At 40.0% G+C, this 288,358-nt stretch overlaps 3 protein-coding genes and 1 long non-coding RNA gene across 14 annotated transcripts; 3 read left to right on the top strand and 1 right to left on the bottom strand.

Annotated features, from left to right (window-relative positions):
• The first annotated feature begins 78,132 nt into the window (after positions 1-78,132).
• On the top strand, positions 78,133-240,230 carry PHLDB2 (pleckstrin homology like domain family B member 2). Of its 9 annotated transcripts, XM_081542512.1 has the most exons (20): positions 78,133-78,260; positions 113,985-114,099; positions 143,439-144,787; positions 166,011-166,394; positions 178,211-178,354; positions 179,438-179,575; positions 192,470-192,598; positions 199,100-199,255; positions 200,544-200,654; positions 203,240-203,329; positions 206,869-207,012; positions 207,609-207,794; positions 209,745-209,885; positions 211,109-211,208; positions 218,401-218,608; positions 229,084-229,174; positions 230,349-230,495; positions 232,719-232,938; positions 237,245-237,330; positions 237,867-240,230. In XM_081542512.1, the coding sequence occupies exons 2-20, from the start codon at positions 114,033-114,035 to the stop codon at positions 238,005-238,007; spliced, it is 4,032 nt and encodes a 1,343-aa protein (XP_081398638.1). In that variant the 5' UTR covers positions 78,133-78,260; positions 113,985-114,032; the 3' UTR covers positions 238,008-240,230. The 9 variants fall into 9 exon arrangements, with proteins under 9 accessions (XP_081398638.1, XP_081398649.1, XP_081398658.1 ...); XM_081542523.1 differs by lacking the exon at positions 192,470-192,598; XM_081542532.1 differs by lacking the exons at positions 78,133-78,260; positions 207,609-207,794 and adding an exon at positions 111,111-111,159.
• LOC145526587 (uncharacterized) lies at positions 184,885-196,618 on the bottom strand. The gene is made up of 2 exons (XR_014069005.1): positions 195,946-196,618; positions 184,885-187,492 (listed from the first exon to the last, which is right to left on the bottom strand). It is a non-coding gene; the product is annotated as an uncharacterized LOC145526587 (long non-coding RNA).
• Positions 240,231-246,600: 6,370 nt separating the features above from the next.
• On the top strand, positions 246,601-259,850 carry ABHD10 (abhydrolase domain containing 10, depalmitoylase). Of its 3 annotated transcripts, none has more exons than XM_081542496.1 (5): positions 246,601-246,760; positions 249,247-249,430; positions 253,139-253,250; positions 253,772-253,909; positions 259,029-259,850. In XM_081542496.1, exons 1-5 carry the CDS (start codon positions 246,619-246,621, stop codon positions 259,371-259,373), a joined length of 921 nt encoding a protein of 306 aa, XP_081398622.1. In that variant the 5' UTR covers positions 246,601-246,618; the 3' UTR covers positions 259,374-259,850. The 3 variants fall into 3 exon arrangements, with proteins under 3 accessions (XP_081398622.1, XP_081398611.1, XP_081398600.1); XM_081542485.1 differs by having other exon boundaries at positions 246,601-246,868; XM_081542474.1 differs by having other exon boundaries at positions 246,601-246,907.
• A 10,439-nt stretch (positions 259,851-270,289) lies between these two features.
• Positions 270,290-284,891, top strand: TAGLN3 (transgelin 3). The gene is made up of 5 exons (XM_081573539.1): positions 270,290-270,478; positions 270,799-270,980; positions 272,189-272,363; positions 282,937-283,039; positions 284,421-284,891. The coding sequence occupies exons 2-5, from the start codon at positions 270,801-270,803 to the stop codon at positions 284,560-284,562; spliced, it is 600 nt and encodes a 199-aa protein (XP_081429665.1). The 5' UTR covers positions 270,290-270,478; positions 270,799-270,800; the 3' UTR covers positions 284,563-284,891.
• The last annotated feature ends 3,467 nt before the right edge of the window (positions 284,892-288,358 follow it).

Genomic DNA, 288,358 nt, shown 5'->3' with positions numbered 1-288,358 from the left:
CATTTCTTAAGATAAGTCTGATATGGCACATTTAGTTGGAGCCCTTGTTGATTTCCGGATAATGATGGCTGTCATCCACAGGGCCTGTTTTGTGGTGATCTCATTAGATTTCAGAAGGAAAGCAGCTGAAAACCCATGGTTAGTACATGAGCAGGCAACAAGAGCAGAGAAAAGCCAGAAGCTGCCAAGAGATGTTACAGAAAGCAGGTTTCTTTCTGACCAAAGGAAAACCCATATCTCAATTCCAAGGAGATGTACCCTGAAGTTCAAACATATGTTTTTCACAAAATTTAGCTCTGCCTCGTTAATAAGAATTCCAAATACAGAGAAGAACCAATGGCTAGACTTTCCCAAACCTGACTGTTCTCTACCAAAATTCATCTCTTTTTGTTCCTCTTTGCATAATGGAAGTATCCTTGAGAGGAGATAATATTATAGAATGTAGTTGTATTGGTAACTTGAAAGCCCAATATAGGCTTTCCGGTCCTGACACCACCATGTCTTGCTCTGTGCCTTGGTGCCAATTTCTAAAGTGCTTACTGATGTGTGCGTGCTAAGTTGTTTCAGTCATGTCTGACTCTTTGCAATGCCATGCCAGGCTTCTCTGTCCATGGAATTCTTCAGGCAAGAATACTGGAATGGGGTGTCAGGCCCTCCTCTCTTGCTGGTGACTCAGTTTCAATTCTTTACCATCTACATCCTCCCTTTGAAGACCCACAAACATTTATTGACAGTTCTTCATCACTTCTGTAATTGTCACCCACTCTTTCCCAAAAACACATTAGAAACTATTTTTGAAACAAGATTAAGTCATCTTGAAGGTTTTAAACCTTCTACAGGTCTAAAATCAAACCACAGCCTCCTTAGAGTCTCCCGTTTGGGTCTGTTTGTGTGGATATTTATACTTTTAAGTATGTGTACAGTCCTCTAAAGATTACGCGTGCTCAATAAATAGTCACTGGTGATGGTAAATTAGTAATTGACTGTAAATTTAGTAGAAAAAGTGATTTATTAAAAAAAAAAAAAGAACACTTTGGCATTTCTAGAGATGACCAAAAAGTAAACTAGAAGTATTAACTGTCTTGCAGAGATGGGGCGGGGCTGGGGAATGGTGCCTTGAGGGTTACTTTCCCTCCTGCTATCTGGGAACAGAACGGCCAAGCAGATTAAAGATCCTGGTCGTATTCAATTTTGCTGCTATTATTTGCTAATCATACGACCCTGAGCAAGTCACTTCAGCTCTCTTGGCCTCGATTTCTCTTTTTCAAAAGTAGTTTTTATCATTCTGAATGTCTCCTCTAGTTTTAATATTCTCTCTTCTAAGAAACACTGGAGAAATTAAGCTGGGAAAGCTCTTTTAAAAATGGACACAGTGGGGAAAGGAAGGATGGGATGAATTGAGAGAGTAGCACTGACATATATACACCACCATGTGTTAAACAGATAACTAGTGAATAGGTGCCGTACAGCACAGGGAGCTCAGCCCGGTGCTCTGTGATGACCTAGAGGAACGGAATGGGATAGAGGGTGGGAAGGAAGCCCAAGAGGGAGGGGATATATGTGCTCTAGTGACTCAGACAGTTAAGAGTCCACCTGAAGTGCAGGAGATCCAATTTCTATACCTTAGATCAGGAAGATCCCCTGGAGAAGGGAATGGCTAACCACGCCAGTATCCTTGCTTGGAGAATCCCATGGATGAAGGAGCCTGATGGGGTACAGTCTATGGGGTTGCAAAGAATCAGACAAAACTGAGTGACTAAGCATGCATAGCTGAGTCACGGTGTTGTACAGCAGAAACTAACACAACATTGTAAAGCAAGTCTACTCCAATTTTTTAAAAAAGTAAACACAAAAATGATTTTTATCTCTCTGGAAACATCATCCCTACCTCTTAGGTAAGTGAACCTGAAATGGGGGTGGGGCAATGAAAAACCTCAGAGATGTAACCTTGAGGTTACAAACTGGAGAGGCAAGCACTGAGCTTTACCAGGGAAGGAGCCCACTCACCTGGGAAAAGGCAGGGACTCACATCAGAATTCTTCATGCAGCTGCAACCCTGGCACCGACACTAAGCTGTGCCTCACCTGGATGTCGTGAATGTGAGTTCCAGAGGGCAGCAGTCAGGACTGTTATCCTTCCTCTATAAATAAACAGAGGTCCTTAGAGGTGATGTGACTTGCCCAGGGTTACAGAAACATGGCAGTGAGTCAGATGGAACTGTGTGTGTTTGGGGGAGGGGGGTGAAGTTATAAGCGAAGTTATAAGCGAAAGGTAGAAGAATCAGGGACAGATCTGCCCCTCCTCCGAAGCTCACAGAACAAAGGTAAAGGGCTGGGAATGAGCTTTAAGTTTGCTGTGGATCCCGAAAGCATCTCTGACCTCCTGCTCCTCCCTAAGCCACCTCAGCAGCCTGCCCAGGGTTACTCACCCAGGGTCTTGCTAACTGGACGCCTGTGCTCATGTCTCTTCTTGTAAGTTTCATGTAAGGCTATTTGTAATGAAGAGGAGGCACAACGAGGAAAAAGAATGAATCAAAGATCTTCCCCGAGGCATCGAACTGAAAGGTCAGTTTTCTTTGGAGAGGTTCTGACTTTCCACTTATATTTTGCAGAAATGAATGGTCATCGGGATGACTGACAGAATTATGACGTTTATTCCAAGCACTGATTTTTTTTTTTAACCTCAGGTTGTTTTACTCTGCTCTACTTTTCCTATAAAAAAGAAAGAATAATGCTTGCTCACTGTGACATTGTATGAGAGAAAACCGCCCAGGGCAGTACCGTTCAAAGGAAATTGCTAATTGCACCAAGCACCAAAGCATGATGGGAAGTTCTCATAAAGGATGAGTGTAGCATACTAGCCCACACTGGTTCACTTCATTGCCACAGACCATGCCCAGGGAGCTCTAAGGCCCTGAAGAATCACTCTCATAAGTAAGTAATGGCAAAAATCCTTGATCCAACAAGAAAAGCACTCAAAGAAATTGGGAATCAATGGTCTGATGTTTCAGTAGCAGTCAGAGACTGCATCACTTTGCGGCCCATTTTGTTTCCTTTTTAAAGGTGAGAGAGGGAACGACAACAATTATAATCACTAAGGGATATCTGGTAGTTTTCCAGGTGATGAGGGAATGGCCTGAATTCAGTCAGAATAGACTAGTTTCCTGGCAGCATCCTCAAGTGACTATCTATTATTCTCAGCAAAGATCTTAACGGAGTTTTCACATTTCTCAGTTTTGACTCTATTCCTAATATCTAATTGACTTCTTCTTAGGTAGCCTTTTGGGGAGAAGGGTGGGTAACACAATAAATAATTCTTAGTTGAGAGTCTACATACTGGCTACACTTACTTTCTAGAAGTCACAAAACAAACCACCGAAGATCACCCTTGGGTTGCCCACCACATCTACTCAGCTAAGGCAGGGTAGAAAGAAGACAGATTTATGATTCAGCCGTGAACTATCCTTCAATGATGCCAGAGAACCAAAACGTCTCATGATTCCAACAATCAATATCAACGTCAAATTTAGCTGAAATGTAGACCTCAATGTACTCTCATCAAGTTTAAAAAAAAAGTGGGTAAGGTGCTGAAATATGGGTCAATTTTATATAGCTTCTAATATTTATGACCAAGTAACCAAACAACAGTTGTCTTTTTTTTTTTACAGTCACAGTTTTTTATTTTATTTTTTATAATCAGTGAGCACAGTATCACTTCTTGAATTGAATGAATTCCTAATACTAGACTGGAGTCTCTAGACCTGCTAGTTTTCTAGCAGGAGGAATAGCATTTCAGAGCATGAAGCAATATGAAACTCTATTTCCCTGCTTTCAAAAAGCCACCTGGCCATATATACAATTCCCTCTATTCCTCACTCTGCCCATCTGTGCCTGAGAGCCTGATAGACAGTGAAGGCAAGGAGGGGCATGGCCAGCGAAAGCTTTCGAGAACATGTGGGAACTTTTCTGATAATCCTGTTTTTCACTGCCCATTAACCAAAAGGGAGAAGACAGTATTTTGAACAGAGACTTTCCTCCCATAACTCTTCAGGCATATGGAGGCACCAAGTGTTTTATTATAATTGCAGCAGGACAAAAAGAATTTATAAGCTGTGTATGTGTGTGTATGTACAATGTATGGAAAGAATTTCAATATGAGAAAGGCGTTAGATCAATTTTGTGAACAGAAAAATCTTTTGTCTGGACTATTTCTGGGTGTGGGTTCCACAAAATCTAAATACTTGGCTAATTTCTGGAATTAATTAGCAAATGTCTGTCCAAGTCACGGGCTTTAAAGACTTCTATTAATAGCATACCCGTTTCTCTAAAATTGCTACAACATATTTTGATCATTTTTAGAAAAGGCAAAGTACAAGAACCTTTGGCATGTAAAAAATTCTTTTGAGATATCGAAATGAATTTCCGGGTCGGTTAATTATACTGGAGTTCAGATGTCTTCAAGTAACTCTTGGCATGCTAAATACCACTGCCATCTTATTTTACATAATCTTATAAGTCAGATTAACTAATGAAACTCAAGTAAATTGATGGATTGATATAGTGGTCTGAGCATTATTTGATTACATACATGCTTAGCCCCCTCTCCAGACATAATCCTTTCTTCTACAGACAGGCACTCTATGTCTTAATCATTGTCCATTCCCCAAAGAGGATTATCTGATGGTCACCATTTTTCCTCTTTAAACCACTATCTGATACATCTCCAACTGGGATATGACTATCTTCACATGCATTTTCTCAGAATTCCCACTTGTCCCAAGCCAAGGTCACAGCCACCTGTTGGAATCAGGTATTATCCATCATTCTAACATAGATCATTTATGGAGTGCCTAAGGTACACTTGACACTGTGCTAAGTGCTGCAGATACAGAGATGAGTAGCTCACAGTTTTGCCCAGGAGACCAGAATCTCATAGAGCAGATGAACTAGAAAAGGAGCCAAGGCGGCTTGGTGTGAGGCTATAAGGACACTGACAACTGAACACAATACAGAACAGTTCTAGATGGCGGCTCAGGAAGACTTCCAGAGGCCTTGAGGTCCAAGTGGTGTTTTAAAGAAAAGGAGGTTAGAATTTGCATTCTTCCTTTTCAAGAATTTAGACTTTGAAGAAAAAGCTACCTCTTTCCAAGAATTTGTCTGGTATCTTAAAGAGAAGAAAGTACAAGAATGGAGACGGTTGTGGTAGGCATGCTAAGGAAGTTTTGATTGCCCAGAGAAAGAAGGTAAGAGGGTCCAGAGGGAGTCTTCTAATTAAAAGATGAGAACTTTTAGAACCCTGAATCAGAGCCTATACCTAATTCATAGCCCTTGAACCTGGAGCCTTAATTTAAAATCATTCTGTGCAGTTCAGGTCCCACTTGCCCTTCCAAATCCTGGGGACTTTTACCTGGTGAACAGTAGTGTTGTAAATCTAAGCTCAACTCAGTTATGATTTGAATTGCATTTATCCTTTGAGCAACGAAGAGCCAAGCACTGTAGAAATGGCAGTGAAGATTCTGATGTCAGCAGTGGACACCATTTAAGGAAGCTCATAGTTAAAGAATAGAGATGACCCACCCAGGACCCACCTCAACAGCCTCCGTTAACACCCAAATCCAACTCCAACTTGAATACCACACATTTTAAGCAAAATATAAGCCGGAAGGGCAAGCTTAGTAGCTTTCATCCAAGCCTGGCTGGAAATCCTTAAGTTGGCTTAGGTAAATATTTAGTGTGTAAGTGAAAACTTTTGTCATCTTAAAATAATTCGCTGGTTTCTTGAAGTTGGGCCAAGAGATTGTTGAATTGTTGGATTCTTTTAGAAACTCAGATTTAAAAAAATCATACTTCTAACGGACCAACTTTCATGTTTGTTTCATTCTTTCATCCACTGAAATAAAGAATGTAAGTAAAAGCTAATTTAGAATAGATTTGACTACATAAATACTTAAAACTTCTTTTACAAATATTATATGCAAAAGTAGAAATAGAAACAGTGACCCAGGGAACTGTATTTGCAACATAAATTACAGGCAAAATATGACTGTCCTTAAAGAGTATTTGCAAATGCAGACCTGCTAAAGGCAATATCCCAGTTGAAAGTTGAGCAGAAAATGAACTGCTAATTCACAAAAGTAGAAAGGCAAATGACCTACAGTCATATGAAAAACTGTTTGGCCACATCAAAAATGAAATAAAAGCAAATTTAAAGAGCGAAGTAACATCTTCTTTGTATAAGATTGGCAAAAATTGAGTAACACCAGGTATTAGAGAGCATGGTGGGGCAGGCACATTCACACACTGCAATAGTGGAAGTGTGAATTGCTGCAACCTCCTATTTAAGGACAGCTGCTTGTTAAACCATGTAATGTGGGTAATTTGTGACTTAACAAATCCACTTCTAGAACTTATTTTTAGACAATAACGGAAGAGTGTATTAAAATTTTCCCATAGTCCACAGATATTTATTTATGTAAGATTTGTTTATAGCAGCAAATTTTAAAAGTCAACCTAAGTGTTTATCAGAGAGGAGTTGGATAAACACATTGCACTCACATATGAGGACACTGTGCAGCCGTTTAAAATGATGAGATCCAGGGCTTCCCTGGTGACTCAGTGGTAAAGAATCTGCCTGCCAATGCAGGAGACTCCAGTTTGATCCCTGGTCCAGGAAGAGCCCGCATGCCACGGAGCAACTAAGCCCACAGGCCACAACTGTTGAGCCTGGGCTCTAGAGACCGAGAACCACAACCACAGAACCCTTGTGGCTCAACTACTGAAGTCTGCGCTCTAGAGCCTGTGCTCTTCAACAAGAGTGTTCTTAGTCACTCAGTCATGTCTGACTCTGCTATTCTATGGACTGTAGCCCCCCAGGCTCCTCTGTCCATGGGGATTCTCCAGGCAAGAATATTGCCATACCCTCTTCCTTCGACAAGAGAAGCCATCGCAATGAGAAGCCCTCATACCAAAACTAGACAGTAGTCTCTGCTTGCTGCAACTAGAGAAAAGTCCTGCACAGCAACAAAGACCCAGCAAAGCCAAAAATAAATAACCAAAATTATTTTAAAAGATAAAATGATGAGATTCATCAAGAAGCAGTGGGAGATCTTGAACTCTGTCACCAGTAGATCTACGTTTACATTTTAGCTCTACCAGTTACTAGCTGTGGGACCTTCGGCAAGTCATTTGACCTCTGTAAGCTTTGGTTATCATCTTTAAAAATGGGGAAATATTAGTACCTGTGTCCCTATGTCTTCAGATTGAAGTGAATTAGATAAGAGTATGAAAGTAAAGTTCTTAGCATATCACCTAACACCAAAAAGACAGAATTGTTAGTCTAAAGTAAAGTTTTTGATTCAATACTGTCACTTCCGTATAAAATGACAAATTAGAACCAAGATTTTACCTCTTGATCTTCTGAATACTTTACTGAAATAAACGTATTTTTTTAAAAAAAGGAATAAACTAATAACAGAGAAGAAGACACTGTAAGAAAAGAAATGCCTGAATAAAAAATTTCCCTTAATGATTAAAATTACTGTTGCTATTAACAGTAACAGTAAACTTGTTATTGCTATTAACAATCAATGGATGTACTAGAAAATATTGTTTAAAAAGCTTTTCAAAATTTAGAGCAAAATGACATGAATGGAGATGCAATAAAAAGGATAATTAAATATCATAATAAAAATTACAATAACTAACATACACTAAGACCTCTTGAATATGCGCTACATGCTTATTTACATCCATTGTGTCCATTATTTCAATCAATCTTCCCAGCAAACCTCTGAAGTAGCTAGGGATATTATTCCCTCTTGATGAAAGTGGAAAGGAAAGTCATGTCCAACTCTTTGAGACCCCATGGACTGTAGCCTGCCAGGCTCCTCTGTCCATGGAATTCTCCAGGCAAGAATACTGGAGTGGGTTGTCATGCTCCTCCAGGGGATCTTCCCGACCGAGGGATCAAACCCAGGCTTCCTGCATTGCAGGTGGATTCTTTACCACCTGAGCCACCCAGGAAGCCCATTCCCTCTTGATAGCTGGAAAGATTAAAGCATCAAGAAATTAAGGAATTAGCCCCACGGCTGGTTATGGCAGATTTAGGGGATGCACTCTGACAGTGTGGTCCTGTGCTGGATTGTGTCTGTCCCCTCGGCATCTCTGCCACACCTGCTAAGGACTTATCTGCATCGCAAAGAAGCAGAAACTATGTTTCCCAGAGTTTCAGATTAGAGCCTAGAGTGGGTAACTGTGACTTGGAAGGTAGAAGAGAAGAGGCCATTATTCCTTGGGAACAATGGAGACAGCTATGGGAAGATGCAGGGGCAGAAGGTGCCCAGGCAATTTGAAGCAACTTCAAGGTGAGCATCTAGAGAATCACACATGTTGGGATGGCAGATTGAGCTAGTCAGTGACAATTCAATAAACTTTCACTCTCTGGCCCTTCCAATTCTTGTTCCTTGTGTTAAAACACTTTCTACTGGGAACACACAGAAAGGCTTTGGTTTTGCTGACCAAACACTGACTGATAAAGCTCCCAAATACTGAGATCCAATCCAGGAAGTCCTGTATCTAGTGAACAGGTGTCTCAGAAACAACATATAAAATTAAAAGAAAGGAATTATCGAAACAGAATCTTAGTACTGAGAAACCATGATGCTGAGATTAAAAGGGCTCATTTCCAGCTAAATGAAAGAAAAGCAATCTAGGTAGTCTTATGGTATTTTAGAATGCCAAAAATTAAAAGAACATAACTTGTAGAGAGGAAAAATAATAACCTACAAGGAATATAAATTAAATTGACTTCTGACTTCTCATCAGCATCACAGTATAATAGAAGATGTAGGGAAAATGCCTTCGAAAATCTGAAGACACATGGTTTAAACCTGGAATTCTATGCTCGGCCAAACTATAAATCAAGAGTTAGAGCAAAATCTGGACATCTTATAGTTGATAAGACTCTGAAATGTTAACTTCTGTGCGCACATTTTTAAACAGGGGCAAAATCCTAGCTTACTTGATAAAGTTTCTGCATCATGCAAAGCAAAGATATTTAACAATTTTACTGCTATGAATTTATTTCCATGAACATTAAAAAGATGGAGCAGAGCAAGCTTTTACACTTATGTATGCTATTTAAAATAAAGGTATTGTAGTACTTAGGTATTAAAAGGGGCTTCTCAGGTGGTGCTAGTGGTAAAGAACCTGCCTGACAATGCAGGAAACATAAGAGACATGGGTTCAACCCCTGGGTCAGGAAGATCCCCTGGAGAAGGAAATGGCAACCCACTCCAATATTTTTGCCTGGGAAATCTCATGGTCAGAGGAGCCTCGCAGGCTACAGTCCATGGGGCAGCAAAGAGTCAGACACTACTGAGTGACTTAGCATAGATATAAAAAAGAAATTTTTTAAAAAGGTAGTTATATGAATACAGCAGAATTGTGAAGATAGCACATGAATGATTGAAGTTTGGGAAACAGTTTGGTAAAGTAAATGACTTTCAAATATATTTAGATTTTAAAAGAAAAGACTTAAAGAACATTGCAGAGCCAAAAGCAAGAACTCATTAGCTGCAGCAATGCCTGAGCAGAGAAGCCTGAGGACCATTATTTGCTGACCACCCCTTGAAGGTAGCTGAGTTTCAATTGCTAAGATTTCCATATCCATCACCTTATCCACGGAAGCCTCTGACTGTTTGGGGTCCTTAGGAAGCCTCTCCTATGGGGAAGAGAATGTGAGAACCAGTTGAACTGAGTGTTCTCATGTGCCCACAAGTTCCATTTCAACCTGTAAAGTAATGCATTTAGCAATCTGATCCAAATGCCAGCATCTTTATTTCTGCTTCCTCCTATTTCCCTCTATTTTTTTTTTAATCTTTTTAGATTGCATCCTTCTGTATAATCTCAAATTTCACTTGGAGTGAGGAAAAGTTTATCTAAATAATGCTAGTCACACATCTTGATTTCTTGGGCTATTCACAGCCCCCAGAGCCTGATCATCTATGGGCACAAGGACACAGTAGAGCTTCCCGTCTTAACTTGCTGGTCCTAACTTGCTGGTCTCATAGTCAGGGTTCTTGGTGCCACAAACAGACAGTAACTTTGAAGATTTAAGCAGAAAAGGAGCTTAACGGAAGTATGTCAGTTCACAGAATGGTTAGGAAGGCTAGAGAGAAGCACTCAGAGGAAACAGAGGAGGCAAAACAGAGCCAAGATGGTACCTCAGGACAGTCTGTTCAAGATGCTGACGCTGGCATTGTCACCACAGATGCCCACTACAGTTCCACCAGCCACACCTGGACTCGACCCTCCATCAGAGACATCAACCAGAATCTCTAAAGCCCCTGGACGTTTGCATTCTTCGGTGAAGACTCAAGCAGATGTAGCTGGTAGCCTGAGCTACCTGTGATCTAGATAGAGAAGGAAACCTCGGGCCCTTTGGGCCTTGGTTTCCCTACTGAGATTCCCTGACGCAGGAAGTAGGGCAGGCAAACATCAGGAAAGTCCAGGTCACTTGGTTACCTTCCGAGGCTCCATCAGAGCAAACTTCTCATGCTCCTCTTTGTCATCACCTCATTACTCTCATTAAACTGAGCAGTTTACAAATGAAGATATTTATGTTGGATTAATTATATTTATATAATATATATTTTCTTTTTCTTTCAAAGTCAAACTTTAAACCTAAGTTTCTCATTTAAAATTGTAGTGTCTTTTTATTTGTACTTCTAAATGAACCCGGACAAGGCTGAGGAATCTTTATTGTTAAATTCTATTGGGACATAAGTTGCAAATTCCAAAAAAGGACAAATTCAGAGAGGCTAAATGTTCTAATGCAATTAACCACAAACAATGTAAGATGCTTACTTTATGAATTCTTGAAGATTTTAAACTGTGATAGTACAAATCCACTGAACTGCTTAATTCAAGAACCCAGTAGAGATTTCTGGTAAATTCTGGTTTAAAAAAAAAAAATCTGTGAGGAAACAAGCACATCTTTCATAGTAAAGTATGAAAGATGATGTCGGTATATATAAAAAATAATTAATGTCAACTGTTGATATTCTTTGTACTAAATTATATTCATAAGCAAGATTTTTATGTTTTATGGGGTCTGACTTCATACTGCCCTATTGCAATAACATTCCCAATGTTTACTTTAGTCTCCTTTACATTTACAACATCCTGGAGGGTGGTGGTGCTAAATTTAATTTGTCAACCTATGTTAATTTTACAAGGATCCAGATCAAACTGCTGTATAAACAAGAACTGCCTTGCAGAGGCTTTTTGGTGATTAAGCAGGAGAAGTTGCAGCTGAACTAAAAAATAAGCTGCCAGTGTATTTTTCATTTTTCCCCCTATAATTTTGGTGGCTCAAATGAAAGAGCTGTTTTGCTTTAACAATAGCGTCCTTGTTAAAAGTCCTTTAAAGAGCTGTTACACCACCCTGAAACCGTCTAATTAAACCATTAATATAACAAAGATACCACTAGTTGCTAAATCCAAAGAATACACTTCCATCTCACAGTAGAAATTAAAGGTGATTTTTTTTTTTTTCAGCTTGTAGCTTGATTTCCAGTTTAGAGAAAGCCTGCCTGTCCATTAGACTTTTTTTTTTATTGCAGAGAAACATCATAAATCTTCAAGACTTACCACAATGGAATATTATTTTCCTCAACAGAGGCTGTTATTGAAACTGCATATTATCAAGCCAGCTGTCCGATTAAGTTTTTATAAAGGATTAGAGGGTTATATGAGTACCTAACAGCTGCACTAGCTAGACTAAAACTAGGGTTCCCAAATCATATGCGTCTTGGTATAAGGAATGAAAAGATATATTCTTTACCAATGCCGTGAGATATTAATATTTAAAGGGAAAATTAAATTAGAAATAAAACCTCATTCCTCTGAGTGCAAAGCGTTATGTGAATACAAATGAAGAATTAACAAACATACAAAATGTTGCCTCTTCTCTGAAGGAGTCCACCATAGTCTTAGTAGGCATGAAAATATTTGAAGCATTAATATATAATTAAAGATTTACATGAAAGTTTGAGGGATTGAAGCAGTTAGTGCAAAAGAAACTGCTGAAAAATGCAAAGAGCTGCTATGGAAGTTCAAAGGCAAGAACAGGTTAACAAGGGTCAGAAGCTGAAGAAGAGAGTTGGAGGAATTTATCAACCAAGACCTCTGAGAAAAGTCATCACGATTGTCTGAAGAGTGATCTGTTCAAGTTAGAAAAGTCCTGGGAGATCAACTCCTACTCCAGTTCTTCCTAGACTAAGCTGTTGAAAAGAATCAACCCCCTAATAATGAAATTCCTGGTCTTTTCCTCAACACTATTAACCATGGAATATATGAGCCCTTTTATTTATATTTAAATAATTTTACACTGGCTCAGATGAACCAAGAACTGTTTGTTTGTATTTTTGTTTACTTATTTGCTTGTTTTTAATACCTCAGGTGATAATTATCAACTGGGAAGTTTGGGAAAAACTGTTCTAAGTCAATCTTGTGATCTCAGAATGTAAAACATTAAACAAATACCAAATGTAAAAAGAAAAAAAGCAGATAGAGATGAAGATGGTCTGTGTGTGTGTATGGTGTGTGTAAGACAAATAGTAATCCCTCTGGGGTAGAACAAGAAGAGAAAACTTGTGCAAGGTCCAGGGCCAAAGAGTCCTGGCCCAGTGTCTTTCACATAATAGATGCTCAAAAAATACTTTGTACTGGCTGAATTAAAAATGTAGCAAAGAACAAAATAAGCTGTAACCCTCAAGCATTTCATGACCTATTTATTACCACCTTATATTCAATTTATTTTGTAAAACCTCTGGTTGGAGACACACACCATGAATCTCAAAGAGTCTCTTGTGGATTGTATAGCAAGACTGGCTCAAAACACTTGGTGCCTGGGAAACATTTAAACATCAAGGAGGTAAAGCTATTTTACTGCAATGAGGTAGAAAGCTGAAATTTGAGGAAAGGAGACTCTGAGCTGCATCTCAAAGAACATATCCAGATGCTTATTAGATTGTGGTAGATTTTGCTAAAGCATGTGATAGAATGAATTGCTCACAAAATAATTTTAAACTGGCTTAGAGGACCTTGAAGAAAATTACTTAAAACTCACTCAAGTCCTCAGCAAACCGCAGAAACATAAACCACCATATGGGGGATAATTTCAATGTGGCAGCAAGAAGCAGATGACCTAATGCTTCCCCACCAGCCCCCATCCCCACCCCCTTCATGCCCTGGTTCTCTCTGCATTCCTCTAGTCAGTGGGAGTTTCTAAAGTTTAGTGTGTATACATGTATATGAAATTTTTAACCGAAGAAATGCCTGTATTCATATCCTAACATATTCTAAAATTCTACCATCCTCTTTTCCCACCGAATTCCCACTTTTTTAATACTGAATTTGTGAGACACATTAATAAGAAGTCCATTTACAAAACAAATAGAAACAACAATGTTATGACATCAATAGTTTATTTCTTGACTTTTTGAATATATATATTTTAAATACCAGAATCAGAGTTTACGAGAAACAACAAAGTGTCATTAAATTCTTTTCTAACACTAGATTCCAAATATATTTTTTACTGTGGGCATAGCTTGAATAATCTATGCCATGACATTTTTCATAAGATTGAATCCATAGGGTGGGTGAGTGAACAAACATGATAAAACCATGAAAATGATTTTGTGATCTGCTAGATACCAGCAACACAGATGGAACAACCTGTACCTTGCCAACGGGTCTTACCAATGTGGGGTCTAGGCCATCTTTAGCTTGTAAGCATCACTCAGGATGTAAGATGTAATGCTAAGAGTATGTCTCCTGAGTTCACAGTGAAGTTCAACGAAGAAAGAAAAGAGAAAACTCACTGCTTTTCAGAGTTGTCTGGAGTAAAAATGTGATTTTACATATCTATTTCTTATTATATATTTGTCTCATGTATGAGTATGTAGAGTTTCCTTGGTAGCTCAGATGGCAAAGAATTTGACTGGCAATGCTAGAGACCCAGGATTGAACCCTGCGTTGGGAAAATCCCTGGAGAAGGAAATCACAATGAGTATATGATGCGTGCATGCTCAGTTGTTCATCGTCCCCAACTTTGTGACCCCATGGACTGTAGCCTGCTAGGCTCCTCTGTCCATGGGATTTTTCAGGTGGAAAATCATAATTCATAATCATAACTCATACATAGGCATATATATATATATATATATATATATATACACACACACACATATGAAGCAGGGCAAAGGGTAATAGAGTTCTGCCAAGAGAACGCACTGGTCATATCAAACACCCTTTTCCAACAACACAAAAGAAGACTCTACACGTGGACATCACCAGATGGGCAACACCGAAATTAGATTGATCATATTCTTCGCAGCCAAAGAGGGAGAAGCTCTATACAGTCAGCAAACACAAGACTGGCAGCAGACTGTGGCTCAGATCATGAACTCAGTTCAGTTCAGTCACTCAGTCATGTCCGACTCTTTGCAACCGTGTGAACCACAGCACACCAGGCCTCCCTGTCCATCACCAACTCTCAGAGTCCACCCAAACCCATGTCCATCGAGTCGGTGATGCCATCCAGCCATCTCATCCTCTGTGGTCACCTTCTCCTCCTGCCCCCAATCCTTCCCAGCATTAGGGGCTTTTCAAATGAGTCAGCTCTTTGCATCAGGTGGCCAAAGTATTGGAGTTTCAGCTTCAACATCAGTCCTTCCAATGAACACCCAGGACTGATCTCCTTTAGGATGGACCGGTTGGATCTTCTTGCAGTCCAAGGGACTCTCAAGAGTCTTCTGCAACACCACAGTTCAAAAGCATCAGTTCTTTGGTGCTCAGCTTTCTTTGTAGTCCAACTCTCACATCCATACATGACTACTGGAAAAACCATAGCCTTGATCATGAACTCCTTATTGCCAAATTCAGACTTAAATTGAAGAAAGTAGGGAAAACCACTAGACCATTCAGGTATGACCTAAATCAAATCCCTTATGCCTATCCAGTGGAAGCGAGAAATAGATTCAAGGGATTAGATCTGATAGAGTGCCTGAAGAACTATGGACAGAGGTTTGTGACATTGTACAGGAGACAGGAATCAAGACCATCCCCAAGAAAAAGAAATGCAAAAAAGCAAAATGGCTATCTGAGGAGGCCTTAAAAATAGCTGTGAAAAGAAAAGAAGCCAAAAGCAAAGGAGAAAAGGAAAGATATACCATTTGAATGCAGAGTTCCAAAGAATAGCAAGAGATAAGAAAGCCTTCCTCAAGGATCAATGCAAAGAAACAGAGGAAAACAATAGAATGGGAAAGACTAGAGATCTCCTAAAGAAAATTAGAGATATCAAGGGAATATTTCATGCAAAGATGGGCTCAATAAAGGACAGAAACGGTATGGACCTAACAGAAGCAGAAGATATTAAGAAGAGGTGGCAAGAATACACAGAAGAACTGTACAAAAAAGATCTTCACGACCCAGATAATCACAAAGGTGTGATCACTCACTGAGAGCCAGACATCCTGGAATGTGAAGTCAAGTGGGCCTTAGAAAGCATCACTACGAACAAAGCTAGTGGAGTTGATGGAATTCCAGTTGAGCTATTTCAAATCCTCAAAGATGATGCTGTGAAAGTGCTGCACTCAATATGTCAGCAGATCTGGAAAACTGAGCAGTGGCCACAGGACTGGAAAAGGTCAGTTTTCATCCCAATCACAAAGAAAGGCAATGCCAAAGAATGCTCAAACTACTGCACAATTGCACTCATCTCACACGCTAGTAAAGTAATGCTCAAAATTCTCCAAGCCAGGCTTCAGCAATACCTGAACCATGAACTTTCAGATGATCAAGCTGGTTTTAGAAAAGGCAGAGGAACCAGAGGTCAAATTGCCAACATCCACTGGATGATCGAAAAAGCAAGAGAGTCCCAGAAAAACATCTATTTCTGCTTTATTGACTATGCCAAAGCCTTTGACTGTGTGGATCATGACAAACTGGGGAAAATTCTTCAAAAGATGGGAATACCAGACCACCTGACCTGCCTCTTGAGAAATCTGTATGCAGGTCAGGAAGCAACAGTTAGAACTGGACATGGAACAACAGACTGGTTCCAAATAGGAAAAGGAGTCCATCAAGGCTGTATATTGTCACCCTGCTTATTTAACTTATATGCAGAGTACATCATGAGAAATGCTGGGCTGGAGGAAGCACAAGCTGGAATTAAGATTGCTGGGAGAAATATCAATAACCTCAGATATGCAGATGATACCACCCTTATGGCAGAAAGTGAAGAGGAACTAAAGAGCCTCTTGATGAAAGTGAAAGAGGAGAGTGAAAAAGTTGGCTTAAAGCTCAACATTCAGAAAACTAAGATCGTGGCATCTGGTCCCATCACTTCATGGCAAATAGATGGAGAAACAGTGGAAACAGTGAAAGATATTATATTTTGGAGCTCTAAAATCACTGCAGATGGTGATTGCAGCCATGAAATAAAAAGACGCTTACTCCTTGGAAGAAAAGTTATGACCAACCTAGATAGTATATTAAAAAACAGAGACGTTACTTTGTCAACAAATGTCCGTCTAGTCAAGGCTATGGTTTTTCCATTAGTCCTGCATGGATGTGAGAGTTGGACTATAAAGGAAGCTGAGCGCCGAAGAATTGATGCTTTTGAACTGTGATGTTGGAGAAGATTCTTGAGTCCCTTGGACTGCAAGGAGCTCCAACCAGTCCATCCTAAAGGAGATCAGTCCTGGGTGTTCATTAGAAGGACTGATGTTGAAGCTGAAACTCCAATACTTTGGCCACCTGATGCAAAGAACTGACTCATTTGAAAAGCCCCTGATGCTGAGAAAGATTGAAAGTGGGAGAAGAAGGGGATGATAGAGGATAAGTTGGTTGCATTCCAACACTGACTCAATGGACATGAGTTTGAGTAAATTCTGGGAGTTGGTGGTGGACAGGAAGGCCTGGCGTGCTGCAGTCCATGAGGTCGCAAAGAGTTGGACACAACTGAGCGACTGAACTGAACTGACATATATATATATATATATATATATATATATATATATAGGCATCAGGGAACATTTGTTTAAACATTAAATTTATTGTTTGAACCTACTGAGTTTGAGATGGCAAAAATAATACTTACAGCTACTAAATGCCAACATTAGACATTATCCAAATCAGTCTTCATAGCAACTCTTTGCAGTGATTATTTTTATCCCTAATTTATAAGTGATTATTTTTACCCCTAGTTTAATTTAAAGTAGTTTCAAAGAGGTTAAGTTACTTGTCCAAGGACAAATAGCTATTAAGGGAGAATGTAAGACACTTGACTTGGATTTCTCTCTCTCCAAACCTGTTTTTCAAAATTTTATGTTGAGGTAAAATATTTATTGTTGGTTCATAAGAGAAACACCATGCAATTTGTAACATAAGGATCTTGAGGGGTAGAGAACTTGGTTTGTCTGTCAAACAGGGAAGGGCAGAGAAAGTCCCAGTTTTGGCATTCTCCCTTACTGAATTTAGTCTGTAGCCATGCCACTTCTGTAAGAGCATCTCAGGAAAGGCATTGCTAAGCAGAGTCACCACTTCCACTATGTCAGGGTTTAAACCCGTAACACATCTTGCCTTCATTTGCATGTTGCTAACTCATGCTCATGACTTAAATTCTTCAGTACGTCTGCAGTGAATTAAAATAAGACCAGATATTGTTTCTGGTTTTACGTTTAGATCTTTAATCCATTTTGAGTTTATTTTTGTGTACGGTGTTAGGAAGTGTTCTAGTTTCATTCTTTTACAAGTGGTTGACCAGTTTTCCCAGCACCACTTGTTAAAGAGATTGTCTTTTCTCCATTGTATATTCTTGCCTCCTTTGTCGAAGATAAGGTGTCCATATGTGCGTGGGTTTATCTCTGGGCTTTCTATTTTGTTCCATTGATCTATATTTCTATCTTTGTGCCAATACCATACTGTCTTGATGACTGTGGCTTTGTAGTAGAGCCTGAAGTCAGGCAGGTTGATTCCTCCAGTTCCATTCTTCTTCCTCAAGATTGCTTTGGCTATTCGAGGTTTCTTATATTTCCATACAAATTGTGAGATGATTTGTTCTAGTTCTGTGAAAAATACCATTGGTAGCTTGATAGGCCTAGAGGAAAACATAGGCAAAACACTCTCCGACATAAATCACAGCAGGATCCTCCATGACCCACCTCCCAGAATATTGGAAATAAAAGCAAAAATAAACAAATGGGACCTAATTAAAATTAAAAGCTTTTGCACAACAAAGGAAACTATAAACAAGGTGAAAAGACAGCCTTCAGAATGGGAGAAAATAATAGCAAATGAAGCAACAGACAAACAATTAATCTCAAAAATATACAAGCAACTTCTGCAGCTGTATTCCCGAAAAATAAACGACCCGATCAAAAAATGGGCCAAAGAACTAAACAGACATTTCTCCAAAGAAGACATACAGATGGCTAACAAACACATGAAAAGATGCTCAACATCACTCATTATTAGAGAAATGCAAATCAAAACCACAATGAGGTATCATTTCACACCAGTCAGAATGGCTGCTATCCAAAAGTCTACAAGCAATAAATGCTGGAGAGAAGGGAACCCTCTTACACTGTTGGTGGGAATGCAAACTAGTACAGCCACTATGGAGAACGGTGTGGAGATTCCTTAAAAAACTGGGAATAGAACTGCCATATGACCCAGCAATCCCACTGCTGGGCATATACACCGAGGAAACCAGAATTGAAAGAGACGCGTGTACCCCAATGTTCATCGCAGCACTGTTTACAATAGCCAGGACATGGAAGCAACCTAGATGTCCATCAGCAGACGAATGGATAAGGAAGCTGTGGTACATATACACAATGGAATATTACTCAGCCATTAAAAAAAATACATTTGAATCGGTTCTACTGAGATGGATGAAACTGGAGCCCATTATACAGAGTGAAGTAAGCCAGAAAGAAAAACAACAATACAGTATACTAATGCATATATATGGAATTTGAAAGATGGTAACGATAACCCTATATGCGAGACAGAATAAGAGACACAGATGCATGGAACAATTTTATGGACTCTGAGGGAGAAGGTGAGGGTGGGACGTTCTGGGAGAATGGCATTGAGACATGTGTATTGTCATATGTGAAACAGAGCACCATTCCATGTTCGATGCATGTGACAAGGGCTCAGGGCCGGGGCAATGGGATGATCCAGAAGGATGGGATGGGGAGGGAGGTGGGTGGGGGGTCCGGGAAGGGGAACACATGTAAACCCATGGCTGATTCATGTCAATGTATGGCAAAAACTATTACAATATTGTAAAGTAATTAGCCCCCAACTAAAATAAATAAATTTATAAAAAAAAAAAAAAAATAAGACCAGATAGCAACACAAAGTGCTGAGCGAAACTCTTTTGAAACTCAAAAACAGTTTCTGGCAACAGAAACCATGCTCACATTTTTTAAATTCTTATTTTACCTTATTTGGAGATGTAAGAGGGACTCTGGAGATCCCTTCAACCAGAACTTAATGTTAGTAAATCTTTGTTGATATAAAAGAAAATGTCCTTCTATACCGAAGATGTTAAATACAGGTCACATCAATAACTATGGTTTCCATTTTCTGGCAAGGTCAAACAGAATTTCCCACTATTTTTTCAATTAGGAAAAGTAGCATCTCAGATAACAAGAAGGGCTTTTGTAACAATCTAGTAAAGAAAGACAGAGCTAAGTTGTGTCCCATTCTTGCGACCCTATGGATCGTAGCCTGCCAGGTTCCTCTGTCCATGGGATTCTCCAGGCACGAATACTGGAGTGGGTTGCCGTTTCCTTCTCCAAACAATCTAGCAAACTCAGAGTTAATTTTATTGGCAGATTTGTGTTGGACTGGAGACCCATCTCACACCAGTCTCAGGAGAAGGAAATATAGGGAAGAAAACCTATCCCATTTTCTTGTTTCCGGGATGTGTATTCAATTTTAGGTTTCCCACTGAGCGCAGTGGGACCAGTGATCCTGGGAAGCAGACAAGTCTGAGACAGAGCTTGTACTAAACAACTGAAGCAATGATTCCCCATCTTCAGCTTTAGTTGCTTCACTCTGTCACCAGTTTTAGGCATGGTGGGGAGGAGAGGAAGGACCAGACCCCCTTGGCTTGTACACAGCTGCACTGTTCAGAACCTTCAGGAATAAGCAGACATGGAGGCTCAACCCCAATTTTCAATCGTTCAGTTCAACCTAGAACCACAGTTTTATTACAGCTTATTTTTTGCTTCTGGTATGATGGTAACTTGGAGTTAATCATCCAGACTGGAAAATGAGCAAGTGGTTCTGAAAACAGAGGGGGCTGTGTTGCACATGGGAGGGGCTAAAGCTCAAAGTCTCCTCATGGACATTGATTCAGAAAGGAATGGACACTGTTGATGTAATTTTTCACACATGATGGGATGCGAGCAAATCCTTCATCCTAAAAAGGACAGAAACCCAGAAGGGAATGACTGGGGAGAGTGAGTCACTAGCAGCTGTTAAGAATCAGAGACCTCTAGTCCTGATTTAACTCTCTCCTTTATCTGCCCCAGAGGCCAGTGGCTCTCAAACTTTAGCTGCATCAGAATCAGCTTGTGGGGTTGTTAAAACACGCATTGCTGAGCCCCACCCTCAGGATTTCCAATTCAGCACATCTGGGCAGGGGCAGACAATTTACATTTCCTGCTAGTTTCCTGGTGATGCCAATGCTGCTGGTCAGGGATACTGAACAACCATAAGAAGCACTGCTGGAGGCAATACTCATTTCAGAATTGAGCTCAATGGACCAAGACCAGTTTATATTCCTGGAAAACCAATCCAACATTTCTTTAAAATAGGGCTTCCATGTTAACCTGAAAGGGGCACTGCTAAAAAATAGGATGGAGGTTGGGGGTGGGGGGGCGCTGGTCAACGTAACACATTATCAATCAAGTGATGTCCCCTATGCTCCCACAAGATTTAGCTTGGGACCAGAGCAGTGTGGGCCGAGGTTGGCCTTTCCTTGGGGAAGCAGGATAGGTATCAGTTCAGAGGTGCCAGGCTAACATTTGAGACTCAAGTTCACCACTTAAAGTTACGAGCTTGTTCAAGTCAATCTTTAGCTTTTCTAAACTGTAGTTGCCTCAGGCACAAAGTTGCAAAAGATAATATCACTGATCTCATCAAGTTGAAAGAATTAAATGAGATAATGTTTAGAAACAGTGGTTCATGCATTATAAGGCTTCAATAATTGCTAGTGTAAGTATTGCTTAATAATACTATAACTGGCCTTATCATACCACTATTCATACCATTTTTACTACTCCCAACAAATTTGAGGTGTTTGTCTCATTTCCAGATATTGGGAACGAAGCCACTGAGAAATTAACTCTCTTGCATTTTAGGGAACTCTGTGAAGTTAGGCTCTGTGATACAGCTGGTATCATCATCACTCTAATCCGAGACTTCTGAGTGAGATCCGATCCAGACCCTCTGGACAGCCCTCCCCCAGAACCTGGACACACTCCTTGGGATTAAAGGAGGAGGCATTATTTTTTCTTCAGGCCCTCCTGGAGTCTCTCTCTGCCTTTTTTGGCCCACATACCACTGTATGTAGTTTGTGTCTGAAATGGAAAATTTCTGTAACACAATACCCAGCTCTAATCCCCACAGACTCTCAAGTCTCTCTCTTTTTTTTTTCTTTTGGTTTCGGTTAAAATATGACTTCATGTGCAAAAAAGAAGCCTCACTTCCCAGTGCTCTCAGCAGATTCATAAGCATCGCAGATTCAAAACCCTCTATTTCCTAAGAATTCTAGAGAATTGATTTCAGTTTTCTGAGAAAGGAGAGACATCCCTCTACATGACAAGAGAAGAGGGAAAATTAAAACTACCTACTCTTTGGATGCAGGATGTGTCGCTCTAGGAGCCCATCTTCTTCTCCTGTGACCCTCAGCCGGCACTCCCATGGGCTCCTCCCAAGAAAAGGCAGGAGAGCAGGGCTGCCCTTGGCTCTAAGACTCTGCTTGTAACTGAGTGTGTTGTCCAAGCAGGCAATGAAAACCAAGGACTTAGAGATTTCTCTCATTGACTCATTAGCGCTTTTCTCTCCTAGAGTGTCATCTCTTCTTCAGAAACTGCCTAATGCAAGCCTAGACCAGTCTAAACAGGACAATGGGTTTTCTGACAAGTCACTGAATGACTTACCTCTTTGACAAACCTACTCTAGTCTCCAATGGCCTGCACAGGCTCTGAAGCCTAACCTTCTGGCTTAGATTCCCAGATCCTCCCCTTACCAGTGAATTGGGTGACTTTGGGCCAGTTTCTCAACCTCTCCATGTCTTCCTCATTCATAAACAGGGCTCGACTCTACATTGTAAGCTTTAACGAGGGATTAGTTATTAGATAAATTATAAAGTGTTAAGACAGTTCCTAGCACATAGTAAGCTCCACATATGTTGCTATCATTACTGTCATTACTTCTACTGCCAGTAAACAAACAATTATGGCTATATTTACTCAAGAAAACATAATGCCTAAATAGGAAGCAGTTTGGTGTTCTGGTAACAGCACAACTTTGGAATCAGACCAATCTGATTTGACCACTAACATAGCTGTTTAAGTTGTGAGATCTTGAACAAGTTATAAACATCTTGGAAATCCAATTTTCTGTTTATAAAGTATAGATGGATAATAACACCTACCTGAAAGAGTTACTGGGAGGATTCAATGAAGTCATGTTTGGAAAGCTCTTGGCCATTGGTTGGTAGCCAGGAAATAGCAGTTTTTTAAATGGTAAACTGGTCACATGAAAACTGAGCAAAGCAATCCATTGACTCCTGAAACCACTTGGAACCACCCTACTCCATACCACTGACCAAAATAACTCCAACAGCTAAGAGTTTTACTATATAATATATAAAGTCAAAGAATGTAGAGTAAAATAGTCTTCTGTACATTTTTCTGTGTTTGGTGGTAAACTTGGTTAGCTGTCTGGACTTAGAAATTACTCATCACTCCCAACTCCAACCTAGCCTCTCTTCTTTATCAATCCCATTTTTGTCCTTGCTTCCTAGGTAGCTCAGTGGTAAAGAATCCACCTGCAATGCCAAAGATGCAGGAGATGTGGGTTCAATCCCTGGGTCAGGAAGATCCCCTAGAGAAGAGAATGGCAACCCACTCCAGTATTCTTTCCTGGAAAATCCCATGGACAGAGGAGCCTGATGGACAGCTATAGTCCATGGGGTAGCAAAGAATTGAACACAACTGAGCACACACACACACACACACACACACACACACACACACACACACACGTGTTGATATGGAATTTTGCCAGGTTTCCTAAGGGCACCATGATGAAAGTACTCCCCAACGCTCAGATTTCAACCTCCAGATGATGTTAACTTCTGTGAGTTGAAATGAAGGTACTGGAGGCATCACAAGCAGGGTGGTAGCATTGTTCGAGGAGAAGGAAATGGCACCCCACTCCAGTCCTCTTGCTGAAAAATCCCATGGATGGAGGAGCCTGGTAGGCTACAGTCCATGGGGTCGCTAAGAGTAAGACACGACTGAGTGACTTCACTTTCACTTTTCACTTTCATGCATTGGAGAAGGAAATGGCAACCCACTCCAGTGTTCTTGACTGGAGAATCCCAGGGACGGGGGAGCCTGGTGGGCTGCCACCTATGGGGTCACACGGAGTCGGACACGACTGAAGCAACTTAGCAGCAGCAGCGGCAGCAGCAGCATCATTCAATTCTAGGGGACACTACTCCTACTACAGTGTGTTAAAACTGTGCTCCAAGGACTCCTTTAATAGGGAATACAACAGAATGGGCACCTCCCAGAATTGTGCAACAAGATAACTGGGATCCCAAAGAGCAGGAAATAAGGCCCACTTGCTCAGACTTGAACTCTAACTCCCCGTACTTTTCATGAGTCAGATTCAGTCTTCCAAGCCTTAAGTTGTCCTTGCTGTGTGAGAACGTGTTAATCCCTGGGTGATATAATCCAGAGGAGGACTTGCATAATCACTGATTGAAAAGCCTACACAGGTCGTCAAACCAACACCCTCCAGTGTCCAGGGGAACAAGCCAGAGGATGGAGGAAATGTGCAGGCACAAAGCATCCTCGCCCCTGGCTCCCTCCACCAGCACCTGTGCGTGAAGTGCCCTAAATTGACCAATGGATTACCTGAAGTGGTGAGAGAAAACAGTGATGATGGCACTCAAGATGCAGTGAGCAAAAAACCCGAGTGAATCCAAACACCAGTGAAGGAAGATAATGGGAAGTCATGGCTCCAGGAACCCTAATAAAGTGGCTGCTTTCATGCTTTTATACTTTCCCTTCCCCTACCTTATTTACTTCTTCCACAATAGTATTACAGACAGAGCTCTTTAGAGCTAAAAGTCATCCACAAAATAATCTGGTCCTAAAGCCCTCACTCTTCAAATGAGAAAATGAGTCTCAGATGTCAGGTAGTACAAATCATCCAGGAAAGACGATGGATCTAGAAATCTCTTAACACCTTCAGCTGCCTTTAGAAGGAGAAAGAAATGCATTCAGGTTAGAGTAAGTGGTTTTGTAAACTCTGTTATGTAGATAAAGAAGCTAAGGCTCAAAAGTAAGTGATGATGTGTCTTCTCTCCTGCTTCTTAAATCTCTCTGCTGGGTTAACAGTCCGTGGAGGCACTAGGACTTGTGCTGACTAGAGCCAATTCCTCAAGCATTGAAGCCAGTAGGTGGGTGGGAAGACATGGACCTACCTGTTGAGTCTTGAGGGGGAGAGGATCCCATCTCTGATCAGTCATGTAGAACCCACTTAACATTTCATTGTTGTTTCTTTTTCTGCAAACACACACACACACACACACACACACACACACACACACACACACACTGCAAATGGAAAGAAGAGAAGTCTGGAGCCAGAACACCAGTCTTTAAATTTAATACCTGTGCCATCTTTCTCAATTTCAAATTTTCTTTTCTGTAAATTAAGGATCATTATATTATCTTTCTCATGACACTGACATGATCAAGCAAAATAATTAAGCATAACTATTGTAAACCATGAAGCAGTGATTCTTAAATAATTTGGTTCAAGAAACTTCTTAAAATTTTGATGAATGCTAAAGACCCTCACAAAAATTACCACGTGTAAATACAGAATTTTGCATGTAATTTCAGACGGTTCACAGAGCCTCTAAAGGGCCCCACTTAACATCTGCTCTAAAAATGCTATGAAATGTGGAATATTCCAGACTGGACAAATGCAGCATTTTCCCAACTTGGCATAAACTAGGACAAGGCATTTATTTATTTGGCAAACCCATACTGGGTTCTTACTAGGCACTAGGGGCTGCAGGGGCACAGATATCCTTGGAGTATTAAAGCAAAAACATTCCTTCAGTGCATTGTATCAACTAAGAAAGTCACCTCACTAAGGCATCTGATCTCATAGTCCCTGTTTGGTTATTCTAGTCAGATTGAGAATAGTGGTCACTTTGATTTGAGATGGAGAATCATAAACAAAAAAGTCAAGAGACTTTTTTACTTCTAAAGCATTTTTTAAATGAAGCATAGCTGATTTACAATCCCATGTTAGTTTCAGGTGTACAGCACAGTGATTTATATATATATATTATATATATTCTTATATATATATATAATATATTCTTTTTCAGATTCTTTTCCCTCATAGGTTATTATAAAATATTGCAGGTAATTCACTGTATTATACACAGGGAACTTTTCCCAGGTCTATGAAGGTGTGATTTTACTCAGGACGTGATGCACCAAAGGATTTGGGTGCAGACAAGTGGACGAAAGCTGTGTTCAGTTTGGGATAAAGTACAATTCTTCATACTTCTGGTCTCATGGTCTGAACCCCTTACGCCAGTGAAAGGGTATCTGTAAAAATTTGCTATTTTTCCACATTCACCTCTTGTAGATTGCTGCTACTAAACCAGCAAATCAAATATTACTGGTGATATAACTCAAGATCGAAAACAGGCATTTTCACTATGAGCAGAGGGTTTTTGTTTTTTGTTTGTTTTGCTCTAAATTCTTGCAGTCAAGGGTTTTAATCACTCTACCACTTTATAGTCGGTGAAACATAAAAAACTTACTTTCCTTATTTGAAAATGCAGATGATAATTGTGACTTCATTTGGTTGTTGTCAGATTAAATGAGATGCAAAGTGCTCAGAACTATGCCTGGCACAGTGAAAGCTCAGCAAATGATAACCGTTATGATTATCATTGATCCCATTCTCAATAGCTGTATCCTTAGCTATTGTCACAGGTCCATTGCATTTACCAGAAATGGGAAATATTTGTTTTTTTGTAGCTGCTATTCTCCAGAATATTGTTGTTCACAATGTGGCTACCAATTTGTCTGTAGAGATTTTAATTTTTGCAATGAATGCTAAGAGTTGACTCATTTGAAAAGACCCTGATTGAGGGCAGGAGGAGAAGGGGATGACAGAGGATGAGATGGTTGGATGGCATCACTGACTCAACGGACATGAGTTTGGGTAAACTCCGGGAGTTGGCGATGGACAAGGAGGCCTGGCGTGCTGCGGTTCATGGGGTCGCAAAGAGTCGGACATGACTGAGCGACTGAACTGAACTGGACTGAATGAATTAGGCTTGATTTTCTAAGTTCCAGATTGAGAGGTATGTGAACTGAGTTTCACAGAGGAAGCAGGCAGAATTTACAAAGAACTGGTGGGATGTGCTAAAGGGTGAGGTGTTGTGTGTTAATCTCTCAGTCATGTCCTACTCTGTGCAATCCCATAGACTGTACCCCACCAGGCTCCTCTGCCCATAGGATTCTCCAGGCAAGAATACTGGAGTGGGTAGCCATTCCCTTCTCCAGGGGATCTTCCTGACCCAGGGATTGAACCTGGGTCTCCTGCCCTGCAGGCAGATTCTTTACCATCTGAGCCACCAGGGAAGCCCCAAAGGGTGAGGATTGGAAGGTAAATTAGAAAAGGATAATCAGAAAGAGAGAGAATTGATCTGATAGGGAGTGCCCAAAAGAAAATTAGGGAAAAACAAGAGAAGAGAGCAGCAAGTGAGTACACTTTTCCCTTATAGGAAGGACTTAAGAAATAAATTTTTACTAACCTGAGTAACTTATAGGCAACTTATATCATTTAGTTTTAGGGGATTATGGCTGGAAACTGGGTTGCAGGAATACAACAGAGTTTCTGCGGGGCAGAATTACAAAGTGATGACATTTGTTGAGGAGAACTAAGAGATTTAAACATAAAATCTTGTTAAGGGGGAGAAATTGGGGGAAAAGATAGTTAGGGAGTTGGGGATGACCATGTACATACCGCTATATTTAAAATGGATAACCAACAAGGACCTACTGTATGGCACAGGGAAGTCTGCTCAATACTATGTAACAACCTAAATGGGGAAATAATTTGAAAAAGAATAGAAAAATGTATAACTGAATAATTTTGCTCTACACCTGAAACTATCACAATGTTGTTAATCAACTATGCTCCAATATAAAATAAACAGTTTTTTAAAAAGCCAATCTTGTTGAGTCAACCTGAGTTCAACAGCTAAGTTACCTATGTGTATATATAGTTTGTAACAAATGTTTTTCTGCATTGAAGTCAGGTTATTATTTTCTGTAAACAGCAGACTAAGTTTATGATGCATTTGTAGAGAAAGACAGTGTAAGAGGCAGTTGGTGAGAGTCTGGTGCTAAAAAGATGACCTGGAGAGGACCCCTCCCTCTCTTAGACTAACCACTACCCCATGAATGAAAACAATAGAACTCACCAGCCACAAGAATTCAGGGACAGTAGAGGAGATCTGGAGAGCGGCATGTCTACCCATCAGCTAGCCAGTCAGCCCCCATCTACATCCTCTGATCTGGCCACAAATACATGAATCACTGCCACAGCAATGTTAAGGGACCCTTGCTGAATAAAGGTCTTTACAACTGCCGGGGATTTAAATGTCTTCCTGCAAATCTTCATCACTCTAAACCACCTATATTCCTCGAGTTTGCTCTGCCTTGCCAGCTTATTTTGCATGGTTGAGCTGGACCTACGTGCAGAGATCCTCAGAGACAATGCTCAGATTCATGTCTGGAATGCTTCAGCATACCATCCGACTAACTCCCACTCTCATATTTGCCAGAGGAAGAGATTCACAAAACGCCTGAGGAGCCCTCTGGCTGCTGCTAAGCAATTTCTTGAGTCTTTAATTATGGACCAATGAAAACAATGCCTTCAGTGAACGGCTGCCTCCCTTTCACCTCTGACCCGTGGTCAGACATGGAGCCCTGAGTGTTGCCAGATGGAAATTGTTAGTGAAGAGCCAATGTAACAGGACTGTTATTTATGACCCAAGGGCAGTATTCATCAGTATCCCTGTGGGCTTGAATTTTGTTTAGTGAGTAAGTGACCTCAGTATTGTGTGTGAAACCCTATGTGTTTGGATGTGGCTTGCCCTGTAGGAGAGAGAGATGTATTTCCGTTAAGTTCCTTTAAGCACCTAAGTGCTGCTTAGGTGAGGAAGCCAGTCCAAATTATTAGAGCATGGTGGTATGGGAGGGAACCCAAAGTCCAAATAAACATTTTCACTTCAGTCCAAAACCTTCCTTGGTCAAGTTGTCAGACTCCATCCTCTCCCCGTATTACAACACTCCAGAGATTATCACGACAAACTCTTTGACCTCACAAGCCACTGCCCAATTTCATCATCTGCTTTTACTCCAATCTGAATACTTTGTAGCTTTAGATCAAGCTTTTGTTGGTGTCTCATCAATATATTCCCAAATAACAGAGCCAAAGTGCTGATGGCATGCCGAAGCATGTTCAAGCATGTTCAAGGGACAGGGATGTTAGAGAATTGGCTTCCTCATGTCCGAGATGTTCCAGGTTGAAAAGTGTACCTGTGAAAATTGTATACATACTCTTAGGACCCTGGTTGTGCATCACTGTCTATAACCTGTTGCTTTAGAAACCCTCTGTGTTTTGTTCCATCTCGAAGCTGTATGATCTTTAACTTCTCTGTTCAGTGTTTGGGCAGATGGGTGAGAATTGATGAAACACAGATGGTTTAGCGAGACAGAGATTAAGAATCCTGCTGGGTTGAGTATATTTGGTGATTGCCACGGTATCTCAGCAGTTCGAAGATAAATTCACCCATAAAAATCTATTGTTGAATTTTACTTACTTTATCTTTTAGCCTCTCATATAATTTCACAAAATTTACTTCATTTTCCAGTACTCCTATGTAGTATTTTAGAGAAAGGAGCAGAATCATCAATTCATAAATGGAAAACTGAGGTAATGAGAAGGACAGGCCAGAGATACATGCTGAAAATCACTGGTTGTGGCCAGAGGCCCACGTTTCCCTCAGCAGAAGGTGCTTCCTCTGGAAAAGCTTCCCATTACATCATCAATGTGTTTTTCCAGATATCAGGCTCCTTTGGGATGTAGAAAGTCTGTCTGGGGAAGCATTTATCACCTCTCAGCAAGTATTTACATCTTTGTTTGCTCATTATTTTTTCTCTCATTTTCCCAGTGGGTACATACATGTGTAGGTAACATTTTCCTCAGTGAGTTCCAATTAGTAAGACTTTGTGAATTTAGTTTGACACTTGTTTGTTATTATTTTTAATGCAAATATAAAATGGCTGTCCTCTGAGACTCTGTGACTCTCACCCTATATTTTCTTTCCAGAAATAACAAATCTTTTGGCTCAGGCACACCACACACACACACACACACACACACACCAGGTTATAAGACTAAGACTAAAAGAACACATTTAGAAAAATGCTTTAGAGCAGTGGTCACCAACTTTTTGGCACCAGGGACTGGTTTCACGGAAGACAATTTTTCCACAGACTGGGGCAGGGGTTAGAGAAGAGATGGTTTCTGGATGATTCAAGCACATTACATTTATCATATACTTTATTTCTATTATTATTACATAGGCTCCAACTCAGATCATCAGGCATTAAATCCCAGAGGTTGGGGACGCTGCTGTAGAATGTACAAAATACTTTAGCTTCTGCTATTCTGAAATTACAATGAAAGGGCTCATGTTACTATACCCATTTCAAGAGTGGAAAAACTTATTCAGAGATATGAAGTGACTTGCCAATATTACATGGTTCGTATATCATAAAGATGGGATTGGAAACCAAGAGTGAAAATCTGACATCTCAGTGCTGTAAGCCTCCACCTGGAATATGAGCAGAGGGAAGCAGTGATAAAAATCCTAGTCCTCATGGGCTAGTCAAGGATCTGATGGCCCAAAATTTATGATATTATTATTGTTATCATTCAAAAGGAGACTGATCAGAAGAAAGTCTTTTTCAATGTGATATTGGAAAGCTCTATAAGTTGCATTTTCGAAAGGATTTAATGTTATGTTTCTGATATATTTTTTTAAAAATAAATCATCTTTATACTTTTTGAGGTAAAATAACTTTTTTAAGGGGAAAAGAGAAGGAGTAGAAGTAAGAAAAGAGGGAGAAAAAAAAAACCCTTGAAAGGATGTAGCATCTAAATGACAAAGGCTACACGTTTCTGTGACTGTGGATTCACCCCCAAAGCTGGCGGGGGTTTTTACAGCTCTGTCCCTGGGCTGATAAATGACAAGATCAGCCTGGTCTCTCCAGACACTGAGAATGACATGCTTCTTACAAAGTTTGTGCCAGAGACCCAGCCAAGTCTAAACTCTCTTTTTCACTTGCCTTAGCATTTTTCTTGGTTCAAATTCACAGGTAAAAGTTACCCCAAGAGAATGTTCAAGGTGGCTTTCTTCATCAAAGGGCTTACCTCCTCCCTGAGAACTAATGTGCTTTGTATGTCCACATTGTTCAGGGAAAGGGAGGGTTTCATAAATGAAACACCTCCCAGACCACCTCCCTCATGCTCTCTTCAGAGGCCCCACAGCTCTGTCTCCTAAAGGAGGGCTGGGGTGTGTGAGGAATGCAGTTTGGGTTTTCTCCACAGAGAGATGAGGCCAAGAACCCCTCCTCTATCCACTTTCACTCCTGCAAATCAAACACTTCTGATTCCCAGAGTATTTTTCCTGGGTTTAAGCATAGAAGCAAACAATGCAGTAAACAGGTAAGAAGCTACATTTTTTGCTGCAAGAGTTGAATTTGTAAAGGTCTGAGAAGAATCCTTGGTGAAGGAAAGGAAATTAAATGTTCTCGACGTCATTCAAAGTACAGTCTGAGGACTACTTTTAGCAAGATCACCTACAAAACTTGTTAATGAAATTAACAAGATTTCCCAGGCTCTGCTCCAAAGCAACGTAATCAAAAATTCTTGGAGTGGGAGCTCAGGAATCTCATTTTTATCAAGTTTCCAGTTGCCTTCAATGAACATGAGCATGAGAACCCCTTCATGACCCAAATGCACATGAGAACAGCCAAGGCTGCTGGAGGGTCCCTTAGAGTCAGAGAAAGTCAGCCTTTTGAGAAAGTTGGATTTTAGGTAGGATTTTCCTTGACTCCTGAGGTCTTTACGAAGTGTGTTTCTGCACTTTTGTGTTTTCTGCCACAACTGGAACATTGTCTCGCCGTTGGATTGCTGTGATTAGTTTACTTGAATTTCTCTTTCAGGCAGAGACAGTAACTTATTATCTTTATGTCTTTATATACCCTTTGCTTGGCAGAATGCCTGCTTAATAAGCCTTTGTTGATTAAACAAATAAACTTAATTGCTTTACCCATCAGGACATTAGCAAACAAAGGGTTTATGCTTATTCTCAATAAGTTATTGAGACATATTACAGAACAGATTTTACATCAGGCCAAGTCTAGTTGGACTTTTAGCTTTATTCCTAATATCCCATAGCAGATGCTGCCACCAACATCTCTTGAGTTAGAAACTTGTTTGCGTGCCACCCTTTTCTTTCCTACTCCTCACTGGAAAAGCTATGCTAGTATTGGGTGGCTCAAAGGAGCCAAACTGGCTTGCCTAGAGAAAAAGTTGCCAGTGGTATTTAACTTATATATACAGTCATCCTTAAGTATCCTCAGAAGGACTGGTTCCAAGTTCCCCTGACACCAAAATCCATGGCTGCTCAAGTTCCTTTTTTAAAATGGTCTAGTATTTGCACATCACCCACGCATATCCTCCTATATATGTTAAATCATCTCTAGATTAGTTATCTTACCTAGTACAATGTAAAAACTATTTAAATAGTTGCTGGTGTGCAGCAAATTCAAGTTTGCTTTTTGAAACTTTCTAGAATTTTTTCAAGTATTTTTGACACAGGTTTGTTTGAGTCCACAGATATGGAGGGCTGACTGTATTCAGCACAAAAGTGACCCCTCCACTTAGCCAAGGTCTAGGAACACCTGTCCGGTGGCACCTGATACCATGCCAGTGCACCCCTTTGCATGTTGTTGCTCCAAATGCACAGGGACTACAGACCCAGCAGAAGAGAAAGCGAGTGGCTGGGAGGGTGATTCCATTGCTGACTGTCCTCCTTCCCTGCTGAGTGCTCTCAGAGCTCTCAGGTAGGATTTGGGAGAGGCTGAGTTTTCTGGGTGCTGGGCTGCAGGAATGCATTTCCCACCAGGTGTTTCTCTAAACATGCTATTAGGCTACAGAGTTACCCTCTGACTAGTGACCCTTCAGGGATGTGTAAGTGTTTCAAAAAATTAATAAAGTCAGAAAGAAACAAATAAATTTGATCATAAGTTCTGGGGCTAATCAACACTCCAGCTCCAGGAAACTGATGGCAACCAGATAGGAAAATGCTGGGGATGAAAGTGCTGAGTGACTTGGCACATCTGGTTTGAGATGTGCTGACTGAAGAAGAGCCAGGACTAGAAATGTGAGAAAAAAATACCAGATCCTGGGAAGGGGCACTGCTGTCGGGGTTTGGGGTGGTTTTCATGGCTTTTTTCCTGTTTTCATTCTTTAAAACAAGCTGAAATAAAGATGACTTGAAATAATTTTAGTCATGTGTATATCCTAACTCTGTCACATTTTTTATCATGTTAACTTTTTATTTCAAAGAATATTCAATTTACTAGGCCCAAACTTCATAGTGTTTTTAATTTAAACAGAAAATCTTGCCAAACCTAGCCCTAAGAGAAATATTTTCGTTATCTGGCTCTTTTATCAACTCCAAAGCTTGGGTGTGGTTTCATTCCCCAGTTTGCTTTCCCTCTGTGCTGCTGGGAAACCGAACATGATAGCCATGAACTGAGACAATACTCTTGATGGATTGGCTTCCACCTACATCTGATGTGAGAGACATGGCATCAGGAATGAGTTGCAGAAACAGGGGGACCAAATTAAAAGTTATGTTTAATAATGTTATGTGAGATGTAAGGAAAAATACAAAGGCTTTGTCATAAGAATTCCTAATAATGATGAGAATTACAGCTATCAGTTATTGAGCACTGACTATTGCAGAGCACTGCTCTGTTAAGTTTAGAAGTGAGATCTACCATTCTTCCAACAACCTTATCAGTAGGGATCATCATCATTTATAATGAAAACAAAGAGTAGACAGATCAAAGAGAAATGACTTCACCTATCCTTTGCCAGTGGAGAAGGAAATGGCAACCCACTCCAGTATTCTTGCCTAGAGAATCTTGTGGACAGAGGAGCCTGGTGGACTGCTGTCCATAGGGTCGCACAGAGTCAGACACGACTGAAGTGACTTAGCATGCATCCATGCATTGGAGTAGGAAATGGCAATACACTCCAGTATTCTGGCCTGGAAAATCCCATGGACAGAGGAGCCTAGGACAGAGGAGCCTAGTGGGCTGCCGTCTGTGGGGTCACACAGAGTTGGACACGACTGAAGTGACTTAGGAGCAGCAGCAGCATCCTTTGCCAGATGCATGGTTGGTTCACATCCTTAGAAAACAAACATTAAGAACTCTGGTCTAATCTATTTAGTCAAGACAGTTTTCCCCTATATACTCTCTATATTAAAAAGGTGAATAACCATGGAAGAAAATCATAGAAGGGCATTAGATGATCATTTGGAAAGACTAATGAGTCACAAAGTAAGAGTGGGATGCAGAAATGGATGCTGAAAGTGTAATCTGAATTTGCTACAACTCAAAGCACTCTGATAGCAGAGAAGGTGTTAGAAAAGGACTTTGGAAACCCTAACATGATAGCTAATCCAGATTTCTGGCAGCCTCGTCCAGATCATCTTCTAACTGTACATTTTTTTAACGTTATGCAATTCATGTGCGTGGAATCTGGTTTATTTGGGAGGTTACATAAGAAGGAGAATAGAATGGCCAAGAAATGTAATTATAGAGGATATAATGAAACTTTGGCTTGAAATTTAACTCAGAGAACAATTCTTTTAGATTTGTTTTTCTGTATACATAAATTAGCAGAATTAGTATATTTTTCTACAATTGCATTTACATTTACACCTTGTTTCTAAATTAATGAGAACTCAGAGTGTACACTGAGCTTATGGAAATGATACTAATGTCTCAATTCAAGTATTTAAGTTTTCCTCATTGTTTTGCTATACAATTAGCCCTGAAGAGCTGCTAATGCAAGCTTTGGGACAAATTTAGCTCTTTTTCAGAGAAATTGAGCTCCTCTGCAGCAATGCCAAAGGCAGGAGATCTCTAAGCATAGTGTACAGCACAGAGCAAGCCCCTGGGCTTATGCTTATAAATAACTGGAATGAGAAATACTGATGACTGCTATTTGAGAAGGTGCTCTTAAAGAACTGTGTGTGTGTGTGTGTGTGTGTGTGTGTGTGTGTGTGTGTGCGCGCGCGCGCGCACGCATGCTCAGTCACTCAGCTGTGTCTGACTCTTTGTGACCCCATGTACTGTATGTAGCTCCTCAGGCTAGGCCCTATTTAACTGTGGACTGGGAAATTACCTATATACTTGAAGTATACAGGACCTGGGCAAGAATCCACTTTATTATGTAAACTTTCCTGAATCCTCCTATTCTAAGTATCAGTTCAGTTCAGTTGCTCAGTTGTGTCTGACTCTTTGAGACCCCATGGACTGCAGCATGACAGGCTTTCCTGTTCTTCATCAACTCCTGAAACCTGCTCAAACTCATGTCCATCAGTGATACCATCCAACCATCTCATTCTCCGTAGTCCCCTTCTCCTCCTGCCTTCAATCTTTCCCGGCATCAGGGTCTTTTCCAAGGAGTCAGTTCTTCGCATTAGGTGGCCAAAGTATTGGAGTTTCAGATTCAGCATCAGTCCTTCCAATGACTATTCAGGACTGATTTCCTTTAGAATGGACTGGATGGATCTCCTTGCAGTCCAAGGGACTCTCAAGAGTCTTCTCCAACACCACAGTTCAAAAGCATCAATTCTTCTGTGCTCAGCTTCCCTTATAGTCCAACTCTCACATCCATACATGGCTATTGGAAAAACCATAGCTTTGACCAGACAGACCTTTGTTGGCAAAGTAATATCTCTGCTTTTTAATATGCTGTCTAGGTTTGTCGTAACTTTTCTTCCAGGGAGCAAGTCTAAGTGTCTCTTTGTCATTTTAGTGGAACTTGGTAGGGGGCGGTGGAGGAAGGAAGCAGGAAAAGGAAGATAGCAAAGCAATTAGTAACGTGCAAAGGGCAACATTTCAATTTATATGGAAAGTCCCTTTCTACTCTTGCAATGTATTTCCAAAGTATTTATGGTTTATGGGCTATGGTATCTACTTTATAAACCAAATATTAATTCACTATGTAGTCCATGAGGTCCAAAGAATTCCTACAATTATGCCTCACTCTCTAAGTTGATCCAATGGGAATTTCACAGTATCCAAAAAAAGTCCAGCTTCCTGGAGGTAAATCTTTCTTCACCAAAACACTGGATCAACTGCACCTTCCCTATCTTAGAAAAAATGTGAAGAAAGGGATCTCTAATGGATAAGCCTAAATGTAGAGCTGAAAGACTCTAGGCCAGCATAAGAATACAAAGTAAGCACAGTTCACCCTTGAAGTTCCCATAGTCTTCACCTTCCCATAGTCCTGGAGTGGTTCAATAATATGCATTTTCCTTTAGATTTGGCAATTGACCTGGAGGCAGTGGTAATTGTCCTGGTCTTAGTGCAGGTTGGAAAAGAATTTCCAGACCTGAGGCAGAATCAAAGGAGAATAAAGTTTATTAGAGTAGGAGATGCTGTTAGAACAGCAGGCCAGCTCAAGTGAGAGTGGAACTCTTTGCAGGCTGTAGACAATTTTTGTAGAGCTTCCCCGGTAGCCCAGCTGGTAAAGAATCTGCCTGCAATGCAGCAGATCCTGGTTTAATTCCTGGGTCGGGAAGATTCCCTGAAGGAACAGGCTACCCACTCCAATATTCTTGGGCTTCCCTGGTGGCTCAGCTGGTAAAGAATCTGCCTGCAATGGAGGAGACCTGGGTTCGATCCTGGGCTGGGAAGACCCCCTGGAGAAGGGAAAGGCTACCCACTCCAGTATTCTGGCCTGGAGAATTCCATGGACTGAATAGTCTGTGAGGTCACAAAGTGTCGGACTCGACTGAGCGACTTTCACTTTCACTCCCACACTAGAACGGTATGTAGGAATGATAGAATGGTGTATACATATTTTCTTAGAGATAAGGGATTTAAAAGTGATGGAGAAAGAAATTAAAATTTTCCTTAAGTATGAAGTGACATGGTTTTGGGTATTCCAGCCTGTAGAATTCCATGGACTATGTAGTCCATGAGGTCCAAAGAATTGGACACAACTGAACAACTTTCAGACAATTTTTATAACCTCAAGATAGCGAAAATTCCTATTGGAATGGTGGCATTAGGTGATTGGTTAGGATGCTATAGGGTGGGTAATAGGGTGGGTATTTTACCTAATATGGGGTCAGGAAACTGACGGGTTTGAATCTGGAGGGCTGGTGGAAATAGTTCCTATGGGGCTTAATCAGGTCCAGAGATTTTTGCCCTGTGACCTTGGTTCAGGGCTCCCCACCTGTGACCTTGGTATAGAGCCCCCCAGTAATTATTATGCTTGTTCCTTTCCAGTCTTTCTCAGGAAAAGAAGATAGAAATACATTCTGTCCAAAGATGCTTAGGCTGAACACATTTAAGTACAGGCACATCTGATTCAGACGCTAAAGCATCTACCTACAATGCTGGAGACCTGCGTTCAATCCCTGGGTTGGGAAGATCTCCTAGAGAAGGAAATGGTAACCCACTGCAGTATTCTTGCCTGGAAAATCCCATAGACAGAGGAGACTGGTAGGCTACAGTCCATGGGGTCGCAAAGAGTTGGACACGACTGAGCGACTTCACATTTTCCACACCTCAGAGATATTGTGTGTTCGGTTCCAGACCAACAAATAAACTGACACAACAAAGTGAATATCTCAATAAAATAAGTCACACAAATTTCTTGGTTTCCCAGTGCATACAAAACCTGTTTACACTATACTGCAGTTTATTAAGTGTGCAATATTGTTTCAAAAAATGTACATACTTTAATTGTAAAATGCTCTATCGCTAAAAAACATTAACATCATCTGAACCTTCTGAGAATCATAATCTTTTTGCTGGTGGAGGGTTTGAAATTCTATGAGAATTACCAAAACTTGACACAGAGACATGCAGTAGAAAATACTGATGGAAAAAATGCTGTCAATAGACTTGCTGCACGAAGGGTTGGCACAAACCTTCAATGCGTAAAAAATACAGTATCTGGGAAGCGTGATAAAATGAGGTATGCTTGTATATTGCTAAGGAAATAGGAGATAGATTCTTAGCTTTAAAAATCTTATGGTAAAGCTATTAATAAGAAAATTTGGAAGAATGTATAGTTTAGGAGCCAAAAGAAGAAAAACCACCAATCAGCATAAAAAAGAGAAGACGGAAAGGTAAGCCAAGAGGCAGTCACACGCAATGACACAGGAAGCTCAGACAGAGAGGCTTTATGAGAAGCAGCATTTGTCACAGGAAGTTCTGAGAAAATGAGTCCTCTGTGAAGATAGTGGTTCTTGCTAGTGAAAGAGATTGCCACTATACAACACTAATAAGGAATTAATGAGTAAAATTGAACCATTATGATTTCCTAAATAAGGATTTATGCTTATTTCTTCTCTTTCTTTCATTTTGCATTATAAAACAATCCAAACTATGCAGAATATAATTTGAAGTTAATGCCCAGCTCTAAAACTTAAGTTTAATGTATGGTATTTCTTTTCTCTTGTTTTCTAACAAAGGAACATTTAGTACAGTATCGTAAATCAGACCAGTCCTCTCTCAAATGTGAATATTTAGAGAACAAAGAGGCCAAAGGCATTTTGGTTCCAGATTACTAAAAACAGTTATTTCATTCTCTGTTCATCTTTATGTGATTTCCTTCAATTATGTGCCACATTTCTTTTTTTCATCAAAAGGATGCTGGCTTGTGGTAACTTCCCATATGCATCATATTCTCAACGTGTTGTTCGATGCCATCTGTTTAACACAATAGAAAAGAAATAGGAGTCCTATCACATCATCTGATTTCCCTCCAAAGAAATAGATGGCACGATTCAACTGGGCAAAGTCGTGGGTGCTAAATCCTTCAACTAGTTTCAGATGTGAAACATGTTTTTACCCTGATGTGGATGTTACATATTTCTCTACATCATTGCCCTCCCTTTCTCCTGGTAAATGGTCTGACTTTTAGCAAATCCAGACCACTTGACAAACCCTAGAAAATATATTTCATAAGCAAAGGACTCAGCACAATCTTGTGGAGAGCTCTGGGTTTCCTTCCATCACCCAGCCAACCCACTTCCTTGAAAGAGTCATATAACTTCTCATTTTGAAAATAGGTATACTGCTATGGATTGAATGATGCCCTCCCACCATCACCACCACAGAAAATTTGTATGATGAAATCCTAACTCACAATATCTCCTAATGTGACCTTATTTGGTAATAGGATCTTTAAAAGGCAATCAAGTTAAAATGAGATTATTAGGGTGGACCCAAGCTGATGCCACTGATACCCTTATAGAATGGGGACATTTTTTTAAAAAACTTTTTATTTTATACTCAGGTATAGATTATTAACAATGTTGTGATATTTTCAGGTGGACTGCAAAGGGACTCAGCCATATATACATATCTGGGAAATTTAGATACAGGCACACATACAGAGAAAACACCATGTGAACATAAATATGGCCGTCTGCAAGCCAAGGAGAGAAGAATGGGATAAATCCTTCCCTCACAGCCTGAGAAAGGAGCCAACTTTGTCAACTCCTTAATTTCAGACTTCTACCTCCAGAACAATGAGCCAATAAATTTTTGTTTTTTTAAGCCACCCAGTCTGTGGGAGCCGTAGCCAACTAATACAGGTAATTATAGATCCACCTCACCAGGCTTTAGTATTAAAGATTTCAGAAAATACATCAAGAGTCCAATTCAGCTTCAGGGCTGTCGTTTCCTTTCCTGGAACACTGTACTTGACCAGTTTCAGTGAAATTAGGAGATAATTCACGGTCCCATGTGAAATGTGCTTGAGCTCTCATTATGCTGTCCATGCCCTGAGAGTATCTTGTACAGAGCATCTCTACTTACTACCCAGGACTCAAGACAGGCCAGTTTGTCCTAAGAGACCCAAAGATCCATTCTGAATCCCTAAAAGAAAACATGACAAATTTGTAGATGTACCTGTGCAAAAACTGGAACTGAGGAATCTATGGAGATTATGCTTTTTCCTAGGTTTTATTCTGCCATCAGATCCATTCTCTTTTCCCTATAATTTTCTTTTGCTTACACAGAGTCCCATAGTGACTCACTTTATGTTATGTGATGTCCATTAGGCCACTCAAGCAGCCTCTCTTTGGCTACTGTTTCAAGAGTGGTTCTCAGACTTTAGTGGCATCAGAATCACTTAAAACTCAGATCAAAAGTGAAAAAGTGGAAGTGTTTGTCTCTCAGTTGTGTTCAACTCTTCAGGACCCAAATGGACTATAGCCCACTAGGCTCCTCTGTCCATGGGAATCTCCAGTCAAGAATACTGCAGTGGGTTGCCATGCCCTCCTCCAGGGGATCTTCCCAACCAAAGGATCAAACCCTGTGGCTCCTGCCACCAGGGAAGCCTAAACAGTATACTATTTGAACGTTAAACAAGGATTATCTGTGTGTCTTTACAAATTGATGATCTGTTTTTCTACACATACTGAATCTTGGTTCTCCCCTTGGGCCAAGCATAGAGCTGTAACACATAGTAGATGCTTGTAAGTATCGATCAATGAATGAATGAATGAATGATTATCATCCTTTACATTTGTGTAGTTATTTAGAATCCTCTCATTGCTATTATCTCTATCATCATAGTAATGTATGGAATTTGCTCTGAAGTCAAGCTTTCATGATTCAAGCTGACATTCTTGTGGCCCAGTGATAGTGATAATCACAAGTAAATAAAAGTCTAATTGCTAAAAAATTTCTAAAATATATTATTTCTGAAGGACTATAAAGGGAATCTACTGATCATGGTGATCACTTCTTTTAAATTTCCTTATCTCTCTCTACCTGCTCTACTCAGACCAAAACCTCTCATAGTCCCAAGAAAACTTTCTCAGAGCTCCAGCCCACATGACTCTCATTCTTTTCTATCAATCCCTTTTTCCTCCAAATTTTGTAACAGATTCCTTATCAAGGGCCCTCCTAAGGCAAGGTTGCCAGGAGAGTTTGAAATACTGATGTTTGGCCCCAGTACTGAACTTATTTTGGGGGGTTTATCAAGACTCCCCAATAACAATGGCATCCTCCCAAGAGCTCATTCTTCTAAGAGGCTTTGCTTCTAATTTTGAAGTATTCTTCTCAAGTCACAATTGATTCTGTCCTTTCTGGATAGTCACTAAAAGATCAAGCTTATGTGTTGGTTTTGTCGTTTTTTAGTCACTCAGTCGTGTCTGACTCTTTGCAACCCCATGGACTGTAGCCCACCAGGCTCCTCTGTACATGGGATTCTCAAGACAAAAATATTGAAGTGGGTTGTCATTCCTTTCTCCAGGGGATCTTCCCAACCCAAGGATTGAACCTGTGTCTCCTGCATTGGCCGGTGGATTCTTTACCTCTGAGCCACCAGGGAAGCCTATTATGTGATGGTAGAAATGGTCATTAATTTTCCAAACATGATTTGATTTAAAAGCAAGAATTTTCTTCAACTTCTGTTATGCAGATGCATTCCGTTCTCCTCACTTTCTCAACTCTCAAATTCTTAAGCACAGAAGTTTTTTTTTGTTTTTATGTTTTTATTTTTTTAAATTAATTTATTTATTTTAGTTGGGGGCTAATTACTTTACAATATTGTAATAGTTTTTGCCATACATTGACATGAATCAGCCATGGGTTTACATGTGCTCCCCTTCCTGGACCCCCCACCCACCTCCCTCCCCATCCCATCCCTCTGGGTCATCCCATTGCCCCGGCCCTGAGCCCTTGTCTCATGCATCGAACATGGAATGGTGTTCTGTTTCACATATGATAATATACATGTTTCAATGCTATTCTCCCAGAACGTCCCACCCTCACCTTCTCCCTCAGAGTCCATAAAATTGTTCTATGCATCTGTGTCTCTTATTCTGTCTCGCATATAGGGTTATCATTACCATCTTTCAAATTCCATATGTATGCATTAGTATACTGTATTGTTGTTTTTCTTTCTGACTTACTTCACTCTGTATAATGGGCTCCAGTTTCATCCATCTCAGTAGAACCGATTCAAATGTATTTTTTTAATGGCTGAGTAATATTCCATTGTGTATTTTTTTGTTTTTAATTTAGAAAAGAATCAAGAGAACATTGCAAGTTTTTCTTCAGTTCAGTTCAGTTCAGTCGTCCAGTCGTGTCTGACTCTTTGCAACCCAGTGAACCAGAGCATGCCAGGCCTCCCTGTCCATCACCAACTCCCAGAGCTCACCCAAACTCATGTCCATCGAGTCAGTGATGCCATCCAACCATCTCATCCTCTTTGGTCCCCTTCTCCTCCTGCCTTCAATCTTTCCCAGCATCAGTGTCTTTTCAAATGAGTCAGCTCTTCGCATCATGTGGTCAAAGTATTGGAGCTTCAGCTTCAGCATCAGTCCTTCCAATGAACACACAGGACCGATCTCCTTTAGGATGGACTGGTTGGATCTCCTTGCAGTCCAAGGGACTCTCAATAGTCTTCTCCAACACCACAGTTCAAAAGCATCAATTCTTCGGTGCTCAGCTTTCTTTATAGTCCAACTCTCACATCCATACATGACTACATGAAAAACCATAGCCTTGACTAGACGGACATTTGTTGACAAAGTAATGTCTCTGCTTTTTAATATGCTGTCTAGGTTGGTCATAACTTTTCTTCCAAGGAGTAAGCATCTTTTTATTTCATGGCTGCAGTCACCATCTGCAGTGATTTTGGAGCCCCCAAAAATAAAGCCAGCCACTGTTTCCACTGTTTTCCCATCTATTTGCCATGAAGTGATGGGACCAGATGCCATGATCTTAGTTTTCTGAATGTTGAGTTTTAAATCAACTTTTTCCCTCTCCTCTTTCATTTTCATCAAGAGGCTCTTCAGTTCTTCTTCACTTTCTGCCATAAGGGTGGTGTCATCTGCATATCTGCTGCTGCTGCTGCTGCTAAGTCGCTTCATTTGTGTCCAACTCTGTGCGACCCCATGGACTGTAGCCTACCAGGCTCCTCCGTCCATGGGATTTTCCAGGCAAGAGTACTGGAGTGGGGTGCCATTGCCTTCTCCGCTGCATATCTGAGGTTATTGATATTTCTCCCGGCAATCTTGATTCCAGCTTGTGCTTTATCCAGCCCAGCGTTTCTCATGATGTACTCTGCATATAAGTTAAATAAGGAGGGTGACAATATATAGCCTTGACGTATTTCTTTTTCTATTTGGAACCAGTCTGTTGTTCCATGTCCAGTTCTAACTGTTGCTTCCTGACCTGCATACAGGTTTCTCAAGAGGCAGGTCAGGTGGTCTGGTATTCCAATTTCTTTCAGAATTTTCCACAGTTTATTGTGATCCACACAGTCAAAGGCTTTGGCGTAGTTAATAAAGCAGAAATAGATGTTTTTCTCGAACTCTCTTGCTTTTTTGATGATACAGTGCATGTTGGCAATTTGGTCTCTGGCTCCTCTGCCTTTTCTAAAACCAGCTTGAACATCTGGAAGTTCACAGTTCACGTATTGCTGAAGCCTGGCTTTTCTTAAGTGCTTCAAATACTCCCTTTAGTGCAAAAGAAACACATCTTCTGTATTTTAAGTCTGAGGTGGCAGCTGTAGACAGAGATAGTATTGCCTCTAGCACCAAACTACTCCAGTCAAAGGATTATGGTGTAACCTGCTTATTTTGAATTTATTAAACAAGAAGAGAATGACTTAGTTCTATCTGCCTCAGGCAAAAGCTCTGTTTACTCACAAAGCCAGGGTGGAGATATGGTGAGAGGATTTGAAAGAGAGAGACAAATTATAAAGCTAAAAGTCACTATTAGCATCTAAATGACGATAATAGTAGAATGCAGAGATAGGCAATGGCTGTCTTTGCAGTTATAGCAAATGTCCAGATTTCTACTGAAAGTTTCCTTAGGTAAATATGGAGCCTCCTTTCCCAAGTTAAGCAGTCATCCTCAGAAAGGATGTTAAGTTCCTGGCAACCATGTCAAAACTTGAGCTAGTCTCATAGCTCTTGTCCTCAGTTGCAAAACATAAAGTGAAAGAAGGGACACAGAGAGATGCTCATGTCCACATGAGCCTCTAGAAGTGGTGATCACTCTCTGAGCTCAAGAATTCAATTTCAAGTTTTTATACTCAATTGATATTGTTAAGTTTTTGTTCTTATTATTCCTCAGGCTAAAATACTCTCCACCCTCCTTTTCATCATAGCAAATTCTTGCTTATCTTCAGTTTAAATATCGTTTATGTCAGACAGAGCTTCCCTAGTGATCGCTACTCTCCTTTAAATTAGGTGAACTCCTGCTAGAGCCTCTGGAGCATCAAGTATTGATCCCAACAAAGTATTTATAACACATATGTTCCTGCTTAGGGATTGTTTGTCTTTCTGATGGTAAAGTTCATGAAGGCACGACTACTTTCCACGCCATTTTAAACAAAGACTTGGTACATTTGAAGTGATATATAGAGCTTTGTTTTTGTTCTCAGCCTATTCAGAGAGAAGAGAAATTGTGAAATATTTACATCCATAATGTCCTTTAGGGCTATCTATTTATCTATACTGTGCTGTGCTTAGTTGTGTCCGACTCTTTGCGACCCCATGGACGCAGGCTCCTCTGTCCGTGGAGATTCTCCAGGCAAGAATACTGGAGTGGGTTGCCATGCCCTCCTCCAGGCGCATCTTCCCAACCCAGGGATTGAACCCAGGTTTCCTGCACTGCAGGAGGATTCCTTACCATCTGAGCCACAGGGAAACCCAAGAATACTGGAGTGGGTAGCCTATCCCTTCTCCAGGGGAACTTCCCAATCCAGGAATCGAAACAGAGTCTCTTGCATTAATGGTGGCTTCTTTACCAGCTGAGGTACCAGGGAAGTCCCTATTTATATACATTTACATATTACTGCATAGTTTGAATTAACCTTTACATACTAAATTTATGTCACATCTCCTTTTTTCTTCCAGTTTTGGTTGTTTTTCTTCTTAGTTCCTATCTGCTTTGCCCTCCTTTGTCCCCAGAGGCTATTCCAGGACAGCACTTTCTAAAATTCCAAAGCTCTCTGTATTTCAGAACTTGGGAGTTCTTGTTTTACATGTTTATTTCTAGAAAACTGTGCTTGCCTGAGTTCTGAGGTCTGTGGCTTCAGCATCAAGGTCATGGGAAAATCCTTGCTGTTCAGAAGGAGATTCCTGGAGCCCTCCAATGAAGATGTGCAAATCCTCTGCTGGGTAATAGTAGAAAAGCCAAATGGTGATCATCATTGTTTAGAATATGTCTCCCTGAAATAGATATCTCAACAGGAAATTTGTTTCAGAATTTACTTCTACTTTTCCTAGTAGTGACAAATTATTTAAAAGGAAACAATAGAATGAGCATTGTTAGGAAGGCACTGAAGCAGAAGAAGATTAGGAGATAAGACAAAACACTTCCTTCAAGTGCACTAAAGTCTCTGGTCCAAATTATTCAGAACGAACCTGTAGACCAGTGAACTCCCAGGAAAAAAAAATGTTTAAGAGAAACATGCAGAACTATGAATGTACTTGTACTCCAGAGATAGAAAAATGACCCCTGATTTAGAGACTAATAGAAGATTTGGGATTATTTGTTACTGCTACATAACCTACTTATCACAATCTATTTTACTGATAAAACTAGTATTTCTGAACACAAGAAGAGATGTGTTTGTGGTATGCTAATTCCCAGTACAATTTTAGTACATATGTTATCATACACACTGGCTCCCCAGGTAGCTCAGTGGTAAAGAATCCTCCTGCTAAGCAGGAGACTCAGGTTCAATCCCTGGATCAGGAAAATCCCCTGGAGAAGGAAATGGTAACTCACTCCAGTATTCTTGCCTGGAGAATCCCATGGACAGAGAAACCTGGCAGGCTACAGTCCGTGGTTTCACAAAGAGTTGAATGTGACTGAGCGACTAAACAGCAACAACGGCAATCATACACACATAAATTATAAAAGTGTCCTCACTCTATTTTGTCATATAGGTTAACTTCATTATATTGTGAAGTAAATATATTTCTACATCAGTTTTATAGCTTTGGACATTGAACTCATTACTCAACCAAATTCCTATTGTTAGAACTTTATTTTTCCTATTATATAATAATTAATCCTATAATAACACTCTTTATCATATCTTTAATATTTTTCTTTAGATAAATTTGAGAGGTATCATAGGAAGAATGGTTATTGCTTTATTGGGCTTTTATTATCATTTTAAAATTATCCAAAAATAATTAACACAAGCATACAGTCCCACCAGCTGCGTGTTAGAAAGCCAGTTTTGCCAGACATTTTTTGACACAGAATATTGGCTGTTTTCATTTTTACTAGTTTAACTTTGCCAGCACTTTTAGTAGCTATTTTGTTTGAACATTTCATGACATGTTTGTGGGCTGTTTTATTTGTTTGTTTGTTATTCAATTATTCATGGTCTTTTTCATTTATTTTAGTTGATTCACAAGCTGTGGTTTGATACTGTCTGTTAACCCCTTTCATACATTTTGCAAACATATTTCTCAGTTTTCTATTCTTTAATATTACCTATGATTTTTCCATATTGAAGTTATTAAGTTTAGTTAACAAAATGTAGCAATCTTTTTTCTATGAGACTTAGGTCTTTGGAAGTCAAACTTAAGATATCTTCTCAAATCTCCAAACAAAATATAATGTTTTCCTTTAGTGCTTTCATTACTTTTTTTTACATGTACATTTTTAATCCATCTGGAATTTACTAGGGAATATTAAATATAATAGGAATCTTTTCTTCCCCACTCAAAAAAAAAAGAAAAAACCCTGGAGTTTTTCACTGACCTCAACACAACAGGAAGCAAGTAGTGAGACAGACAAAAAAATTAATACAATTTTAAACTCCCTTAACAAAAATCTAGGACATACAATAAAGGAAGTAAATTCTTCAACTGCATTCCCTATCCATTAGACCACATCTAAAATATTTAGCTTGGGGTTTTACATCTAAATTGGGATATTGGCAAATCGGAAAATAGTCAGAGAAGGGCAACCAGAATGATAGTCGTTGTGGAAACTCTGTCTTTAGAAGAATAATTCAAGGAATGTTTTGTTGGAGAAGAGATTAATGTTGATAATGAAAATTATATTCAGATTTAGGAACAACTGCCAAGAAGAAGTTCTAGATTCATTCTGCATAGTTCTAGATGTCAGTAGTTATTGCGTTAAAATGTTTAGCAATTATTTCACTTAAATAAAAGGAAGAATTTTGTGTCCATTAAATCAGTTCAAAAATGAGGTACTGACATTCCCACTACTGAAGCATTTCAGACGATAACTAAATGTCATTCTACCAGGGAGTTTGTAGAGGAGATCCTTTCCTGGGTTGCGATGTGTGTGTGTGTGTGCGCGCGTGTGTGTGTTAGTCACTCAGTCGTATCTGACTCTTTGTGAGTTCAAAGTAGACTTCCAGGTTTCTCTGTCCATGGAATTCTCTGGGAAAAAATACTGAAGTTGGCTGCCATTCCCTTCTCTACGGGTTGGGATGTTGGACCAAAAATCTCTAAGGCCCCTTCCAAAATCTAAGATTTTATGGATAATATTCAGGATTATGTTTGACCTGAAGAAAATGGCCTAATAAATAACTCTTATTCCTCAGAAATTTAGGTCTGAGTTATGAAAATGGTATAAGCTGAGAAGATAAGACAAAGCATCAGTTGAGGAGCAGAAGCATTAACTTTGGGCATTTGTGTACTAGCCAGGCCTCACCACCCAGTAATAAGCCGTAGAGCCTTAGGCAAATCACTATCTTGCCTGGGCTGCTATTTGTAATTCTAAAATGAGAGCAGTGAATGAAGATATCATTGCTAGGTCATCTAAGGATCCCATCTAAGATGCTATAATTCTATGTTTAATAAATAGGTGGAATAAACTACATATCCAGGTTTCCAAATGGAAACCCAGATGTCTGTTCTAATAAAACCTGCCCATTTCAGTGGCTTATCTTACTGAGAGCCTCTACAAACAGATCCAGAGGTTAAATTCAAGGTTGATGCATTCATCATTAATCAAAAATTTTAAGAATCTGTTGTGTACCAGGCATTATTCTAGTTACCAGAGATTTAAAGATGGTTAAAATGAAGTCTGCGCTCTCAAAGACCTCACATTTAGCAGTGATGACAGCCTAGTAGACTAACAATTACAATACAATGTGATAATTATGCTGAGTGTCTTTAATTACTCAAAGGTTCAAAGACATGCATCTTCTATGTAAGTCTCTAAGCAGTAGGTCTAGATGGTGTCTAAATACTCTTCCAGCTCTACATCGTGCACATGCTTCTGAATGAGAAGAAAGACTAGCCTTCCATATCCACTCCACCAGAGCTAATCAGATGCTGAGCAATGTCTCCAAGGCTCAAGTCAGAGTCAAACACAACTGCTTGTTTAAGATTAAAGATGCCTCTGGAGTCTCAATCATGCAAACCACAAAGAGTCTCCACGTATCCCTCCTGACAATGACCTTCTGTGGATATTTTCCATAGCACTGGCTCATCTAAGATTTCATATTACTATATAAATAAAACCCAGAGGGACACCCTTCTGTGCTTTACTGCATGGGTGCTAAGTTTCTTCAGTCATGTCCGACTCTTTGTGATCCTATGGACTGCAGCCCGCCAGGCTCCTCTCCATGGGATTCTCTAAACAAGAATACTGGAGTGAGTTGCTGTACCCTCCTTCAGGTGATCTTCCCAACCCAAGGATTGAACCCACATCTGTTATGCTTCCTGCATTGGCAGGCAGGTTCTTATCACTAGCACCACCTGGGAAGCCCTTGTGCTTTAATAACCTACTCAGTGAAGGCACATTTGGTTTTAAGGAAGGGTCTAATCATACCCCTGTGATTGCATTGGCAAAGGGTACTGATTCAAGTGACGGTTGGGGAGTGGCTTGTCTAGTATCTGAAGTTGGCCTTTGAGGGGAAAGTTATATGATCTGCCTCTTACAGCCTGTATACTACTAGAAAAGGATTCTCATGCTGTATTTTGTATAGCACTAAGCCCTCAGATTCCCACATTATGAAACTGCATTTTGCTTCAATCAAGAACAGAGGAAAAGAAAATATATTATGTGACCAAAGAGAACATTTCAATAGGACCCCAACACATGTGATTGCTTCTCCCACTACTACCTTTCAAATAAAATACATCCCCAGGTATGCAGCAGCCCAGGGAGAAAAGCGTGTCTAGAATCAGTTGCAGGCCTTGTTATAGAATGGAGTGCTGATCCACAACACTGAGTCCTTGATTCACATGGGTCAGAAGTGGTTCCTAAGAGTGTGTATTTCTACAAATTCTCAAGTGATGCTGCTGCTGATGGTGGTATAGGAACCACTGCCTTAGAAGATAGTTGATACTTGAAAAATGCTTTTGCATCTCAAAAAACTTCCTAAGCCAAACCAAGATTCTCTGTCCATGAAGGGTGTCCCTAGAGAAATCTCTCAGAAATGGAATAAAGAAAAGAATGGAAATAAACACCATTAAGAGTTTTCCTGGGGCTAGAAGAAAAGAAATGAATAGGTCAATGATCTTTGATGTATGGTGTAAATGGATAGCCTCTACAATAGGTGAAACCAATACCTGCTGTGAACCAGCATGGAGAAGACAAAGAAACAACCCATCAAGATATTATACTTCAGACTAAAGCTGTTTCTCAACAATATCCTAGTTTTCCTGTTTTCTTGGTATTTATGATGTCTTCTAGAGTTGAGTTTCTGGGTCTTTAGGTACTCCATGTATAACCTGAGAAGCTAAGAAATTTTTTTATTCAAGTATATTTGATATATATAATATTACATAAGTTGCAGGTATACAATATAGTGATTTACAATTTTTAAAGGTTATACTCCATTTATGGGCTTCCCTTGTGGCTCAGCTGGTAAAGAATCTGCCTGCAAATTGGGAGACCTGGGTTCAATCCCTGGGTTAGGAAGATCCCCTGGAGAAGAGAAAGGCTACCCACTCCAGTATTCTGACCTGGAGAATTCCATGGACTGTATAGTCCTTGGGGTTGCAAAGAGTCAGACACAACTGAGAGACTTTCACTTTATAATTTGTAGTTATTATAAAATATTGGTTATATTTCTCCTGTTGTACAATATATCCTTGTGGTGGTGATTTAGTTGCTAATAAGTATCCAACTCTTCACAACCCCATTGACTGTAGCCTGTCAGGCTCCTCTGTCCATGGGATTCTCCAGGCAAGAATACTGGAGTGGGTTGCCATTTCCTTCTCCAGGGAATCTTCCCAACCTGTGGATCAAACCCAAGTCTCCTGCATTGCAGACAGATTCTTTACCATCTGAGCTATGAGGGAAGCCTATATATCCTTGTAGCTTATTTTATACCTAATTGTTTGTACCTCTTAATCTCCTACCCCTCACTTACCCTTTCTACTGCCCTCTCTCCTCACTGGTAACTACTAGTTTGTTCTCTATATCTGTGAGTCTGTTTCTTTTTTATTATATTCACTAATTTGTTGTCTTTTTTAGATTTCACATATATGTGATATAATATAGTATTTGTCTTTCTCTATCTGACTTATTTCACTTAGAATAAAGCCCTCCAAATTCATCCATGCAAATGGCAAATTTTCATTCTTTTTATGGCCAAGTAGTATTCTACTGTGTGTGTGTGTATCACATCTTCTTTATCCATTCATCTGTTGATGGACACTTAGATTGCTCTCATATCTTAAGTAATTCTTATCTTCATGACTTCAAGTTACTCTAGTTGGATGTGTTCTCTATTTAAACAACTCAATAACGCAGCACTATAGGTATTTTTTGTATTCTCTATAGCATGCTATGCTTTCACAATGTCTTTAGAGAACAGTCAAAATTATATGGTGCCTATAAATGAAACATTCTTCTTTACCTTTGGACACTTTTCTGCACTTGGATATCAAGGCTGGAAGTAAGGTCCTTCTCCCTGGCGTCATCCATAGACTCTTTCCCTGGTGTCATGGTGTGCGACTGTGGCCAGCACATGCCACAGATTAAAGCATTTTGTGGCTGAAACTATAGTGCTCAATTTGCTTTTCTCCATTTCCAAAGACATGGCTGGTGGCCTGTGCTGATTCTGGACTTTCACTCCCCTGTTCTCTAGGGCCCTGCCTCTGGTCTTGCCAGTTCTCTTCTGGTCCACTTCATCTCAAAGAAGACATAGGCGCCCATGGGAGAGAGGGGAGACATTCCACAGATACAGCCAAGAAGAAAGCGCCACCCCAGGGTAGAGCTGCTGGCAGCCCACTCAGGCAATTTTGGGGTGGATCCAACCCTGCTGCATATTTCTCCAAAATAAGACATCCAGTTAAAGATACACCAAATTCTTCTTTTTCTAGAATCTTTAAATAAACAGACTTTGTAGGCCCCCAAAATAAACCTTTGTGAATAAAACAGTAAATTTTTCAGTAACTATATTATAAATAGTTGGTTAGGAATTCTCTAATCTGGAAAATACAGGAAATGGAAATGAAAGGAAAATGGGCCAAGACTCCTGGTCACAAATAGGCTTCTCACTTAAACCAAAATGATCACCTCATGCATTCTTTTTTAAAAATAATAATAATTAGTATTATTCTTTGGCTGTACCAGGTCTTATTTGTGACACACAGGATCTTTGATCTTCAATGCTGCGTGTGGGATCTAGTTCCCTGACCAGAGATCAAACCAGGGCCCGTTGCATTCAGAGTCTAAAGTCTTAACCACTGGACCACCAGGGAAGTCCCACCTCATGCATTCTGACCCGAGCAGGTCACTGGTTTCCAGGAAGACAGTTGTTCAGATATTTTAGCCTCAAATGTGGTTAAAGAACAAGAGAAAGGACCTTGGGCAATGAAACCAGCAGGCAGAGGGAATCACAATGCAGTTTTTCTTTTTATTATCACTTCAAAACAGTGATTTGGATAGATGTTATTTTGTGTCTTGTAAAAGCCATGGGCGTAAATATGCATGACTCCCCATCTCTGACAGAAAAACAAGACCAACAAGATAGACTCAGCCAAGTCAGAAGGAGACCTGGAATTTGTGGGTGTCAGTCCTGCTATTTAATGTCAAAGCCTTCATCCTTTAAAGGTTAAAAAAAAAAGGTCAGGAAGAGAAAATATATGTCACTATTATTTTCAATGACATTAATTTGATGTTCCCTAAGTGAAAAGGTGCCTCTAAAACATTTACTTGACTCTTCTCTTGTTTACTTCCCCACTCTAGCTACCTATTATTTTGTTCTCTCCAAAAAAAAGACCGAGGTAAGGTAATTAATAGTAAAATTGGCATGGATAAACCTACCACATAGGGATGCTCTAAAGTAAAAATTAAAAGGATAACCTATGAGAAAGCACCCAGCAGAGTGTAGATGTTCAATCAAGAAATAACTCCTCCTTTGCTTGTTGGCAGAAGGAAAGCATTATAAGATCATGGACAGACAAGTGTTATTCTGAGAGCTATGTTAAGCTCTTCCCCTTAATGGAGTTAAATTGGTGAGAAAGGAACACCAAGGTTTATACATCAAATCTGTCTGTGACTCTTTTGTAGACTAAATTTATTCTTCCCAATCATCATTGCAGGTTTTAGAACAAAGCCTCGGATAAAGCCATGATCCTCGCAAGCACAGAGGGCTCTCTAAACAACAAATTATACCCACAGTTCAAGGTTCTATCAGATTCCTGGCATCAGATTAGGTGTTCCTTTGAAGTAAAGATTGCTGTCATCAATAGAACTCCTTATTAACCCTCTTTCTTAGAAGGTGTAATAATATACTTTCTATGGAAACTAAGTAGTCATTTGGTCAACCAACTATTAAGGAAACACCATTTATATCTGGTTACACAGTTAGCATGTATTTTCCTGTCTGGATGCATTTAAAGGCTATTAAGAACAAAATAGTTTTGCTCTGAGTATATATAAGTACATTTTCCATAAAATGAGAAAGAATGAAATGCTCTGCCATATAGACATTGGAAGCCACGTCCTGCAGTAAATGAGAATACAATTTTGGGTTCAGATGGTCCTGAGTTCAGATTTCTTGACTAGGCTATGGACTTGGGAAAGTTATTGAACCTTTTTGAGATATAGTTTTCTCATCTGAAGATGATAATAGCATACCTTTTAGGGTTCTTAACAATTGCATATCAAGTCAAAGTGTAAGTTGCTCGATCGTGTCTGACTCTTTGCAACGCTATGGACTATAGCCTGCCAGGCTTCTCAGTCCATGGAATTCTCCAGGCAATAATACTGGAGTGGGTTGCCATTCTCTTCTCCAGGGCATATTCCTGACCCATGGATTGAACCCTGGTCTCCTGCAGTGCAGGCAGATTCTTTACTGCCTGAGCCACAAGAGAAGCCCTAAAATTGCATGAGATAATGTGTATCACATACTTATTATTCATACAGCGTCTGACCCTGTAGGAAATGCACCAGTAAACAGTGATTAATATATTGGTTATGATTAATAATTGTGCCAAGATTGGCCTAGCTACTGTCACAGGGGCTATGTGCCTTGAGCATTTTTGTTTGTCCTTTATCTTTAGCCATCTGAACAACTCCAACTGCAACAGAAAGATGGAGCCCCGGAAAGACCCAGGGAATAATGACCTCTTTGATGATTACCACTGCCTTATTGTGAAGTCCATAATCTGGTCAGTCTATCCAGTCTATCCAGGGTCTATCCAGCCAAACCACCTCAGAGCTTTGGACTGGAGTTCCATCACTAGAAGAGTTGCTGTGGAGTCTCCATTAGCTTAAGGAGCTTAACAGGGTCAGGAAGGTGTTGTAGGCAGTAGGAGTTAAACTTTCCTGGGTCATATCATTGCCTCAGAGGCGTTTCAGCTTAGTGAGCCAGTCAGTCTAGGTGGAAACCTAGACTCCTAGTATTCATTCCTACCCAGGAATAGACCATACCTGAGTTTTAATAATTCTGAAGGCTTTGTACATAGCTCTGAGTATTCAGTCTCCCTCACTAGAAATAGAGACAACTCTCCATTTGGCGACTGGCCAAGGGAGAAACTCCTGCTATTGTAGAAAATGGGATTCACTCTATTGCCCTTTGACTCCAGATAGGCTCCGAAAGCCTCCTTTCCAAACAGAGTTATTCAATCTCTTCAGGTAAATGCCTCTCCTCTGACAAAGACCCACACTTTCAAAGTCCTTGAAAAGTTAAGTATTTACCTCCCCAAAGTTTCTAATCCACATAGTAAGTAGTCTTTTTTACATCTTCTTCACAGCACTTAAGGTGTTAAGATTCTCTCAGTAAGTTGCTGAGTGACTGTAATCAAGGAGTCAGACTAAGACAGTAAACTAATTCATGTTTGTGGCCACCTAAGCAGTAGTATTTTGTCCAAGAGAGATTAGTGTTCATGGATGCAGAAGAAACTTTGGTGAGGTGAGCATGGTGGATTCTTTACCAATGGAGCTACCACAGAAGCCCATAGAGAAGCAAATTTAAAGATTAAATGTTTCCTAGGAATCCATGAATATTGATGCTATAAAATGCATCTATTGATCTCTTTATATACACAGTTCATCTTAAATTACTGCTTAATAATACATTTTATGAATGTACCACAGTACCAAGCCTGAATTGTCAATATTTGAATAGTCTCCAGATTTTCAGTATTACAAAAATCCTTTGATGAATGACAAAGTAGATAAATATTTGTTCTTAGTAAACTCTCCTTACAATAAGTTCCTCTGTTCAGTTCAGTTCAATCGCTCAGTCGTGTCTGAGTCTTTGCGACCCCATGGACTACAGCATGACAGGCCTCCCTGTCCATCACCAACTCCTGTAGCTTGCTCAAACTCATATCCATCAAGTCTGTGATGCCATCCAACCATCTGATCCTCTGTTGTCCCCTTCTCCTCCTGCCTTCAATCTTTCCCAGCGTCAGGGTTTTTTCCAAGGAGTCAGTTCTTCGCATCAGGTAGCCAAAGTATTGGAGTTTCAGCTTCAACATCAGTCCTTCCAATGACTATTCAGGACTGATTTCCTTTAGGATGGACTGGTTTGATCTTCTTGCAGTCCAAGGGACTCTCAAGAGTCTTCTCCAACACCACAGTTCAAAAGCATCAATTCTTTGGCGCTCAGCTTTCTTTATAGTCCAACGCTCCCATCCATACATAGCTATTGGAAAAATCATAGTTTGACTAGATGGACCTTTATTGACAAAGTAATGTCTCTGCTTTTTAATATGCTGTCTAGGTTGGAGAAGGAAATGGCAACCCACTCCAGTACTCTTGCCTGGAAAATTCTGTGGGCTACAATCCATGGGGTCACAAAGAGTCGGATACGACTTCACTTTCAATTTCACTTTCAGGTTGGTCATAGCATTTCTTCCAAGGAACAATAAGTCCCTAGATATTGCATTTGCTGAGGGAAAGGCTCTTCACAGGATTTTGTTCACATGAAGAAGCCTACTCTGAACATTCTATACAGGACTCCTATGCAGCAGATATAACATGTGTCTCCTGGGAGTAGACTTTTCAAGTCTTGGATAAAGGACCGTATGGCTCAGTTTTCCCAGGCAGTCCCCGTTAATTCCAGCTTACCTAGGGACTTATCCTTTTAGCACTCCTTTTTATTCTCAAAAGTGTCTTGGTTTGGGCAATGTAGAGTCAGTCATCCTAGTCATAGGATAGATGAAGACTTTCCTTTATGAGATAATGTAAAGCTGTTCCCAAAATTGTTGCAACAACCAAATTCCCCTAGTAATCTATAAGTGATGCTCTGGATCCATATCCTTTCTGACACCTGGTACTGTCAATCAGACTTTTTCATGCTTATCAAGCAAATGGTTGTAAAATACTATTTTATTAAAATCATGATTTACATTTCCTGGGGCTCCCCTGGTGGCTCAGATGGTAAAGAGTCCACCTGCAATCCAGGACACCTGGGTTCAATCCCAGGGGATATTCCCTGGAGAAAGGAATGGATACTCCAGTATTCCTGCCTGGAGAATTCTATGAACAGAGGAACCTGGTGGGCTACAATTCATGAGGTTGCAAAGAGTCAGACATGATTGAGTGACTAGCACTTCATCACCTTCACTTTATTTCCTGATCTCTGTTGATGTTAAATACTACTTCTTATTTCTGTTAGCTATATATATATTTTATCTTCTTTGAAATGCCTGTTTGTACCTTTTGACCATATTTTGTTGGAATGTTTGGGTTGAGCCAACAAAAATTGAACATAACCCAAACACTTATCAAAAGGAGAGGACATGGGCTTCCCTAGTGACTCAGTGGTAAAGAATCCGTCTGCCAGCGCAGGATGCACAGGTTTGATCCCTGATCCAGGAAGACCGCACATGCCGTGGAGCAACTAAGCCCGTGTGCCACAGCTACTGAGTCCGTGCTCCTGCGAGTCATAACTATTGCACACCGTAGAAACTGTGCTCCTCAACAAGGGAAGCCACCTCAATGAGAAGTCCTGCATACAGCAGCTAGAGAGTAGCTCCTGCTTGCTGCAACTAGAGAAAAGCCTGCACAGCAGCGAAGACCCAGCACAGACAAAAATAAATAAGTAAAATTATCTTTTTAAAAAAGGAGAGGTATGAATCATCTGCGCTGAATACAATGTGATACAATTCATCAGCCAACAGGAGTTCATCAAACTATCATGTGACATGATCCATATCTTAGCAATATATTATTAAATTAAAAATAATTTTGTAAACATTAAATATACACATTTACATATGTACATATACACATATACACCAAAATTAAAATTTCAGAAATACAAATGTTACCAAAAATATCTATATAAAAGAGAAAGCATTTATATGATGATGAATATGAGATCCAGGTTACCTCAGAGAGGAAGGAAGCAGAGGATAAAATCCAGAGACTTTATGGTTATGGGTCAGTTACCATCAAGATCTGAGCATTTGTTTGGGGTGGTACATTCTAAGGATTTATCACAAATAAATAAGCAAATAAATAAACAAACAAAAGAAGACTATGTATAGATACTGAGCCAATATTATGATTAATTTATTTACAGTGAGGAGAGGGGAAAAAATGCACATTTTAAGATTACGCAGAGATATCACCAGATCTGCCCTCAAGAAAGATTAGATAATTTATATTCCCACAAATACATGATTACCTATTTCACTGTATCCTGGAATATTCTGTAAAGCTAAAGTGATTGGACTAGATTCACCCAGGCCATGCTATATGGAATGAAGCAGAAACCTCTGTCCCTGATTCACTAATAGTGAGGCATCTTGTCCACCAGTGTCATCTTTGCTGAAAGGCTGCCTATTGGCTGAAATCCTACCTAAGTGGTGGTCTGAGCTGGGATGGGGAGCAGGGCCTAATCCCACTGGGCTAAGGGGTAGAACCACATGGAATTTCTGTATTACCACTGGGTTTAGTGGCTCCCAAATGTGAAGAGAACCACCTGCTCCCCAGCTGTTTTCTTGTTTACGACAGCCACAGCCCCTTTCCAGTAATATTTTCTCAAGATGTATTTGCCAATACTACTCTAAAACCTGCTGTCCACCACTATCATCATTAACAGTAACAACTAATGCCTGGTTTTTGTTTAAGATGCCCGGAGTATCAGGTACATGAATAAGAATAGACATACTTGTGTTTATTTATTTTACAATTAGATAAATATGCTTAGGCCTCTCTGCTTCAGTCATGAAAAATTGCATCTCAGAAGTGTTTAAGTGCCCGTTTCCCTTCCAAAGATGGTAGAAGAATAGAAATGGCTTAAGAGGAGATGGAAATCTAACTAGAAAATTTCGTTCATTGCCAAAGAGCACATGGTCCAAGCTTGGGTCCATTTGCATGCAGCTGCCTCTATTTACTCTGCGGAAAGTTGGAGCTGGGGCCCTATTGTTGAGACTTTTCACGGCCTCCACAGTGGCCTCCATCAAAGATCTGTCCATCTCCAATGAGCCCCATGAGAGAAGAACTTGGCCCCCATCATATCTATTTGAAATAAACTATGCATTTAATAAAACCACTCACCTCCTTACATCTTCAAGTCTTGGGAGATCCCAGTCTCTTTTCCACCCACACTCCTCCAAACCTTGGAGCTTCTCTCCCTTTGGGATAATCTTTCAGGGTGCCTCAGTTTACCTAGCTGTCATAAGCAAAATCCTGTTTTCCTAAGGAGAAATGGAAAAAATAGCTTTCCATCTTTCCAGAGTCTTCTAGAGTAGCAAAGTCAAAGTAAACTGATACGTTAAAAAAAAATTCCAGAGGTGTTATGACATTGTCCTGGCAATTCTACCCTCGAAATATGTCAAAAATTAACTCTCCAGCTCTCTTTACTATCACCTAATTCAAGCCACCATTCTTATGTGCTCTATTATAACAAATACAAACAAATTTCCCTTGTTTTCTTCAGACTTGATTCTCCACAGACTAGCCAGAGGGAGATTTTATAAATACAAATCAGATTATGTTACAGCCTTAATTAGTAAGATATAAAACAGTAATAATAATGATGTATTCAAATTAAAAGTCCTAATCAAGGACAGGGAAGACTAGGTGACTCAGTGGTAAATTAAAAAAAAAAAAAAACAACAACCCTGAGTTCGTTCGGAAGATCCCATGGAGAAGGGAATGGCAACCCACTCCAGTTTTCTTGTCTGGGAAATCCCACAGACAGAGGAGCCTGGTGAGCTACAGTCTAGGGACAAAGAGTAGGACATGACTTAGTGACAGCACAACAACAGTGATCAAGGACTAGGCCTGTAAGCCTTCCAGCCTTATTCCCTGTTGCATTTCTCCACGTGCAGGACACAGTTTTGTTTGTTTCTTTGTTTTTAAACTCTCCCTAGCTCTTTACTACCTCAGGCTTAGTCTATCCCTCTGCCTGAAATCTTTTCCTGTGTACTTTCTGCTTCTGCCTCAGGTCTTAGCTAAATGCTACTTCCTCAGAGATGTCTTTTATTGATTTCAAAATCAGTATCAGTGTGACCCTGTTTTCATTTCTCCTCATACTCTTTATTGTCCTTCTTGGCACATTCATAATTCCTCATTATCTGCACATTGGTACTGACCATGTATCACTAGCGCCTAACATAGTAGACACACGAGAATTAATGAATGAAAGAGAAGGTATAGAACCCTGAGTGTCTCAAGTTCTACTTAGGGAGACACACGCGCGTGCACACACACACACAGTATTTGTGGCTTATTGAAGAGACCATCCCTCTCCTAATTCTTGGCTCAGAAAATGGCTAACAGCAGGCTCAAGCCTTTCTGTTTCATATTTCTGTTAACTACCATACTTGAAAGCAGTTCAATCCATGTGCAGAATTACATGAGACAGTCAGTCATGAGACAAAGGCAAAAATGCCTTAGTTTTGACTCTTTGCGACCCATGGACTGAAGCTCACCAGGCTCGTCCATGGAATACTCCAGGCAAGAATACTAGAGTGGGTTGCCATTTCCTCCTCCAGGGGAATCTTCCTGAACCAAGGATCAAACCCTGGTCTCCTGCAATGCAGACAGATTCTTTACTGTCTGAGCTACCAGGGAAGCCCATATTTACTACAGTCTGTGCCTTTTGCCATCCTTCCTATATGTGACTTTTTTTTCTTTCTTTTTTTTTTTTTTTGATGTTTTGGAAGCCACTATAAATTTGGCAAATATATTTATAAGCTGAAATAACAGGAAGATATGTAGAAATAAATATGTATTTAATTTCAAGTAGAAACTGAGAAATATTATGCTTGCATTTAATCAACTTTAAGAAGAATCAGTCTCTTGGAGAACATCCTACAATCTTTCCCCTTTCACCGAGGCTTCACTTCCAGCCCCCATTCTTCACATTAATGAAGCAGACAGTTTCAGCTGCTCTTCAATAGTATACAGACTGATTGTTTCAAAAAAAAATTTTTTTGAAAGTTAGGAATTACTCTAAAAAAAGAAAGTCATACCAACTGAGAAGTGTTCTTTTTTTTGGGGGAGGGGGAATGTTCTTAAAAATAGTTTCAGGACAAGAATAATCAAGTAAGTTTGTAATTGTCTCTTTTTTTATCAATGAGCCACCTAGGACGCCCTTGAAAGAGAGGGAAGTCGCTCAGTCGTGTCCGACTCTTTGTGACGCTGTGGACTGTAGCCTACCAGGCTCCTCCGTCCATGGGATTTTCCAGGCAAGAATACTGGAGTGGGTTGCCATTTCCTTCTCCAGGGGATCTTTCTGACTCAGGGATCGAACAGAGGTCTCCCGCATTGTAGGCAGACGCTTTTATAAATATTATATTACAAAGTTAGTAACTGAATTGGATTTTCCTTCATATCAAATCAGAGAGACTTCAAGCTATCTCACTGCTGGGGATTTAATCTGTGGATGTATTCCTATGTGAAGATATTTTTTTGCTTCTATGCTGTTGTTGTTTAGTTGCTAAGTCATGTCTGACTCTTTTGTGACCCTATGGACTATAGCCCACCAGGCCCTTCTGTCCGTGGGATTTTCCAGGCAAGAATACTGGAGTGGGTTGCCATTTCCTTCTCCAAAGGATCTTCCTGCCCCAGGGTTCCAACCCTCATCTCCTGCATTGGCAGGCAGATTCCTTGCCACTGAGCCACCTGGGAAGTCCATGCTATTATGTAATTCTCCCAAATTGAAAACAACAAAAGTTTTCATCAGAAGGCATTGTTTTAATCAACTATGTTCTAACTGTGAAGTGGAACACTATACACTCCTAAAAAACAATAAAGGGAATCCACCAGTATTGATATTGGGCCAATTCCAGGAGATAGTGAGGGCCAGGGAGACCTGGAATGCTACAGCCCATGGGGTCACAAAGAGTTGGACATGACTTACCAACTGAACAATAATAACAGCAAGTACCAATATGAGAGAAGGGCCAAGAAATATTATTAATAAAAATGCAAAAGACGAACTGTGTATGCATAGAGTCCTGTTTGTACAGAAACAAGATTGTATAATATACTATTCAAAAAGCATTTCTGGAAGGATACTCAAAAAACTCTCATTGGGGAATATTTTGGGGAAATAAGAATGTGGCTTGGTGTAAAAAGAACTTTTTAGTTTTTTACCCTTTAAATCTTTTGATTACCTTTTAATCATGAATTAGTATTATTTTGTTATTAGATTCTTATTATACATATATCAGTTTAAAGATATAGTGTTTTAGATTGAAGTTACTTGGGTAAATGTCTTGACTTAGTTTTTCATTGTATATATCTTCAATTTCTGTATGCCAGTGACTGTTGTGGGCTATGCATTTGCCTTAGTGTACCTCATCTCTAATAACATTACGTACTAGCAAGTCTGAATTCTCACTTCTGCTACTGAACTCTTTAATCTTGCTTATTTTAAGAAGTATTTCCCAGTTTCTTTACAGAAATCTGTAAAAGTAGTGGTTATAAGGTTGCTTCTAAATTTAAATTCAAAATCAAAAATTGTATAGGATTCTTAGTCTTTCAGCTAATCATTCATTTAACCTACATTTATGGGCATAGCTTTGCATATGTAGCATTTTCTAAGTTACAGGTTGATTAAGACAAAGTACCTGATTTTAAAGAGCATGAAATGCAGTGGGAGAGACAGAAACTGGCTTTAATCTATAAAATCTGTTCCAAAAACTCTTAATGCAAAGGGGGCATGGGGCACAGAAGAAAAGTTACTAAATTGCACTGGACTAAGGGAGATTTCCAGGAAAACATAACAATTAAGATGAATCTCTAAAAAAACAAGAAACAAAAATAGTTGGCAAAACACCACTACCTTCACTAGAACATTTTACATAACTTGGAATTAGAGAATTTTAGACATAGAGAAGACCTTAAAAGAATATGAAGTCTAGTCCTCCTATTTTAAAAATAAACATTTTTTAAAACAACAGCTGGAGGTTCACATTAAGTGGGCAGTACAGAGTAGACCCTTAACAAATGTTCCTTCCTTCCAGGACTGGGTACATAATTTATAAGTCATCTTGTCCAAAATGATTAAGAATTTCAAGACAGCTACAACAAAGCATTAAATCAACATGGGCCCCTCTGAGTATGAGACTTTGTACAACTACCACATGGTTCTCAGGCCAGTGATGTACGCCTCCCTCCCTCTTCTTACCTAAATTCCTAGAAGGCCCTAGAGGCAAAATCTAAATAAGAACCCAGGTCTCTTCAGACCCTGTTTCATGACCCGTGCTCTTCAGATTTAGAACAAAAACCAACTCAACTGGAAATGTCAATATCATGTAGAGAGGATAATGCTTTTTTAATTTTTCCTGTACACAATTGTACAATTGTGTTAGGAAATGTATAAAATCACATTGTGCTGGTTGCTCAAATAGCTAAATAACCCAGGCCTTTAGGCAATGGAGTGGGCCATGAATTCTGCCTTTCACTTGTTCATTTTTGCATATTATTAAAAAATATGAATTTATAATGCTGTTTTTCAAAACAAAATAATTACAGTAAGAAAAAGTCCTACAAAATACAGAAGAGCATGCTTCTAACAAGGCTGAAGCTTCTAGAAGCAATGCTTCTAACAAGGCTAACTCAACTCTTCTTTTACCTATAAAGACAAACACTTCTCAAAATTAAAACACTCATAAATAATCCATTAACCTCAATGATTTTGTCAATATAAATGAATAAATGTGTGCCTTCATTTATTCATGTAATAAACATAAATAAACATGAATCAGTGTGCCGAGAGCCTGGGACAAAGCTGGTTCACAGTAGGTGTTCACTCAAAGTGAGTGATGATGGATGAATGAGTGACTAAATAAAGGACCACAACCAGATGCTATCAGGCCATAAAAAGGAATGAAGTACTTGTTACAACTTGGATGAAACTACAAATCATTATGCAGTTTACAAGAACCCAGACACAAAAGACCACATATTGTATGATTCCATTTATATAAAATGTCCAAAATAGTCAATCTATAGAACCAGAAAGTAGATTTGTGGTTGCTGGGGGCTGGGAGAAAGGAGGAATGGGGAATGATTGCTTATGAGTATGAGTGTTTGGGTTTTTTTTTTCCTGTGATTAAAAGTTCGGAAATTAGAAAATGTTGATGGTTACACAACTCTGTGTGTATACTAAAAACTATTTAACTGTATAGCTTAAAAAGGCTGAATACTGTAGTGTGTAAATTATACCTCAATTTTTTTAATTTTTAAAATAACTAAACCAAGATGGAGAGATTGACTAACTTGCTAAAGATCGAATATTTAGTAAGTGGAATTCTGAGTCTTAACACCAAGACTCATGGCTCCTACCTAGGGTTTTTCCCAGTCTATCAAGCTAAAGCCCAGGAAATTGCAGAGCACCACCAACTCTCTCTAAGGTGCCATAAACACGGGATTTACATACAACCACGTGGATCAAGGTGTTACCTCAGCAGAGACTGCATTCTGACTCCCGAGGCTCTGACCTGTGAGTAGTGTAGCACAAAGCAGAGAAGAGAAAGAGTGAAGGGAGAGCACCTTCCAAGAGGGTCCTCATTTTCTCTCCATTGTCCTTGACACCCTCTAAGTGGCCCTTGTATCTCAGGTCTTGCTCAAGGATCCAGAATATCTAGCAATATCCCTACGGTGCTTCTGTATGTATTCTGTTATACCTTAGAACATTCATTTCCTGTTTTCTCAAGTCTAGTTTATTTCAAGGCTAGCACAGAGCAAGATGACCCATAACCTTGTGAAATGCTTGGTATGTATCCTTCAGGACAGATGTTAAGTCTATTAATCTGGTTAATAATTAAATAACAACAATCACAGCTTGTCCTTGCTGATGGGTTATATGTGACAGCTTCCCAAGGTTTCTTTTACATGCCTTTATTTGTTACAATAGAGTGAGACAAGCATCATCCATTGTCTCTCTTACAGCAAAGGAAATAGACATAGCAGTAAAACCTCCATCTTCTAACTAGTAGTTTACTTTCCCCTCTTCTTCCCTACCAAGGGGATCAAGCAGCCTTCCTTACACTTAATTTGCCCAAGGGTTGGAGTGAAGTATGAGGGAGGTGGGTGATGGGACATGTGGTTTCTGTCTTCCCAAGAAAAGTTAAAGTTATGGTCTTGCTCCTCAAAATAGAGAATCAATCATAGTTAAAATGGCAACATGTCACTGGAAAAGGAAAGAAAAATCAAAAGCATAAAATAAAGCAGATATGTAGTATCAAGTAGCCCTAAGGAGATGAAAGATTTAACTCTATACTGCGTAGGAGACTTTACACAAAAAGTTGTATACTCGCCTCTAGGCACAAAAGAAAAAGCAGAAATGTCTGTATGTTCTTTGTTGCTATATAGACATTGTTCTAATTTTGAAATGCGCAGCCATTCCTTGGTGCATGTGTTAGCTGCAAGTGGAATCGGGGAGAATACAGAGAACAAAAAGGTCCACCTTTAAGCTGCAAAGCAGAAATAACAGCCAACTAGACAAAATTTATGCGGTCCTCCAACTTTTGGTCAGGATCGGAATGCCTCTCCCTCACTGACCAATATGGAATGGAATGTAAAGTGGTGACTAATGGGTTCTCTGCAATCATGAAACCGGTTCTGTTCTAACCAAACCCCTTGGATTCCTCTTAGCTCCAGTCGGGTGAGCCATCCTGGGGACCATCCCCCACCCACGCACAGAACTCCTGAGATAGGGCAGTGATGGCACCACCCTTCACCTGCCAGTCAGCCCTGACTCGGGCACTCAAATCAATTTTCGGTGAACTCAGGATAACTGAATGAGACATCATCCCACCCACCACAACCGGTAGCTGTCATGTGGGTGTAGGAAATGATGGGCTTTGAAATCCCACAAATTAGGAACTTTATCTCAACTCTGCCTTGTATCCCATGTAGAACTTGAAAGTGTTCATCTCACTGAACACTCATGTCCTCATCTTCAATAACGAACATGTAAATATCCTTTTTTAGAAGTGTTGTTTTAAAAGAAAATGAGATAAAGAACAAAAAGTTTCAATTTACAAGTGTGTGTGTGTGTGTGTGTGTGTGTGCGCACCTGCGCGCGCACGCTTAGCCGCTCAGTCGTGTCCGACTCTTTGTGATCCTATGGACTGCAGCCCGCATGTACTCTTCTGTCCAGGGGGATTCTCCAGGCAAGAATACAGGAGTGGAATTTCCAAGCCCTCCTCCAAGGGATATTCCCAACCTAGGGATCGAACGAACTCAGGTCTCCTGCATTGCAGGTGGATTCTTTACCGTCTGAGCCATCAGAGAAGGCCCAATTTACAAGTATTTCTTAACAAATCTTAGATTTCTTCCTTCCCTTTCCAAAGATATGACTTCAGGCTAAGCAGTATCTTGATAGGGAGAGGTTCTGAGGGATAAATCCCAGAATACATAAATGCATGTATTCATTAGAAGACGTGTGACTTAATTCATCCTCCAAAATTTTGTTTATTGCTTTACTTTTTGTTTCATTGACTCTTTTTAATACTCTTGTAAAATTTTTTTGAACTTAAAAAATACAGGTCTTTACATTTATTTCTATATGTTACATTATTCCATTCCATTGAAATCTTCTTGACTCAAAGATGAGCCAATAGTGTGAAGGGTCTGCTGAACAAGTCAATGACTGCTTGGCTGCATTAATAGGAGTGTAGTGTGTAGTTCAGGGGATGCGATGGTGCCACTCTACCTCCTCCTAATCAGAAAATACACCTGGAGCTTTTCAGCTACCTGGTTCCGGGTGTTTTATTTAAGAATCCCCTGAAAACTCTCCACATGAACTTTCTTATCCTCTGTCTATTCCAGTGTTTCTAAACCTCTATTCATTACCATACTCATAAAGAGCTTTCTAGACATTTTTTTTTCTAATCTTCTCTCTCCCATGAAATTTAATACTACAAGTATGCTGTTATACTTGATTATGTACTGCATGTATATCTGTGTTTTTTACATAGAAAGAGTGGATTTTTTCACCCACCCCCACCAGGAACAAGTTTTCATCCCCTTGAGGGGTGATACTGCCTTCATTGAGAATGAATGGCCTTTTCCACAATGCCATGTTATTGCCAGAATACAGGGTATGCCAGGGTAGAGAAAACCATGGTGCGTGTGCTCAGATCTGCTGTTCTCCTGTGTACTCTGGCGTCTAACAGCTTCTCTGAGACTAAAGTCTCTCTATATAAAATGAGAGTAATGAAATTGAATGCATAACTCTGTCGTGAGGAATAAATTTAGCATACAAAGTGCAGAAGACAGGGCCAGGCAAGTATTAACAAGTTAATAAATGATCATTATTGTTGACTGGGAAATCATTTAAAGCACATTCCATCTTGAGAAAAAGAACCTAGGGAGGGGAAGTAATGCAAGTTGGTGAATGAGAATTAGGGTTTAAACTTTAACACTTAAACCCTACAACCCTTCTACATACAGAAGAAAAATAAATCCCACAGATTGAGGGCAGTGCCAGTACAATTGAGAATAATGGTCTAAGTGTAGTTAACTGAAACACTGCTTTACTTCCTTGGTAGGAGGAACATTTTATGAATAATCCTTTTTTCTTTGGCCTGATTTTATGCCTAACTCAATAGTTCTCAGTCCTGGCTGTACATTAGAATCATCTGGGGAGTTTAAAAATTGCCAATGTCTGGGTCCCAGCCCAGAAATTCAGATTTCATTGGTCTGAGGAGCTGTCTGGGCATTGGGGATTTTAAAGGTTCCCCTGGCAATGTTAATGTATAGCCATTGTGAAAAAAACCAAGGCCAAACTAAGAATGTGATTTATTTCCTGTGATTTAGGGAACCAGTTCAAAATCGTGGATTAAACTGTTTCTAGCGAATACCAAGCTAACACCTTAGGAAGAGGCAAGCTTCAGAATGTGCCTGCCCCCACTCAGATTGTCCATCCCGAAATGATCTTTATCAATTTTCTCAGCAGAGTTGGATGTTTAGGCAATCAAGTGTGAGGGCTTTGTATGAATGACATTAGCTACTTCTTCTCGGAAGAAAGAAGAGACTGTCTTCTACCTCCACTTCCACTGACACTTTTCATTTCACCCCGTCAGAACTGAGTTTTAACACATTCCTGAGTAATACATGTGCATCTTGCATGTGTATCTATTATAAGGAGACAGAATCTGCCTGGACTATTGCTCTAATTTAAAAGCTCTAAATACCCAGAAAGGCCTGGACAAGTCTCTACCCTCTCTAGGCTCCAACTATTCAATTTACGAACTCTAAGGTATTTTCCAGTTACTGGATTCAATGATTAAAATTCTCATAATTAATACAGTAATGAGCAAATTCTTCACTGAGGGTCCTGTTTACAGCTCTGTTGCTAGTACCAAACAACTCCTAAAATTAGTTTAGATTTCTGTTAAAATCACTAGCACATACATATAAATGATATATTTGAGCAGTATATTTAAATATTTCTCAAGAAAGACAGTAGCGCAGCACATAATTTCTAGGAGCAACTGGCAGATGTAATCAAGAAAATTCTGCATTAATAAATTATTATCCCTGACAGATAAGGTAATGACAGAACCCTCATTGATTTACTAATTGGTTGGCTACAATATTACAAAGTTGTGACATGACATTAATCATTACCTGGGGAAAAGATTAAGAGCGTTTGTGTGATGTTGTGCCTTCCTGGGAAAATCACTAATAAATCCACATAAACCAGAGGTACCAGAAGAAAGCTCTTGCTATGGAATTGAGGGACAGTTTGCTTAAAGAAAGGAAAACATCCCTAAATAGTAAAGCAAATATTTTCCTCTGCCTTTGGGTGACCTTATGCTCAACCTCTTGCCTTGTGAGAACGCTGTCTCCAAGCCTGTGGTTTTGTGGCATGTCAGTAATTCTGGAGAGTCTCTCTGTAGTTTGGCAATAGGCCACTTCCCAGCCACACTAACCTGAGTTCCTCCTCTTTTCTCCACAAAACTCTACATACTCACTAGCTTCCTCCTTTCTTGAGATGGATTTTCTTTCTTTAATGCCAATATCAGCTCACTGTCCCTGAAATAACTTTAATAAGATTCCCCTTCCTCATTTTGAAGGCACAGCCTGGCAGGTCTCCCAGTTACGTAGAATCTTTGCTTTCTGGTGGTACGAGGTTAAAAGAAATGACAGTCAAGGACATAACTGCAAAAAGAGCCACTTTAAGTTCATTGGTCTGGTTACTTGTAGAGGTTTGAGGACAATAGTCAATGATGCAATTAAATAAAGTATGAAAATTCAAAAGGTTAAATACTACCTTAAGAACATAAGGTAAAATTTCACTTATGTAAGTTAAGTAAGTTCTAGAGATCTGCTGTACAACTCTATGCCTGTAGTTAATAAACCCCGTTGGACACTTCAAAATTTTTAAGACGCTTTTAAAAAAGAATGCATGCCGGAGTCCAGCTCCAGCAGCCAGGGAAACGCCCTGAAGGGATGAACGGGGTCGGCGAATGAAAATGATGCAGTCTCTCGTTCAAAGCACTGGGCTGCATGTTTGTTTTAAGCATCAGGTTTTCTTTTATACTTTTACAAAAGCATTAGGTCAGAGGTATGACATCTTCAGTTTCCCCTCACCCATATGTACTGTCTCCATAAATCATTGCTGTCCTTCAGAGTTTCTTCTTAAGTGTCCTTGTGATAACATTGTAACTCAAGTTTGTCTCTGGTCTGTATATTGCATTCCTCAGTTTATTTCTTATCTCTTTAAATCCTGCTATCCCCTAATAACTTAAGCTCATCATCTCCTAAAAAGGCTTTTGGCTATTAGTATCTCTAAAATACCTAGTTTCCATAAGTTATAGCAAAATATGCCAACACTACAACATACCTTAAACCTTTAGCTTCTAACTATTCTTAATTATTCCTAACTCCTAAACTCAGCAAACTTCTTTTGCCATAAACATTCCCCTTACAGGCAGGTTTCAGATGACAGTGTTTCCCATGATCTCAGGCTGCAGCCTATGTGCTCATCCTGGAGCATTCTTTGTAAAGATCCTTGAACAAATGTCAATAGTTAACGTTATGAATTATAACATTCTTTCCAGACAACTCAACCGGAGGAAGGAAAGGACAAGTCAGAATTACAAGACCTAACTCCTTCATCCTGGGACCGTGCCTGCGGGATGAGGAGAGGGGGTTGGGGCCGTGCCTCCATTTTGTCAGTAATGCCTATCGCGGCTCCGGACAAATGCACTGTGGCACAACTCAGTGCATAATGTCATGGCTGGCAAGCCCAAAGAGCCCAGTGGGATGTCATTGTCCCACTGCCAGGATTCCTCAAACAGGGTCTACACACAACAAACACAGAGATGGGAAACACATATTCGAGGAAGGGGTCTGTCTGGGCCACACTTGTGTGTGTTTTCCTGAGCATTTCTGGAACAAGACTGCCTCTCCATGACTGCTTTAGTCTGTTTCAGCTGCCATAACAAAATACCGTGGACCATGGTTCACACAACAGATACTTACTTCTCACAGTTCTGGGGGCAGGCACAGAGAGTTTCTGGTGAGAAACCCTTCCCGCCTTGCAGACAACTGCCCCCACTGAATGCTCAGGTTGTGGGGAGGGGGAAGCAAGGAAGAGGATCTCTCTTCTATCCTTGTTAGGGCCACTGATCTCTTAGGACTTAACCCATGTGACCTCATTTAATCCTCATTACCTATAAAACCCCCTCTCTCCTAATACAGTCATACTGAGGTTAAGACTTCAACATTATGTGTTCTGGGGGACACAATTCAGTCCATAGCATGACCCAGCAACCCATACAGAATATCCTCAAAAGCAGAAATCACTTTCACTCTTTAAAGTAACATTTTACAAATGCCTTATTTTTGACAACCAAATGCTTTGTCTAAAATAAATTTCACAAAGATATCTAGTACATAATAACTAGATAAGTGGAATAGACCCCACCTTATCTTAGGGGGTAGATTCCAAGACCCTAAGTGGATGCTTGAAACCATGGGTAGTGCTGAACCCTATAAATACTGTTTTTTTCTACACATGCTTACTTATGATAAAGTTTAATTTATACATTAGACACCATAAGAGATTAACAATAACCAATAATCAGTCAGTTCAGTTCAGTTGCTCAGTTGTGTCGGACTCTTTGCGACTCCATTGACTGCAGCACATCAGACTTTCCTGTCCATCACCAACTCCCAGAGCTTGCTCAGATTCATGTCCATAGAGTCGGTGATGCCATCCATCTCATTCTCTGTTGTCCCCTCTCCTCCTACCTTCAGTCTTGCCCAGCATCAGGGTCTTTTCCAATGAGTCGGCTCTTCACATCAGGTGGCCAAAGGATTGGACCTTCAGCTTCAGCATCAGTACTTCCAATGAATATTCAGGACTGACTTATTTTAGGATTGACTGGTTTGATCTCCCTTTAGTCCAAGGGACTCTCAAGAGTCTTCTCCAATATCACAGCTCAAAACCATCAATTCTTCAGCACTCAGCTTTCTTTATGGTCACTTAGGAAGGCTTTATTATCTCTTCTTGCTATTCTTTGGAACTCAGAATAGCAAAGATGGATATATCTTTTCTTTTCTCCTTTACCTTTCACTTCTCTTCTTTTCTCAGTTATTTGTAAGTCCTCCTCAGACAACCATTTGGCCTTTTTGCATTTCTTTTTCTTGGGGATAGTTTTGATCACAGCCTCCTGTACAATGTTACAAACCTCCATCCACAGTTTTTCAGGCACTATGTCTATCAGATCTAATCCCTTGAATCTATTTGTCACTTCCATTGTATAATCATAAGGAATTTGGTTTAGGTCACACATGAATGGTCTAGTGGTTTTCCCTACTTTCTTCCCTACTAAGTCTGAATTTTGCAATAAGGAGTTCATGATCTGAGCCACAGTCAGCTCCCAGTCTTTTTTTTGCTGACCATATAGAGCTTCTCCATCTTTGGCTGTAAAGAATATAATCAATCTGATTTCGGTATTGACCATCTGGTGATGTCCAAGTGTTGAGTTGTCTCTTGTGTTGTTGGAAAAGTGTTTGCTATGAATGGTGCGTTCTCTTAGCAAAACTCTTGTTAGCCTTTGCCCTGCTTCATTTTGTACTCCAAGGCCAAACTTGATACCTGTTACTCTAGGTATCTCTTGACTTCTTACTTTTGCATTCCAGTCCCCTATGATGAAAAGAACATCTTTTTTTGGTGTTAGTTCTAGAAGGTCTTCATAGAACCATTCGGCTTCTTTGGCATTAATTGTTGGGGCATAGACTCAGATTACTTTGATGCTGAATGTTTGCCTTGGAAATGGACAGAGATCATTCTGTCGTTTTTGAAATCGCACCCAAGTACTGCATTTCAGACTCTTGTTGACACTGAGGGCTACTCCATTTCTTCTAAGGGATTTCTTCTAAACTATCACAAAATATATTATAATAAATGTTATGTGAATGAGATCTCTCTCCATCAAAATGTCTTATTGTATACATTTGATGCCTTTTTTATCATAACTAAGCACTTATCACACACTCTGACTATAAATTTTACAGTTTGAGGTGTGATGACCCCAAAGTGACTGCAAAACTAGATTTCTTTTTCCTTCTTCACGATTTTGCAAATAGAGGATCCATTCTTACTATAGATCTTAGCAACCTCAATATGACTTTTTTCTTATTAAGTCAAAAACTTCTGCACTTTTCACTTGAAGAACTCTACAGCTTCTCTTTGGCATATTCAAATTGCTACATCACTGTGACTTTGAGCTGTGGGGCTATTAGTAAGTAAAATAAGGGTGACTTGAACACAAGCATTGCAGTACTGAGATAATCAGTCTGATAACAGAGTGGCAATGAGGTGACTACTAGGTGAGGTATACTGGACAAATGGATGATTCATGTTTCAGGCAGGACAGAGTGGGAAGGCGTGAGATTTTACCACAGTACTCAGAATGGCATGCAATTCACAACTTACGCATTGTTTACTTCTGGAATATCTGGTGACTGCAAGTAACTAAAACGGCAAGGAAAGGAAATCACAGAAAAAGTGGGACTACTGAAAATAAATAATGTACTGAGAGGTGAGGTTGGAAAATGTGATCAATCTGTGTAGGTGTGGACAGTCGTTCTGTGCCAAATCACTCTATGAGAAAACACATAGGAGATTTCTAGGAGATGTTATCCTGGGCAAATGGCTCAAGGGCACGTACCCTGAAACCCCCCAGGGGAAACTCCTTTGCTATCACACAGGAACATCTGTAAAAGCAGCTGTACCTCTGCGGTTACCATGCAACAGAGTGCAGCCAACATGAGCCTGACTGCGTGAAGAGACTTAGAGAGAGGACGCCTCATCCTGAGTCATCAGGGTATTTCACAGGAGGATTTAAGCAACTGGTCTAGCAAGTTAAAGCCTCTTGCAAGAATGTACACCCGTTAGCATCTTACTGATAAAATCAAAGTACCTGCAAAACTGGAAGCTTTGCAAACAGGATGTAATTTTTGCCATAGGAGAGTTCGAGTCTTTTCATCAGATCATTAAGCAAGTATCTTGGACTGGGATCAGGAGAACTCTGGTCTCATCCAAATTTTGCCACTATTTAGCCTTACTGGAGAAGTGGTCCAGTTTCCTTATTAGTAAATAAAGCAGCAGAGCAGACCAATGAGGCTTAAACTTTAATGTATGTAAGAATTAGCTAGATAGCTTATCTAAAGTGTAGGTTTTCTGACCTGCATCTCCCCACAAAAAATCTGATTCTGTTATTCTGTGGCAAGACCCAAGAATTTGCTTTATATTGTGGTAGTCTATTGATTGTGATACAGACGTCAAGATTCTTCCCTACACCTAGACACTTTGAGAAACACTGATGATTAAAATCCTCTGCCTTTCGGATCTCGTAAGGCTGTGTTTCTCAGGTTCAGACTAGCAAAGTTTGGTATTAGACTTATATTCCTAATTTATCTGCATCGGAATTATTAAAAACTAGCATCTGTTGCTCACTCTAAGCACATTGGACCACACTATTGTGATAAAGCCCAGGAGGAAGAGGAACTGATAATACTTAAGCAGTGTTCATTTTTGTAGCCTCCATCCTATGAAGATTGGTGATTTTCCACTTTCACTTTTATGTCCAAAATGATGTCCCAAGGCAAAAGACTTGAATATTCCTTTAGCACCCTCTGCTCTCTTCCTTTTCACACTGACACCTACCATGTCTCTGTGAGGTCTCAGAACCTGATTCTAGTCCTCAGATAAAAAACTAGAATCTCCCTGCTGTCTATTATGTCCAATTCCATTTCCAAGATCACTAATGTTTCAAGTAAAATATATATATATATTAAAAAAAAAAACAGTCTATCCTCTTCTAGGATGCTCTCAGTCATTTAGAAAATCATTTGTATGTCTAAGGCATCTTTCTGTAATCAGTATTTGTTTTCAGTTAATATGAATAGAACTTAAGATGGTTTTCTTGAAGGGAAAAATATTGCACATGGATTGTGTCTTTATGAAAAGATACAGTGAGCACAAAACTAGTATTTTGTACGAAATATATTTTGGAAAAAGAATGAGGAAGAAAAGCACAAACACGTGGTGTCTGAGTTGTCTAATGAAACAAAAATTCATTCAATTATCCAGTGGATGGACTAAGGAAATCATTTTTTTGCCATCCAAAATTTATGGATTATGGAGTTCTCAACTTTGGTAAGAATCAGTGAAGGAAGGACAGGGACTTCCTGGTGGTCCAGTGGTTAAGAATCTGAGCTTCCACTGTAGGGGGCATGGGTTCAATCCCTTGTCAGGGAACTAAGATCCCATTTGCTGCACAGCGTAACCAAAAGAAAAAGAAAAATGGAGGAAGGAATAAGAACCTCATTAGGGCATCCTCAGTTGGCCTCTTCCAATCTATGAACCCATCTCTAGGCTTAAAATAAGAGTTCACTTCCTATGAGTGAAAGTCCTAGGACGGTCACTTGCTGCCTGGTTTTACCCTCACTGTTCTAAGCAACTTCATGGAGACAGGTCCTTGAGGAAAGGATTCAGACTGGGGATCCATCAAATACCACTCACCTTTGATCTTCAGAGAGAAAGTTAATGAATACAGCTTAGAGTAGGACTAATTAATTTTTTATATTTTCTGTTAATTTTTGTGTTCCAAAAGCTTAGAGAGATTAGTGAAACAGAAACTAGTCGGGCAGTCTTCAGAGCCCCAATCCAGAAGTGGGGTTGTTGTTGTTCAGTCACTCAGTCGTGTCTGACTCTTTGCAATCCCATGGACTGCAGCATGCCAGGCTTCCTTGTCCATCACCAACTCCCAGAGCTTGCTCAAACTCATGTCCATTGAGTCAGTGATGCCACCCAACCATCTCATCCTCTGTCATCCCCTTCTCCTGCCTTCATTCTTTCCCAGCATCAGGGTCTTTTCCAATGAATCGGCTCTTCTCGTCAGGTGGCCAAAATATTGAAGCTTCAGATTCAGCATCTTCCAATGAATATTCAGTATTAATTTCCTTTAGGAATGACTAGTTTGATCTCCTTGCTGTCCAAGGGACTCTCAAGAGTCTTCTCCAACTCCACAGTTCAAAAGCATCAGTTCCTTGGTGCTCAGCCTTCTTTATGGTCCAACTCTCACATCCATACATGACTGCTGGAAAAACCATAGCTTTGACTAGACGGGGTTAAAGTGAGGTTAAATGGCCCTAAAATTCTGAGAAAGGCAGTACAAAGGCTGGCAGGAAGCTTCTGTAATAACCTTATCACACTGCCTTGTGATGCTTATTTACATAGCTATCACCCATTAGACTGGGAGCATCTCTACAGAAAAGACTAGTCTTCAAGGATCTAAACCTAGCAGAGTAATTTGCAGCAGATTTGAACTGAAGGACTCCTGGTGGGTGGAAACTTCCCCTTAAGTTTTTAAAATTTGTGCAAGACATTTTTGGTGTTTTGGCAACTCAGAAATTTTTGGAAAGGGGGAAGGGAAGTGGCATTTTCATCATGTTTGGGCTTCCTCTCCTCTTAGTCTTTGGTTAATCTCTAACAAATATAAAATAATTAATAAATGAGAGGGGAAAATTCATGGTTTAAGGCTCACCAGTCAGGCTTTATGTTTTTATGACATGCTTTTTTCTTCTACCAGAATGTAAATGTTTTGACTGAAAGTCCAAAACATCATGGTACACAAAATGGGAAATTACACAAAGATGTGGAAAGAACAGCTAAAGAAAAGGAAAGTTGAAGAGTGCCAGAAACTGCTAATAACTATTAACCTATTGGAAAAACTATAAAGCACATGTGAGTCCCCAGCTTGGTTTGGACTTTCTCTTCTTTGCCATTAGCTTTTACACTGAATAAAGAGGTAATGTATTCTGGAGCCTATAATTCATTATGTGAGTGTGATATTTAAGCCACTTAATTAGGGTGAATGTATTAATATAATTTATCATCCAATCTGCGACACTTTTCAAGATAAAAGGGAGCCCTAAACCAGGTCTGTCTCAGACGACCCAACACATATGTTTGCTCTACTCTCCATCCACTTAAAGACTTTCTTTTTATTCTGTGTATTTTGCTCAAAATGTTCCATATTTTGCTCTAAGGGAGATCTTAATTGGGCTCCCACTTTATGCCAGCCTGAAGTGAGCAGAAGTCTGCTTCAAACACATCATGTCATTCACAGCCCAGCTGTGAGGACATGGCCCAGACCAGTGTTTCCTGAAAGGTAGAATACACAACCGAGTGAGAACCTGATTTGGGGTCACAAAGAACAAAGGACACTGCACAGAATAACATCACAGCAAGGAGGAAGTTAGATTTAGGTGCTAAATTGTTTTTATCATCTTTCTAACAGTTATTAGTATTTCATCACATAACATAACAGACTCTAGCTCACAGTTTTCAAATGTAGCTTAAATTAAATGTCACTTTGTTTTCATCATATTCGTTTTTAGGTTATTTCTTGCAAGAAAAATTTATTTCTAAATTTTTCACTTATCATGATGCTTGTTGCTGTTTTAGTCAGTAAGTCATGTCCGACTCTTTGGCAACCCCATGGACTGTAGCCTGCCAGGCTCCTCTGTCCATGAGATTTCCCGGGCAAGAATACTAGAGTGAGTTGCCATTTCCTTCTCCAGAGGATCATCCCAACCCAGGGATCGAACCCACGTCTCCTGTATTGGCAGGCAGATGCTTTACCACTAAGCCACTTGGCAAGCTTTAATAATGCTCTTTTCTTTAAAAATGAATTTAAGTGTAACAAAGAAGAAATTAAATAATATAATAGGTGATATGTCAATATGAATAAAAAAATCTTTTTAAACAGTAAGACAGAACCACTAGCCAAAAAGATCAAAGAACTAGAAGTTCTGACTGAACAAACACAGGTTCATCCTGATGCAAGGAGTCATAGGAAGTAAAGATGATACAAAGACTTTCCATGGATTTAGGTCCTTCCCTAAAAGCCAAAAACATGAATTAGGAAGAAACAGTCTCATAATCCTACATGAAAAGGGAAAAACTTGAGAATTTTCTAGGGTAAGGAAGCCCATCTGAACACAACAGGATAAGGCGGCCAGATGAAAACTCAGCCAGGGACAGGTAAAGGTTGAAAACCAAGGGTTACCAACGCCCTTGGCTTAGCGATATATGGCTGAAAGAGGGAAAGAAAAGAATATAAACAGCAGAAATATTCTAAAATCTGTGGTCAGAAATAAACATGACAGAAGAAGATGGCTAAGATATGACAATGGATGGCTCAAGAAATGCAATCTGTCACAGTGTATCTGCTACAAAATCCATTCATCAAGGATGACTGGGACAAATGGGATGAAAACCTTACCACCTACCTTTCCGCTCACGTGTTCTCTTCCCAACTCATAGCTCAAAATCACCTAGTATTTTATACCTACTCTTATCTTAGAGAAAGATTAATATGTATACCAAAGCTTCCTATGGAATCTTTCAACATAAAATTGATGGGAGACGTATGAGCTTGAAATGGATTTGGAGAACTTGTTTGCATATTGATGGTGATTGAAATCATGACAGTTGGTAAAATTGCACTCTATGCATCCCTCACAGACATCTTTCATAGCTCCCATAATGCCATTGTTATTACTTATTTAATATTTCTCATTAGACTGCAAACTCTCTAAAGGCAGGAATGAGGTTCACAGTGATATCCTCACCATCTGACCTAGTCTGGTGCTAACCAGCAGCCAATCAGTGAATGGATAAGTGAAAGAGTGAATGACATGCAGGACGTTGTTGTAATTCATGAACATTCACCTAAGAAGCCCAGGGACCTGGCCTTCCTGGGCAAGTCACCAGGAGAGGCAAGAACCAGTGAGAAGAGGGAAAATATCAAACCAGCTGTGGCCCAGACCAGGAGAATAACATAATGGAAATGAGCCCCATAGAGAGCATAAGGGAGAAGGAGGTGAAGTTTATCTATCCAAAGGGGCCCTCACATGGGTTGGGCTTGGTCATCACTGGCATAGGAAGTGGGTGAGGCTGGTCTAAAGTTGACAACACCATTGCTAAGCAGGACATTACAGCACTCAAATGCCTTATTGTATTTATAAGAATGATCTCAACAACAAGCGTGCTTTTTTTTTTCAATCTCCTCTTGTTTGAATGAACTTCTTCTCCATGGTGGGAATTACTGAGCCACATCCCCTTGGTTTGAAAGGGGTGACTCATCTAACTGAGATGAGAAGCCAAGCTAAGTCTGCTTTCACCTGCCCAATTATGCTGCTTGTACTCAAGATGGAGCTAATTATTCAAACAGCTACCTAAATCCAAATTAATCACTAGGAAAGCATTTTCTAAGATAATCATGAAGAGAGGCAGTTTTACAATTTTGGAAAAGTTATTTATCACTCATAATCTCAGGTTCTTTATCCCTGACTCTGGAATTGCAGCACTTACCTTTGGGCTGATAGTAGGCTCCAATAGATAAAGCACCAAGCACAAAGGTTGTATTATTTGTAAGTCTACACTAAAGTTGAAGGAAATACAAAAACTTCAGGATAATGTGATAGCCCTCTCACTAAACACTGACTCTTCTCTTCCAAATATTAACCTAAACCATGTTTATCTTCGGATCTCTGTAGAATATAACCTATTTCTTTATCCTGAGCATTTTTTAGTTCAAGGAGGCTTACAGAATGGTGTACAATGGCACCTGGATACCTTGAGTCCCTTAAGACACTTCTCTTTACTCTGATTTCTTCTGACAGTAGTAAAAGATTTTGAAGCTCACTTAAAAGGCAAGACCATATTTGTCCTGAATTCCACCTCTCAAATCCTCTTTCTATCTTCCCCTGAGGCATCACTTTGACCTATACTCAGAGCACCAGTTCCCTCCCTTCCATCTGACTCCCTTCTGCTACTAACTCCCAATCAGAACATACTTCTCCCTTCTCCTGGGTTTTTCAGGGTATCATTCTTCTACATCCTCTTACATCACAATCACCAGATGCCTCACTCTAGATCTTCCAAATTGGAGTCTGTAGGAGCGACATTGCAGCTCCTTAGATGACACTGAGGCATGTAAAGCTTGAGATTCTGGCCTTAAACCTGGGGCACCATTTATGTGGACAGAGAAAAGTGCCTGGGGCTCTTAGAGCAGGACTCTGCTTTCAACCAATTTTAAAGCCACATTACAGTGTATGTACTTCTTTTCCCATTACATGAAAAGTTCCCTAATTGGATCAACTTTAAACTTGCTATGCATTTTGAAAAATCTCATGCAGAAATTGATACCTAACCAAGGGTAACCAAAGTAACTGAGGATGAGTTTATAGCTTAAGTAACAAATACTTCAAGTTAATAGGTAACAGGCTCACATCTATGATTCCCAAAAGGTAAGGCACTTGCTGGTTACAGTAGGAGAGAGGATTTTATTTTACTTTCTATATTTATTTATTTATTTGGCTGCACTGGGTCTTAGTTGCGGCACGTGGGATTTTTGATCTTCATTGCAGGATGCAAACACTTAGTGGCAACATGTGTGATCTAGTTCCTTGACCAAGGATGGAACCCAGGTCCCCTGTATTGGGAGGGCAGAGTCTTAGCCACTGGACCACCAGGGATGTCTTGGAGAGAGTATTTTAAATGGCACATTCATATGGCATGAAACAACAATTGGTCACAAAGTGAGATTCTTTTCAGTTGTCTTTCAAGCTTTCTGATTACATCAAAGAATAAGTCTCAGAATGGTGCTAGATGTCTTCTAGAACTAGAACTTCCCAATCTGTTTTCTTTTTTTTTTTAAATAAAAAGAGTGTAGGTTTCAGGCTACAACTTTCTCAAGCAACAATATTTAACTAGAATGGAATGAGTTTCATGACTTTCTGTCATGAAAATTTCTGTGTATTTATCTTTATTGTTTCCTTTGATTTGTTTTACACACTGGTATAAAATTTCCTTTTATTAATTTATGTATTAACCAATAGACAGATTTAAAGAAAAATAATAGTTTAGGTTGTTGAGTTGGTGATGGACAGGGAAGCCTGGTATGCTTCTGTCTGTGGGGTCACAAAGAGTTGGACACGACTGAGTGACTGAACTCAACTGAATAGTTTTGGTAATGTGTGACTGGCAAAAATAATGAAGGGTGCCAATGAATGACTAAACTTTAGAAAAACTGTCTAGAATCTAGTAGATAAAGAACCATGAGCAGGTTAGAACAATCTTGAGTAAAATTAGAAAACAGATTTTTTGTTTTATGTGATTTTATGCAAAAGAACAGCAATTCCTTTAGCATTTCTTAGACACAAGATGTGAATGAGGTTCCATATCAGCTCTCTTATAGGTATAAAGGAAGGGAAAAAAAACCTCTTCCTTTTTCTATAGACCATATGTAAAAAGGCAAAACCAGGAGTCTTTTCTTGATTAAGGGCATGGGCTGTTTTTACTGCTGATTAGTTTGAGACAATTACATATATATAATACATACACACATATATATTTAAATATATACATATATTTGTAAACTAAGCACAGTGCACAACACATTGAAAGTCCTTAAAATGAACATGTATTCTATTGTTATTTAGAATTAGCATACCTGCTGCTGTTTATCATTTTTTAGTGCTAAAAGTGAATCATTGGAATGATCACTTCCTCAGGATGTTTAAACCCCTTACAACTTCCACTTTTAATTCCTTACACTTCAAATTAGGCTAAAGAACAATTTGGATCTCTTGACCAAAATTCTTTTCCCATATTTTCTAACATTTACATTGTATCTTTCCAAAATCTTACCTCATACCCAATTATGTTTAGGACCATGGTTCCCCTGGTAGAGGGAGCCCAGCATTGAGAATAGGCTCAGAACATCTGGACTGCTGGGGACCCTGGCTTCTCAAATTTTATAGGCACATTAATAATAACACTGCTCAGCTGACTGAATTATAAGAATTGATTCTGAATGAGTAGAAAGATAGTGAATTTTGTCCACTTTATTACGAATGAGAAGATAGACTGGTAGATTATTTAAATCAGTAATTAGAAGTTAGCAATTAGTCAATCCTAAAGGAAATCAGTCCTGAATATTCATTGGAAGGACTGATGCTGAAGCTGAAACTCCAATACTTTGGCTACTTGATGTGAAGAACTGACTCACTGGAAAAGACCCTGATGCTGGGAAAGATTGAAGGCAGGAGGAGAAGGGGACAACAGAAGATGAGGTGGTTGGATGGCATCACTGACTCAATGGACATGAGTTTGAGCAAGCTACAGGATTTGGTGATGGACAGGGAAACCTGGCGTGCTGCAGTCCATAGGGTTGCAAAGAGTCAGACACGACTGAGAGACAGAATTGAACTGAATTAGAAGACAAACTTGGAGAAGGCAATGGCACCCCACTCCAGTACTCTTGCCTGGAAAATCCCATGGACGGAGGAGCCTGGTAGGCTACAGTCCATGGGGTCGCTAAGAGTCGGACACAACTGAGCGACTTCACTTTCACTTTTCCCGTTCATGCACTGGAGAAGGAAATGGCAACCCACTCCAGTATTCTTACCTGGAGAATCCCAGGGATGGCGGAGCCTGGTGGGCTGCCGTCTATGGGGTCGCACAGGGTCGGACACGACTGAAGCGACTTAGCAGCAGCAGCAGAAGACAAACTAGATTGTATAGACCATTAGGCCTTTATTTCTCCTCTAATGAGCTATGGTGCCTTATTTTTATTTGGTGATGTTTTACTCATTTTATACAGTGATGCTCAATTCTGAGATTGAGCTCTTGTGTGAAAGCCTTGAATAGAACGTTGTGATTCCTGTTGGTATACTGACTAATAGAAATGGGCTTTGAAAAGCCAGTCTTGCTTGAAAAAATCAACTGTGGGTATGTTTGTGCTCCTCTTCAGTAAAGTATCAGAGAAAAATATAGTGGCCTTACAGATGGAGATATGGCAGCCCTTTTTGAGACCAGGAAAGTGAGACCCTCTTGGAGGCTATACATTAAATAAAAGATATAACCTACTTTCCATACTCAATACAAATACATCACAATATATGTTTACACTGTTTTCTCTTATTTTGCCCTCTCCTCCAACATGAGCTGTTAGTACTGTCCATTTTCTCCCATTTGCATCAATTCCCAAGTCTCCTACTTAATTCTGTTATCCAAGAACTCTAGGGGTTGGCTTTATCCCAAGTAGATTCTACTCTCTGAGAGTCTAACTGCACCACTTCAGCCAGGTTTTTTTCAATATCACACACTTTCACTGTTGAAGATGGGTCCTACAAAGTCTAACATTTCTTTGTAGCAAGGCCATTGCTAGATGAAGCTTTGCTAGTGCTACAGTGGTACCCAACAGTAAGGCTCCAAAGTTGCAGCTCTCCTGTCATATTCCACAAGGCTGACATCAGTCCAGTCTGGCTGAATTCTGAGGAAATTCTGGCATAAGTGACATGCTGTGCCACAATCCTTCCTACATCTTGAACTATGGTCACTAGGCTAGATGCTTTCTTTCCTCAAAGTTAGTTTTATTTTATAGAGCTTATTGCTTTTCGCTTCCAACATTCCTTCCAATGTTCATGTCCATCCCAGTTCACAATAAAAGGTCTTCTTAATTTCTAGGACGTAGACTTTCAACTAATTCTTCTGCAAGAGAATCTATAAAAAACCAAGTTTGATAACCCATCTGAATTCAAGGCCACTTAATCTTCTTCATGTATGATTATCTGAAGTGAAGTCGTATCTGTGTCTTTAAGGTAGAGCATAGCCAGAGATGTTCCACTACAATGACTGCTTCATTTCAAATTCTAGTTTGTTTATTCTTTTTTGTAGAATTTATATAGTAGGGAATCTTGAGAAGCTGCCTAAAATGCCCCAAAAGCCAAAGTGAGTGTCCTAGAAATATAATTAGTACATTCTTTATGGATATACTACACTTCCTTTCAGGAAACAAACCCACTATTTTCTAAACTGTTATGCTTTTTATCCTTTAAAAGATACCCCACTATCATGTCATAGCTCATTCTGATTTTCTTTTATCTGTGTACCCCAAAGATAAACAAACCTCAATGAGTCTATAAATTTAATTCTCCAGATGCATCCATATTTCTCAAATGAATTATTGAGCTGGAAACCAAGCAAGATCAGTGAGGTTCATACCTCATTAAGCAACCACATCTGTCATGGTGCGAAATGTGTTTCAGTCCTTAGTGGTTTTGAAGCTTTCCAGAAGAGCAGTGTCCAAGTAGAAGGTCTAACCAAAGGAAACTTGGACTAAGGTCAAATCATCCTTACCCTAATGGCTTGAGTTTGTTCCTCTTTGTTTTTCTTTAGCTCTCTAGAGTCTGACCATAGTCTCTGCCTCTAACAATTACTTGTAGAATCAGAGTTGACAGGGGACTGAGTAATCAATTAATCTAAACCTTTGTTTGAGTCACAAATTCTTTTACTGTTTTAATAACTGACACAGATGGCCAAGAATACAAATAAATACCCTATGTCTAAATATTTAAAACTTAAAGACAAAGCTAAAAATGGTTAAGAACAAATTCCAGAGTCAGGTAAGATTCTGTCTTCAGATCTTAGCAGGCAAAATGTGATAGTTCAGAGTACAATTCTGGAACCAGAGTTAGTTCCAAGACAGTCTCTGGGTTCTCCTTCCCTAGAGAGTTCAAGGAATGTCTGCTTTGGGGTCTTACATGGGTCCTATTTAGGATTTCCCAATGATTCATGAACTCTTTATTGCCAAACTCAGACTTAAATTGAAGAAAGTGGGGCAAACCACTAGATCATTCATGTGTGACCTAAATCAAATCCCTTATGATTATACAGTGGAAGTGAGAAATAGATTTAAAGGACTAGATCTGATAGACAGAGTGCCTGATGAATTATGGACAGAAGTTCATGATTGTACAGGAGACAGGGATCAAGACTATCCTCAAGAAAAGGAAATGCAAAAAAGCAAAATGGCTGTCTGAGGAGGGCTTACAAACACCTGTGAAAAGAAGAGAGGCCAAAAGCAAAGGAGAAAAGGAAAGATATACCTATTTGAATGCAGAGTTCCAAAGAATAGCAGGGAGAGATAAGAAAGCCTTCCTCAATGATCAGTGCAAAGAAATAGAGGAAAATAATAGAATGGGAAAGACTAGAGATCTCTTCAAGAAAAATAGAGATAGCAAGGGAACAGTCACGCAAAGATGGACTCAATAAAGGACAGAAATGGTATGGACCTAACAGAAGCAGAAGATATTAAGAAGAGGTGGCAAGAATACTGTACAGAAAAAAGATCTTCATGATCCAGATAACCACGAAGGTGTGATCACTCACCTAGAGCCAGACATCCTGGAATGTGAAGTCAAGTGGGTCTTAGGAAGCATCACTACGAACAAAGCTAGTGGAGGTGATGGAATTCCAGTTGAGCTATTTCAAATCCTCAAAGATGATGCTGTGAAAGTGCTGCACTCAATATGCCAGCAAATTTGGAAAATGCAGTGGCCACAGGATTGGAAAAGGTCAATTTTCATTCCAATCCCAAAGAAAGGCAATGCCAAACTACCACACAACTGCACTCATCTCACATGCTAGCAAAGTAATGCTCAAAATTCTCCAAGACAGGCTTCAGCAATACGTGAACTGTGAACTTCTAGATGTTCAAGCTGGTTTTAGAAAAGGCAGAGGAACCAGAGATCAAATTGCCAACATCTGCTGGATCATCAAAAAAGCAAGAGAGTTCCAGAAAAACATCTATTTCTGCTTTATTGACTATGCCAAAGCCTTTGACTGTGTGAATCACAATAAACTGGAAAATTCTGAAAGAAATGGGAATACCAGACCACCTGACCTGCCTCTTGAGAAATCTGTATGCAGGTCAGGAAGCAACAGTTAGAACTGGACATGGAACAACAGACTGGTTCCAAATAGGGAAAGGAGTACGTCAAGGCTGTATATTGTCACCCTGCTTATTTAACTTATATGCAGAGTACATCATGAGAAATGCTGGGCTGGATGAAGCACAAGCTGGAATCAAGATTGCCAGGAGAAATATCAATAACCTCAGATATGCAGATGACACCACCCTTATGGCAAAAAGTGAAGAAGAACTGAAGAGCCTCTTGATGAAAGTGAAAGAGGAGAGTGAAAAAGTTGGCTTAAAGCTCAACATTCAGAAAACTAAGATCATGGCATCCAGTTCCATCACTTCATGGCAAATAGATGGGGAAACAACGGAAACAGTGGCTGACTTTATTTTTTGGGCTCCAGAATCACAGCAGATGGTGACTGCAGCCATGAAATAAAAAGATGCTTACTCCTTGAAAGGAAAGCTATGACCAACCTAGATGGCATATTAAAAAGCAGAGACATTACTTTGCCAACAAAGGTCCATCTAGGCAAGGCTGTGGTTTTACCAGTAGTCATGTATGTATGTGAAAGTTGGATTGTGAAGAAAGCTGAGCACCGCAGAATTGCTGCTTTTGAACTGTGGTGTTGGAGAAGACTCTTGAGAGTCCCTTGGACTGCAAGGAGATCCAACCAGTCCATCCTAAAGGAGATCAGTCCTGGGTGTTAATTGGAAGGACTGATGTTGAAGCTGAAACTCCAATCCTTTGGCCACCTGATGCAAAGAGCTGAGTTATTTGAAAAGACCCTGATACTGGGAAAGACTGAGGGCAGGAGGAGAAGGGGATGACAGAGGATGAGATGGTTGGATGGCATCACCGACTCAATGGACATGAGTTTGGGTAAACTCCAGGAGTTGGTGATCAACAGGGAGGCCTGGCATGCTACAGTCCATGGGGTCACAAAGAGTTGAAAACGACTCAGCAACTGAAGTGAACTGAACTGAATGATTCTAAGCTTTTCGCGGAACTCTAAGCTGCATCAGGTCTGTCTTCAGGAACTCTCCTAAGATAGGAACCAGAGAAACATATGTCCTACCACCTTGGTGAATTTCACATGCCTTTTCTTGTATAGGCCAGATTCAGCACTTCTAAGACCAACACTGGGCCAAGGAACCTGAGAAATGGACTCTTCTAAGCTTTCAAAGGGAGATGTGTAAAGACTCTGTATTAGAATTCTCCAGAGAAATAGAACATTTGGATATATATATATATATATATATACACATACATATATATGTATATATGTATATATATATATATATATATACACACGCACACACACACACATACATGGTGGAGAAGGCAATGACAACCCACTCCAGTACTCTTGCCTGGAAAGTCCCACCGTGGACGGAGGAGCCTGGTAGGCTACAGTCCATGGAGTCGCTAAGAGTCGAATATGACTGAGCGACTTCACTTTCACACATTGGAGAAGGACATGGCAACCCACTCCAGTGTTCTTGCCTGGAGAATCCCAGGGACGGGGGAGCCTTGTGGGTTGCTGTCTATGGGGTCGCACAGAGTCAGATACGACTGAGGCGACTTAGCAGCATCAGCAGCAGCATATATACATGGGCCACAACCCTGACCCTGTTTTGCCTCCCAGAACAACAGTTTGGGGCTCCCACACTGTTGTGTTGGGAGCACCCACCACAGAGCTCACTCAAGATACATGCACTGTAAAGAGTCCTAGAACAAAAGATGTTGCAGGTTCAGGGAGGGGGGCCCGTGGACAGGAGGTGGAATTGAGTACCAGTGTGACTGATGGCTATATGGCCAGCCAGCTGGGCAAAGTACCTTGAAGGAATAATCACTGGCTTCAATGACTTCAACTCATGGCTGGCTGGTGGGTCCTTGAGGAGGGATTTGGCATAAATACATATGATCTATTTTATCATAAAGTAATAAATATATGATTTATGTTAAGGAATTGGCTCATGAGATTGTAGAGACCAGAAAATTCAAAATCTGCAGGGTAAGCATGCAGGCTGGAGACCCAGGGAATAATTGATGTTACTCCTCAAGTCCAAAGGCAGTCTGCTGGCAGAAATCCTGCTTCTTCGGGGTAAGTCTGTCTTTTTTTTTTCTTAAGGCTTCCAATTGATTTTTAGATGAGGCCCACTGACGCTATGGAGGGTAAACTGCTTTATTCAAAATCTACTCATTTAAATGTTAATCTCTTTCCAAAAAACATCTTCACATTAGCACCCATACTAGTATTAAACAAATATCTGGATATTGTGGCCTAGCCAAGTTGACACAAAATAAGTTGTATTTGAACATATTCATCTTACTTCTTTATCTAAGAAAATATCAGTAACTTAATGGAGGTCCAGGAGGCTGCCTAATGGTCAAAACCTCTAGGTTTTATTTCCATCCTATTGCTGGCAGGCAAAAATGTCAGTACTGAAAAGATGTATAACTTCCACGGGCTGACAGCTTTACTAGGCATGACCACATTTCCACAGGAAGAGTTTGAATTTCAGTTGTCAGGAAATCCTATATTTGGCAAATTGGGGTGATATGTCAAGCCTCATAAATAAAAGCAGGCCAGGTTACTTATAACTATACTGATTATCTTTCCAGTCTACTTTTTGAAGTCAGAAACTTAGGTAATAAGTTAGGTATTAGTTTCTCACACGGTGCTCGTCTCTATTTCTTCTGTACTTTACACCAGAGGGGAAAAATATGTATCAGTTTAGTTCAGTCACTCAGTTGTGTCCAACTCTTTGTGACCCCATGGACTGCAGCACGCCATGCTATCCTGTCCATCACCAGCTCCCAGAGCTTGGTCAAACTCATGTCCATCGAGTCAGTGATGCCATCCAATCATCTCATCCTCTGCTGTCCCCTTCTCCTCCTGTCTTCAGTCTTTCCCAGCATCAGGGTCTTTTCCAATGAGCCAGTTCTTCACATCAAGTGGCCAAAGTATTGGAGTTTCAGCTTCAGCATCCATCCTTCCAATGAACACGCAGGACTGATTTCCTTTAGGATTGACTGATCTCCTTGCAGTTCAAGAGACTCTCAAGCGTCTTCTCCAACACCAAGAGTTGTGTTGGAGAAGACCACCACAGTTCAAAAGGATCAGTTCTTCAGTGCTCAGCTTTATTTATACAAACAGATGAGAAAATAAAATATATATATACATATATATATATATTTATAAAATGGGAAAGATATTTTTCTGTATATGTAAATAACCTGGGTTCACTAAGGATTCTAAGAATCTAAATAAAATTTACCATACTTTGTAGACACTCAAATCAGAAGTCACAGGGGCTATGCCATGTATTCAACTTAAACTAACCAAAGAAGGAAAGAGAAAGAGATTTATAAGATGCTAAGTAGAATATTAAACATAATAACACCAACTATATATGCCAAACACTGCCAGACACACTGTATATACATTATTTCTAGTTCTAAATACTAGACAGTGAGTGTCATTTCTCACAATTTAAAGGTAAGATTAAGATTCAGAAAGTTAGAACAACCTGCCTGAGGTACACTGAAAACAAATTGTTCTGCCAGGATTCAAGTAGCTGTTCTCTTTGTGGAAAAGTGAAGGGCAGGTGCAGACTTCTCGCAATTCCAGAAGCATCAGGAAACCCAGGAACTTTCAGTGGACGTACAAAGTAGCCTCGACTCTGAGGGCTGAAAATCCCTGTGAGCAGTTTCCAAGCCACCTCAAGTTTCTGGAATTTTCTCACTTCATCTTAAAGAATGAGAATTTGTACCATTTCAGTGAAAATCCTATGACAAAGATCAATGTCAAGATACAGAACATTTTCCTATGAGCTCAAGGAAAGACTGGCAAGTTGCAGAAGAGGAAACCTGAGACATAAAATTGATGCCCTGAGCTCTTTTCTTGCACCTAACTCTCTTCCTTGATCCAAATCAGTGACAGGAACCAATACTAAAAATCGCCAAAACTTTTCTTCATTTATTCTTTCCTTCATTAATTTATCTCATGCTACATACCAGAAAAAACACTACAAAAAGGAGATGAAAGACACAGTCCCTGTGTCTTGAGGAACTTGCTATCCAGCCCCGGAGAAAAACAAATATGACATAATTATAATGTAGCTGGTTAAGTAAAATAACAGATTTGTGTAATGGATAGTATGAGAGCATAAGAAGGGCTTCAGAGCAGCAAGCAAATTACTTTCCAAGGAGGAACTTCGGAGATGATGGTTGCGTCAGAAGGTTGAAGAAGCAGCAGTAGTTGCATTAATGGCGCATGGGCTCACCAAGTGTTGCTGGGGTGCTCAACCAGGGTCATTTCCAGAGTAGCTAGTAAGCCAGGTGGCCTCAGGGACCAGGAGGAACAGAAGTTGTGAAAGCTCATCCCTTCTGGGAAGAATTCTTGATTTAAAGACCTACAATTCCAACAGTTTCAATGGATAAGAGCCAAGATATGGAATAGATTTTCTGTATTTTGCACCTCGTTTGCACCCAGGCTGGTATGCTTGGTAGGTTCTTATGCTTTTAGAGACTTCCAGATATTATTTCATTTGAATCAGCTCAGCTCAGAAATTTCAAACACAGCAGCACCATATCACAATGTTTATAGAAATGATATCTATCATGGAATAAATTGTGGAATTGTGTGTCTGTAGATAAAGAGCAGTCACTGCTCTCAAGAGTCCTCTGTAAACTAGCAAATTACTATAATGTCTAGAACTGTGCAGTAGAGTCGGCATGAAAGCTCTCTCACTAGCCCTTAATTCCACACTGACCAAAGCCTACCGGGCTTTCAGAAACCTAGCAAAGGCCTGTCTATTTATAGCTGCACAGACAGATACATTCACAGTAAACTTGTTCAGTTGCTCAGTCGTGTCCAACTCTGCAAATCCATGGACTGCAGCACGCCAGGCTTCTCAGTCCTCCACTATCTCCCAGAGTTTGCTCAAGTTCATGTCCATGTGTACAATCACATCAGAATATATAAACATTTAGGATCTGTAGAATGATATGGTCATTACATAATGGAAAATATGTGCAGGTTCTCTTACTATTACTAGGTATAAAGAAAATGTCTTCTAGATTTCTCTGTGACTGGTCTGATGCTCCTCACCAGCCCCCTTTCCTCAGAGAGTAGTGTGTGTGAGGTAAGATGGCAGAGTACAATAGGAAAAGGGGTGGAGATTTGGAGATTTAGGTCAACCCAGTGGTCTCATCTGGGAACAAAGCTAAATGCAGGCCTGTCTTTGTCTAATATGTACCACTTTGACTTTCTTGTGTTCAGTTGTTAAGGCTTGAATTGCATCCCCCCTAAAAAAGATATTTGAAGTCTTAACCCTCAGGACCTCAGAATATGACCTTGCTGGAAATATGGTTGTTTGCAGATGTGATTACTTAAGCTAAGATGCAGTCACACAGGAGTAGTGTGCTTAGTTGCTCAATTGTGTCCGACTCTCTGCAACTCTATGGGCTGTAGTCTGCCAGGCTCCTCTGTCCATGGGATTTTCCTGGCAAGAATACTGGAATGGGTTGCCATTTCCTCCTCCAAGGGATCTTCCAGACCCAGGGATCAAACTGGTGTCTCTTGCATCTCCTGCATTGCAGATGGATTCTTTACCTCTGAGTCACACGGGAAGAAGAAAAAGGGTGGGCCCTTAATCCAACATGACTGGTGTTCTTCAAAGAAGAGACACAGAGACATAGACACATGAGGGGAGAAAGCCATATGATGATAGAGGTGGAGACTGAAATGCTTCAGCTGGAAACCAGAAAATGCCAAGAGATGTTGACAACAGCTAGAAAGTAGCAAAAAGCAAGGAATTTTCTCATGTGCAGGTTTCAGAGGGAGCATGGCTCTGCCAATGCCTTAATTCTGGATGTCTAGCTTCCAGAACTGTGAGACAATAAATACCTATTGTCTGAAGCCTCCCAGTTTGTAGTGCTTTGTTTTAGCAGCCCCGGGAAACTAATATACCAGTCCAGGATAGAGCTGAGATTCCCTAGGTCCTATGAGGGAGCCTCCTGCCAGCATCCCAAACAGAAAGCAGAACAGTCTCTGTGGTTTCTCCTCACTCTGAAATTACCCCTTCCCTCCCCAATCTCCATCACTTTGCAGCCCTTGGAGGTCAAGGTTGACTACCTGCTTTCTAGGCGTTTGTCTCTCTCCTTCCGACAATCAGCAGGATCCAAGGGGTCAAGCTTTCCTAACTTCCTTTTCCTACTTGATCAGATATCCCTTTCCTCAAACTCCATGATCAAATCCACCAAGCCTTATGTCTTGCAATATTGAAGAAAAGAAAGAAAGAAAGAAATAAATTTGAAACATATTTTTCTCTCAAAAAAAAAAAAAGTCTAGCTTTTGAGTCTCTCGCCTTGCTCAGACTCAAATATCCCATTTGAGATGCCAGAAGCCAGTTATTAACCATCTCATTGTCTTTCTAAGTCTCACATCCATTAAGAGTCATCATATGCAGCTGTGATGCAAAAAGTTTGGACTCAAATTGTATTTGAGAGCTGAGCAGTCAGTCACACAATCATTGCTGAGTTACTTACGTTTTCTGCAAATGAATTGTAACTATGATCTCTCCTCTCCTTGAGAAGTGAAGGAAAAAGAACTCTTTAGCTGTACTCTCCAATGCTCCAACCCCTTTACTGGTCTGTGCATTTCCTTCTGGCAATCTGGACCAGAAACAGGCTGACATACACACTGTAAGCCTTGGGGTCTTGGAGAATCAAGGTCAGTACTTCTGGTGCTAAAATTTCAGCTTCTCTATACACCAGTGCCAAATCAAATCCTGGAGACAGAACTGTGGGTGAAGTAGAAAAAGATAGCTTTATTACTTTGCCAGGAAAAGGGGGATACAGTGGGATTGTGACTTCAAAAACTGTCCCAACTTGGAGAAGATAGAAGTTTTACAGTAATGGTTCAAGAAGATGTGATCAGCTTGTGGACATTCTTCTGATGGGTTGGTGCTGAGGTGTGTAGGAGTCAGCATCATCAATCTTCAGGTCCAACTGGTCTGGGGTCTGTATCCTTGTTGGCAGCATACCATTGTTAATTGTTAACTTCTCCCACCTGGAGGGGTTTTCAGTATTTCCAAAATAGCTCAAAGATTCTGTTGCATGTATTCCTTGCTGAGGAGCCAGGACATTGCCCCAAGGCTACTCTTGACTGTTTCTCCCTGGTCTCACATCCTCTCCCTTCTCTAATTAGCAACAGCTTGAATCTGCCCTTGGAACTCAGGGAAGGTCACGGAGGCTGAATGAAGACTATGTCCTGTAATCAAAGGAATGGGGGACACAAAAAGGCCTTGTGCCCAGGAGCCCCACAGGGCCCTGAGTGGTATCACTTCTTATAAATAGATCTCTTAACATCTATGGCTTCAACATGTAATCTTACTGTGCGTTAATGGTCATAATGGTTTTAGTAAATATTTACCGTCTAGCCGTGTTCTTCCCGGGAACTCTGGAGTAGAAGTTACTTGTGGCCTACAACACTCATTGTCTTTTCTGCCTTTCCAACAGATTGTGATGTTTTTTAGATATCCACCCTTTTCTGACATAGCCCCTGTCCCTCAATGGGCTGATGAGTCAAATGTTATTACATACCTTTTCTGAGATTGGTTCTAAAATGAGCATGTGACCCACATTAGACTGATGAGACTCACAGAGTTTCTGACAGAGATTTCCAGGGAAAAATCTTCTTTGTCCTTAGAGGATGCTTCATGAAGCAAATCTGTTTTAATATGGAAAGTGGAAGAAAAGAGCATGTAGCCCTGACTGCAGCAGCAGCTGTCCTGCAGTTAATGAGGACAACAGTCCTCACAATGAAGCCTATGTTCAACAGAGCTCAGATATGAAACCCATCTGAATCCAAGAACTGAAGCCCAGTGAATCCATGATGCCTAGTTATCTGAGTCAATGACTTTTTATACAGTTTGAATTAATTTGACAGCTGTGTTTCAAAGTATCCTATCAGATTCAAACTTTAGTGGACATATATTTTAGAGTATGTACAATATGAGGGGAAAGCCACAGATCACTGTGGCTTTTTCACTCATTGATGCATGAATTTATTCCACCTGGATGTTCTTGGAACCATGGAAGATTTGTTCCTTATATTTCTACTTATAGATGCTTCACCTTTCCATAGCATATATTGATCAACTCATCTACTCACATTAAGAACTTAATATTTAATGTATAAATTCAAAACATGGCTATTCTGTGGTGTACTCCCAGGAAGAAGGCTTTTTAGCTTTAACATTATCAACAATGTATAGGTGGGAGAAGAGAAATACTGAAAGGAAAAGACCTGCTTGAACGCATAAATTTCCATAATCTAGGTAATTGTCACAAACACAAATCAGTATAGAACCATTTCAAGAACACATAAAAGGCTCAGTTTTTCCCTAATACACTGGACCCAGAGTCGTAACTCTGTCAATGTATTTCTAGTTAAATAATATATGAAGATTCTTATATCATCAAAAGGAAAGATGTGTAGGGAGACATTAAGATGTTAGTTTCAAGAGATTCTCACCTCTTAGAACTTTTTTATTTGGGAGAGGAGGCACAACACATCATGGGATGCAGGATCTTAATTCCCTGACCAGGGATCGAACTCACACACCCTACACTGGAAGCATGTTGTTTTAACCACTGGACCAGCAGGTGAGTCCTAGACCTCTTAATGAAATCAAGTTTAGTGGGAAGTACTTGGAGTAGAGTTAGATAAATAAAGCATTTTTCCATGAGAAGGATACACAAACCACACTTCTTTGTAAATAACCCCTGAAATGAAGATTTTATTCACTCGAATATTCCCAATTTTTAACTCATTTAAATCACTAGTCTATAAGAGAGCTGGAAAAGGAAAGGAAGGTTGAAATACAATCAGTTAGCTTCTCTTAGGTAATTTTAAGAAGTTTAATTTGGAAGAGTTTTCTGGAATGAAATCCAGGCTATCTTTAAGTTTATCTTTTCTATCTCTCCTTAGTACATTTACTACTACTACTAAATTAAAACCACATAAAGCTTAATATTTGATTGTCTTTTAAATAAAGTCTCAAAATTAAGCCAGACAGGCAAAACACTTTCAGCATGATATTTGCTAGAATTGTCCAATTATTATCCAGTTATTCAAAGGGATATACCTGGCACTTCGGAAATAGGTTTACCCACATACTCTTTACTCATGGCCAGAAAATATAGTTTTCTGTGGCGTTTGGATAATTTTAAATACCTGTGCCATTTATCCTTCCTTTGCCTAAGCATTGAGGAATCTTGGCAGCTAAAACAAGAATTGAACGCTACATTTTCTCTCAGGCAGGTAGTCAGGACACAGAAAGCATGATAACAGTAGAACAAATGGGAACTCCTTAAAACTTAGTGGTAAAGCTGTTATTTTTGCTCTATTGCCAGGGAAGGAATGCAGGAACTCTGCCAGCCCTCTCTTCTGGCCAGTCTGCCCAGGGAGGTGTCATCATGGGATGGGGAGGTGAGAGTGGGGGCAGGGAGTGAGGCTCAGAGGAGCCAGAGCCCTTACCCTCTGAGAGACCCAGCCTATCTCTGGAGTAAGGCAGGCTACAGGTCTGCAATTTCCAACTGTAGGAATGATCCCAACAAGAACTTGCTGGGTGGTTTCGAATCACTTTTGTAACTATCACGAGTCCACTCACCCAGAATGACAAGTTGCTCATTATGGCCCTTTGGAGTTTCTGTTTAAAATGGGGCGGTTTGGGATAAGTAATGCTAATATAAATGTCGAAGCACTCACATCCTGGATAAATACTAATAGATAACTACTTATTTCTCTGAGCTAATAGTAAGTGCATGTAAAGCCACATGATCACCTTTAGGTTATCAAGAGGGGTGGGGGAAAAAATCTGATTTGAAGATTTCCAAAGAATAGAACTAGTAAGTTTACGGTAGAAAAATGATTTAATTTAACTAATTTGAAGCTTGAGCTTGTACAGTGTACTTCTTCTGCTTTCTTCCACCGGATTTATTTGTCCTGAAAGCAGATATTGAGGATCTCTGTATGATGGACTGAGATGGGCTCTGTGTGAGCAAGTCTGAATGAGTTATTGTTATCCTCCATACTCTTAAAAGGAGTAGTCTATAATACACACTAAGCACTTAGTACTTTTTGAATGCTAAATGAATAATCCTTAGCAAAAGATAAATCTACAATATCTTCATCTGAGACATTTGAATTATATTTTGTAGAGTATCTTCTACAATATATAAAATTATATTTTGTATAGTATCTATTCACAGAAGAAGAATACACAGAAGAACTGTACAAAAAAGATCTTCATGACCCAGATAACCATGAAGGTGTGATCACTCAACTAGAGTCAGACATTCTTGAATGCAAAGTCAAGTGGGTCTTAGGAAGCATCACTACGAACAAAGCTAGGGGAGGTCATGGGATTCCAGTTGAGCTATTTCAAATCCTAAAAGATGATGCTGTGAAAGTGCTGCACTCAATATGCCAGCAAATTTGGAAAACTCAGCAGTGGCCACAAGACTGGAAAAGGTCAGTTTTCAGTTCAATCCAAAGAAAGACAATGCCAAAGAATGCTCAAACTACTGCACAGTTGCACTCATCTCGCATACTAATAAAGTAATGCTCAAAATTCTTCAAGCCAGGCTTCAATAGTACGTGAACCGTGAATTTCCAGATGTTCAAGCTGGATTTAGAAAAGGCAAAGGAACCAGAGATCAAATTGTCAACAACCATTGTATCATCGAAAAAGCAAGAGAGGTCCAGAAAAACATCTGTTTCTGCTTTATTGACTATGCCAAAGCCTTTGACTGTGTGATCACAACAAACTGCGGAAAATTCTTAATGAGATGGTAATATCATACCACTGGATCTGCCTCTTGAGAAATCTGTATGCAGGTCAGGAAGCAACAGTTAGAACTGGACATGGAACAGCAGACTGGTTCCAAATTGGGAAAGGAGTACATCAAGGCTGTGTATTGTCCCCCCGCTTATTTAACTTATATGCAGAGTATATCATGAGAAATCTGGGCTGGATGAAGCACAAGCTGGAATCAAGATTGCCGGGAGAAATGTCAATAACCTCAGATATGCAGATGACACCACCCTTATGGCAGAAAGTGAAGAAGAATTAAAAAGCCTCTTGATGGAAACAATGGAAACAGTGAGAGACTTTATCTTCTTGGGTTCCAAAATCACTGCAGATGGTGACTGCAGCCATGAAATTAAAAGACGTCTGCTCCTTGGAGGAAAAGCCATGACCAACATAGATAGCATATCAAAAAGCAGAGACATTACTTTGCCAACAAAGATCCGTCTAGTCAAGGCTATAGTTTTTCCAATAGTCATGTATGGATGTGAGAGTTGGACTGTGAAGAAAGCTGAACACTGAAGAATTGATGCTTTTGAACTGTGGTGTTGGAGAAGACTCTTGAGAGTCCTTTGGACTTTGAGGAGATCCAACCAGTCCACCCTAAAGGAAATCAGTTCTGAATATTCATTGGAACGACTGATGTTGAAGCAGAAGCTCCAATCATTTGGCCACCTGATGGGAAGATCTGACTCATTTGAAAAGACCCTGATGCTGGGAAAGATTGAAGGTGGGAGGAGAAGGGGATGACAGAGGATGAGATGGTTGGATGGCATCACTGACTCAATGGACATGAGTTGGAGTAACTCCAGGAATTGGGGATGGAGAGGGAAGTCTGGCATACTGCAGTCCACGGGGTCTCAAAGAGTCAGACACAACTGAGCAACAAAACTGAACTGAGGGTTATCTTCTTATTAAAGTTAACATTAAAATTCATTCCATATGTACCTGTTTGATGGTAAGGTGAAGACATGTGACTGTTAAAATTTGATCAAGAAGGCACTAAATCTGTAATACAGGTACAAATAAAGAGTAATATATTTTATGACTTCAAAATATGTTGCAAACTATTTCCTTGAGCATGATTCTGTTAAATGAGAATAAGCTACTTTGTTTAGAATGAATTGAAAGTTAACCTAAGTATCTTGTTAAGAGTCCTAGTGAGATGCTGTGTAAGAAAGTGCTTGGTAAGGTGCCATGAAGCTTTTCATAAGCACAGGTCACCAGAATGGAAGTTGAAGTCAGACAGGCTGGAAACCATCAGATAGTCCCAATCCTCTGCTGGTTGGCTGTACACGCTGGGGCAAGTTATTTTACCACTGGAACCTTAGTTTTCTCATATATAAAATGTAAAAGAATACTATTTATGCATTTTTAGTGACAATGAAATGAGCTAATGCACAGAAGCATTTTAGCCCAGTGGCAGTTCATAACAAGAATTTAATCAACATTAGTAAGCATCATCTTCTTCTTCTTCATCATCCTCTTCAACACAAGAAAAGATAATTTCTCCTTTACTTCTCATCTTACAAAATGTCAAGATTACCAAGAGAAAAAAAGGAAAGGAAAAACAAAAGCAAGCAGAAGTGCTGCTAAATCACATTCTTAAAAACTCTCACCTAGAACAAGACCTATAAGACCTTCTAGAACTAACACCCAAAAAAGATGTCCTTTTCATTATAGGGGACTGGAATGCAAAAGTAGGAAGTTTAGAAATACCTGGAGTAACAGGCAACTTTGGCCTTGGAGTACAGAATGAAGCAGAGCAAAGGCTAATAGAGTTCTGCCAAGAGAACGTACTGGTCATAGCAAACACCCTTTTCCAACAACACAAGAGAAGACTCTACACATGGACATCACCAGATGGTCAATACCGAAATCTGATTGATAATATTCTTTGCAGCCAAAGATGGAGAAGCTCTATACAATCAGCAAAAACAAGACTGGGATCTGACTGTGGCTCAGATCATGAACTCTTTATTGCAAAATTCAGACTTAAATTGAAGGAAGTAGGGAAAACCACTAGAGCATTCAGGTATGACCTAAATCAAATCCCTTATGATTATACAGTGGAAGTGACAAATATATTCAAGGATTTACCATAGTTCTTGGTATATTTTAGGAGCTTAAAAACTACTTCTGAATGAATGGATGAATCAATAAATGAATGCATACACATCAGATAATCAAGTGCAAAGCATGATTTATAGAGTTACTGGAGCCAGTATAAGTGCCTTATGCTGCTGCTGTTGCTGCTGCTAAGTCACTTTAGTCGTGTCCGACTCTGTGCGACCCCATAGACGGCAGCTCACCAGGCTCCGCTGTTTCTGGGACTTTCCAGGCAAAAACACCGGAGTGGGTTGCCATTTCCTTCTCCAATGCATGAAAGTGAAAAGTGAAAGTGAAGCTGCTCAATCGTGTCCGACTCTTCACGACCCCATGGACTGCAGCCTACCAGGCTCCTCTGTCCATGGGTTTTTCCAGGCAAGAGCACTGGAGTGGGGTGCCATTGCTTTCTCCAAAGTGCCTTATGAGGGAACCAAAATACAACATACTTCCCAATCAAGTTTGAAAATAATGAAAAAGGAGACATGGCAGAAGGAGATTGAAATGTCATCCTCATTATTGATAAAGATAATAAAGAAGGGCGTGACTTAGGTGTATGATGACAGTGGACTTCCTAAAAATGCACTCCAGAATCTGACGTACTCACCCACCAGCTACTTACTGCAGAGCTCCCACCACAGGACTTGCCTCTGCACAGCTTAGAGGGAGAAGGAGTAGACCAGAGTGCGTAGTTCCTGTGATTGGCTGGCTCCCAACTACACACCAGTAGTTTATTTCCCAAAAGCACCACTGCAAGGGTTGTCTCTTCTTTGGGACAGGGTGAGTCAAGTAGGGGAGACAGGCCAAGGGGGTTACAGCAACTGATGTCAGTTTGAATCATAAACAGGAGCCAAGAGAAACAGCTGTGCTGTCATCCCCATTATCTTCATGTGCACTGATTGATTTAGATGCTGGTGATATTTCCCACAAGTGACAGGAAAAGGGGACCACAAAGATATCCCCAGACTGTATATCAGTCAGTGGATTATCTTTCGACTTCCCCTCTCTAGTTCCCTCTTTTCAGTTGATCTATGAACAGATTGAATGACGTACTTAGCTAAACCTACTAAGATTTCAAAATAATTTTGGTTTCTGAAAGAGTATACTTCATCTTTTACTCAATTAATGCAATAAAACTTTGCAAATATTTATCGAGACCCTGCCAAGTGCCAAAAACAGTAGAATATACAGATGAATATATCAGAGTGATCTGAAGTTTAAAATCCAGCCAGCATCTACTGGATTTTTTTCTGTTAGAGAAAAGGAAACTCAGTCACTTATGAGATCAAAATGAACAGAGAAAAATATTTCCTTTTTTTTTTTTCTAATTTCCAAATGTTCTTCTGAGTAGTTTGAGTAGTTAAGTGACTGTTTACCCAGAATTTAAAACATTTCTTTTATCATTAGCATTAGAGCCAAGATACTAACAATAAAGGTCATAGAAGCGTATGAAGGTCTGGAGAGTCGTCTATCTTCCGTCATCTCATCCACACTGTCCCTTCACACAGAGGCTTGCAACTGGTAAAGGGAGGAATTGGGCGAAAAGGTTTGGATGGATTGTTCATATCCATCTTCACCACTGAAAAACAACTCAGACTAAAGAATAAATGATTTTGCCTCTTGGCATGAAGGCATCGAACTTACCCCTCCTATCTTATCTTCCTGGATATTCCACTGTTTTTTTGTTTTAAAAAAATGTTGATATCCTATATTTCTAAGAATTGTGTTTGCTTTTTTATTTAACTAGATTCTAGAAGATTGTCTATAATATTCTACAAGCTCTTAAACTCAAAATAGTTTTTTTTTAAATTCTGTTTTGTTTTTATCTCATTTGTTTTACATCTTCTTATCACTAACTGGCAGACTAGTCAGAAGAAAAAGGGATTGGGTATGATTCTAATTCCTAAGAGATATAGATTCAGAGTTTACTCTCAACTTCAACTATTTAGCCAAACTGTATGAAGAAATTTGTAATTTGGAACAGGCATCCACGGCCTCACAATTGTTCCTTATTGCCAGAAAAGCAGCTTTTTCCTCTTTTCCCCACTTCTATATCTCTATTAGATTAATAGCAGGAACACAAAGTAATTCATACAAGAAATTGCCATGTTCACTTTGGAATAGCTTGGCAGCATACACTGCATGAAGACAAGCAGGGAAAATTTAAAACTTTGGGGCATGTATAAATATTTTGTTTCTAAACATGAATAAGGAAAATAGCAAATAGGAGCAATACATCCCAGAGTATACCATTGTCTGCATGAAGTGCTATGGGATCTTAGGTAACAATTATGCTTCTATGACTCTTTTTTTAGATTTGTAAAGAAAAAATGAATAGAAAGGCATCATGACATGGTTTTTTTTAATCTCTATATTCCGAATTTACAGAAGATAGAAGAAATAGAAGGAAACCATCGACAGTAGATTCACAAATAGGGACTTCAGATTACTTTGCATATGCATTTAAAAAAATTTTAAATGCATTATTTAACAATTACCCTACTGAGAAACACTGGGCTAAATGAAGCACAAGCTGGAATCAAAATTGCTAGGAGAAATATCAATAACCTCAGATATGCAGATGACACCACCCTTATGGCAGAAGTGAAGAAGAGCTAAAGAGCCTCTTGGTGAAAGTGAAAGAGGAGAGTGAAAAAGTTGGCTTAAAGCTCAACATTCAGAAAACAAAGATCATGGCATCTAGTCCCCTCACTTCATGGCAAATAGATGGGGAAACAGTGGAAACAGTGGCTGACTTTAGTTTTTGGCGCTCCAAAATCACTGCAGATGGTGATTGCAGCCATGAAATTAGAAGATGCTTACTCCTTGGAAGGAAAGCTGTGACCAACCTAGACAGCATATTAAAAAGCAGGGATATTACTTTGCCAACAAAGGTTCGTCTAGTCAAGGCTATGGTTTTTTCAGTAGTCATGTATGGATGTGAGAGTTGGACTATAAAGAAAGCTGAGCGCCAAAGAATTGATGCTTTTGAACTGTAGTGTTGGAGAAGACTCTTGAGAGTCCCTTGGGCTGCAAGGAGATCCAACCAGTCCATCCTAAAGGAGATCAGTCCTGGGTGTTCATTGGAAGGACTAATGTTGAAGCTGAAGTTTCAATCATTTGGCCACCTGATACAAAGAGCTGACTCATTTGAAAAGCCTCTGACGCTGGGAAAGATTGGGGACAGAAAGAGAAGGGGACGACAGAGGATGAGATGGCTGGATGGCATCACTGACTCGATGGACATAGGTTTGGGTAAACTCCAGGAGTTGGTGATGGACAGGGAGGCCTGGTGTGCTGCGATTCATGGGGTCGCAAAGAGTCGGAAACGACTGAGCAACTGAAATGAAATGAACTGAACAGAAGGTTTATTAAATATTAAACAGATTTTAAAAGAGGATTTCATATGCTAAAAAAAGTCATTATTGGGCTTTTATAATAATATTCACTTAATAAAATATAGTATTTTTTTTTGAGGGGGCCAAATAATTTTGAGTGCATGAAGAAAATTGGGATATTCCCAGGAGAAGTGGCAAGCACATTTCTTGGGTTGATAAACCAAAAGGGATCTTGGCCAAAATTTTCTTAGAATCATCAATTTAAGTCCATCTGGAGAAGCAATCAGTAATCCTGTAATAAAACCCTGGCTCTGTAACATACCACTGTAATACCCCATGTAATGCTCCATTTTTATAATATGGTTACCCTATATTTGGGCTGCCCTCGTGGCTCAGCGGTAACAATCTGCCTGCATGCAAGAGAGGTAGTTTTGATCCCTGGGTCGAGAAGATCCCCTGGAAAAGTAAATGGCAACCCACTCCAATATTCTTGCCTGTGAAATCCCATGGACAGAGGAGCCTAGGTAGCTATGGTCTATGGAGTCACAAGAGTCAGACACAACTTAATGACTAAACCACAACCACTACCCACCTATATTTAAGAGGATCCAATACCTTGTATCATTCAAAGATAAATTTGAATAAATGTTTATTATTTTATATGAGACATGAGAATATGAAGATAGAGATATCTACCTATATCTATTTATCCATCCATCTAGCCAGATATATAGGTAATACAGATGTTGTAAATATGATAGAAATATAGGCATGAAAGTAGATATAGATGTACCATGGGATAAAAACATGATTAAGTTTAAGGTGAGGATAGATAATTTCATAAAGACTAATTCACCAGTAAGATATATTACCTCCCAACATTCATATTAGGTTAGAAGGCCCAAGGTTAATTATTAGGGCATCTCACAGAGAGCATGAACAGGCTGTGTTGGGCAGAATTATTCCCTCCAATCCCGGGACAGGCAGAAACAGAGATCTGTGGTATTGTTTTTCCATGATGCTGACTTAGGAGTCTAGCCTTTGACTCTAAGTCTTAGCTGTGAGCCCTGCCCAGATGGACTACATTTTTTACCTGAGCCCTACCAGAGCCAGGACCTAGAAGTCTTGCCCATGCACTCTTTTGACCACTGATGCCAACAGCTACCACAACTGCCACCACCATTTAGCTCTTTATACCAAATACACATTAATCTATATGGAATCATCATCTTTTCCCCAAATCTTAAACTGTTTCTGCTAATGGTACTCTTTGCTTGTATTGGTAAGAAATTTGCAAACTTAAAATGTTTTTATGCTTTTATTAAAGAAAAAAAGAATACCAAAATGTAAAATTATGCAAGTTATTCAAACATTTTAAGATCACGCCACCCATCACCCCTCCATTCCCAGTCCCCAGAGGAAAACAGCATGGGTTTTAGTCTTTCTTTTCTTTTCATGTTTTTGTAATTTTCACATTTATTACTTATGACATACATCTTATTAATAAAATGTAATAAATGGTCAGCAACTCTGGAAAAATTTTCATAAATTCTTTCTAGATAGCCTTTAATTCAGTCTTTTTTTTTTCTGAAACTTAGGCTTTTCTTGTGCTTTTGACAAAAGATGACATTAGGCACATTGGTTTACAATTTTCTCTTTTCACTTAAAATGTTCATTTCAGTTCAGTTCAGTCACTCAGTTGTGTCCGACTCTTTGTGACCCCATGGACTGCAGCACGCCAGGCCTCCCTGTCCATCGCCAGTTCCCGGAGTTTACTCAAACTCATGTCCATTGAGTCGGTGATGCCATCCAACCATCTCATCCTCTGTTGTCCCCTTCTCCTTCTGCCTTCAATCTTTCCCAGCATCAGGGTCTTTTCAAATGAGTCAGCTCTTCACATCAGGTGGCCAAAGGATTGGAGTTTCAGCTTCAGCTGAATAGTCCAATGAATATTCAGGACTGATTTCCTTTAGGATGGACTGGTTGGACCTGCTTGCAGTTCAAGGGACTCTCAAGAGTCTTCTCCAACACCACAGTTCAAAAGCATCAATTCTTTGGTGCTCAGCTTTCTTTATGGTCCAACTCACACATCCATACATGACTAATGGAAAAACCATAGCTTTGACTAGACAGACTTTGTCAGCAAAGTAATGTCTCTGCTTTTTTGATATGCTGTCTAGGTTGGTCATAGCTTTTCTTCCAAGGAGCAAGCATCTTTTAACTTCATGGCTGCAATCAATTTCCTTAGATTTACTCATTTTCATATGATTCCATTGCATAGACATACCATAGTTCATTTAACCATTGTCAGACTGATGGTGATTTCAGTTTTTCAATAAAGAAAAAAAAACTGTGGTTTGTCCTACCACAAACAAGGCTGCAGTAAATATCTTGGCACATATAACTTTAAGTACTTTTGCTATCTCTTCTTTATAAGACAGATTTTTGGGGGGTGACATTGGTGGATCATAGAATGCCCTATGTGAACAATTTTTAATAGATGCTGTCACATTATTGTGGTCAGTTTCGGACTCCTCTAGTCCTTTATACATCTTTGTAGATGCCAACTCAAAGTTTATGGAAACTCCTTTTGTAATATCATCCCGCCATTCAATCTAGACCTGATATCACCCTGATCACACGTTGTAGATAATATTTAGACCCTAACATGCTTAGACATTGACTTTAACTTCCTAAGTGGTTTTTCTCTATCCGGTCTCTCATTCTACACTTTAGAACTTTATTAATCTTCAAAAATTACCTTATGCATATCACATCCCTGTAATTTTTCATGAATCCCCATTGTCTAAAAATGGGACCTTAACCATACATTCAGGATCCTTCATAATCAGGTTTCAGTTTTTCTCATTTTATCCTTATGTCTCCTATTTAAAAATTTGAGAGTGAGGTAGGGATTGAGGAAGAGATCTACCATGAACCACACACTCTTAGGTGCTTCACATGCCTTAAGTATTTTAAAACTCACATCAGTTTCAGAAGAAGGGGCAGTGACAGATTAGGGATGCAATTTACTCTCTACTCCAAAGCTGTGGCATCTAGAGTGGTGATTTGAAATAGTACATCTGACAGCAAAATACATGTTCTTACTACCACCATATATTTCAATTCAACTCAGTAAATATTTATTTGATGTACTCTCCATGTAAAACACTTTATTATGTGCTAGAAAGGATTAAACATTTAAAAAGAATGGAACCTAATTGACATTTAATCATGATGCCTGCCTCCCTGGCAACAACTCCTTCCAGGCACTGAGCTTTGTGCCAGGGAACTGGTGTCAGGCAATAGCTGATTGACACAAAGATAGGCATCTGTTCTGGTGATCTATTGCTACCTAACCAGCCACCTCAAAACTCAGTGGCTTACAACAATGACAGTATTTATGTTGTTTACAAATCTGCAATTCAGGTAAGGCTCAGAGGGCACAGCGTATCTCTGCTACACTCATCAAAAGCTAGAGTGGACTGAAGGCCAGAAATAGGAATCATTTGAAGGTTTGTTTACCCCCTAGTCTGGAGTTTGGTGCCAGCTGTCAGCTGGGTCCTCGGTCAGAACTGTCACCTGAAATACCTTCTGTGTAGTCTTTCTGGCTTGGGGCCTGGGTTCTTAGCATAGACATCCCCAAACAGCCAGGCTGAAGCTGTTTTGCCTGTTAGAACTCAGCCTTGAAAAGTATCACTTCCACTGGAGCTATAGACCCACCCAGATCCAAAGGGAGGAAATGTAGACCCCACCTCATGATAAGGACCACTGACATCATGTTGTAAGAAAAGCATGTGGGATGGTGCTATCCTCCTTACAATACAGCCTACCACAGCACCTATGGATGTGCCAACAACCTGTCATAGGAAAACAATCCAGGACTGTCAAATTCCCTTTCAACTGAATATAATTTATGAATAATTTAGAGAATAAAATGTTAGCCACTGGAGATTACAGGACATAACAAAGAAAGAGAAAGAACATGATGGAACATGCATTCACTAAAGTTATGGAGTGCTAGACACTAGGAGTAAGAACCAGAGTCCTGTTCACTTTTATGTGTATCCTCAATAGAGCACAGTACAAACACACAGTAGGTGTTCATATGAGTCACATGAAGACATGCATGAATGACTGGGAAGAGAAGACACACAGGAGGGATGAGTTTGGAGGGGAAAGATGAGATTCTGTTAGAAACAAGTTGAGTTTAAGATTCCAACAATAGCTCCTCACTGAAATGTCTAATAAGCAGTTGGAGAAGTGGGTCTGTGGCTCAGAAGAGAGAGCAATTTAGGGGGAGAGCTTAGACCAAGGTCAAGCTTTGGTTGAATGAGACTGTTAAGGAGGAGCATGTAGAGGAAGACCAATGACTAAAGCTCAAGCAAAATACTGAGTGGTTAATGCAATAGGCTTTAAATCTGAGTCAGATTTAATGTTTGTAATACCTGCATCACCACTTTTTAATTGTGTATTTTCTTAGGTTTGGCTACTTAATCTCTCTGTTTCTCAGCATCCTATCGTACCATTGTTATAATAATGCAAGCTACTGACAGGGCTGTGGATTGTGTGGTATAATGCCTACAAAGTGCTTGGAACAGAGCCTAAAACATAGTTCGGCAATCAAGGTATATTAGTTATCATAACTATTGTCAGGTTTTTTTTTTTTTTTTGGTCACTTTTAGGAATAAGCAGAGGAAGAGCCAGAGAGTAACACTGGGCATGAAGGCTTTATGAAACCTTGTGTAATAGTCCTAATGAATAGCTGTGGTTACATTTATTACTGAGTTGCCAAACATCAAAGAGTTGCTGACTGTTAATAAAGAGGGGGTGACAGGGTGAGTCATATTCTCTATACCAATATTTCACAAAGTCTGTGCTTTTGACTGTGCTATAGTAATATGAGTTGTGTTAAGAAAAAAAAGTATGTTCTATTCGCAAATAAACTGGTGAAATGCTGAGTTAAACAAAATTAAATAGACTTTCTTTAAATGCATATGGCAATACTAGCCATGGCTTGCTAAGAAGGAGATATAGACAGCATCATTTTCTCAATTTTTAGGCTTTCATAGGTACCATTCTGCTAAACTAATATGTAGAAAACACCTTCTCAATGCCAGTCAAGGAAAAATCTCTTGGTAAACTTAAAAATGCATATTAGTGGATCCACCTCCACAGCTTCTGATTAGACAGTCTAGAATGGGGTTAAGAAATTTGTATTTTTAAAAAACTCTCTGGTGTTGCCTTCCCTCCAGGCAGCCCAGAAGAGGAACTGACCCTTCCCATAATCACTATCTCTTTTTTTTCCCAACCTATTCTGAGAAAAATGGCTCCCATAAAGAAAGGGAGCAAGAAAAAGAAGAGTGGTATTCTGCCACCAGAGAGATGACTAGAAAATAGAACATCAGCATTCATAAACACTTGCATTAAGTAAGCTTTAAGAAGCATGGACCTCAGGTACTCAAGGAAATCTAGAATTTGCTTTAAAAAAAAAAAAGAAAAAAGAAAGCTATTTGGGCTGAAGGAATAAGGAATATCCAATAGTATATCTAAGTTACCCATAAAACATAATGAGGACAAGGATTCATCAAGCAAGCATAACATGACAGTTACCTGGACACATGTTCTGCTTTCAAAAACCTTCAGATAGTCAACAGTCAAAATGGATGGAAGCTAATGATTTGGTTATCATAAAAATATAACTAGACAAAAGTAGTTGCAAGCTCTACATACAAAGAAATTCAAACTAGCTCCTTATGGAATTGGTGGTAATATAATAGAATTCCAAGAATTCTTAACAGAACTTTGAGGTGGTTAGATTAGATATTTTCTTAACTCGGAATTCATATATAACACAATAGGGATAGTTGTGTTTTCTGTATGCCTGTTTAAAATTTAATCTAGGAACCAGCTTCCTAACTGTGATTTACTTGAAGATAAAAACAGACCTGAGAATATGCTGATCTCAGATATGTAGTGCTCAGTCTAATTTAAGAGAGATTGTCTGAGACCATTCGGAAAGGAGGTTTTTTCTTGTGAACATTCTAACTCGGAAGAATTCAGCAAAGAGTAAATGCTTTAATATATTTCTATTTTTACAGTCTGCTTTAAAAGTTTTATAGTAGTAAAAATAAAAGGCATCTCTTTACCCACTCAAGCAATTATTCATTTTATATGTCTGGCAGAATGGCATTTGTCTGTGATACTTCTCTGTCTTTTCCATCACCCCCAGTGCAGAGGGGTGGAAGTGAGAATTAATTAGCCTGTGAGAGGCCACCCATGCTGCACTCTTTCAGACCAAGAAAAGACTAAAGAGACATGACCATTAAATGCAACACATGATCCTTAATTAGAGCCTATAAAGAATATTATTGGGACAATTTATTGTACTTGAATGGAGTCTGTGAGTTCAGTGTCCATAAGGGTCAATGATAACGTCCTGATTTTGATCTTTATGTCGGTGGTTATCTGCAGAATGTCCAATTCAGGACAGAAGGTTACCACATTCAAAACTTATCCCCAAATGGTTCCAGAAAGAATGTTTTTGTGCTATTCTTGCAGTTTTTCTACAATTATTCTGAAATTATTTCTGAAACTATCTCTGAAATTTTTTAAAAATTGACATTATCTTTAGCATTTCAAAATAGAGTACGTTCATTTTATTGTTTGTGTTAGCTTATCATTGATGTTCTCAGGTTCTCTAGGTAAACTACCAAATTACCTGAAAATAGTTTTACTTTTCCAATTCCTGTACTTCTTACTGTTTTCTCTCTTTAAATTCTACTGGCTAATTTCTCCAGGACTGTGTTCAACAGTAATAGATACAGTGGACACTCCTGACTCATTTCTAATCTTATTAGAAATTCCCCTAATATTACCACATTAAGCACAATTCTGGCTTTAGAAAATATGTTTCATTTCCTATTTTCTTGAGTGTTTTTATCAGGAAATATCTTGAAAACTTTTCTTCTTCATCTTAAAAATAATCATGTGATTATTTTGCATTTTCATAATGTCATGTTCATAATAATAGATTTCCTAATACTGAGTCATTCTTGCATTCCAGAAATGAATCCCACTTGGTCATAGTACATAATCTTAGTATTTTTAAATGTTTAATCTAGTATTTTTACGTTGATAAAGCATCAGTATCAGTTCAGTCGCTCAGCCGTGTCTGACTCTTTGCAACCCCATGGACTGCTGCACGCCAGGCTTCCCTGCTCATCACCAGCTCCCGAAGCTTGCTCAAATTCATGTCCATTGAGTCGGTGATGCCATCCAACCATCTCATCCTCTGTCTGATAAAGCAGGATTACTTGTAAACATATTTTCAGGTTAGAATCATGTTCCTCTATACTGTTTTTAGAACAACCTCCATGAAATGAGGTGTGATGATAACAGAAAAGATGTGGAAGGTGGTGTCATAGAGAGATGGAGAGACCTGGCACTAGAGTCACATAGACCCTTGGAAGGTTTCTGGTCGCTTCCCTCACTGACTGAGTGACCTTGAAGAAATGATTCCTGCCCTTCTACCTTCTATTTCCTCATCTGTCCATTAGGAGGACCTCCCACAGTGGGTTGTGTGAGGCATAAACGATGTCTGTGAAGGCTCTAGTGCAAACACGTAGATACAGAGAACACAGTAATGGTTACCAGAGGGGAAGAGGGTCAACTCTATGATGACAGATGAAAACTAGACTTTTGGTGATGAGCATGCTGCGGTGCACACAGAAGTCAGAATATAATGTGGTACGCATGAAACTTACATAATGTTATAAACCAGCGTTATTTCAGTAAAAAAGAGAAAGACTAGTACAATGTCTGCCACAATGGAAGCCCACATAAACATTGGGATATTTTGTTTTATTGGAGAAGGAAATGGCAACCCACTCCATTATTCTTGCCTGGAGAACTCCATGGATAGAGCTACCTGGCGGGCTACAGTCCATAGGGTAGCAAAGAGTCAGGCGCAACTGAGTGACTTTAACACACACACACACACACACACACACACACACATTTTATAGTAAAGTGTCTTCTGCTGCTTCTCATATATATATATATGGAAGGAGTGTTAGGGTATATGTAAACAGGTATCACAGTTTCCCTAGGAGGCACTTAGTGTCTCAGTTTAAATGGTCCCCAGGATTCTGCTATGATTACTGAGCCCAGAGACTGGGTCAGTGAGCCCCCTTTATATTTTGTCTCTTCTGTTACAGTCATCCCATTCCAGACTAGAGGTTTGAATGTAAGTTCAGTTCAGTCACTCAGTCGTGTCCGACTCTCTGCGACCCCATGAATTGCAGCACGCCAGGCCTCTCTGTCCATCACCAACTCCCGGAGTCCACCCAAACCCATGTTCATCGAGTCGGTGATGCCATCCAACCATCTCATCCTCTGTCGTCCCCTTCTCCTCCCGCCCCCAATCCTACCCAGCATTAGGGTCTTTTCCAATGAGTCAACTCTTCGCATGAGGTGGCCAAAGAATTGGAGCTTCAGCTTCAACATCAGACCTTCCAATGAACACCCAGGATTGATCTCTTTTAGGATGGATTGATTGGATCTCCTTGCAGTCCAAGGGACTCTCAAGAGTCTTCTCAAATACCACAGTTCAAAAGCATCAATTCTGCGGTGCTCAGCTTTCTTCACTGTCCAACTCTCACATCCATACATGACCACTGGAAAAACCATAGCCTTGACTAGACGGACTTCTGTTGGCAAAGTAATGTCTCTGCTTTTAAACATGCTATCTAGGTTGGTCATAACCTTCCTTCCAAGGAGTAAGCGTCTTTTAATTTCATGGCTGCAGTCACCATCAGCAGTGATTCTGGAGCCCAAAAAAGTAAAGTCTGACACTGTTTCCACTGTTTCCCCGTCTATTTCCCATGGAGTGATGGGACCAGATGCCATGATCTTAGTTTTCTGAACATTGAGCTTTAAGCCAACTTTTTCACTCTCCTCCTTCACCTTCATCAAGAGGCTCTTTAGTTCTTCTTCACTTTCTGCCATAAGGGTGGTGTCATCCGCATATCTGAGGTTATTGATATTTCTCCCGGCAATCTTGATTCCGGCTTGTGTTTCTTCCAGCCCAGGGTTTCTCATGATGTACTCTGCATATAAGTTAAATAAGCAGGGTGACAATATACAGCCTTGACGGACTCCTTTTCCTATTTGGAACCAGTCTGTTGTTCCATGTCCAGTTCTAACTGTTGCTTCCTGACCTGCATACAGGTTTCTCAAGAGACAGGTCAGATGGTCTGGTATTCCCATCTCTTTCAGAATTTTCCACAGTTTATTGTGATCCACACAGTCAAAGGCTTTGGCATAGTCAATAAAGCAGAAATAGATGTTTTTCTGGAACTCTTGCTTTTTCAATGATCCAGCGGATATTGGCAATTTGATCTCTGGTTCCTCTGCCTTTTCTAAAACCAGCTTGAACATCTGGAAGTTCATGGTTCACGTATTGCTGAAGCCTGGCTTGGAGAATTTTGAGCATTACTTTACTAGCATGTGAGATGAGTGCAATTGTGCAGTAGTTTGAGCATTCTTTGGCATTGCCTTTCTTTGGGATTGGAACGAAAACTGACCTCTTCCAGTCCTGTGGCCACTGCTGAGTTTTCCAAATTTGCTGGCATATTGAGTGCAGCACTTTCACAGCATCACCTTTGAGGATTTGAAATAGCTCAACTGGAATTCCATCACCTCCACTAGCTTTGTTCGTAGTGATGCTTTCTAAGGCCCACTTTACTTCACATTCCAGGATGTCTGGCTCTAGGTGAGTGATCACACCATCGTGATTATCTGGGTTGTGAAGATCTTTTTTGTACAGGTCTTCTGTGTATTCTTGCCACCTCTTCTTAATATCTTCTGCTTCTGTTAGGTCCATACCACTTCTGCCCTTTATCGAGCCTATCTTTGCATGAAATGTTCCTTTGGTATCTCTAATTTTCTTGAAGAGGTCTCTAGTCTTTCCCAATCTGTTGTTTTCCTCTATTTCTTTGCACTGATCGCTGAGGAAAGCTTTCTTATCTCTCCTTGCTATTCTTTGGAACTCTGCATTCAGATGAGAATATCTTTCCTTTTCTCCTTTGCTTTTTGCTTCTCTTCTCTTCCCAGCTATCTCTGTAAGGCCTCCTCAGACAGCCATTTTGCTTTTTTGCATTTCTTTTCCATGGGGATTTTCTTGATCCCTGTCTCCTGTACAATGTCACGAACCTCTGTCCGTAGTTCATCAGGCACTCTGTCTATCAGGTCTAGTCCCTTAAATCTATTTGTCACTTCCACTGTATACACATAAGGGATTTGATCTAGGTCATACCTGAATGGTCTAGTGGTTTTCCCTACTTTCTTCAATTTAAGTCTGAATTTGGCAATAAGCAGTTCATGATCTGAGCCATAGTCTGCTCCTGGTCTTGTTTTTGCTGACTGTATAGAGCTTCTCCATCTTTGGCTGCAAAGAATATAATCAATCTGATTTCGGTGTTGACCATCTGGTGATGTCCACGTGTAGAGTCTTCTCTTGTGTTGTTGGAATAGGGTGTTTGCTATTACCAGTGCGTTCTCGTGGCAAAACTCTAGTAGCCTTTGCCCTGCTTCATTCTGTACTCCAAGGCGAAAAGGAAGATAAAATTTCTTGAACCCTTACTGGTCTGCAGTTCATTGGTGAGGAAAACTGGCGAAGAGCATTAAAATCTCAAAACCTGAGGGAACCAGTTTGAAAAGGGGTGGGTGTGGTCATTATCTCTATCTAAGAGTTGAGATTAGCATTTTTCTTCTCAACCATAACCTCTCCAAGCAGAAGAAAAAGGGGAAATGTGTTATCTCTACACTTTTAGTCAGTGTTCTGAACTTGGGGAAATCACTCCATGCAGAGAGGCCGGTGACTGTGCTTCTAGGACTCCTGAGTGTAGAGGAGGTAAGGAGAATGCGTCTCTTTATTAACATTGCAGAGATGACAGTGGACACAAAATTGTGGGAGTGCAGGGGGGGAAAAGTTTGGCCTAAAGACATTGACATTTAGCTGAACCTATGAAGTTGAAGCTAAATACAAAAGCAAAACTTGGGAAGACAGCATGGCACAGGAAAACAGACTCCAGACTGATGCAGACCTGGGCTGCATCTTGTCTCGTCTCTTGCTGTTGACCTCCATATGCTTTCTGAGCTTTAATTGTATTGCTTGTAGAATGAGGGAAAAGGATCTGATATTTATGTGTTTGTGGTGAAAATTAAAGGAGATGATGCAGGAAAATCACCGAGCACAGTGCCTGGCATGTGAATCCTCACAATAATGGCTATTATTATTATCTGGCCTTCAGCAGTGTTCTTCAGTCTTGCCTCTGTCGATAATCCTCTCCTCAGATCTCAAGTTTCTTTTTTATTTAAAAAGCTTACTGAGATATAATCCCCATAATCAGACAATTCATCCATTTAAGTTGTAGAATTCGGTATTTTTAAAAATACTTTCATAAAGTTGTCCACAATCTATTTTAGAACATTTTCATCAATCCCCAAAAGAACCTCCTGCCCATTAGCAATCACTCCTTACCCCTCCTCCACTCCTCACAACCAGGTCTAGGCAACCACCAATCTACTTTGCAACTCTACAGACTTGCATATTCTGGACATTTCCTGTAAATGGAATCATACAATATGTGATACTTAGTGACTGGCTTTTTTCAATTAGTATAGTATATTCAAGTTTCATCTATGTTGGAGCACGTGTCAGTACTTCATTCCTTTATACTGTACTGTGTGCTCAGTCGTGTCTGACTCTTTGTGACTCCATGGACTGAAGCCCCCCAGACTCCTCTGCCCTTGGAATTTTCCAGGCAAGCATACTGGAGTGGATTGCCATTTCCTTCTCCATCACTCCTTTATAGGGCCAAATAATATTGCTTTGTATGGATAAACCACAGTTGTATTTATCCATTCACTAGCTGAAGGACAACTGAGTTGTTTCTACTTTTTGGCTATTACGAATAGTGATGATACAAATATTTGAAGGACATCTGAGTTGTTTCTACCTTTTGACTATTATGAACAGTGATGATAGGAACATTTGTATTCAAGTTATGTGTGAACATGTTTTCATTTCTTTTGGGTATATGCCTATGAGTGGCATTGCTGGGTCTTATTGCAGCTCTGTTTTTAACCTTTCAAAGAGCTAAGGGACTGTTTTCCATACCCACAGGCACCTTATCCTTTCCAACATGTGTTAGTATCTGTCTTACTCATTATAGACATCCTAGTGGGTGCAAAGTAGTATCAAATTGTGGGATTGATGCACTTTTCCCTAATAATTAATAATGTTCAGCATCTTTTCATGTGTTTATTAGCCATGTGTTTACCTTCTTTGAAGAGATATCTATTCAGATCCTATGACTATTTGAATATTAAGGGTTTTTTTTAATATTATATTCTAGATGCAATTCCCTTGTTAGATATATGGTTTGTATACACTTTCTCCCATTCTGTGGGTTGTCTTCTTTCTTGGTATTATTTGCAGCCCAAAAGTTTTTCAAGCATCTTTTTAATGTAACTTATGGAAGTCTGTATTTCAGCATTTAACACCTACAAAAATATTCCTGTTGGTAGACTTTCAGTGGAAGACTTTGCATAGTACTTCATTGACAAGAGTGAGGCCCTCGGTATCTAAAAATCCTGTCCTCTTAACTCTTTCTGCCACACTGCTTTTGAACTACATGGGTATCTATCCTCTTCACCTTTCCTTTATCCATTCTCTTGAAATGAAGAATATATCTCCTTGTCAAGGCCAACCCTCCAACTGTAAGATGACCTCATCCCACTTCTCTTCTCCCAGGAACTTGCTGCATCATTTAATCTCCTGCCTCCTAGATCTTTACCATTTCCCTGTCTATTTTTCCTCAGCCTATGAATCAACTTAGCTTTCTTTCTCTCATTTTAAGGAAAAGCAAAACTTCTTAAGATCTGCATCCTCTAAATATACATCTCCAGCCATGGCCATTATCTCTACCCTACACTTCACTTGAATGATCTACAGATATACCCCAGTTCAACATGTCCAAAATTGAATTTCCCTTCTCACTCCATACCTTAAAGTTATTGTGAAAATCAAGCAAGAAATATTTGGCACCTTAGGTACAAAACAAATGGGAGCTCTAACATGATGGGGGGACCACACCATCTCCTGAGGCAGCCCTGAGTTCTGCAGAGAAAACTGGGCATAATGAGAGCTGTGGGAACCCTGTCGTAAACTCAGGGGCTCTGTGGGGAGCTCTTAAGAACAAGGGCATTGGTTTCCTTTTCTATAATATGAGATTTTGTGGAAATTAAAAGATACAATAAAGACAAAGTAACTAACAGGATGATGGTTGGTAAATAATAAGCATGGGATGAAAAATAGAAAATAAGCAATAGTAAATGGCAAGTAGAAACTATACTGAAAAACTGATGTCTCTTGGTCTAAATATTGCACATCGCTTGCTCGCCATCATCCTTTTTTTTTTTTTTTTAATCTGTCATTATTCTAGCCATACCTATGCTCCTGTTGGTGTTGTTTAGTGGTGATGGTGTTTAGGTTTATGTCATTTGGAAGGATAGTCAGCAGAGCGAATACAGGATGATCCAAGATATCTGCCTTTCAATTTCAACAGCTCTTAGTGTTCCCCAGATGTTAGCTCTGCTGACCTTCAGTTTTCAGAGGTCGTCTCAGCTTCCAGCTTCCTGCTCATGGTACCTTTCTTTTCTTGATGTGCACAGGTTGGCATTGATCCTAGTTTATCCTTGGAGACTCAGCAGAAGATCCTGATGGAGGAGGATCATACCCAGAGAGAGGACCCCAAGGAAGAGGGAGTTGGTGACAGACAGCCTGTAGGTGAGAACTCTTTTGGTGTGCATTTCATCCTCAGAGGTTTTCAGTAAATATTTATGGGTACCTACTCTCTGTCATGCATACTGGGAACGACCTGGCTTTTCCCAGCATAAACCCAGAAGTCCAGCAAATACCAGGAAGGTAGCCTGAGGCTATAAACCCTACCCTGGAACTTTGATCATGTGCTTACTTGCTCCACTGAAGATATGCTGAGATTTTGTTTGGAACAGATGCTGAGTGATAGGCAGGCCAAAGCAGCTGGTGTAGAGAGGTCATTTCCAGTGACTCATCAGTAATTCAAAAATTAAAACACAAACAAAAAGGGGTGGAATGGGCTGCAGAGAGAAAGGCATGAAGTCTTAAGTATTCCAGAAGAGAGGCTGATCCTGCTGTCCCCTTCTGAGGGGTAATGAGGCTCCAACTCAGCTACTCTGACTCACAGGGCACGTAGTGCTGGTTGGAATCTCTGTAATGCATTTCCTGGCATTCAACAAAATAAGTAGGTTCATAAAATGTGTATTTTCCTCATTATTTTTTTATTATATGTCAGATGACCAAGTTACCAGGGGACGGGGGGGTTGCTCAGGGATATGCTAGGGACCTGTTTAGTTGACTCAACAGGACTAGATGACCATCTCTGCACTGCAAAGTTCTCCTCTGTCAAGGGAGGGGGATTTCAAGCTAGATTTAAGTTTTCATTTACTTATTGTGCTGTGCTCTAAAAACAGGAGTTAAAATTAGAAAGCTTCCGGGATAGTGAAGGTTCTCCAGAGAAACAGAACCAACAGGAGATGTGTATGTGTATAGAAAAACAGAGATAGAGAGGGGGGAGAGAAAATGAGGGAGATTTTTAAGACTTGTATCACACAACGGGGGCTGGCAGGGATGAAATCCTCAGGGTAGGCCTGAAGGCTGGAAATTCAGACAAGAGTTGATGTTGTAGTCTTGAGTCCGGGTTCTGGTGAACAGGCTGGAAACTGACATAGAGTTTCTATGTTACGGTCTTGAGAATTCCTCCTTCTTGAGAATTCTCTTTGGGAACCCTCTGTCTAGATGCTCTTAAGGTCTCAAGGCATCACTGACATTACGGACATGAATTTGAGTAGGCTCCGGGAGTTGGTGATGGACAGGGAAGCCTGGCGTACTGAAGTCCATGGGGTCGCGAAGAGTCGGACACGACTGAGTGACTGAACTGAACTGAAGGTCTCAACTATTGGATGATGCCCAGTCCCATTGTGAAGGGTAATTTGCTTTACTCTAAGTCTGCTGATTTAAATGCCAATCATACCTAAAAACACCTTCACAGTGACATCTAATCTGATGTTTGACCAAACACTGGGCACCATAGCCTGGCAATATAAAATTATCCATCACAGTCCTCTTACTTGAGGAAGTTAGACATTGAAACAGAAAACCTGTAATCCAATAACATGAAGTACCTTAGCCCCCGGCCAAGACCAGGAATGGAGTTGGGAAAAGCTTTCTGGAACTCATGATTCCTGCACTAATTTTTGCTGGTTATGAGGAAAGAGGTGAACAAATATGACACGTGATTAACTGAAAGTCATTTATTATGATTAAAACATCCCCTCCTTGCAGAGAGAGGGCAGAGGAAACAGTGAGATACTATGTAGGAAAATAACTTGAAGTAACCAGGTGACTTACTTTTTTTAAACACAAAAGCAGCGATTCTGGATTTATTTTATCTGCACATCTTGGAGGAGTCCGTGAAGAATTCTTAAGCATTGAAGTGATGAAATTAGATTTTCAGTATTCAAGACTAATTTATGTAATTATTCAACAGATAATTTATGGTGTATGGGGGAGGCATTGAGTGTATAATAATGAACAATGTAGAAGGTCCCTGACTTCACAAAGCTTAGAATTATAGGGGTGGGGGAGGTGAGGGAATGGAGGGAAAAAGACACATAAAATAAGTACAAATTCTGATTAGTGCTATTGAGAGCAGAGGCTTGATGTAGAAGCTTATCATTCCAATGTCTGCCTACTCCTGTCATCCTCGCCATCACATCCCTATCATAAGGGCAAGCTTCAGATAATGAGCAATCCCTCAGCAGCTGCCCTATACATCATCCCCGCCTTCCTTGTACTGAAGGTGGGGACAGTTCAAATGGAAAATAAGGGACCAATATCTCCAGTAGGATCAAAGCATTCAACAAGTCACAGGGAATTTAAAATGGATGCTAATAACCAAAAAGAGAGAAAACTTTCTCTTGGAGACTCAGTTCAGTTCAGTCACTCAGTCGTGTCCGACTCTTTGCGACCCCATGAATTGCAGCACGCCAGGCCTCTCTGTCCATCACCAACTCCCGGAGTCTACCCAAACCCATGTCCATCGAGTCGGTTATGCCATCCAACCATCTCATCCTCTGTGGTCCCCTTCTCCTTCCGCCCCCAATCCTACCCAGCATTAGGGTCTTTTCCAATGAGTCAACCCTTCACATGAGGTGGCCAAAGTATTGGAGTTTCAGCTTCAACATCAGACCTTCCAAAGAACACCCAGGATTGATCTCTCCTAGGATGGACTGATTGGATCTCCTTGCAGTCTAAGGGATTCTCAAGAGTCTTCTCCAACACCACAGTTCAAAAGCATCAATTCTTCAGTGCTCAGCTTTCTTCACTGTCCAACTCTCACATTCATACATGACCACTGGAAAAACCATAGCCTTGACTAGACGGACTTTTGTTGGCAAAGTAATGTCTCTGCTTTTAAATATGCTATCTAGGTTGGCCATAACCTTCCTTCCAAGGAGTAAGCATCTTTTAATTTCATGGCTGCAATCACCATCAGCAGTGATTTTGGAGCCCAAAAAAATAAAGTCTGACACTGTTTCCACTGTTTCCCCATCTATTTCCCATGAAGTGATGGGACCAGATGCCATGATCTTAGTTTTCTGAACGTTGAGCTTTAAGCCAACTTTTTCACTCTCCTCTTTCACTTTCATCAAGAGGCTCTTTAGTTCTTCTTCACTTTCTGCCATAAGGGTGGTGTCATCCGCATATCTGAGGTTATTGATATTTCTCCTGGCAATCTTGATTCCAGCTTGTGTTTCTTCCAGCCCAGCATTTCTCATGATGTACTCTGCATATAAGTTAAATAAGCAGGCTGACAATATACAGCCTTGACGTACTCCTTTCCCTATTTGGAACCAGTCTGTTGTTCCATGTCCAGTTCTAACTGTTGCTTCCTGACCTGCATACAGGTTTCTCAAGAGACAGGTCAGATGGTCTGGTATTCCCATCTCTTTCAGAATTTTCCACAGTTTATTGTGATCCACACAGTCAAAGGCTTTGGCATAGTCAATAAAGCAGAAATAGATGTTTTTCTGGAACTCTCTTGCTTTTTCGATGATACAGTGGAGACTAATTACCAGTAAATTATTCATTAGAAGAAGTAATGTTGCCCTCCACCCACACAGAACCTTCAAAATTTGAAAAGAATTTCCCACCTGGATTGTCACTTCGATTAACTCAGGAGCCAGACAGGATGAGGGCCAAAACTAGTTTGTGAGACAGGAAACCATTAAACCACATCAGGGTTTGTCTTGACAACAATGTCTATCAATACTCAACAGACAAGAAGAATGAAGATCATGTAGGTGATTGCCCTCCACTAGCACTCAGTTGTTGGGTTCCTCAGACCTTACCAGGGCTTCTTGGAGAGGAAGCAGAGTGAGAGCCACAGAAAGTTCTGGAAGCAAGTGTGGGAGAAAGGGAAGGAAATGCACTCCTTAGTCATAACCATATTTGCCTCCTTGACTAGCCAATCCATTTCAGTACCTGTAACTTTTCTCTTGTGAGTTCTGGGGTTGATAAACCTTTTATAACTCTAACTTTTTTAATATTAACATTGAAGGTGTGGTGTCTCTATCTCCCTATGTTAAAGTTCTGGAGATTCTTATGTCAATCTTATAAATACAATACTTACACCATGGAGATCCACCCCTTGAGATGAATGATAAGAGAAGGACGTTCTGAATAGAATTTCATTTGGTTCCCATCTTGAGGAATCTGTAAATGCATTTTGATCATCTTGTCTAGGCATATTTGTAACTCAGAGAAGTGCCTAGCTCTTGTGAAGAGCAAGAAATTCATATGAATCTAAAAGAACTGTACCAGTCATATGCATCACTATCTATATCTCAGAGATAAATGCTTCAAACAACCATTTAGAATTTTTTGAGTACTCATTCTAAATCTCTAGTCAGAGATGAGTGGTATATAATAATGTTTTACGAGCTCTCTTAACAACTCCCCTAGGAGGAATTACCCCCATAATGTGAAACATCTTAAAAGGTCAAGCAAGTGGTCCTAAGCTCCTGGTGACACAACTGGTTCATTGGAATATTAAGCCACTGAATTTCCAGTTCAATCCTTGACCACAACAGCCAGAAGTTACCTATCTCACATTTACTTCTGTGAGAACTCAGGATCTGTAACTATGGAGTCATCCTAAGATTTAAAAAATGGATGGCAGTCAGGAGAGGGCAGGGAGATTCAGGATCTTAACTGGGCCCTTAGTAAATATTCAATTGAGCAACCTTTTCTTGGATTGATAACCTTGTTTGGCATGTTAGGACACAGAACCTGGACCACTTTCTTGGTCTGTAAATTCTGTGGCTGGAGCTCGTCTTTCTCTTTCACCCTACTGCTATATAATCACTTACTACAGAGCTGCTGGCTCTTCCTGTATTTATCAAGCAAGGAGGAGCCAGTATAAGCGTAGGAGAAGGGAAATGACATAATTAAAATGGTATTAGACATAAAATCTAAAATTCAAGGTCCTATCTCTTCCCTCTCCTCAAACCTCCCCCCAGATCCCCAGATCTTATCTCCCAAGCCTGCTGCCATGTACTGTGGGTTCAGGCAAGCTGCATTACTCACTGCTTCCCTAACCTGCCTTGGCTTTACTGCCCAGCAGCTGTGTGCCTGCTGTCTCCTCTGCTGGAAGGCTGTTCTTTCAATATGAAGGCCGCACACGTTGTCTTCCCTGATAGACTCCTTCTCTAAACTCATTTGTATCATTTTCTTTAGATTTTTGTATTTCATGATCACATTACAGTTATATGCCAGGCAGTAAATTCCTTACGCATAGACACACACCAAATGTCTTATCTCCATTTCCCACCCATCTAGGCATATTGTGTGGAACAGAGTAGTGTGTATGCTGTCTCTTCAGTCATCTTTGACTTTTTGCGACCCTATGGATTGTAGACCGCCAAGCTCCTCCGTCTACGGGATTCTCCAGACAAGAATACTGGAGTGGGTTGACATGCCCTTCTCTTGGGAATCTTCCTGACCAAGGGATTGAGCCTGTGTCCCTTGTCTCTTACATCTGCAGGCGGGTTCTTTGCTACTATCGCCACCTGGGAAGTCCGGAACAGAGTAGACACTTAGTAAATTTTCCCTTGTGTTTAACAAACCTCAGGTTCTGAATCTTGGTTCTTCTCTGAGCTATCAGAAGTCTCTAGTGCAATGAAGTCTTTATATATCTGGCACATCAAACACTTATCCCTGAGAAATATGACTCCAAAATAAATAAATATAGGAGATGGTGAGGGACAGGGTGGCCTGGCATGCTGCAGTCCATGGGATCACAAAGAGTTGGACACAACTGGGCGACTGAACAACAGCAACAATATTAAATGTATTATATTACATTATATTATATTATGGGGGAATTTGAATTCAAAGTATGAGATAGTTGGAGGGTTGATAAAGGTCAGATGAAAGAAAAATTAAAGAGAAACAGAGAAAAGAAAATGACTTCCCAGCATCCCAGCAATATCAAGGATTACCACTGATCCAGCACTGTTTTTTTTTCTGTGATGAGCGGATAACCTACAAAGAAAACTCTTTGTTTTAAGTCTGCCATGCAGGAAAAGTAGACCAATTCAAGTTCCTCAAATGATTAGAAAAGTAAACCAGATAAATACAGCTAGGATAGAGTAATCTAAAGGGGACACAGACCCACACAGTCCCAGTATACTTTTCCTGTCTGATTCCAATACAAACTGGCAGAAAAAAATTGGGGGCAGGACATAAAGAAACATTTTTATGCAGAAATTAATCAGATGCTTCAAATGTATTTAAATAATTATCATGAGAGTCAGTCTTATAATTGTTTGAACATAAAGCAGCACATAGGGGTACATTTCCACTTTAACTTTGGTTAATTTTCTGCTGTTAATGTGAAGAGTTGACATATTATTTATACTTAATATATTTGAATATCTATATATATTATAATGTAGAGTAAAATCCAAGTGTCCAATAAGGTCATTGGAATACGAATACATGAAAAAGAGTAGGAGGCAAAAATCTTTGATACAATAACTTAACAACTTAATTTATAGTAGTATAACTATATTACATTATGCATTATGGTATGTGTGTGTGCTTAGTCGTTAAGTCATGTCTGACTCTTTGCAACCCCATGGATTGTAGCCCACCAGGCTCTTCTGCCCATGGGATTTTCCAGGCAAGAATACTGGAGCAGGTTGCCATTTCCTACTCCAGAGGATCTTCCCAACCTAGGGATTGAACCCTTCTCTCTTGGGTCTCCTGCATTGGCAGGTGGATTCTTTACCACTGAGCCACCTGGAAAGTCCATTCATTATAACATAATACACCAAACTGTACTACTAAATATTAAAAATTGTAACTTATAATAGTACAATAATTTGATAGTAAAGGTGACACTGTGCTTCTTATAACTGGGATACAAAGCAAAACACTGGTTTGTACAGTTTTCCTTAACAATGATTGCAAATCTAATGCGAAAATAGATGAAGATAACTTTTCTAAGAAATGAAAGTACATAGCTTATTTGAGAGAAAATTTATCCTAGTACTAAATTCTAAAAGGAATTTATGAACTCAACTTCAATAAGACAGTACAGAATGATGGTTGATGTCACTGACAATGGAGAAGGACAAGTGTGGTTGGAAACTACTCTTTTGATGAGGACATTCTGCTAAGTGAAATAAACCAGGCACAGAAAGAAAAAAATCTTCATGACCTCATTTAATGTGGAACCTAAAAATGTGGATTACACAGAAGCTGAGTGTGGAAAGGTGGTTACCAGCGGAAAAGGGGTGAGGGAAATAGGGTGATATTCATCAAAAGATACAAAGTTGTTAAATGATAAATAAGTATAAAGATCTAATGTGACAGCATGATGATACCTTGTTAAATATAGGGCATTTGGTGAGAGCAGATTTACACTGTTCTCATTTACACACAGACTTCCCTGGTGGCTCAGAGGTTAAAGCGTCTGCCTCCAATGTGGGAGACCTGGGTTCGATCCCTGGGTCGGGAAGATCCCCTGGAGAAGGAAATGGCAAACCACTCCAGTATTCTTGCCTGGAGAATCCCATGGACGGAGGAGCCTGGTAGGCTACAGTCCACGGGGTCGCAAAGAGTCGGACACGACTGAGCGACTTCCCTTCATTTACACACAAAAGTTAAATTAACTATGTGAGAAGATGTGTTAATTAGCTTGACTATAGCAATCATTTCACTACATGTATGTCTATAAAATATGCCTGTTGTCCACCTTAAATATATACTATTTTCATTTAAAAAGAATAATAATAATAAAAAGAAACCACTTTTGAGTAATATCTGTGTGCTATCTTTCTCCTGTACAAGGAATGATAGCTACATTATCACATTAATTCATAAACATATGAGTTGGGTGTTATCCATTCCATTTTTTCAGAAAAGAAACTTGTTTCTCAATGAAGGTAAATAACACACTCAAATTATCTTATTGGTAAAGGGGCTGAGTCAGGGATTAAACCCAGATCTTCGTGATTCCAAAATCAATGATCATTCCACTGCACTCCGCAAATAAAACCTTGATTCTTCACATAGGCATAATATTAAAGATAATTTCACTTCAAACAGTTGCTCCACTGGCCAAATCATGGCCAAGTTGGTAGCTTCAAAGATTTGTTGGGTTATTACTGCAGAAAAAGGAAAAGAAGTACAGATTCAGGACATGAGCTAATGAAGTCCAACCAGCCAGTCTATGCTAATGAAAACTAACTGCAAATGAAATAATCCATAAACAATTAATTATATCTCTGTGTGCCACACTTCACCTTTGAAAAGTACCATCAGATACCGTAACCACTACAGATCCTAGAGAAGGGAAAGGGAAGGAAGTGCTCCTGTTTATAACACAATATCCCTGGTGGACAATAGGGAATGGCAGACAAGGGGAGGTGTGTCTGGGTCTGTGATTAAATAGGGGACTTTGTTTTAAAGAATCCAGGAAATGGAAAAAGTAGAAGGAAAGAGCTCATATCTTTTTTTTTCTATTTTTAAATATATCATCATAACTAAAAAATTCTGATAAGAACAATTATTACAATAATAATATGTTAAATTTTGAGTGCCTCCTATACATTTTAAGATGTTGGAGTTTGCATTTCATATTTAATTAACTCTTGTACCTTGCTGATATCTTCTGGCTCTATTGAGAGCTGTCTGCATGAGGGCAAAAGTAGAAAGAGGTCAAGGATAAAATCAAGATGTGATGGTAGATTAGAGTGCTAATAACAGTGGTGTGTGTGTGTGTGTGTGTGTGTATGTGTGTTAGTTGCTCAGTCATGGAGGTGGTAAGTAATTGAATTTTGGATTTACTTTGAAAGGAGAGATGATTTTTTTTCCCCTGATGGATTGGATTTGAAATGTGATAGAAATAGAAAAGTCAAGGATGATACCAAGGTTTTGGGCCTGATGTGAGGAAGACTTCAGCTGAGACAGAGTGGCTGAGGGACAGAGGGAGGAATTTCAGAATTTCGGAGTCAAGAATGTTAGGTGGAAGAAGCCTAGTAGACATCTAAGTGGGCAGTAGCCTGGAGTTCAGGGGGAATGTTCAGGTTGGAGGTAAAATTTGGGAGTCATCATCACTATAGGTGATCTATAGTGCCAGGAGACAAGATGAGATAACCCAGGGAGTGAGTGTAAATAGACAAGAGGTCCAAAGTCTGAATTCTGGGGACTCTGGACACTGGGGCAAGAGAGGGGACCAGCAAGGGAGACTGAGAAAGAACCAGCAGTGGAGTTAGGAGGATAAAAAAAATGAAGAAGTTATGGAAGTTCAAATAAAATTGTTTACAGGGGAAAAAAGTGTGCAACTGTTAATTTCTGCTGATAGTTCAAATGAGATGAGACCTGAGAAAGAATCCAATTTAGGAGTCTAATCTTGATAGGAAGAGTTCTACCAGACATAGTAGAAGCAAAAACCTGATTGGAATAAATGGGAAGAAAAAACTTGGAGGTGGCTTTTCTTTAGGTGTGGTTGAGAAGGGGGAAAAAAGGAGGGTAAGTGGCTGGAGGAGGAAGTGGATTCAAGAGTTTTTTGTTTTTAAGATGAGAGCAAGAACATGCTTTTACAGGGATGGGATGATCCAACAGGGGGAAACTAACTGCTGGGCCATTTAAGTGTCCTATTGATGTCTGTATGTTTCTGTGGGGGTAAGAGCCAGGGCAGGGAAAAATAATTCCTATAGAACACCAAGCAGCTCAGAAGTGAGCCTCTCCTGTAAATTAGAAGTCAGATTTTACTTGCAAAAATGAAAAGTGCATTATAAATAAGCTATTTATTGAGTGCCTGAGTGCCACTCATGGAGTCAGGAACTTTGTATACATTATCCAGAAGCTTCTTAACCATCCTACAATGTCAGTTATCATTGTTACTATATTGTATATCAGTGGTCCCCAACCTTTTTGGCACCAGGGACCAGTTTCATGGAAGACAATTTTTCCACGGATGGGGAGGGGAGAGGATGGTTTCCGGATGATTCAAGAGCATTACATTTATTGTGCACTTCATATTTCTATTATTATTACATCAACTCCACCTCAGATCATCAGGCATTATATCCTGGGTGTTAGGGGACCCCTGGTGTAGATGACATTGTTGCTAGGAGTTGAAACAACCTGCCCAAACAAAGCAATACTGACCAGAAATGAGTTTGTACTTTATTGTGCTCTTTCTTGCTATTGTGAGTTTCTCCAGGACTGATGACCTTTCTCCTTGTAAGCCAGAGAATCACCCAGAACTTGTCAGAGGTTCACAGTCCCCCCTTGGGGAGATGGACTAAGGACGCCCAAAGTCCAATTGGTCACCTTCCACGAACGCACCCTCCAGTCATATCAGCATTGTTTTCATTGGTTGCAGCAATTGAGGAAAACACGCTGGAAAATGTAGAAACTTTGGAGAGAAATAACTAAAAGAAAATCAGCACAAGTTAGTTTAAAATCCTCAGCTGAGACGGTGCCCCAACAGCTTTTCAGAACTGCTTTTCTGACGCATCAGGTACCTGCCCGCGGGCGAACTGTCGGGAGGAGGCGCGGTCACCTGGAGTTTCCCAGTAGAAACCTCCCCGCTGGGTGAGGAGATCTTAGCTGGAGGACGTGCACCCTCCCGCCCTTCTTCCACCTCCTTAGGAAAACCTGCCACACAGTTTCTACCGCGGCTGTAAACGCGGCTCCTCGAAGCTGGCGCCCTCCGATGGGGCGACCAGCCAGACCCCTCCCGCAGCAGTAAAAGCCCCGACTGCCAATTGCCCGGCACCTTCGTCCACTTCACTGCTCCGAGGCCCTAGGTGCCCGCCGCTGCGCTCTGAAGGGGTCCGGGGCGCGGGACCGAGCGGCGCGGAGCCCACCACCGCGGCCCGAGGGGGACCGCACCCAGCGGCTGGGTGCCCCCAGCGCGCTTCCTCTCTCTCGCCGCGGACACCCGGCCGCGCCGACCCGCCAGGTGAGGATGGGGCGGCGGCCGGCGGGCTGGAGGGGGCCTCGCCGGCTTCTTGCCTCCCGGCGGGTCCCCGGGGGTGCTGCCTCCCCCGCCGCCGAGTTGGTCGCCGCCCATTTGCGCGGCCGAGGTTTGGGGGCGGAGAGGAGGCAGCGGCCGCCCGGGCCAGGAGGGGCGCGCTGACTGCGCACGGCGAGTCCAGAGTGGCCGGACCGCTGCGGCTGGGGCGGCGGCGGCGGCTGGGCCCGGGGGTCGGGGCCGGAGAGAGGGTGGGTGGGAGGCGGGGGCCAGCGCAGGCGGCGGAGCCGGTGGAGAGCGGCGGCTCGGAGGGAAGATGAGACGGTGAGTGGGTGCTGGAGACGCAGAGTTTCTTGCTTCTCTTGCAAGCTGCAGGGACAAAAGCCCAGGCTGGGCTGCGCAGCTTTGAACCCCAAGAATGGGTGGACTTCGGTAGAGAGGATCCTCGGGAGGGAGTGGCGAGGTGGAAGAGCGGCTCACAGACCGATCGTAGGGAACGGGCGGGATTTGGGGGGACCCGAGGCAACTTTGGTAGAGACGTCTGGATACTCCGGGAGAGAGGGATCGCGATAGAGTTGCTTTGTCGCCGTGGGCGGAGGAAAGAGAAGGTCCACTGCTGGATGGTGTGGTCGAGCAATTCAGAAAAGACCCCCTCCCCCCAAATATCTAGCTAGCTGTCCTTCTGGTTCACTTTGTTTCCAAAGTGGGGCTCGAGAGTTTAAACCGTCCAGAGGCTCTTAATGCATGTTTGGCCGTGGTTTTCCCCCAAAGTATGGTATGGCGGCCTCCGCACCCCTAGAGATAGCGCCTGGAAGTGGGGAATGCTTTGAACCCCTGTTTCACCCGCGCCCGGCACTGCCGAGGCGCAGCTGAAATGTTTGCTGGTGTACTGAATAACTTACCTTCAACAGTCATCTCTTAACTAAAGCGCCGAGGACCTGGCTAACTCCCGCCACCGCCAGGAAATTAAAAGGCTGACAGGCTGTCCTTTCCAAAGTTGGGGTTTCCTGTTTGAAAGCGCTTCGGAAGTCGAACCTGCTACCCATCTACCTTTCTCATGTAAAAGCAGGAACTGCGCCCGCTGGCTTTTATGTTGGTCCGCTTGCCCGCGGCTGGAAGTCCTCTCGCCTGGCCCTGCAGTCTTCCCTAGAAGTCTTCCTTCTGCTGCTCTCAAGTTGCTCTCAAGAATTCTAGAATGCATGGCTAGTCACAGCCAGACGCAGCTGGGAGTGGAAGTAAGAGAAGAGGCATAAAAATGTGGCTTTAGGGTGAATATATGTCAGTCACATTTCCCTGCCTTATGTGAGTATATTAATTGCAGATATCAATTTTCAAGTATTGGACTTGTAACTTTAAGCTTCGTAGTTTGGCTTAACAAGCCCTTGAGATTTGTCTCCAAGATTCTAACATCTGAATTCAGCTGGGAGAGGTCTAAATGAAGTTCACAATTTCAGAGGGTTAGTTAAACTTTTGCCCCGGGAGCACTTGAATTCTTCGTTCCTGGTAGGATAGCAACAGAGTAGTCTGATTTGGGATAAATAAATCTTTAGAGTTGCCCACTGTTGTAACAGAATAGCTATATCCCTGGTACCATTGCCCTCAATTGTGTAAATATTTGTTTGAATAAAGAACTAAGGTTCTCTGAAAAGTAACAGTTGTGTCTATTCATGATTCCCTTTTCATTTCCTGGACTTAGGTTATTAAAAGATTTTTTAAAAATGGTTTTTGTCTTACATATATACTGTGGAAATTTAAACGTATGTCCTTGAGAAACTCTGTAAAGTCCCTGAAAGTTTATAACTGGGATTTCCTTTAAAAGTGAGGGGGAGTAGAGGTTTTGCTTAGTTGAGTAGTGTAGGCTTCACCTCCTGAGACCCAGAGGTTTGCAAATCCCAGCCTCTTATGTTTGGCTAGTAGTCATCATTTCAGTCAGTTTGCGGCCTTGAATCTGTTTTGTGCTGCTGCCAGCTGCTGTCCTTTTGGGCTGAGGACTGGGTTTAAGGGGTGGCCTCTTGGATCCCCATTTGAAGTGAGGGAGGAAAAGACACTTGGGAAATGCGTCTGAGAGCTGGCTACCTCCTACCTCCTTTCTTAAAGAACTGTGTACCAAAGCTGGAACTCTTTAACAACCTTTTCAGAAATATTTTATTTACTGGCTTTTGCACAAGAAAGAGAAGAAAAAGCTGAAGTGATTAAACCCGCACTCGATTTTGCTGTTTCCTCTAAACCCTATTTTGAGATCTGTGCTGTATGCAAGGGTTGATTCTGGAGTGCACTAGAAGAGTTACTGTGAAAAACATGAATGCTTTTAAACACTTTTAAAGAGCAGTTGTGATTATGGCTTTGCATGCTAATTCTCAACCCATAGCAGAAAGGTGATTGGTTCTATGAATAACTTGGAAAGACAGTGGTTTTGTACATCTTCCAAGTGGAATGTATGTGCTTTATAAATACGACTTTCTGTTAGGCCTTGATGCATGTATTAACTGTGTAAATGTCATCTATTTGAAACAAAAACAACTTTCAAATGATGTGCTTTATTATAAAGCCCTGGTATATACAACAGCAGCAGTTCTAAATGGAGGCGGTGGAGTGGGAGTGGTGTTTGCTCCCCAGGGGTTATTGACCAATGACTGGAGACATTTTTGGTTGTCTCAACTAGGGGCAGAGGACAACCCCAATGGCCAACTTTGACTGGCCTCTAGTGGGTAGAGGCCTCAGATGCTGGGTAATATCTTATAATGCCCAGGACACACAAACAATAAATTATTGAGCCCCAAACTCTTCATTAGGCTAGTACCTTGAGGACATATGTTAACAAGGTTAGGGATCTTAATCTAATTTGGGTCTTCAAGAAACTGTGTTCTTGCTCAACCCAGAGAGACCTTTTTGACTACAGTAGATTCTTTTGACCTTGGCATTAGGAGTCTTAATATACCATAGATGTGAAGGAACTTGTGTTCACTGAGTTTGAGCTGGCTTAAAATTACCGAATTTGGAAGTGTTACAGTGTCAGGGAGACTCAGAGGTCACTGGACTCAACCTTTTTGTTTTATAGACACAAAAACTGAGATGCCCCAAAATAGTGACTGATAAAGTCTCAAATGTATTAGTGACAGATGTTAGTTTTAGGTGCAACCCAGGATTAGAGAATTTAGAAACTGATATTCAGGCAAATGAAAGTTTTTAAAAAACTGACAACCCTTTGTGAGAATTTAGAAGTACCATTCTCTATGAGGAAATACACTGTTTGATGGGGGAAGGGTACTGTTAGCCATGGTGACTGTGGAGCATATGCTTGGGTGTGTCAGCCCCAAGATGGGCATAATTCTATTGTGCAACCTGTGACACTCCATGTCTGTGGCCTGCACCGTCCTTCTCATGGCCAAGTGGGCAACAGATGGTTCCACAACTCATAGCAGATGTTGCTTTTGAATCCAGGTACAAAACAGAACATTTGAGATTTTTTTTCTCTCTCTCTCTGCCTTCTGGGTTAAGAGTAGAGGGCCTGAATGGATAGGGTTGTTTTGGACAGAAGGGATAATGAGAGAGGCTTCCTGAATACAGTGTTAAAAAAGGATACCTGACGTTTTAGGAAATGAGCATGCAGTGGTGGGGGAAACTCATAAGCTGATGAGTGGATATCTAAGATAAATGTGATGTTTGTTTAGAACTTGGGTTAGGAATCTGAAGATAGTTCAAGCAGGGCACTTCTCTGGGGGAATAGGGCAAAATAATGAGGGTAAAAGGAAGCTCAGAAATCCTCTTATTTGAATTCACTCACTTGGTTTGCTAGAACCTACAAACCAGACCTCCTCTTTCATTGTTGCTTTCTCTTACACTCCTGGTCTCTACTATTCCTTCTGTTTACTTAATGGGGAAAAAATTGATAGTAACATCAAGTTTTTGTTCATTTCCTGGGAGAGTTTCAAAAGCATGGTCTTTGTGAATGGTTCTGCTTACAGACAGGAGTTATCTCTGAGCTTTTGGTGATCAGAAGAGCTGTGCACATATGGCAGCCCTCGCAGTTACATGGCTATGATTACCCATTAGGCCTGTAATTAAGGGTTTTAGTTCTGTGTGCTGAGTGGTCCTGCCAGGGTAGTTATACTCCTCAAATCTGGGAGGTTCTGGCAATATAGGAGAATTCTTTAGAGTGCCTTTCCTGGAAGAGGTCTGAAACTCATTGTGGTAAGTTCTTATCATTTCAACAAGTAGCCAATGGATGTACCTCAAGGCCAAGTACATAGTAGTATATTTAGAAATGATTCAGAAGTGATGACTTTTTTAAGAGGTCTGCTCTCTGCAGGTGTTGCAGTAAAGGGGCATAGCACCCTTTTCATTATCACTTTTCATCTAGTCATTCTTGTTACTTATTTTTCAGGTGATGGGACAGAAGATGAGTGTGTGTTTTTGTTTGTTTGTTTTTAATTTCGACTGGAAATATTTTTTGGCATTTGATTAATATGATTTCTTGTCTTTTGAAAGTGAGTAAAACCAAAAAGGGTAGCTCAGGTTTTCACATCCCTTCAAAATAAGTATTTAGTAAGGCAGAACTTGTCTCTGCCACCCAGTAATTCGAATTCTTCTGGAAGTTAATTTGCACAGTTGTTTTCATGATATTTAAGAATGTTTCTTAGATGTTGATGAGAAGCTTTGTGCCGTATCTGCTTTAAAGGCAAGGTTGTTATCTATAGCAGCTAATGGTCCACAAGAGAAGCCCAAGTATAAAAATCATTTTGTTGAGATTCAGTGGAAAGGCTAGGGACTAGAGAAGCTTTCCATACAAAGAAACAGATAAATAAGACACAGAGCAACAGGCTAAGTTATAGGGAGACTTGAGAGGTTGTTTTTTTTTTTAACAAAAGATATTTGTTTTGCTTAGTGTGAGTGGGTTAATTTATTAGAATGTCTGTTTTTCCTTACTTTGCAAATTAAGGGGAAGGAAAAGTTAATTCATTCCAATATTTAATATTGTTACCTCAAGTGGGGTCAGCTTTTTCTAAGATTTGCTGCTAAATCTAGAGTTTAGTGGAAATCAGTGTTGATCATCTTAGAGTATTTTGTTTGCAAGCAGCATATGATCAATCCAGATGGCAATATGCTTGTGGAATTAGCATATGGAATGGGAAAAAAGCTAAAAGTTAAAAGATTTCTCCTAGATTTGTTTCTTGATCACTAAATTGGTGAAACAAAGACAGGTAAAAGCAAAGGAAAGCCAACTTCTGCATTCTTTCGCCCAGCTCAGATGTAGCCTGAGTTGTGCTTTGTAGCCAAGCGATATTCAGAGGGGGCTTGGGAAGTGAGGTCTGGCTGCCACACTGCTTACGTCACTGCAGAAGTAGGTTTTCAAAAAACAGCTTAAGATTTAGTAAGGAAATTGCAAACCATGGAAATGTAGACAAAATATTTCTTATACATCATGCTGAATCAAATACCCATATCATATTACACCAACAGCTTTGACCAGGCTTTTTTTTTCTCACTATGTTATGCTGAAATAATTTACCATGCCCTTGGAAGGTCATGGGCAACAGCGCCAGTGCAGTCTTTTCCCAATTAGGTAGCTGCCACCTTATCACTGAAACATGTTTGTGTTCTGTGGTCATTTCCATTTCCTGCATTGTATAAATGGCACTCCTGTGTTATTTAACCTGTGCCTTTGGGAGCCTAGAAAGTTGGAACAGAAAAACATCTAGTTCACCCTCACCATTTTAAATATGGGGAAACCTCTGCTAAAACAAGGTGAAGACAAGCCAAGTGACCTGCTCTGTCTCTTTCTTCTGTTGGTTTTTTTGGCAGAACCAGGACTAGGGATGAGTCTCCTGACTCGTGTTTCTGGCAGCCCATCCAGTATTCTTTGCACTAGATTGGCCACTACAATAAAAAGACATCCTAATGTAATGATTTCCTTAATTAGGTCTTTTGGGCAGATGTAAAAAACAGCATTGATTAAATTTAGTGTAGTCTGTTGTTCACTGACCTTTGCTAGTTCAAGCCCTTTTTTCCTTTTCCTTCCATTGAAATAAATGGTTAAAAAGTAGGTAATAGGAAAGGGAAAAATTAAGTGTCTGTACCACCCACTTTGCATAATCCACAGTTAAGTAATGAAGAGATGATTTCATTATTGTTTTGCTTACTTTATAGTATTTTTAAAACCTAACCACTCAGTTTTTTTTTAGTTAAAGGGGAAAACATTATAACCATGGGTGATGTGGTCAACTTGTGTTTGTTCCATCTTTCCTGAGCCTACTTACTTGGTGATGGTTTACTCACTAAGTTGTGTCTGACTCTTGTGACCCCATAGACTGTAGTCCACCAGGCTTCTTTGTCCATAGGATTTCCTAACTATTTCCAGGTCATAAATATTGGGTAAGGGAATGAGGAATCTAGGGCGTTTGGGTTTGGTGAATGTTACTTTGGAAAAATAGACGCTGACTTTTAGAAGAATTTATTTTGACTGGTAGTGTGGACTGGGGATAGGATGGTGTAGAGATCAGAGTCTGGTCCCACAGACTCTCAGCTTCCAATTCCAGCTCAGACAGGTGGTTCAGGGTTAAGAGAGAACATCTTTACCTCCTTGTGACCCCAGGGTCAATATTTTTCTTGGATAGAATTGGCTTTAAAGAATGCTTTTTCCTCGAGTGCCCCTTTGCCTCAGCAAGTTAGACATGCAGAATGTCTGGACACTGACATTCAAGGAAGTACTTGATCAGTTGTGTCTGACTCTGTGGCCCCATGGACAGTTACCCGCCAGATTCCTCTGTCCGTGGGGTTCTCCAGGCAAGAATATTGGAGTGGGTTGCCATGCCCTCCTCCAGGGGATCTTCCCGACCCAGGGATCAAACCCCCATCTTCTGCAACTCCTGCATTGCAGGTGGATTCTTTACCACTTTGCCACCTGGGAAGCCCCGACATTCAAGACCTCCAACTTAGTTATTCTGTGACTCTGCTTCTTGGCTTTGTCTTCACTGTGGTGGTCACATAATATGGGAGGATTCTTCAGAGGCTACGATCAGAATCACCTAAACCCGGGGATGAATTATGATGATGATCAGGAGTAAAAAACATCTGGAAATATTTACTTTATTTGGGAAAATTTTGGAAACCTTTTTCTTCAACTGAAGCTATCTTAGGATTCTATAAAGAACCCTGAAAAATACGGGTTTTTAATTTCTGCCCCAAAGAACTCTCCCACTTTCAGAGAAGCCATCACCTAATTTAAGAATTTATAAAGTGTGTGTGTGTTTGTTTTAATGTTTTGAGGCTAAAAGTCTTCAAGATATCACAGGTATGACAGTTTTTGTGTTTATATTTTAACTTTCTGAAGAGATGGATTTTATTTGAATACCCATAGTAATGAAATTTAGATACCACTACTACCTACCATTCATTATCTTGCAAGTATCCTAGATATAGTGATCTAATACTTGTAATCTAGACAATGCATTTCCTTTTAAATTTCTTCAAGCTACTTAAAAAAAATCAGCTTTTAGGAGCTTAATTCAACATGATAGAGGGTTAGTATTTCGTGCTTTTAAAAAAATCAGCCAGGAGCCGCTGGTATAGACACATGCCTCTTTGTAAAGTGAGCCACTATAATTTTTAAGTCAGTATATATTCATATATATTTATTCATATTTGATTTTTAGAATGCATGCATCTTTCACTTTTTAAATATTTTGTTATGGAAAATTGTAAGTGTACATAAAAATTAGAGGAATAATACAGTGAAATCCCAAGTGACCATCATTCAGTTTCAACAGTCATGTACATACGATAATCTTGTTTCATCTGTAGACCTTACTTCCCCAAAACATAGTTTGTTATCAAGCGAATTCAAAATACTGTAGTATTTTATTCATAAAAATGTAAATCTAAGAGCTTAGGATTTTTAAAAAAAATTCAACAACATCATTATTACACCTAAAAAAAAAAAAGAGCTGGTAAGTAAAATATCTTTTTTCCAGTGTTCAGATTGTCTGACTGTCACATAAAATTTTCGTTTAATAGTTGGATTTTTCAAAATAAGATCCAAACTCGGCCTGCACATTGTATTTAATTGTTGATTGGTATGTCTCCTGGGCTTCCTTGGTGGCTCAGCAGTAAAAAATCCACCTGCAGTTCAGGGGGTGCAGGTTTGATCCCTGGGTTGGGAAGAGTCCCTTGGAGAAGGAAATGGCAACCCACTCCAGTATTCTTCCTTGGGAAAGCCCACAGAACAGAGGAGCCTGGCAGGCTACAGTCCATGGGGTCACAAAAGAATTGGATACAACTTAGCAACTTAATAACATGTCTCCTGGGTCTCTCAATCTAGAACAATTCCCTCTCTCATTTTTCTTTTCTTGCCATTTGCTGCTTGAAGACATTGGTTATTTTTCTGTAGACTTCCCATGTTTTAGATTAAAGTGATAACATGTCTATGGTGTGTTTCATATTCCTCTGTTCTTTCTATTTTCTATAATTGGAGACAGCATGTTTTTAATTTGAGAACTTTCCTACCATAGCACTGTGTTAAACTTAATTTTTAAGATATATACATTCATATATATACTTATTACATTAATATTGTGTCTTTTTCAGACATTGCTAAAACTGCTTTGAAAGTGAAAGTGTTAGTTTCTCAGTCATGCCTGACTCTGTGATCCATGGACTGTAGCCTGCCAGGCTCCTCTGTCCATGGGCTTCTCCAGGCAAGAATAGTAAAATAGGTTGCCTTGCCCTCCTCCAGGGGATCTTCCCAACCCAGGAATCAAACCTGGGTCTCCTGCATTGCAGGCAGGTTCTTTACCATCTGCGCCACCAGGGAAGCCCAAAACTGCTTTAATAATGATATAAACGCAAATGTGAGTCCAACTGGTAAAAGTCACATCTGGCATATTTAGGTAAAAGTCAGGAATTTTGCAGGTGGGAAGGGAATTTGAATGACCCAGTTGATTTTTGAGGTTGTTCTTGTTTTCTGTCCTTCTTCCCCTGCCTGCCTTACTGGCTGAAAAGTTATTGTAAGAAATATGGCGCCAAATTTCCTGGATAGTTAAAGAATATTTTCAAGTTCATACAGACAAGTTTTATTCAAGGGACTAGCACAAAATTATTTAAAATCTTTATAATCAATGTTTTACTTTCTTTACTGAGTCCTCGAAGATTCTTGATAATTCCTAATATAAAACAATCTAGACTTTGTGAAAAAGTCGCTTCTGATCACAGGGGATACAGATCTTCATCTGAATATGGCTACTGCTATTGATTGTGGTTACTGTTGGGAAGCATTGGATACCATCTAGAGTTCTTTTTTTGACAGAGCTTAGACTTCAGTAGGCTAGAAATCATAGAAAGGAATGGTAGCATGGGGTTCATGCTGCAGCTTGTGCTCAGTTGCTCAGATGTGTCCGACTCTTTGAAACCCCATGGACTGCAGCCCACCAGGCTCCTCTGTCCATGGGATTTCCCAGGCAAGAATACTGGAGTGGGTTGCCATTTTACACTGCAGGGGATCTTCCCGACTCAGGGATCAAACTCATTTCTCTTTCGTCTCCTGCATTGGCAGGCAGATTCTTTACCACTGAGCCATCATGGGGTTAGACTGCTTTATTGTGATAGAAAGAAGTTGAAACTTTTTTGTTTGTTTTACTTTTTGTCATCACTTCTTCCATCTCTCATTACCTCCCCCTATCCCCTCATCACTCTCCACTCCCTTCTGTGCTTCCTTCCTCCCTGTGGCATCATCTGATACTTTTGTTCTTTCCTTAATGGTCTCCCTTACCTCTTCTTTTAGATGTTTTTCAAAACATAATAAAATAAAAATTCAAAAGGGAAAACAGGGAAATCCAGAAAGAAACTGTGATCAGTGTCCTGAGATCCTACTGGCATTCCTGTGGTCCTCCCTTTAGGCATGTGGGCCATGCGTGTCTGTCTCTGTGTGTCTGGGAGTGTGTATGCATCTGCACACATGAGATTTACTGTTGTAACAGGCTCAGCCTGCAGGAACCAAACTTCCTCTTTATGCTGCCATTAAAATCCATTTATTCCTGTGATACTGCTTTTCTGGATTTTTTGAGAGATAAAAATCCCCTTCTTGGAGATAATCAGCCTATCTACATGTATGTAGTAGATAATAATTATTTGTTCAAAAAGGCAGATCTTTAAATGATAAAGAACATGGTGTAAGGAACAAGGAATGACAGGCCATATGCTGCTCTGTTTGTTTGCCAAGAACCAATAAGGGCACTATGTCTACTCACAGGCTTTTGGTTTGGTTTTTTTGTTTGTTTGTTTTTTTCTTTCTTGCACTGAGATGTAAAATCTTGGGTGTGGTGGGAGAGTTTAAAGGAACAGAGTTTAGAAAGCTGGGTTGTATGAATGGGAGATGAAGTTCTGTGCAGGTGGGTGTTAAGATAGTGCGGAGGCTCAAGGTTTGGGATGCTAGATGGGAGGGGTTCTTTGAAGGAAAGAGCATCTGGGAATATATGCTGGAGGGGGAGGTGTTTGCCAATGGGTGTGGGGTTGTGTGGAGAGGTGTGGTTTGTGTGCAGAGATGCCGGAGGTTGAGGATTTAGTGATGAGAGGAACTACTTGTGAAAAAGGAGGGTATGTTTGAAAAAGCAGAGTTGAGAGAACTGAGGGCTTAACTGAGGATGATGTTTGGATAACAGAGGGTGGGGAAACCAGGCTGCTTTGGGGTTTCTGAAATGAGAATATTGCTAGACAAAGAAGTGTGTGTTCCCGAAGCTTCTAATTACCCTCCCCCCATCACGTTTTCATGTTGAGATTAGTGGGAAAAAGAGGAAGGTTTTGTGTCCATTGTTCTCCATTCTTAAGCTTGGAGTTTGGGGCTGAAATAGATTTCTTAGTTTTTCCCATTCAGTCCTCTAAAGCTTCCCCCCTCAGGCCTTATCGTCACCACAGAATCTCCCCCCCCAATTCTCCCCACACACACACACACAGACAATGGCACTGCTTCTGACAGACTGCTCTAAGCCGGTGTCTGAATTCAATTACATGTCATCAGTGTGTGCTTTAAAATATTGCCATACCGTAAACATCAGTGCTGAAAGAGGCTGGCCTGTGGACCACCAGTGCACTGGGAGAGCTTAAACACCAGGCATCAACCACTGTCTGTGACAAATACATTCCCAGAGCCAGTTCCTCAGCTCTAAGGCCCCTATAGGACATGATAGAAACTCAAACTTTTTCATAAAGTGGAAATTTTAACCTAAACCCTCCTGAGTTTTAAGATTTTTGTTCTGAATTTGCCTCTGTACACAGTGGCTCAGTATAAAGAATCCGTCTGAAAAAAAAAAAAGAATCCACCTGCCAATGCAGAAGAGGCATGTTCTATCCCTGAGTCAGGAAGATTCCCTGGAGAAGGGAATGGCAACCCGCTCCAGTATTCTGGCCTGGAGAATTCCATGAACAGAGGACCCTGGCGGGGTCCAGTCCATGGGGTCGCAAAGAGTCAGACACAACTGAGTGAGCATGCCAACGTGCCACGCCAATCTACATCCTTTCCCCAGCAATATGAAAAGGTTTCCGCCTTTCTGTGACTTGTTCTAGCAGTCCCCTTTTGATTAACTCCTGCTCTATTGGATGATCCTGAGAAGTGTTTGTGCATGGCAATATAAAATGACAAGGAACATGTTGTATATTTTAAGGATTCTTCAAACTCTTGGTGTAAATTACCTGGAAAACTGAATTTATATATATAGGCCAGACTTTAAATCTCTGTTCTCTAAAAAAGTACACACAACACAACAGATGCTTCATTTTAATTTGTTTGTTTTTTAAAACTTTGCTCCCTGGGTGTGTTTTCATTATCTTGAAACCCAGATCCCTACAGCTCTGGCCATCACAGTGCTCTGAAGCTCACCATTGGTGACTTACAGTTTGGTTAGGATTAACCTCACTATGATGTTATTTGGTACAAATAGAGCTGAAAATTTATATTTTGAAACGCACACCAGCATTGTGCCAAAGAAAAAAGAATCCACCAAGAAACTTGCAAACATCATCCTTGAGATTAGTTTTTCCAGTAATTTACTTCTCAAGGGAAACATGTACTGTGAGTTGCTATGCTACCTTCCAAAGATCTCTAAATGACTCCTGGCATTCTCTAATTGACAATAAGATGATACACATTTCAGGTGATAAAAAAACAAGAGCTCTGGAGGGATTAAATTTATGGATTGAAAAGTAAGCTCAGATGTTTCAACACACACTAACTTCTTTCCTGTTTAGACGTCCCCATGTTGTCTTTTCTCTCAGATGGGCACCAGATGGCTTCTTCCCTTTTCCATGCCCAGTTCTCTTTCTGTTCATGTGCATGAAGTGTATGGAGCCATTAGTGCCCAGGGACTGTTTTGCTTCCACACTAACATAATGCAGTGATTTTATAATTTCCCTGAGACTTATTTTTTGTTAACATAAAATGTATAGGAAACCAAAAAGAAACAGCAGTGGAGATCAAGAATCCAGTCTGGAAACCTTGGAATCTTCCTCACCTCTTCTTTTACACGTGTTAACACAGACTTCTTTCCTGCTGCGCTTCCACTTGTGTGTCACTTTGATAACCCCCTTTCACCTCCCACTGTTCTAGTTCTTCCTCTGCTTTTTTCCCCTAACCTCAACTGCAGTCTCTGATGCGTTGTCTGCAGGGTCCATCACGTCCCTATCTCCCTCTCTCCTGGGGAATTAAACCCAGTGCTTCCCATTGTATATCCTCTGCTCTCCTGCCTCTGCTCTCTTTACCTTTGCTTCATCTCATTGAAAACATGTTACTACTTCCTGTTGTATGTTTCCCTATACTCTTCCCATCTCTAGGCCTCCACTCTTATGATCTCACCCACGATGAAAAGAATACCCTGGAAGTAGGGAAGGAGAGAGGTATCATGAGCCACTATTGTCACTCCTAGGATCAGAAAGCCACCTGTGTGATTCTCCACCTTTTGAATTGAATTGATTTGTGGAATTAAGTCTTGAAGATCTCAAACTGATACAAGGATCCATATATATGTGTTCAGCTATGGCTGGGATACTCAGATTCAGTAACTTGAGTGAATTGCATGTTTATGCTGCTGCTACTGCTGCTGCTAAGTCGCTTCAGTCGTGTCCAACTCTGTGCGACCCCACAGACGGCAGCCCACCAGCCTCCACCGTCCCTGGGATTCTCCAGGCAAGAATACTGGAGTGGGTTGCCATTTCCTTCTCCAGTGCATGAAAGGGAAAAATGAAAGTGAAGTCGCTCAGTCGTGTCCGACTCTTAGCGACCCCATGGGCTGCAGCCTACCAGGCTCCTCCGTCTATGGGATTTTCCAGGCAAGAGTACTGGAGTGGGGTGCCATTGCCTTCTCCGTTACATGTTTATACTTGATGACAAATCTTTAAATGCACAACTTCTTACACATCTTCAACAAACCCAATAAGGCTGAAATGAAAAACTAGAGTATCAAGCATGAATATTTTAAAATATCCTCTGGAATGCTCTTCCATCCAAATCATTTGTGACTTTCTTCTGCAATATGTATGGTGGAGAAATGTTGCATGACTGTTTCTCGGATGTGACTTATTATTTGCAAATGGCCTGCTTGTCTCTTCCCTAGAGACTGTAAACCTAATCTTTCAGCCAGCACTACTGTGGAATATTTTGTTTGGCCAGCTAAACTGCGTCAATAATTATATTACATTTCTTTTTTTTTTCCTTTTTGGCTGAATTGGCTGTGTTGTGCAGCATGCAGGATCTTAGTTCCCTGACCAGGAATCAAATCCATGCCCCCTGCAGTGGAAGCGTGAAGTCCTAGCCACTGGACAACCAGGGAATTCCCAATAATCATATTTTTTGATTAAAAAAAAGTACATGTGAGGAGGAGGGGGGACCCCTATAGGGTAGTAAGAATACCATATAGTAGTTTGATACTCTCTAGTTTTATTGGCTCAAAGGAAGAGGAAACAAGAGTTTGGTAATATTTCATTTGGGTGATTGAGCAGCATTTGCAACTGCAAAGAGGTTGAAATATATTAACACATTTTATCATCTAAGATGACATTAATGTCATATACTGCTCAGTCGAAAATTAAACTTTTATGTATCCATTTTGACATGAGGTGTTAAACCTTCAATTCCATACCATTAGAGTAAATATAGAAAATACAGAGTTCTGGGCTCAGGGCTTAGTTTCTAACTTCCATTGCACAGCATCTGCTCTGGTTTGCTTTCGGGATTCCTGTCTTGCAGTTAATTCTGTTTCCTATTTTGTATGCATTACCTTACAACCAGAGCCTTGCCCACTAACTGGCTTTAGTTCTTTTCTTGTTATTCTAACATCTGACTTAACGGATTTCCCTTTGTATCCTTGTCTAAAATGAGCTAAATGGTTGGAGGATTGCTGTCAGATTTAAACCACACTTAAGATAGGCATTGACTTGGACCCCACAGAACGTATCTTACATGATGGTGTAGATGGGAAAAGATGTAGGTAACTATGAGAGAGAAATACATAGTTTAAAAATAACTCACTTTTTTTCCTGTACAATTTTTGTTATTAATTCTGTCAGAGACAGAATATTTGCTGGATGTACCAGTAGTCTGACCTCAGATGGGCTTGAGATTTTGTTTATATTTTTAAAACCTCAAAATTTTAGGTGTGGAGGTAACTTTATGCTATCATTGGATAATACCCATCAGATTCCCTTTATTTCAGTGGGACTTAACTCCATCGTCATTTCTTCCTGTTACTTACCCAGACTACCCCTCTCACTGGGTTAGCCCCCCTCCATCTGTCAATCAGTTCTTTACCAACCTGTCAGTCAGTCCCCTATTAAGGCGTGCGTCACATTGTATAGCATTTATTCATACATGTATTTTCCACTTTGGATTGTAAGCTATGTATTAGCAGGAAATGGTATCTTTGACCACATACTTTCCAGGGCCTAGCTCAAAGCCTGGTTTATAGTAGGCACTTAATGAAGATTAGCACCTTCATAGTAACAACTGTCAAATCTCCGTAGCTTAAGACAATCTTGAATTGGCAAAGGCCCGGTTCCCCATTGTCCTCACTGAGGGAGGTAGGCTAAAGAAGCCTTTACAGACTTAGACACAAGAGGGGTATGGAAATGGTGAATCATGACAGCTCTTGATGTTTCAGCTTGGAACTGACACATCACTTTCTCTCATATTTCATTGATCAAAGCAAGGGACATAGCCACACCTAATGTCATAAGGATGAGGAAGACCAACACTGTTGTGTTTCTGAAAGGAAAGAACAGGAATAATAGTGAGCAACACCAGTGCCTGTTAAGCCAGTGTCTGAGATGTGGTAGGCACTTAATACATGATTAATGAATGAAGTACCTAAAGCTACCTGTTAGGATTTTAATTTTTTCTATACCATGAGCAGAATCAACTCAAGTAATGAAATAATCTAATAACTACATTAAAAAAATGAGCATACTAATATTATTATCTAAGCTATATTCAATAAACATCTGGAGACCTTTTTAGTAACACTCTGTTCATTTATTCATATTAGAGAAGTGATTAGGGATATATATTAGTTATGTTTGATTTTACACTTTCAGATGTATAAAGTATGAAATGGTCACAGTAAAGTTAAAATGTTAGTTGCTCAGTTGTGTCTGACTCTTTGTGGCCCCATGGACTATAGCCTGCCAGGCTCCTCTGACCATAGAAGTCTCCAGGCAAGAATAGTGGAATAGGTAGCCAATCCCTTCTACAGGGGATCTTCCTGACCCGGGAATCAAACCCAGGTCTACTGCATTGCAGATAGATTCTTTACTGTCTGAGCCACCAGATTTGTATAATTAGGATTTTCCCCTGAATCTTTTAGAAGATTTGGAAGAAAACATCAAAGGCTTCAACTGACACATTAAGTTAGTCTGATCAAGAAGTTCTTTAACCTTTTTTTTTTTTTTTGTAAGAATTAGCTCAAAAATTGAACAAGAGCTTAGGAAAAATGAACATCTACTCAACTTAAAAGTGGAGTATTGCTTCAGATTATATGTTAGTATTTTACACTAATTTTTCATTCATTGTCAAGGCAACCCATACACATTGTATAAAATCTGGAAAATACAAACTAGTTTAAGAAAGATAAATTAAAAATCACTAGTGTGATTTATTTCATTCCATTGTTATTGTTGTAGAATTAACATATGGAAGAGGAAAGAGAAGATACTGGCCTGTAATAAGGGGGTAGCAATGGAAATAGCAAGAAATGATCAGATTCAGACAATGTTTTAAGGACAGTGTTGATAGGATTTGTTGATGGATAAAATGAGAAAGGAGGGAATGAAGAAGTGACAGATGGTAGAGGATATAATGATAGAGGAGACCAATGATGACTCCTTAGATTCTGGCTTAAACATCTGTGTGTAATGCATGTGTATAGGTGGGTGTGTATATAAGACTGCACTCATTGTATGTATGGTTTTTAAAAATTTACTGAACATTATATTAATGTACTTTTTATGTTATAAACATACCTCAAAATAAGATTTTAAGTGGTTTAATATACACTCATGACATACTATGGTTTTTAATTTTCTCCCTATTGTTGGGAAATTAGGGTATTTTTTCCTTTTAATAAATAGCATGGTAATGTTCTCAGGTTCCACCTACTTCCTTGTTTCCTCAATTCAAAAAAATTTTATGTGAGGGAATTGGCCATGGTTTGCTGGAATTTCAACATGGCAAACCAACATATGATACAGTTAGTCAGAAATAGAAGGAACCAAGACTGGATAGAGGTCATCTTGATTTCAGTCCTCCAAGGGGGACATGGTGAGATAGATATAGGCTGAACCAGACTAGTGTTGCTTTCAACGTCAGAATTGGTGGTGGTAGACAGTTGTTGAGAGGGACATTTGTGACCTGTCAAGAGCCAGAGGGCAGGGCCGGACCCAGCTGGGAAGCAATTCTAAAGGAGAATCTTGAAAAAAAATTTTTGAGGTCCAGTTCAAAAGATAATCATGTCTTTTTATATAAGGGCAGGGCTTTGGGTTGGAGGATAAGGACCCCAAAGGCAGAGCTTGTCGGGGGGAAGCTGCAGCTTTGAGGGTGTGAGGACTCAGCCCATCACTAGGATTTAAGCAGCCAGACTGTTTCTTGGCCCGACTCTGTGGGTGAAAGGCAGTTCCTTATTAGGCTGCCTGCATTTGCCCAGGAAATCTGTGAGGCTGAGCAAGCAAGATGAAGATCCTCCGTCTGAGGCTGGGAGAGAGTGGGGAAGGCTGTGATGGATAATTGAAAACTTGTGTTCACTGAGTGTCTCATCTGTGGGACAGTGGGAGTCAGGAGGGGCTGGAGATATGATAGAAATACTGTACATAACCCTCCTCCTTAAACTTGTATGTTGGTCACAGAAACAAGCACATTACGATATTTATTACTAACCAAACGTGATTCTGTTTACATATCACATATTACAGAGATGTAGTAACTGGTGTCTGAGGTGCCTAAGAAGTTGGAGGACAGTCTTAGCAGTGCCTGAGTTCAATGGGAATGTTTAAAATGCATTTTCACGTTGATGATAACTTAAAGAAAGTATTTTGATCAGTTTAAAATATAACCTTTTGCATTGGCAGGGTTAGTTTATAATGAAAAGACATTTTCATAGACTATAACTTTAGTTTCTTAAGTTAATATTGTTCAAACTAGGGTCCAAAACATATTCTTACAGGTGCATCCATTAAAAAATTATTTTATTCACTGTGGAAAATAGAATATTAATCTGAACCTCAAAGGATGTGTGGGTTCAGATGGCTGTAAAAGAAGGAGAAAGGTGTTTCCATGAGAGGAGAGAGTTAGATCAAGGATGATCATGGTGCCTCTGGGATGCCTGGGAACTTGAAGGATGTATCAGTTTCAGGTTTCTAGATATTCTACCTGACACTGATATGTTAGAAATGTGGGGACCACTCTTCCCTCTACTATTGTTAATACCTACCTTTTTATAATGGATGCAGGAAGTTTTTTAAGTCTTTTTGTTGAGAAGGTAACCCTCATAGTCCTCTTTTAAAGAATCATCTTCTAACCCTCATGTTATTGATCATAAAATTTTCTTTCTCTGCTAGAATGTGAATTTAGTTTCCTTAGAACTTCTGAGTGGTTAATGTTTCTTACAGAGACATCTAAGGGAAAGCCCATTGCCTCATCCCTTCAGGTGTTTGCTAGGTACTCAGGAAGCAGGTGGTCCTCCAGAGAGTAGAACACTAAAGGGTCATTGTCTTTTTTAGGTACCATCCCCTCATCTTGCACTTGGTGTTAGGGATTTGTTCCTCTCAAATATCACTGATGTTCTCTTGAATTATTTTTCTTTTGTACAGAAAACATCCCAGATCAGTGGTCTTTAGTCATCTTCATTTTGCAGGACAGCTTTACTAGGTTTATTACGAAAACAGCAATGTATCGGATTGCCAGCCTATATGTGTACCCATGTAGGCTAACAAGTGGTTGGTCTTTTTAAATCTTTGTTAAGTAAAGCTATCTGTCTCTCTCTCTCTTTTTTTTTTTTCTTTGCAGATTCCAACAAGATTATGGCAGAGCAGAGCCACATGCAAAAGCAGCTGGATTTACAGAATGGTAGCTTAGAGGCAGGCTTTGTGGGGAATTCCCTCGAAAACGATTCCCAAAACATGATGGAGAGCCTGAGCCCAAAGAAATATTCTTCCAGTCTGAGATTTAAAGCCAATGGAGACTGTTCTGGCTCCTATTTAACCCTCTCACAACCTGTGCCTGCTAAAAGAAGCCCTTCTCCTTTGGGAACCAGTGTCAGAAGTAGCCCTTCTTTCGCCAAAATCCAGGGAACTAAGCAGTTCTCTTGCGATGGAAGTGACAAAGGTATTTCCATGAAACCGCCCACCCCTTTACGCAGCACTTCACCTTCCCTTAGTGGATATGCACTTGGGAGAGCAGACTTTGATCATTTTCTTGGCCGGGACGCCGAAAGGTCCTTGAGGCTTTCAGAGAAGCCTCCCTATTCCAAATATAGCTCAAGGAATAAATCCCATGACAATGTCTACTTTCTCGGAGGGCTGGAAGGCCGAAAAGCATCTGGCTCGCTCCTGACCATGTGGAATGGAAGTTCCCTGAGTGACACTGGCTCCTCGCCCATCAACAGGTCAGGGGCGGCCAGCATGCCTTCAAGCCCAAAGCAAGCCAGGAAAATAAGCATCCAGGACAACCTGATACTTCAGCCCAGGTTGAGCAGACACCGGGACCCAGCATCTGAAAACATCAGTTTAAGAACCAGGAAGTACTCGAGCGGCAGCCTGAGTCACATGGGCGCCTACAGCCGCTCTCTCCCCAGGCTGCATAGAGCCACCGAGAACCAGTTGGCACCTCTCAGTCTGCCTCCAAGAAGCTCTCTGGGCAATTCCAAACGAACGAAACTAGGGGAAAAGGATCTACCTCATAGCATCATAGACAATGACAATTACCTGAATTTTTCTTCTTTGAGCTCAGGAGCTTTGGCCTATAAAACCTCTGCCCCCGAGGGCAGTCCGTATGTGAGTTCCACTCTCAGCGTGCCTGCCAGTCCTCGAGTGGCTCGCAAGATGCTTCTGGCCTCCACCTCCTCCTGCACCTCTGATGACCTTGACAGGGCTTCCTACTCGGGTACCAGCCCAGGTCATTCGTTTCCTCCTGGGGAGCTGGACCGAGCGTTTGCAGCCAGAAGGAACTTCTCGTGTGGATCTGTCGAGTTTGATGATGCAGACTTGGACAGCCTCAGACAGGCCTCAGGAACCCCCCAGCCTGTCCTTCGGGAACGGAAAAGCAGCATTAGCTCCATTTCCGGACGAGATGACCTGATGGATTATCACCGGCGGCAGAGGGAGGAGAGACTCAGGGAGCAGGAGATGGAGCGATTGGTAATCTCTTCATCTGACTTGACCTCACTGTTTCATTGAGCAGCTTCTTGGAGACAAGCTCCAAGGATACATGTGGGTGTGTGGAATTTCCCTGTACACCAGCTCCTGGTATCCCTTCCTAGATTTCCTCCTGCTAACCTTCCTCTTCCCAAATCACTATTATTAGTTACATAGGGCTGTTTTGAAGGCCTACATGTGCCTAATGTTATATTACATTGCTCTGCAGAGGCCTCACAAGTATAAATTCTTGATAAATCTAACAAAGGTAGTTGTGAATTTTACTGAATTTCTTTAAAAAGTCTTATGGACTTTTAAGACGATGAAGAAAAACTGATATGTATTATTTACATCATCAAATTTGAATGTCTATGCTATGATGGTAATAGTCAGTGAAATGACAACTCACTGGGAATTAGGCAGTAAGTTTTTCTGTATAGCAAGTTGTCTGAGAAGTTGAAAGGTTGCCCCAACGGTGCTCAACCTTTTTTCTGCACTGTATACCCACACATACACACATACCACACATCATACTTCAGCCATGTCTTAATACATATAATGACTGCAAACTTCACATGTCCCCCAAAGTTACTGAGTTGTCTTTTTCTACGGATTTATGATTACTATAAAAAATATTGAAAATAGTAAGAGGGAACAGGAGAGTCCCACTAATGAATGAGAACAAGCTGGCACATTTTTCCATTCTCTTTTCTTTTAAGCATAAGTTTTTTAGGGTGAATACCTGTCAGATTATTTTGATTGATTAATGATTTCCTTAATGTGGGAAGCAGTAGGATGGTAGAGCTGATATTCTGAAGTATAGGAGTATCAGAGTATTTTAGTTACGAAAAAAAAGTATGCTGGAATAAGATTTCTGAATCCCATACAAAGCTAGTTAATGCCCGACCGGATGGTAAAATTGTAACTTTTGGATTATAATGAACAGAAACTATTTACCTCTATATAGGACAGAATTTTCTTGAAATTTTAGAGAAGTAATTATCTGCATCAGTTGCAGCTCTTGGTAAGTTGATGTCTATCCTTACAGAGTTTCCAAATGGCCTGATCCATATACTAGTGAATGAAGACAAATGTGTATGCCTCAGAGAACTTGGTGTCCTGTGGGTGGGGATAGCAGTTTCTTTGTTACCCACACATAATCTCCAAATATTTCTCATGATCACAAAAAGGCATTATATTTGGGCTTGATTCATTGACATAAATTAGAAAAGGTTGTAATTAGCATATAAAGGCCTTCTTGTATGTGAATAGCAAACCTAGCACTATACTGTACTGAACAACTCTCATTGATAAAACCAGAGAATCTATCTGATAATTTATTAAGGTATCTAAGCGAACATTTCAGTGGCTTCATCTCTCCAGGGGTCTTCCTTAAATACTTTTATTTACTCTTCTGTTTTAAGGAAAAGAAACCAAACTTGAAGTTCATTGCCAGCAGGTTTCATCTTTAGCATGTATAAGTGTTGGTAAAGTTCTCTTTCCTCTAGTTTTCCCATATCTGCTGAGGTTCCTGGCGATCCAGTGACCTTTCTTACTGCCTATAAGGTTGGTGTCCTGTAAGCCACAAACAGGTCCTAGATCAACTTCTTAGGAGAGGTTTTGGGTATTAACTTCAGATATGAGGTTATAACCCTTTTTCCTTTATAAAGAGCTTTTTAATAAGGAATGAGGCTTATTTTTAAGTAAGACACTCTACATTTGGCGCTATTGCATTGTCTATTTGTCTGATTACATCCCAGTGAAACAGAAAACAGATTCTTATTGAGTGTATGCAAATAATGTTATTGCCATTAAAAAGTAAAGTGACTCAGAAAAAAATATCACTTCCTGAATTCTGAGAGGCCAAGGAGAACAAACTGCCATTAAAGAATGTTTCATTTAGTTTGCAAAATCAAACTGAATTGAGGGTTAGAGATAGAGATAGATCACAATGAATGGTAAAAGGGTTTTCCCCATCAGAAAATAGAACATTAACATTAATGCCAATAATTTTCCAAAACACATATCTGCATTTAGAAATCAGATTTCCAGTTTCAGTTCCATGAGTTCTATATAATTAATTCTTATTCCTCTAGTCTTGAGTCATTAATTTGATTTCATATAGTCATCTATTTCTGGACTAAATGAAGTCCTGAAAGTCTGATTTAGTTGCTAGTACTATATGATACTTGTCTGTATAATGCCAGCTCTTCTGTCAGCCTCTGCCTGTAAGTCCAGTCTTTGTAATATTATGAGTAATGAGTATCTAGTAAAGTTCTATCCATGAGGCTCTGAGACTGTCTTTCTTTGTTAAAGAGACATCCTCATCTATAATTGAAGCAGTCTTTAGGTAAGCATGAGAGGAAACCACAGACTATTGGGTGAGGGTAAGGGCAAGTGGCTGTGGTTAATCTACAGTTAATTTAACAAACTTGATCAACAAGAAGGAAAGTTTGAATCTTCTATTATGCAATAGGATGTTGGTCTCATTTAATTAGTGTTTCACGTAAGGGTAAGAACATATTACAGAGGGTGAGAATATTGACATATATCCAGGGCCTTTCCATAAGGTATGCAATCACCAAGCTTTATAATATTTTACCTATAAAAAATTGGATGAGGGAAGGCTGAGCTTCTCATTTGATCTGACAAATCTTCCTGTGCATTTTTTTGATAATGTTGAGCTATTTGTACACGGGGTGTAGTGAATAAACCTAAATATTTCTAGCATTCTTTTTGTAAGGTTAAGAAAAAAAAATCTTTGTCATTGCCCAAGGGTCCTCTGGGAAAACTTAGAGATAGTTCGAGTGTGAAGGGTATCTTTGAAGAATCTGTTTTCCTGAATTTAGGGTCTGATCTTGGGAAGGCAAAATCAAATATTATTTAGAGATTAATAATATAGGATTATGGATGCCTGAGAAAATGAATATTGCAGTTTGATTACCTAATAAAGTGAGGATAAGTTATTTATTATAAATAATAAACCTTAAAGTAACCAGAAATGACCTATTTTGATCGTTTTAAATATGCAAGTATATATCCCAGTTAGGATAAGACACAAAAGATTATTCTTTTGAGATGCTGAAACTCTTCTCTCTGGACAGATTACAAAAATAAACTTTTACTAGCCTTTGTAAGCATAGGCTGATTTCTCCAAGATTAGTAAGTAGGTCCTTTCATTAGGAGCTAACTCCATTTTAGTTTTACATTAATAGAATACTTCTCATAAAAAAGTTACTTCATAAATAAACTCATCAAACTATTCAAATTTTGCTAAAATTTTAACATTTTATTACATCTTTACAGAACTAACTTTGTAAATGTTATAAACCCAGTCAAATATGCTCCTTTTCTGCAATTTTTCATGTAATTTTATTCATTTTATTAAAGTACTGTTGATTTACAATATTGTATTACTTTCAGATGTACAACATGGTGATTCAATATTTTTATAGATTATATTCCACTTAAAGTTATTATAAGATATTGACTATATTCCCTGTGCTATACCATATATCATTGTAGTTTTTTATTTTATATATAGTAATTTGTGCCTCTTAATTCCTTACTCCTATAAGTCCCTCCCCACTACCCTCTCCCCACAGGTAACTACTAGGTTGTTCTCTATGTCTGTGAGTCTGTTTCTGTTACATTTATTCATTTGTTTTATTTTTTAGATTCTACATGTAAGTACTAATGTACAATATTTGTCTTTCTCTAGCTGACTTATTCATTAAGCATAATATCCCACAGGTCCATCTGTGTTGCTGCAAATGGAAAAACTTCATACTTTCTATAGCTGAGTAATATTCCATTGTCTATGTATACCACATCTTCTTTTTTCATCGTCTGTCAATATATCTACTTGTTCTAAAGTGATAGTCATTTAAATTCTAAAAGATCTACATTTTTTACTCCTTCCCCCACATTTTGAGTTTTTGATATCATGTTTTACACCTTCATGTCTATCCCTCAGTTGTTTATTGTAGTTATAATTGATTTTACAATTTTTGTCTTTTAGTCTTCATGCTCGATTATTATGGTTGATCCACAGCCTTTACTATGAACTTGCCCCACCTGCGTGATTTTTCCTTTCCTATAAATTCTCACTTCTTATTGTAGCCTTTTGTTTTCCTCTTAGAGAAGACCCTTTAACACTTCTTACAGGGTCACTTTAGAATTGATGAACTCAATATTTCCTTGTCTGAGGAGTACTTCATCTCTTCTTCACTTCTGAAGGATAACCTTGTTGGGTAGAGGATCCTAGGTTGCAAGTTTTTCCCTTTCAGCATTTTAAATATATCGTGCTACTCCCTTCTGGCCTGCAAAGTTTCTGAAGCAAAAAGAACTGATAACTTTGTGAGGATTCCCTTGTATATGGCTCTGTTTTTCTCTTGTTACCTTTAAAATTCTCTCTTTATGATTAACATTTGCCATTTTAATTATGATATGTCTTGATGTGAGTCTTTTTCAGTTCATCCTGTTCGGGACTACCTATGGACACGACTGAGTGACTGAACTGAACTGAACTGATGCTTCCTGTACCTGGATATCTGTTTCCTTCATCAGATACATTTTCCACCCCATCCCTCTCTCTCTTCTTCTTGAGGGAACCCTATAATGTGAATATTATGATGCTTGATACTGTTTCAGAGGTTCCTTAAACCACCCTCATTTTTTAAAATTTGTTTTCCTTTTTGTTATTATGATTAGGTGTTTTCTTTGTATCTTCTAGATCACTTATCACTAGGTGTATCACCTCATCTTCTTTTAATTCCTTCTAGTGTATTTTTCATTTCTGATATTGTATTCTTCAGCTCTGACTTGTTCTTTTTTTTTTTCTAGTTCTTTGTTGAAATTCTCACTGTATCCATCTATTCTTTTCTTAAATACAGTTATAATCACTTTTATAATTAATGCTTTTAATTTTTTATCTGGTAAATTATTTATCTAATCTTTAAGGGTGTTCTCAGCACTGTTTTTTGTTCTGCTATTTGAAACAAACTCCTCTGTCTTCTCATTTTGCTTAAATTCCTCTGTTTCTATGGAAGTAGGTGAATAGCTACCTGTTGCAGTTGTGAAGGTGTGTCCTTGTGTGGGAGTGTCCCTGTACAGTCTGTGTGAACTCAGTGGCTTTAGTGGGAGAGTTGGATCTGAAGTGAGCATGGATGGCGCTTTCCCCTGGGGTGTGTTGTCAGCTGTCACCTTTGTAGGAGGTACGGATGGAGATGGAAAGGTGGAGCCAGGGCCCCTTGTAAACCTGGGCTTCTCCTGTGCTTAATGACTGACATCCCTCTACTGGAGGCAGGCCCAGCTCTCAGGGTGCTGGAGCAAAAGCCTTTTGGGTTGGATTCAGACTGGTTCCATCCCCTCTAACTGTGTGCTTTCTCTTCACAGTCGCACTTCCACCCTAGAGAAGAGCAAGCCAGGGCTGGAAGGCCTGGTTTCGGCACTGGATTCAGACTGTGTTGCATGCTGAGACAGTCCCAGCAAGCTGGTCAGAATGCCAGGCAGTTTCCAGTTTGTTGCCTTCAGGACCACTTGCAGCCAAATCTGTCTTTACCCTTTTCAGACACAGAACATGGTTGAGCTGGCTCTACTTCCTCTGTATGCACATCCCCCTGTCTTCCAAAAACAGCAGCGTTGCCCTAGTATGGTGCAGCAATAGGGCAAGAGGGACTGCAGTAGGCACCCAGTGCAGGCAGGGCTGCAGGGTAGGATGGTTGTGAGAAACCATCTAGAGCCCTGGGCAGTTTCAGTCTGCTTTCTGCCCCTTGCTCTGGGAGTAAGGAAACGTGTGTGCTCTTCACAAGTGGAGTCTCAGTTTCTTACGGCCTTCCAGTAAGTCCCACTGGTTTTCAAAGCAGCTGAAGGGTTACATTTTCTGGTGTTTTACCTAGGACTGGGATGCCCAGTATTTGACTTGAACCCATCACTCTCCAGGGAGGATCCCTGAGCCAGTGATAACCCTTCATCTTCTGCATCCCCTCATGGAGATGCGGGTACCAACCTCATAGTTTTCCCTCCCTTCCTACTTGACTGTGTGTGGGCCCTTCTTTACAGCCTTGGTTGTAGAAGAGCCTCCAATTTGTGCTCATTGGAAGTTGCTCCACACATGGTTGTACTTTTAATGTGTTTGTGGTGGGGGCAGTTGAGCTCAGCATCCTCTTTACACTATCTTGAACTCCCTAACATCCAAATCTACAATTTTTAAATTTCTGTCAACTTTTGTTCTTCACAGTCTTCTTTCACTTTCTGGAACAACCAGATACTAAGGTAAATGACTTAAGATATTGTAAATTATGTTTAAGAATATAATTACTATTGATAGAAAAAGACTTGTCACAATTATAATTCAGTGTGGTTGAACATGAATTTTGTGTTCTTTTTAATCTTATACTGTATATAGAAATAATCTTATCTTTTCAGTAAACTAGTACAAGACATTAAAGAAGTTCAGATCAACTAATCTGTGATAAAACTAATCTAAACTTATCTTAAAGATGAAATTATACTTGTATTATACTATGCACCGATAAGATAATGCAAAGACATATAGCTGTTTTTTAAACTAAATTATCAAATCAGTGTATGATAATTTGTATAAAGATTCACTTTAGTCATATAAACTTGTTTTCTAAGGAAAAGAAAACTGTTTCTAAAGTCAAGACTTTTGATGAAGAAGGTCTTTTTCTTAAAAGGAATACATTTAAATTTTTAGAATTTCATTTTGGGGGAAATTTTGGGAATATAAGATTTATTTAAATGCTTATTAGTCTCTATAAACCAATCATAATAGAGGTCCTTTGTTTTAATTTATTATTATTTTCAGAAAGTAAGAAAATATTTCACTCTCACATGGTGATATTTTTTTCTGTTACAGAAACTGGGCAAAAAATATTGTCCTGATTTGAGTTTATAGATAGAAAAATAACAGATGAAAAAGAACGACAAACATGCTAAACCATGCTCGCTGGAGAAAGGCTGGCTTCCAGTTCTCCCTGACAGATCACCAAGTGGTCAAATCATAAAACCAGATTCCCAGTTATCGAACCATTAATGCAGATAATCATCAGTTATTTGCAAACCAAAACCCCGCTCAGATGTAGACAAGAATCAGAAACATAGAATAGGTAAACACAAATGATAGAGGACAGTGAGTCAGTGAGGGTAAAGTTCTGCTGCCATTTGGGATTTACTCCAGGAGCCAAGAAAAGCTATGCCTGGGCTTCCAGCCCATGAGATATTGTTCATGAGTAGTACAGTTCAATTGGCTCTTCAGAATCCACTGGGACAATTAACTGGGATCTCCATGTTGTCAAAGCATAATTTTCAAAAAATAAACGCCACTCTTAAACAAATATAAAATTAATAGATGCCAAAGATTTATTGAATTCATTAATGAGGAAACCAAGCAGGATAAAGTAGATACACTAATATAATTTCTGTAGTATTTTTTAACTAAAGTTTTGACTATCTTAGTGTTTCATTTGGATTTTTTTTTACATGTGCAATCTTTATTTGAAAACTTAAGATAATTATTTAAAGTATTGAAGACTGAACCCTAATCATGAACCTCCAAAGACCTACTAATGGAGTATAACTGTTCACAGTGAGTCAACATTAAATAGCTTCCAACTGCTGCACTATTTGAGTTGTTTCATTTTTAATAATTTTTCTTCCTTCTTTCCTGCTCTAAGCTGCCAGGTTTTCTTTTGTCATTGTGCTAATCTTTTTTTAATTTATAACTTTTAGAAACCAGATATCAAGCCTTGTTTAAAAATATTGCCAATTATGAGTTACTGGCGGAGAAGGACACGGCACCCCACTCCAGTACTCTTGCCTGGAAAATCCTATGGACAGAGGAGCCTGGTAGGCTGCAGTCCATGGGTTCGCTAAGAGTCGGACACGACTGAGCGACTTCACTTTCACTTTGCACTTTCATGCATTGGAGAAGGAAATGGCAACCCACTCCAGTGTTCTTGCCTGGAGAATCTCAGGGACGGGGGAGCCTGGTGGGCTGCCGTCTGTGAGGTCGCACAGAGTTGGACACGACTGAAGTGGCTTAGCAGCATGAGTTACTGGTGCAAGTGAGATCTTGAGAGGGTCCTTTGTGCATGAAGTGTGTGTCAGCTCATAGACCTTGTGACATCATTTTGGGCTGGTGAGAGGTCATTTAAACTTCCCAGTGCTGAGCTGTTTTCCAAGTAGAGGTAATGGATAAGGTACCTCTAATGGGCTCGAATGCTGATCTTTTGACAAACTAGATGTTTCAAAGACTAGAGAAATCATTATAAAGTAGACAAGATAGTCTTTTGTTCATCTCATTTGAATCCTGCCTCCCTTCCAGTAATATAGAGGTAGTGATGGCCCTCTAGTTCATCTTATGGTCCAAGACAGTCAAAGTCATTTTAAGAAGAAAAGGGGAAAATTAAAAGCTTAAAGCAAATCCTACTGCTATTAAGACTCTATTTGGCTCCATCACCAAAAGCATCTGTGTGCTATTGTGGAGAACTGGTGGATTCCCACAGCTTGCTTTGTAGCAATCCAATGTTTTCTTTCTGGTTGATGATAGTCATCTGCAGTGCCTTGATAAACAGCATTGTCGCCATTTAGAACTATGTAGAACCACACTTGGCATTCATTTCTCCATGCGTGGAACAAGTTGTAATATGATGCCAGTTCTCATGAGGCACCATGGAATAAGATTTTCTAACTGTTTACATACTCTACCACCCTGGAGATGAGGTTGACTTCCATGGTATTTATTACTTGAATAGGTGAAATGTCTGGAACAGCAGTTGTCTGCAATTTAGAAGATGTTTTGTTCTAATACCCTCTCTGAAAGCACTTTACAACAAAAGAATTTTAAGTTGCAAAGGGCTGGTACCATGCCTGTCTTACTCACTGCTGTACATCTCTCTACCTCATAGCCAAGTATGCAGAATATAGGAAGCAATGTACACATGTTTTTAGAAAGAGTAAATGAATGGCATTCATTCTGGCTTTTGTTACTCTGTGGCTGAAGTCTGCACCCTTAGCTCCCAGATCTCAAACTTAGGTTTATGCACATAGTTCTAGGTAACAGTGAAGCTATCTACAAAAGCATGCAAATATCTCAGCATAAATGCATTCTTTTTAATTCTAGAAATGGAAAAATTCTCTTCCACCTTTTCAATTAAAAATAAAAATAAAAGAAAGGTATTTTTCTTTATGTTGAAAAATTTGTGTCACTCTTTGTAAGATCTGGTGCTGTTCAAAACCAAGGCTTGCGTACTTTTGAATAGACAGTAGGTGTAATGTTTTTGAAGTTAAATAAAAGTGTAATTGAGGATACTTTAGGAGTTAAAATATAAAATGGAATTTATAAAAGTGTATATTCTCTTATACATTCAGTTCAGTTCAGTTGCTCAGTCATGTCCGACTCTTTGCGACCCCATGAATCGCAGCACGCCAGGCCTCCCTGTCCATCACCAACTCCCGGAGTTTACCCAAACCCATGTCCATCGAGTCAGTGATGCCATCCAACCATCTCATCCTCTGTCGTCTGCTTCTCCTCCTGCCCCCAATCCTTCCCAGCATCAAGGTCTTTTCCAATGAGTCAACTCTTCGCATGAGGTGGCCAAAGTATTGGAGTTTCAGCTTCAACATCAGTCCTTCCAATGAACACCCAGGACTGATCTCCTTTAGGATGGATTGATTGGATCTCCTTGCAGTCCAGGGGACTCTCAAGAGTCTTCTCCAAATTACCATATGTAAAATTGATAGCTAGTGGGGAGTTGCTATTTAACATAGGAAGCTTAATCTGGTGCTCTGTGACAACCTAGAGGGATGGGATGGGGTAGGGGGTGGGAGGGAGGTTCAAGAAGAAGGGACATATCACATTGTTGTAGAGCAGAAACCAACGTAACAGTAAAGTAATTATGAATATCTTAGAAAAGCATAAGGAATCACTTTAATTCAAAAACAACGAAAGGGTAGTAATATTCTATTCATAAATAAAGCATAAATTATGAATAAGAATTACTCAAAAAAATGTGTGTGTGTGTGTGTGTGCGCGCTCTTATCTCCCTGTGGTGGTAGTATACAGATAGCATTTTAGAGGCCAGAGAGTAAACAACCTTGATACTTCAGTTCTATAATTAGAAAAACGTATTTGGGAAACCAAGAAGAGTGAGCATTGTCAGATGAAAGTTACTCTACCTGTAGACGTGCTTTGCTTCTATATCTGCTTCTTGCTGCCTCCACTTCCTAGTGACTCCTGACCCCAAAGACAGTTTGGTCATTCAGACTGTTTTGTATTGTAAATTGGACAGCATTTCTTAGTTGGAAACAGAATGGACAATGTTATAAGAATGCTTATGGCTGCCTAGCCATCTTTCTTTTTTCCTAAGAAGAATGTGTTTGAAATGTGAAGGCAAACTTAAGTATTGAAAGCTATTTTGTACTCCCATCTGACTTGAAAGGCATCTGCTTCCTGATGTGGCCCTTCCTCTTGCTACATCCTGACTAGAGTTTAAATTTGAGGAAAAGAAAAAAAGGTTGCACTAGTGGGAAGCGAGCCACTTAAACTGCAAATGGGGTGAGAGGTTGGTTTACTAACCAAATAAAGTGAGTGGCTCAGTCTTTTTAAAGGGATATTTAGAAATTATGACTCTCTTCCTGTATTCTGAGTCAAAATGTCCATTAGTTCATTAATTGATTTAATCTTCAGGTTTAACATAAGCTTTAGAATGATTTGTTTCTGTGGAGCCATGCTTTTCTTAGCTCTGATGTTTAAAACAGCTGGTCAGCTCTCTGCCTTCTTTCACTTTCAGGCCTTTTGGATGGTTTATAGTCTGCTGCAGAAACACAATGTGAGCTGTGAATGTGAACTATGTATTTTTAAACTTTCTTACATTGAGAAAAACTTAAAAAACGAAATAATTATGATATGTTGGATATTGGTCAGTACAGGATTAGATTGGTAATACTGTATACTGTCTAAATAAGCTATCAGTTCTCTAAGCCAACTTCTTCCATTTCTCACACAATAAGAGTAAATCTATAATTAGTAAATAATATAAAATATATAATATAGACTGTTATCTGTGGTCAGATCACCTTGGATCATGAGAGAATGAAGACTTTATCTTTTAAATAACAAATTGCTGGCCTAAATGTAGATGTTCAGTAAATATTGAAGGAATTTATTCTTTGCAAACTAGAGTTGCCAACTATCCCCAGGTATCTGAGAATAAAAACAGTTATCCATCTTTTTTTTTTTTCTTCAGTTGGAGGACTAGATGGGTAGAAGAGGAAAGGGGAGGGGAAAAAGTAGCGTTTAGCAATAATCTAGTGACTCCACATTGGGGCAACATAGAGCCAAAAGTCTTAGTATAATTCTGTGATACAGTAGTCTATGGCAGTTGCTGTTAAAAGCGAGTTCCTCTATACTTGAGAGCAAACCCTAAGTTCTTGTTACAGTGGCAGTACAAGCTCTTTCCTCTTGATGGTGCCAAACATTTAAAAACCCCTGCTTAGAACTGAGGGATGTGTACTGTGCACCTCAGTTGCATAATTCAGCATTCTCAGGCTAAATGCTGAAATACAAAATGTAACTTAGACTAAAAGGAGGCTCCATATGCCACTATGTCACTTATGGAAAAAGTTACATTCTTTTTTTAAAATGATAAATCATTATAGAAAAACATATAAATTGAATGAAAATGGAAAATACTGTATATCAATATCAACAGGTATGTGGGAGAGGGGAGATGAGAGAAGACTATTGATTCTTTGTAGGAAAAAGGATCTCCATATTTGTTGTCAAATTACTTCATATTTCTAAATTAAAAGCCATTTATTGACCTGCCGTTGAAGATCTCTCATCAAATAGTAGATTTAGTGACTGCTGGCTAATTCTTATAATGAGAAATTTTCCCTCCCTGTTCTACAAAAGTTTATGGGAATATTTGCTATGAAGACTATTTTTAAAGTTTGAGGTTGATGCTTTAAAAAAAAAAAAAAAGTCCAAAACATGTATTTGAAATCAAACACATTCATCACTTTTTCAATGAATGAATTTTAATTCAGTCATCTCAATGTGTAGGTTAAGACATTTTAGAAGGCACTTTAAAAAAAGTTAATCTTTATATTTTAGAGGTAACTGTAGATTCCCATGCAATTAATTATAAGAAATAGTTCAGAGATCCTTTACCCAGTTTCTTCCAGTGGTAACATCTTGTACACTCTGGTACAATATCGTAACCAGTGTTACCAAGTCCAGGCTCCTACTGTTTGCCTCATGACATGCCAATAAAGAAAGAGAGAAGTTGTTGGGGCAAGAAATAGCAACTTTATTCCAAAGGACAGGAGACTGAGAAGATGGTGTACTAGTGCCCCATCTTTCCCAAGTTAGAATTCAGACTTCTTTTATACTGAAAGTGGGGAGAGGGCTGGTTGTGGCAAACTTAACTGCTGTTGGAATCCTTTCTTCTTGCAGCTGTCCATGTAGGTTAGGTCATGGTGTTCCTGTAAACCTCCAATAAGAAAAATGTTATTCTCTGTTCTGCAACTTTTTATCTCATATGAATGGAAAAGTATTATACTTTTAAATATATAGCCCTTGAGAATGGGCTATAATGTATTTCAGCCTACAGGCAACATTCCTAACTTGTAGCAAAAGCAGTAAAATATAAAGGGTAAAGAAACAGATCTAATATGGAGTCAGATTTGTTCTTCCCTATTATAGCAGGATATATGATGATATATAGCAGGATGATGATGCAGTCAAGGCACAGAACAGTTCTAACACCACAAGGGTTTTTCCTGTTACCCTTTTTATATCTGTGCCTGCTTTCCTCCTACCCTTATCTCCTCCTCAACCCTTGGCAATCACTGGTCTGTTCTCCATTTCTATATTTTTGTCATTTCAAGAATGTTACACAAATATAATCAGATACTATGTAACCTTTTGCATTTGGCTTTTTCTGCTGCATAATACTCTATAGAGATTGAGTCAATTTGTTGTGTTGTTGCCTTTTCTTCAGTTCTAAGTCTGGGATTTATGAGACAAAAGAAAATCCTAGGGAATTTGTCTCTGCTTTTCCTTGAGACTCTAGTTTCCTAGCTGATCTTCTGCTTTCTCCCCATTTTTCAGAGTCTTATGCTTGTCCTATATATATAATGTTCAAGTTTCTTAGTTGTGCTTTAGTGAGAAGAATAGGGCAAAGGATCTCTACACCATCTTCCCAGAAGCAGAAATCAGTAAGATTGGTTTTTCAAAGTTCAGAACAGCTAAGAAATTTGGTGAAATCTAATTGACTGTAAGGGAGATATATTTCTGTGGGAGGGTGTTCTGCTGAATAATTTTGGTTTGGAAAAATTGATGTTTTTCTCATTCAAAATTGCCAAAACCCTATCCCAGATCTGGGATTGTAGTTTAGATTTTGAAAAAAGATAATTTTAAGAAAAAACTAAGTACAGTTAAAAAGAACAAGGTTCTTCAGACATGTATTTCTTTCATTTTAATTATAGAATAGCAGAGCCAGAACTTTGAAAAGTTTGACTTTTCCATCCACTTATGAAGACCAAGGCCTAAATCATGTCAGACAGATTATAATTTTTGAAAGCTGCCTTGGAAGAAAGGAGAATATCATTACTTTCCTAACAACTCAAATAAAGAAAGAAGACATGTCATTGTTTACTTTTAATTTCTATATGTAAAACTCTATAGCATGCTTTTTAAATTATAGCACATTGTATTTCCCATGAGGTATATTTCCCAAAGATGATTGTATTACAATACTTTCAGTTGATATGTGATAGCCCACCCTTCTTTTTTTAACATGTTACACCTTCCCACTTTTTCACTCCAGCAACTTCTTTACGCATTAAAAAAAAGCTTATTTCTTAGGATAGATTTTCAAATGTGAAGATTGAGTTTTGGTATCTCTCATACGCTGGTTTTGATTGAACAGAATAAAATATTACATAAAATTATAAAAGTATTTCAGTGGGTTGTACATTGTAAACTGTAGCCTGTCAGGAGAAACAAACAAATCAAAAAGATCCTCTGGAACTTAGTTAAACCAAGGTGAAAATGTAAGCAAATGACAGTACTATTGGACTTTTATCATGTTTTCTTTAATGGTATGGAACAATCGCATTATTTCTTTAACAGAAGGTACTCAAGCACCATGTAGATTTTCTTCTGAAACAGTGATGTAAGAGGAAAAATACCTGGCATATTTTTCTTAAACACTGTAGAAATTATGATTATATTGATCATATGAACTTCCTTTCTTTACAGCCAGTGTTTATCAGTCTATAGGGAGAAGTGAATTGTTTTTCTCCTTAAATTTTCTGAGTAGAAGCAATAATGCTATGGAGACATTCATGCTGGTCATTCTTTCAAATGACATCTTGTAATATTTTAAGAGTAGTTCACCACAACTTGGATATTTTATAAAAGTAAACTTTTCAAAACTTGCATGTCTGCCAGTTGATTTTAAATGGCAAAATGATGCAGAAAGGCATCAGGAAAGGACTAAACTACAAAAAATCCTAGATATATGGTCAGAGTTTGACTTAAGTCTGCCTAGCAAATGCAAGGAATAACTAGAGGCAGAAAAAGAAAGTTGAGAAAAGATTCTTGGATTAGAAAGAAACATGATTAATTTAATAAAGTGGTAGTATTTGAGGACATGTCTGATGTAGATGAAAATAAAATATTACCTCAGCATACATTTGTATTATATGTAATCCATATAACTGTAAGTTATTAAATTATGAAACATATTAATATTTGTTGTAGTTCAGTCACAAAGTTGTGTCCAACTCTTTTGTGACCCCATGGACTGTAGCCCACCAGGCTTCTCTGTCCAGGGGATTTCCCAGTCAAGAATACAGGAGTGGGTTGCCATGCCCTCCTCCAGGGGTTTGTTCTGACCCAGGGATAGAGCCCACGGCTCCTGCCACATCTCTTGCATTACAGGTAGCTTGTTTACCATTGAGCCACCAGGGAAGCCCATATTAATATTTAAATATATTTTATAATTCTGTTGAGTTAAATATATTATATACTTATATTTATACATATTTTCTAAAGTATAAGCTCCTCCAGAAGAGGGACATAGCTAAAAATAATAGTAGAAACAAGCAGATTTAAGGGAGCTGTTGACAGACCACTTAGTAAGGTAGTTCTTTTAAAAAATGATCCGGAGTGTGAGGATTGATTTATAAAGTGGCATTAGGATAACTGAATTTCTTTGGGTATGAGCAAAGGCAGGATATGATAAGCTCCTCAGGTATTTGCATGAGGCATGTACTCACAGGGCAGGGACATGATTACCTCTGGCATTTAAGGTGAGCCAGGGACAACGTGAAATAGAAACCTGGATTCTACATCAGGGGTGAAGTGTGTATTGGTTAGGAGATGGAGTTTTTGGAAGGTAGTTCTTTCTAGGAGCTACTCCATAGACTTATGCTGTGGGGAATGTATATTGCTCAGTAGTGGTGGGGTTAGAGGGACCAAATGGCAGTGAGTGACAGAAAAAGATTCCTTCCTCCCTGGGTTACTTTGGCGACTGGCCTCAGGCACTTGATCTACCACAGCGAAGAATTCTAGGCAATTAGGGAATTGTTTCTCCTTCCAGATTGGCAAAGGAACTCCATAGTCTGTGAATTTTCAGGAAGATATTTGGCTGCATAAGATATTTTTCCTGTAGGCCACCAGTGAAGCTTACCTGAGCTTTTGTGTCCAGAGCTTTTATTGGACTGCATAACATAGGCATGATTGATTGACTGCCTGCGTGGTTAACTTCTGTCTCCAGGTTGATTGATACCACATGACCCAAAGCACCCACATGAAGTCATGTGGTCTTTCTTGAGTAGCCAGCCCCCACCCTGAGATTATCTGGTGTGGCCAACCTTTCCCTGATCAACAGAAACACTCTTATCAGTTATGACATAGATTACCTTCCAGAAGCCAACAGCAGAAGCAGACCTCTCTTTGGGCAAAGTCAAATTCTTTGTTACACAGCAAATGTATCTCAAAAGCGTAACACAACATAGACCCGTTTCACTGTCACACCCCGTGGCCAGCATGGGTTGAATGAGGCCTCTGCTCCATGCTTGCTCACTCACAGCCCAGGCTGATGGAGCCAACACCATTGCAGCGTCACTCTGCTGTGATAAAGCCAGGCATGTAATGAATAGTGTGCTGGCTATTTAGGCAGAAGTGACTCTTGTTGCTTCTTACATTTCGTTGGCTGATGCAAGTCTGATAGTCATATCCAGTTTAGGGGTTGGGAAGAAAAGGACCATTTTATTCTGTGCCCAGAAAGAAGGCAACTGATGCTAACACTCCCAGGGATTTATTTCTGCCTTAAGGGATTTATCTCTAAAAACACGGAGACCCACAGAAAAGACTTCTAAGCCATTGCTTCTGGTTTTCCTCCTTACAGACCCACCTAATTGAGACATCAGAATTTGATCATGGAGTCTTGGAAATTCAGTTTACATGCTGTCAGCTCGTCTCATTCTACCATCCACTTTTAAACCGAGATCTCTGACCCTCGCTGGTGCACCCTGTGGATTTATTCCTAAAGTTTATTCAGGGTGTTGGAATCTATTGAGTCCTGATATAAAGAGGAAGAAATTCGACCCATCTCTGCGTGTACCTCATTCCTCTTCCTCCAAAGAACCCCATCTCTCTAGCCACATAGTAGCTGCTGATCTTTGAGTGTACTGTGATAATTCATGACTCTATGACTTTGCTTATATGGTTCCTTTATAGAAATGCCTGCCCACCTGTCCAGCAGACCAGACTCATATTTATCCTTGAGAACTCAATTCAGATTTCTTTTTCTATGATTTTTATGCACTGCTTTCCCATAAAAGAATCCATGTATTTTCTGTAAACCTGTTATCACTGTTTCTTTAGTCAATTGCATATTTGTGCCTCTTGTTAAAGATCTGAGGGTACAAATGCTGTCTTTTTTCTATCTTTGTAGTCCCAGCACAATACCAGGCAGAGAGTAGCTTAATAGATTGTTATTGAACTGAGGATATGGAGACATTGAATCCTTAGGATTAATAGAAGAGTGAGGTCATATTTATCAGTTACAACAGGTCCTCTTAAATAGAGAAAAATATCTTTTCAACTAAATTATTTCTAATAACTAAAAGTTGACCCTTTTTGTAATAAATAACTTAGCATATATAGTTATAAAAGAGAGATTTTCTTTTTTTTTCCTTTTCTTTTGAGGTTTTTTAATTGAAGTATAGTTTATTTGTAATGTCCTATTAATTTCTAGTGTACAACACAGTGATTCAGTTTTTGTATGTATATATACATATATGTATGTATACATTCTTTTTCAGATTCTTTTCTTTTATAGGTTATTACAAAATACTTAGTATTGTTCCCTGTGCTATATAGTAGGTCCTTGTCGGCTATTTTATATATAGTAGTGTATAAATATGTTAATTCCAAACTCATAATTTATCCCTCCTTCCTTCTGTCCTTTGTGGTAACCAAAGCTTGTTTTCTATGTCTGTGGGTCTATTTCTATTTTGTAAATAAGTTCATTTGTACCTTTTTTTTTTAATAATCCACATATAAATGATATCATGTGATACTTGTCTTTCTCTGACTTACTTCTCTTAGTATGATAATCTCTAGGACCATTCATGTTGCTGCAAATGGCATTATTTCATTCTCTTTTATGGCTGGGTAGTATTCCATGAACATGACTTACCTACTGAGCAACACCACCAATATTCCTTTGTATATATATATATATATATATATATATATATATCCATCTTTATCCACTCATCTTTCAGTGGACATTTAGGTTGCTTCCATATCTTGGCTATTATAAATAGTGCTGCAGTGAACGTTGGGGTGCATATATGTTTCTGAATTATAGTTTTCTCTGGATGTATGTTTAGGAGTGGGTTTACAGGATTATATGGTAACTCCATTTTTAGTTTTTTAAGGAATTTCTGTATCATCTCCATAGTGGTTACTAAAAGAAATTTTAACAAAGATTTCACTCATCATTAAGAATCGGTACTTGATTTTCTGCATAATTTATTTCTATATTATATTCACTTGTCCAAGGGCTTAGACCGGCTGCTGTTGATTACGAGACCCCTGGATGGGTTCAAGAGACTGATGAGGTTCCTGACGAGGGCTGTGAACTACAATGGGGCAATGCCAGACACATTCATCTGAAAAGAAAGAAAGCTCTGGGGTCAAAAGACACAGCCCACAACATTTTTTTTAACCACTAAGGGAAAGAAAGGTGCACTATTTTCTTCAGGTTTATTTGTTAAGCTCTGTGTCCCCTTCAAAGCTTCCTATGATATATGGAGATGGAGGGAAGGGAAAACGGAGCGGGAAAAAAATCTAAATGTTTTTTAAATAATTTGATTCAAAAGGAAATACATTCTAAATCCTTAACACCAATGTTTTGGGCCATTTAGATATTTAGACTCTCTGCTGGTGCCTTTTCAAGAGAATACACAGTAGGCTGCTGGTTTGCAAAGGTGGGTAGGGATTGGAGATCTCAAAGAGGGTAGCTTCCTAACTCACCAGGTTGTCAGGCGAAGCGTCAAAGGAAATTGAATTTTAGGAAGAGAGCCACACATCTCAGGTTGCCTATCCCAGTTTGGGCTTGCTGTCCCAGCATAATTATTAATAGTGCTCTATTTGATTCTCAAAAGTGTCCTGTGCGGAATGGCCGCCCTTGTTTCAGGTCATGCAGAGTGGAGAATATCAGCGTGATAAATGGGAAAGATGAAGAGAGCTCAGGGGAGAATTATGAGGGCAATTCTGCTCAGGGTTTTCCTTAAAAGGCTTCTCATGCTTTCTGAAATGCCTCACAGACCTTTCTTCTGACGCACTTCTCATCATCAGTTTATTTTTCTTTGGTGCAGCTTCTGACGGGGCCAGTGCATCTCAGCGCAGTCCGGATTTCTGTTAGACTCGTGGGCAGTAGTGCTGCATGCGTGTGAGATTCAAGTCTGAACAGATTGGCTGTGAATGGGGTGATAAGAATAGAGAGAAGCACACAGCAGTAGACCAAACTTCCTGTGCACCCGCCTTGGAATACTGTTTCACCATCTGAAATAGCATTCATCTTAAGGCTGGGATCATTTATTCCCTCTGGAATTAAGCAGTAGCACTGGCAGCAAAAGAGACTATTTTGGGAAGGAGAGGTAGGAGGAATTTTGCCATGAATGACAGACTGGGCAGAAGTACCTTTCATGCTTTTGAGGACTGCACTGTTCATTAGCAACCTGATTAATAGAAATTGACAACTTTCCTATAATCCCAAACGTAATGAATGTCAAGGCATACACACTGTCCTCTATGAAGATGAGCAAAGACTGAGTTTAGATGTTTTGACTTAATTCACCTGCACTGCAGAAAAGAGAACTTTTCCTTGGAGATTAGCCTCTAATGTAGATGCTCTTGAGAAGGGGTAAATTATAACATCTTATTCCTATCCCCTTCCTCACTTATGCCTTCCAGTTGTTTTTGCATATTCCCATGCTGACTCTTCTAGGTTGTTAGAGAAGTTTAAAATCAGGCAATGAATGCTGTGCCACCACCGCCCCTCCCACCCCACACACACACACTCCCTCCCCACAAAGCTGAGATGGGTAGGACTTGGCAGCTGGTGGCAGCTGCAGAGATAAATAAGCACCGGAACTCCTGGATGGACAGGGTGCAGAAGCTCCTGCGATGAGGTTGTGCAGCTGAGTGCCTTCCATGAGACGAGGCCATGAGGACGGAGCTGCAGCTGGAGTCCAGAAGTTCAGGCAGTGAAAGGGAGGTGGGGCTTATAAGAACCAGTTTAATAGTCCTTTTGATCAAGTTATTGCATTTTTGGATTGTGGAGAGTACTTAAGAAGACGGATAAAAGTCATTTCATGCTAATTTGTTGCTTAATGGATGTATTTAATGAAAACCAGGGAATTATGTTGGCCTTTTCCTATTTGATTTTCCTATTTGATATTCTTCCACTAATAAAGAGTAAACTGCCTTCAGAATTTGTCTCTATAGATTTGTTGTAAGATATTAAAAACAATAGCCCAGGGCTACTTAACATTTTTCTCTTCTGTTACTAGTAACCAGTTTGGAAAATGTTTCTTTGTGGAAGACTAGAATCCTCTTTTCAATGTGGTAGATGTAATCACAAGAGATTTTTTTGCTATTTTATTTTTTTCTTTTCACTTTGGCAATTGAGCTAATGTGAGAGAAGAAGATGTTGAGTTTCCTTATCCCAACAGTGCTGTCTAGGTTTATGATAAGCATTTCGTAAATTATATCCCCTTGTTCACAAACATATAGTGAATTTACTTAAAGTCAAAAATCATAAATATATACTTGTTTCTTCTGGGGAGCTTGGTGCAGTGTCAGTTAGTGGTACCGTTATAGACATCAATGGCTGGTATATTGATTTTTTAAAAACAAACTATCATTTTATAGTTCAGCTGAATGATTCAAATATTTAATGATCTCAGAATTTGAAATATATTGCTGCTGTCTTCCCATCTGAACCTGATGTTGAATATTCTTCATCTTCCTACAACATTCTCTTTTTTAAAAAAAATTTTTAACTTATTCATGTGAGAAATTGGTGGGAAAGATCTTTATATCATGACAAGACATTAAAAAGTTTTGAAAGTTTTGAAGCATTTCAAGAAAAAAAAATTGAAGATCTAGTTATGCCTTTCAAAATTAAACTTTTTTTAAAGTATCATTTTTCTTTTGTGCATCTAAACAGTAGACTGATATTTCTATAGAAAGTTAAGAGAATTAATTTTAAGTGCAAATATAATACTAAGGCTACAATGATGAAAGAGCTATTGTTGAAGATAGATAGTAGAGGGAGGCAAGGGGGTGAAGATTTCAAAAAGGAGATTAAAAAAAAAATCTTTGAAGTGTTGGGAGAATCGATAAATCAAAAAAGGTCACTAAGTGCTAGTATGTGCTAGGACCAGCACGGGGATATACAAATAAAGAATTGAGTTTGGCAGGAAAATCAGGCATTGTTAAACCAGGTTTCATCTGGATTTTATAAATGGTTCATCAATGATAAAAAATATCACCAGCCGAGTGTCTGTGGGGCTGTGTGTGGGTTGAGTTTACCAGTGGTCCCAGCCTCTTCTCTGTGTGGAGCTGCTCCCTTCTCACAGACTCACCGACCTTCCCTCTGTGTTCTAGGAGAGGCAGCGTCTGGAGACCATCCTCAGTCTCTGTGCTGAGTACGCAAAGCCCGACAGTCACGTGTCCCCTGGCACCACCGTGGCCGATGTGCAGAAAATCAATAAAGAGCTGGAGAAACTGCAGCTCTCCGACGAGGAGTCTGTGTTTGAAGAAGCCCTGGTGAGCCCGGACACCAGATACAGGTGCCACCAGAAAAGCGCTCTCCACGACGCGGACCTGGCAGGCTTTGGGAGCCTCAGTCAGAGCAGTGCCAGCTTCCTCCCCCCACGGAGCGCCAGGAATGATGAACTGCTCAGGGACCTCACCAGGACTCCCCCGCCGCCCTCCTCTGCCTTTCTGAAAGCTTCTGGCGAGTCTGCTTACCTAAGTATCCTACCAAAGGTAAAGCTGGCCACACACAAAGATTAGACACAGGGCCCAGACCTTGCGTCTGCCCTGGCCTAGACATTAGGGGTCTTACTGCTTGTTTTCCAGAATGTTTTCAGTGAAGCAGCTACTCTGGTGGCTCAGACAGTAAAGAATCTACCTGCAGTGCAGGAGAACCAGGTTCAGTTCCTAGATGGGGGAAGATCCTGTGGAGGAGGAAATGGCAATCCACTCCAGTATTCTTGGCTGGGAAATTCCATGGTCAGAGGAACCTGGTGAGCTACAGTCCGTAGGGGTCGCAAAGAGTCAGACACGACTGAGCGACTAACACTAACACTAGCTAAACAAGGTGCACCAAATTCTAGTGTTTACTATAAAGTAACAAATTTAGACTCTAGAAAATGTAGCAATACAGAAAGGGAAAGAAAAACAGTTTGACTTCTCCCTGTCCCCTCTGGTTGCACACCTGAGAGATAAACACAGAGGGTGTTACATGCCTTCCCAATATTTCTGTGCACATATGGCAATATAAGCAGAGACACACATATACACAAGTATAGTGTTCTGCATGATGTTTTTCTCCTACTGAATGTCTTGAGCATCTTTGCATATTACTATGCACAGTTCTACCTCATTCTTATTAATGGTCAACTAGTATTTTATTGCGGAGAAGGCAATGGCACCCCACTCCAGTACTCTTGCCTGGAAAATCCCATGGACGGAGGAGCCTGGTAGGCTATAGTCCACGGGGTCGCTAAGAGTCGGACACTACTGAGCGACTTTACTTTCACTTTTTCCTTTCATGCACTGGAGAAGGAAATAGCAACCCACTCCAGTATTCTTGCCTGGAGAATCCCAGGGACGGGGGAGCCTGGTGGGCTGCCGTCTATGGGGTCGCACAGAGTTGGACACGACTGAAGCGACTTAGCAGCAGCAGCAGCAGTATTTTATTGTTTGGAAATACTGTTTAAATTGTTACCAATATTTTACTAATAAAATCTATTTGCAGCAAATATTCTGGAATATATATATATTAGCACAAATTGTGCAAATGTGTCTGTGGAGTTGGTAGGTCAAAGAGTTTGTGTATTATTCATTTTAAATAATATGTCCAAATTATACTCTCAAAGATTGTGTGTATTTCCAGGTGACTCTTGAGAAGAGTTTATCGTTGCACCTTGTTATTCATACACTTGCCAAAGTATGTATCATCAAAATTTTCAACTTGCTAAGTTAATTATGTTTTAATTTGCTTGCCAATTTAACTGGGAAAAATACTAGAGTGGGTAGCCATTCCCTTCTCCAGAGGATCTTCCCAACCCAGGACTTGAACCAGGGTCTCCTGCATTGCAGGCGGATTCTTTACTGTCTGAGCCACCAGGGAAGTGCCCTCCTCACTGGTAACCACTAGCTTATTCTCTATATCAGTAAATCTGTTTTGTTATGTTTATTTTTTTAGGTTCCACATACAAGTGCTAATATGCAGTATTTGTCTTTCTCTGGCTGACTTTTTCACTAAGCATAATATCCTCCAGGTCCATCCATGTTGTTGCAAATGGGAAATTTTCATTCTTTTTTATGAATAATATTTCATCTTCCATATTTACCACATCCTCTTTATCCATTCATTTGTTACACTTAGGTTGCTTTCATTTCTTGGCTATTATAAATAGTGTTGCTATAAACATTGAGGTGCATATATCTTTTCTTTTTTTTTTTCTTTTTTTTTTTTTATTTTATAAATTTATTTATTTTAGTTGGGGGCTAATTACTTTACAATATTGTAATAGTTTTTGCCACACATTGACATGAATCAGCCATGGGTCTACATGTGTTCCCCCTCCCGGACCCCCCACCCACCTCCCTCCCCATCCCATCCCTCTGGGCCATCATATATCTTTTCAAATTACTGTTTTTTGTTTTCTTCAGATATATACGCAGGACTGGGACTTGCTGGATCATATGGTGGTTTTTAGTTTTTCTGAGAAACCTCCATACTGTTTTCCATAGTGGTTTACCAGTTTACATTCCCACCAATAGTGTACTAAGGTTCCCTTTGCTCCACATCCTCACTGACATATGTTATCTGTGAACTTTTTGATGATAAGCCGGTCTGACAGGTGTGAGGTGATCTCACTGTGGTTATGATTTGCATTATTCTGATGATTGGCAACGTTGAGCATCTTTTCATGTGCCTGTTTGCCATCTGTATGTCTTCTTTGGAAAACGGTCTATTCAGGTCTTCTGCCCTTTTTAGAACAGTTGTTTTTCTGATATTGAATTATATGAGCTGTGTATTTTGAATATTAACTCTTTATTAGTCATATCATTTGCAAATATTTTCTCCCATTCAGCAGGTTGTCTCTTCATTTTGATGATGGTTTCCTTTGCTGTGAAAAAAACTTTTAAGTTTAATTAAGTCCTATTTTTGAGGGGGATGGGGTTCCCTTGTATGTGACTCCGTTTTTCTCTTGCTGCCTTTAAAATTCTCTTTTTAATCTCTAGCTTTTGCTGTTTTAATTATGATATGTCTCAATGTGGGTCTCTTTGAGTTCATCTTCTCTGAAACTACCTGTGCTTCCTGTACTAGAAATCTGTTTCCTTCTTCAGGAGCTTTCAGCCATAATTTCATCAAATACATTTTCTACCCCTTTCTCTTTTCACCTTCTGGGACCCCTGTAATGTGAATGTTGTAACACTTGTCTCAGAAGTCCCTTGGTTTGTTTTTCTTTTTGCTGTTTATGATTGGGTGATTTCATTATTCTCTCTTCCAGATTCCTCATGTGTTCTTCTGTATCACCTAATCTGCTGTTAATTCCTTCGAGTGTATTCTTCATTTCAGTTATTGTATTCTGCAGCTCCATCTGTTTTTTTAAATATGTTTTAGTTCCTTGTTAAAATTCTTATTCTTTGTATGTATTTTTTTCTTTTTACTGAGTTCAGTTAACATTCTTATTACTAATATTTTGAATCCCTTTATCTGATAAATTTTTACCTCTGTTTCATTAGGGTTTTGTTCAGGTCTTTCTTCCCCCTTGTTCTTTCATTTGAAACATTTTCCTCTGTATTTCCATTATGTTTAACTTTACGAAATTGGTTGAAATAGGTACCTATCCTCATCTTGAATGGAGTATCCTTGTGTGTGAGTGCCCCTACGCGGTCTGCAAGTGCCCAGGGGCTTTGGTGGGAAAAACTGGATCTGAAGTGATCAAGGATCCCATCTTCTCCTGGGGTGTGCTGGCAGCTGTCACCTTGGTGAGAGGTAGGGCTGGAGATGGAGGGGCTAGAGCCACAGCCAGGGGCAAGCTGGCTTCTCCCGTGTTCAGGGGCTGTCACTTCCCTGTCTGGGTGTCAGCAGAGCTCAAGATGCTGGAGCAGAAGCCCTGAGGGTCAAGGCCAGGTGGGTTCCTTTTCTTCTAAATGTGCACTCCCCCCCACCAAATACAGCACCTCTGTCCTGGTGGGGAGCTGCTCAGGAGCAAGAGAAGCTGGATCAGGCACTTGTTGCAGACAGGAGCAGCTGTGGGAAACCAGCCAGACTCTCCACACTGTTTTCAGTCTGCTTCCTCCCCCTTATTCCCTAGAGCAGGCAGACGTGTGCACCTGCTCTTCGTGAGCAAAGTCTCGGCTTCTTAAGCCCTCCTGTAAGTCCCACAGTTTTCAAACCAGCTAAGGGGACTTGTCTTCCCTGGGTTGGACCCTACGGCTGGTGTGCCCTAACTTCACAGGGGGAATCTCTGAGCCCGTCATAATCCGCTCCTCCTCTGCGTCCTGTTAGGGGCATGGGTCCTGCCTGATTGCGTCTCCTCTCTTCCTGCCCGACTCCATGTGGATCTTTACAGCCTTGTTTGTAGCAGTCTTTCCTCCAGACTCTTGTTTGTGTCCAGCTAGAGTTGCTACACACCTAGATGTATTCTTGATGTGTTTGTCGGGGCGGGGAGCTCGGCGTCCTCCTACTCTACCATCTTGATCTCCCTTGTCTTCTGCATCACTGATTTATAAAAAACGTTTTGTCTCAGTACCAGGAGCTATTGTGGTGATAAGGACATTAGTCTTTTAACATGAGTTGCCTTCCCCTTGACATTATTAATGACTGTTTCAGATATATTGGACATTTATCAGTTCAGTTCAGTCGCTCAGTTGTGTCTGACTCTGTAACCCCGTGGACTGCAGCATGCCAGGCTCCCCTGTCCATCACTCCCGGACCTTGCTCAAAAACTCATGTCCGTCGAGTTGGTGATGCCATCCAACCATCTCATCCTCTGTCATCCCCTTCTCCTGAAAAGTTTGTGTAAAGGGTTTCTATTTGTCCCCCTTGCTTTCCTAGAGTATCTCCTATTATTTACATCTTGCCTAAGTGTGATAGTGGGCTTCCCTGGTGGCTCAGATGGTAAAGAATCTGCCTGCAATGCGGGAGACCCGGGTTCCATCCCTGGATCAGGAAGATCCCCTGGAGAAGGAAATGGCAACCCACTCCAGTATTCTTGCCTGGAGAATCCCATGGTCAGAGGAGCCTGGTGGGCTACAGTCCGTGGGGTCACAAAGAGCCAGACACGACTGAGTGAGTAACACACACAAGTATGGTGCATTCATAAAAATTGATGAACCAATTTTGATATACAGTGTTGACTAAAGACCGTAGTTTACATTAAGGATATCTTCTCATATTGTGTGCTTCCCTGATAACTCAGATGGTAAAGAATCCACCTGCAATTCAGGAGACTTGGGTTCAATCCCTAGGTCAGAAAGATCCCCTGGAGAAGGAAATGGCTACCCACTCCAGTATTTTTGCCTGGAGAATATGGACAGAAGAGCCTGGTGGACTACAGTTCATGGGGTTGCAAAGAGTCAGACATCACTGAGTGACTAAGCACACACACACTTCATATTGTGTGGTTCTATTGGTTTTGACAAGTGCAGTGTGTAATATGTCCAGTGTTGCTGTCTTATACATAATAATTTCATCATCCTAAGAATCTCCTGGATTCAACCTATTCATTTCTCTTCCCCGCTGCCATGAAACCTTGTCAGCCATCATTCTTTTTAATGTCTCTATAGTTTTGCCTTTTCCAGTGCAACAAAACTGTTTGACTGAATGTTTCTAGTCAGAAGTCTACCAGCCTATACAGTTTGCCCGTGTATTCATCAGGACTCTGGACTGTTCAACCCTTCTTTCTTCTAATGACTAGAAGAGTAATTCTCAAAGGAGAGTAATTCTGAATAGGACTTCAGTCTCTCCTGCTAGAAAGTTGCAATGGTTAGAAACTAGGATGTGGGGTAGAAATCAAAAATTGTTGGTGTTCAGTTCAGTTCAGTTCAGTCGCTCAGGCATGTCCGACTCTTTGCGACCCCGTGAACCACAGCACACCAGGCCTCCCTGTCTATCACCAACTCCCGGAGTCTACCCAAACCCATGTCCATCGAGTCAATGACGCCATCCAACCATCTCATCCTCTGTCGTCTGCTTCTCCTCCTGCCCCCAATCCTACCCAGCATTAGGGTCTTTTCCAATGAGTCAACTCTTCGCATGAGTTGGCCAAAGTATTGGAGTTTCAGCTTCAACATCAGTCCTTCCAATGAACACCCAGGATTGATCTCCTTTAGGATGGATTGATTGGATCTCCTTGCAGTCCAAGGGACTCTCAAGAGTCTTCTCCAACACCACAGTTCAAAAGCATCAATTCCGCGGCACTCAGCTTTCTTCACAGTCCAACTCTCACATCCATACATGACCACTGGAAAAACCATAGCCTTGACTAGACGGACTTTTGTTGGCAAAGTAATGTCTCTGCTTTTAAATATGCTATCTAGGTTGGCCATAACCTTCCTTCCAAGGAGTAAGCATCTTTTAATTTCATGGCTGCAATCACCATCAGCAGTGATTTTGGAGCCCCAAAAAATAAAGCCTGACACTGTTTCCACTGTTTCCCCATCTATTTCCCATGAAGTGATGGGACCAGATGCCATGATCTTAGTTTTCTGAACGTTAAGCTTTAAGCCAACTTTTTCACTCTCCTCTTTCACTTTCATCAAGAGGCTCTTTAGTTCTTCTTCACATTCTGCCATAAGGGTGGTGTCATCTGCATATATGAGGTTATTGATACTTCTCCTGGCAATCTTGATTCCAGCTTGTGTTTCTTCCAGCCCAGCGATTCTCATGATGTACTCTGCATATAAGTTAAATAAGCAGGGTGACAATATACAGCCTTGACGTACTCCTTTTCCTATGTGGAACCAGTCTGTTGTTCCATGTCCAGTTCTAACTGTTGCTTCCTGACCTGCGTACAGGTTTCTCAAGAGACAGGTCAGATGGTCTGGTATTCCCATCTCTTTCAGAATTTTCCACAGTTTATTGTGATCCACACAGTCAAAGGCTTTGGCATAGTCAATAAAACAGAAATAGATGTTTTTCTGGAACTCTCTTGCTTTTTCGATGATCCAGCGGATATTGGCAATTTGATCTCTGGTTCCTCTGCCTTTTCTAAAACCAGCTTGAACATCTGGAAGTTCACGGTTCACGTATTGCTGAAGCCTGGCTTGGAGAATTTTGAGCATTACTTTACTAGCATGTGAGATGAGTGCAATTGTGCAGTAGTTTGAGCATTCTTTGGCATTGCCTTTCTTTGGGATTGGAACGAAAACTGACCTCTTCCAGTCCTGTGGCCACTGCTGAGTTTTCCAAATTTGCTGGCATATCGAGTGCAGCACTTTCACAGCATCATCTTTCAGGATTTGAAATAGCTCAACTGGAATTCCATCACCTCCACTAGCTTTGTTCGTAGTAATGCTTTCTAAGGCCCACTTGACTTCACATTCCAGGATGTCTGGCTCTAGGTGAGTGATCACACCATCGTGATTATCTGGGTCGTGAAGATCTTTTTTTGTACAGTTCTTCTGTGTATTCTTGCCACCTCTTCTTAATATCTTCTGCTTCTGTTAGGTCCATACCATTTCTGTCCTTTATCGAGCCTATGTTTGCATGAAATGTTCCTTTGGTATCTCTAATTTTCTTGAAGAGATCTCTCGTCTTTCCCATTCTGTTGTTTTCCTCTATTTCTTTGCATTTATCATTGAGGAAGGCTTTCTTATCTCTCCTTGCTATTCTTTGGAACTCTGCATTCCGATGGGAATATGTTTCCTTTTCTCCTTTGCTTTTCGCTTCTCTTCTCTTCCCAGCTATCTGTAAGGCCTCCTCAGACAGCCATTTTGCTTTTTTGCATTTCTTTTCCATGGGGATGGTCTTGATCCCTGTCTCCTGTATAAAGTCACGAACCTCTGTCCATAGTTCATCGGGCACTCTGTCTATCAGATCTAGTCCCTTAAATCTATTTGTCACTTTTACTGTATACTCATAAGGGATTTGATCTAGATCATATCTGAATGGACTAGTGGTTTTCCCTACTTTCTTCAATTTACGTCTGAATTTGGCAAGAAGCAGTTCATGATCTGAGCCACAGTCTGCTCCCAGTCTTGTTTTTGCTGACTGTATAGAGCTTCTCCATCTTTGGCTGCAAAGAATATAATCAATCTGATTTCGGTGTTGACCATCTGGTGATGTCCACGTGTAGAGTCTTCTCTTGTGTTGTTGGAAGAGGGTGTTTGCTATGACCAGTGCGTTCTCTTGGCAAAACTCTATTAGCCTTTGCCCTGCTTCATTCTGTACTCCAAGGCCAAATTTGCCTGTTACGCCAGGTGTTTCCTGACTTCCTACTTTTGCATTCCAGTCCCCTATAATGAAAAGGACATCTTTTTTGGGTGTTAGTTCTAGAAGGTCTTGTAGATCTTCATAGAACCATTCAACTTCAGCTTCTTCGGCGTTACTGGTAGGGGCATAGACTTGGATTACTGTGATATTGAATGGTTTGCCTTGGAAACGAACAGAGATCATTCTATCGTTTTTGAGATTGCATCCAAGTACTGCCTTTGGGACTCTTTTGTTGACCATGATGGCTACTCCATTTCTTCTAAGGGATTCTTGCCCACAGTTGGTGTTCAGGCAAAGTAAATGACCCATCATTTGAATATCCAAGCTGTTGTCATCAGACATGGGGCTTCCTGCACTTTTTATCTTAAATCCTTTCACTCTCTTACTTCACAGAGATCTGCCAAACTTTTATTAAAACAGTGAGCTGTGTGCTCTGAGGACTAACTTTTGGGAGACAGATTTCCTCCTGAATGGCTTCCCAGGTAGCAGTAGTGGTAAAGAATCTGCCTGCCAATGCAGGAGACTCAAGAGACCTGGATTTGATCCCTGGGTTGGGAAGATTCTCTGGAAGAGGGGATGGCAACCCACTCCAATATTCTTGTCTGGAGAATCCCATGGACAGAGAAGCCTGGCGGGCTTCAGTCCATGGGGCAGCAAAGAGTCAGACACAACTGAGTGTCTAAGCGAACACACACACACACACACACACACACGGTTTCCTCCTGAAGAGAGCTGTGACAAGAAAACTGTTGGGTATAAATGAGCAGATTTTGACATATTTTTTCATTGCCCCAGTATGCTTCTGGGAAATAGGAGGACTTTGAAGGTTGGAACATCTTCCTTGCAGCATGCAGCGGAAGACTGTGTCTCCTTTAGAGACAGGAAACATTAAGGGCACCTCTGGGTACCACCCAGCAGCTTAGAGTGCAGCTGAGAAGCAATGGGTTCCAGGGAACGGGTTTTTCATTTTTGATTCTCTGAAGACGGACATATGTTACCTTGAGACAGGAGAAAGAAGAATCTTTAAAAAAAAAAGTCCTGTTCTTTGGTTTTACATGCTCTTCCTCTTTGAGTGTTTTTGGATTATTTACTTAACAAATACAGTGTTTGTTATTATCAATCTGAGGAATAATGGAGAAGAATGTGAAAAACACTCTAAATTGATTTAAAGACAAAGATTTTAATGATATTTAGTAAGCCTGAAATTCACCATTTTTGACTTTGCTTTTATCTAGCACTTAAAGATGTAGATGACCTTGGAAACATGCTCGTTTTAATTGGCTTTATGAATCTGTCTACCACCACTTGAGGTGAAAGCTGAAAACAGCTCACTCTTTTTTTTTTCCTTGCAGTTTTATTGATATATAATTGACATACAGCACTGTATAAATTTAAAGGGTACAGCCTAATGATTTGACTTACATGTTTTGCAAAATGATTTCTGCAATAAATTTAGTTAATTCCATCTCCTCATGTATATGCCAGAAAAAATATTTTTTCTCTCGTGGTGAAAACTTTTCCACTCTTTTTGAGTAATCGTGTAACCATTCTGTCTACAGTGGAAACCCTTCACACTTGCAACCCTCTCTGATCTCAAGAGGTTTCTAAGTTAATCTATCTGATTTTTTTATGGTAATGTATAGGGTTCCACTGAGAATGAAGTGTTTTAATAAAATCATATATTGTGCCTCTCCAGATATGCTGTTTTTGAGTTAATTTAATCCACATACACACAGAAAGGGGAGATAGGAGTAGGGACAAGACAATTTCCATTTACCATGCCCCCCCTTTTTTGCATATTTCTTCGTAGAAACCTCTTGAGATCAGAGATCTGCACACACACACACACACACACAAAAGGAAGGGTAGATGCAAATTGTCTTGTCCCTACTGTCTCTCCTTTCTGTGTGTGTGTAGATGGAGTTAACTCAAAAACAATATATCTGGGTATGCACAATATGTGCTTTTATTAAAACATCACTCTCAGTGGAACCCTATACATTACTATAAAAAAATCAGATTAAAATTCCACTTTTCTCTGAGACCACAAACTAAAGCTGTTTGGTGGCTACCACACACTTTGTACTCTTTTGTTTTTTATTTGGATATAAATGAGAGTCCAGTATCCTCATCCCTTTCTATTACAAACCAGAGTTTTAGAACACCTCTTGAAGATTTTGCTTTTTATAAATAACAATAACAAAAGTCAATACCTAGATAACTTTTACTGCTACAGACTATCAAGTTGTCTTTTATTAGACCTATTGTGATAAATTTTCTAGAAATGTTGAGTTATACAGATGCTTATAACTGCCACTGTTACCTATCAGTATAGTTTTGCAGATTGTTCAGTTTTTCTTTTCTTTTGATGCTTTGCTTCCACCAATGAAAGATATTTTTAAATCATGTTGGAAGTTGAAACCTAATATGAAATGTTGACCCAACAGGATACTGGCCTTCTTGAGGCTTTCCTGCTAGGATTACTCCTCCATGATTTAGGAATGCCATTCACTATTGCAGGCATTCCTCATGCCCTAAAACTGGCCACCCAGGCGTTAGGACAATGAGATTCATTGTCTGTGAAGAAAGGTCACAAGTTGTTTTATTAGTTGATAAGATACTGGGTTTAAGATGACAGTTTAAAATCTAAATATCAGCAAACAAATAAACAGAGGGCTTGAAAAGCCTTCTAACCTTTGCTCTAGTCAACCTGAGATGTGTAACTTCTCAATGGTTAAATTTTGAGAAGCAGCAAAGTAGGGCTAAGAATAAAGAATATTAATAAAGAATAAAGAAACGGACATGATGCCTATCTTCTTACAGTAATTTTTAGGATTGTTAAGTATGTTAAATGAATTTAGAGACACAAAACATTAATGGTTTCTTTGGTTAATTTGAATGTTATTTTCAGTGGTTATTGAGTAATCTTCAGCAATTTATGTATTATAACTTGGCTGCTGTTTCTAATTTCTAATTGTGAAATTATATAATCATTGACTTACTGGTGCAAAGTGCTTCTTTTTCAAAGAGAGATAAAATTAAATAAATAATGCCTATATTGGAGTCCCTTGCCTTATCGAAAGACTGGTCTCCACCAGGGGATATCCAAAATAACTAACCTGAAATTCTTGAAAAAAGAAGCTATTTTCAATTTATTGTATCTCTTCTTAAAATAATTGGCAGTCACATTTTGGCTGTGTGTATGATCTAAATATTCCTTTCTTTTCTGGGCATTTGTCATAACTCTGTTCAGAGGTGTAAGTATGCCCTATCTCACTTAATTTCTTTCCTAGCTTTCTCATTCCTTGTGAAGGATGTCAGTTTTTCCATGACATAATTTTATGAATAGTGGCCAATATCCTATTTCATGTCACAAAAGCTCATTGGCCCAGTTAGTGTCTTCATCAGTACATAGGACAGAGACCAGTAAGTAGTGTGCTAATGCAAAAACTAAAACATGAAGTAACTTGGTATTAAGTGTGTAATTTTAAATCATTTTGAGGGTTGCCAAAGTAGTAAAGTAATACTGTCCTTATTAACTTTATGGAACCTTTCAGTGAGGTGGGGCCAAATACCATGTCCCTATTTACCATCTTGTATTGGAAAGAATATAAAAAAGAAGGATTGCTCATTTGCAGATAGCCCTAGCAGTGGGACCCAGTAGAAATTCTGGAGACATGTAGGAAGTGTATTTATTCCCTTGGAGACGGGAGAGAACATGGGCTTGTAATGAAGGTAGCAGAGTGCCCAAGAGACATTCCTGAGGAAGATGTCAGAAGTCTCCTCTAGATTCTAGTTCTCTGCACTCCAAACTTTATCTGTAACCTGAGAGAAGTCACTACAATCTCTGTGGACTATAGCTTCCTCATCTACATTACCTCTTAGTTATTTTGGTTTTAAAAGGACATGAATTTGTTCACTGAACCTGATGTGTAGGAACTTACCTGAGACGCTATCTACTGGAGGTCTATGGGCAAATGCAGAGTTCCAAGTAAACAGTCACGGGGATGCTTTTAGAGTTCAAATAGACACAGACTATGAAATGCTAGACTCGTGACTGATTTATTAACTGGGAAATTCTGGCATTGAAGTGTGACTAGCCCTTTTGTGTGTTGATTAATCACAGACCCCAGAGGGTATAAGTGAAGAACAAAGGATTCAGGAGTTGACTGCGATGGAAGAGACCCGGATAGCAATTCTGAACAACCTTGAGGAACTTGAACAAAAAATCAAAGATATAAATGACCAGATGGAGGAATCTTCCAGAGAGGTATAAACCACGAGTTCACTTATTACCCTCTCCCAATTTTCTTTCTTTCCTTTAGCTTAAATATATCAATACCTCTTAGGGCACAGGCCGTGGGGGCCAAAATACATAGAGGTCAACATGAGCAGAGGTCAACATGAGAGGTCATGGAGTAGGTACATATGTGGGGTATAATTGCCTTTTTAAAATGTTTCTTCTTTCTGTGTTTTTATTTGTCCAATGAGATAAACATATGAAGCCATTTTTAATGTATGTTATGTAACTGACTCTGTCTTAACTAGTGTATGCTTTCTGACCTGTTTCAAGATCTGTCAGCTAAGGTACCATATATTTAGATGTTTAAACTCAAATCCAACAAACATTTTTAGAAGCATGTTAAGTATGAATTGAGTATCATCTTGGCACTATGGGGGGATTGACATGTGAATAAACATAGACCTCACTTTCCAGAGGTTTGCAAACCTCTAGAGGAGACAGACACATACAATATAACTACAGTTAAAGAAAGGGGTGATTTTTTTCATACCTCCATGGAGTGAGAAGGAGGCACTCATTCTGCCCAAGAAGAATATTCATGTCTGTTCTCACAGCTGATACAGACAGCCCGTGTGTGGAAGGGGACGCTCATCTGTCATGCACAGACCCTGGAAGCCCCTCCTGCTGGCATTGCTGGAAATGCAGTGCTTGCTTGATGGACTAAGTGTAGTTTTCACTTCCTGTGCTCTAGGGACAAACAGAGATGTCACTGCTCCCAAGATGGTTCACACTTGAGCCTGAATCTAAGCAAATAGGCAAAATTACCTTGAGAAGTAAGCGAAAAGGCGGGGGCGGGGCAGGGGGGCGAGTGTCATAGAAAAATTAAAAGATAGCTAGTGTTCTTAGCAAGTATATTCTGGCGTCCCTACCTTCTCATATAAGAATTCTGAGTCTAGCATGGACTCTCTCGAGTGTTTTCTGGGCTCCATAATCTGACTGATAATAGTAGTACTTTTTGCAATTTGTACCTGTTAAAAAAACACCTTTAAAGGAGGCAGCTGGAAATTTCCCTGAAGGTGAAACATTTCTGAGCTTTGTTTGTGTCTTCAGTTGGATATGGAATGTGCTCTCTTGGATGGAGAACAAAAATCGGAAACAACTGAACTTATGAAAGAGAAGGAGATTTTGGATCATCTAAACCGGAAAATCACAGAACTGGAAAAGAACATTGTTGGTGAAAAGACCAAGGTAAAAAGAAAATTATATTTGATACAAATTTTTCGGGCAAAATGATGGTCCCATTGATTGAATTTGAATGTATGAATTGTGGTTTTGGATTTGTGTGTCATGTTCCGGGAGACAGTGACACTAGAAAAGAGCCTTCAGATAAGGTAAGTCGTTGCAGACTAAGAACTGTCAGGTGCAGAGAAGCTGATGCTGAGATAGTAGAACCTGCTTAATTTTTGAGCTGATATTTGTGGCAGTTTATCCCTTGTGAGATGAGTGAATTGCTTTTCTCCATTACCCTTTCTGCTCTTCTGATTCCACTTTTTTTAAAAGGATCATTTTAGTACTTTGGAACTTCTTTACTACTGGTGCCCTGCAAGGATAGCTTAAGCATATTCAAATATGATTGCCTCATTTCTTTTCATTTTTCTGTGTATTAAAAAGGTGAATGGGAACCATTCATTTCATCTGTCCTGCCTTGCCATTGGCTTCAATGCAAGTGCACTGCTCTTAAAAAAATACATTGGGGTTTTCAGGGGATCCTCACACACTGCCAAGTGAAAACTGTGAAATACAGTTGACACTTATTTTGGGAAAAGTTTTACTCACACGTTTTAGGCCACAGCATAAATGTTAGCTGATCCATCCTAGGGAATATGAAGAATTACTTGAAGTTTTTAGAATTCAGGGTAGTAGTTGAGTTTTTGGTTTTTTTCTTGTTGTTGTTTTTTCTGTTTATTTTTTCTGGAAAATATTTCACTTACTGTCATCTCAAATTCTAAGTCAGTTATAGCTAAATTCAGCCTAAATTAAAAATTAAAATTACAATTTGGGGAAAAAAAGCAAATGAGCTTTAATACATTCTTTCTTGATCATCAAGTTCTCCTCTAAACCGAGAAAAATAAAAATAATTTCAGTTTGAGTAAATTCCACTGGTAATATATGGAGAGGATTTCTGCCGCATGTGGCTTCCTTTTTAGGCTTCTCTTTGTTTGAAACCTATAAATAAGGGCATTTGATCTTGGTGCCAGAGAATGAGCTCAAAAAGATATTGTGAGAAATTAAAGTCAGATTAAAAGCTACATATCAATTTCTTGGTTGCCTGCTTGTCAAGATTAAACTGCACATCTTTTTCATGTTAAAGTTTATGTATGTGCCCTTGAGCTCCAGACTTTGAAACAGTAAAGAATCCATTTGGGTAGTGGACATATTTTTCTTTAAAAGCTCAAAACCATGTGAAAGCTTGATTGTCTAGTTCTGCCGAACAGGAGGATTATGGTTTTCAAAGATTCTGCACTGATACAGCAAGGAACTTTTGTTGGAGGCATCAGGTGTCTTTGTTTTGGTGCTTACTTGTATTTTACTGTTTATGTCAAACTGGAAAGTTTGTGGCACATAGGAATGGGGTATCAGATTCTCTGTGAACCTGTCTGCCTTCCCCATCCATGTAGTTGTTTGTCTTTGTGTAACCCACATATGACACAGCCTATAAATTCTATACACAAAAGTGAAATAAGTTGAGTGAGTGCTAAATCTCACTTTTCAGGGCCAGTTGTGTTATATTCTCCAAACCTAAGGTGGAGATGGAACTCTAGTAACATGGTGGAAACAAACAAAGAGGAGGCTACTTACATTATTGTTCTTTATTGTATCCTTCCTATTATTATTTTGAAGAGAGGGGACAGTGGGGGGTTGAAGTAGAGAGCCAGCTCACGCAGCTGTTAGGGGATTAGTTGGTCTCGGAAGGTGGGATTATTGTCTGTCATCACATGGTATGAAAAATGACAGAAACTGGCTTTGGGTGAGAGATTCCAGAAGAGAAAGAGGGAAGTGAAAACAGACTGGTATAGATGATGTTACCGCATATTCTTGACAACCAAAGTCAAATAGAGACTGAATACCTCTTGGCAGGATCACTGTTTCTCAAATAAAGTTACTCTACTGTTTTATGGCATAGCTATTTCATATCTTCACTCTGTTCAAACTTCTAGTCCAATTTCCTCCCCTTGGCTCTGAGATGATCTCACCACCTACTTCACTTAGAAAGTAGAGCATCTCATCTTCACAAAGAAAGGCTTCTGTGTGCATGCTAAGTTGCTTCAGTAATGTCTGACTGTTTGTGACCCCACAGACTGTAGCCCGCCAGACCTCTCTGTCCATGAGATTCTCCAGCCAAGAAAACTGGAGTGGGTTGCCATGCCCTCTTCCAGGGGATCTTCCCGACCCAGGGATTGAACCCGAGTCTCTTATGTCTCCTGCATTGGCCGGCAAGTTCTTTACCACTAGCACCACCTGGGAAGCCCAAGGATAGCTCTTTTCCCCTCAAAGACCAGTCCCTTTGGATGTGCCCAGGGTACCGCCCCACCGTCTAGAGGTTTTTCAGTCCTTCTGTTCCCAACTCCCCCCAGCCACTCCCTCTTTACTGGACCTGTACTACCAGTATGCCAGCACTATTACTTTTAAAAATTGGCTGAGGATGGGAAACATATGTACACCCATGGCTGATTCATGTGACTGTATGGCAAAAACCACCACAAAATTGTAAAGTAATTCGCCTCCAATTAAAATAAATAAATTTTAAAAAGCAAACAAACAAATGAAAATTATTATTTAAAAATAAAGTTCCTTCCAGCAACTATCTTAGCTAGTTTCTCTTCAGCATAGCCGAGCTTTTCAAACAGTTTTCTCAGTACACTGTATGTTCTCTTGCTCAGTTAACCGTTCCTCCCATTCTTGTTCCACTGCTCCATCAGATTTGCTCCTGTTCATACTACTACCTGAGTGCAGCCTAACACACCTACTGGGTGTTTTTCAGCCCTCTTATGAGCAGACTTCTGTTCAGCACTCAAGATAAGGGACAGCTCTTTTCCTAGGCAGTACCCCCTACCCAACCCCTTTGCCTCCAGGTACCGTACCTTCTGGCTTTCCTTCTTGTCCTCTTACTTTTCTCTCTAACATTTCCATCTGAGTTCCCCTTGCTTCTTCCTCTGCCTCTATCCAGCCAGTTGTTAAGAGTGTCTCTGATCTGAACCACCTCCTTCTTTTTTTTTTAAGCAAGATCAAACTTTCCCAGAAGTTCACAGAAAAGTTGCACACCCTCTCATTGGTCTGAATTAAGATATATGCCTTGACTCATTCACTTTTTTGTTTAAAAATTGAGGTGTAATTGACATATGATATTATATTAGTTTCGGATATCAACATAACTATTCAATATTTGTGTACACTGTGGAATGATCTTCACAGTATGTCTGGTTAACACCCGCCATCTCTTGTTGAGAACTCTCTTCTCTTATATTTTCACATTCTTTGATAGCCATAGCTTCAAATAACCTGTATGCACTGGTGACTGTCAAATGTATCTCTTTAGTCCACAACCTTTTTCTGAACTTCTGACTCATATCCTGTAGCCCAGCTGATATCTCCACTGAGCTATTTCTCAGGTATTTCCAGCTGAACACTCCGTAACTGAACTCTTGATCTCATCCTTCCCCTTGCCTTCCATACACCTCCCCTACTTCCAATCCTGTTCTTCCTCTAGTTTCCCCACTAGGAAATGGCATCTTTATACACCTATATGCCCAAACAGAAACCTGGAAGCAGATCTTGATATTTCTTTCTCTATCAACCCCACTCCTAATTGATTACAATGCTATTTTTCAATTACTTTAACTTCTCTGCATGTCCCCTAATAGCATTCTCTTCAAAATCATCAACATGTCCCTTTGAGTTCCATTTCCATTTGCTTCCCTTCAGTCCATTTTCTTCACAGCAGCCAGTGTGACTTTTTTAAAATATAAATTAGGTCACATCATTCTAGTTTGTATTCCCCTGTATTTTATATGAACCTAAATTCCTTATCTATCCTGACTGTTTCTATTACTTTTCTCCCCTCTTCACATCACTCACGTGGTGGCCTTCTTTCTGTTTGTTCAAAGATCCACCCCACCCTCTGCCCCTGCCAGGGTCCCTTGCAGATCAGCTTGCCTTGCCTGGAATCTCCTTTCCCATATTCTGTGTCTGGTTGGTTCTGTCTTTCAAGGCTTGAGCACAGTGTTAGTTTTTCAAAAAAACCCTACCGGTCCTTTCCAGCTCAGATGATATGCTCTCTGTTGTTCTTGTCAGTCCTTTCACAAATCACATTCTATCATTTATATTTGTTTTGGTCTTGTTAGATATTTATTTCCCTCTCTAGCCTGTGAAATAGAGGTAGGCACTGTTATCCACTGTTTATCCAGCTCGTAAGAGGTGCCAGAATACCGCCCAGTATTCTTTGGGAATATTGTCCTTGGATCTTCTGCTAATGGCGAGTCCTGGCTGAGTCTGGTGACTCAGAAACATGGAGCCAAACACCTGCTTAAGAGCTACGTGCAGCCAAGTTTCAGGACAGCTGGGATGGTCTGTCCAGGTGCTCATGCCAGGGGCTCGTAATCACGCTGCCCACCGAGCCAGGGTGTAAGACAGAAGAAGGAAGTGGCCTTTACCCTTTTGGATCTCATTTCCTTTCCCATACACCTGTTGCTGTTGTCAGATATAAACGGTAGAACGAGAAAACCAAAACCTGAAAAGATATTCCTGTTGGGCAAACTCCAATTCAGATGTCGGCAACACATCCTGTAAGCCTGGCTCTCATTTTTTTGGAGACAAGGCCTGGAGCCATAGGAGAAAAGTTTAATATCACGTCAGAGTTCAAATCCTGGTGTGAAATTATCAACATTGTTTCCTTGGCTCTCAAGATCAGACTTTAATGTTATTTCTTTTAGCTTATTTGGGAACTATCATTCTGTTTTCCATGCTTAGTATAAACTGATGTATTTCATAAGTGACCACCGTTTATTATATGGTTCTATACTATGCTCACTCATATCCAACTCTGCAACCCCATGGACTCCATGGAATTCTCCAGGCCATACTGGAGTGGGTAGCCTTTCCCTTCTCCAGAGGATCTTGCTGGATTGAACCCAGGTCTCCTGCATTGCAGGCAGATTCTTTACCAGCTGAGCTACCAGGGAAGCTCAAAATATAAACTACAGGCATAATTATATATACAACATAAAATATAGACAGTATTTAATTATGTATTGGTTGAATGCACATACATACATATATGTATTGTATATGTGTACATATACATATATGTGTACATACACATGTACATATACACATATATGTACATATGCATATATGTGCAATACTTCTTTGCAGTAGCTCCCTGGACTGCCCTTTCATTGCCCGTATGGGTACCATTGTCAAGCCCATCAGTGTGCCTGTTTCCAGGTGTCTCTAAGCTGAAGGCCGTCTGCCTGTTGCGTTCTCAGGCAGCAGCCACATCACAAATCGAGGCTCTATGAGCTTGGATGAACCCCAAACAAAAAGAAGGATCAGGCTTGAACATAAATTCAAAGGGGATTTTATTTGAAGCAGTGAGCATAAAGCCATAGTATTTTCTTAGAGCAAGAGAAAGGAGAGAGACTTGTTAACCTCTGCACTGGAAAACTATTTTAGTTTGATGGGCTTGGTGACTGGTAAGCCACCAGAACCGTGAAGCTCAGTTTGGGCAGAGCTGGAACGGCTTCCCTCCCCCAGTGCTTCCGTTCTCTAAAGGCAAAGCCTCATTTGGGGCAACTGCTGGACATATTTCTGCATTTGTTTATGCCCATTTCCCCTCTATCTTTGTCTGTTTCTGACAACGTAAAAAATTCAGAACTGAAAATAGCTTTTCAGTGTCTCTATTTTTAGATTATCTTCTCATTCCTGCTCCTGAGCATATGACAATCAAAAATTAGTTGTACTGAAATTAAATAAAATGGTTAAGGAAAGGCTTTGCTCACATAGTCTTGTTGAAGTCTTTCCTATCACCCAGATGGGTCATCACAAAGCTCAAGCCGTCCTTCTGTTTAAAGATCTGTCGTCACACAGATAGATTGTGAGACTGTAGCAATCCTGGCCTGCATACTTTTATAGCTAAACACATTAAATGTGGGAGCTGAAGCTTAAATCACTCCATGCCATGCCGTGTGTTCCTGAGTGAAATTTCCTTCAATTAGTTGACTAATTTTTCTATAATAAGCCTCGTATCTTAAGTGGTTACTTGTATTCTCCATTATCGTCTTGCCAAAGTACCTGTTACTTCCTCCCCATCCTTCCTTCTGAGCCAGGAGAAGACTGAGTCTGCCTAGAATTCCATGCAAAGTGTTAATGCCTCTTGGGTGCAGAGTCACTGCCAAGTCACAGGCAGTGTTCAGAAGAGACCCAGCCCTTCCCGTGCCTCTTTCTTACATTTCAAAGTTAGCTCCTTGTTTAGAGGAAGTGGAAATATATTGTGGGATTTGGGGATTAAATGAACAGGATTCCAGATTAGGGTGATTTGTTTTCTGATGGTTGTCTGATTACATAAATTCATAGTGTTCTGATTTTCCAGTGTTTTTTACACTAAACATCCATCAATTGTGCAATTAATATGTCAAAATCAACAGGAAAAAAAAATCCTCTGAAAATAATATAAGAATGTGCCTCTCAAGAGGGTTTTCAACAATAACTGTCTATGGACATAGGTCCATAATCTTTCCTCTACAATTCTGAAAAGTTTTGTAGGGGAAAACATTTTTTTTTATAAGGTTGGCATCAAAACTTATGGTTGCAGAACTTGACTTGGACTGATATTCACACTTGATATGAATATTCATAAGTAGCAGCAGAAATAGAAGTATATTTGATTATAGGGTATTGCCCTAGACCTCACTGAAAATGTCATGCAATATATGCTTTATAAACTGTGTTACCTTTATTAAATGCAGGATATTCTGAAACCTAGAACACATTTGGCCTTACAAATTTCAGATAAGTAATTTTGGCTCTAGAACAATTGCCTGATATTGAACCTCTGAGAATGCATGCCTCTCAAACCTCTCCATGTGGTTTAGGAGCTGGAAGGAAAGAGACTGGAAGGTGTATAGAGAGGACTTTGAATGGGCCATCCTTAAAAATGATGGCCTAGAGGGGGCTTCCCTGGTGATTCAGTGGCAAAGAATCTGCCTGTAATGCAGGAGACGCAGGAGACTTGAGTTTGATCCCTGGGTTGAGAAGATCCCCTGGAGAAGGGCATGGCAATCCACTCCAGTATTCTTGCCTGGAGAATCCGCATGGACAGAAGAGCCTGGTGTACTACAGTTCACAGACTCGCAAAGAGTTGAACACGACTGAAGTGACTGAGCTCACACTCATGCACCCTTAAAAATGATGGCTTAGAGGGACTTCCCTGGTGACTCAGTGATAAAGAGTCCACCTGGCAATGCAGAAGACACGGGTTTGATTCCCGGTCTTGGAAGATCCCCACATGCTGCAGAGCAACTAAACCCTGCCCCACAACTATTGAGCCTGTGCTGTAGATCCTGGGAGCCTCATCTCCTGAGCCCACACACACTAGAGCCTCTGCTCCGCAACAGGAGGAGTCATCACAATGAGAAGCCCTCGCACTGCATTGAAGAGTGGCCCCTACTTGCCACAGTCAGAGAAAAGCCCACGCGCAGCCACTAAGAACCAACACAGACAAAAATAAATAAAGTTATACATTAAAAAATTGTTAGCCTAGGTATTATGAATTTTAACATATCTGTGCATCAGTTGCAAACTTGACACAGTGTTTCAAGAAGCATGGCTTCAGTACCTATTTGTGCTGGATTCTGTGCTGAATACTTTGGAAATTACAAATATGAATCTTAATTTTTCAGAAAAGCTTTATCAAGCTAATAGGGCTGCCAGATTTTAGGGCTGCCAGGGGATCTTCCCAACCCAAGGAACGAGGCAGTCTCCTGCATTGCAGGTGGATTCTTTACCTACTGAGCCACCAGGGAAGCCCCATCCGAGACATAGTTTTATTTAAAAGCAGTCTTCCCTTGTAGCTCAGATGGTAAAGAATCTGTCTGCAATGCAGGAGACCTGGGTTCGATCCCTGGGTCGGGAAGATCCCCTGGAGAAGGAAATGGCAACCCACTCCAGTATTCTTGCCTGGAGAATCCCACAGACAGAGGAGCCTGGCAGGCTACAGTCAATGGGGTCGCCAAGAGTCAGACATGACTTAGCGACTAAATCACCACCATACATTTAAAAAATCATTTGTTGTTCATCTTAAGTTCACATTTAACTGGGTTTCCTCTATTTTATCTGGCAACCCTATAAACTAATGAACTAGGCATCTTTATAGGGTAAACTCAAGCCAAATATTAGTTAGATGTGGTAAAATTATTTTTTTATTGGCATTCAAAAATTTTCTTTGTAGTAGTGAAATTCTAATAGAGCCAGCAAGTTAAATTTCAGTTCCTTCCTTTGAGACTACAACTTAGAGAAAATTTATTGTTGTCTTTTAACCAGAGATCTGACAAAATAAAGTCTTGTATTTTTAAGTTTATTCAAGATTATTGGCAACTCCTGTGTACATGTTCAAATTACTAAAGGTAAATTTATACCTTCTCCTGATCATTGGTATGATTGGAAGAGAGTCATTTTACTTCTGATCTTGAAATTTGTCTTTCCTCTTTGAAAGCATTTTGGATGTTGGAATATCACAGTTCTTTTGGGGGGAGGGGTTTACTTGAGGCATTTAATCTAAAAGTAAAAACTTTACGTTTGGAATGTTACTTGTAAGAGAGGACTTTTATACTATGAAGGCAAGGTTCTAAGGTCAAATATCTTCAGAACAAATTTTGATGGATTCTGTATTTTGTCCTAAGTCTTCATCACAGAAATCAAATTTTACTTCATTTTGTAGTTCTTTGGCTCTCACATTATTCTGGTTGGCTGACTCTGTGATTCTGGTTGCATATGAGAAAACCTGGAGAAGTTTTTTAAATGTTTCATCCCTAGCCTTACAACTCTGGGAAATGGTATATTTAAAAGCTCTCCCAGTGTATTCTAATGTGGTCAGGGCTGATAAGCACAGAACTAGCTAGACTGTACTTCATAGGGATAATGATCAACTTACCTCTTTTCCCTTTCTCTAGTCCGCTTATAAATATTTATTGGCTGAGTGAATGAACAACTCACTGTGAAAGCAGATGTAGGCCCGACTCCACACAGCGCTTTTTGCTTTCATTTGCTGGTGAAAAATTTACCTTTGGCCCTGTATACACTTTAGGAACATCAGTCTTCAATACGCAAAATAGGCAGAATCTGGCAATGAATTTATGACCCAACTGGATTTTTGCCAGTCCATGCAGGGAAGACAAGGCAATTGGAAAACAATGGAGGCAGCCGTGTCTCTAGGGAAGTCATGTTCTGGTCTTTTTTAAATAAATGCCCCCCTGTACATCTGCATCTTCCTGGACTGTTCTGATTCCTGAAAGATTAATCTTATTTTTTCAACAAAGTAATTTAAATTTGTTAAAAATATTAAAAATGCAGTTTAATTCATTTATTTCCTGAAAATGGATTTATGAACCTAAGAAAAAATGTGCTCTCTCCCAGTATTATGTGGCAGCCTGGATGGGAGAGGAAATTGGGGGAGAATGGATACGTGTATATCTATGGCTGAGTTCCTTCACTGTTCACTGGAAATTGTCACAGTATTGTTAATCAGCTATACTCAATAGAAAATAAAAAATTTAAATTAAAAAGAGAAAATAGCACTGTGCCTATAGTAATTACAGTAGGTGACATTACCAGCTTGAATCTGGGGAACAAGGATGATATGCGGTGTTAATATGTTACATGTAAAAAGCTAGACTCCCCAAACCCTGAAATGTCATGTAATGTGTCCCACTATTTTACCTTCACTGTAGAAGGTGATACTTTCAGCTCTAATCAACCGCTTGCCTGGAGCTAATTTTTCTTTGAAAACTTCCTGGACAATAATTAGAAGAGAGGTATATTCATTTCTTTCTGGCTCAGCTGTTGGTCTACTGTTGGCTCTTGTAGGAGTGATATCACCTCTGCGGCCCCCTGTGATTTATGGCCGGGCCCATCTGCCACTAGTCCCTCTTTCATCCTTCCCCTCACTTCCTCTGCCCTAGCTTTAGCCCCATTGAGTTTTCACTCTGAGACCGAGGTAGTGGCCACAGCACTACTGATAACCACAGAGAAGCCGCAGGCGGTTTTGATGGTGCCTGCTTGCGTAATTCTTGTAACCACCTCCTTGTATGGAATTGCCAAACGTTTTGAGCACCTCAGAAGGAAGGCACTATGTAGACACAAGGTATGTTTTCCTAGTTGTTTATTTGTGCTTATTATTAACAGTTTAAAAATTGAGAGCATTAGAGGAATAGTTGGGTTATTTCTTTGGAGTTGAGACCTGTGTTTTAGGCCTTTTCATTTAGATATCATTTCAGTGTTTTCTATCATATATGATTTTAAATTTTAGGGCTGTGCACATTTGCTGCTTGATTGGAATAAATAATTTTCTTACTTATTTACCTTTCTGTTTGGAACTGGAATGGGTGCAAATTCTGGTGATACAGTACCTAGAAACAGAACTCTTTGTGGATAAAATTCTTTTGCTATGTAATAGGGCAATCTTTGATTTTCGAGTAAGGGAAATAGCGCATTTTCTTAGCCAAAAGACAACAAGTGTTCTGTATTGTTGGTTTTATTAAGGGAGTAAAAGTAAAGTCGCTCAGTCGTGTCCGACTCTTTGCGACCCCATGGACTGTAGCCTACCAGGCTCCTCCGTCCATGGGATTTTCCAGGCAAGAGTACTGGAGTGGGTTGCCATTTCCTTCTCCAGGGGATCTTCCCGACCCAGGGATCGAACCCGGGTCTCCAGCATTGCAGACAAATGCTTTACCGTCTGAGCCACCAGGGAAAAAGTGATTAATTCTGGAGCTAAAGACTAAATGTAGCTGGTGCTAGTATATTCAATTTTCCGTGAGGTAACACTTGAGAATCCTTTATTCTGTGTAAGACACCATTGCTTTTTGTCACTCCTACACAGCAGCTGTGCATAGTGAGCATGCTTCACATTAAAGACTCAGGAAACTTCCTTTCTTTTTTTTTTGTGAGATCTTAATTCCCAGACCAAGGATTAAACCTGGGCCCTTGGCAGTGAAAGCACCAAGTCCTAACTACTGAACTGCCAGGAAGTTCCCTTTTAGGAAACTTTCTTTATTGTCTGCTAAAGTCTAAGTTGTAGAATCATTTTTAGGCTGATATATGAGGTAAGAGTCTCCATTTTATGACTTCTAGATTTAATCATTTTGAGAAAAAAAGGCGCTTTTAAATCAAAATTTACATTTCTAAAATGCCCTCAAAATTTTAAAATGTAAGCCAAAAGTGAAGACTCGAGTGCACTGATGTAGGTATTGATGTCCTATAGTTTTAGACTTAAAATATAACATCTTTTATAAAGAATTTACATGTATGTTTACATGGGAAATCATGACCATTTGGATGAAAAAAATGAAAGTAGTATAAATTTATAGGGCTACTTCAAATCTTCATACTTCAAAAAAAATTTTTTCTGTAATATGCTTGGAAGCCAGCTTTATTTCTACCAAATCAGTAGTGAACATAAGAAAGTCAAGTGGTGGTATTTTCCTTATCAAAGGGGCAGGGAACAGTGACAGAAGCAAGGAGACGTAAAACAGAATGCAGCTTTTCTGGTAGCACCACTGAAAGTGAGTAATCTAAAGGGGAACTCCCAGGTGGCTGAGTGGTAAAGAATCCGCCTGCGAATGCAGGAGATGCAGGTTCGATCCCCAGGTTGGGAAGATCCCCTGGAGAAGGAAACGGGAACTCACTCTAGTATTCTTGCCTGGAATATCCCATGGACAGAGGAGCCTAGTGGGCTACAGTCCTTGGGGCGGCAAAGAGTCTGATATGACTGAGCACACACGCCTCAACTGGTGGTGGTGCTACTATCCCACTGAAGTGCTTTAGTTTAGGCTGAGAGTGTTACACAAGGGGAGAATTAGGTCTGAAAGTTACTTCAAGGGTCCAGAGTATCATAAAAGGAACATAAGATGGGAAAACTGACACTAAACAGATTGGAGCTTTGTTTCTCAGTTTAAGAGGCAGCCTTATAAGACTGTATAATAGTGTACTACAGTATTTGCCTGTTACACCCTGGAAAACATCCAGGATCACTTTGGAGTGTGTGACTGGGAGGGATGTAGTGCTAGCTTCTCTTTTCTCTTCTGTTCTCTGACTCCTTTACTTTTTTCCACAGTCCTCGTTTCAGTTATTTTTTATGTCAGTCTTTGTAGGGAACTCCTTATCTCCACAATAAATGTCACGCCTTTGGTGTATCTAAACTGTCTAACAAGTCTTCCTTTTGCTGCTTTGTCAGCCTTGCATTTTTATTAGCTCTCTCAACATCTGAACTAGATGCTCTCCTTGGCAGCAGATTTTCTAGTTGCTTAAGCTCTGAGGTTTGCCAAAGAGCTAGAACTATTCCAGATGACTGGAGTATCAACTTATGCACCTAACATGCCTCTAACCTGAAAACAAAATTTAAATAATTTCCAAAGTTTGTTTAACACATGCTTTCAGCAAATTGGACTCTGACTGTGCTCAAGGTAAATACTAGCCATGCTTTGTTTGGTTCCCTGGCAAGTGACTCTTTGCAGGGCTATCTTAGGAATTTGGTTGGCATTTCTTTTGTTCTTTGTTGACCATTGACCAACATGACCGTTGCTTCCCCTGCTTTTGTAACATGGTGGCAGGAAGGAAGGGAGGAAGGAAAGACGGGGATCATTGCCAATACTCGATGGAGTGGGCTGGGTTTGGAGAATGCAGACATGGGGCCCCTTGTCTTTACTTCCACTTAGACTCCCTTATCTTAGTCACTAACAAGATATGTTTCTACATTCCTAGGATGTCTGGAGTTTGTGAGTGTTTGTTTATTTGTGTTATCCTTGGGAAATGTTCACTAACGCCTGCTTGGGGTGTGAAGGTAACTTCTATTTTCTGATTTCTGAACTTCAGGAGAAGGTAAAGCTTGATGCTGAAAGGGAAAAACTAGAGAGGCTTCAGGAGCTTTACTCCGAGCAGAAGACCCAGCTGGACAATTGTCCTGAGTCCATGAGGGAACAGTTACAACAACAACTGAAGAGGGTCAGTAGCAAACAGGAATGTGCTAGTTGTTTTTTTGTTTTTTTTTTCGATTAAGTTCCACTTACCTTTGACTTCCTCCTTCACATACCATAAATTTTCATAAACTCTGTTCATTAGATAACGTTTTAAATAGAAATATGCATGCTGACAGTACATATTATTCCTTGCTAATCAACTATAAAATTCCATCTTGGAATCTTTCACCTCATTAATAATGCAAAAACATTTCAAGTCCTTCTTTGAAACAAAAGAGAGCTCTCACTGATATGTAACCAACAAGACTGTAGCATTTAAATCAGCTGACAGTGTTTCCTGCATTCCATTCTCTACTGCATCTTGAGTACTAATTTCCCTTGAATTTTTTTCCCCCCAGCTTAATTTTATACTCCTGTCCACAGATTTTTCTATTCTCTGGTTTGCTCCCACCACCACTCATCATTTTGTTTTTCTTTTCCTTTCTTGTTCTTAGTGGCATTGAACTCAGTAACATCATCACAATAACCAAACAAGCCCCAAGATGCAGGGCATTCAATATTCAGGCTTCATAATTTTTAAAAATTTTATGCAACATAGATTTTCTAGTTGAACTTTATCAGGTTGTTTTTGCTCTGGCACCCCACTCCAGTACTCTTGCCTGGAAAGTCCCATGGGCAGAGGAGCCTGGTGGGCTACAGTCCATGGGGTCGCAAAGAGTCGGACACGACTGAGCGACTTCACTTCTTCACTTCTTCTTCGCTCTTTAACATTGGCAGTGTTGAAACAACCTTGCTACCTGTCTTCCTAGGTGGATAGTTTTGCAAACACTAGGAAGACCACTTAATATTTCATAGCATCTTTACAGCTGGGTTGTTTGCTCTAAACAGCAGCCCAAACAGACTGGACTATGGGCAGTCAGACATTAACAGTTCTGGATCTTTAAAGGAGTATAATAGTAATTTGTCCTAAATAAGTAACATTCTATGATTCCACAGGAGTAGGAAAAACTAGTTTTACTCATATTACTATGTTTGTGCCTTCATGGGAATGGGCAACTTGGTAAAAATTAGTTAAGATAGCATACCCTTGAAAATATTTAAGATGACCTTGAATACAAAAATGTTTGATATCCCTGAGTATCACTGCTAAGTCACTTCAGTTGTGTCCGACTCTGTGCGACCCCATAGACGGCAGCCCACCAGGCTCTGCCGTCCTTAGGATTCTCCAGGCAAGAATACTGGAGTGGGTTGCCATTTCCTTCTCCAGTGCATGAAAGGGAAAAGTGAAAGTGAAGTCGCTCAGTCGTGTCCGACTCTTCGCGACCCCGTGGACTGTAGCTTACCAGGCTCCTCCGTCCATGGGATTTTCCAGGCAAGAGTACTGGAGTGGGGTGCCATTGCCTTCTCCGAGTATCACTAGGTTATGAAAAATTATAGTTGAAGCTTTTCAATGTATTGCACAGATTGAAAGAATCTTTCAGTGTAGAAAGAAACCAGTACAGACAAGTTAACTGCAGCTTAACAATTCTAATATTTGTAATTTATACAATGTTAGATCAAAAAAAATTTCAAAACTGTTTCTTCCCCTTCACTCACTTTATTGTGTACAGCTTAATTTGCTATAAGAAGATAAAATTTCCTGTCCCTCAGTGTCTCAATTTGCTGAAAGTCTTACGATAAAAACGATTGGAAAAAGAAAAGTATTTGTAAAATTATTTTAGTTTGTAGTTTTTTTTTAATGTGTTTATGCCAATTCACAAAAGAGATTGGGATTTTTTTTATATTTGTTTACTGTTTTTCAATGTTCTTTATTGCTAAAGATTTTACACAGTCACCATAATGCTTTATTTAGAGTCAGAAGCATGGTTATATATTTTGTTCTTCCCTTCCTTTAGTTATCTAGTTACTGCTTGTATTCTTTATAAATATTCAAATAAAAATTGGCAAGTTCTATTAATAACTTGGAGTCAAGCATAATATAATTAGTTTGCTTAATCTAGATTCTATAAGATAACTCATAAATTTGTGTATGTTCCAAGGATTTTGACTACAAAAGAGGAAAGGAAATGATGCAGACAGCCTATTCCACTAATCGAAGGCAAAGACTCCTTCCTCTTCCTTTCCAAGCAGGCTGCAAAATTTTTATCATAAAACCCCTTTCCTTAGGAGAGAAACTGGCTTGTGCTAGCTTCTGTTCATCTGATATTAAGAGAAATACTAATTTTGTTTTCCAGAGATGGACAACGACCAAAATGACTCTTCATCAGTCCTTTGGCTTAATCAGTAAAAAGTTCACTTATTTCATGAGAAGTCCATTCATACTGGAGCTTCCTGTGTTGTCACAACTCATTTCCCTTCAGACTTCAAACACTCCAGAATAGCACTTCATTACAGAGCTTTCCTCAAGGCGTTTAAGCTAAATTCAATAATGTTGATTTTATTACAACTAACTTCATTAGGTGACAGATCAGACACAATAGAAAATAAATGAATAGGAAGAAAATAATTTTCTTAGCCTATATGCTATCTCAAATATGTGAACCAAAACTGTAAAATGATTTTGTGCATACAACACTGTGGATTTATGACTCTAAATCATTGCTTTAGAGGCAGAATACAGTTTTCATCCAACGTTGATTTTTCATGGCCTATGATTTAATGTAGTTGATAATTGGGCTTACCAATCAAATCATAGAAGTGATATGAGAAAAAAAGCTGAAGATAAATGAGCCATTCATTTGCCAGCAGAGGCCTGGCTAGGATAGTTTTCTTATGTTTTGATATTTATTCAGCTGAATGGTTGAGTTTGGTCTCTTGATTTTAAAAAAATTCTATTCAGTGATACCTACAATTAGGAGACCTTTTTTCTTTTCCTCACTAGGTCCACAATTAGTTTATTCTTTACTCTTGGATAAGTCATTCAACCTCTATGGGCCTCAGTATCCTCATGTATAAAATGAGAAGCGTGTACTAGACGATTTTCATTGTCTTTTTTCCAAATTCAAAACGTATGCAAAAAAGTTTTTGAATATAGCACATAAAGACAGAGAAATAGTAACACACTCTTTTTAAAAAGTTTATAAACTTGCTTTCAGAGTTGGCCTTGAACTGTCATAAAACCATTCTTGTAATATCTCCTGGCCATACCATATCTAGTCTCTTTTTTCAGTTCCTTTACTGAAAGAAAGCAAAGAAAACAAAGTTGTGCATGTAAACTTCTGCCATGCATTCTGCGTGCTAAGTCACTTCAGTTGTGTCTGACTCTTTGCGACCCAATGGACTGTAGCTTGCCAGGCTCCTCTGTTCATGGGATTCTCCAGGCAAGAATCCTGGAGGGGGTTGCCATAGCCTTCTCCAGGGGATCTTCCTGACCCAGGGATCAAAACCACGTCTCTTAAGTCTCCTCTATTAATAGGCGGGTTCTTTACCACTAGCTACACATTCTCAAAAATGTTATTGGGAAGAAAAATGACTTTCACTGAATTTTCTTTAACACATCTGTTTTATTTCCTTTCACACCTGGCCTTTGAACTTGCAGCCAGTAAAGACTTGTCATATTCTTTTAGTGGAGAAGTTAGTTAAAATTTTCATTCAACTAGTCACACACTTGACATTGAGCTTCCTGTATATATTATTCTGTGCTCAATTAAACTACTCCTGCCCCTAAATTCCATCTCTTGAATACTTATTCTTATCTAAAATCTTGTAACAGTTTTTTTCCCCTCCCAAGTTGTTTTTCTTTCACAGTGTAAGTTTATATACACGTTTCAGTGCTTTAGGTAACTTGATCAGATGATTACACCAGAGGAATCTGAGTGCTGAGCTTAGGTTTACTTTTAAACTTTCCTGCCTAATGTGCTATTATTTTCATACAGTGGTTTAAATATTTACTAAAAATAAATTAGTGACTTTGTGACCTTCATTTGGTTAAAATAACACATGTTGCATATTAACCAGATGTGGGGCCAGCAATTTACTAGCATAGTGTATATATTGTGAGCCATATGTCCACTTTGAATGAAGATTCTTTATAAACGAAAAAAAAGGAAACCTTATTAAAATTTTTGTCTCAATAACCTTTAGCCGCAGGCCAAGTTTAATTGAAAGTCTTTAAAAACTTGAATATGGAAGCTTCTGTGAATAAACATATCATTGATGTTTTAAGACTGCAGATATTTTGTTTTAAGACATAACATTAGAGTTACATCTTAATTCCTCTAGTAACAACTAGATTTGGTCCAAATTCATTAATTCCTGTAGAAGTTAAAAGCATGAAATCTCTGATAAATTTGAAATATCACCCAGTTACTTGAAACCAAAATGTAAAGAAGTTTTGAGAAATGCTGAATGTGTTTTTCACCTTGTTTTTTCTGTTCTTAGGCTTTGAGAATCCACTGTCTGTGTTGACATAATAATCTTGTTGCTATAGTGCTGGTTGTAATTTCATGGTAGCGAATAGTCCTTTTGTGAATCATCCCCAGAATAAAATTAATTCCAGAAGATAGAAGAATATTTCATTTAATTAAAAGATTTAATTTATCACTTACATGAAAATCAGAGGAGGGGGTAGTGTGTTTAAATACTGATAATAGACCTAGTTTATCACAGATTTATCCAACTCTTTTTTTTTTGAAATTTGAACAAAATCTGTACTTTAGTTAATAATACTGTGCCACATTTATTTTCCTGTTTTTTTTAAACCAGGATAGTATTTCTTTATATTCTCAGAATTGAATTAAAAGATTCAATCCTAATTCAATTTTTTTAAAAATCACTAAGATAATAGACTTTCTAGACATAGCAGTGATACTAGATGCCAAAATACATGAAAATATATCAAAGTTTTGAATAAATATAAATTAGAAATCTAGTATTCTATTCATACCAAGTCAAACAAGTGGAACCAAAATGTCATAAATTTTTTAGCTAGGCAAAAATTCATGTTTTCTAAAGTATATATATCATATTATACATACATACTATATATGTGTATGTGTGTGTGCACGCGTGCATATACAAAAGGTTTTCTACTATACTTGATAAAGGGTTGAGAAAGAACAACACAAAATCAAACTCTTTTTAATGTGTTGATTGAAAAAACTGCCCTGGCACTTAGAGCTATGAATCACATAGCCCAGCTGCCTGTTTTTTGGGGGGTCATTAATTATTTATAAATTATATACTTAAAAAGAATCTTCTATAAATACCACATTTTACAGTTCTGTCAAAGGCTCCCAAAATCAGGAGGCTTTTTGTTTTCTTTAAGTAGATGGGAGAACAGTTCATACAACATTCACCAGCCTCTGCTTAGGTCCGGTTTCACCCCTGTCTTCAGACATCTCATAGGTTGGAGAATGCCTCTTCTAGACTGACTTTTATGATTTCTGTTTGTTCTAAAATGTCCTGAAGATTATTCTTAGACTAGCACTGCTTAACCTTTTGAGTCAGTCTTTGTGCTTTATGAACACTGTGGTTCCTACTCTTTCTAGTAAATAAGTTTGTAAACAATGTTAAGGAATTGACAGAAGCCCATATAAGAACTCCAGTCTTCAAATGTTTTTGATGACTTTTCCCTTCACTAAAATTATTTGAGCATGCATTCCTATATGTATATACATATAGGTCATATGTCATAAATACATGTATTATATGTATTGTATGCATGCTCAAAATATATATATTCATTTAAAATAATCTTACATATGTTACTTTACCTGTATGTACATTAGAGAACCTTTATTGAGAAATTATAAAAGAAAAGGAAAAACTAAAAATAAATATAAAGAAGGTCTAATATTTCTTCCTCACATCCCAGTGCCTTGTGTTATATGCCATTTGGGGTACATATATTCCCCTTAGAGACCTCTGATCTGTTACGTATGCCAATTTTTGAATCTTTTTTTTAAGGTTTATTTTTTTTAGTATATTTATTTTTAGCTGAAGGATAATTGCTTTACAGTATTGTGTTGGTTTCTGTAATACATCGACATGAATCTGCCATAGGTATACGTAGGTCCCCTCCCTCTTGAACCTCCCTCCCACCCTATCCCACTGAATCTTTTTTTTTTTTTATAGTAAGCAACTTTGGAATATTGAATTTAGTCTTTATGCTAAAGTCTGGTTTCATTTGGAAATTTGTGAAAAATAGGAATTTTCTCAAGAGATTATGTCACACCTTTGGTCTGCAGATAATGTTTAGGTTACTTATGGTATTCTTTTTGTATTTCATGATCCATTTTAAAGCCACCTGGTAGAGTTAAAGCAAGAATTCCTGTAACCAAAGAACAGTCTAAAACCAATGGTGAAATAAATGCCCCTCTCCCACCCCTACCGCAGTCCCTTTCAGTTTCATGCTAGTCACCACTCTGGAGTTTAACTCCAAAGAGAGGATTGTCATGTTCTAATCCTGGTCAGTGTTGTAACTGGAAAGATATTTTGGACTTTCTGCTTTTATTAATGTTTTCTTCACGTTAAGAAGGCTGCAGCCATTCTCGTGTGTCTTGTTTTCATTCCCTTTTCTCCAAAGGATGCCGACCTACTGGATGTTGAGAGCAAACACTTTGAAGACCTGGAATTCCAGCAGCTTGAGCGTGAAAGCCGTCTAGATGAGGAAAAGGAGAACCTGACCCAGCAGCTCCTGCGTGAAGTGGCTGAGTATCAGCGGAACATTGTTACTAGAAAGGTACTTTTACCAGGTGTTGTTCAATGTAAAAACTCAAAATATATATACCTCTTGCTATGAGACAATAGTGATTGTTAATATAGCTATAGCATGTGTCCATCTGTCTGTGTATCTGTTATATCTGAATATCTTTGTGTGTTTTGTTACATTTGGCAGATCATGGAGCCTGCCATGTGCATGCCAATTGGTGCTCCGAACTAGATAAACTGAGACTTGATATAGTCAGTGTTACCTGATGCTGTAGATGTATTTATGAATGTCTGGTTCTTTTATGTGAACACCAAGGTAGAGAAAATCAGAAATCTAGATATTTGTTTTAAATTATTTGCTTTAGCAATCATAGTAACTCAATTTAAAATAATCTGTTGAAAAGTCTTTTGGAATTTCTGTTTCCAGACCCAATAGTTTTCAAAGCTGGCTGATAGTTTATTACTATTAGAAGCAGCCTTGTGGAATGCTATGCAAGTGACTGCCTCCACCCAACCCTGAGCACCCAGATGTCGAGTCCATAATTCATCTCTTGTTCCAAAATTTATAATCCTCACCCCAGTGCTCTGTACTAAACCGATAAAATTGAGGGAAAGAACAATGGAGAAGGTGACTTCCTAAACTTTCAGTTTAAACAAGAAATTCCGTTGTTTTTCTTCCTATGAGGCATCTCTCAAGGTGAAGTCAGAAATTCATTTATGTTCTAAAACAAGATTTCCCATTGACTTATGGATACTTGAAATATATTCCAAATTACTTGGTCTTAGGTAAAGAAAAGCCTTGAGCTTGTGAGTTCAAAGAAACTGCTTCACAGTCTGGATAATAATAACTGCGTACCTAACATTGGGTGGACTTCCCTGGTATTCAGCTGGTAAAGAATCTGCCTTCAGTACAGAAGACCCCATTTTGATTCCTGGGAGAGGAAGTTCCCCTGGAGACGGGATAGTCTGTCCACTCCAGTATTCTTGGGCTTCCCTGGTGGCCCAGATGGTAAAGAATCTGCCTGCACTGTGGGAGACCTGTGTTTGATCCCTGGGTTGGGAAGATCCCCTGGAGGAAGGCATGGCATCTCACTCCAGTATTCTTGCGTGGAGAATCCCCATGGACAGAGGAGCCTGGCAAACTACAGTCCATGGGGTTGCAAAGAGTCAGACATGACTGAGCGACTAAGCACACCTAACATCAATGAAATATGGTCACTGCACTTCTAGTTATAAACACTTCTCCCTTTCCCGGGACAGACAACAAACCCTTAAATGTCTAATGTACATCTTTCTATGGTCGGTTTTTTTCCCTCCAGGAAAAAATTTCTGCATTGAAAAAGCAAGCTAATCACATTGTCCAGCAGGCTCAAAGAGAACAAGATCATTTTGTGAAAGAAAAGAATAATTTAATAATGATGCTGCAGAGAGTGAGTATTTCTTTTTAGTACTGGTGACAGTAAAACACAGGTTCCAGTTGAGGGAAAGTAGCTTCCATCAAACCAACTGCCTTTTAATGAATGAATTATAATTGAAGAAAGGCTTTTCTATATACATTTTTATTTAATTCTCCACATTAATAAACTGATGCTCTGAATGATTAACTGTAATTCAGAAATAAGCAAAGACATTTTCTTCATGCTTTTTCCACAGTGTGAAAATCCAAACTATGGGAAATCTGTATGTTTTCTGATTTTCTTCTTTAAAAAAAATCTTACTTTTCATCAAATAGGTTAAACATGTTCTGCTCTTTTTGCTGCTGTCAGACATTTTGGCTCAGTTGCTCTGGTGTTTTGAACTCTAATTATTTGCATATGGGTCGTCTTGGCAAATGCCATATTGGATTTAGTTTGGCTTAATTGGTGAGGTGGATGCCCCATGTGGGTGTGGCAAGGTCATCCTCATCACTGGGACTGTGTCCCCATCCACCCAGCCTCTAATGTGCTCCATATAAAGGGTTCTTTTGTCCAAACTGCAGCCTAATTTTCTGACATAATCTCTTAATTTCAGGGATAAGACACCAAAAATTAAAGCTGATGGAGCTAGTCTCAGGACTGGGCCTTGCATGCAGGCCACTTAGAAATGGGACACTTGGGATCATGAAAATATGAGATGGACTCAGAGTGGAGTGCAGGAGAGAACAAATCTCAAATGATGGATTAAAGACAAGGCTGCATCATGGTCCCATCTAGAAGAAATGGAGTTGGAGCACTCATTCCCATCTTTACTGCTTAGCCATTTTTAGGTTGAGAAGAGAAAATTGGCCCTTTACCTGCAATCATGAATTCACTTACAGTACCTCTGTAGCCCACATGAATCCCTGGCAGTTCCCCTCCTCCTGCTTCTTCAGCACCTGGACATCTCCAGTTGAAGTTGGACTTTCCAACTCTATCTTCTGCTCTGAGGATGAACTCTGGTGCTATTAGGCTCCCCACCACCTTTTGCACATAAGATTCAAGGCACAGCTTAAATTAGATTGTGTAACATATAATATTTAAGTAGTTGCTAAAATTTTAGCAAAAAAAGAAAAACAAATCTCTTAGTGATAGATTTTTAATGGGTAAGCACAAAGTAGAAATAAGATCTCCTTGTTAAAATATATAATTCTGTTGTAAAAACTATGTCTTAAGATTTTTGTTTTCCCAAATTGACCTATAGCTATACCTCAACCCCAATAAAAATTCCAGTGATGCTAAAATTTGCAGTTGATCTTCATTATTCACAGGGTCCATATTTGTGACTCTACCTAATCACTAACCTTTGTAACCCTAAAATCGATACTTGTCATGCAGTCATTGACGGACAGGTGAGCACAGAACAGTGAAAATTTTGAGTCACTCAATGGACATTCATATTCTCAGCTGAGGTTGAACAAGACAGGGCTCTGCCTTCTTGTTTAACTCTCATGCTGGAAACAAATGTCCTTTTTGTAGACCATTTGGTGCCATATTTTCATGTTTTTGTGCTTTTCATTGGTGATTTTGCTGTTTAAAATGCCTCACAAGTGCTAAAGTATTGTCTGGTGTTCTAAGGGCAGGACGGTTGTGATGTGCCTCGTGGTGAAAATACATCTGTTAGATAAACAGCTTTCAGGCAGGAATTATAGTGCTGTTGGCTATGAGTTTAATGTTAATAATTGACGTTGTCTATTAAATAAGATGTCTTTAAATGGAAACACACGTTAAGACAAAGTTATGTAGTGATCAGTTGATGAAAATATTGTGACAAGATGCCCACAGCAACCCAACCTTATATTTCTCTTTGGAACAGTGGGTCAGTATTCACTACTTCAGTGTTCGTGGCAACATTATAAAAGGTAATCACTGCAGATAATGGGAATCAAGTGTATATGAAAATGTAAAGGGCATAGCATAGCCAAGACAACTTTGAACAAGAACAAAGTTGGAGGATTTATACTATTTGACTTCAAGTTTTACTGTAAAGCTATAGCATTTAAGAGGGTGTGGTGCTGGCATACAAATAGACATACAGATCAGAGGAACCGAACAGAGTCCAGAAATAGACTCACATATACCGTCTATTGATTTTTGACAAAGGTTCCAAGACAATCCAGAAGGGAAAGGAAAGTCCAGCATATAGTGCTGGATCAACTAGGCAAACATGGAAAACAATGAATCTCAATACCATTTATCCTCATATCATGCATATAAATTTAATTTGAGACAGATTATAGACCTAAACATAAAAATTAGCAAGATAAAGTTTCTAGAAAATACAGGTGGGCAAGTATACCTTCATGGCCTCAGAGTAAACAAAGATTTCTTAGAGAGTAAATGACAAAAGACTTGTATCCAGAATATATTAGAAACTTCAAAACTCAAAAATAGAAAACAACCAACAAATAAAATTTTAAAAAACAGACAAAAGACTGCAATTGAAACATTTCACAAAAGAAGTTATGTGAAGAGTCAATAAGTCCCATGAAAGAGTGACATTGTTACTCATCAGGAAAATACAAAGTTGACTCAGCTTAATAGATTTTGTGTTCCTTCAGGAAAAGGAAAATCTTTGTAATTTGGAAAAGAAATACTCCAGCCTCTCTGGGGGGAAAGGGTTTCCTGTCACCCCCAATACTCTGAAAGAGGTAAGCTGTGATTTTTACATGTCTACTCGTTATCACCTTAGAACTCAAGAGATGTACCTCCTGAGTTTCCTAGGATTAGCTGACTGGGAAACACGAACTGAAGTGACTTCTGAAAGCACTCAGTGCTTTGAGGTTTTCCTGCCTTTCCTGATTTATGCTTTGAGAATTTCAGGGATTATCTTTATGTCTGATGCATATGCTGTATGTGTGTGTGTGTGTGCCCACACTTTGCTTAATAGTGATGTTGTGGGTTACTTTGCTATTTCAAACATTTAGGATCCAAACCAAAACTAGTCTTAATAGCTCTTCTTTCCTCTTGCATTTTCCTTTTTCAGTTTCTCATCTTTCCTACTGTCTTCTCTTTTTCCTACATCTTCTGGAACGTGAAAAGCCCCCAAACATCTCTGCCCTTTTCCCCCAGTGTTGTCTGGGTTATTTTGTCCTAAATTGGAAAAATCCTGTTCACATTAAGCTGTACACCCTCTTTATCCCAAACGTTTATCTTTCCCAAGACCCCATCACTGCCCTTTCCCAAATATCTTTTTATAGAGCTACACTGCTATAATGGTAAAATATTTTAACTCTAATTTGGGAAATTAGAACCTGACCAGAAAGGAAATAGTTTTCTTGATCTTTTTTTTAAAAAAGCTAAAGAAAAAGCTTGCTTATGCATAAAATTTTTTATAATAACAAAAACCACTTTATAAACTGCTTTAAAAAGGCAGGAAATACTTTCCTTCATAGAAAGTATTTTTTCTCTCTCTGCGTGTGTGTGTGTATATATATATATATATATATATATATATATATATACACACACATATGTGAAGTAAATGCTCATCACATAATAGGTGTGACTGATACATACCTTTGAAGCATTTTGTGAAATGTTTCCACAAAAGCTTTATTGGACCATTCAGTTATGGAGTTTCTTTCCATTATTTAGAACACAGAACTGGCAGATTCACTGCATAAAGGATGCTTGTGAATGTAGTGTAGAGGAATAAGATTATGTCAGTGAGGTGGGCAGGGACCAGCTCTTGTGAGTCATGTTAAAGAAATATGGTATATTTTATGTGGTTGGGAAGCCACTGAGTGGTTTTAAGCAGGGAGGTAACATTATTTGAGGTCCATTTGTTAAAGATGATTCTGAGCTGCTCTATTGGATTATAAAGAAGAGTTGCTGGAAAACCAGTGTGGCAGTGATTTCAGTATAAGCTGGAGATGCTGGTGACTTGAATTTGAACAAATGAAGAAAGATGGACAGAACCAGCTAGATGCAGAAATGCTTTGGAGGTAGAGTTGACAGTTCTTGCTGATAGATTGGATGTGGGGGGTGAAGTACATTAAGGGCATTGTCAGGAATGCTGCTGTTAAAAATTCCAGTTTTAATAATGAGGCGGATGGTAAGTAGCTGTTACTGAGATGGAGAAGACTGAGGAAAGAATAGGTTTAGGTAGAAAGGTATGCAGTTTGACTCTGGACATGAATTTGAAGGTCTTGTGGTTTCCAAATGCATTAGATAGGGTCTAAGAGAGAAGGCAATGGCACCCCACTCCAGTACTCGTGTCTGGAAAATCCCATGGACGGAGGAGCCTGGTAGGCTGCAGTCCATGGGGTCGCTAAGAGTCGGACATGACTGAGCGACTTCACTTTTACTTTTCCCTTTCATGCCCTGGAGAAGGAAATGGCAACCCACTCCAGTGTTCTTGCCTGGAGAATCCCAGGGACGGCGGAGCCTGGTGGGCTGCCGTCTGTGGGGTCGCACAGAGTCGGACACAACTGAAGCAACTTAGCAGCAGCAGCAGCAAGGTCTCTTTACCTCTTAGAAGAATAAAATCTTTCCCTTTCTGTTTAAGAGTTCTCTTTCTCTCTGCAGCCCTCCTGTTGTTGAAAGCCCATTCGGTGTTTTGACTGTATCTGTGTGTCTGCAACTCTCATGTTAGTTGCATGGCTATGTGTTCTCTTTCAAGTCTAGCAGACTTGGCTCAGAAGCTGTTTTGATTTTCTTTCTTTCTCTTGTCTTTCTCTCTCTCTCTCCGCACTCTCTCATTCTCTCTCTTTTTAAAAGAATGATGAATTTATATCCAACTCCTTTAAACAAGTCCCACTATTGAAAAATGACATATATTTTTAAGCAATTAATTAGGTTATCACAGTTATGAATTGTATAGGAATCAAATTTTGGTTTTGAAAGATTCTATCAACTTAGCAAAAGAATAACTCAAGTTGCTACTCTTCGTTCTCATTCATTATCAAAAATAAAATAAGTTTGACAACCCAATTTTCAACTTCTTTTCTTCAATTTAATCTTATAAAACTTTACATACTATCTATTGCCCCTTTCTGAAGTGCAAAACTAAATTCAGCAGCATTTTGATATCTTCAATTTATGAACAGTGAACTCTGGTTTTCTCTACTTTGTTAGAATTATAAACTCTCAGTGAAAACTTTGTTTTCCAGTCTGGGATTTGTGCTTCACCAGCGTAACAATATCTTACCTTTCCTGGAGCCATTGTCTGAAAAGATTGATGGACAAGTAGAACGCAAATATTAAATTTAACACAATTTACTTTTAGAAAAGTGATGCTAATTTCTACCCTTCATTCTTTTTTCATACTATTTTATTCATGTAGTGAAAATATGAATGGTCTGTATGATTACTTTCTATGGTAATTTACAAGGGCCTTTTCCTCAAGTGTAAATTCAGAAATTTTTATTCTCAAAGATTTTGATTCATCGGTATTTTCTCTAAGCTGAAGCCACAACTGAATCATTGAATTTAAAAGTAACTGAAAATTCACTGTCCTAGAGGGAAGTTGCCTTAAACTGAAACATTCTTGAGCTGCAACTTTGCCTTAAGTGTGTGTGTGTGTGTGTGTGCACGCGCGTGTACATTTCTCTTGCTAGGGAAGACTCACAGGAGAATAGTGTCCTTTTTTTTTTTTTTTTTTTTTAATAGTGTCCTTTTTATTTTCATTTTGTTGAGATGCCTAAAAGCTAGATTCCATTACAAATAAATTACTGCTTTATAAATGTCTTAGTGCAAAAGTCAGTAGTCCTTAGTCTGTATTTATTCACTCTCTAGTTTGTCAAGCAACAGAAGAAAAAGAGAAAATCTTAAAGATTTATGGAAAAGTCTCTTGAATCAGAGAGTGGTTGCATTGTCGATTTTATGTCTCAGATTTATTTTTGTGTGTGATTATTTTCAATGCTGTGTAGTGACAACCTTATTCAGTCAACAAAATGAATGCTGATATGGATGGATATTTTTAAATCAAAGGTATTGGGTTATTTATAATAAAGTCATTTTGATTTTATATGAAAATTTACTTTTAATGTTGGAAATACAATTTTTCAAGATTAAGCACCATACATTCATTTTAATAACTGATGATTGCCTTAATGAAACATTTGATAATACCACAGATATCTGGCCGTGATGCTCTGAGCTAACTCCATTGTACTGGAGCATTAATACTCTCGCATGCTTCAGCTCTTGCTTTCCTCATGTTTAATTTATCAATTCCTCCTTTTAGGGCTATATCATTGTAAATGAAATTAATGAGCCATGTGGCAGTTCCACGAATCTCCCCCCTTCCACTCAGTTCCCTGCTGATGCTGATGCTGCTGCCACTGGGCCTACCACAGCTGTGCTGATGAGCCAGCCACAAAGTAAAGAGGTGTGTTGGCATGCCATTTCATTCATTCACTGCTTTCCTCATGTCAAAAATTAACCCATAGTTAACAGAAAATGATGGTGTGTGAGACAAAGATATGTCTGGTTGACCAGAGGGCTGAAGTGATGCTGAGTTTGAAAAACAGACCAATTTGGGAAGTAATGCTCTACTAATAATAATACTTGAAACCATAAAATATGGTACAGAGTATAGAGGAAATTCAGAAGAATAAACCGTATTTTAGCACTTTAGCTCAGCCTAGTTTTCTTAGAAACCAAAGAGACTTTCTAAAATTGTTGGTTTGAAGCACCTTTCAGTTTGATTTTGTATTCAATTTTGTTTTACAGTACAGATTTCTTTTTAGTTTTCTTCTGCTTTAAAACATCTAGGGAGAGACAAATAATAGTAAATTAAAATACCTCCTACTGATCCAAGTGTGGGATTTGAACACGAGGCTAAATTTAAAGATACTCCCCGTCATTTATGACTCCTTGAGTAACACATAAGAAAACCGAACAATGAGATTATCGATTCCATTTCTTTGTCTTATTCTTTCATTTCATATGGACACATAAATACTTTTTTTTTCTCCTTTGAAGCAAAGATCGTCTGTCTGTTCTGGATTTATGTTTCCTTCCACCCTTTCTTCTCATCCTATCACTCAACCTCCATCGGCCCCTTGGCCTGAAGTCGTGGCTACCTCTGTCGATTCTTTTCCTTTAAATGACACACCTCCTCCTCTACCAGCTAAGAAACACAGAAGGCAACAGCAGCAAGACCAGCAGGTAATTAGGAACTGGTGTTTAGAGTTTGGAAATTTTACCTTGACAACAAACTTACTGATGTGAAATCTTTTCTTCAATTTTTCCGAAGATATTTTTTAGAAAGATAAGGTGCATAATCCTTTTTTAAAAGAGCATTTATTTTGTCCCTAAGAGTGTGGAGATTGTTAGAGAGCTTGAGACCTTGATCGTCCTCTCCTGGGTTTTGATATGTTGGAGCTAGTTTCACATCCTCATGCTTCAGTTCCCATTCAATCAAAATGTTGCAACTTCAGATATTTTTCAAAATCATAATAATTATTTCCATAAAATCCATGGTATACAAAGTTGCTGTGTCAACACAAAATATTTTCCTTACACATTATTGAAACCATAATAGTAGACATCATTCCTCCGCTGTGAGTCAAAACTTCCTTAGCATTTTACAAATGTCTTTTTTCTTCCTTCTAACAATCCCATGAAATATGAACTATCTCTGTATTGATATGTAGGGAACTGAGGCTCAGTGTTGGTAAGCAGCTTGTCCAGAGTCATATCATAAGCAGTGCATTTGGTCCATAGAACAACAGTTTTTTATTACATATTTTAAAATAAATAATTTCTTATTCCAAACGTGTTGCCCTCTTTTTAGGACATTTTATGAATACTTATGGACTGCCCTAGTGGTTCAGTTGATAAAGAATATGCCTGCAATGCAGGAGATCCAGGTTTGATCCTTCAGTCAGGAAGATCCCCTGGAGAAGGAAATGGCAACTCACTCCAGTATTCTTGCCTGGAGAATTCCATGGACAGAGGAGCCTGGTGGGCTACAGTCCACAGGGTTGCAAGAGTCGAACGTGACTTAGTGACTAAACCACCAAAAATTTTTGTTTTGAAACTTTGAACTACAATCAAATCCTTACATGAATTTGGCCCCAGAAGATCCTGAGGAGTCAGTCAGTAGACCCCCCAAAGTAGATGAGCTCTGGTTCGTTGTGCCTTTCTCTTACCTTTCTTAAAGCTACCTTTCCTATCTATTATCTTTGGTTAAAGGACCATATCTCCTCACTACTTTTGGGTTAATAAATATCTAGTATAAATAGATAATTGTTAAGTTAAAGTGCAGATATTCTTCATGATTGGCATGTTGGAAGATTCATAGCAAATTTGATATCTCAGTGTTGCATTAATTTTTAGATATTTCAAAAGCCCTAGTTTAATATTAAAATGATCCAACCTAAAGAACCTCTAATTAGGAAATAACTTTCCTATCAAAGACATTTTGGGGAAGGCCAAGAAAAATGTGGGTAAGTTTCAAGTTGGCAAAATGTTGCGTTAGGAATCTTAAAAAAAAAAACACAACAAAATGGTCAACAGGAAGATTTTTAAATGTGAGGGACTGCTATGGAGGCTCCTTGGACAAGATCTTTTTTTCAGTCTAGAAGGATGCCTTATATGGAAACATTATGTGGATTTGGAGTGTGCTTGTGTGATTGAAACATGATTCCATCTTTAAACCAACTTCTATTTGTGCTTTCTCTTCATCTTTCTTCCTTCTCCCATTTCTTATTTTCCTCACACTGGGATCTGTGCCATCACATAGAATTATCCAGACAGAAAAGGGGGGAAACTGCTTACATGCTTTGTCCACTGACTGTTCTGCCATCCACATGGCAACCATCGTAATGACTTGTAAGTTGTCCTGAGGCCCCAAGGCAGCCAGCACTACTGTCAAAGTGACAGGTGGATTTTTCTGAATTTTTCTAGGTTCAGTAATAAATTCTTCTCATGTCTATGTATCTTACCAAATGTTAGCTGAGGTCTCTTAGCAAACATGAGTATAAGTTGAATAATTTTTTTCAAGTCTGTGTTAAAATTCCAAAGCTTCTTTGTAAATGCATACTTCTTAATTTCTTTAGTGACCTGTTTCAATTAGTCAAGTTTTGCTATTCTGCTTTACATTTGCATCTAAAGCATTTTAGAAGTCTGGAAGAAAGGAAAAAACAGCACCAGGAAGGCCTCTATCTGAGTGACACTTTGCCTCGAAAGAAAACCACACCTTCCATATCCCCACATTTCAGCAGTGCTACTATGGGGAGAAGCACCACCCCAAAGGTAGGACATGGGGAGAATCACGGGCTTCGCCCTCAGTGAGTCTTTCTGTCCTTATATTGACTGACATGCAAAGGCCTTATAGAAAATGCTCAATAATAGATTGTTAAGTTTGCTTGTTGGGCAGACATCATAACTGAATTGCATTTTCTATCCTGTTTAGAGGACATTTGGAATTGTACGCTCCGGGACCAAAGCACCTGGTCCAGGATATGTTCTGCCACCACCACACAAGTGGTGAGTGGCATTCACTTCCATGACACACTCCCAGGGCTGCATCCTAGATCTGGAAATTGGAGGATGTAAGCTCTGGATTCTAGGAGTATTAGAAACCAATATTTATTGGATCATTTCTTGGAACCTGACACTGGGCTATGCCTTTTAGGTGTATTGTTTCACTGTAAAACTCCACAACACCATGCAGTAGAGGTATTAATACTAATTAGTATCCCCATTGTACACATGGAAAAACTGAGGTGGAAAGAAGCTAGGTGAGTGGCCCACGTGTCCTCAGCTGGTTGGCAATGAAGCTAGAATGTCAACCCATGTTGTGTGATGCCTGAGTCGCCCTCGCTTCTGTTCTGCTGACTTGCCTGAAGGGTCATGGCAGGATGAAGGTAAGGGCAAGAGAGAAGGAGGTTCTGAGTGGGACAGACATCGGAGTCCTTCTCTTGCCCTTAATCAGAATAACTTTGTTTTTTATCTATTTTATAAACTGGTGTTCCCAGAATGTTTTACACTAAGGATTTTGTTATTTTAAAAGAGTGCTAAAACCATGGGAACAGTTAGTAGGATTCTCCAGTTTTTAGCCCACTTGATCACTAGGAGCAGATGGAAGCTGGTGCCCTTGTAATGTGTGTGGATCTCCTCTGTCCTTGTGCATGACGTGCATGCATTCTTGTCCCTGCATCTACCCTCTGCCCCTGGCGCATGAAGGACTTTTGAGTTTTTCTCGAAGGTGGTTCTAGACAGTGTTTTCCCCATCTGTCTTCCCTTCTGGAACTGCTCCCTGTGGAGGAATGGCTGTGATGCTGAGGCTGCTGCGAAGCTCTGGGGGAGTGACAGCAACTGGTCTGTACCATTTAGCATCAATACATTGGTTGCAAAGACCTGCCTTTGCTGCCTTCTGTGCTTAATTAGGAGTTAGGCAAACAGCGATGTGGCCGTGTCCGAAAGGACCATTGGGCTTGCAGCTTGCCTGAATTGTTTCCTCCTGGTTCTCACAGGGCCACCTGCCCCTGGGACAGAGCAACAGCTGTGGCAGTGTGCTCCCCCACTCGCTAGCAACCATGACCAAAGACTCAGAATCTCGGAGGATGCTCAGAGGTAGGTATCTTGTAAGTCCGGGGTCGTGCCCTTTGTCAAACATTAGAATTTCTCAGGGAGAAGGAATCAGAACAGAATTGGGGGTCATTAGACAGGGGATCAACCAAAGTCCTAAATGTCACTTTTTTATTTTTATTTTTTAAATTTTATTGAAGTATAGTTTACAGTGTTGTATTAATTTCTGCTCTACAGCAAAGTGATTCAGTCAGCTTTACTCTTAATGTGTCCCCATAGAGGGGGAATGTATATATAAATCTCTTATTGTTGTACTGAGATAAGTTTTCCTATATGCACACGTGGCTGGTATATACCCATTGTACTTTTTATAAATGCAGTGGAATTCTCTATTCAGAAAGGCCCCTAGAGAACTACTAACCTTCTTATCTGATTGAAAGAAAGAAAAAAAAGACCCCTGAGATCCTGACAGATTGCCAGGGCACTTAGCTAAGTCACTCCCCTGGTTTGTGGCTGAGCCACTCTCCCACTGGAGGAATGACTCATTGAGCTAAAGATTCACTGAGCTAACACAGAGAACTAGTGGCCCAGGACAGAATTTCCTTGGGCTTTCTAATGTGGGTTGAACTTTTATGCAGTTGTTAGGTTTCAGGTAGACTTGGATTCTCAGCATGTTCTATTTCTTTGAAATAATACATGGCATTTCTAATGGGATTCTCAAGCAGTCTATGTGCGGCTAGGAGAAAATACTCTAAGGCAATTCCAGAAGTGAGCTTCTTGTGGAGAAGATTAGATTTATTGTGTTAAAATGGGGCTTTAGGTCAACTTATATTGGCCTTGACTTTTGAGCAGGTATGGTGCTAGGTAGCAAAAATGCAAATAAATAACATGATCCTTGCCCTTGAAATACCTAGTCTCATGAGGAAGACAGAAACATAGCTGATAATTTCAATCAAATGTGGTAAATGCAGTGTTGGAGGTGTGCCCAGGATCTGAGTGGAATGCTGACAGGATGATGGGCATCTTTCCTCTCAATGAGTTCATTTTGAAGCTATTCCCTCTAAGGTGACTAGGATGCAATTCTGACTGCTCGGCATCTTTGCTAATGTCACCGGAGAATAATCACTATTAGCATCAGAAATATGTTTATATACTGGTGTATATATATGCATGTATACATAATGTGTATGTGTGTGTGGCTAAGTGAGATGTACATATATATGTAGCCTTGAAAGAGGATTTCATATCATTACCAGTGTGATTTAAGAGTTAATAGAGGCTATGGTATTCATAAAAGTGATTTGTAATATATGAGAGGTTCTATTTATTTTAATAAAATGAATTTGACTTGACTTCTCTTTTATCGTAATTTCTTAATAAACTAAAAATATACCATAGTTTATAAATAATTAAACATAAATGAGTATATTTGGCTCTCATTTATTACCATTCACTTGTGAGTCAAGTCTATTTTCTGTTGAAACATTTTTCTGTGATATTTATAGACTTCTTTTTGAATATTTTCCCCACTGGCTGAAGACATCAAAGTTCAGATTGGCCACAACACATACTTTATGTTGAAAGTTTTTTCCTTAAAATAGAATAAGAAAAACTAGACCTGTATACCAAATAGATTTGTAAAAATGAAGGGCTGTAAACAACATTGTTTAAGAGGATTCTTGGGAGAATATGGTGAAACTGAAGGGATGTTTGATCTCTATTTTTCTCATCTGTGTTCCCCTCAAATAATGGGATTCCCCATGTTAGGCTCATGGAGAAAAAGCTGAGCCAGTTCCCTTAGGTCACATTAGATACCCTCTGCCAAATCTGTTGTCTTTGACCTGTCTTTTGTGCTCCTGTTCTTCACTGGTGGGTCTTTTGTGCATCCCAGAAGCCTGCAGCCTCAGTCTTTCCCTCCTGCAGCTCTGAGTGGTGTTCCTCTTAAAGAGTTTCATGTGGTGATGATGAGACAGTTCCCAAAGAAATAGAGAAGCATCATGTGTGAGCTGATGTAAGAGGATGTGATATATCTTGTGAGGCTAGCCTGCCACATCTGGCTCCCCTACCCAGAGGAGGAGCAGGTAGGGACTGCAGTTTTTAGAGCTACAACGGACCATAAAAATTGGCAGGATTTTCTACTAAACCCATACAGGTGGCCCACGAGGACCAGGAAGGATGAATCATAATTTCATTTAGAATTGTTTCACTGTCAATTGTTGGTGCCATTAAAATAGCAAACGCCAAGTAAAAATTCCATGGTTTTGAAAAAATTGGACCTTGCACATTTTTCATTAACTCAAATAAAATAGACCTTATCATTTTCATGACTTATACTGTTAACTTAAATGAACTGTTTTTTTGCTGCTTATTCATAATGGATCCATCAAGGACAATGGTGTAAGTATAAGCCTTCCTTCAATAAGCACTCTTGTGATAGACCTGACAGTGTGAATCATGCAAACAAAGATCTCTGAGAGCAGAGTTTAAAGCAAAGAGCCCAGGAACTCAACTCTTAAAGTTGTATTGGTTATTGGCTTTTGTACAACTTGTGAACCATTCCTTTGTAAGCTTTAGAATGAATGAAATCTTTGTCCTTTTTCTTCTGTTCAATGCAGGAAAGTCCAAGAAAGGTATGACAACCTCCCTGTGTGGTGTTTTTGTTTCCAGCAAGTAGTGAAAGGTCATTGTCAAGTCATCTTTAAGAAATGATCAGATTTAAAACTGTACAATGGTGGATTTTTAGTCTAATGATTATTCCTTTTACACAATAGAGGGAAATTGTTGCACATTTGCTAAAAACACAATGCTGCTTGCAGCTGCTGTTCATTCACAGGCAGCTGCATGACCCTCTTTGTCTTGGTTTTTTATTGCAAGGTCAGATCGTGCAGGAAACATGAGTGATTCGGAAGCGTTGCTTCATAAGACTCAGGATCTAGAAAAAGCAAAGAGTAGGCTTGTACTGTGTATAGGCTAAGTATAAGATATGATGTTTCTCCTTTGTAAAGGCCAGGTATAAATAAAGCAGGCTATGTGAGAGGATGGAAGGATTTAGGAAGCTCCTAATATTCCATTTAAGCCTTAAAACCTAGTATAGAGTGAAAGTGAAAGTCGCTCAGTTGTGCCCGACTCTTTGCGACCTCATGGTCTATACAATCCATGGAGTTCTCCAGGCTAGAATACTGGAGTGGGTAGCCGTTTTCTTCTCCAGGGGATCTTTCCAACCCAGGGATTGAACCCAGTATAGAGTGAACTGTCTAAATGACTGGCTAGAACAAATGATTCTTATGTGGCTAGGTGATAGTAATGCAGGGCGTTACAGAACTGACTTGTTATAAAGTTAGATGAACTGTGCTTCAAATCGTTGAATGGCATATTATAAACCTTAACTTTAAAAAGCTATTTGTTAGCATCTTCTTGGAATAAAGAATTGTTTTATAGACATAATATTGTTATTATTCTCCCTGTTTTCTAGTTGAATGTGTGTGACGATTTCTTTTTTTTTTTCCTATAACAAATCGTTTTTTGACTGTGTGCATGTATCAGAAGCTTGGTTTTGTTTTGTTAACTTCTTGAATTCTTCTCTATAAATTCAAATTCTATCAAAAAATATGAATATCTTCCCTTGTCAAGCTGGTACTGTTACTAACACCGTCAATGACTGCATTTTGGAAGGGTGTGTTTTTCCTGTCCCCTTGTCATCCTTTTTGATCTTGTATCTTTTTCCCTTTCTCTATCATTCTTCTCCTCATTCCTGACTTGTCCTGCACCTTCATCTTCCGGCTGTGGACTATGGTTAGGAAGAATGAATTTCTCAGCAGGTGAGAAACTGTCAGAAATACTGATTAATTTTATCCTCTTAAACCCAGGTTACAAATTTAGGTCATTGCATTTTCTGTATTAAGGCCCAGATAACCATTTCAAGATACATAAGACACATCGAGAAAACATTAGCAAGATTATATATACCACAGTGGTTAACTCACAAAGGACTTTTCAGGTATGATTAGCCGGAATTCATAGAGATTGGTATTTTAAAAATAATAATGATAAATGGGCCTTGCACATCCAACCTATTGGCTCTTCTGGGACAGTGAAGAATGTTGAGTTGATTTGGGTTCCATATATGTGCTATGCTTAGTGACCAGCCTTAGATATTACCAGGTCTTACTTTATAAACTTTGTAAAATACCCAATTCAAACAGCCATTCCTGTCCAGTCAAAAAGGATTTAGAGTATTTACAAGGCCCTTTTTACTCTTTAGATGTTGTCCCATTGCTAAATATTACTCTTGCCACAGAATTTAAAAAGAAAAACAAAAAACAAGCAGTCTCAGGGATTTAGGAAAGTCACATTTTTCCCCAATCCACTTACTTTGCCCCACCTGAAACAGTAGATGCATTCCACTTCTTATTTAGTCACTAGTATATTTGAAATTTATGAATTCACTCAGTGACATTTTATACTGTGACATCTGAGTACTAAACAAATGGGATTCTGTGCTGAACAGGACATATATGGCCCCTCCGTGATAACCTACACTTGAGTGGAGGTTTAATCCAGCTCACACCTCTGCTGGTGCTACTTCACTGCACCAGCAGTCATCCTTGGGCCTCCTGCCAGGGAACCCTCCTCCGTCTCCTGAGCCCCTATGGTGTCCTTCTTTTGAAAGTATCTGTACCTTTAAATGGCCAGGCCAGAGCCTGGATCCCAAAACCAGCTCCTAGGAATCATGCTGGTGCAGTTCCAGGGTCACAAAGGGTCGGTCCATACCTTTATTTGTAATTGCAGGGATCACTTGTTTTTTTGGAATTGCTCAGGAGGGAGGAGGCTAAGCCAGGTGACAGATGAGTTTGTCGTGATCAGTAAAGTGTTGCTGGTAGGGGGAAAGGAGGGGCTGCATAAGATGGATGTTCCCACTCATATTGGATCCACAGGAAACTAAAATCCTGCCGTGGAAGCTACTTGTTAGCAGCAGTCTTTTTCATTTAAGTTGAAAATGCAGGGTGTTATCCTATCACGGGAATGATGGAAGGTTCTCTGAGACACAGAGCAAAGAAATAAGATAAAACACACAGTGGGGTGACCTAGGGAATTTACATCCGCAGTCCTAACAGTACACGCTGTAACACGGCAGGCCCTGATACCCACATTCGAGAACTTGGAGTCATTTTAGTTTACTGTCTACCTCCCCTGAAGGTGGTAAGTTCATTTTCTTATTCTGTGATACATTTGGGAAAAAAATCCTGGACTATCTAAGGAGCAGGGCATACTTACATAATTGCATTACAGGAACTAGCCTTTCCTCATTGTGAAAAAACTGAAGGGAAGGGAGGTTGTGACACATGTCATCGCCAAGTAGATGGTTCTTGTGTTTTAAATGACAGGGTTGTCCTTTAGGGATTTGGTTTTCATAGTAACACAAGGAAAAGTCTTCCATGTTATTGGTGGCAGCATTAAGTTCTTTTTGCCAACAAGCCTTTTTTGAAAGTGTAAAGAAAAATATATGTGTGACCTTTTCAAATAATCTCTGGTATTTTTTGTCCCTCCGTTTTCCATAATGAATAATTGGAAACAATTTAAAAGGAGCAGTTAGTAATTCCAAAAGTTCAAGTATCAAAGGTAAATATTTGAGTAATGAATTATTTTGCCGTGTTTAAGATTGAAAAAAAAAAGGCACAAGCTCCACGCTTATGAATGCACTGGCTTTTGTAATGCTTTATGTATTAATTATTACAACTGATGCTATTCTCTCTAAAGCCTCATGGTATGCTTTTATGTTTTGCATCTTTCCTTAGCAAAGTGATGTGTAGTTTTTACATATGTATGTGTATTTATAATTTATGATTACATCTTACATTCCGAAACTTATTTTCCCAGAAATGCCTTAACCTGAACTAACATATTTTAACTTCCGTATATAAAACTGCTCTAAATACTAGTGGCATGCAAACCCCTCATGGAACTCAAATCATTTTACAGATTTAGTTTTGGTCTATAATGTTTTGTTGAAGCATCACAGATGTGGCATCTGTTTTTAAATGAAAATGTTTAATCAACAGCTGAGGAAGCGGTTTGGAATCACTTTCCTTCTTTTGCCCTCTGGCCTGTTTTTTTGGTCATTTCACTGCTAATTAAAAACCTCATGGAAAGGTAGGTAGGGTACAAAAAAATAGGGAAAATCCAGATGGTCCGAATATATAGTCTTAACAGGCCTGGTAGTACATTTGATCTGGGAGAAAGTGATTGTGAACTATTGTACTCTATAGAACATATTTTAATGAATTGAGGGATTTGTTTATCACTATGACTCCTGATTCTTGAGTACATGGTAAACAGAGAATTAAAAGATAATTCGATTTGTGATGCCCAAAATCAGCTACCAGAAGAAAACCAGAGAATAACACAAAGTAGAGCCTGTGGCCTGGTGTGCCAGCTAACTAGGTACCAGGGTAAGAAAAGCCCCTCTTACTAGAGGCACTTTTGCTCCTGTGGATATGATCCCTACTTTTCCATACAGTTATCATCAACTAGCTGAAGGCTGGTGGTTAAGGCAGAAGAAGGGAAAAGCTAAAAATATACTAATTAGGCTGATCAAAACTATTGGAAGGATTGTTGATTCTGAGTGTTTTAAATACATAATTGGCAGATGGCAGATTTGAAAAAAAAAAAAATGAGAAAAATGTGCAGTTGGAACATTAACCAAAATAAAAGTGTTAGTGATATGAGTGAGATACAAGGTTCTCAGATCCTACACCTAGATGATCTACTTGCTGTTTTATGACCAGATCAAGTACCTTTGAAACTGGAATACCACTGAAGAAGTGACCGCCCTAAGAGCCTCGTGTCACTTATCATAAGAAGTCATCTTGCTTTGCTTAAACTCAGCTATTGTTAGAGGATTTGGGGCTTGAATTATGTTTCTGTTTTGGTTTTGCATGTGGGTTTCTATGTGTGCTGATGTATTATTCTCCGTTGTGCTGAGATGTAGAAATGGCATAAGAAAGTGTCGAGTGATCTGCTGACAAAAAAAAAAAAAAATCACTCACAAGACCACTTCTTTGAAACTCATGCTTGCCCTGAGCATGATGCTGTTTCTTTGATCTTCTTGGCTTCAAAACAAATTAGACCAAGGCCCCAGTTTCACAGGCAGATGTTTTGGGTTGCTGGTTTGAGAGTCTTAAAAGATCTAAGACTGAAAAAATGAGGCATATGAACATATTTATGGCTCTCTCCTTAGGATATAATCACCAACAGATGAGTGAAGGACAAAGGCAGAAGTCTTCTGAATTTTACAACCGCACAGCGTCTGAATCGAATGTCTACTTGAACAGTTTCCACTACCCAGATCACAGCTACAAGGACCAGGCCTTTGATACTCTGAGCCTAGACAGCTCTGACAGCATGGAGACCAGCATCTCTGCGTGCTCACCTGACAATATCTCTAGGTAAGATGCACTCCTGGGGAAGGTTTCTGGTTTGGAAAAGCACTTGCTTGTTTCAAAAAGTAAAGCCATCAATCTGAGGCAATGTATATGTACAAGCCCAAATTTCTGAAACAAAAAGAGCTACAATACAGAAGAGGGTTGAGTGTCCTGATGGTCTTTGAAGGTACTTTCTTTGTATCCAGAGTGACTTGAGCCAGTCACACACCATCTAATCCATTTTCTCCTTTATTTCTTTACACTTGACTTCACATGTATACTGTGCTTCAAAATGGATTTGCCTCTGTTGGTTGATTCCAAACTTCATTAGGACTGCTTGTAAAGATTTAACCATTCACATTTGTGTTCATACTTCGAGGCAAGCAAAAGTAGTCTTATGGGATTATGGCCAAAGGTGCATCTAAAATATAAATCTAGTTATAGTGCTCCTTCAAGAGCTTGTGATGATGCCTTGTTACCTTTTAAGTAAAGTCAGACCTCAGAGCCTGGCATTCTAGATCCAGCCCAACTCTGCATTCACACTGTCCTGCTGCACCTCCCAGAGCTTCTTATTCATTGAAAGGGCGATGAATTCTCAGATTTCTGTGCCTTTGACCATATCAGTTCTAGCCCTGGAATCATGTCATCTGTTGTTTATTTATATGCTCATTCACTCCACAAATCCTTACAGAGTACTCTACAGTGAGCTGGAGTTGACTCCAACCAGTTACAAGAGGCAAAGGTGCACACTTCCTCCTAACTCTGTGATCAGTGATGTCATGTTGATAGTATGAAATCGGCCACAGTGGGAGTATTTACCCCACATAAATTGATACATACCCCACATAATTGTTACATTATCAGGGGTTTTGTTTTCCTCCAGAGAGCTGATTTACCAGCACACCACTGTCTAGAGTCAGTTCTTCCTTTCATTCGTGTATTCCTTCAACCTGTGCATACTGAGCGTTGAGAGTGTCTAGCATTGCAAAATGTCTTTACCTTCCCCTACCCCCTTCCCACTTTAGCCTGGAGAAAGTCTTCTCACCGTTTAAGCTCAAACTTAAGTTGGAAACTCATGAAAATTTCTCCTTTGAGAGTGTTTTTCTTTCATGTTTCCATGGAAGTTAATCCTTTTTTCTATTGTGTCACTGATCACATTGCAGTATAAAATTTTTTCTTCAATAATTAATTGGCACACTCCAAAATGTCAAGGAGGATGTCTAATTATCTTTTGGTTTCCACATTCAGCAGAAATCTTGGCACATAGTAGGCATTCAGTTAGTGTTGGCTGAATAAATACCTCGGGATATAGTAGACATATTTTCAATTTTGATTTTTTTCTTTTTTTGTTCTGTTTCAATTGGCTGAGAACCATTATGATTTCAACCCAAGGAACATCCAGTGTTTAATAATGTCCACTGAGCAATTGTCTCAAGTGAAAATGACTAATTGAATGATGACCATGAAACAAATTTTCCTCTATTGCAATGAAGTCACAGGCTAAGGACAGGAGCTCTCTGGGCCTTACCTGACAGCTAACTGTGTTACTGAAGCAGATCACAGATCTCTCTAGGTCCTGATTTGCTAATCTGTTAAATAGTGTATTGTTCCTTGAGTGCAAGAGGATTATGGATTTTAAAATATTTTAGTGGTAAATTATCATCATTTATACAGAATTTCTTTGCAAAGTTTTGAATCATTTGCTTCTCCCCTTGCCCCCACAAAAAGGAGTGACAGAGAGAGAGAGAAAGTATTATCAGCAAGGTATGCTTAGCTTTGGGTTAGTGTCTCATAAATGGAAAGAATTTTGAGAGACCCAAATCTAACCAAATATTATAGCCAGGAAATTTGGGGAGTGAAGGAAAAGAAGAAAAGGATGGGGACTTCCCTGGTGGTCCAGTGGCTAAGACTCTGCGTGCCCTGGGCAGGAGGCCTGGGGTTCTATCCCTGGTCAGGGAACTAGACCCCACATGCCACAACTAAAGATTCCATGTGCCACAACTAAAGCCTGGTGTAGCCAAAGAAATAAACAAATATATATATATTTTTAAAAAAGGATAAATGCTACATTTTGTGGTATATAGAATACAGTGTATTTTAATTCTGGCATTATAATAGGTGAAATATTGATATTACTGAATACATCTTACCAGAGAAGGAAAGGAGTTCTTGGGGAAAAACACTAAAGCAACCATGAGAATTATAGGTATTTCTCCTTGTCACATGAGAAATTTAATTTAAATTTAAGGAGAGGAATATGTAAAGACTAAAGATAATTTTTTGCTGCCACTATTATTTAATATCAGAGGGGTTAGTATTTCACTTCTTTTAATATTGGAAAATGCAGTGTCTCATTTTTTAAAAAATGAAAGACTTGAGTGTGTGGAACAACTAGGCATCAAACCATCCATCTCTTGCCCTGGATATTCTCATAAGGCACTGGCTGTTCCCATGAGGGTGTCCGAGAGCCATGCAAAGGTGCCGGGAGCTGATGTTCCCAGGACAGAAAGCCTGGAATGTTGAGTAATTATTCATAAATGCCAGTAAATCGACCGATTAAATGTGTTACTTTTGAATAACAGGACACGAAAGTCAGCAACTTGGCAACTATTGTGTAACAATGGTGGGAGGAATAAAAGTTGACAGTGCAATCATTTCATTTCCCAGTATAGCGATCTCAGAGGGACTTTCTGGGTTTCTGAGGCACTATGCACTTTTGAAAGTTGTTATTTTGAAAACATCAGACTACCTACCCAAATAATTGTGAATATTTTATAACAGTGTTCCTCTGAGTGAACCCCTGATAGCATGGCCTTTTTTTATCCTTTTTTTTTTTGAGCCATCTTTAATAAATAAATACACTCTATATGTTTTCCTGTATTGGTGGCTTTTTCTGCTCCATTTTCTGCTCTCTCAAAATCCCCTCCAAAAACTAAAAATAAGTGTACATCCCTTCAAATGATTCCCTCCTCAAACCCCATCTCTCATATTAGAAGGTGCTGAATAGCAGCATAGCAGTGAGTACAGAAGGGAGCCATTTCAATCAGATTTACCAAGATGCTTGCTCCTTGAAAGAACAGCTACGAGAAAGCTAGACAGTCTATTAAAGAGCAGAGACATCACTTTGCTGACAAAGGTCCATATAGTCAAAGCTATGGTTTTTCCAGTAGTCATGTATGGATGTGAGAGTTGGACCATAAAGAAGGCTGATCATCAAAGAATTGATGCTTTCAAACTGTAGTGCTGAAGAAAACTCTTGAGAGTCCCTTGGACAGCAAGGAGATCAAACCAGTCAATCCTAAAGGAAATCCACCCTGAATATTCAAGGAAGGACTGATGCTGAAGCTGAAACTCCAATACTTTGGCCACCTCATGCGAAGAACTGACTCACTGGAAAAGACCCTGATGCTGGGAAAGATCGAGGGCCAAGAGGAGAAGGGTGGGACAGAGGATGAGATGGTTGGATGGCATCACTGACTCAATCGACATCAGTTTGAGCAAGCTCAGGGAGATAATGAAGGACAGAAAAGCCCGGTGTGCTGCAGTTCATGGGGGTCACAAAGAGTTGGACATGACTTAGCGACTGAACAGTGAACAGCAAGAAGTTTAGATCTAGAGACTTCAGGATAGTAGCCACCAAAATCTTAATTTACTTTTTTTTTGTTCACCCACCTACATTTTCTTTAAATGGGAATGACTCCACTGAATGTGCCATAGTAAGAGAACAACATTATTTCTGGCAGGTAGCTCCCTGTGACCACCATCATTTTCCATAGTTACTTTATAGAGAACTGACCCAGTGCTGCTAGCATCATAGATTACCAATCACCATGGTCAGAAATTACTAATTTGTTGTTGTTCAGTCACTCAGTCGTGACCAACTCTTTGCGACCCCATGGACTGCAGCACGCCAGGCTTCCTTGTCCTTTACCATCTCCCGGAGCTTACTGAAATTCATGTCCATTGAGTCGGTGATGCCATCCAACCATCTCGTTCTCTGTTGTCCCCTTCCCCTCCTGCCTTCAATCTTTCCCAGCATCAGGGTCTTTTCCAGTGAGTCGGCTCTTTGTGTCAGGTGGCCAAAGTATTGGAGTTTCAGCTTCAGCATCAGTCCTTCCAATGAATATTCAGGATTGATTTCCTTTAGGATTGACTGGTTTGCTCTCCTTGCACTACAAGGGACTCTTAAGAGTCTTCTTCAACACCACAGTTAGAAAGAATTAGTTTAAGTGTGCTGTCAGATTCTCTGAATGTCAAAAATTGAAGCCAAAGTAGAAGATGCCTGCAAAGGTCTAGTATAAATAAAAGGAAGAGGGAGAGAGGAAACAACCGTTTCACTTTTGTGCCATCTACCTAAAAACATTCGTGCTACCCTAAGACAAGCTTGTGCCCATTTTATGAAGGAAAATTAATGTGATAAACATCAGGAAAATGGATAATAAGGAACTGGTGTTTGGCATGTATAATATGAGAGCACATCCTAATGGGAACTTTTTGAAGATAGGTAGAAACAGGTCTTCCCTGGTGACTCAGATAGTAAAGCATCCACCTGCAGTGCAGGGGACCCAGGTTTGATCCCTGGGTCAGGAAGATCCCCTGGAAAAGGAAATGGCAACCCACTCCACTATTCTTGCCTGAGAAATCCATGGACAGAGGAGCCTGGCGGGCTGCAGTCCATAGGGTCGCAAAGAGTCGGACTTGACTGAGTGACTACCACACACACAGAAAGAGAAATAAAGAGCTAAAAAACTTTTCTCTTTTTTAGATTTTTTAAAAATGATGTATTAAAATATCCTGAAATTATACATGTTTTAAAGAGGGAGCTCCATGCTAGAGTTCTAGCAGCATAAACTTAGTCTTGTGGGTTTTTTTGTGTCACAAAAGCCATTGGTAGGAATTACTGCCAATATTACAAACCGATATGGTAGTAATTACTCAGAATTACTCTGAGTTGTGGGTACCTTTGCCTTACACTTTTTGTCAAGATATCATCTTTGTGTCCAGCAGAATATTCTTGGAGTCAGACAGTGTTTTTACTTTTTCAGTATCATTACACCATACACAAACATAAAGCTAAGAAAACAGGTCTTTTGTCTTAAAAAAACAGCAGCTGAAAGTCAGTTCTGCATAAAGTCTTTATTCTGCTAAAATTATTGAATGAGCTCATAGAGTGTAGTGTTCTGAATACTACCTACAATTCTACGTTATTGTTACTATTGCTAACAAACCCTGACCTCGTGATCATGCTTTGAGAAAATGTTGAGGAAATTGATGTCATGATAGCTGTTAACCACCACCAGTGTGTGTGTGGAGTGAGGACAAGACTGGGTATGGGGTTGAGGGCATCCAAGGCTGAGCTTGGTTTTAAGAGATACTTCAAATGGACTTTCAAATACTTCTTATCCCTTTGTTTTATTCTGCTTTCTACCCAAGGTAGTCAACACGGCATTTGCATTTTATTCTAGGGATTTCTCTCAGAAGAGATACAGAAAACCAGAGAATTTCAGAGGAGGGAAGACAGCTTGCAAAGGGACCAGGTAGTCTACTGGACAGAGAAAGATTAGACCTTTTATCAAGAGTAATAGTTTTCTTGCCCTGAAAAAATAATCGAGAAGATGAACTGAAAATAAATATTCTGGGACTCTGGCTCTTCATTTAGTGGCAGCATTGGTGCACTGAAGGTAGTCTTGGAAAAGTTTTCTGTCTGTATGGAAAATTTTGTTTGTTTCTGTTTTGTTTTATTTATTTGTTGTATGATCATGTTCTTGTTTCCTTTTTTTCTTCCTTTTTCTGTTTTTGCTTTTGCCTCTAAAGTGAATATTTTAGAAAGCAAATTCAGATTTTGCTGAAAGGTATTTATTCAGCACTGAAAACTAAATCTGCTATTTATATTCCTTTACCCTTAAAAAAGTTTCATTTTTCTTTATGACTGTGGGTTTTTACCAAAGTTGATCATGTTCTTGTTTCCTTTTTTTCTTCCTTTTTCTGTTTTTGCTTTTGCCTCTAAAGCGAATATTTTAGAAAGCAAATTCAGATTTTGCTGAAAGGTATTTTTTCAGCACTGAAAACGAAATCTGCTATTTATATTCCTTTACCCTTAAAAAAGTTTCATTTTTCTTTATGACTGTGGGTTTTTACCAAAGTTGGTCACATAAGACAAATAATCTTCAGTTGATAAAATAGAACATGGCCAAGTAGAGAAAGCAAGCAAAACTAGTCATCTTTTTTCCATAAATGGCCAGGTGATTTCATATTATTTGGTATCATACAGTAATCATATATGAGATCAGAAATGTGCCTGCCTTCTGAAGAAGGTCAGAAGTTGAAGCAGTGGGAGGAAGCATGACTCCTGTGATAATTTGGTTGGGCTGGAGAAACCAATGATGAGTGTCTTGTGCTCCAGGTAATACATTAAAAGTGTATCTTCAGCGACTTCAGGCTCTCCCTTGGCGTGCGAGGTGCTAGCCAAATTACATTTCATTTGTTCTGTGCCCTGATACTGACAAGTCTAGACTTCGCCCTAAATTCCTACTGTGATTGCATTTGCTTCTCACTGCAGGTACAGTTCTGCCCCCTACCCCGAAAGTATCAGATAGAGTAGGAGTATCATAGAGCAGCATAAGTTTTGCTAAATAAAAGTGCTTTACATGTCAATGGAATCTTAAAATCGACAATAGCAAAAATGTAGCTATAGAGAACAAGTAGGTGTCCATGGATAAAAATTTATTATTTTTAGCAAAATAACCAAAGTCGGGACTTCCCTAGTGGTCCAGAGGTTAAGAATCCACCTTCCAGTGCAGGGGACACAGGTTCAATCCCTGCTTGAGGAGCTAAGGCCCCACGTGCCATAGGCATGTTAGCCTGTGTGCAGCAGCAAAGACCCAGTGCAGCCAAAATTAACAAAAAAAACATTTTTTAAGTGACTTTTAAGATGTAATTTTTTAAAAGAGTGACTTTAGGTGCCTAACAGTTATGAAGATGTGAAGTAGTAAATGTTAATATGCATTTTCTATGAGATGTTTTCAGAAAATTCAGTTGGGCTGCACTGTTGCCATATGGTATTTTAGTTCCGTGACCAGGGATCACACCCACGTCCTCTGCATTGGAAGCACGGAATCTTAACCACTAGACCACCAGGGAAGTCCCTAAAGAGTTTTTTTCTTCATTTTTGCTGGATGAAGAGAACGGAACTTATCCCTTTGTACCTTCCTCCATCAGCCCACAGAAGTATGAGGGGAAATATGCCTTATTCCTGTCTTTCTCATGAGAAAACACCTGCCTAAAAATTGGCCCACGTTCACTCTGCCAAGTGCAGCTTAATTGTTAGGCTTCTGAGGATCCACCATTGCTAAAGCTGTCCCTCTCCTTGATGGATACATTTTGTAATGGGGCTGGCAGTACTGATTTTTTTTTTAGCTTTAGTTTTTTAAAGCAGTTTTAGAGTCACAGCAAAATTGAAAGGAAGGTACATAGATTTCCCATATACTGACTCCTACCACATATGCATACCCTACCCCTTTATCGACACCCCCCACCAGAGTGGTACATTTGTTACACTTAACGAACCTACATTGACACAGCACTATCACCCAAAGTCCGTAATTACAAATTATATAGATTCACTCTTGGATTTGGACAAATATATATCGTGTATCCATCATTATTGTATCAAACAGTATTTTCTTTGCCCTAAAAATCTTTTATGCCCTGTCTATTCATCCTTGTCTCCCTTTCTACCCTCCCCACTTCAAATTGCTGGTAACCACTACTCTTTTTACTGTCCCCATAGCTTTTTCTTGTCCAGAATGTCATATAGTTGGAGTAATAAAATATTTAGCCCTTCAGATTGGCTTCTTTTACTTAGTAATATGCATGTATAGTTCCTCCATGTCTTTTCATGACTTGATGGCTCATTTCTTTTTAGTACTGAATACTACTCCATACATAGTCTGGATGTACTACGGTTTATTTATTCATTTACTTACTAAAGGATATCTTGGTTGCTTCCAAGTGTTGGCATTTGTGAATAAAGCTGCAATAAACATGTGTGCACAATACTGATTTTAAGATAAACTACATGTCCTTGATTACTGTGGTCATTTCTCTTCAAAAGAACTCTTAGCACTGTGTTTGAAACATCCAAGGTTTGAGTTGATCAACAGTATGGTTTAAGAAGATTATGCTAACAATTATCTTATTCATTTTTATGTGAATTAATTTTATATGAATGTGTGTTTCGAACATGAACCCCTACTGTGTGCCAGGCTCTATGCTATGGAGGATATAGGCACAAAAACCTCTCTGTACCCAAGAGAGTCTAGAAAAGAAAACATATTTGAGATTTCCCTGGTAGTTCAGTGGCTAAGACTATGCTCCCAATGCAGGGGGCCAAGGTTCAATCCCTGGTCAGGGAGCTAGATCCCACATGCTACAACTAAGACCCAGTGCAGCCAAATAAATAAATAAAAATATTTTTTTAAAAAAAGAAAACATATTTAAGTGACTATGCAAGTATACTATGCAAGTTCCAGAAAAACATCTATTTCTGCTTTATTGACTATGCCGAAGCCTTTGACTGTGTGGATCACAATAAACTGTGGAAAATTCTGAAAGAGATGGGAATACCAGACCATCTGACCTGTCTCTTGAGAAACCTGTATGCAGGTCAGGAAGCAACAGTTAGAACTGGACATGGAACAACAGACTGGTTCCAAATAGGAAAAGGAGTACGTCAAGGCTGTATATTGTCAGCCTGCTTATTTAACTTATATGCAGAGTACATCATGAGAAACGCTGGGCTGGAAGAAACACAAGCTGGAATCAAGATTGCCGGGAGAAATATCAATAACCTCAGATATGCGGATGACACCACCCTTATGGCAGAATGTGAAGAAGAACTAAAGAGCCTCTTGATGAAGGTGAAAGAGGAGAGTGAAAAAGTTGGCTTAAAGCTCAATGTTCAGAAAACTAAGATCATGGCATCTGGTCCCATCACTTCATGGGAAATAGATGGGGAAACAGTGGAAACAGTGTCAGACTTTATTTTTTGGGGCTCCAAAATCACTGCTGATGGTGATTGCAGCCATGAAATTAAAAGACACTTACTCCTTGGAAGGAAGGTTATGGCCAACCTAGATAGCATATTTAAAAGCAGAGACATTACTTTGCCAACAAAAGTCCGTCTAGTCAAGGCTATGGTTTTTCCAGTGGTCATGTATGGATGTGAGAGTTGGACGGTGAAGAAAGCCGAGCGGCGAAGAATTGATGCTTTTGAACTGTGGTGTTGGAGAAGACTTTTGAGAGTCCCTTGGACTGCAAGGAGATCCAATCAATCCATCCTAAAAGAGATCAATCCTGGGTGTTCATCGGAAGGTCTGATGTTGAAGCTGAAACTCCAATACTTTGGGCACCTCATGCGAAGGGTTGACTCATTGGAAAAGACCCTAATGCTGGATAGGATTGGGGGCGGGAGGAGAAGCGGAAGACAGAGGATGAGATGGTTGGATGGCATCACCGACTCGATGAACATGGGTTTGGGTAGACTCTGGGAGTTGGTGATGGACAGAGAGGCCTGGCGTGCTGCAGTTCATGGGGTGGCAAAGAGTCGGACACGACTGAGCGACTGAACTGACTGATGCAAGTGTACATGCATAAGAAACGACACTGGTTCTTCATGACTAGAACATCAGAGTAAATAAGTTTTGACTTAGGCCACGGTCCTTTTTTTCCAGAATAGTCAAAATGTGAACAAGTAAAAAGTAAAATATTTTGCTTAATGTTAAACATTCCCAAGTTCTTCTCTTTCTCTTTTGGTTTTTTCCTTCACTTGTGTGACGTCTTTCTCAAGAGACATTACTTTTAAAGCTCTGAAACCTTGAATGCAGTTTCCTCGTTGGTATGGTGGTATGGGCTTTATTCACACAACTGGTCACCACCCTTCTATTGCACCTTAAGAGAAGTCATTTTTTAATTGACCATCTTAAATCACCATGTAAGAAATAAAATGTCCAGAAGCATGAAGGTATAGCAAGAAAGTAGCTGGTGACACATGATCCCAAACCAAATCAAGAGGGTTTGACTGCCCAATCAAGTTTGACTGCCAAACTTAGGGGTCATCTACGTAGACTCTGGTGATAGTTTTGTTGGTCTGGCATCTCTGAATGATTAAACTAATGAGAAGGCCTCCCACAGGCCAGAATTTCTAAACTTTGGAGGAAACATATTGAGAACACACTTTGTAGGATTTGGTTTTGCCTTACGTATGAGTAGAGCACTTTATGTGGTATTATTTCCCTTGCCTGTGTTTTGTCTTCTAAACTGAGGTAAGTTACTTTCACCTAGAGTTGTTAGAGTTGAAGTGACTTGCCTCATCAGACCAACGATCCTTGTAAGCAACATCGTTTCATATTGGATCTTGGGGGGGATGTGTGTGCGCGTGTGTATCTGGTGAGACATCAGTAAGAAGCAGTATTCTTAAAAAGCTCTTGTGTTTTCTTCAGTGCCAGCACTTCAAATATTGCCCGAATAGAAGAAATGGAGAGACTTTTGAAGCAGGCTCATGCAGAGAAGACAAGGCTTCTTGAATCCAGGGTAGGCCTAATATCTTTATGCCAGAGGTCAGTGATCTGGTGGTTCAAGATGCCCTGCACTTGACACTGGAAAACTGTCTTCAGGCCTCAATAAGCAGTGGGACCTTGAAATAGTCACTTTACCTTTCTTGGCCTTGTTTTCTTTTTATTCTTTTTTATTTTTTGGCCACACCAAATGGCTTTTGGGAGAAGGAAATGGCAACCCACTTCAGTGTTCTTGCCTGAAAAATTCCATGGACGGAAGAACCTGGTAGACTATAGTCTATGGGATCGCAAAGAGTCCTGCACGACTGACTGCACACACAAATGGCTTTTGGGGTCTTAGTTCCCTGACCAGAATTGAACCCGGGCCCTCAAAGTGAAAGCACAGAGTACTAACCACTGGACCAATAGGGAAATCCCACTGGCCTCATTTTCTTTTCTGAAAAGTGAGAGTGTTGGAGAGATGTTCTCTATCACTCTTTACTGCACTACCATTTTTTTTAATGTAAAATGTGTATAGTATGGGCATAATGAATTCTTTGTTTTACATTTTCCCTTCAATGGCCCATTTGTTTGCCTGCCTGGGGGAAAGGAGAAATGGCAGGTCTTGACACCTTCTCCCTGCCTTGCCAGTTCATGGTAAGGACACTATTATAATATTAAAACTCCCACCTTATTATGACTATATTTCAAGCCAAAATCTGAACTTCCTTAGGAATCCCCCAGATTACTTTGCTTCCTGCCTGAAAGGGCACCTCCTTTCCTCCTCTGACTTCCCTGCTGCTTCCTCTGCGACCTTCAGCCAGGAAGCCACAGAGCAACAACAGGAATTAGAAGGACCCACAACCATCAAACAAAGGCTAAAAGTTGTGACTAGTGTTGGGTCACAATTAACCTTTTTATATTAAAAATGGAGAGTTGGAGTCATTAGTATGAAAGGACTGAACAGAGTCACAAGCTGGGTTTCACTTAATATTCCATTGTTAACTATATGTAGTGGCTGCATTTCTGCACAGAATGATTTGAAAGCTCTGTGAGTAATGATTACGGATGTTTTACTCTTGGTTATACACTGTAAGAACCTCAGCTATAAAATTAGGAATTGCCTAGTGAGATTTATATATATATATGCATTGGAATTATTCAAGTAAAAGCAGTATGTCTGAAATTTTTTTCTGCATAATGATACTTAGGAACGAGAAATGGAAGCCAAGAAACGCGCTCTGGAGGAAGAAAAACGACGTCGAGAACTCCTGGAAAAACGATTGCAGGAAGAAACTAGCCAGAGGCAGAAGTTAATTGAAAAGGAAGTAAAAATAAGGGAGAAACAAAGGGCACAGGTGGGTCGGTCAATCTGGATGAACTGGAGTAGGTTGCCCCCTGGTGGTCATTTTTTAGAAGACTGTAGCCTACCAGGCTCCTCCGTCCATGGGATTTTCCAGGTACTCTTGCCTGGAAAATCCCATGGACGGAGGAGCCTGGTAGGCTACAGTCCATGGGGTCGCTAAGAGTCGGACACGACTGAGCGACTTCACTTTCACTTTTCACTCTCATGCATTGGAGAAGGAAATGGCAACCCACTCCAGTATTCTTGCCTGGAGAATCCTAGGGACGGCGGAGCCTGGTGAGCTGCCGTTTATGGGGTCGCACAGAGTCGGACACGACTGAAGCGACTTAGCATAGCATAGCATGCTGTGTCAGGATGCCTGTGGCTGTGCTGCCCATTAGCCCTTGGCTTGTAATGGCCAAGAGAAAAATATGTTAGTTGGCAAAAAAAAAAAAGTGTGTTTATTTCAAAACTCATTGGGGACAACTAACAAACTGACATTTTTCTTTAGTTAAGCGTGGAACATTTTCATGGGAAGGCACTTTTTCTTCTACCCATTTTTTGGAGTATATTTAAAAGCGAGAATTTTTTTTGAGCAACTTTGAAAGTTCAGCTAGATTCGTTTCTAGAAACAAATACAACACCCAAACTGAATTGAGAAAAATAGATTCTATTATGTTATCTTTTGGAAGCAGACACTCCAGCACAGAATACTTTAACCAGCCCAGTTCCTTGCTAGAGGAATTAATATTTATGGTGGAATTAATTTTAAATTCATTTTAATGGTGGAATTTAATTAATAATTAATATTTTGAATTGTTTTCCTAACCACACTGTGTTGTCACAGTGCTGCCAGTCCACACACATGGACACAGGATTACTAAACTCAGGAGAACCACCCACTTTGTTTAACTTCCTACCTCAGTCATCCTGGAGTGTGCTCTTGTCACTAGAACTGCTTGGATAATGTATGTTTCCTGAGAAACTAAAGTAAAATTTTAAGTACCATGTGATTTAAAGGTCAAGTCAGCTTTACCAAGGCTTACTAGATTTAAAGATAAAAGATACCAGTTCCCTTATTCCTTCCAGTCACTGGCAGTTTGAAGTTCAGCAGTGAGACACTTGCCTTAACCTGTGGCACCTGTCTAGAGTCAGAGTACCACAGAATCAAAGGCAAAATAAAGGAAAAATCCAAGTAAAACGTGTTCGTTTTATTTCATTATGCCAAACCTCTGTCACATTTCGATTTGCTGTAAAGGTCATCTGTGACTATTTGGTATCTGAAGCCAAACCAAAGGCACAATTCTATTTTAATCTCAATGATTAGTTTTGCTTCCAAGTATATGATTAGGTTATGTTCCCCCAGGACAAAGGGGTAGGGTAGTTTAACAGGATAAAATACAACACCGTTGTAGAACTATTACTCATGGTGACATGCACTTCCTAGTCTAGATGGACCTCTGCTCCGGCTGTGGTAAACTAAAGACATCAATGTACATCTCTTCAGTGTCTGGTCCCGGACAACTCATTGGGTACAGCTTTCATTCCACATTCTTACCTTATTTTAACCTTGTCTTTCGAAACACCTCTGCCTTCAGTTTCTGTCAGAGAGTATACGCAAATCAGCATGTACATACATATATGCTTGGGGTATCTGGTGGGGGTAAATGACGTTCAGTCAGTTACATCATGTCTGAGGTTATATAAGGAGAACTGTTGAGGTTGTGGCAGGGAGAACTCCTGGAAACGTTACAGTAGAGGAGCCCTCATCTGCAAGAAGCAGCCGAGAGAACTTCATGCCTTATTTCCTTATGTTTTTGTCTTGTTATCGGCCGTGCCAAGCGGCATATGGGATCTTAGTTCCCCGACCCAGCATCAAACCCATGCCCCCTGTGTTGGAAGTATGGAGTCTTATCCACTGGACCGCCAGGGAAATCCCTTCCCTGTTTTAAGTGCTGAGTACCTCTTTTAAAACTAAGGTAAATGACATGTTTCCATTTTCTCATCTGGCCTTTTCAAGGAATAGAGTCTGTTGGCCTGAGTTTATTCACATCCCCCCTTCCCCATGCCATAGCATTTTTCTTTAAATGCCATCCACTTTTTAGATTCCAAATGACGATGTTTAAGTTCTCATAATTGCGTGGATGTTTTAACACTTAGGCTTTTCAGTTCATAAACATCTGTGACCTAAAACCAAACAAAGAGCTATAGATTAGATGGGCTTGTGCATTTCCAGGCTCGACCTCTGACCCGCTATCTGCCTGTGCGGAAAGAAGACTTTGATTTGCGGAGCCACGTAGAGACTGCTGGCCACAATATCGATACGTGTTATCATGTGTCAATCACAGAGAAGACCTGCAGAGGATTCCTTATCAAAATGGGTGGAAAAATTAAAACCTGGAAAAAACGTTGGTTTGTTTTTGATCGGAACAAGCGCACCTTCTCTTACTATGCAGGTGGGTCATAAAAAATATCTGAGTGATATTCAATCAGGAATTTTCTGTTAAAGAACAAAAGTAATAAATTCAGAATAAATAAGTAAAGTGATGAGTAATAGATTAATGGTAATATTAGCTTGATAGATGTATATTGTATTCAGATCATATGGTCCAGTATTTACGAATTTCCTTTAGAAATAATAAAAATTACTTTTTTAAAAAGTGTGAGTCAGTTTGTTCTGGTTCTGAAATAAACTCAAACTCAAATAAATATTAAATGGAATTTATTTTATAGACCGAAATATTATCTTTTAAACCATGAGATCAGAAAAGGTTTCTGTTTATTTATTTATGGCCAAATGCCCTATTTAAGTCACACACAATTAGGCAGCTTAGCTGACAGCCATTCAGTTCTAGTTCATGGTAATTTCAGCAGTGAAAAGCTCCTCGGTGAACTAGTGAAGAATATTTTTGGAATATTTTTGGATTCTTTAAATGATAGATTATGAGACTCGTACCTTACTGAATCCTCTATGAATACAGGAATATTTGTGTAACCAGTGTACTTATTAAGAAGCCCCTTATTTACACATAGATTTCGTATGAAATATGCCCATTGGCCTCACAAGTATAGCTGTACTCTCGTTTCACCTGCTGAATAAGGGTAGTATCAGACTAGAGGTTATGACGACACCCTGTCTTGGGGTGACAGTACCAGTGTTTGAGCATTGTTGGGAATTATTGCAAAGTGTAACAAGGTAATAAATAAAAAAAATAGTCCAGTCATTTAATCTGTAGGGTGTGGTCAGGTATGTTTGTGAAGAAAGGTGTGAGAAACCAAGAAGCATGTGGAAGAAAGGAACCTCTGGCTGTGGAGCCCCAGAATCCCAGAGAGAAGGGTGGGCAGGGTACATGCCTTTAAGTTGGGGGCTCTTTGTGTGGGGCGCAAGTTGCTACACAGTGGCGAGCAAATGGCCTAACTCTCACTGGTTATGTCTTTTGGGCTTTCTGACTTTGGGTTTTATAAGCATCCAGAGACAATATCTTCAGTTAATACGATAGAAGAGATGCCTGTGTAATAAGAAATGCCAATTCAGTGTCTGCAAAAATGCATAAAGAAATTTTGCCGTGTGCTAGTCTCCACTGACAACCTTAGCCAGAATTTTAAAATAATTCAAATAAAACAGCTTTGCTCATCTCTGCTCCTTTTTTCTAGGAGCCTTGTTTCATTCTTTCTTCTGTCTGACAGGTGAGAGGTTCAGTGCTTCTTTCTGGCCCATGGAAATGTGTTTTTCAAATTTAAACTTAGTGACCAGTTTTCAATTTTTTTTTTAATACCAAAATCTTTTGGTATATGAATGATTACTCAGAACCCTAATACCTAAAACAGACAAAAATTATATTTAATTCAGCTTTTTAATATTTACAGATTGTATAACTGACTGGTGAGACCTAGTTTGACAAATGAAACGCTGCCCATTTGGCTCTGTTTGCAGCCATCATCAGCTTTCCTGCTCCCACCCTCCCTACCCCGACCCTTTCCCAGACACCACCAAGCACAGGAATAGATCAGCCAGCAGGCTTGTCCTGAAGTTCAGGCTGGACTTGATCCCATAGGCATCACAGGATCAAATCCAATGTCAGCAAGCTAGTCAGCTTGGTAAATGAACATGGCAAGTGTGCAGGGCCTAAGCCAGACTCATAGGTCTCCCTGTGGAGCAGGCCCCTGTGCTTGGCCTCCCACATATTAACTGAGTAACTTTAGATGAGTCTCTAAACAAACTTAAGGCACAGAAAATATGTCTGTAAATTGCTAGGATAATGCTTTTGAGAAGGAATACTAGAATTATCTCATCAATTTACAAGAGCCTTGTATTTTTCATTCTTTCTGACGTGCCCTACAAACAAAAGTTTTCTTCCCCCAGTTTTCTGCCTGCTTTGAAACACTGACAAGGTTTACTTTTATCTCCAGATTTTTTTTTACATACATTTCCAGAAAACAAGGTATTATTATTTTCTGGTGAATTAATTATTGCAGGATCTTTTCCACCAAATGTTTGAGAGACACACTGACCTTCTGTTTCACAGAAACTGATGGAAACCCACTGAACATGGTATTAATTAAAAGTGTTCCCCTAGGAAGAGCAAAAATAAACACAAAAATATGGTCCATACTCAAATAAGTTTAAAAAAATGCTGAGTTAAATGCAATTATACAGGTTTATTTTCTGCTGAACTTCTCAGGGCTGATATTTTTCAAACTTGCTTTTTACTGTTGTTATTGGGGGGGGAGCGGAGGAGGACTCTCATTTTAGTAAAAACTTCAAAATGCAACTAAGTCTAAATAATTGAAGTAAGCCTCTGTCCCATGATAAAAGTTCTGACCTTTTCTAACACTGTTAAGTATGAAATATCCTTTCAGATTTTCTCCATGCTTTTTCATATATGGTTCAATGTACATAGGTATTGTTTCTTCTTTAATCCAGTTAGGACCAAATTATTCACCCTGTTCATACTTTTCTTCTCAAAATGATATTTCAAGGTTTTTCTCTTGAGCACATGCATATTTACCTTGGTCTTTTCATTGGCTGTGCAGATTCCATTGTATGGCTGGTCTAGAATTGAATCAGTTCCCTATTAAGGCTCCAGCAAGTCTTTTGCAGCATTGTGGGTGGTGCTAGTGGTAAAGAACCCACCTGCCAATGCAGGAGACATAAGAGATACCAGTTTGATATCTGGGTTGGGAAGATCGCCTGGAGGAGGCCACAGCAACCCACTCCAGTATTCTTGCCTGGAGGATCCCATGGACAGAGGTGCCTGGTGGGCTACAGTCCATAGGGTCGCACAGAGTCGGACACAACTGAAGCAACTTAGTCAGCATGCAGGTCCTAATGAACACAAATACATATGCACATTCATAAGTAGCTCTTTTAGGATGCAGTTTTAGAAGCAAAATTGCTGAGTAAGAGAATTTTGGCACTTTCCATTGTGTTGCTCAGTCGTGTCCGACTCTTTGCGACCCCATGGACTGTAGCCTACCGGGCTCCTCCATCAGTGGGATTCTCCAGGCAAGAATACTGGAGTGGGTTGCCATTTCCTTCTCCAGGAGATCTTCCCAACCCAGAGATTGAACCCGGTCTCCCGCATTGCAGGCAGATGCTTTACCATCTGAGCCACCAGGGAAGTCATCCATTGTGTATGTTTTACCAAATTGACTTTCAAAAGAGGCTTTCTTATTTGTATTTCCTCCAACAGTGTATGATAAGAGCCTCTTTCTCTGCTTCCTCATCCATGATTTTGAGATTTTTTAAAAATGTACTTGCATGTGTTATCCCTGCAGAGATTAAATTACAAAATATCTCAAGAACTTATTGTTCTTATTAGTTATTACAGAGTGATGCTATTTGGTTGGTGGCTTCGTTGTTGGTTTTGTTTTCTTTAATGTTTGGTTTGGTTTTTATGGCAAATATGATGAAATCTTTGGAAGCAGTTTGAAAAGCGTTGCATTGGAAGGACATTAAATTATTGACATGAAGCTTTGTTGGGAACAGGATTAAAAAAACAAGCAGAGTAGACAAGAACTTTGATAGGGAAGAAACATAAGTAGGATATTATTTTAAATTATAAATTAAAAGCACACTTATTACAAATGTTTACAACAGTTCCAGTTCCAGTTCAGTTGCTCAGTCGTGTCCGACTCTTTCCGACCCTATGGACTGCAGCACTCCAGGCTTCCTTGTCCATCAACCAACTCCTGGAGCTTACTCAAACTCATGTCCATTGAGTTGGTGATGCCATCCAACCATCTCATCCTCTGTCGTCCCCTTCTCCTCCTGCCTTCAGTCTTTCCCAGCATCAGGGTCTTTTCTAGTGAGTCAGTTCTTTGCATTAGGTGGCCAAAGTATACAACTACTGTCTTGAGAATGTAGGAAAATGATTTTTATTGATGTTAATGGTATTTACACTTTGAGTGCTAAACTGAAAGTCAATATTCTGTATTATATTTTGACTGCTCATTTAGTGAAAAGCCTTGAGCAAAGTCACTTAGTCCCTTTCATGTAGGGTTGCTAATTCCAACCTTTTTTTTTTCTCTTTTTTCAGGATAGGATGGGGCTAACCTGCATTATCTGAATTAACCTTAGACAATTTAAATGCTAGATAAATTTTTTAAATTAATTTATTTTAATTGGAGACTAATTACAATATTGTCGTGGTTTAAATGTTAGATAAATATTTTAATGTTGATAGTTATAATGAAGTTATGATTTTTTCTGTTCATCAGTGGTGATAAAGTATTTATTTTAACATTCATCTGCCATTGCAGACAAGCATGAAACTAAATTAAAAGGAGTAATATACTTTCAAGCCATTGAAGAAGTATATTATGATCACCTCAAGAATGCTAATAAGGTAAGCATTGAATTTCAGATTCCCACGATTTGAATGCATAAGTTGGGGTGAGACTTTCCTAGAGGTTCAGTGGTTAAGACTCCGTGCTTCCACTGCACTGCAAGCCGGTTTGACTCCTCGTTGGGGAACTAAGAGCCCACGTGGCGCATGGCCAAAAAAAAAGTTGGGTGAAAGGAGTTAGTACCTGCTTATGAGGAAACTTCAAGGAAACATCTTAGTAAGGCAAAGAGTAGTATTTATTGAGCTATTTTTGGAGCACTCACTATCAGCTAGAACTTTACAAAGTATCTGCTAAAAGACTGGTGAGCTCACTGTGAGAGTTCTTGTGCAAAAAGGCCAGAAAGATGATCAATCTTGAGAAAGGTGTTGAGGGCAAGACTGTAGGTTATATTAGAGCAAAAGTTATGGCTACATAGATTTCTATAAATTGGAACTTTTAAAGAAGAAGAAGCCCTCACATATCTCTGTGTTATATTTAATGTTGTATTACAATGTATTTGCTTTACATTCTTTTCCTTTCTTGATTTTCTTTCTAGAGTCCTAATCCTTTACTTACGTTTAGTGTCAAGACACATGACAGAATCTACTACATGGTGGCCCCATCGCCAGAAGCCATGCGGATCTGGATGGATGTTATAGTGACTGGGGCAGAAGGTTACACTCACTTCTTGTTGTAGTGAACTGATACAACTTCAGGGCAGACTGCAATAATCTCTTACAAGAATGAAGCCATATCAACACCGGGTGGACAGACCCAACAGACCCATCCCTTTAACTGTGGATACTCAGAACTGCTTTCATATTAACAGGAAGTCATTTGTAAAAGAGAAAGAAGGGGTTTTAATTCAAAGCTTGATCATAAATAATTCAAAGCTTGATCATAAATAATTCAAAGCTTGATCATAAACAGCAAAAGAATTGCCTGTGAGAAAACACTATTTTGGTAAATAGCATCACTTATAGGAACATTTCTTATAAACTTTTTATCAATTGTTGATTTTGATGAAATAAACTAGTTTACAAAATGTCTGTATGTACTTGGAAAATATGAAATTATTTTAGCACCCAAATCATTAGTGGCATTGATGTTATTGGTAATCAACTGGCTTCTTTTTAAAGGAGTATTTTGTGGAAGGTTTTTTTTATAAATATTAATATAAACAAATAAGGGCTTGGAAAGGGAGTATCTTGGAGGAGTTTGGCCCTAATTTTTAAGTACTACACCAAAACCAAAGACTTGACATGACCTCTGCAGAACAGTAGTAGTTTCAAGTGATGAACTGCATTTAGTGTTACTCTACATTTTAAAATGATACTTTGATGCCAACAAGTGCCCAGGAAGTTGACTTTGAAGAGTCACCACCAGCATAAGCTACTGTACATACATAGCAAACACTTTGTAAAAGAAGAACAAAAAGCTGTGTGTTTTACGAAGAAGCAGTATTAGACATTCTATCACACTTGGCAATTTAAAATAAAGAGAATATTTGGCTTCAGCTGTTTTGCCGATGATTTCTCCATACTCAGTGCTGAAAACAAAGGCAATGGTAACTGATGTCCTTTAGATCGTCCAACTTCTCTTTGTTGTGGAGTACACGTGTTAACTGCAGCCTCACATGATAAACTAAGAAATAGAGCTCTGTTTTCACCAAAGAACAGACCAATTAGAATACTTATTTTCCGAAGTATTGTAGTTCTACTCAGAGGCACATGAAGTTCACCTTAATGTTCTCTGTAATGTACTATTTTATGATATTTTTTCTTTACAGTTAGCTTTTGTTTTTTAGAGTTCAATTAATTTGTATTGAATGAAATGACTTCAGGCAAGTCCTTTTGTAACAGTTTTTCAAATGCCATTTATCCTGGTTTATCATGTTGTGTGTGTTTGTAAGTATGAATGTACTCTTTCTACTCATTGACAAAGGAAGAGAAGTAGAAAATAATAATGTTACTTACTAGTAAAAATGAAATGATTAGATTAAAAGCGTCTATAAAATTTGTCAGGCCTGACTGGGTACAATTTTTTTTTTTTTAATTTGCAGTGATTTGTATACATGTTGCCAATAATAAGATTTTGAGACTGGATTACACATGACGTTACTTGAACGGTGAAGGACAAAATCACAATTGCAGACGACATTTTTATAATCTGTTTATACAGAGATCACCCCTAAACCCTGTAGTGATCTAAGACAGTGAAGTACAAGTGCTGAACTTTTGTTGGTTAATGTAAAGATAAAACTTTTCTGAACTGTACTTTACTTTCTTCATAGGACTATAAAGATACTCTAATCAACTTTCTATCTTGCACAATGTAGTAAATGGTTCAAATATGTGTGTCAAAATATGTTGAGTTTGGATTAAAATGTTGATCAGATTTCACATTCGAAAATAAAGTCATTTTAATTAGGAAGTTACCCATTGGTAACAGGACAAGGGATGGATTAATCAGCAGAAGTCAACTGTAGAATTGACATAAAGGTTGTGTGCTAGTTAACATTATGACTTGTAGTTTATAAACTGAAGTAATCAGATATGTCTCTGGTCACATTCCTGTTGCTAACAAAATGAGATAACCCCTGAGAAATCTGACATCTTAATGTCTAATTGCATTGATACAGTTATTACTGGGGATTGAAGGAGTGCATTTACCTATCTTTCTCTCTGATGGGGAAAAAAGTCACGCAGGTGTGAAGTTAAAGCTCTAAGGCTTTACTTGGTTGGGACCACATTTGTCTCCCTGAACTAAGGCAGCAGATTTCAGAGAAAAACTGCCCTCAACAACATGTCCTTTCACACATGTTAATGAAGGCAACATTGATAGTAGGTCAGTGGAAACAACATTGTCTGCTTCAAGCCCATCACTGTCAATAAAAGCATCTTCACTTGATGCCAGTCACGATTTTTTCTGATGTGTTAAATTGATGAAGGTAGATGGAGAAAATGATTCATGGGTTCGTGGGTTTCTCTGGGGTTTTGTGTGTGTGAGTGTGCAGTGCCTTTTCCAGTATGAGAACTAGTAAAAATTTTTATTTGTTGTGCTTCACATAAAATGCCAGAAGACATGCAAAAATAGAGGGCGAGAATAGGGACAGGAATGATTGAGAACATTTGGATTATCCAAAACCACAGTAAGAAGTGTTTACCGTTAAGATACAATGGATGCTGAAGTGATGTGTGTCACCTTAGTGATTTTAGCCCCTTTGGAGTCTACAACAGGCTTAATGGAGAACCAGAGAAATAACTCAGCAGCTTTTGGAGAAAGTTGCTAAATCAAGCAGCTATCCTTGCTCTGTTTCTGGCATTATACCTCTCAAGGAAGAAATCTATTTTTTCATTTGTCCAACTTTCCTCATGCCTTCTAATAGAATAGTTTCTCAAAACTCCAAAGATAAGCTGAATTCACTGTATGCAGCCTTTGCCTTTAACTCTAGCACCAGTCATTGCTCCAAAATTTATGACCAAGATAGTTAAGTGGCTTTACTCAAAGTTGTAAACCAGCCACTGTAACTTTTGCATAGAAAACAAACAACAACAACAAAAATGAGGTAAGTCTTTACTTGTTGATGCTTGAAGCCTCCAAGAATTGCTTTGAAGGACATCAGAGCTGGAATCCAGAGACCCTTGTACCACAATTTATTCAATCATATTTTTATTGGCCATTCCATTTTTCTTCTGTTTGCCTCTGAAAATGGTGCTCTAGCAGATAACATACATCCTTATAAGCCATTATTGTTTTCTATAGGATGGTCACAAATTGGGGCCATTGGGTCAAACAGCATTGACGATGCAAATTTTAAATTGTCATAGGTGATATTATTTGACAAAAGAGTTTAACAGTTTACTTTCTCACCATCCGTACACGAACGCCAGCTTGCCAATAATTGTTCTCTTTAACTACCCAACATGATGGGTAGGAAAAATGGCATGTTAATTTTTAACATTCAATGCGTGTTATTATTTCACGTTTTTCAGTTGTGAGGTTGATCATCATGTTTACATATGTGAACTGCCTATCACAAATGTTGGCCAATTTTATTGGAATTACATATTTTTTCTACCAATTTCTGGGAGCAGGCTAAACAGAAGTATTAATATTTTGTTATCCATGCAGTAAATCAATTTTGCTATATATTGTTATTCTTTTTTATTCTAGGGGTTTCAAATCTTGCTTTAAAAAGTTCCTTTTATCTATACTATATACTCCTAAAGTGTATTTAATCCTCTCGGTTTTATTCTTTCATTGAGATGGTTTAGCTACTGGAATTTATCTTCACACACAGTATGAAGAAGTGTGTGTTAGTCGCTCAGTCCTGTCCGACACTTTGTGACCTCGTGGACTGTAGCCCACCAGGCTCCTCTGTTCATAGAATTCTCCAGGCAAGAATACTGGAGTGGGTTGCCATTTCCTTCTCCAGGCGATCTTTTCCACCCAGGGATTGAACCTGCGTCTCCCGCATTGGAAGCAGATTCTTTACCATCTGAGTCACCTGGGAAGTATAAGAGAGAGGTCTTAATAATTCAACAGTCTGACATACAAAGAGCTAGAACAAAAACAAATTGAAAAGGGGCAAAGAAGCAGTGAAAGTTCAATTCCACTCCAGGCATTTATACAAGCACGATTAAGGTCAGAATGTGGAAACATTCCCTGTACAAGTCAATGTATTGAAAGGTTGTTGCTGTACCACGAAAGACGCCAGGATTCTTGGCCTCCAGCTGAGAAGAATTCAATTTGGGGCCAGTGATGAGGCTTGATCGCTCAGAGCTTTTGTATAATAAAGTTTTATTAAAGTTTAAAAGAGATAGAGAAAGCTTCTGATAGAAATCAGAAGGGGGCAGAAAGAGTGCCCCCCTGCTAGTCTTTAGTTGGATGTTACATAGCTACTGCAGTCTGCTAATTAGAGAAACAGGAGTCTGAAATGCAGTACTTGGATGCACTCTCAAAAATGACAGAATGATCCCTGTTTCCAAGGCAAACCATTCAATATCACAGTAATCCATGTCTATGCTTCAACCACTAATGCTGAAGAAGCTGAAGTTGAACAGTTCTATGAAGACCTATAAGACCTAGAACTAACACCCAAAAAAGATGTCTTTTTCATTATAGGGGACTGGAATACAAAAGTAAGAAGTCAAGAGTAACAGGCAAATTTGGCCTGGAGTAACAGGCAAATTTGGCCTTGGAGTACAGAATGAAGCAGGGCAAACGCTAAGAGCTTTCCCAAGAGAATGCACTGGTCATAGCAAACATCCTCTTCCAACAACACAAGAGAAGACTCTACACATGGACATCACCAGATGGTCAATACCAAAATCAGACTGATTATATCCTTGCAGCCAAAGATAGAGAAGCTCTATACAGTCAGCAAAAACAACACCAGGAGCTATCTGTGGCTTAGATCATGAACTCCTTATTGTAAAATTCAGACTTAAATTGAATAAAGTAGGGAAAACCACTAGAGCATTCAGGTATGACCTAAATCAAATCCCTTACGATTATACAGTGGAAGTGAGAAATAGATTCAAGGAAATAGATCTGATAGACAGAGTACCTGAAGAAATATGGATATTGTAGATGCCATTGTACATTGTACAATGTTTGTGACATTATACAGGAGGCAGGGATCATGACCATCCCCAAGAAAAAGAAATGCAAAAAGGCAAAATGGTTGTCTGAGCAGGCCTTACAAATAGCTGAGAAAAGAAGAGAAGGTAAAGGCAAAGGAGAAAAGGAAAGATATACCCATCTGAATGCAGATTTCCAAAGAATAGCAAGGAGATATAAGAAAGCTTTCCTCAGGGATCAGTGCAAAGAAATAAGAGGAAAACAATAGAATGGGAAAGACTAGAGATCTCTTTAAGAAAATTAGAGATACCAAGGGAAAATTTCATGCAAAGATGGGCACAATAGAGGACAGAAATGGTATGGACCTAATAGAAGCAGAAGATATTAAGAAGAGGTGGCAAGAATACACAGAAGATCTATACAAAAAAGATCTTCATGACCCAGATAATCACGATGGTGTGATCACTCACCTAGAGCCAGACATCTTGGAATGTGAAGTCAAGTGGGCCTTAAGAGGCATCACTACGAACAAAGCTAGTGGAGGTGATGGAATTCCAGTTGAGATATTTCAAATCATAAAAAATGATGATGTGAAAGTGCTGCACTCAATATGCAAGCGAATCTGGAAAACTCAGCAGCGGCCACAGGACTGGAAAAGGTCAGTTTTCATCCCAATCCCAAAGAAAGGCAATGCCAAAGAATGCACAAACTACTGCACAGTTGCACACATCTCACATGCTAGTAAGTTCAGTTCAGTTGCTCAGTCGTGTCCGACTCTTTGCGACGCCATGAATCGCAGCACGCCAGGCCTCCCTGTCCATCACCAACTCCCGGAGTTTACCCAAACCCATGTCCATCAAGTCGGTGATGCCATCCAACCATCTCATCCTCTGTCGTCCTCTTCTCCTCCTGCCCCCAATCCTTCCCAGCATTAGGGTCTTTTCCAATGAGTCAACTCTTCACATCAGGTGGGCAAAGTATTGGTGTTTCAGCTTCAACATCAGTCCTTCCAATGAACACCCTAGTAAAGTAATGCTCAAAATTCTCCAAGCCAGGCTTCAACAGTACATGAACCATGAACTTCCAGATGCTCAAGCTGGATATAGAAAAGGCAAAGGAACCAGAGATCAAATTGCCAACATTTGTTGGATCATGGAAAAAGCAAGAGAATTCCAGAAAAACATCTACTACTGCTTTATTGACTATGCCAAAGCCTTTGACTGTGTTGATAACAACAAACTGTGGAAAATCCTTTAAGAGATGGGAATACCGGACCACCTGACCTGCCTCTTGAGAAATCTGTATGCAGGTCAGGAAGCAACAGTTAGAACTGGACATGCAACAATAGACTGGTTCCAAATCGGGAAAGGAGTACTTAAAATCTGTCACCCTGCTTATTTAACTTGTATGCAGAGTATGCAGATTACACCATGCAAAATGCCAGGCTGCATGAAGCACAGGCTGGAATCAAGATTTCCGGGAGAAAATAACCTCATCAATAACCTCAGATATGCATATAACACCACCCTTACGGCAGAAAGTGAAGAAGAACTAAAGAGCCTCTTGATGAAAGTGAAAGAGGAGAGTAAAAAAAGTTGGCTTAAAGCTCAACATTCAGAAAACTAAGATTATGGCATCCGGTCCCATCACTTCATGGCAAATAGATGGGGAAACAGTGGAAACAGTGGCTGACTTTATTTTTCTGGGCTCCAAAATCACTGCAGATGATGATTGCAGCCATGAAATTAAAAGACACTTACTCCTTGAAAGGAAAGTTATGACCAACCTAGACAGCATATTAAAAAGCAGAGACATTACTTTGGCAACAAAGGTCCATCTAGTCAAGGCTATGGTTTTTCCAGTGGTCATGTATAGATGTGAGAGTTGGACTATAAAGAAAGCTGAGCACCAAAGAATTGATGCTTTTGAACTGTGGTGTTGGGGAAGACTCTTTAGAGTCCCTTGTACTGCAAGGAGATCCAATCAATCCATCCTAAAGGAGATCAGTTCTGGGTGTTCATTGAAAGGACTGATGTTGAAGCTGAAACTCCAATACTTTGGCCACCTGACGCGAAGAGCTGACTCACTGGAAAAGACCCTGATGCCGGGAAAGATTGAGGGCAGGAGGAGAAGGGGATGACAGAGGAATAGATGGCTGGATGGTATCACTCACTCGATGGATATGAGTTTGAGTAAACTCTGGGAGTTTGTGATGGACAGCAAGGCCTGGCGTGCTGCAGTCCATGGGGTCGCAAAGAGTAGGACACAACTGAGAGACTGAACTGAATTAGAGAAAGGAAATAGCTCCAAATTCAGAGACTGGCCCCAGGTCCTTCAACCACGACATGCATTACGAGATAACATCGGTACAAGGAGAGTTGTCCCAGGTCATAAAATGATTGACATGAATCTTGAAGGCAGGTTTCCAAGCAAATACAGTTTCATTAACATAGCTTAAGAAATGTTTGCATGAGGAAAAACATACTGGTTTGTCAAGTAGGTTCTGAGTTTTAGGTGGAATGGACTTGAAGACAGAGTCCAAATACATAGTTCATTAACATAGCTTAAGACAAACATTTCCATAAGAAAAACACATTGATTAGCTCAAGGTTTGAGAAATGTTAAGTTCAGGTGGAACCAGGTTCATGGCAACACAGAATTTTAAAAGAAACCTCTTTTTAAATTTTTATAGAGAAGGGGAAAAAATGTAACACTAGTAGTTTGTTTCTCCTGCCGCTTAAGAGCGAGATATAAAATGTCTGACACTTGCAGCCTCTTTCCTCCGTTTGGAGACCCCTGGCCTTCAGGCCTGTTAACCTTCTCAGTATCAGGAGTAAGAACGACTTGCAACGCAGCAAGCTTAACACTTATGTTTCAGTTCCCTTGTGTCTCGGGATGACCAGATGTTTTCCTGACTAGGAATGTTGCATGAGGTTCCTCTTCTTGCTTCCAGTCCTGGAGTATCCACTGATCTAGAAAGCAGGCTACCAAGTACGCTCAAAACATCCCAAACTGTCATAGGCCAAATGGGAACCGACTCTTTGGAAAAGAACCTGATGCTGGGAAACACTGAAGGCAGGAGAAGGGGACAGAGGAGGAGATGGTTGGATGGCATCACCGACTCGATAGACATGAGTTTGGGCTAGCTCTGGGAGTTGGTGATGGTCATTGGAGCCTGGGGAGAAGGCAATGGCACCCCACTCCAGTACTCTCGCCTGTAAAATCCCATGGACGGAGAAGCCTGGTAGTCCATGGGGTCGCGAAGAGTCGGACACGACTGAGCGACTTCACTTTCACTTTTCCCTTTCATGCATTGAAGGAAATGGCAACCCAGTCCAGCGTTCTTGCCTGGAGAATCCCAGGGACGGGGGAGCCTGGTGGGCTGCCGTCAATGGGGTCGCAGAGTCGGACACGACTGAAGCGACTTAGCAGCAGCAGCAGCAGCGGAGCCTGGCGTGCTCCATGGGGACCATGGGTCGCAAAGAGTCGGACACGACTGAGCGACTTAACTGAACTGAAACCTCCCCACAGCATAGCCCAGCAGAAAAACGCTGTTAAGAGCGACGACACTCTGCGCCTGTGCGCTCTCTGGAGGCGGAAACTCTGGCCCGGGCTGTTTACCATAATTTGCTACTTCCAGCCAGCGGCGCATGCGCACTTTGGTTTCTGGGTGCAGTGCGCATCTCAGTAGGCGGGCGCAGGGCGCAGGGGCTGCTGGGAAGATGGCGGGGGTGGGTCTGGGTGTTGTGGCCGCTTGGGTACCTTGTCGCAAGTGGGGCTGGGCGGCAGTCACCTTCGGCTTCCACCATGGTCTCAGCACGTTACTTGCACGGAAGACCGAGCGGGCGCCACAATGGCTCCGAGGTCAGTGTCCGAAAGACTGGAGTAAGACTCGTTCTTTCGAACATACCGGATTTCGTCAGTTCCTGTCCCGTGCGTTTTTGGCTCTCCGTTCAGAAATCCTCTTTCCAGGTTCTCAGTACCCCAATTCTTTCAACAATTCTGATGAAGGTAGTGAGAGAGCTCTGCCAGGCCCCGGGGTGTCCTGACAGCTCGGGCAGTGGTTGGCGTTATGCTCTGTAGTTCAAGGATTCTCTCTGCCCACCTACCCTGTATTAAGCGCTAAGACTAGGAAAAATTCAGGTGTCCATTTAATGTGTTTGATTATTAATTGCTTTATCTTTCCTATGCACGTTTTAAGGGGTTTACAGATCGTGACTGTTAGTTGCTTAGACCTGCTCTCTCTTGAGCGATTTTACAGGAAGGTTTTACATGTTCTTTGTAAAAGTGTAAACTTCTGCGTTTTTTGATTGTTTTGGGTCTTCCCGCCCCAACCCGGCCGCCAAGATTCCAGTCCAGTAAAAACCATAGCCATTACTCTACAAAGGAAGTTAGAATTTGGACAAAAATTACAGCCCCTGAATATTTCTTTCTGCTTGATTCTTCTCCGACTCATCCCACCTCCACTCCCCCATATACATAGCCTGTCTTTCTGAATTATGTCTTTTTATTTTGGGGTTCATACCCTTGCCCCGCAGCTGTCAGATGCATGGTGCTTGAAATGGGGACTGTGTTTGTAAATACCCTTTGTTTTGAATTAAAATTTTTAAATATATAGTCAATTTAATTGTACACAACCAAAAAGGCTGTCCCTCTAGCAAAGTATAGTATGTCATTTCATTAGCTAGAGTATGATTCTCTTTCACTGTTTAGTAGTTTCACTGAAGATATATGCCTCAGATTTTGAGCTAATTCTTATAGTACAAAGATCATTTATGGATATTATGTTAAGAAGATGACCATTTATAACTCATCAAGATTAAATAAATTGTGATGGTCTCATGGAAAATTTCCTGTTGGAAAGTAATATGGAAAAGAGGATAGGAAGGAGTTTTTGAGTGCTAAAGAAATGGGAAAAGAACATTTTTGCTGCTACAATCTGTCAGTCTACATAACTGGCTCCTACTTATCTTGTTTTTCACTAAAAGTTTTAAATTTGGCATATTTCACTATGCGTTGAAACTCTGAAGCAAGCCTACGTGTAAAAGGGATAGCTTTAAGGCCTTCAGTTCAGTGTTTAAAAAATCAACTTCTCAAATCCAAAATGAGGAAAACTTTATTAGCTCACATGGAAGAAACTGTGAAGTTTTAGTTAGCCACAATAGAGAAAGGTTTCAAGGAATAAAAAAGATTTCATTAGTCCAGAAAAAGACTGTTAAGGGAATACACAAATCTGATTTCTCTGGAGGGAGAAAATGGGATTGTAAATGACTTTTTGTTTTTAAACATCGTTCTACATTTTTTAAGAGGAAGTATTGACTTTATGGCTTCCCAGGTGGTGGTCACAGTGTAAAGAATCTGCCTGCCAATGCAGGAGACGCAAGAGATGGGTTCAGTCCCTGGGTAAGGAAGATCCCCTGGAGAAGGAAATGGCAACCCACTCCAGTATTCTTGCCTGGAAAATTCCATGGCCAGAGGAACCTGGTGGGCTATACAATCCATGGGGTCCCAGGGAGTCGGAGGTCACTGAACACAGGCACACACTGACCTTACTGTAGGATGGGGAAAGAACTTTAAAGATAGTGGAGTGGAATATCATTATAAGGTTGCCCAGTGTGCCTTTTTACTTGCATTCAGATTTGCGTGTACCTTTCAAGAAAGCCAGACCAACAAATAAAACGCAGTGATTGGGAGCCCTATGAGAAATCTTTTTCCAAAAATGGTGTTACACATTTATTCAAGGTTACTTGTAAAGAAACTGTTCACAAACCCTCCTCAGCAGATAGAGAATCATGATTGGCTATTACCATGGCCCAGGTCTTTATGGGTGGAGAAAGAATAAGTCATAAAAGGGGCCGACACCTCTATCTTTGATTCAGTTTCCCAACATCAGACCAAACTTGTTTCTTTCCCTTCCCACCAAAAAGGAGAGGATGTGAAACCCCTCAGACATTAAAAAAAATGTCAAAGAAGACTGAAATCTCCCAAGAAAAGGCTTAAAACTAGTGTAGGTAAATCTGAATATTGATTGATACTGTTTGGGACAGATGATATAACAGCAACAGGAAAACATTTTTAACAAGTCACTCTGTCTTTAGTGGCCTTGAAATTTCCTTGTTGTGTATTTTGGAAGAATCATGTTTGAACCTTGCTCAGAGAAGATCAATTGTGACATGATTTTTAAAGATAGGCACAGACTTGTGACTTTAATACTTCATGTCTATTTTTTTCTATGAAATGGAAATAGTATTTGATATCAATTTGATGAGTTAAGAAAATTAAAATTGAAAATATGTATGGTTTTCCAAAAACTGTATTTGCAAACTTTATGTTTTGTGTGCTTTGTTTAGCTTGCAGACACAAGACATCAGTCTCTTTCCTTAGTCGACCAGACCTCCCAAACCTGGCTTATAAAAGGCTAAAAGGCAAAAGTCCAGGAATTATCTTCCTCCCTGGCTATATTTCTAATATGAATGGTACAAAAGCATTGGCGATTGAGGAGTTTTGCAAATCTCTAGGTCACGCCTATATAAGGTAGGAATAACACATTTCAAAGAAAATATTGCTACCATTTACCTTGGCAGTCAAGAATTACTTCTGCTCTAACCAACTGAAACAAATGCCAGCATTTTTATAGATTGATTTATTTTAATGGTCTGTAAACTTTCATCTTGTGATTTAGGGTTCATGTAAAATGCAATTGTTAATAGTTTTTTTTTTTTTTAACTGGAAGATAATTGCTTTACAATATTGTGTTGGTTTCTGCCATATATCAGCATGAATCAACCATAGGTATAAGTATGTCCCCTCCCTTGTGAACCTCCCTCCCATATGGTCTTTGTGCCACACTGATGATGCTGGCAGACAAGGAAACTAGTGGTAACTTAAGCTCTTTAGAAACAATTTTCTAACATGACAGCAAACCAGTATACTAGGTGGCTTTTTTGTAATCTCTTATAGTGTGGTTTTCCTTTGCGGACTTAAGGACCACTGTTATTTAACCACTGTTTATTTCATTACTTTCAAAATATGTAGTTTAAAATAGCATCTGTGTTTAATACTGTAAAATTAATATTGTGTAATTCACATTTTCACTGAATTTCCTCTTTCCTCTCATTTCTGTAGTCTGAATATGTATAATAAGCATAAATAAAGATATGTGTTGTTTACTACTTGATTTTACAATTCTTAATATTTCATACTGATAACTATTTTACTAAAATAATGTTTCACTGTTATTAGGGTTGTTCACTTAGAACAGTCATTTATTTAGTGCCTAATTTGCCAGAAGAGATAGTATGGGTTAGTAAAAAGAGCACTGGCCTGAAATTCAAGAAACATGAACTCTAGAATTAATACTAACATTAGCTATGACAAGATGAGTCTGTTAATAAATGCTGGACCTGTTTTCTTCATCATAAAAAGGAGGAGATTGGATGAAATATAATTTCTGAATTCATTTCTAGCACTAGCAACCTAAATATCTATTTATGTAGTTTTTAGAAGAGTTTCAGTATCATTCACTCAATAGGTCTAGAAAATACAGCTTTCAGAAATAAGTAGTTAGAAATAAAAATAAAAAACTGTTAGACTTAAAAATGACTTTTATCTACTCAGTATATTAGCAGAAATTATCAGTTATATGAATTTAGTCTTACTCCTTTTATCAAATTAACTGAATTATTTCATTTTCATGCTCAGAACTCTTAAAAATGTTCCCAATTAACTGTTATCCTTAAAACTGGAGTATTTTTTACAAGTAGACCTTCTAACCCTACAATGGTGCTGTAAAATATACAAAGAATTTTAAAACATGGTCATTGCCTGTAAGGATCTTTTAATCAGGGTGGAGGAATGCAAGATAAAATACATATGGGAAATTAGGCAGAAATATTCATCAAAATGTGATTATGTCAAAGAGCATGATCCTTAACTGTATATATTGAGAGAAAAATAGGGATTGAAGTGGATAGAAAAACTATAAAGGAACACCAAAAAATAGTTAGGATTTAGGTAAGAAGGAAGAGCAATCCAAGAAGGAGGACAATCTTGAGCAAGACATGATGACATCAGAAAAATTGCCATCATTCTCCTTTGTCCCCAAAAGAATTTAACTCAAGAAATCCTCATTTTTATCAGTTCTGGATTTAAATTGAGACTGTAAGAGCTATAGCCAGTTCCTGTCTGCCTTTAAGATGTATGAGGGAGTTTTCTGCATTTTAGATGCGTATGAAATAAATTTTCTTTTTAAGGTATATTTAGTAATCATGAAATTATAGTGTATACAGACAATTTATGAATTTAGTCTTATTCCTTTTATCCAAAGGAATATGTGGTACTGTATTAAAATGTAACCTAAGTGTGTATTTAAAACCTTATACAGTATAGCCATTCATTACAATTTTTAATTTGATCAGGCTCCTTTTTATATGCTTTTATCAAACTTCATTGCAATCTAATCACTATTAGCAATTGATTGCACTTTAACTTGTTTTAAGGGATTCCCAGGTGGCGCTAGTGATAAAGAACCTGCCTGCCAATGTAGGAGACATAAAGATTGAAGAGATTTTGTCTTCTATTTATACTCCCAGTTTCTCAGTTTACTTTGTGATTTTGTCTGTAACACTTAGATCTTGAATGAAGAAATGGTTAGTTTTGTATATTATACAAGAACAGTACCTATGGTTCGGTGGAAATGGTTTCTTAATATCCTGCCACCATCCAGGATATTAAGATTGAGTCAGAGCTCAGGAATATGACACATGGCTTTGGGACTGGTCTTCTCTCATGATGATTTCTAATAAAATTTGAAATTTTAGATTTGGTAAATATAAAATATATTTAGACTTGAGAATATTGAGGCTGCTAGGACAGAATTGCCTTACTGTGATTAAAAGTTTTAAATTGCCAAATCTTTGTCACTTGGTTAGGGTACAAGAATAAACTGTATTTTTTACTTGTTACCCATCAGTGTCACTGAATGCTGTATTTACCTTTTTGAAGGCCCTGTACGTGTGTTTTGGAGAAGGGCATGGCAACCCACTCCAATATTCTTGCCTGGAGAATCCCCATGGACAGAAAAGCCTGGAGGGCTGCAGTCCACAGGGTCACAAAGAGTCGGACACAACAGCGTCAGCGTACGTGTGTTTTGCATCTTCACCATATACTTGGAAGGCAACTGTAAACAATATAGCAAGTAGAGACGTCTTTACCCACAGAGGAAGGTAAAGGAGAATTGGGTTTTTCTCCCCTGTTCTCCCTGGTCTGTCTTCTACATCCCTTGGATTGAGGAGAAATAATAACTGTGACTTAGACTTCAGCTTCTGCCTTGTTATCCTATTTCCCAAGAATCCAAAACGACGTCACTTCATACTTAAAATTTTAATTTCTTTCTCCACTTTTAAATCCCTTATCTCTAAGAAAATAGTCACACCATTCTACTGTTCCTACATACCATTCTAGTGTGGGAGACAGGCCACAAACCAGTAATCCAATACACACATATTGTCAGGTAGCAGTATTTGCTGTAAAGAGAATAAAACAGAGTAAAGGACTGGAGAATGATGAAAGAGGCACAGCTTTAGGTTCAATGGTCAGAGAAGGCTTCTGGAGATGTAACACTGGAGCCCGGCTGAAGTCAGGGAGCAGTCTGAGTGAATGTCTCAGGTAGAGTCGTCCACAGGGAAGGAGAAGCTGATGTAAAACCCCTGAGTCAGGAATGTGGATGGTGTATTCCATTAACCTGAAAAAGAAAAATGAGGATACAGTTGGGAGGGAGAGAGAAATGGAAGAAATGAGATCAGAGAGGTAGTTAGAGGCTAGAAGAAGGTAAGGACTTTGGATTTTACTTAAAGATTATACAGAACCTTTGAAGGGTATGTGCAGGACATGATCTTTTTTTTGTTGTGTGTGTTTTGTTTTTTTTTTAAGGATCACTGACTACTGTGTGGGGATTAGACTGTGAGGGTGAAAAATGAAAATGGAGATTTACTAGGAGACTCTTGCATTAGTTCAGTCGAGAGAGAATAGTGACTTGGATCAGGCTGGCACAGTGGAGGAGGTGAGAAAGTGAGTGACTGGGAGGTATTTGAAGGTTAAGCCAATAAGATTTGCTAAAATACATACTGACTTCACTTTTATTTTAATAGAGTTGAGGCATTGTAATTAATGTACTATCTTCCTTAGAAATTAGGGAAGCAAATACTAGATATCTAGAAACAAATATGTTTTCTCTTTCTCCAGGTTTGATTACTCAGGAGTTGGAAATTCAGATGGTAACTTAGAAGAATGCACAGTGGGGAAGTGGAGAAAAGATGTTCTTTCTATAATTGATGACTTGGCTGAAGGACCACAGGTGACTGTTTTTGTTAAATATGGTGATAATCGTTGTGGACTATAACCTCATGATATTTGAGCTGTTTCACTAGATGCAAATATTTAATATTTTAAATGTCTAACAGTCAATTTTTATATTTTAATGTCAAATCAATCAGTTCTATCATTTTCACTTTCTCCTAAAATGTAAGTAGCATTTTACTTTTCATTTTACAAATTTTATTTGTCTAATTTACTCTCTATTGTAGATCTGATACTTTAACAAAAAGTAATCATAATCTTAATTTTACTTTGTGCTAAATATTAAAAGTCTTGGAGCCAGTGGATATAAAGGAAGAAAATATATACATTCTATGAAATTAGTCCCTCCCTTACCAAAAAGAAAAAGAAATTCCTCTTCAAACTCCACTGCTAACACTAGCAAGGGGGTACTCTTTCTGCCCCCTTCTGATGCCTATGTCAGAAGCTTTCTCTATCTCTTTTATACTTTAATAAACTCTATTGCACAAGAAAAAAAAAACAATGTGCTTTTGTTTTTAGATACTGGTTGGATCTAGCCTCGGTGGGTGGCTTATGTTTCATGCTGCAATCGCACGGCCACAGAAGGTTGTTGCTCTCATTGGCGTAGCGACAGCTGTAGATGGCCTGGTGACACAGTTTAACCAGCTTCCTGTTGAGGTAAGTCCGAGGCAACCTCAGTGTATCCCTCCTGTTCTCCTGCTCCGTCTTTCTCTGAATTTTGTGCCTGTGTCATCTATCCTTTGACTTGTTACGCTGGCCCATCTTTTGTCTTGACTGACTTTTTGTATACCATTTCTTTGCTTTTTTTAACTATTTGAGTGAGTGAGAGTCACTCAGTCGTGTCCAACTCTTTGCGACCCATGGACTATACAGTCGATGGAATTCTCCAGGCCCAAATACTGGAGTGGGTAGCTGGTTCCTTCTCCAGGAGATCTTCCAACCCAGGGATCGAACCCAGATCTCCCACATTGCAGGCAGATTCTTTACCAATTGAACCACCAGGGAAGCCCCTTTTAACTATTTGGTCTCCTGTTTAAGATTTTCTGTTTTTTCACAGTCCCTTCACATCGTTGTGTCACATGAATGAAATCACACTTTAAACTTCTTGTTTTATCAACATGTTATTAACCACATTGATTTATTTGGATCATACATTGTGATCTCTCTGTGTACCTCTTAGTCTTATTTTGTGGCCTATGGGTAATATTATTACTACCTATTCTACAACCCTGTTAAATCAGCTAATCAGTTATGAAAGTTCTTTTTTTTAAGCCTTAAAGCCTCAGATTCTCTCTTAGCAGAGCTCTCCGAGCACACACTGTCAGTCACACACACAGGAGATAAGATTTGCCATTCCTGGCCTAGACACTAATTTGGCATTCTTTTTCTACTTCTAATTTTCACCTTTAAAAAAAAAAGGTGCTTTTCATCAGTAGCATGTTCTTCTGCAAATCATGGTAGAAATAAGGTTTCTGAAATAATTGGAAAGATAATTGGTTTATTATACTTTGTGCTTGAATGTATGTTTAAGCACTTCAGTTGTCTGCGAGAATAAAAAAAGTGGTGGGTAATAGCTGTTTATTTTTATGTGTGTAATTTTTTTGTTTGGAAATCAGTTGAGTTCTCCTTGGGCATATTTTTCCTTGGCATCTAAATTTCACCTATGGGAATAATCCTAGCAGAAAGAAACAGTCTGGAGCCATGGTTCAAAAAGTGTAGTCCCCAGGCCAGCAGTAACAGCATCACCTGAGAACTTGTATTAATAGAAATGTGTATTCTTGAGCTTCACCAGACCCACTGAATCAGAAACTGGGAGTGTGGCCCAGTCGTCCGTTTTAACAAGGCCCCAGGTGAAGTTTGAGAACCACTGCTGTAGAGAGCAGGGGATAAGGAGGAGAAAGAGAAGAAACAGAAGGAAAAAGCATATGCAGTGTTGAAGAGTAGCATATCATTGACTTTTGCCTCTAGTTCTGCATTGAATACTATCTGTTCTAAGTTTATTCTTAGTTCACATTGTTAGAAATGACATTGTCTGCAAAGTCAGTTTCTTCATATGATTTCCAGTCAGGGCTAAAATTACGAAGCTGATCTTTGCACTTACCTATTTCTGAGATTTTTTTTTTTTTTACTTTCTTGTTTCTCATACATAGATGCTTAATGTCATGCTGCTAAATTTTCCTGCCATTGTATCCTCTGCATCTAAACCTTGAACCCCTTACTCTGCTTCTCATGGTGGGAAATTATTTCAAGAAGATGGCCTGTTGGAAAGGCGTTGATTACACAGTTTGGGGGGCTATTGGGAAATGACAAGATCTATGTACATTTCTCTGTATGTGTGTACATCCATCACTCAGAGAGGGGATATGGGGATATGGTAGATAGCCCATAATTGACTGAGAAGATCTATGTTCTGCAAATCAGGGTATTTCTTTGCTAATCCTAAATCATACCAGTGAAGAATTCTTAAACATGTTGAGCCCTTTAAACTTAAAAACATGTGTAAAGAAAGGGACTGGACACTAGATCTCTATCTCTTCTCCACAGAAACAGCCAGTGCTCACAGTGTCAAGGGAATAGACCTAGAGGTTTTTACTGTCTTCTTTAGCCCTGGAAATGTTAAGACCCAGCGTTATTCATTGTTTGTGTGGGAATTTGATTTGCCTCTAACTCGAATCATTGTCTCCTTCTGTGGACACTTCAGTTCAGTTCAGTCACTCAGTCATGTCCGACTCTTTGCAACCCCATGAACTGCAGCACACCAGGCTTCCCTGTCCATCACAAACTCCTGGAGCCTTCTCAAACTCAGTGTCCATTGTGTCAGTGATGCCATCCAACCATCTCATCCTCTGTCGTGCTCTTCTCTTCCCACCTTCAATCTTCAAAGCATCAGGGTCTTTTCAAATGAGTCAGTTCTTTGCATCAGGTGGCCAAACTATTGGAGTTTCAGCTTCAGCATCAGTCCTTCCAAGGAATATTCAGGACTGATTTCCTTTAAGATGGACTGGTTGGATCTCCTTGCAGTCCAGGGGAATCTTCAAGAGTCTTCTCCAACACCACAGTTTAAAAGTATCAATTCATTGGCGCTCAGCTTTCTTTCAACTCACACATCCATACATGACTACTGGAAAAACCATAGCTTTGACTAGACGGACCTTTTTTGGTAAAGTAATGTCTCTGCTTTTTAATATGCTGTCTAGGTTGGTCATAGTTTTTCTTCCAAGGAGCAAGCGTCTTTTAATTTCATGGCTGCAGTCACCATCTGCAGAGATTTTGGAGCCCAAAAAAATAGTCTCTTACTGTTTCCATTGTTTCCCATCTCTTTGCCATGAAGTGATGGGACCAGATGCTATGATCTTAGTTTTCTGAATGATGAGTTTTAAGCTAACTTTTTCACTCTCCTCTTTCACTTTCATCAAGAGGCTCTTTAGTTCTTCTTTACTTTCTGCCATAAAGATGATGTCATCTGCATATCTGAGGTTATTGATATTTCTCCCGGCAATCTTGATTCCAGCTTGTGCTTCATCCAGCCCGGCATTTTGCATGATGTACTCTGCATATGTTAAATAAGCAAGGTGACAATATACAGCCTTTACGGACTCCTTTCCCAATTTGGAACCATTCTGTTGTTCCATGTCCAGTTTAACTGTTTATTCTCGACCTGCATACAGATTTCTCTGTGGACACTAGAGGGCATCAGACAGGATGCACAGCTGTTGGAATCCAAACTTCACAGACACATTGCCTTGCTAGTTTCTTTTGGTGTAAGAATTATGAATATTGTACATTTTCTTTGATTAAAGCTGTTTTTACTATTCCTTTAGTTTTTGTTTTTGAGGCTTTGGGACATACAAGAATTTGTAAAGTCTGTTCTTCAAATGAACAGTATTCATTCACCTCAATAGCAGATAACAGAGCTAGCTGGGAAGCAGCAGTGCTTAAAATGCAACTATTATTATGTCTTGGTAATTAGCATAGTTGCCCCTTCATCTAATAATCAATGGAACTAAGTTCTAACTACTGAAATTACAAATTCAGGAACAGTCATAAGTAGTTGGAGGATAACTGAATATCATTTTTTTTGCTTTAAATATTTGGTTCACATGTTGCTTTAATGTGGAACACCCCATGATATTAATATACGTTATAATATAGTTTTTTACTCTATTTTAAATAATTTGGCTGTAGATATTTAGAAGTCTAGCTTTCAGGTATACAGCTTTTTCACTGAAATATTTTTGGAATTTTATAAAATACATTAAAATACCTAAATACATATAGATAACATCATATATATTTTACTGTTTAAATTCTTTTTTGCCTCTGAATTTGTAATAAGTGAACAGTTTTAAATGTGGAAATAACAATATTTTTATTGAAAATTTAAATACAAATTTTTTAAAATACGTTGTATGTAGCTTTTCTTTCCTTGTATTTTTCTTTATTTTTGATAAGCCATCCACTTTTTTTTTTCTAGACAGAAATTCCCTTCATATTATGTGGTTGCAAGAGGCTTAAAGCTATTTACATCTTGATTTACTAATTCAAGCTGTGATAATCTTTCCAAAGAATTTATTATATACATATAACCCTTTATGTTCAAAGATGTTCCTAGAAGTACTCAGCTGTATGGAAATGGTTGAGTTAATTATCTTGTATGCATTGTGGTAGACAGTTATCCAGTCTTTAAGAACTTTTAATCTAATCTTTTAAAACCCAGAAATATATATATATATTAAATAAATAAGCACTGAAAACTATATATGAATTGTAATAGCTAAGTGTTTTACATATTGTATATCTAAAACCAAGCACATATAGAAATACTAGAAGGAAATAAGCCAGAATATTAATGGTTGGTTGTTATATCCATGAGATAGGATTATTGGTGATTTATTTCTTCTTATGCTTTTTATCTTTTCCCTGTCTTCAATAATGAGTATATGTTACTTAAAGTAGAAAAAATGTTTAAGATAAATTATGATCTCAAAAATAGAGATTCTTCAAGAATCACAGAATACCCAGCATTTTATTTTAAAGGTAGAAATGATACCATTGCTCAGTTTTCAGGAGATATTTGGAAGAATTCTTTGTCATCCAGAACAATAGACAGTTTTCTTCTCATTCCATAGGACTCTGAAAGGCAAAAACTACTTTTTTTTTTACATTCAGCCTAAAATTGGGCGTGTATTGTTGCCCCAGAATAACCACTGTCTTATTTTTCATTTTTAGCAGTATGCTCCATTCTTCTCCCTTTCCCCCTACCTCACCCCCATTTTAGTAACTTCCACTAATCACACTTTTAGTTTCATGATTTTTAAATCTAAACAGTTTTTATTCCTAAGATTTGATTTGATGTAATATCAATGCTACCTCTACTGATTCCAAGAAATTATTGTATTTTTCTCCTTATTTTCCCTTTGAACTGGGATGAAACAATGCCTGATTTAAGATTTTATATGATACAGTTAGTTAAATCTAAGTTTGAATCCTAGCCACAGCAGTTACTGCCTTTCAACTTTAAAGCTGTGTAATAGTCTAATATCCTCTTTTGTAAAATTGAAATAATAACAAAATTATTATCAGGATCCTGTGAGATACTAAGTGGAAAATACTTGTTACAGATATTTGCACATGGTATTTAATTATTGATAATTATCATTGTTATGTTTTTGTTATCTCTTTTCCTCTTCTTCAAAGACCGCTTTCCTTAGATTGTTTAAGACTATTGCATGTATTAATGTTGCATAAATACTTTTATTTTCATTTGTTCCAACAGACAAAAAAGGAAATAGAAATGAAAGGTGTGTGGCTCATGCCATCAAAATACAGTGAAGAAGGAGTTTATCGCATTCAGTACAGTGTCATTAAAGAAGCTGAGCACCACTGCTTGTTACATAGTCCTATTCCTGTGAAGTGTCCCGTAAGATTGCTCCACGGCATGAAGGATGATATTGTACCGTGGCATACATCCGTGCAGGTTGCTGACCGAGTAGTTAGCACAGACGTAGATGTCATCCTCCGAAAGAATAGTGATCACCGAATGAAGGAAAAAGCAGACATTCAACTTCTGGTTTACACTATTGATGACTTAATTGATAAGCTTTCAACCATAGTTCACTAGAATCACAATTTTAGTTGGTATGCAAAGTAATGGATCTAGAAGATGGAAGAGAGTAACAGATGAAAGACCTTGATACTTAGAAGGTTTTTCCTCTTCTCTCTACTTTGTAAATATCATATCAGTATTTATCTAATGATGTATTTTCACAACTGATACAAATTGTGAAGAAAGTGCCAGCTGCTGTTTGAAAAATGTTCTCCCTCCTCAATCCCTGATTTTTTTTTTCATTAAAATATTTCCTATTTTTTTATTCAAGAAATGTTTACCTTCTGAATGCTTATGTTAACTATGCCAGCTCTTACTTAGATTTGCTAATAAAGCTTAATTTGTTTTTTATTTGGTATCATTGTATATGAAGATTTGTAAAATTATCTCTAATTTTAAAATGCAGTTCACAAAGTATAGGAACACATTTATTGAAATCTGAAATGACTAGAGAAATGTATGAAGCATAATAAAGTTCATAAAAGGCTATTACTTTTTGTCTTCTGCATGTTATATTTGAACTTAAAATCAAAGTTACTCTTTTTTAAGGGCTCAAAACTTTATAGATATATAAAGGATATATATCATTTTAAACTTTGGGCTAATATGTCATACAGTTAAGTGGGGGGATTTCATCTTTAAGCAATGATGTTGTTGTACAGTTGCTAAGTTGTGTCCGACTCTTTGCAACCCCACTGACTGTAGCACACCAGGCTTCCCTTTCCTTCACTATTTCCCAGAGTTTGCTCAAATTCATGCCCATTGAGTTGGTGATGCCATTCAACCATATCATCTTCTAGCTCCCCCTTCTTCTCCTGCCCTCAGTCTTTCCCAGCTTCAGGGTCTTTTCCAGTGAGTCGGTTCTTTGCATCAGGTGGCCAGTACTGGAGCTTCAGCTTCAACATCAGTCCTTTCATGAATATTCAGGGTTGATTTTCTTTAGAATTGACTGGTTTGATCTCCTTGCTGTCAAGGGACTCTTAATAGTCTTCTCCAGCACCAGTTCAAAAGCATCAATTCTTTGGTGCTCAGCTTTTTTTATGATAGTATTTTCATATTCTGATTTCATATTCCAAAGAGGAAATGAATCTTTATATATTACCACCTACCTAAAGAAACATTTCTTTTTTATTATTAATAATATGTGCCTCAAGTACAAATAACCAAGTGATTGCCATCTATATCAGGGCCTCCCTGGTGGCTCAAACAGTGAAGAGTCTGCCTGCAGTGCGGGAGACCCAGGTTCGATCCCTGGGTCAGGAGGATCTCCTGGAGAAGGAAATGGCAACCCACTCCAGTATCCTTGCCCAGAAAATTCCATGGATGGAGGAGCCTGGCAGGCTACCCCGTGGGGTCACAAAGAGTTGGACACGACTGAGCGACTTCCCTTTCTTTCTTTGCCATCTATATCAGAGTGCTTTCTAAAATGTAGAGATAGTAAGAAAATATGAAATGGAAATACAGTTTGTTTTTTTTAATAATTAAGCTTGTGCAGTAATCAGCCTGATAGAATTGGTGTCTTTTAGCTTTTAAGTTTGGACTCCATTTAGCCTGTTTAGGTTACATCTGTCAAAGTAAAACTTTAAGTTGACAGCATAAACATATACATATATATATACACACACACATATATATATATATATATATATATATACTGAACATATGTCAAAGATTTCTTTAACTCATTGATAAAGGAATAGGATGGTTCAAAGGACAATTCAGGAGGCATTTATAGATACTAAAGAATGTTGGGATAAAAGTCCTGTGCTGAAAAGCATTAACATAGCCAATGACTGCTTATCCTCAGAGAGACCTGCTTACAAGAGTCACCCTTGGCTGGCATCTCAAGAACTTGGATTTTAGGAATGTCCCCCCGTTTTGTTAGGGAACAGTTGACCAAAACTGTCCATCTTGGCCAGTCACAATGATAACCGCTTGTCTGAGTTGTCTCACAAAAGGAGGTCCCAATAAAGAACGCAGTGCTGCCACTGAAAACTAACCAGGAAAATTTGGGAGGGGCTACAAGGAAGGAGGACACACCAACCCATAGTATGTCTTATAAAACTAACCTGGAGAGAGTGAGGGAAAAAGGGAACTCCCTTGCAATGTTGGTGGGAATATAAATTGATAACAGCCACTATGGAAGACAATATGGAGATTCCTTAAAACACTAGGAATAAACTACCCTAGAAATAATACAATACTAGGAAAAATATGACCCAACAAATCCCACTACTGGGCATATACTCTGAGAAAACCATAATTGAAAAAACCATGTACACCTATGTTCATTGCAGCACTATTTACAGACATAGAAGCAACATAGATACCTATCAACAGATGAATGTATAAAGAAGTTGTAGTACATATATAGTGGAATATTACTCAACCATAAAAAGGAGTGCATTTGAGCCAGTGCTAATGAGATGGATGAACCTAGAGCCTATTATACAGTGAAGTAAGAAAGAGAAAAACATAATAGCATATATTAATGCATATATATGGAATCTAGAAAGATGGTACTGATGAGCCTATTTGCAGGTCAGCAATGGAGATGCAGACATAGAGAATAGATTTACAGACACACAGTTGGGGGAAGGAGAGGGTGGGATGGATGGAGAGAGTAGCATGGAATCGTGTGTGTTAAGTTGCTTGAGTTGTGTGTGACTCTGCGACCCTATGGACTAGCCCACCAGGCTCCTCTGTCCATGGAGATCCTCCAGGTGAGAATACAGCAGTGGGTTGCCATGCCCTCCTCCAGGGGATCTTCCCGACCTAGGGATCAAACCCATGCCTCCTGTGGCTCCTGCTTTGCAGACAGATTCTTTACTGCTGAGCCACCAGGGAAGCCATGGAAATATACACTACCATATGTAAAACAAATAGTGGGAATTTGCTGTATGACTCGGGGATCTCCAACTGGGACTCTGTAACAACCTAGAAGAGTGGGATGGGGTAGGAGGTGGGAGGGAGGTTCAAGAGGGAGGAGACATAATGTTTACCTATGGCTGATTCATCTTGACGTATGGCAGAAACCAACAGAATATTGTAAAGCGGTTATCCTTCAATTAAAAAGAACAACTAACCTGGAAGAATTCGGGAGGGGCCAAAAGGAGGAAGCAGGAGACTATATCCTGCCTACCTCCAGAAGCCCTCACACTGGAATTCATCTTGGCTGAGACGTGCATGTGCCATCAGAAGGGACCCTGAGTCAGAATGGCCAGAGATAACCCAGAAACTAACCTCATTACCATATAACCTGAGACTGTGAGTCACATGGCAGAACAATTCTGGGCTCCCTTCCCTGCTGCTCCCTACCTGGGCACCCCTTCCCAATATAGTCTCTTGGTCAGTAAAGTCTCTTGCTTTGTGTCTCCTTGGACAATTCATTTCTGAGCATTAGACGAGAGCCCTCTCTCAGACCCTGGAAGGGATTCCCCTTTTCCCAACAATTCCAGAGCTGATCAAAGTGGCTCACTGTGCCTAAACTGTCCACACAAACAATGAGGTTTGTGCAGGACAAATGCTTTCCTTCTATGAGTCTGGCATTTTGGTAGGTGCCAGGCAGAAACTGCCCAAGTGGCCAGCTCCCAATAAAACACTCATCACTGAGTCTCTGACAAGCTTCTCTGGTGAACATTTCACGTGTGCTGTCACAATGCATCTCTGGGAGAAGTAAGCTCAACTTGTGTGACTACTCGGAGAGAATTCTTAGAAGCGCAAGCCTAGTGTCCCCGGACTTTACTTTGGTGCCTTTTTGATTTCCTGATTTTGCTTTGTATCCTTTCACTGTAATAAATCATAGCTGTGAGGCAACTATATGCTGAGTCTTGTGAGTCCCCCTAGTGAAATGTCAAACCTGGGAGTGGTCTTGGGGACCCCTGACACAGACCCAAAACATATTAATATCCTACGGGGCCATAAAATATAATCTAGGAGTTATCTTTTATACCAACCAAAAATCACTGACAAACCAAAATTACATGAGCCATCTGTGTGCCACAGTGCCTGCTGTTCAAGTAGGTTGTTACGGGATGGCAGGGCCTCTCTTCAGAGGCCTATGTTGCCCAGACACTGTTAGGCGTGATTATTAGAAAGATGAGGAACGGGCTTCTGCCCATGAGAGCTTTCCAGGGTTAAACATAATTATGAGAAAATCCAATAAATATGATTAGAGATTCATAGTACTTCTGTGGAGGCAATACCTATAGTACTTAAAGACAGAGTCTCTAGAGCTTTAGGTTTAGGTCCTGGTTTACCATTTACTAGCCCTGTGACTGAGCCATTTACTTAACCTCCCTGAGGTTTCCTCATCTGTAAAGTGTCATAATATAAACCTATTTAATAAAGTGTAAGGATTAGGCACAACGCATTTAGAACAATGACAAATTGGAGTCACTATCAAGGATGTGAGTAGGGCTTCTAAAACTGAACTGGATTGGAATTTCCAGTTCCCAAGATCCAAAGTGGAATATTAACTGTATGGTATTCTTTCAAATATTCAACGGCTAGGAGAAGGGAGGGGCAGGAACCTTCATTATTTACGATGGGAAAAGCTGTCTTAAAATTTAACCTAGCCTTGCAGAAGTTGGCATCATAAATTCCAAATGAGTTTGATGTAGGACACTGTTAATTCCTTTAGTGTTAATTTTCATTCCTTCCCCTCGACCAAAGCTCCTCTTTTCTAAAACCACCCCATGCCATGTACTCAGTGATATGGAAAATACTTGAACAGCCAGAAGGCTCTGAGTGCCTATCCTCTGGAATTCTTGCATTGATTTAAAAGCAGCATGGGCCCTCTAAACAACTGCAGCTCCTGCAATGGAAAAGGATAACGTCAATGCCAATGGAGAGGAAGGCTAATGAGACCACAGAATACATTCGCTTTTGCAGCACCTGTTGAGCTCAGAGGTATTTCCAGACACAAATTTACACAGTATGCTGATCTCTGAGCCGCCAATAGATAGGTTTGTGAGGAGGAGAGGAGGAAAAGAGCTCTGGGCAAGGCTGAATTTTATAAAGCACAGATACGTAGAGTAAGGGAACATTACTTTGAGACACAACCATTCCCAAGGAAGTGCTCAAAGGGGATGTGTCAAGTTTTCATTACATTTAAAGCTGCTAAACAAACAAACAAACTAAGGAGCTCTATCTTCTGAAGGAAGAAACAAAATGGGTGGAATTTAGACATATCTTTTTCAGGTCCCCTTCCATTACAGACCTAAAGTCACTTTTTAGTTTAGAAATATAATCATGTAATACGCAAAGAATAGCAAGGAGAGATAAGAAAGCCTTCCTCAGTGATCAATGGAAAGAAATAGAGGAAAACAACAGAATGGGAAAGACTAGAGATTGCTTCAAGAAAATTAGAGATACCAAGGGAAAATTTCATGCAAAGATGGGCTCGATAAAGGACAGAAATGGTATGGACCTAAAAGAAGCTGAAGATATTAAGAAGAGGTGGCAAGAATACACAGAAGAACTGTACAAAAAAGATCTTCACGACCCAGATAATCATGATGGAGTGATCACTCATCTAGAGCCAGACATCCTGGAATGTGAACTCAAGTGGGCCTTAGAAAGCATCACTACGAACAAAGCTAGTGGAGGTGATGGAATTCCAGTTGAGATATTTAAAATCCTGTAAGATGATGCTGTGAAAGTGCTGCACTCAATATGCCAGCAAATTTGGAAAACTCAGCAGCGGCCACAGGACTGGAAAAGGTCAGTTTTCATCCCAATTCCAAAGAAAGGCAATGCCAAAGAATGCTCAAACTACTGCACAATTGCACTCATCTCACACGCTAGTAAAGTAATGCTCAAAATTCTCCAAGCCAAGCTTCAGCAATACGTGAACTGTGAACTTCCAGATGTTCAAGCTGGTTTTAGAAAAGGCAGAGGAACCAGAGATCAAATTGCCAACATCTGTTGGATCATTGAAAAAGCAAGAGAGTTCCAGAAAAACATCTATTTCTGCTTTATTGACTATGCCAAAGCCTTTGACTGTGTGGATCACAATAAACTGTGGAAAATTCTGAAAGAGGTGGGAATACCAGACCACCTGACTTGCCTCTTGAGAAACCTGTATGCAGGTCAGGAAGCAACAGTAGAACTGGACATGGAACAAATAGGAAAAGGAGTACGTCAAGGCTGCATATTGTCACCCTGCTTATTTAACTTATATTCAGAATACATCATGAGAAACGCTGGGCTGGATGAAGCACAAGCTGGAATCAAGATTGCTGGGAGAAATATCAAGAACCTCAGATATGCAGATGACACCATCCTTATGGCAGAAAGTGAAGAAGAACTAAAAAGCCTCTTGATGAAAGTGAGAGAGGAGAGTGAAAAAGTTGGCTTAAAGCTCAACATCCAGAAAACTAAGATCATGGCATTCAGTCCCATCACTTCATGGCAGATAGATGGGGAAACAGTGGAAACAGTGACTGACTTTATTTTTCTGGGCTCCAAAATCACTACAGGTGGTGATTGCAGCCATGAAATTAGAAGACAGTTACTCCTTGGAAGGAAAGTTACGACCAACCTAGACAGCATATTAAAGAGCAGAGACATTACTTTGCCAATAAATGTCCATCTAGTCAAGGCTATGGTTTTTCCAGTGGTCATGTATGGATGTGAGAGTTGAACTGTGAAGAAAGCTGAGCACTGAAGAATTGATGCTTTTGAACTGTGGTGTTGGAGAAGACTCTTGAGAGTCCCTTGGACTGCAAGGAGATCAGTCCTGAATATTCATTGGAAGGATTGACGTTGAAGCTGAAACTCCAATCCTTTGGCCACCTGATGTGAAGAGCTGACTCATTTGAAAAGACCCTGATGCTGGGAAAGTTTGAAGGTGGGAGGAGAAGGGGATGACAGAGAATGAGATGGCTGGATGGCATCACCGACTCGATGGATATGAGTTTGGGTAAACTCCGGGAGTTGGTGGACAAGGAGGCCTGGCGTGCTGCGATTCATGGGGTTGCAAAGAGTCGAACACGACTGAGTGACTGAACTGAACTGAATATGCATAACTTGGCTTGATGAAAAAATGAGGTGCTTTGGTGCATTTAGAGTATATATCTCAAAACTGCAGGCAATTTTAAAAATCAAATTTGTCTTTTGAAGAAACATTTAATAGAAAAGAAGCTCAAATCTCAGCTTCTCACTGCCTTCCTGACTCATCCTCATCTCCGTGTCCTAGAATTTTCTCAGTAGGTGCTCCGTGCTCTCTCACGAACAACACTCTGCTCAAGCCTTTTTGATAGAACTTACTGCTTGGAAAGTCTCAGTTTATATGCCAACCTCCCTCTGTCAAAGCACCATTGAGAATAGCAGCTTTGTTCTGTTGTTCTCTAACCCCAGGCATCTCCAACCACACACATCATCTCCTTACCCACCCTGTGATGTTGATATTCCCTTCTGTTCTGACCTTGGCACTCTTCTCATGTGTGCATGTGTGCTAAGCCATTTCAGTTCTGTCTGACTCTTTGCAACCCTATGGACTGTAGCCTGCCAGGCTCCTCTGTCCATGGGATTCTCCAGGCAGGAATACTGGAGTGGGTTGCCATGCCCTCCTCCTTCCCTATGCAAGGATCGAACCTCCGTCTCTTGTGGCTCCAGCATTGCAGGAGGATTCTTTCCCATTGAGCCACTGGGGAAGCCCAGGCTCTTCTCATGCAACCTACTTATTCAGCTTGAGCAACTTCACCCAGGTTCTTGGTTTTAACTGCTACCCGCATGCAGATAATTCAACTACTTTCCTTCATTCCAGAGTTTTTTCTTGAGCTCCAGATGCATAAAACCCACTGCCTAATGACTGGGATGGGCTGTGGTGGCCCTCTCAAATGCAATAAATCCAAATGCTATTTTCTTTCCCCTTTAATGTACCTCCCCACTTATGGTCCACTTAAAAGAACTGGTGCAACGATTACCCTTATTGTACAAGTCAAACTCATGAGTCATTCTGACCCTCTTCTTTTCTTTCACCTATATCAGATCTGAGGAGAAGGCAATGGCAACCCACTCCAGTGTTCTTGCCTGGAGAATCCCAGGGACGGGGGAGCCCGGTGGGCTGCTGTCTATGGGGTCGCACAGAGTCTGATACGACTGAAGCGACTTAGCAGCAGCAGCAGCATATCAGATCTGAAGGTTCTCCCCCCACCATGAAAGCACTCAAGCTCATTTGCATGATACATAAGCCCAATGGCAAGGCCAATAAATAGTCAACAACTAGCTGGGGTGAGTTCCGATTTGTAGCATTTGCCAATAACCATGGTAGAAATACTCCTGTCATAACTGGCTTCAAGCTACCACTGTGATGTCACTGAATACAAGGAAACTGGGAAGAAATGGCCAGTACCAGGCTGTTACATAGTATATACACCATATAGAAACAATAACCATAAACATCCTCAAAAGATAGGTAGCAGTAAAATGTAGCAAAATAAATTAGGAAGTGATCCATTTTGAGTATTTAACCTGTAATATAATGTATTTAAAAGTAAGATTATATAATTTAACTGCTTATAATGGCTGAGTTTAACAACTGGCTTACAAAATTCCTGAAAATTTAACCATAGACACTTGCAAGCATGCTCCTTTATAATCTGGAGCCTGCCTGACATTCCAGCTTTATTTCTATGTGTATCTTCCCTTTAACCCTATGTTTTGCTGATACTAGATTATGTTCACCTTCTTAAATAAGGTGCCTTTGCCAGCAACGCCTTCTGTATCCTTCCTGCCTCATCCCATCCACTAGGCAAACACCTACTCATCTTTTGAGACTTAAAGTCATCTCACTTATAAATTATTTCACTAATCTCCTACCCTCTTCCTCCAGATACAAATGTACCTGAGGACTTTGTGCATATTTTAAGCGTAACCCTTGATTGGCATCTATGATTTACAAGTTTAATTTTGCTGCTAGACCATGTTGCCATGCCTCATTTTTTTTAAATCTCAGATACACAGATTTTTTAAAAAGTTGTAGAAAAAATTAACTATAACACCTGTAGCCACTCAGTAAATAGAAGGTTGAGCCAATTTCTGGTGCCACCAACAAGGGGACTGTGTTTTTGTTTTGTTTTTCTCTGAAGATTTCCTGTGGGTTTCTGGACATTTCTAACTTATGCCTTGGTTGGGCTCCTCTCTTTACCATTATATCCTCTCTAGCACCATGATTTCAATCATTCACATATTTTGTTACAGTGGCAAAAGCATCTTTGGGTATAAAAGATCTGCGAAACACAGTCTGAAAAAAGAAAAAAAGACAAGTGTACATCTTTTAGAATTGTTTTTGCTTTTATATAGCAAACCAATATCTTCCTTAGAGCAATTCCAGTCATACAGGAAGTAATATACTTTCTGTTTGGGCTTTTACTTCCTTAGTCCCGGGTTGGAACTGGACTGTATTGCTTCCACCCAAGATGAAACTGACTGACTTCCAAAATTCTGCAGACACCTTCCCTGCTAGAGACTCTTGCCCCTGAGCTTCTAATCTCTGAAGCCAGTCTGCTGCCTTTAAAGCTTCTTCACCTGACGAGTCCACGCAGCCTCCAGACCTGTGATCGTCAGACCTTCTCAAGCCTTTTTTTAACCTACTGCTCTCCTCAAAGCTCAGATTCTCTCACAACCGTTTGTTTTTCACATGGTTCTCTTTCCTACTCCTTCAGCTACTGACCACTAAGCCTTTTCTCAAGCAAACCACCCACATAACTATGAAGTAATTAGATTTTCAGAGTCCAGGCCCCAGCTGGCAGGAGATTTTTCTCAATACATGTATTGTTTGAGGTCATTTCCTGCACAGCTTCAAATCAATTTCCCACAGGGACAAAGATCACTATCCCATGTGCTAGACTTGTTTTATCTAATGTTCTGAGTCAACTAATCAATCTATTCCAGAGGAAAATTTTATATTTTATTTCTCTCCAGCACAGTACTTGACACAGTTAAATACTCAAAAAAAAAAATTGTTGTTCAATAAACCAAAGAAAATTTGTGATGTTTTTCCCATGAAAAATTGTGATGTTTTTCCCAGACTTACATAACACCAATAAGACTTAATTTTTTTTTTTTTTTTTTTTGCCACATCTCCCTGCATACAGGATCTTAGTAGTCTTCCAACCAGGGATTGAACCCATGTCCCCTTGCAGTGGAACCTATGAGTCTTAGCCACTGGACCACCAAGGAAGTCCCAACAAGACTTCACCTTTACCTCCAAGGGGCTTATAATCTAGGAAGACAAACCACCAAGACCTTCAGCAGTTCTAAAAATTTCAGGCCCACTTAGGTCTGAAGATTATTTGCAAGTTCTAGTTTTCTCACACCAAATATGCGGTGGCCACTGACAGTGTGTCAGCTGTGCCTTCCTGGTTCTTAATTAAAATAAACAGATGACATCTTTATAGAGACCTTTCACTCCAAGAGTTCTTCGTACATTGAACTCCTTTTAATTCATAAAACGTGTTCTCAGTGTTTTCCGATTAAAAAATCGCATTAAAACGCTATGCTCCTTGAATAAGTCAAACTGAGGCACAGCGGTTTCCCACCAGGATGGAAGTTTCTGGATGAAATCTGCCTGGCAGCAGAACAAGCTGAGCGTTGCAGCTCCCAGCCCCGCCCCTCCCGCCCCACCAGACAACTGTTCCCCTCCGGGCAGGGGCATAGTGGTTTGGCAACTCCTGACAGATGGACAGCTGAGAGAACGGACTCGCCCACAGGCCCCAGCCCCTGCGCAGCTGTGCGCGGGCCTTGTGCACGACGCCGGCTGTCCCCCGGAGCAGCAGAGAGATCTTGCGGCTGAGAAAGCAGCTCTCCGCGGGAGGGAGGCGGGCGGGCTTGACTGACACCCGAGAGGGCTGGCTTTTTGGGAGGCTCTTAGCAACGGCCCTGGTTTGACCCTCCTCAGCCATGAGAAAATCGAATCAGTGTACCCTTCTCCCATGCGCTTGTAGCATCAGCAGCGCAACGTCAAAGGGGCCTTCCTCCCTGCCTGTTAATTACCTGCTCTCTCCCATCTCGGGGTTCCTGCCTTTGCAAAAGTGCCTCTGGGAGGAAGGAAGAAACGACTACCATCAAGCCCCCTTGCTGCCCCGGGGCTTCAGGCTTGATTGTGAGTCCTGGTGCGTCGTTTCGTCTTATTGATAGGCAGGACTGAGAGGGGATATCCAGCCCCCCACCCCCCACCCCCCACCCACCCCCGCCCCCGGACCGGCAGGGGCTTTATTCTAAGAGTCATTGGAGCGTGGCTGCGCTTTTCTTTCCCGTTTGTAGGTGAAACTCCAGTGACTTCATTGGCTCCTTGATTTAAACCACGCCCGGCTCTCTGCCCGCTTTGCTGCTGCCGGGCCAGGCGGCCCAGCCACATCCCAGCCCCGGGTGCAGAGAGCCGGGCGGCTGCTCTATTGTGTGGATGCCTCGCGTGTCCTCTCTTCTCTTCCAGAGATGGCTAACAGGGGCCCGAGCTACGGCTTAAGCCGAGAGGTGCAGGAGAAGATCGAGCAGAAGTACGACGCAGACCTGGAGAACAAGCTGGTGGACTGGATCATCCTGCAGTGCGCCGAGGACATAGAGCACCCGCCCCCGGGCAGGGCCCACTTTCAGAAATGGTTGATGGACGGAACGGTAAGGGCCGGCAGCGATCCTAGTGGATGAGGGGCGAGCGGTGGGCAGGGAAGCCCTCCAGGGTCTCCTCTTTTTATGTGAGGCTGGCTGCCGGAGGAGCTGCGGCTGCCAAGCTCTTGTCTCGTGGGAAGGGAGATGGGAATGCCTTTATCTCTTCGGGGATGGACGATCTGGGCTCCCTGCTAGAATTCTCTCCCTAGATTAGAGGACCCTCCCCGCCCATCCCAGACATTACAGCTTGCTTCTGAGTGTTGGCAGATTGGAAGCCCTTTTGCTCTTTCCAGCGAGAGTAGAGATAAGTATTTCCTTGAGATCGTTCCATCCTTCTTAGTGCATCAGTTCCTGGAAGGGAGATGGGGGTGCGGGGGGAAGGTGGAGGGAGGATTCCTTCCCCCAGGAATAGTAGGTTGGTTATATAGTAAAACAAAGGAAGGGGTGGAGGAGTAGGACTCACCACCTTCCCATTCTTCCTGGAGCTATCCGCCTTGGGGATGCTCAGTGCCTGTCTGTTGAATGGATGGATTTTCATGAAACTGATGGGAATCCTTATTTGATAACTGCTTTTCTAAGGAGATGCTCCTGTGTATTTGGCTGGATGGGGACCACAGGCTCTGCCAATGCCGACAAGCCGACCTTTTCCCACAGGCTGTGATTTACTGTTACATAACTGCTGTCCCAGTCTTCTGTTGGGTTATGCCCAGCACTTTGGTTATAGGTATCTGGGGGGAGCCACCCAGTTTTGTTCCTTTACATGTCATTAGCCCTTACCCGATGCATTACTGAAGCCTGAGTCTGATCTGCCTTTCGATGGAAGAAATAATACTATATCATTCAACCTCTCTGGAAGCCACTAACTCATCCCTTCATTGAAAGCTTGAAATCGTGACTGCATCACTGCACACATTCCCTCTCTAAACATTCTTTCCTTCACCCAGAAAAAGGAAGGGAGGAATTAGGAGGGAAGAGGATTCCCAGGCTACTGGATTCACCACGGTCAGGAGCAGCCAGAGGATGGGTTTTTAGGATTCAGTGTGGGAACCTGGCCACCCAGCTGAGAGCCCATGCCTTTCTGGGGTGCCAGATTGGCCCACGCCCAAACCTGTAGTCTGTGCCCTGTGGGGGCCAGAATTCACTTTGCATTTAGGGACTAGTAAATACAAAGGGAAACACTGATTCTGTCCCCCCACCCCCACCCTTTCCCTCTTCAGGTCTTGTGCAAGCTGATAAACAGTTTATACCCACCAGGACAAGAGCCCATTCCCAAGATCTCAGAGTCCAAGATGGCTTTTAAGCAGATGGAGCAGATCTCCCAGTTCCTAAAAGCTGCAGAGATCTATGGCGTCAGGACCACCGACATTTTTCAGACCGTGGATCTATGGGAAGGTAAACAGCTTTCTCGTGCCTTCAGATCATTCTTCCCTCCCCCCACCCTTTTGCTTTTCTCTTTGTGAAACCTGCCCACAGTGTTCTTCCGTGTGCTTCCATGCGTGTGTGCGCATGTGATTTGAGTGTGTGAGAGGATTATCAGCTGTCACCCAGGCACACTGTTTGCCTCCTACTTTGTGATGTTCTATTGAAAGTGTTCCTCCTCTAAGGAACACACACCCCGGGACACAGCAGGGACACAGCAAACTAAAGGCATAAACAGAAGCCTCTGCGGAGAGGAAGCTAAAAAGTTTACAGGGATGCCTCTCCTTTCTCTTACTCCTCCCACAACGTAATTTTCTCTACAAGTGATAGCTCCTGAAGGGGATGGGGGTCGGCAAGTATGCCTCTGACTCACCAGCAGCCAGGGTTATAGACAAAGCTGCCTGGTGCAATTTTGTCATTCATTCTGAGAAATAATAGCACCCCAATCTTTTATTAAATGATTACCTGGGAGATTGATGACTATACCTTCCAGATGTGTATTTGCTCAGAGACAGTGACAAATGATTTTTTCTTTTATATTTGTGAATTGATTTAAGAAATCTAACAAGACATAAAAAGGAAATCAAGTTTCTAGACATATTATCAATCCACCATCATTAGGGAAAATGATGTGGATAGAGATACCACCAGAGAATTTGGGACCCATGGTCATAGGGCTCAGAGTCCCCTGGAGCCCAAATATACACTTCCATCCAATTATGTTTTTCCACACCAGGACTGCTGCAGTGAGGAGAGGGGGGACTTGTGTGAACAGGGCTGCCAGGTTGACGCTTTACTCTCATACCCATTGTCACCAGCTGTCATCAGTGGTTCAACCAACAGGATACTCAGGGCAGTGACTCTGCTGACAATGAGAATGGACAAACTTTCCTGGGATCAGGAGACAATGATATGTGAAGGGATATTCAGATGATGGTTGAACCATATTTCTAGCAGAAGACCATTCTGCTAAACACCTTATAAAGAAGCAATTGCCTCCTTAATCCTCACCCCTCCACACACACCCTGTCTTCATGTCATACACAGAACTGGCATTTCCTGTTTCCTTCACAGATGAGTACTTAAAAATCCTAAGATGCCAATCAGTTTATCAGTCATGTTTTGCTATTATTTAGAAGCTCAGATATTCAGACCTTTGGGCCAGGCCATTGAACCTCATGGACACTAGCCTCCAAATCCCCACAGAATGTCATCGTTGAGCTTTAGTCCCTGCTTTATAGGTCAAAACTATGCTGATTTTTCCTTGCTAATAATACCTATTGCTTATCAATATTTTCCTCAATGCTAGGCACAGCACTACTGCCTTTCTGCATAATACCAATCAATTCTCCTAACAATTCCAGGAGGGGGGGTGTTGTCGTATGACTGGTTAGTAACTAGCAGACCCAGGACTCAAACCCAGACTCTGTGATGTCCAAGGGTAGGTAGGGCCTTAATTCGTCTGCATGCCATCCTTTGGCCAGCATGCTATTTCCTTCCTCTACACCATGAGTGTGCTGTTGAGTCATAACCATGAGTGAGGAGATGAAGAGGAAAGGGAGGATGATTCAGGGCTGTGTGGGATGGAAGGTGAGAGCCCCTGTGCTGGCAGCTTTGTGTGAATGGAAGGCGTCCCGGAGAGTGCCCCCACCCCACCACGTACAGGAAATATACAGGATAAGGAAGAAACTGGGAGGGCTGGGGGAGGTGGGGAGGTGGGGAGGTGGGGAGCCTGAGGGTGCTTTTCTGTGCTGAGGAGGCTTTGCTTATCTTTCCTCTTTTTCCAAAGACCACACAGGTGAACTTTAGGCCCAGGAGGTGCTAGCAGTGAGGGGGATGAGGACAGGGGGCAAAGGTTCCCTGATAAGTAGAGTAGATGATGACGAAACTGGAGCTCACCCACAATTACTTATGTATATCATACTACCTGCCCCAACCCTGGGCATCAGCTACCTCTCAGGGAAGAGGGAGGTTGAGGGGCCTCAGTGTGACTGCAGGAGCCTGAGATGGGGTGGTGGAAGGGTGGGCTCCAAGGCAGGGTGATACTCCTAAAGAAAATGAAAAAAGCAGAAACTGGGAGGCGGACAGGTGGGCTCCCAGGGCAAAGAAAGATGGGGCTATAAAGGAAATAAGGAAGGCAACTGATTACTGCCAGGGCCCTGTGGTTGAGATGCTGTAGTCAGGACACCTGGCATAGAACAGATGCTTCAGAGTGTCTAGAGGCTCCAGGGCCTGGTGGGCCCCTCCATGGAGGGACAACTCAGGACTGAGGTTGGGAGATTCATTCTGTGTGCTAGAAGGGATACTTGACATCTCCCAGGAGCCCTGTCTGCAGCTCAGGCTGGTTACCATACAATGGAGCCAAAGGCAGGAAAGTGGGTTGTTTTGAGCAGAGATGGGGGAGTGATGTGGCGCTGGGTGAGTCCAGGAGTGAAACCCATGGAACAGCAGCACCGACAAGCGTGAGGCTGGATCCTTCTGCCAGAGCTGCCGGTCCCCTGCGAGTCTGGGGATGAGTAAGCTGGAGTCTAAGGGATGCCGCTGGGCAGGCTGGCAGGTGTCGATGTGTCTATGTGTGTGAGAGTGTGTCCATATTTGTGTGCTCAGCTATTGGACTGGCCATCCCCTTAGCTTAGTTTCACATTCTTCCTGTTCTTCTGCACCTGACCTGTGGTTTTAATGCTGTCATCAAATTTCACATTACTCACATTTACTCCTGATTCCACGCATTGTGGTCATGGTAGCTGTGGCTCCGAGGGGCCAGCCCTCCTTGCCTGGGTACTTCTCTTCCTTGTCTGCAGGCACTTTACACTCGACAGCTCTCAGTCCCTTGTCTCCCCTGCTTGGCATCTTCCTAAGTAGGGCTTTGCTTGCCCATGGCTGCCCAGTGACTCTGTGGTGCTCTTATGTCGCAGATGAATAAAGCCGCAGGAGCCCAAAGCTTGCCAAATGCCTTCTCTTTTAGCTTCAGTTGTTTAGACAAGCAGACGCCCCAGAGATATCCTTTATCTTGAAACTCCTTTTAGATACAAGGTGAAATGTTTGGAATGGATTTGGGGGCAACCAGAATAAAAGGTTCAAGGTCTTAAGAAGGAACCCAGGGCTGAATGGTCTAAAAAACAACCTAACTACAGAGATATAGATAAGGTTACTGGAGTTTCCCTTGAAGGAAGCTGGGTGACCTGTTCCTTTCAGTGATAGGGCAGCAGTGAGGGCAGCTTAGAGCCATGGAAGGAGAGGTCTTTCTCATGGATGGGAGAAGGTGGATGCCTGGCAGGTTTGGGATTCACCCGGGTCCCTGGAAAGTATGGATGGGGCCATCTCAGTTGTGACTCTGGAGAGCAATGGAGGTTGGTTTTCAGCATCTCTTCTGTGGAGGGAAAGAAGGAAGGAGAGAAAGGGAGGAGCCGGAAAAGGAGGGGTGTGTGTGTGTGTAACAGAGAATGCATGAGAGCAAGTGAGTGTGCTGGTCACAAAGCGTGCAAAGAAATGTCACCCTGGAGGGTAGGAGAGTGTAGACCCCTAAGTCAGAAATTAGACCACCAGATTCAAACCTCTGCTCCACCACTTACCAATGAGCTTTTCTAAGCTTCTATTTTCTCACTTGTAAAATGGGAATAATAGTGTCTATTTCGGAGCGTTGATGTGAGGTGTCAATGAGACAATGCATTAAAAGTGCTTAGCGCAGTGCTTCTACTATGGAAGAGTAGACCATAAAATATGATCGCAATTTTCAAGTTACTATTATCATTGTCACTTTAAAAAGAGTAATAGAAAGTGAGGGCAGCAGGAGCAAGGCTGGAAGGGCACATGTTCTGTCTGGAATGAATGGACTTCATTAAGGGCCTCACACAGCGGCTGGTAGGGTTGCCTGGATGACCTTCTCTCTCTCTGTCATCTCCAGTGGCTTCACCTCTGGCCATTCTCCAAAACGAGGGGCCATCTTTTGGGTCTCCTTATTTACTTTTTTCCACCTCTATGGTCATTACCCTTCATGTTTTTCCCCATAGTATTTGTTTTTATAGTATTTGTTTTTCCCCATGATATAGTATTTGTTTTTCCCCATGATATACCAAGACCAAACCAAGGGGTCTTGGTACTATGGGAAGAGCGTGAGTTTTAGCGTCATACTCCGTGACCTTGGTTAGACTGCTTAGTTTCTCAGAGGCTCAGTTCCCTTCTCTGTAATCAGCACTTCCCTTGTAGGATTCTTGCAAGGATTAAATGTATACAATGTCTAGCACAATGCCTGGCTAAGAGACACCTAATAAACATTTTTTTTCCCCTCCCCCTTTTTGGTTCCCATGCATAACCAGGCAATGAGCATTAGACACCTAGAATTCTAGAGTGTCAGAGTAGGCAAGATTCAAAGATCAATCAAATCTGATTGCTCTTCCCCATAATCCTACTGATGAGGGTCTGGGACACATGGTTTTATGCCGTCTTCCTGTTCCCCTCCTTGATGACTGAGTGTCAAAGAGGTTTATACTGGGGGTGGAGTGCCTGGAATATATTCCAAATATGGAGCCATATATGTTCTCTGGGAGGTGTCACTATATGTGTCATTCCTCAATAGCAAGAAAAGACAAGACTTTTCACCCAGTCTGAGAGCTGTTTGTGGATATTTTACGGTACCCGTAGTGACTTGAGACATTACAGAAATGCTTGCTGCTTGAAGCCTCCTTTTCTCTTAGAGCAGCCATTACTGCATTTACTCCAAGTACTGCTCACTCTGGTGTTTGGCGGGCTCTTCCTTCAGCAGTGGTCCTTCAACTGCCGTGTGCACCAGAACCTCCTGTTAGGCTTGTGAAAACCCAGAATACTGGACCCCAGCCCCAGAATTTTGGAGGTATTAAGTTTAGGGTGGGGCCTAGGGGTTTGCATTTCTTACCCATTCACAGGTGATACTGCTTCTGCTGGTCTGGGAACTCCACTCTGAGAACCACTGCCCTACAGAGTTTCTCAGGGAGGCAAGGAGCATAAATTTATAGAGCCCACAGAGCAGCCCAGCCTACCCTCTGACGTTTCCCCCTGATCTAAAGCAATAGTTTTCTACCTTGAGTGGAGAACTGAGAGTTATGCCTAAGTTATTACTCAGGAAAATAAGTGTTTTTTTAATCCACTGACTGCTTTCTCTATAAGTCCCAGAAAGACCGAAAAAACAAAACAAAACAAAAAAACAACCAGTACTCTAAAAGCAACAAGGTGGAGTCAAGAATAATGTAAAATAAAAGTAATTCCAAAACAAGAGCTTTGAATGTAAGACTGAGTTTTAGTATTGAAAGCAGAGTATCCAACCTGACTCTACCTGCCCAGATGACTCCTCTGGCCTTGTTTCTTTCTCTTTAACTTTTTGTTTATTTTTTCTACCCAAAGACATGCATAAGAGCATGAAAATAATTTTAAAAATTAAGGGAACAGAATCCTTGTTCAGGTATCTTTTCGGTAAAAGCCTTCAAACTCTATGGGCACTGGGGTTTCTTATAATGTAGAACCCTTGGCCCCTCCCCTGGGACACGATCCTTTAATTGCTGGAGTGTAAGACAACATCTGGGAGATACTGCGCTGTGATAATACAGTAAACAGGGAATAGAGTGCTGTCAAGTAAGTTGCTATAAGAGATTCTGACAAGGAAAGCTATCTTGCCACCATCTCTTTTTACAATTGGAAGTCTAATATTAGTTTCCCCTATGATAGTGGGCTGGAAGGGTTCAGCACCCTGATTAAAATCCTGAGCTGTTAGTGTAAACTTGGCCCCTCTCTTTTGTCTATCACTTTTCTTCTGTGGCCAGTGGTCTCATTTGTAGATCACCACCTGGACTCTGGGCTTCCCTGGTGACTCAGTCGGTAAAGAATCTCCCTGCAATGCAGGAGACTCGGGTTCAATCACTGGGTCAGGAAGGTCCCTTGAAGAAGGAAATGGCAACCCACTCCAGTATTCTTGCCTGGGAAAATCTCATGGACAGAGGAGCCTGGTGGGCTACAGTCCATGGGGTCGCAAGAGTTGGACACAACTTAGCGACTAAACCACCACCGCTACCTGGACTCAGTCTCATTCATACACTCCCGGCATCTAGAAAAGTCCCAGCACCTAGTTGGTACTTTAGAACCATTCTCCTCCTCCCCCTTCGTCCTCTTTCATACTCTTTTTCTTGGAGAAATAGCCTTGAACAGCAGTTTCAAGCTGCCTTGTCAAAGTATTTAGGGGTAGTTTTCAGGAAGCAAAGCAATTCCAAGCTTCTGAGGTTCTGAGCAGCCTCCCCAATGTGGATTTAACTATTGATGTTACTTCTGACTTTGTGGAGAGTAGCTCTGAAGGAAGCAGTTATTGCTTAGCAACTTTAATTTAGTAACTACCACATATCAGACATTGGGATGTTTTTAAAAATTAAAAAAATATAGTATTGGGGGCAATGCTTGCATGTCCATCTGGCTGCATCAGAATCATCACAGGAGATTATCCCAGCATCTGAATTTTCAAGATCCTCAGGTAATTCTGATGATCGGTCTAGTTAGGAATCACCAGGTGAAATCCATGTTTCTTAAACTTGTCTGATGGCATGAATCATATGGAAAGATTATTAAAAATGCAAACTCCCAGGCCCCACCCAGGACTGCCAGATAAATCCCTCCTTGGAATGACCTCAAATTTCATATTTTTTTTTTTAAAGAAAGTCAGAAAAATTTCATATTTTTAAAGTGTTCCCCCAACCTCATCCATAAATAATTCCAGAAGCTTGGGAAACCATGTTCTATAGCAGGCTGGGTTCTAGGCAGATGGATGTGAGGTTTTGATTCAAGCAGTTTAGCTTTTGCCGCTTTATAACTGGCTCACTTCACAGATCTTTCCTAACCTCACTGCTCCTTCAAACATTTCAGTGTTTGACTCTCAGTGACAGGAATCAACTTCCAAAAACAGCCCCCTTCTACCCAATAGCACTTGATCTGAGCTTCTGAACTGGCAAGAGAAATGAGGCTGGAATAGAGGCTTTCTTCCCATTCAGTTCACCCAAAACAGTAGAATTCTTTCCAAAGTGTGCCTTTTAGAAAATAAAATAGACATGAACTGGTTACAGAAGGCAGATTTCTGTTCATTATATTACTTAATTTGATAATAATTATTTTAACTTGACCTGCAAACTAGAGGGGATCTCTGGGCCCCAACTGCTTTCTTTTGCTTTAATCTGACTAGGGTTGAGAAATTATTCCAAACAAAACAAAGATTTGAGGTCATTTGAAATTTGTGCCCCAGATTTAATCGGGATTTTATGCCTGTGGGAGATGGCAGTGTGGCCTCCTAGACTGTTTGTGGGCTTTGCCTTCAGACAGACCTGAGCTAGAGCTTGGCCCCGATTTACTTGTTGGGTAGCTCCGGCAAGTTAATTAACTTTCCTAAGTTAATTTTTCCATCCACCTGTTGGGAGAATTCATGTCAAGTCCATGGGGGTCAGTGAAACTGTTAGTCGCTGAGTCGTGTCTGACTCTTTGCAACACCATGGACTGTAGCCCGTCAGGCTCCTCTGTCCATGGAATTCTCTAGGCAAGAATACTGGAGTGTGTAGCCATGCACTTCTCCAGGGGATCTTCCCGACCCAGGGATTGAACCCGTCTCCTACATTTCAGGCAGATTCTTTACCGTCTGAGCCACCACTTCGCAGATGGCTCTAGTGGTAAAGAATCCGCCTGCCAGTACAGGAGATGTAAGAGACATGGGTTCAACCCTTGGGTTGGGAAGATTCCCAGGAGGAGGGCATGGCAATCCACTACAGTATTCTTGCCTGGAGAATCCCATGGTTAGAGGAGCCGGGTGGGCTATGGTCCGTAGGGTCACAAAGAGTTGGACACGACTGAAACGACTTCGCAGCAACTGCTACAAAATGGAGGTCACAGTCACATATAATGAAGTGTTTTTGAAGTGAAAGTCGCTCAGTTATGTTCGACTCTGCGACCCCATAGACTGTAGCCTGTCAGGGTCCTCTGTCCATGGGATGCTCCAGGCCAGAATACTGGAGTAGGTTGCCATTTCCTCCTCCAGGGGGTCTTCTGACCCAGATATCAAACCGAGGTCTCCCGTATTGCAGGCGGATTCTTTACCAGCTGAGTCACAAAGGAAGCCCACAAACAGTGGAGTGGGTAGCCTATCCCTTATCCAGGGGATCTTCCTGATCCAGAGATCGAACCCAGGTCTCCCACATTGCAGGCATATTCTTTACCATTGTAGCTACCAGGGAAATCAATAAAGTGTTTAGCTTATCATTTATAACAAATCTCTTGTCTCTGGACCTTTCTTTTTTAAAAAAGTTCAGGATGGGGAACACATGTAAACCCATGGCTGATTCATGTCAATGTATGGCAAAAACCACTACAATATTGTAAAGTAATTACCCCAACTAAAATAAATAAATTTATTAAAAAAAAAAAAAAGTTTTTCCAGTTTGTCCCTGTCTAATGCCTGTTTACCCAGTTTCTTCTGCCCAATCATGCAATTTCTTCCTTTTCGATGCTTCTGGCTTGAGAGTGGAGTGGGATTTATAGGTATACATTCCTGGATATCTTCCCCTTGCCCCCCAGCTTAGTTCCCTCTCTCCTCCTCTCTGGGCTCATGCAGTGTGTGTGTTAGCCCTATGTGATAGAATGGGGGCTAGGTCTATGGTTTAACAGAGCTTACTTCCCATCCCTGGCTCCAGGGTAGTATCTGTGGCTGCTTGCCAGGTGCCAGGCTCCACATTTCCCCAGATCCTGGACATGCCAGATGTGCTCTTTCCAACCACCAGGCACAGATTTCCGGTGTGCTTCCTGTAGAGAGTGGAGATGAGTGATGTACCTAGACCTTCCTAAGCTTCCATGTGCTTCAGTTTCTCGAGTTTCTCTTTAACGACTCACTGCTTGAAAGCAATCCCTCTCCCTGTCTCCTCCCGAAGTGATCTTTCAGAATATCATCACGACAGTTCTATCAAAAAAAATGTATCCTATGATACAGTGACAGTCACAGAAATGCTTTAAATCTGTGGAAGAGAGGGAACATTCTCATAACCTCTCCTCCATTTCCTCCCTCTGACTTCTCAGTATCCCTGGGGCCTGCTTCCTTCCATCCGCTGCCCAGATCCTCCTTTCTCCACCACCCCAGCTGTTCTTGCATCTGGTGTGGGGCTCTCCATTGAGAAACTTTCATCCTTGTATGTATTATCCATCCCACAGGGCCTCACAATCCAGGAAGTTGTCCTGTGGTTAATGTGGGCAATGGGGGCGGGGAGGAGTGGGGAGAGAGATGAGGATCTGCTGTCTCTCTCTCCTCTTTGAATAAATGGACATCCTGAACTGGACTTCCTCTGCGGGCCTGAATAGTTTATTTTGTTGTAGTTATGCTCCATTCTCACTTTCTGTCTGCCTTTCCCCTGCTATTCTGTATTTCCTGGGGACTGGGCTACAGCAGCCTGCCCCGGGGAGATTGCAGACGGTTCACTCAGTCTCAAGAGGAACTTTAATGTCTGCCCTTAACTTTCACAGCCCCTGCTAGGCTGAACACTGCACCTCTCCCCGAGCCTGGGGCTTTAGCTTCTGCACTCCACACTTGTGCTGTGTGTATGCCTTTGATCTGGTTCTAAATTGTGGGGCTAAGCACACAGTAGCAACTTCCCTTTTCCTTGTCCAGGCCATGTCAGCTGGCTAGAAGCGGGGAGGGGAGAAAGGATGGGAAGAGGAGACTGCCTTGTGGCCCAGTTGTCCGCTCCGTGGGTGAAGGGTCCCAGGGCTCTTTCGGTGACAGTATGCCCCTTCCCCCTGAGTGAGGGGGCATGCCTCTCCTTCACTCTCTCTCAGTCTCTCCTCCTCTCTCCCTCCCTCACTCTCTCCCATGCAAGCCATTTATTTATTATCTCCATTTAGCTCCTATCAAGCAGCACAAAATGAAGAGCCTCTCACCATGTCATACTGGATGCTCTCTGTGTTGATTTGCTTTTCTTCATCTGCCAGGCCTCTGGCCCAAAGAACCAAGTGAATACTCAATTTGATGCACATGGGTGATTTTAGACCCTTTTAACCCAGATAAAGTAAAAGAAAGAATCTTCCTGGGGTTTGGTGCAGTTCATCCATCCAGTCAATATCTTTCCAGTTTCCTTTTCTCTTTTCAGTCCAGAGGACAATCTCCTGTGCAGACCCCCACACCAGCCTGCCCACAGCACCACCTCTCACACTGCTTGTAGAACCCTCGGAGGCTGGGGCCTCTGCTAAGGGCAAGGACCCACCTCTGTCTGAATTGCTCAGTTATTGGAATGTGTTATGCATGCAACTGGGAGTGGATTAGAACCTGGGTATCTCTGGCATGCACCACATAAAGGATAATTAGTCAGGAGATTTTTTGTTCCTTTCTGAGGTGTTTAGCTATGGTTGTCTTTGGGCCACTTTGAGGAGTATTTTGTATCCCTCTCCCTCGAGTGTGCTCAACTACAGCCTCCTATGAGAACTTCTTCCCAGAGCTCCAGCCCCATCCTCCTCGACGCCTCGGCCCCGACACATGCTTGGCTTTAATCTCTCCATTGGCTTCCAGGGAAGGACATGGCTGCCGTGCAGAGGACCCTGATGGCTCTGGGCAGCGTTGCTGTCACCAAGGATGATGGCTGTTACCGGGGAGAACCATCCTGGTTTCACAGGTACAAAGGCCTTTCCAGTCACACACCCTTCCCTTCCCTGGGCTGAGGATGATTTTTTAAAAAGTGAGCATCTGAAGCCTTGGAGCTCCCCGGAGGCTGTTTGGACACAAAGTTCAGGCTAGGAACAGACACACACAGCCCCACAGCTGAATCTCCCGGCACAAGGCTAGACTGATGCTGCCAGTTCAGGTGAATAGGGCTTTTCCTGCTTTTCAGATACCTGAACACTGCAGCTCTGCCCACATTGTGTCTCTCCTGAGATGGAGCAGAACTGAATGGCTTTTCTCACATGTGTCTTGATGTCCGAGTTTGGTTTTATTATGAGCCAAGTTGCCCTGAATGTACGTATTTATTTATTTATTTTCCCACACAATGACGGGAAAATATGTTTTATTTGTTGGGACAGTCCTGTCATCCCAGCATATCCATTAATAGCATTCTCTGTCACTCTCAGAGGTGGCCTGAAGTGGATAATAAATTATATCGTCGTGTCAGTAAAGGGCCTTTTCCTAAAGAAATTTGTTTTGCTGTTTTTTTGGGGGCGGAGAGAGGTAGCAAGGGAGCTTAAAGTTAACCCAGTAGTTCAGTGGGAGATGAAAAGAGCGCGTTGTACAGATAATTGACCCTTCATTCCTCTAATCCCCTCTTCTTCTTGACAGTTTAAAAAGATACCAGCTTGTGGCAATTTAAATGAACCTGGTCTGAAAAGCTCCTAGATATTGCCAGGTGAAACCCTGGTTTTAGCCCCCGTTTTGTTAGTGATCTACCGTGGTCTATATGGCCCATAAAACCAGCATTATTTACTATCTGGCTCTTCACTAAAGTTTGCAGACGTCTGTCTAGGGTAAGAAATTTCGCCTCCTTAACTCACTACGTTCCTCAGCTCTAAGGTGGGACGTTCATCCTTGGCCCCATACAGAAAAGGGTGGAGTGGGATTAATGAAATGCTTTATAAAAAAGAGCTGATTTTAATTTTCACAAGGGCTTGAGGTAACTGGTGAGAGGAGGGACAGGAAAACTGTCTGAGAGTAAAAACTCCAGAGAAGCAGCACTGGTTCTTTGCTGTGGAAATTCTGGAAATTCACTCGAGGATTAGAGAGGTCGTGTATTATGGTAGGGCCCATCTGTGGCAGGGTCATGGTCCAGGTGGTGCCATAACTCAGGGTAGTGTCGTAGCTCAGGGTAGGATCATAGCCAGGGTAGAACCATAGCTCAGGTAGGGTCATAGCCCAGGATAGAACCATAGTTCTTGGCAGGACTGTGGTTCAGAATAAGGCCTGTCCTTCTAATTGGTGGCCCCCAAAAGAACATGTCTAAATGCATATCTTGGGAAAGGTTTAAAAACGGAATGAAATTGTTCCATCTCATTTCCTCTGCCCAGGAAAGCCCAGCAGAATCGGAGAGGATTTTCCGAGGAGCAGCTTCGCCAGGGACAGAACGTAATAGGCCTACAGATGGGCAGCAACAAGGGAGCCTCCCAGGCAGGCATGACCGGGTATGGAATGCCCAGGCAGATCATGTAAGACGCCATGTCCCACAACCTGTAAAGGACGAAAGTGCCGCATCGTGGTCTCTATGATAAAGAAGTAGTTAGTCACCTTCTGACCTTCTCTTCTCAAAGCCTCCTGCCCCTGGTTTTTGCAAGTGCTGCATTTCTGCTGCGAATCCACGTTGCCTACTGCTGCCACCTCCTGTTCATTTAGAACTATGCAAAGACTCCGCTTCCTCTTCCTCAGTTCCTTTGCCCTAGAAGCCTTCGTTTGTCTGATTATTTATTTATTTATTTGCCAAAAATTTCCCTCCTCAACTTACAGAATGCACCTAATAAACAAATTAGTCTTGTGTCCTCAAATGTAAAGTTTCTTCTTTGTCTTTAGGGACTTTGCAAGCAGGGCTGGTCATTTCATTCAAGAAGCCAGCAATATGGAATTAAGCTGTATCTGTAGCTGTGGAAATGTACGTTAACTTTCAGGTAGCCCTTGCAAGGTTATACTGATCATCTTGACAGTTGCAGTAAAAAGTTTCGGAATAGTTTTGCCCGCTCTGACAGCCTGAAGCCAAGAGCTCAAGAACAAGGTCTTTGGCCCCCACATATTTTTTGAGTACTTACCTTATGTTTATTATGCCAGACTCTGGTCAGGGGGTGGGGGAGACAACACAGAAATGAGCACTCCAAAGCCCCAGTTCTTCAGGGGCTCATGTATAGATGCCCAGAAAGTATGGAGGGTGGTTATACCAGTTGGATGAGTGATGATTGAAGAAGAGAGCAGTTTTCCCTTCTCTGTCAATAATCTTCTTCCCCATAGGCCAGATTCTGGGTCTGATGCAGATATTTATACAGTTTCTTCATTAGCCAGAAGTGATAAGCAATCTACATTGCTCTCTGTAAACATTTGTTTACTGAACACTCTTGAACTTTGCCTAAGACTGGATCTAGCTAAGATGAAATGTTTTAAATATTTCTCTCATCCATGAAAGCTTAAGAAGGCAAATAAACCTTGGGAACCACCAATTCATCTTACTCTTTCCTCCCAGTGCAAAAGGAAAACACTGTGATTCATTTAGTAGAAAAATAAGTAAAAAAACAAAGTCTTTTACTCATATAATGAATTGTTAACTAACAAGAAAAGGTAAAATAAATGAAACTATAGACAGTGCCACACTTCTAGATGCTGGATGATGGTTCGTCAGACTGTTTTTTTGCAGTTCTAGGCTTCCATAGAGAGTTCTGCAGGATTTCCATGGGGCTGAAGTGGGGTGGGGAGGAGGCCAAATTCTGGGCCTTACTTCTTCACATAGGGCTTCCCAGGTGGCGCTAGTGGTAAAGAATCTGCCTGCCAGTGTAGGAGACATAAAAGACATAGGTTCAATCCCTGGGTTGGAATATCCCCTGGAGAAGGAAATGGCAACCCACTCCAGTATTCTTGCCTGGAGAATTCCATGGACAGAGGAGCCTGATGGGTTACAGTCCATGGGGTCACAAAGAGTCGGACATGACTGAGAGACTTTCACTTTCACTTTCTAAAGGAAATTATCCTGTGGGTCACAGAAAGGATCTAATGTACTCTCTAGAAGCCCTAATGACCCTCTGACAACCACTGGTGTGTGGCCCATTCCTGGAAAGATGTTATATTAACATGCAGCTGAATTCTTTTCTCAAACTTTACCTCGGATTTGCCATAAAAGCAAGAGAAGGAGGTTGATGGAATCCCCCAAACGAAATAAAACTGGGAGGAAATGCCTGGTGAGAGATGGAAGACGGTTAGATTCCTATTTGGGACTCATGGGGGGAAAGGAGGGACATGGGTCATAACCTCCATAGGGGGTGAGGGGCTAGGTGTGGGAGAGAGTTTTCAGAGTATGCTTGTTCTGTTTTCTACATTGCCCTGACTCCACCAGAGACTCTAAGAGGCAGGAAAGCAGCACAGTCCAAGGTTGAGAGAGGCCAGCTGGAGGGAGCAGCAGGCAACACAGTAAACTTGCCAACACCCTGGCTTGTTTTCTGCCTAACATGACTCCCCTCCTCCATCATGCTCCCACCCCTTCAGTCCCATCAAATGTTTTAGCCTGAAGATGAGGGTAAAAATGAAAAATGAAAAATGAAATTTGAAAAAATGAAAATTGAAAAATGTGAGGCTCTAGGAGACAATTTTACCTGGAGTGCCCAGGATTGAGGTAGGAAGCAGCAGAGAATGAGAGTCCTAAGAATATGCCTGCCAGTGTGAGAGATGCAGGAGATGTGGGTTCAATCCCTGGGTGGGGAAGATCCCCTGGAGGAGGAAATGGCAATTCTCTCCAGTATTCTTGCCTAGGAAGCATGGCAGGGTACAGTCCATGGGATCGCAAAAGAGTCAGATTTAGCAGCTACACAACCACAACAATCAGATGTATGTTCCCAACACACCAGAAGCAATCCAAGCTAGGGCCTGAGATTTTCTTCCCCTTCTCCATTTTGCATTTGCAGTCAAGGTAGCAGATAATCTAACGGAAATGTCAGCTCACGGGCAGCAACTGGAAGAGCACTGAGAAGTGTAAGTATTGTCATCCAAAGACACACGAGTACTAGATGAAGCAGACTTCATGGGCCAGAGAGAAGAATCATTTATAATTAGTCTAATAATATACTAAAAATGAGAAGAACAAATATTGGAGGCTTGAAGCTATTCCTTCCATTATGAAGAAAAAACAAACTGGGGATATGAAACATAAAAAAATAAAATAACGGGGAATTCAATCATTTATAATTAGTCTAATAATATACTAAAAATGAGAAGAACAAATATTGGAGGCTTGAAGCTATTCCTTCCATTATGAAGAAAAAACAAACTGGGGATATGAAACATAAAAAAATAAAATAACGGGGAATTCTCTGGCAGTCTCGTGGTTAGGACTCTGTGCTTCCGTTGCAGCGGGGCACAGGTTCAATTTCTGGTTGGGAACTAAGATCCTGAAAGCCATGTGGTGTGCCCAAAAAACAAAAATAAAGATTGATAGTAAAATGGATAAAAAGAACAAATCAATAAACTAGAATATTAAAACAAGATCCTGTAAAAACAGATGGGGACAACAGATGGAAATACAAAAGAAACATTGATTTGGACAAAAAATCATAGAGTTGAAATTTCAGAAGAAAAAGAAAAAAATCAAGGTAAGGGAGGAAAATTTTGAAGAAATAATTTTGAGACTTTCTTAGAATTACAACAACAACAACAACAACAAAAACCTAAGAACTCAGTTTTAAAAGACTTATAAGATGCCAAAAAATAACGGATAGGAGCCCTCAGTGTGAAATATTTTAGTGAAATATATGACCACTGAAAATAAACAGGAAACCCTTCAAAGTTTTTAAAGAATAAAAGCTCATTACATATAAGAAAAAAGAATCAGATGGACGTTAGAATTCTCAGTAGTACCCTGGTTACATAAAGTAATATTTTTATGGTGCTTGAAGGGGAAAAAAACAACAGCATTGAACACATAATTTTCTATATAGCTAATTTTTTTAAGTCTCAAAGTGACACAAAAATATTAACAAAAACCCTATTTGAAAATAAAATTTTATTGAATATTCCACTAAGAAAAATATATTACCAGAGAAACACTACTTGATATGGGAAATAAAGATAAGTTAGAAAATTTCATTCTTGTTTAAATAATCAAGGACTAAAAAATAGAGAAAACTTATACCTATAATAATCCAAACTAGAATTCTATACAATATCAGTACTTCATGTGTGAGCTGAGTGAAGAAGTACAGGGAAAAGAGGTGGGTGAGACTGTGCTAAGGACAGGGTTTTATTTGGAAAAAATAGATATTGA

This window comes from Giraffa tippelskirchi, chromosome 2 (assembly GCF_054371585.1).
Source record: "Giraffa tippelskirchi isolate mGirTip1 chromosome 2, T2T-mGirTip1v1.2.pri, whole genome shotgun sequence".
NCBI classification, from domain to species: domain Eukaryota; kingdom Metazoa; phylum Chordata; class Mammalia; order Artiodactyla; family Giraffidae; genus Giraffa; species Giraffa tippelskirchi.
Note: the sequence above shows the minus strand (reverse complement) of the source record. Positions and strands in the feature narration are given on the sequence as shown.

Bases quoted from the DNA above. Each gene is read 5' to 3' on its own strand.
- PHLDB2 (XM_081542512.1), top strand. From the start codon at position 114,033: ATGGAGGAGGATCATACCCAGAGAGAGGACCCCAAGGAAGAGGGAGTT. The intron at 229,175-230,348 runs GTAGGCCTAATA...AATGATACTTAG, and splicing joins CAAGGCTTCTTGAATCCAGG to GAACGAGAAATGGAAGCCAA. The intron at 237,331-237,866 runs GTAAGCATTGAA...TTTTCTTTCTAG, and splicing joins ACCTCAAGAATGCTAATAAG to AGTCCTAATCCTTTACTTAC.
- ABHD10 (XM_081542474.1), top strand. From the start codon at position 246,619: ATGGCGGGGGTGGGTCTGGGTGTTGTGGCCGCTTGGGTACCTTGTCGC. The intron at 253,251-253,771 runs GTGACTGTTTTT...TTTTGTTTTTAG, and splicing joins ACTTGGCTGAAGGACCACAG to ATACTGGTTGGATCTAGCCT. The intron at 253,910-259,028 runs GTAAGTCCGAGG...TTGTTCCAACAG, and splicing joins TTAACCAGCTTCCTGTTGAG to ACAAAAAAGGAAATAGAAAT.
- TAGLN3 (XM_081573539.1), top strand. From the start codon at position 270,801: ATGGCTAACAGGGGCCCGAGCTACGGCTTAAGCCGAGAGGTGCAGGAG. The intron at 270,981-272,188 runs GTAAGGGCCGGC...TTCCCTCTTCAG, and splicing joins AATGGTTGATGGACGGAACG to GTCTTGTGCAAGCTGATAAA. The intron at 283,040-284,420 runs GTACAAAGGCCT...TCCTCTGCCCAG, and splicing joins GAACCATCCTGGTTTCACAG to GAAAGCCCAGCAGAATCGGA.